At 33.4% G+C, this 276,210-nt stretch overlaps 43 protein-coding genes, 2 long non-coding RNA genes and 1 other non-coding gene across 97 annotated transcripts in view; 24 read left to right on the top strand and 22 right to left on the bottom strand.

Moving 5' to 3' along the window:
* LOC123217618 (phospholipase A(1) DAD1, chloroplastic-like) overlaps positions 1-256 on the bottom strand; it is a 1,353-nt gene extending 1,097 nt beyond the window's left edge. The window contains exon 1 of the mRNA XM_044638710.1: positions 1-256. This exon is cut by the window's left edge and continues 1,097 nt beyond it. Within this exon, the coding sequence (XP_044494645.1) occupies positions 1-241 (241 nt within the window). The 5' untranslated portion in view covers positions 242-256.
* A 10,855-nt stretch (positions 257-11,111) lies between these two features.
* LOC123216206 (phospholipase A(1) DAD1, chloroplastic-like) lies at positions 11,112-12,947 on the bottom strand. Its single transcript, XM_044636604.1, has one exon. The coding sequence runs from the start codon at positions 12,682-12,684 to the stop codon at positions 11,377-11,379; it is 1,308 nt and encodes a 435-aa protein (XP_044492539.1). The 5' UTR covers positions 12,685-12,947; the 3' UTR covers positions 11,112-11,376.
* Positions 12,948-16,389: 3,442 nt separating this feature from the next.
* LOC123216304 lies at positions 16,390-17,392 on the top strand. The gene is made up of 2 exons (XR_006502215.1): positions 16,390-16,996; positions 17,080-17,392. It is a non-coding gene; the product is annotated as an uncharacterized LOC123216304 (long non-coding RNA).
* Positions 17,393-18,432: 1,040 nt separating this feature from the next.
* Positions 18,433-22,617, bottom strand: LOC123217609. Of its 5 annotated transcripts, none has more exons than XM_044638702.1 (8): positions 22,401-22,616; positions 22,145-22,183; positions 21,484-21,621; positions 21,102-21,241; positions 20,920-21,023; positions 20,470-20,573; positions 19,213-19,578; positions 18,433-18,747 (listed from the first exon to the last, which is right to left on the bottom strand). In XM_044638702.1, the coding sequence occupies exons 1-8, from the start codon at positions 22,602-22,604 to the stop codon at positions 18,715-18,717; spliced, it is 1,128 nt and encodes a 375-aa protein (XP_044494637.1). In that variant the 5' UTR covers positions 22,605-22,616; the 3' UTR covers positions 18,433-18,714. The 5 variants fall into 5 exon arrangements, with proteins under 5 accessions (XP_044494637.1, XP_044494638.1, XP_044494634.1 ...); XM_044638703.1 differs by lacking the exon at positions 18,433-18,747 and adding an exon at positions 18,779-18,830; XM_044638699.1 differs by lacking the exon at positions 18,433-18,747 and adding an exon at positions 18,832-19,105.
* Positions 22,618-26,521: 3,904 nt separating this feature from the next.
* LOC123217793 (COP9 signalosome complex subunit 7-like) lies at positions 26,522-30,851 on the top strand. Of its 6 annotated transcripts, none has more exons than XM_044638926.1 (9): positions 26,522-26,941; positions 27,059-27,134; positions 28,150-28,238; positions 28,715-28,804; positions 29,052-29,096; positions 29,182-29,252; positions 29,619-29,757; positions 30,185-30,290; positions 30,507-30,851. In XM_044638926.1, the coding sequence occupies exons 1-8, from the start codon at positions 26,783-26,785 to the stop codon at positions 30,254-30,256; spliced, it is 741 nt and encodes a 246-aa protein (XP_044494861.1). In that variant the 5' UTR covers positions 26,522-26,782; the 3' UTR covers positions 30,257-30,290; positions 30,507-30,851. The 6 variants fall into 6 exon arrangements, with proteins under 6 accessions (XP_044494861.1, XP_044494857.1, XP_044494855.1 ...); XM_044638922.1 differs by having other exon boundaries at positions 26,523-26,941; positions 30,202-30,290; positions 30,513-30,851; XM_044638920.1 differs by having other exon boundaries at positions 26,523-26,941; positions 30,202-30,290.
* A 2,264-nt stretch (positions 30,852-33,115) lies between these two features.
* On the bottom strand, positions 33,116-34,314 carry LOC123216449 (ethylene-responsive transcription factor 13-like). Its single transcript, XM_044636852.1, has 2 exons — positions 34,032-34,314; positions 33,116-33,258 (listed from the first exon to the last, which is right to left on the bottom strand). The coding sequence occupies exons 1-2, from the start codon at positions 34,312-34,314 to the stop codon at positions 33,116-33,118; spliced, it is 426 nt and encodes a 141-aa protein (XP_044492787.1).
* Positions 34,315-36,492: 2,178 nt separating this feature from the next.
* On the top strand, positions 36,493-37,393 carry LOC123217626 (ethylene-responsive transcription factor 13-like). The gene has a single exon (XM_044638716.1). It carries the CDS (start codon positions 36,531-36,533, stop codon positions 37,155-37,157), a length of 627 nt encoding a protein of 208 aa, XP_044494651.1. The 5' UTR covers positions 36,493-36,530; the 3' UTR covers positions 37,158-37,393.
* A 6,057-nt stretch (positions 37,394-43,450) lies between these two features.
* Positions 43,451-47,520, top strand: LOC123216448 (plasma membrane ATPase 1-like). Its single transcript, XM_044636851.1, has 9 exons — positions 43,451-43,504; positions 43,581-43,700; positions 43,789-43,887; positions 43,983-44,120; positions 44,226-44,360; positions 44,549-44,728; positions 44,811-45,017; positions 45,100-45,145; positions 47,483-47,520. The coding sequence occupies exons 1-9, from the start codon at positions 43,451-43,453 to the stop codon at positions 47,518-47,520; spliced, it is 1,017 nt and encodes a 338-aa protein (XP_044492786.1).
* A 750-nt stretch (positions 47,521-48,270) lies between these two features.
* On the bottom strand, positions 48,271-49,469 carry LOC123216446 (ethylene-responsive transcription factor 13-like). The gene is made up of 2 exons (XM_044636850.1): positions 49,187-49,469; positions 48,271-48,413 (listed from the first exon to the last, which is right to left on the bottom strand). The coding sequence occupies exons 1-2, from the start codon at positions 49,467-49,469 to the stop codon at positions 48,271-48,273; spliced, it is 426 nt and encodes a 141-aa protein (XP_044492785.1).
* Positions 49,470-51,586: 2,117 nt separating this feature from the next.
* LOC123217644 (ethylene-responsive transcription factor 13-like) lies at positions 51,587-52,521 on the top strand. Its single transcript, XM_044638734.1, has one exon. The coding sequence runs from the start codon at positions 51,659-51,661 to the stop codon at positions 52,283-52,285; it is 627 nt and encodes a 208-aa protein (XP_044494669.1). The 5' UTR covers positions 51,587-51,658; the 3' UTR covers positions 52,286-52,521.
* Positions 52,522-58,536: 6,015 nt separating this feature from the next.
* LOC123217278 (plasma membrane ATPase 1-like) lies at positions 58,537-64,002 on the top strand. 4 transcript variants are annotated; one of them, XM_044638201.1, is made up of 21 exons: positions 58,537-58,590; positions 58,667-58,786; positions 58,875-58,973; positions 59,069-59,206; positions 59,312-59,446; positions 59,635-59,814; positions 59,897-60,103; positions 60,186-60,305; positions 60,402-60,521; positions 60,610-60,732; positions 60,821-60,925; positions 61,012-61,156; positions 61,253-61,417; positions 61,483-61,721; positions 61,813-61,845; positions 61,947-62,028; positions 62,114-62,274; positions 62,680-62,874; positions 62,980-63,162; positions 63,584-63,765; positions 63,906-64,002. In XM_044638201.1, exons 1-21 carry the CDS (start codon positions 58,537-58,539, stop codon positions 64,000-64,002), a joined length of 2,883 nt encoding a protein of 960 aa, XP_044494136.1. The 4 variants fall into 4 exon arrangements, with proteins under 4 accessions (XP_044494136.1, XP_044494135.1, XP_044494134.1 ...); XM_044638200.1 differs by having other exon boundaries at positions 62,662-62,874; XM_044638199.1 differs by having other exon boundaries at positions 59,036-59,206.
* A 451-nt stretch (positions 64,003-64,453) lies between these two features.
* On the top strand, positions 64,454-66,893 carry LOC123215237 (pentatricopeptide repeat-containing protein At2g44880-like). Its single transcript, XM_044635249.1, has one exon. The coding sequence runs from the start codon at positions 64,621-64,623 to the stop codon at positions 66,415-66,417; it is 1,797 nt and encodes a 598-aa protein (XP_044491184.1). The 5' UTR covers positions 64,454-64,620; the 3' UTR covers positions 66,418-66,893.
* Positions 66,436-72,301, top strand: LOC123215238 (palmitoyl-protein thioesterase 1-like). Of its 9 annotated transcripts, none has more exons than XM_044635250.1 (13): positions 66,953-67,110; positions 67,207-67,410; positions 68,408-68,492; positions 68,913-68,964; positions 69,063-69,083; positions 69,167-69,220; positions 69,730-69,780; positions 70,464-70,526; positions 70,605-70,670; positions 70,890-70,976; positions 71,486-71,608; positions 71,696-71,788; positions 71,887-72,301. In XM_044635250.1, exons 2-13 carry the CDS (start codon positions 67,320-67,322, stop codon positions 72,148-72,150), a joined length of 1,050 nt encoding a protein of 349 aa, XP_044491185.1. In that variant the 5' UTR covers positions 66,953-67,110; positions 67,207-67,319; the 3' UTR covers positions 72,151-72,301. The 9 variants fall into 9 exon arrangements, with proteins under 9 accessions (XP_044491187.1, XP_044491192.1, XP_044491185.1 ...); XM_044635253.1 differs by having other exon boundaries at positions 66,958-67,110; positions 70,938-70,976; XM_044635254.1 differs by lacking the exon at positions 66,953-67,110 and adding an exon at positions 67,596-67,688 and having other exon boundaries at positions 67,124-67,410.
* A 665-nt stretch (positions 72,302-72,966) lies between these two features.
* Positions 72,967-79,277, bottom strand: LOC123215236 (protein ARABIDILLO 1-like). The gene is made up of 12 exons (XM_044635248.1): positions 77,194-79,277; positions 76,754-76,912; positions 76,583-76,663; positions 76,325-76,456; positions 76,020-76,147; positions 75,574-75,661; positions 75,025-75,119; positions 74,781-74,844; positions 74,460-74,635; positions 74,114-74,335; positions 73,664-73,748; positions 72,967-73,528 (listed from the first exon to the last, which is right to left on the bottom strand). Exons 1-12 carry the CDS (start codon positions 78,541-78,543, stop codon positions 73,343-73,345), a joined length of 2,766 nt encoding a protein of 921 aa, XP_044491183.1. The 5' UTR covers positions 78,544-79,277; the 3' UTR covers positions 72,967-73,342.
* Positions 79,278-80,868: 1,591 nt separating this feature from the next.
* LOC123215704 (peptidyl-prolyl cis-trans isomerase FKBP20-2, chloroplastic-like) lies at positions 80,869-83,572 on the bottom strand. The gene is made up of 7 exons (XM_044635907.1): positions 83,425-83,572; positions 82,788-82,869; positions 82,489-82,703; positions 82,288-82,397; positions 81,606-81,714; positions 81,428-81,504; positions 80,869-81,341 (listed from the first exon to the last, which is right to left on the bottom strand). Exons 1-7 carry the CDS (start codon positions 83,474-83,476, stop codon positions 81,222-81,224), a joined length of 765 nt encoding a protein of 254 aa, XP_044491842.1. The 5' UTR covers positions 83,477-83,572; the 3' UTR covers positions 80,869-81,221.
* A 2,782-nt stretch (positions 83,573-86,354) lies between these two features.
* Positions 86,355-88,190, bottom strand: LOC123216445. The gene has a single exon (XM_044636849.1). It carries the CDS (start codon positions 88,188-88,190, stop codon positions 86,355-86,357), a length of 1,836 nt encoding a protein of 611 aa, XP_044492784.1.
* A 3,622-nt stretch (positions 88,191-91,812) lies between these two features.
* LOC123216194 (homeobox-leucine zipper protein HAT3-like) lies at positions 91,813-94,568 on the bottom strand. The gene is made up of 4 exons (XM_044636586.1): positions 94,106-94,568; positions 93,707-94,008; positions 93,438-93,517; positions 91,813-92,554 (listed from the first exon to the last, which is right to left on the bottom strand). The coding sequence occupies exons 1-4, from the start codon at positions 94,269-94,271 to the stop codon at positions 92,218-92,220; spliced, it is 885 nt and encodes a 294-aa protein (XP_044492521.1). The 5' UTR covers positions 94,272-94,568; the 3' UTR covers positions 91,813-92,217.
* Positions 94,569-103,413: 8,845 nt separating this feature from the next.
* LOC123217071 (putative uncharacterized protein DDB_G0270496) lies at positions 103,414-107,361 on the top strand. The gene is made up of 14 exons (XM_044637827.1): positions 103,414-103,570; positions 104,129-104,220; positions 104,319-104,497; positions 104,633-104,705; positions 104,838-104,912; positions 105,008-105,118; positions 105,278-105,320; positions 105,596-105,692; positions 106,184-106,286; positions 106,372-106,467; positions 106,581-106,610; positions 106,764-106,863; positions 106,974-107,058; positions 107,160-107,361. Exons 2-14 carry the CDS (start codon positions 104,137-104,139, stop codon positions 107,281-107,283), a joined length of 1,200 nt encoding a protein of 399 aa, XP_044493762.1. The 5' UTR covers positions 103,414-103,570; positions 104,129-104,136; the 3' UTR covers positions 107,284-107,361.
* Positions 107,362-107,862: 501 nt separating this feature from the next.
* On the bottom strand, positions 107,863-110,278 carry LOC123217072 (poly(rC)-binding protein 4-like). 2 transcript variants are annotated; one of them, XM_044637828.1, is made up of 8 exons: positions 109,949-110,278; positions 109,692-109,793; positions 109,268-109,489; positions 109,093-109,151; positions 108,873-108,994; positions 108,669-108,781; positions 108,488-108,550; positions 107,863-108,194 (listed from the first exon to the last, which is right to left on the bottom strand). In XM_044637828.1, exons 1-8 carry the CDS (start codon positions 110,234-110,236, stop codon positions 108,114-108,116), a joined length of 1,050 nt encoding a protein of 349 aa, XP_044493763.1. In that variant the 5' UTR covers positions 110,237-110,278; the 3' UTR covers positions 107,863-108,113. The 2 variants fall into 2 exon arrangements, with proteins under 2 accessions (XP_044493763.1, XP_044493764.1); XM_044637829.1 differs by having other exon boundaries at positions 108,903-108,994.
* Positions 110,279-111,900: 1,622 nt separating this feature from the next.
* Positions 111,901-113,991, top strand: LOC123217741 (transcription termination factor MTEF18, mitochondrial-like). Of its 2 annotated transcripts, XM_044638862.1 has the most exons (2): positions 111,901-113,361; positions 113,445-113,587. In XM_044638862.1, the coding sequence occupies exons 1-2, from the start codon at positions 111,970-111,972 to the stop codon at positions 113,448-113,450; spliced, it is 1,398 nt and encodes a 465-aa protein (XP_044494797.1). In that variant the 5' UTR covers positions 111,901-111,969; the 3' UTR covers positions 113,451-113,587. The 2 variants fall into 2 exon arrangements, with proteins under 2 accessions (XP_044494797.1, XP_044494796.1); XM_044638861.1 differs by having other exon boundaries at positions 111,901-113,991.
* Positions 113,992-114,657: 666 nt separating this feature from the next.
* Positions 114,658-115,332, bottom strand: LOC123217742. The gene has a single exon (XM_044638863.1). It carries the CDS (start codon positions 115,264-115,266, stop codon positions 114,958-114,960), a length of 309 nt encoding a protein of 102 aa, XP_044494798.1. The 5' UTR covers positions 115,267-115,332; the 3' UTR covers positions 114,658-114,957.
* Positions 115,333-118,567: 3,235 nt separating this feature from the next.
* LOC123215745 lies at positions 118,568-120,063 on the top strand. The gene is made up of 3 exons (XM_044635962.1): positions 118,568-119,546; positions 119,628-119,699; positions 119,786-120,063. The coding sequence occupies exons 1-3, from the start codon at positions 118,758-118,760 to the stop codon at positions 119,789-119,791; spliced, it is 867 nt and encodes a 288-aa protein (XP_044491897.1). The 5' UTR covers positions 118,568-118,757; the 3' UTR covers positions 119,792-120,063.
* A 2,302-nt stretch (positions 120,064-122,365) lies between these two features.
* On the bottom strand, positions 122,366-125,695 carry LOC123215580 (probable mitochondrial import inner membrane translocase subunit TIM21). Of its 3 annotated transcripts, none has more exons than XM_044635740.1 (8): positions 125,359-125,695; positions 125,153-125,171; positions 124,647-124,810; positions 124,117-124,295; positions 123,976-124,024; positions 123,594-123,713; positions 123,057-123,260; positions 122,366-122,622 (listed from the first exon to the last, which is right to left on the bottom strand). In XM_044635740.1, the coding sequence occupies exons 1-7, from the start codon at positions 125,467-125,469 to the stop codon at positions 123,084-123,086; spliced, it is 819 nt and encodes a 272-aa protein (XP_044491675.1). In that variant the 5' UTR covers positions 125,470-125,695; the 3' UTR covers positions 122,366-122,622; positions 123,057-123,083. The 3 variants fall into 3 exon arrangements, with proteins under 3 accessions (XP_044491675.1, XP_044491674.1, XP_044491673.1); XM_044635739.1 differs by having other exon boundaries at positions 122,366-122,594; XM_044635738.1 differs by lacking the exon at positions 122,366-122,622 and having other exon boundaries at positions 122,843-123,260.
* A 441-nt stretch (positions 125,696-126,136) lies between these two features.
* LOC123215525 (transcription factor DUO1-like) lies at positions 126,137-127,717 on the top strand. Its single transcript, XM_044635666.1, has 3 exons — positions 126,137-126,434; positions 126,514-126,766; positions 127,095-127,717. Exons 1-3 carry the CDS (start codon positions 126,247-126,249, stop codon positions 127,593-127,595), a joined length of 942 nt encoding a protein of 313 aa, XP_044491601.1. The 5' UTR covers positions 126,137-126,246; the 3' UTR covers positions 127,596-127,717.
* An 89-nt stretch (positions 127,718-127,806) lies between these two features.
* Positions 127,807-129,645, bottom strand: LOC123215523. Of its 3 annotated transcripts, none has more exons than XM_044635665.1 (5): positions 129,627-129,645; positions 128,993-129,366; positions 128,713-128,871; positions 128,477-128,585; positions 127,807-128,190 (listed from the first exon to the last, which is right to left on the bottom strand). In XM_044635665.1, the coding sequence occupies exons 2-5, from the start codon at positions 129,359-129,361 to the stop codon at positions 127,997-127,999; spliced, it is 831 nt and encodes a 276-aa protein (XP_044491600.1). In that variant the 5' UTR covers positions 129,362-129,366; positions 129,627-129,645; the 3' UTR covers positions 127,807-127,996. The 3 variants fall into 3 exon arrangements, with proteins under 3 accessions (XP_044491600.1, XP_044491598.1, XP_044491599.1); XM_044635663.1 differs by lacking the exon at positions 129,627-129,645 and adding an exon at positions 129,467-129,548; XM_044635664.1 differs by lacking the exon at positions 129,627-129,645 and having other exon boundaries at positions 128,993-129,446.
* A 3,767-nt stretch (positions 129,646-133,412) lies between these two features.
* LOC123217553 (chaperone protein dnaJ A6-like) lies at positions 133,413-137,876 on the top strand. 2 transcript variants are annotated; one of them, XM_044638634.1, is made up of 8 exons: positions 133,413-133,779; positions 134,646-134,816; positions 135,111-135,276; positions 135,362-135,503; positions 136,052-136,185; positions 136,279-136,421; positions 136,946-137,144; positions 137,239-137,876. In XM_044638634.1, the coding sequence occupies exons 2-8, from the start codon at positions 134,667-134,669 to the stop codon at positions 137,562-137,564; spliced, it is 1,260 nt and encodes a 419-aa protein (XP_044494569.1). In that variant the 5' UTR covers positions 133,413-133,779; positions 134,646-134,666; the 3' UTR covers positions 137,565-137,876. The 2 variants fall into 2 exon arrangements, with proteins under 2 accessions (XP_044494569.1, XP_044494570.1); XM_044638635.1 differs by having other exon boundaries at positions 133,603-133,743.
* A 5,096-nt stretch (positions 137,877-142,972) lies between these two features.
* Positions 142,973-144,034, top strand: LOC123216254 (ethylene-responsive transcription factor ERF039-like). Its single transcript, XM_044636657.1, has one exon. It carries the CDS (start codon positions 142,988-142,990, stop codon positions 143,810-143,812), a length of 825 nt encoding a protein of 274 aa, XP_044492592.1. The 5' UTR covers positions 142,973-142,987; the 3' UTR covers positions 143,813-144,034.
* A 4,079-nt stretch (positions 144,035-148,113) lies between these two features.
* On the bottom strand, positions 148,114-156,678 carry LOC123216995 (E3 ubiquitin-protein ligase BRE1-like 1). Of its 3 annotated transcripts, none has more exons than XM_044637719.1 (19): positions 156,095-156,678; positions 155,565-155,726; positions 155,275-155,359; positions 154,951-155,178; positions 154,697-154,858; positions 154,039-154,229; positions 153,882-153,965; positions 153,652-153,771; positions 153,354-153,552; positions 153,107-153,267; positions 152,952-153,023; positions 152,067-152,143; positions 151,033-151,227; positions 150,860-150,932; positions 150,687-150,773; positions 149,821-149,958; positions 149,540-149,742; positions 149,300-149,465; positions 148,114-148,740 (listed from the first exon to the last, which is right to left on the bottom strand). In XM_044637719.1, the coding sequence occupies exons 1-19, from the start codon at positions 156,203-156,205 to the stop codon at positions 148,609-148,611; spliced, it is 2,646 nt and encodes an 881-aa protein (XP_044493654.1). In that variant the 5' UTR covers positions 156,206-156,678; the 3' UTR covers positions 148,114-148,608. The 3 variants fall into 3 exon arrangements, with proteins under 3 accessions (XP_044493654.1, XP_044493656.1, XP_044493657.1); XM_044637721.1 differs by having other exon boundaries at positions 153,366-153,552; positions 156,095-156,676; XM_044637722.1 differs by lacking the exons at positions 155,275-155,359; positions 156,095-156,678 and having other exon boundaries at positions 155,565-155,701.
* A 586-nt stretch (positions 156,679-157,264) lies between these two features.
* On the bottom strand, positions 157,265-161,356 carry LOC123217679. 2 transcript variants are annotated; one of them, XM_044638778.1, is made up of 9 exons: positions 161,193-161,356; positions 160,847-160,918; positions 160,095-160,221; positions 159,593-159,830; positions 159,084-159,212; positions 158,943-158,992; positions 158,574-158,671; positions 158,206-158,493; positions 157,265-157,928 (listed from the first exon to the last, which is right to left on the bottom strand). In XM_044638778.1, exons 2-9 carry the CDS (start codon positions 160,901-160,903, stop codon positions 157,449-157,451), a joined length of 1,467 nt encoding a protein of 488 aa, XP_044494713.1. In that variant the 5' UTR covers positions 160,904-160,918; positions 161,193-161,356; the 3' UTR covers positions 157,265-157,448. The 2 variants fall into 2 exon arrangements, with proteins under 2 accessions (XP_044494713.1, XP_044494712.1); XM_044638777.1 differs by having other exon boundaries at positions 160,095-160,227; positions 161,193-161,355.
* Positions 161,357-162,409: 1,053 nt separating this feature from the next.
* Positions 162,410-164,781, bottom strand: LOC123217318 (type III polyketide synthase A-like). The gene is made up of 3 exons (XM_044638269.1): positions 164,511-164,781; positions 163,898-164,344; positions 162,410-163,503 (listed from the first exon to the last, which is right to left on the bottom strand). Exons 2-3 carry the CDS (start codon positions 164,097-164,099, stop codon positions 162,530-162,532), a joined length of 1,176 nt encoding a protein of 391 aa, XP_044494204.1. The 5' UTR covers positions 164,100-164,344; positions 164,511-164,781; the 3' UTR covers positions 162,410-162,529.
* Positions 164,782-164,879: 98 nt separating this feature from the next.
* LOC123217316 (probable helicase CHR10) lies at positions 164,880-171,728 on the bottom strand. 7 transcript variants are annotated; one of them, XM_044638261.1, is made up of 17 exons: positions 171,448-171,727; positions 171,345-171,352; positions 170,825-170,903; positions 170,570-170,730; positions 170,320-170,451; positions 169,769-169,949; positions 169,183-169,300; positions 168,946-169,066; positions 168,399-168,488; positions 168,179-168,286; positions 167,876-168,073; positions 167,660-167,785; positions 166,933-167,594; positions 166,535-166,680; positions 165,571-165,732; positions 165,322-165,436; positions 164,880-165,224 (listed from the first exon to the last, which is right to left on the bottom strand). In XM_044638261.1, exons 1-17 carry the CDS (start codon positions 171,626-171,628, stop codon positions 165,200-165,202), a joined length of 2,613 nt encoding a protein of 870 aa, XP_044494196.1. In that variant the 5' UTR covers positions 171,629-171,727; the 3' UTR covers positions 164,880-165,199. The 7 variants fall into 7 exon arrangements, with proteins under 7 accessions (XP_044494196.1, XP_044494199.1, XP_044494197.1 ...); XM_044638264.1 differs by having other exon boundaries at positions 170,825-170,922; positions 171,448-171,580; XM_044638262.1 differs by lacking the exon at positions 165,322-165,436 and having other exon boundaries at positions 171,448-171,728.
* Positions 171,729-176,178: 4,450 nt separating this feature from the next.
* LOC123216443 (carotenoid cleavage dioxygenase 7, chloroplastic-like) lies at positions 176,179-181,308 on the top strand. The gene is made up of 7 exons (XM_044636847.1): positions 176,179-176,914; positions 178,892-179,020; positions 179,121-179,252; positions 179,445-179,720; positions 179,823-179,908; positions 180,519-180,833; positions 181,162-181,308. The coding sequence occupies exons 1-7, from the start codon at positions 176,179-176,181 to the stop codon at positions 181,306-181,308; spliced, it is 1,821 nt and encodes a 606-aa protein (XP_044492782.1).
* A 448-nt stretch (positions 181,309-181,756) lies between these two features.
* LOC123217053 (nuclear pore complex protein NUP62-like) lies at positions 181,757-189,618 on the top strand. The gene is made up of 9 exons (XM_044637801.1): positions 181,757-183,497; positions 186,975-187,071; positions 187,175-187,253; positions 187,612-187,734; positions 187,945-188,022; positions 188,519-188,622; positions 188,795-188,882; positions 188,972-189,070; positions 189,313-189,618. Exons 1-9 carry the CDS (start codon positions 181,946-181,948, stop codon positions 189,403-189,405), a joined length of 2,313 nt encoding a protein of 770 aa, XP_044493736.1. The 5' UTR covers positions 181,757-181,945; the 3' UTR covers positions 189,406-189,618.
* Positions 189,619-190,171: 553 nt separating this feature from the next.
* Positions 190,172-192,147, bottom strand: LOC123215996. Its single transcript, XM_044636333.1, has 4 exons — positions 191,710-192,147; positions 191,468-191,612; positions 190,684-190,777; positions 190,172-190,597 (listed from the first exon to the last, which is right to left on the bottom strand). Exons 1-4 carry the CDS (start codon positions 192,009-192,011, stop codon positions 190,326-190,328), a joined length of 813 nt encoding a protein of 270 aa, XP_044492268.1. The 5' UTR covers positions 192,012-192,147; the 3' UTR covers positions 190,172-190,325.
* A 669-nt stretch (positions 192,148-192,816) lies between these two features.
* On the top strand, positions 192,817-195,555 carry LOC123216031 (cell number regulator 6-like). 4 transcript variants are annotated; one of them, XM_044636381.1, is made up of 5 exons: positions 192,817-192,967; positions 193,054-193,175; positions 193,427-193,541; positions 194,251-194,516; positions 195,032-195,555. In XM_044636381.1, exons 2-5 carry the CDS (start codon positions 193,068-193,070, stop codon positions 195,263-195,265), a joined length of 723 nt encoding a protein of 240 aa, XP_044492316.1. In that variant the 5' UTR covers positions 192,817-192,967; positions 193,054-193,067; the 3' UTR covers positions 195,266-195,555. The 4 variants fall into 4 exon arrangements, with proteins under 4 accessions (XP_044492316.1, XP_044492315.1, XP_044492318.1 ...); XM_044636380.1 differs by having other exon boundaries at positions 192,819-193,175; XM_044636383.1 differs by having other exon boundaries at positions 192,820-193,175; positions 193,408-193,541.
* A 553-nt stretch (positions 195,556-196,108) lies between these two features.
* LOC123217613 (elongation factor G-2, mitochondrial-like) lies at positions 196,109-202,193 on the top strand. The gene is made up of 20 exons (XM_044638707.1): positions 196,109-196,640; positions 196,867-197,088; positions 197,276-197,397; positions 197,509-197,659; positions 197,754-197,825; positions 197,963-198,058; positions 198,142-198,230; positions 198,378-198,444; positions 198,967-199,005; positions 199,182-199,242; positions 199,585-199,694; positions 199,773-199,847; positions 199,926-199,994; positions 200,101-200,222; positions 200,528-200,653; positions 200,835-200,955; positions 201,066-201,166; positions 201,265-201,325; positions 201,742-201,795; positions 201,881-202,193. The coding sequence occupies exons 1-20, from the start codon at positions 196,218-196,220 to the stop codon at positions 201,983-201,985; spliced, it is 2,286 nt and encodes a 761-aa protein (XP_044494642.1). The 5' UTR covers positions 196,109-196,217; the 3' UTR covers positions 201,986-202,193.
* Positions 202,194-202,946: 753 nt separating this feature from the next.
* LOC123215831 (3-hydroxyisobutyryl-CoA hydrolase-like protein 1, mitochondrial) lies at positions 202,947-207,864 on the bottom strand. 2 transcript variants are annotated; one of them, XM_044636086.1, is made up of 15 exons: positions 207,673-207,864; positions 207,505-207,585; positions 207,294-207,362; positions 207,127-207,190; positions 206,535-206,614; positions 205,770-205,853; positions 205,562-205,646; positions 204,720-204,805; positions 204,500-204,621; positions 204,292-204,352; positions 204,080-204,178; positions 203,862-203,963; positions 203,736-203,777; positions 203,361-203,482; positions 202,947-203,258 (listed from the first exon to the last, which is right to left on the bottom strand). In XM_044636086.1, the coding sequence occupies exons 1-14, from the start codon at positions 207,847-207,849 to the stop codon at positions 203,396-203,398; spliced, it is 1,239 nt and encodes a 412-aa protein (XP_044492021.1). In that variant the 5' UTR covers positions 207,850-207,864; the 3' UTR covers positions 202,947-203,258; positions 203,361-203,395. The 2 variants fall into 2 exon arrangements, with proteins under 2 accessions (XP_044492021.1, XP_044492020.1); XM_044636085.1 differs by lacking the exon at positions 203,361-203,482.
* Positions 207,865-210,157: 2,293 nt separating this feature from the next.
* Positions 210,158-213,157, top strand: LOC123216028 (malate dehydrogenase, cytoplasmic-like). Of its 2 annotated transcripts, none has more exons than XM_044636377.1 (7): positions 210,158-210,480; positions 211,026-211,184; positions 211,266-211,441; positions 211,523-211,800; positions 211,878-212,013; positions 212,097-212,208; positions 212,866-213,157. In XM_044636377.1, exons 1-7 carry the CDS (start codon positions 210,438-210,440, stop codon positions 212,958-212,960), a joined length of 999 nt encoding a protein of 332 aa, XP_044492312.1. In that variant the 5' UTR covers positions 210,158-210,437; the 3' UTR covers positions 212,961-213,157. The 2 variants fall into 2 exon arrangements, with proteins under 2 accessions (XP_044492312.1, XP_044492311.1); XM_044636376.1 differs by lacking the exon at positions 210,158-210,480 and adding an exon at positions 210,529-210,891.
* A 696-nt stretch (positions 213,158-213,853) lies between these two features.
* LOC123215355 lies at positions 213,854-220,187 on the top strand. 10 transcript variants are annotated; one of them, XR_006502019.1, is made up of 8 exons: positions 213,860-214,295; positions 214,715-214,824; positions 215,204-215,471; positions 216,670-216,814; positions 218,158-218,333; positions 218,625-218,763; positions 218,869-218,929; positions 219,591-220,187. XR_006502019.1 is itself a non-coding variant. In XM_044635405.1 (5 exons), exons 2-5 carry the CDS (start codon positions 214,741-214,743, stop codon positions 217,635-217,637), a joined length of 582 nt encoding a protein of 193 aa, XP_044491340.1. In that variant the 5' UTR covers positions 213,854-214,295; positions 214,715-214,740; the 3' UTR covers positions 217,638-218,172. The 10 variants fall into 10 exon arrangements, 3 of the variants coding, with proteins under 3 accessions (XP_044491340.1, XP_044491341.1, XP_044491342.1); XR_006502021.1 differs by having other exon boundaries at positions 219,578-220,187; XR_006502017.1 differs by having other exon boundaries at positions 218,625-218,929; positions 219,591-219,641; positions 219,802-220,187.
* A 5,202-nt stretch (positions 220,188-225,389) lies between these two features.
* On the top strand, positions 225,390-227,546 carry LOC123215894 (squamosa promoter-binding-like protein 8). The gene is made up of 4 exons (XM_044636175.1): positions 225,390-225,567; positions 225,821-226,520; positions 226,969-227,129; positions 227,213-227,546. Exons 2-4 carry the CDS (start codon positions 225,880-225,882, stop codon positions 227,374-227,376), a joined length of 966 nt encoding a protein of 321 aa, XP_044492110.1. The 5' UTR covers positions 225,390-225,567; positions 225,821-225,879; the 3' UTR covers positions 227,377-227,546.
* Positions 227,547-235,762: 8,216 nt separating this feature from the next.
* Positions 235,763-239,745, bottom strand: LOC123216175 (squamosa promoter-binding-like protein 7). Its single transcript, XM_044636556.1, has 3 exons — positions 238,748-239,745; positions 238,435-238,553; positions 235,763-236,356 (listed from the first exon to the last, which is right to left on the bottom strand). Exons 1-3 carry the CDS (start codon positions 239,383-239,385, stop codon positions 235,953-235,955), a joined length of 1,161 nt encoding a protein of 386 aa, XP_044492491.1. The 5' UTR covers positions 239,386-239,745; the 3' UTR covers positions 235,763-235,952.
* Positions 239,746-247,562: 7,817 nt separating this feature from the next.
* On the top strand, positions 247,563-249,022 carry LOC123217492 (metalloendoproteinase 4-MMP-like). The gene has a single exon (XM_044638552.1). It carries the CDS (start codon positions 247,752-247,754, stop codon positions 248,817-248,819), a length of 1,068 nt encoding a protein of 355 aa, XP_044494487.1. The 5' UTR covers positions 247,563-247,751; the 3' UTR covers positions 248,820-249,022.
* Positions 249,023-253,161: 4,139 nt separating this feature from the next.
* Positions 253,162-254,260, bottom strand: LOC123216087 (activating signal cointegrator 1 complex subunit 2 homolog). Of its 2 annotated transcripts, XM_044636447.1 has the most exons (3): positions 254,023-254,260; positions 253,730-253,813; positions 253,162-253,615 (listed from the first exon to the last, which is right to left on the bottom strand). In XM_044636447.1, exons 1-3 carry the CDS (start codon positions 254,118-254,120, stop codon positions 253,336-253,338), a joined length of 462 nt encoding a protein of 153 aa, XP_044492382.1. In that variant the 5' UTR covers positions 254,121-254,260; the 3' UTR covers positions 253,162-253,335. The 2 variants fall into 2 exon arrangements, with proteins under 2 accessions (XP_044492382.1, XP_044492383.1); XM_044636448.1 differs by lacking the exon at positions 253,730-253,813 and having other exon boundaries at positions 254,023-254,233.
* An 8,641-nt stretch (positions 254,261-262,901) lies between these two features.
* On the bottom strand, positions 262,902-264,007 carry LOC123217621. The gene is made up of 2 exons (XR_006502510.1): positions 263,904-264,007; positions 262,902-263,205 (listed from the first exon to the last, which is right to left on the bottom strand). It is a non-coding gene; the product is annotated as an uncharacterized LOC123217621 (long non-coding RNA).
* Positions 264,008-265,383: 1,376 nt separating this feature from the next.
* LOC123217396 (T-complex protein 1 subunit alpha) lies at positions 265,384-270,888 on the top strand. Its single transcript, XM_044638413.1, has 17 exons — positions 265,384-265,649; positions 265,774-265,838; positions 266,221-266,310; positions 266,424-266,510; positions 266,635-266,694; positions 266,781-266,831; positions 267,106-267,201; positions 267,472-267,537; positions 267,734-267,951; positions 268,102-268,198; positions 268,413-268,499; positions 268,730-268,864; positions 269,260-269,364; positions 269,725-269,853; positions 269,945-270,048; positions 270,281-270,371; positions 270,469-270,888. Exons 1-17 carry the CDS (start codon positions 265,577-265,579, stop codon positions 270,550-270,552), a joined length of 1,638 nt encoding a protein of 545 aa, XP_044494348.1. The 5' UTR covers positions 265,384-265,576; the 3' UTR covers positions 270,553-270,888.
* Positions 270,889-272,138: 1,250 nt separating this feature from the next.
* TRNAE-CUC lies at positions 272,139-272,211 on the top strand. The gene has a single exon. It is a non-coding gene; the product is annotated as a tRNA-Glu (tRNA).
* Positions 272,212-276,210: the final 3,999 nt, after the last annotated feature.

Below are 276,210 nucleotides of genomic sequence, written 5' to 3'. Positions count from 1 at the left end.
GATCAAGCAAACCTTCCCAATTGTTGCTTCCTTGATATTCCATCCATTTTTTTCCTAGTTTCACTGAGTGAGTGAGACAGTCAAATTCAACAGAATTCCATGATAATTTCGGGTTTTTAGCTGCTAACGACTTAGTCTTAACATTGTTGGTGGTGCTGCTGACAGCCGTGGCGCCACATGTAGGGATAGCCAAGCGTTTATAACTGCTGCATGGCTTAACAGCTCCAATAGAAAGTTTCATATTGTTACAGTTTGGCGTAGTCGCTGGCTGAGAATTGAGAGAAGAGGATGTCTGAGTATATATAGGAAGAAGGAGCCAGTGACAGAGAGGTAGTGTTTTGTCTGGTTCACCGCCTGGGAAGTTTCGCAGCCATGAACTGACGTGTTGACTGCCTTTACTCTTCAGGTCAAAGTAACTGTGGAAATTTCAGCTTTCATTCTCTTCTTGCATCCAACAATGAGACACCTCACGCACTTGTTTTATTTATTTTTCTCGTTTAAATGCGTAGGGTGGCTCTGTTGTACTTAACTAACTCCAGTTAGGGGCGCTGGGTTTTATCTTAATTGTCTGAGCTTGAATTTAACTTCAAATAAAAAAGAGTTAAGTTTCTCTTAACAATTGAACTTATTTTCATATAAAAATTTAATATTAAATTGGATAAGATTAAAATTAGAATTAAATTATTTTTTAATTAAGTTCAAATCTCGACTCATATATCTTAAACTGATTTTTTTAAATTTAAATAATTTTAAATTGAGTTTTATTTAAGCATAATTTAAATTGAATTTGATCTTTACCTTGAGTATATTTCATGTAGGCCAAGCCAATAGCGAAAGTATAGTTCACAAAAATCGTAGAAAAGGAGTAAGCAATATAGTCCCACCAAAATGGTTTGGGTGAATGAAATGAAATGATATACCGGAATAATTTCCATCAAGTATAATTATCAGATGAGGCATGCACGGGGCTTGTTAGATGGCACACTCAAGTAAGAATGTAGGAATTCAAAACTTGTTGATAAAAAGATATACATAAAATTTTTAATTTATTTTATATAATAATTACAAATTGATCAATAGAGTCAGGAGGGTTTGGATTTGCTTGTTTATCCTTAACTATATCAAAAATACTTAATTGTTTTCTCCTGTATGAATTGATTTGTTTATGCTTAAAACTATCTATATCGAAAATGTAGCTTTTGATTAAATATCAAAGAGGTGCTCAGCCTCAGGGTGAGGCAAAAATCTGAGGGAAGACTTTTGGAGATAACATGGTGTCGTGTGGGTCAGGTATTATGCACAGTGTGAGATCCATATAAAATATTGCCATTTCTCTCAAGTCAAAACATCGATCATGTTGATATCGCAAGTGAACAAGAGAGAGATCCAGTTAGGTCATGTCCATCAGTCAAGGTGGTCAGATTTCTTTTCTCTCTGTCTCTCTGTCTCTTTTTTTTTTTTTTTATATCTCTCAAATGATTTATTTCAAACCTTTACTTTTGATTTCCAATCATTAATACATACAGAATTTAACTCAAGAGATCACCATTGAAAGTTAATTGATCATTTAACTTGGAAAATATTTATCCCAATATAAATAAAATATCCATAAATATAAAAGCCGTAAAACTTTTATTAACTCTCTTATATTCGTTATTTCTTTCATTGAATCAAATATTTTATTATATTCAAACATTGATCTTCTAAATTTACTCTAGATTAAGATTCAAACTTAATTTAAAAATAATTTAATTTTAAATTTGATTTAAATCTACTCAATCTCAATTCATTTAGGAAATTAAATCCAATGTTTAAAATGACCTTGCATGGTATTCGCATGTACAATTCAATGATTATCAAAATGAAATTGGACCCAGGTTTTGGGATTTGGATGTATGATAAAGTTAAGGAGGAGACGCAAGAAGTGATGAATTTAATCATCACTGGCCCAAAATTTCAGGTTAAGCCTGCCTACCTGCCTAGCGAATACCCCGATCCTGAAGAGACGAGTTTGTTGAAATATTAATTTACTGAAAATTAGGTCATACGATTGAATACTGTTACTGAATTCAAACCCATTCTAATTAACAGAAAATGTGTGCATCAATAGGAATGAATGCCACGTTAAAAAAAAAATTTCTATTTAGTCACAATTACATTTACAAGTATATTATAATATAAATTTAGAATGAATTCAAATTGAATTAGCCAATATATATATATATATATATATATAATTTGAACTCTAACACAAACCTGGTTTAAGAGAATCGAACTGAGGCAGCTGAGCTCCATCTACCCCGGTTGTGATGTTATGAGTAAGAGAGGGCTGGAACGCATAGTAGAATATATGAGGTTTCCGTATTGGGAAAGTAATTGCTTTGCTTGCACGTAAGTATTGAAGCTGACACTTGCAGGTGGACCTCCCCCATACAATCCAAATGACGCTGCTGAGAACCAGATCGGAGATTGAAGAAGAAGTCTAGATTGTCCTATTTCCAGAACACTTCACTTCTCTTTATTTGAATCTGTTTGTTTGATTAGCTACAGAAATTGTGATTTGAAACAACTCAGATCCTACCCGTCAATCGTCCAGAGAAACACGTGATGAAAAAGGGTATGTAATTTCAACTATTCTTCGGTTCAATTTCATTCTTCCTATTCTTCAATTTGCTAATGACCGTGTGTGACATTACATTGATAAATTTAATTCTGAAAGTAAGGGTTACTATTACTTAGGTCAATTGCTGAATGGGTATAAATGATTTCACATGAATATCTATAGATTTATTGATATTGTTTTGGGAGTCTGATTTTAGTAATAAAAGTATCAGGGTGAATTCTATTAGATCCAAGTGCTCAAGGTGCATTTAAGCTCTACTAAAATCCAAAATATTTAGTTTGAGTTTGTTTGAGTTAGTATATTGCATATAAGAAGGTTATCAATTTAAAGAATAATATAGTCGGCAGGGTGAAAAAAATTATTAAAAAGATTAAGCTTTTAAACTAGAGCTTTGATATAAGTTTGACTCGAATCGAATTCACTTCTAATTTATGTATGTACACATGAATAAGACAGACACATGTAGCAAGCAAACACTCAAAAATTTTGTGAACAAATTGATGAGTGAAGGTTGTCTTGTGTATCGAGAAATCAAGATTGGTTCAATGGAGTGTTAATTATTTTAAATCTTTCAACTAGAACTTAAAATTTCGTTAACATAGATATTAGTAGAAGTTCCAAAGGAATATTATCCACATTTAACTCTAGATTTTCTATTGATTTGTATTTACGTTAGGATATAGAACTGATAAGTTTAGGATTGGATTCAATCTGAATAATTAAAGTTCGAATTTAAACTCAGATAGAACAACCCAAGTCAAATAATAGGCTCAATTTCATTGATAAACTACGTGACACTTTAGTTAAATTTCATATGAACATCACATATTGTTTAGAAATGATAAAATAAATTGGTTAAATAATAGAACAAATGACTATTTCCCACCCAAGCTTTGATGCAAACTCAACCTTTTATTCGCTAACTATCGAAAATCTAAATTTTTACCTATAGGTTATTAAAATTAACAACAATAGTTAATCTTAGAAATAAAAGCGTTATTTAAGTAGTAATATATTAAAAATAATAAAACATTACTCATTTTACTCTTAGATTTAAAAAGCTAACAATTTTTCTGCAAAGTTAAACTTTAAAATTTTACATTTTCTTCCTTAGGGTTTTTCTCTCATTTTTTCCATGCTAGAACTAGCCAACTTCGCTCTCTCCCCTTTTTCGACATCTTTTCCCACTGTGAATTGTAATAATCACTAGACAAAAATGATAAATTTAAAAAATAACTATCGCCAATAATACCAATCACTAGTGAAGTAAAAAATTATACCAATTGGTATAACTTCAATTTATAATCATATTGATTAGTATGATTTTTGATACTAATCACTAGTAAAGTAAAAAATTGCACCAATTGGTATAGTTTCACTTTATAATCGTATTGATTGACATGATTTTCATTCTTATAAGTAACAATTAAAATTAAAATTAATATAATTTACATGTACATAAATTATTTAATAAAATTTGAACGGTGAAGTGTTATACTTTTTTTTATTTTCAATAATTTTATGAAAAATGCTTAATGTATATTTTAAACATATTTAATATACAGAGGGAATATGCCATTTCATTTGTGGGAAATTGTGCATTTATTGTGTTTGTTCCTCTTAAGGAGAAACTCATGAGATGTTTCATGGATCACATCACAGTATAGATGATAATAATAATTGATGAAAATTGTCAACCTGTCGAGAATGGACGGTGTGGAAAATGATAAACACCTTTATCAGACAGACCCCATCAAAGCTCAAGAAGCTCTAATTTTTCAATATTTTGTTTTGTATATGGACATTATGCTTCTCTGCCTAAAATCTGTCCTTTTAAATTTATAGTGCTACAACAAATATGTGTAATGGGTATCTGCCAAAGATTATTACTATTAAATCTCTATCTTTTATTTATTTATTTATTTTTTGTAATGGGTCCCTTTGTTCTCCTTTGTCATCATTAACATTTGATTTCGACAATAAACCCGTTAAAAATCAAACTTAAAAGTCCAAGTTTGGTACTGATTGTGTAGCTTCAATTCAAGATTTACAACTGGTATCTTTGAAGCCGCAATTTGTTTGTCTTCCCCTGGGAGGCCATTTAGCGAACTGTATAGTTTAATTATAATCTAACGAAAGTTCATCAGTGGACTTGATATAATTTATAAGGATAATTCAATACATTTCATGAATTATAATCGGATAGACAATATTTTTGTGAGCTTTAGGGTTTGTTAAATATTTGATATGTCCAATAAAATACTAGATATTGGATAGGTCAATTTCCAAAACATAAGCTGTCATTCTTTAAGGTGAGAAAGAAAAACCTAAGCTATTATTGAATAAATTTTGAGTAATACTTTTATATATAAACAAATTTTATTAATTTATTTATGTAATAATATTTGATTGAAAAAAAGAAAATAATCATATTATGATATCGCGTTAATTAAAATATTTAAATTAGAAAAATTTGTTTCATATTAAACAAAATTGAAGAAACCCTATAGTTTAGTTATGACACTTGAAATTTATTTAAATTTCTATTACATCTTGAATATCTTTGTCACATAGTGGTTATAGATAAAAGTTAAACGAGGGGACCATGATGTAATAATGCATAAAATAATTGGGCACGTCTTGAGACAGAATCGTCACTCTCAGCGTCACAATCGAAGCTCACTTTTTTAAGAGCTTCCTTCCACCATTTCAGTGTTGTACGGACCGATGGCAACTAATGGTGCTCTGGTTTTACTCGGCCTCCAGACATTATTAATCATCAATCAGTTTTCCTCTAGGAATACAAACATTGAACCTGTTACAATTTCCTTTAAAAACATGACACAGTAGTTTAGTTTCTAGTTACTGTATAATTTCTTTCAGAGATTAAACAATATAATAATATAATTTACTCATTAGAATGAAGATTTGTCCCAAGAGTATTTTAAAACCTCGGACTGGCAGTGACCGGTTCAAATTTGAATCCATGATAAATTTGATTTTAAGTTAAATCTTTTAGCCACAGATTTAAATTTATATGAATTATATTAAGTCGTGATTAAATTATCAGATAAAATTGATTTTAAATCATTTTATTAAAGTTAATATGTTATAATATTAAAATTTTAATTATTTTATATTAGTGTTTTGGATCCATCCCTTGGGTGAGTCTTATCGATCCGCGGATGGATGAGTATGAAACCATGCATATTATAATATGCAGAACAGAATGGAAGTGACACGTGCAGGTTGACACATGTGAAGTGGGAAGCAATTGCGGTGAAGTTAAAATTACAAATGAAATGAAATGACGCTGTTAATTATAATCATTTATTTATTTTTATCCTTTCACTCATATCAAAGCAAGCTCTCGTATTCTCCAGGTTAACCCTAAAATTCAGGAGACGACGGCAGACAAGATGAAATTGAGACATGGTATGGCTTTCTCATTCTTAACCTGTTGGCCTTCTCATTCTTGCTCTTCAATTTTCTTGCATATATGCTTAGGTAATTCGCCCATATATATGAGTAGATCTGGCTGGAAGGATAGATCTTATGTTTTTTTTTTTTTTTTTTTTTTTTTAAATTTCGGCACATAAATTTATAGTAGTAAGAAGACTGAACATATATATATGACAGGTTTAGCATGCAATTAGATCTGTTGAGAATCCCTAAACAATTATTCGAAAGTTCTCTTTTTTTTTAAGCCTTTGTTTGTAGAAACGTTAGGTTCACCGTTGCTCGCCGTCGACAGATGTGTTTGAATTAGTTACACATAGCAGTGGCGTGCAAAAAATAGACCCTAGCCTTGGAATTTGACTGCCACAGCCATCTTCTTATATTACTAGATTATTAGTATAAACTGTCATTATACGATGGAATTAAGGATGAATATTATAAGTACACAAATTAATCATTATTATTATTTATTAAATTATTTTATCATTCAAACAATTGAAGATTTGTAATATAATATTTTAAATAATAAAATTATGTATATTTAATTTTATATATTTAATTAAATATTAAAAATATAGTCTCGTATAAATTAAAAATAATATAATATATAATTATATAACAACACATTATTTAGATATTTAAAAACAGATTATTAATAACATTGATCTATTTGAAATATATATTTAGGAAAAGTAACATCAGTCATTACCATATAAACATATATTGCCGATGCATTGCTTTTAATACTTAATATATAATTAGGATATGATATCGAAGAAGTAAATAATCACAATCAAATTTATATAAATATTAAACAAAAAATAAATGATTTATCTTGATTCAATAAAAAACTCCGTCAAATAGAGTAAATATTATTTTAATTTTTTATGCCTTTTTTATAATGAATATATCTTTTATATTACTTATACAAAAAAAAATAATGTGTTTATATATTACAATTATTATTTTTGAGAGAAAACTTAACTTTGCTGCTAATTCCACCATATATGACAAATTTGTTATAGAATTCAAATATAAGTACGGTAAAAGTAATACTACATATATAAATAAATTGTATAAATTTATTTATATAAATTGAGATGATTTCATCTAATTGAATATCTTTAAAATGAAAAAAGAGTCGAATAATTGTATCACTCAATTATAAGTTATTATTTTAATTTATATAATTTTATTCGTGGCTTAAATATTAGCAAATTGTGTCTTGCATGGCATCTTTATCTATATAGTAAAATTGTATAACATTATTTCCTTATTATCATAATATTTTATGCTCATTAATTGTTTTGTTTTCGTTTTCATTTGTTCTGGAATCTGAATGCAGCTATGACGGGGCCGCTGGCTACAACTATGGCAGCAGTTTCAACTTTCAAGTAAGACCAATACCAATACATACGGGTAGAGTAGACTTAAAATGAATTAAAAAGTTGCCTTGATGCCTGCCAGCCATTTGTGCGTGTGTGTTTTGTTTTTGCCCTTGTATTGTATATAATGTGCATTTACGAGTACTGTAAAATGCTGTGTGACTTTGTCTTCCCCATTTCTAGATCTCTAGCCTTATCTTAGTTGACTTCTGTCCTCCCAAAATTTCTTTCTTTTATCCACATACCTCTTTTATATTCTACCACACGTAGCTAAAATTTATATATAACCTAGTATTTTTACTTTGTAAGTTTTTTCACTTTTTGCTGTTTGTTACTTTAAGATTGAATCGATCTTTTATGACACTATAATAATTGATTTGAGAATTTTTATTCCCCCCGTAAGCATGTTTTAGAAACAATGTTTTTAGAATCTAATACTCGGTCAAAGGACTAGGATGTCAGTCAATTAATTTAATTGATTAGACAAACCAATGATACTAATATTATATTATTAAAATTTAAAAAAAATATTGTTAAATTTATATATTGAATAATGTTAAAAAATATATGTTTTTAAATAGTATTATGTGTTTTGTTTCATCTTAGTTTTCGATTCAAATCTCTTCGTATTTAATTTTAAATAAATAATGTTGGCATCAAATTAAGTTTAAACATTTGTTTCATATATTTTATTTAAATCAATCTAATTTGACACAAACACAAACCAAATCCATATTTAATTTTCAATCAAATCGATTTGACAATCCTGCCAGGTCTACCTTTTAAAACAGTGGTAATTAACACTTGGAATAATTTGGTGGGAATTGTAACCTTGCCTTTCTGGTAATGTCTACATCGTGGAAACAAACAAGAAGCTTGTGACAGCTACAGTACATATACCAATAATTAAATAGCCTACCTCTTTTAATAATTGTACCCCTCTTTGATTGAGTATTGCGGCTAGCCTATGGGGCCTTCTCTTTGAGTTGCAACCTCTATAAATCACCATATAATTGTGATTGCCGATTGATTCATCTTTTAGGATATTGAACACACACTTCCTCGCATATCAACCTTGTAAACTAACTGTTTGCTAGGTTACAGGTGCGCATGCACCACCTCGACAGGAACAGATTTTCAGTTCAACATTAATACATTGAAATATTTTCTTTGAACTTTTCTTTTAGATTTCCAGCTACGTTTCCTTGCAAGGGTACAGTATGCTGTGTTGCTTTTATCTCCAGCCAAAAGTAGAACAGCATATAGAGGCTTGATTATTAACTATAATTTTTAATGTCGTTTTCTTCTGAGCTGCTTATAATCATGTTCTGTTGTCAACTATAAGATTTTCTTGTTGACTTTAACCTCATAAAACTCCAACTTTCATTGTCCAAGTTTGGTAGTGATCGTGAAAATTCAGAGATTATTTAGTCGATATTTTTGAAGCCGCAAATTTTTGTTGCTTTCTTGTAGGAAGCAATTTGACTTGGAGTGGATGGAGATAGTATTGGCTATTCATTCGCCTGCTCTCTGGACCAGACAAGGTAAGGCTCCCATAACTCCTATTTATTCTATTCATCTTTAGAGCTTTGTATAGGTTGATGTCAAAATTTTTACAACCGTCAGGAGCACGGGATTTTAGGTCGATGTAAATTTATTCTCTCTTTCCCGTAACTAAAATAAAAAATATCTCTTGATTCGCGACTAAAAGTGAACTGTTGTATGGTTATCCCAACTAACATTCCTACATTTTCTTAAACGACGTCTAATAGAGATAAACTTTGATAGATGTGCTTTGTCTTACTGTCGTTGTCAGAAGCATGAGACATGCTGGGTCATAATACGTGGTGCAATTTGCTTACACAAATTAATAATAATAATAAGTTCACCCAATTTGTAATTAATGGCGAATTCAAGATTCGAATTTTGTGAATAAGCGTAATTTGTGTCCCGAATCTGTTGGATGCGTGGTTGGAAAGGCTTCTCATTTAATTTTCATCAACAATGAGGTTGAAATAGTGAAGTTTTTCTGTAACACCGTCTGTATATACATATTATAATATAACTTTCTCTTTGTAAACTTAGACTTTATCCCGTCTAAACCAAATTAAATTTAGGATCGGTTTGAATTCAGATCGAAGATATAATATTTTGTTTAAATTTAAAATCAAATTTGTTCAGTTGATATATAATATCATCATAAGGTTAATGATTAGAAATGACAATTTTTTAAGTATAATTCTTTTATGATTTATATCAAAGTGCCACTCCCATCGGTTCATCATGCCGATAGATGCTTTTGGTTACAGGGTTTTACTCATGGTCCAAAAATCCAGGTTTGTAGACTCTAAGTAATGTCCTTTCTCCAAAACTTGCACAAGTCAAAAATTAAGTTCACCTAATCTAGTCGATTTCTGCAAACCACCCCCAACACACCCCTACGACCGCCGCACCCCCCCTAAATATTATGATGTCCCAATCCCACAAAATTTGACTGCCGACGTATCAATGAATTATTAGATAATGTTAACAAAGTTTTCGCAAGAAATCTGATGATAATTTTGTTCTACTTATAATTTCAAAGGGCTTGACTTGCTGCACATTATATTTTGATTGTTGTGAAATTTGACTGAGATGCGTTTGTATTAGTCATTTATTGTACACCGAACTGCTTATATCATAAATGCCTTTCCGACCATTGCTGAGGATTTGAGCTTAGTCAAAGTCTAAATATAGATTGGTTCAAATTTGATTTAAATGTAATATATTAAATTTAAATTGAATTCAATTAAACAAGAGTTGATTACAGATATATTATCAGGAGAATATTCAAACAAAATTTGAATTGAATCAACAAACTAAAACTTTAATTATTTGAATTCGCCCTTTCGTGGGACTCGTGATTTATTTATAATACATTAAATAATTAGGGTCAGATATGTTACTACAAAATTGCCACGTATATGCTGGTGGGCGGACTGCCACTTGCACTGGGATTGTTTTCATGGGTGGGTGGGGTTGATTTTGTCAAAGAGTTATGGAATAAGGTTTTGTCGCATGCATTCACTTGTTGCCCACAAGTTTTTAGCTATCTAACTGCCACTGTTTGTCAACCAAGTACAATTATTCGCCAGAAAATATTCACACCACTATTTAATTTATACTCACGTCATCTTCTTTCTAGCTATCTTGAGGTAAAGGCTTGTATGCTGGAGATACACTACAGTTTCAGGACCTAATAACCGTAATTTCTTGAGGGTACATTGGACAATATCTATATATTATATAATTCATTCTTCTATTATAATTAAAAATTAAAAAAAAATCAGCCAAAATAAATGTATTGTTCGACCGTATTATAGGGGTGGGTTTGGGATACAAACCTAGCCCTGCTCTTGTGCGCTCCAGTCCACCCGGTACAAAAATATGTTTTAAATCACTTGTAGAAGATTCGAAATTCGCAACAAAAGTTATTAAGTGAAGGGCATTTTGGTATTTTCAGAATATTGGGTGTGAAGGGCGGTTGATTGGTTTGGCAATTAGGGCAGGCCGAAAATGGACACAGCCGCATCTATCAATAGACTAGGCCAGTTAAGTCCAATCCCAGAAGGTCGGTGCTACAAAATGGCAAAAAACCCGAAAAATAATACAGGTGTACAGGCCACTTTTATTATTGAGTTGAGTGAATAAAATAAAACGACGATCGCCTTTGTCATAGGGGCATTAGCTTCAGACCTTTTTACATTCAACAGCTATCACCAAAATAGTACAGGCAACAAGGTATCAAATTCTGACCCTCAGTTTGATTTCAGTTTCAGTTTCTTTCTAAGGAAAAACTAAATCACATCATTTACAGCCTGAAATCGCGTTTTCTTTTTAATTTTTTAGAATTTTTATTGGGTTAATACTCTAAATCTGAACTTTTTCTCTTGGTTGATTACTGAGGACCTTTCTAGCAGTAGCTCTGAATGGACAAGTGGAGCTCACAAATCCATTTACCAAGTGAAGGTATGTTTTCAGCTCGTGACATGTGGCGACATTTACATTGTTGAGGTAGGGGGAGTCCTTGGAACTCAGTCTCAGCTCTCTGCCAATCTCCGCATAAGCCCATTGTGTATCTTCAACCCGTTTTTGTATCCAGCTAGGTAAGCCAGCCATTTGGACATCTCCTTTCTTTGACATGTCATCATCTTCATCAATAACAAAACCAGGTACTTTGGTTATAAGATCATCTGAATTGACAATACGTAGCACTTTTGTTCCTTGTTTTTCCAGGTGTCGACGGAAGCTCCTGTTGCCTACTCTTGGACCCCCAAAGGAGATGACAGTCACCATTGGCACGCCTTTAAAGTTGGTTTTAATATCGTAAGCAGCGAGTGTAGCCAGAGCAGCGCCAAGGCTGTGGCCAGTCAGGGTTAAACTAATAGGCTCGTCGCGATAGATTTGGAGCAAACGATTAATCTCTTCACGAACCATTTCTTGTAAACTTGGTGCCATGGCAGTCCCAGAAGTGTACAAGCTGAGGAACCCTCTTTCTACCATGGCACCAGAACCATCTTCACCAGGGAGGCGAGTAAGTGTAGCACGTAGATTCTCTAGCCATTCGAGACACGTGGCAGTACCTCGAAAAGCAATCACAACGTCGCGCCTTCCTAGCCGTGAAATCTCTTCTTTGTCCTGGCAGACTGCCACATAACCAATCCAGCTGGACTGAATTGACATCCAAGTAGGCGCCATCTCCACCCAACGTGGCAGATTGACACCTGACGTTGCACGTAAATGTTTGGTTACGCGGTAACCAGTTTGGGGTAGACCTGAACGATCAAGTAAAGTGTTTTTTGGGAAGCGGCATTTTGCATATGTAGGCGATGAGGGCTCAAAATCGAATGACTTATAAGCAGCTTCGACGAACTCACCATATCGAAGAATTTCGCCACGCAAATTATCATCTAACGGATCAAGGAGACCGTCCCAGTTTTGGATGCCTTGATACTCCTGCCATCTCTTACCCAGTCTGACGGCTCTAGGCGTAAAACAGCAGGTATTTGACTTGTATTCAATTGGGTCAAGCAAGCGCTCCAAATTGTTCATGGATTGGTTCTCTATAGACTTTTTTACGGGTTGGGTGAGGGTGCAGCAGCGAAATGTTGTGTGTTTTGTTGGGGTTAGCGTTGAGGCAGTTACAGATGGCGGTGTGCATGGCCCTACGGCTTTCATGGCTCTAAAAGACTGCACAGTTAGAGGCCTTAAGGCTTTACGTGATATTTTTAAGGAGTGAAAAGGGAAAGAATGAGAGCTAGAGAATATTGAAGAAAGTAGAGAAGGCTGGTTATTGGTGAGGCAGATACAAGCTAGCTAGTGAAGTGCGTTTAGAGGGCTTTCGAGGAGCCTTTTTATAAGTGCAAAAAGCTGAGTGAGAATTTAATGAAGAGAAAAAATAAAGATACAATGAGAAGACAAAGAAAGCGTGGAATGATAAAAGGTAGTTGATGAAAAAAGCTAGCCAGCAAAAAAATAAGATATTATCATATTATGTTGAAAAAAGAAAAGGGTATACGGAGAAAGGTACTTTAGAATGTAAAGAAAGAACAAAATACTGTTGCTCTTGGGGAGAAGTGTTTATAACTGGAGAATCCAAATAATAGGGTCCCTTAAATTTCAGAAGATCATGAAATTGAAGAGAAGATATGGAATTGGTGACCTGTAGGGCCTGGTAAAAGTCACACCCAATCGTTATTTACTTTCAATCAAGCAGGATACCATCACTGACTCTGCCCAAGCCAAAAATTAATAGATCTCACTTTCAGATACTGTATTATTTTATCGAGGTCTCAGCTTGATAAACAAAGTCCAGTCATCTAGGTTCTCCTTTCCTGAAGTGGCATTAGAGATGTGATTTGATCTTAATTAATATAGTAATAATATTGTAAAGATAGAATGATTTTGGGTAGATTTGATATGACGAGCTAAGGGTAAGTTTGAGTTTAGATCAATTTCATAATAGCTAATGTAAGCTTACCTGAGTAAGTGTATAGTATTACTAAAAAGTTATCCATAGGAAAAAATAAAAAAGGTGAAAAAATGTTATCGAAGAGATGTGATTTGATTAAACTTAATATAGTAAGAATACTATAAAATCTTGATTAATTTAGGGTGAATTTGGTTTGAGTTGAATTTATAATGTCTAATTCTTGCTTGTTTAAGGAGGTGTAATGTGAACAATATTATTAAAATGATTATTAATATTGTTGATTAAATGTTTAATATCATTGAATAGATAAATAAACTAATTTAATGAGTTAAAACTCTAGTTTGAGATCGATTTATTTAAATTGCGCTATGAATTTTAATCAAACAAATTGGGATCGGATCCACCCTTGGATTGATTACTTAAAATTTGTACATGTATGTGGTAAGTTATGAGTTCAATCAATTTGTTGGTAACCATCAATCATGTTGGGACAAACAAGGTACCAATACAAATTCTCTTTATCATAATGTAATCCTGCTTGTGAGTTTACGTGAAGAAATGAAAAAAAAATATAGTACATATTGTAAATTGAAATACAGTTTTACATGTTAATCTCATGCTTCAAATATGCATGTGGTACCTCGTGCACATTCGAAAATCTTCCACCTATAAACCTTCCTGGTATATGTGTTTTCTTGCCTTTCTTTGAGTTTCCTTCCATGGCTGCCTTCATTTGGTAAATAAATATTCTACTTTTCATTTACTTGAGTAACGTGTTTTCATATTTCGTAACCAATTTGAAACCATCTGATGTTTAGTCAATTCAATCAACTACACTAATGCCCACTAATCGATTTGAAACCATTCCAAGTTGAAAATTTCAAATAGAAATTAATTTCCCTTTTTATGAAAAACTTCTCAATTGCTTGACAAAGAATTAACCTGGTTCAAAGTACTTTGTCAAATGGTTTCTTGTGTGTTTAGTTAGTTTTGATAAGATTAATTTATTTACATGAACCAAATAAATTCAAAAGGTCGCCGGAAGACCTTATGCTTTTGGAATACATTGACCTAAAAAAAAAATTTTAAGAATTTATTAAATAATATACTTAATTAATTAATGTTAATTCACATTTCACAATTTGCCAAAATAACCAACTATTTTGTCGAAAAAATTTACGATATCCTCCTCATTTAGCATAGCAAACTTGTCTCCTTTCAATAATTTAATTGCATATCTAGATACAGTGTTGGGGAGAATGACAATCGAAAAATAATGTTTTGACAGACACCTTACGTGATGCCTTCTCTTTCTCTCGTAATTAATTATGAGATTTATTTCCTAGGATAAAAATATTCCTTGTGTATTGTTGCAATGAAAGTACAAAACCTTTTTTGCTTTCAGCTGTAATGAGGAGGAGTGTAGGTCTATCACACTGCCTTTCCTGGTTTTGATGAAGATATTTGGTGCGTGTAATGTGTATTTGCCAATTATATTATACATGCAAATTGCACTTGTTTGTAGAGTGGAGGATTTCACACTAGAAAGTGACACTCTTCAGATATATATATATATATATAAGGAAAAGGGTAGAGGATGGGAAGCATCCAATTGCCAACATTGATAATAAGATACAAGAAAATTAATGAAAAATCGATATAAAAATTTAGAGGTTTTATTGATATATTATTATATATGTTACATTAAAAATTTTTCAAAGGGGTCCAGCTGATCCCCTCCCTCCGCCACTGCTCAAGGCTGTCTTTCTTCAGTATAATAAGTTTCAAATTAAGTCTAGATGAATCTTAGAAGAAGACCCACTTCTTTTATTGTTTATTTGTTTTTTTCTCAATGAAGAATCTTTTAAAGGGGTTGTAATTATTGGTGTTGATGTACATGTAGGTCATGTAAGAGCAATAATTTAATACTATATAGGCAAAAAATAATATAAATAATTGAAAAAAAATATACCTATAATTAAATAATTTAATTTTTAATTTAAAATTATTGGACCAGTCAATTTGTTTGTATTACTAATAAAGTATTACTTAATAAATAAAGAGAGTCAATTATTTGGCGAAGACCCTGATTGTCCACAGTACACAACGACAATCAGTCCATCGCTGGAGGGGTAGGCTCGGTTGAGTTCATTAAAACACAAAATGGGCAAGTGGACCAGCTTACGCTGTAAGAATTTGTTTAATTTTTTAAGCTATGTGTATGACCGTCATCCAAGCAAATTTTAGCATAGTTAATCTTGTAATGTGGTAATTATAACTGAAATTGCGGTTGGAATTGCACATGACATGACCTTTGCTATTTTCCACTGCCTTATGTGATTCTATTAGAATCCCATTGAAATTGGTATGATATCATGTTGTGATTCTATTGGAATAACACCATCTTGGTGATGGTGAGATTATTCCATTTTAGGTGTGATTTAACCAAAATCAAATCTAGTCAATTTATCAATAACTATTTTAAATTTTTAAATATATATCTTTTATAATTATTAATTAAAAAATTAATATAAACTATGTATAAAAATTATTTACTAAAATTTTGAGTGCAAAGTTTTATTTTTATTATGATTTAGTAAACACAGAAAATAATATATAGTATTTTTGTCTTTTCAATGTATCTACTTTAGAAATTAACTAACTTAGCTAATAGAAAAGAAAACATGTTTGTTTTCCAAGTTTGAAGATGAAAATGTGTCATCGAAATTAGAAAACATTCAAAAAATAATCAATCTACTTTTATAAGATATTAAGTTTTTTTCTCGTTAATATCTCATGTCAACAGAGACTCTCACCACTTAAGAATTTTAAACATAAATAAAAATTAAATATATTTGTTTTTGAAGTTTAAAGATAAAAATACGTCGATGAAGTAAAAAGATAGTTAGAAAAATAGTCTTTCTAACTTTACAAGATACGAAGTTTTCCTTTATTAATATCTTATGTTAACAAAAGCTCTTGTCATTTAAAATTTTGGAACATAAATGAATATGATTCAATCTCGATGCTTGAAATGGCTAAATGTTTTCATATTAGAAAATATAGAGGATATTTGTTCTCATGAGAAGACTTAAGAGGGCTGCCAAAGCCATACAAATATAAATACAAGATCGATGCTAGTAACAAAAGCATGAATCACATGCAAATTCCATTTGACACAACTTAATTGAAAAACAGGGCCTTCTGCTCTTCCTCTTTGTTGTGGCCTTCAAATGAGTCTTCTTCTCACGTTTATCATCAACAAATATCTCCAGCTTGAGCTTCAATGATGGCAAAATGGGAGCTCAAATCTTATTACAGGGACCCCATGAGTTACCATATTTATAAAACTTACAATCCCACCAAATGATCTTTCAAATGTTCAACTTTACAATCTTCGTCACAAATATTCCACTACAAATGGCGGAAGGCATCATGTGCGATCATCTTTGGCTCCAACAAAAACCCTACTTTCCGAAATCTCTTTTATCACCACCATTAACATATCATGTGAAGGTCAAAGCCAAGAGGCCTAATCGCCGCATACTTTATAATATAGTACAATATTCCTGGTACTTTGTTCTTGCTATATTTAGAAATCAACAACTTTGAGATTAATCAAGTTTTTCTTTGTGGTTCAGTGGAAAATGAGGGGGCACCCAAGCAAGAAGGCATTGGTTCGGAACTTGATCTTTGTAGATTAGGGTTAGATCCAAACAATGTTGGGTTGATTTTAACAGTTGGTTTGGTTCAATTCAAATTGGGTAAAATTTATTTGGGTCAAGCCTGAGTTGAGATAGTTGACTCATTTTTTAAATTGAACCGAACTTAAATTAAAGAGAGTTCGATTTGGTCTAGTTTACAAGCCAAGTAAATGTTTGATTCGATCGAGTTTGGCTCATAACTCAATTTATGTCATCTCAAACAATTATCAAAATTACATCATTTTACTCATTATTTGGTAAACACTATTGTTTTGTTAATAAGTAGCTAACTCAAATCACAAATTGGAATCATAAACTCAATTCAACTTTTGAACTTCAAACTTAAATATCAAGTCAAACTCAAGTTAAGAAGTATATAAGTTCAACTTAATTTGTATTCACTTCATTAAAGATATATCAAAATCAAACTTTTGATTGATAGATCATTAGACTCGAATTTTCTCCTACTTAATGTGGTCATTTCAAGTATGGTAAGGTCAAAAAAGTAATTTCTAACTAAACACAAAAATGATAATTAGACTCAAGTAAAGTTCCTCTTCAAAAAAAAAAAAGTTTTCCTTTGTGGGTTGTCTCCAACATTTGCCATACAAGGCTAAATTCTAAAAATATCACCGCTGCCACATGGTTTTTGCATTACTTTCATCCATAACATGTTTTGTCAATCAACTCACAAGTTGATCGGTTGGGTTGAAGCTTTATTACTTTCATTTATCAACATTTTTGGTTATAATTATAATTATTTTGTTCTCTAATTTCTGAAAATGGTAATATTTTAAAGAAATTGTGTTACTAGAAAACGATTACATATTCTAATTAATAAAGATAAAAAAGTCACTACATCATGAGACAATAGAGATGTTTGTATAATTCAAAATCTTAAACAATTAGGTTTGTTCACTTGAAATCTGTAAGATTTGATGGGAGCATTTCACATATGGTTCGATTTAATCTAGAATGAATATATATAAAACCAAAGAGTTAATTCCAAAATATTAAATTGAAGTTTAAACTCAACTAAAAATAATTTAATTTTGAATTTTATCTAAATTGACTTGAATTTAAATTCAAACTTGATTAATTTTATAAAAATGAGTTCAATTCTTAATTTAAACTCAATTTTTTCGATCTGAGCTCAAGCAATTTAAATTGAATCCAAACCTAATTCCACAAATGGCTTGAATATTAAAATAAATTTAAATTCAATTTGTTTTATAAAAACATTATAAATCTCAATCTTTGACTCAATTTATTTTATTCGAGCACAAATAATTCAAATAAAATTCAACCCTAATTTCACTTATGGGGTTATTTGAGTTGGAAGTATTTAATAATGTACGCGATGGTAGAGTACAAGAAGATTATGTTTGAACTTGTATTGATTTGGGCTGCTAGTTGTGTCGTAGTTTCTATTTTAGGCAAGTTAAAACTTATATGGATAAAACTCAAAAATTTGGTCTTGCGTATACGCATACGTCGACTACTAGGACTACTTGGGCAGGCTTCCAAGCCAACTGCCAAAAATGGCCTCATATATTACGTACAAAAATCAAATCACTTGCCGACTTCTACTTCAAATCCTCGATGCTGTATACAAATAATGTTAATGCGCTTTTAGTTTTCTAATAATTTTGTTAATGCCACCAAGTTTACGTATTTAAAGATTGGACCTGGAAACAAGGAAAAACAAAGTAAAACTCATAAATGATACTGTTACAACTCTACATTAAGCTTAAAGTTTAAAATAACGTACAAGTTCACATAAAGAATAGCCCCTTCCACCTAACATAGACAATTCATCCTAGTTCATCTCATTCTCCTCTTCAATCTTTTGTTTGCGTTTCAAACTTTGGTATTCATAACTTCAAGTTCAAGCTGAGAATACGCCATAAACATTTGCTTTCCTATTTTTTCTTTCTCTCTGGTTCTGTTTGAAATAATTTTTCTGTATTGTTTTTTTCATTTTTAATAATTTGATATCCAAAATACTAAAATCAAAATGTAAAATGATTAATCTGTAGTACTATTATCTTTTCTAACCCACTGTCTTACCTGCTTTCTAGGATTACTTGCTCTTGGTTTCCTCATGCCTGAATTCCATTGCCTACTAGTACCAGGCCTATTTGAGGCACCCGTACGGTTTCTTTCCAAAGGGGCAGGCAGTTCTGCTGGTTCTTGCAGTGGTGGCTCTCTTAGTTCTTGCTCAGTGGTTTCTTTGGTTGTTGTTGCAGTGTACGATGGGGCTGGTTGTGAAAGAAACATACCAGGCAAAACAACTAGTTCTTTTTTAGGTTCAATTAGACCATTTCTTTCTTGCTGCAATTTTTGTATGGCCTCGAATTTCTGTTTTCTCATGTTCTCAGAATCAGACTGAAGGAGCTTGTCATTGTCATCAACTTCAGAAACATCAGAAATTCTCTGAAATCCAACAGATATAGTAATCAACCAACTAGCTTCATACATAATAAAACCAACTTCAATGAAACACTGAACATGCTTACAAATTTGAAGTTAGAAATTCCTAGTCTAGAGAATCAAGAGCATAGAAGTGTAAAATTATACATTCACAAGGCCAACACAGATAGGGCCAAACCAATGCATACATACAAATATATCACTTGGCTCTGCCTACAGTCAATGCATCAAAATACTGATCCACCTATCCAGAAGGCAAAGCCTATTATATCATGTTCTGCCAACATTTTATTTAGCTGAACAAAGCATTCTCACAAAACCCATTCAAAGTCAGCTCTGAACACTCTATTTGGTTCTATGCTCATATGAATTATTAATTTTATTTTTTCCTGTCATGAAAAAATTCAGGCCATCAGAGGGACTGCAAAATCTTAAAAGCTGCACAAAAGCACTTCTTGCCATTCCACCATAACGAATTGTCCTGTAAACTACTACAATATTTCTAAGGGGGCTTCAGCCTCACGAAAATCTTACCCATCTTAGATTACAAAGACACAGATCACATTGCAAGTTTTGAAGCCCATTCTGTTTTTTGGTTTAACAAAATGGGAAAAGTTCTAGAGGTAACCTCACAAGCCAGAACATGTTACACCATTATCCTCCAAAGTCTGCCCATCATTTCCCATTGCAGGTGAAAAAGAAAAAGGTCTAATAGCTTGTCTTTATGACATCAGTAAATCATAATTTACCAGGCTGTTTTTTCTCCTATGTTAGTTAGACAGACTGTTACCACCTCGGTTTTATCATGAAGAACAGCATTGGTACTGCTCAGTGCACAGCATAAACTACTATGCGATAATAAAAATTATGATACTGATGAGTCAGAAGTCATACCAGTTGTGAGGATTGACTACCAACCAAATTAAGCACATGTTCAAGATCTTTGGCATGAAAAACTTTACGGCAAACTGGACAGTTTCCTATGTTTTCTTCCAATGCTGCAGAAATGTACAAAAATGCCACTAATGTACAAGATGTATTGCCATGACAGAAAATTGAGATAAACAAGGTCATCTACCCCTCAAGAAAAAAAGAATATTTTAATCAAGAAAATATAATGCAAGAAATTTATGTGCGTGTACACCCATGTCTAGTAGCATGGGAATGCAAAGACAAAATGCAAAAGCTAAAAACAAAGCCACCCTAATTTTTTAATGGAACAGAAGTTTTTATGAACAAGAAAAGCGAAGATGGAATTGGTAACCAATTACAAGCATTGCTGTACATTCTACTTAACATTAGATGGAAAGCTAACTCATGCAGTCAATTGTGCTCCAAAAATACCTCTTTCATTTCTCATGACTCTTATAGGGTGCAAGGTGTCTCCACATGATGCATTGTCTTCTTTCTCCTTTTGGAGCCAATTCCACCAGTGAACAATGCACTCACTGCAATAAAACATGAAATTTAGAAGCGAAAAATGTTGCTTGCTATCAAATAAACTAATTGAAAGATGGCAACTCTACCCATGAAAGCAATGGAAACAAGACATCAACTTCATAAATGGCAAGACTTCATCATTCTCATCTTTGGGGACCAAAGGATACAAACACAATGGACAGTTTCCATCAGGGTGATTCATTGATGAAAGCTTCTCCACCGATTCCTAGAGAAATATCACAATGAATGGTTATAAATATATAAAACTCCATGTACGATGTATCACCAAACCTTATAAATAGAAAAGCTGTTAGAATTGTAATCATCAACATAACAATCACTTAAAAAAACTACACAAAATATCCCATGTTGTGTCTATACTCTCTCTCTGCTTTCCAATTCAGTTTCCACATTCAAGGGTAAACAACATCAAACTACTCACCGCCCAATAAGTAGAGCAGCAATTACCTCACAGAGTGCAACAAGCATCAAATCGGAGGAGAGTTCACATCCTTTGTCTTGTATACTGCTTATCAAGTCTTTCTGCCTTTGTTGGTCAAGACCTTTGGATTCTATCAGATCAATAGAAGGTGCTTCGTCGGGATACTACCATGGAAAATATTAAAAAAATTAACATAAAACTGATAAAATTGTAACAGGAACCAGCTAATTTATAACAACTATAATTCAGAAATAAATATTTACAGTAAACAAGTGCTTGATAACTGATCCAGTCCCTTGGCAACAAAGTAAAACTCATCTTAACTGCATGAGTTCTACATGAAAATTTTATTTGACCACAATAACATCGGCTGAAACACCTATCAACTTATTTCATTCAAGTTGATTAAGTGTCCGTTTAGCACAGCTTATGATTATTTGATTAAGATTAATTGAATAATTGATTATGGGATAATAAATCTTGTATGTTTGGTAAAAATTATGATTATTGGATTGTGAATAATCATAAATCCAATTGTGATTGTTTGGCAAACAGTAAAAACTAATGGATAAATTATCTAAAAATATGATTATAATTGACCTAGGTTATCATACACATTTTATTATCTGATTCAATAATCCAATGATACACGGACACAAGTGTAACGACGTGAAGAAATATGAGTACCTTGGGGCCTGCTCGTATGCCGATAACTGCTTCCACAAACTAAAGGAAAAAACAGTAAAATATCATGCAAAAATAACATAACAACTTACATCTTGAAGCTCAATCGGTGATAAAATCTAAGGAAACTTAATTCGAAACGAAAGCAAAAAAAAAATAAATAAATAAAGCATAAAAAAAATATCTAGATTCCTCGTATTTTATTTATCGTCGACGATTTCAGCTACCAAATGCGAAACATAATATTAGAGAGACGAACCTGCTGAGAAGATACATTAGCTGTTCGAGGCTTGATATGAAGGTGAAGATGAGGCGGATATGAATTAAGAATCACGCAATCTTCTCCATATACAGCTTGTACGGCTGCCAATTCCATCATCGTCTCTTCTGCTTCTGCCATTTCTTTTGCGGCGGAGTGACAGAGAACAAAGCGGCTTCGCTCGTCGGTGATAGATTTGTACATCCATCGTTATAGCGTTTTTTTATATGTTTATTTTCATAAATAAATAAATTTTAACGATTTTCTATTGAATAATTACTATTTTAACCATTATAGGGTCTTTGAGATTTTAACCCACCCTCAATGGGTTATAACGTATAATCAAACATTTTAAGGGGAAAACGACTATTTCCCACCTTTTTTTACCCTATTCTCAAACCTATACCCATGATAAAATAAAAACCCTTTTTCCCACCTATTATCAAATTATCGTCCAAATTTTCAGATAGAGACAAGGGTAAAATCGTCATTTTAATTATAAACCTCAAAACTTTAAAATTTCACTTTTCCCCCTCCAGGTTTTAAAAACTAACACCTCAACCCATTCTCAAAGTTTAAAAAGTTTAGATTTCACCCCTAGGGTTTGCTTGCTTTTTCGGCCATTACTAACAGCCGACGCATTCCACCAATCTCTCATCTCCGACTATAAAAGACGATGAAGGATGACCCTTTGTCACCCAAATCTGGACGACAAAGCATCGTCCAGATCTGGAAGAATAGACGAAGGACGACTAGGCGTTGTCCTTCATTTGGGTGGAGCGACAAAGCGATATCTGTCTCTTTGTCTCATCATGCGACGAGGAGATAAAGATCTATTCATCGCACCATCGTCGTCACACCAGGAGAAGGAGGAGATCGATAATGACGTCGGAAGATGAAGTTGAAGAATAGGGATGAAACTGTTATTTTTGAAAGTTATGAGAGGTAGTTGTGTTTTGAAAAACATGGAAACCCTAGGTTTGGAGGTGAAATGTTACTTTTTAAAGTTTAAAAACTTTAAGTAAAAGTGAAATATTAGTTTTTAAAACCTAAGAAAAGTGAAAAGTAATAAACTTTATAACTTTTTAATTTAAATAGTAAAATAACTATTTTACCCCTCCCTTTAACAAAAAAAAATTAACAGAAGTTTACCTATGGATGAGAAAAAAAGTTTTTAATTTACCGTGAGTATAGATTTGATAATGGGATAAAAATTAGGTGAGAAATAGTCCTTATCCCAACATTTTAAATAGTGGTAAGGTTGTTTTTATTCCTAAATTTTGAACAGTTTGATTAATCATTTCAATTCTAGCTTTTCATCAATCACTTTCTAATTAAAAAAAAAAGAACCTACCTAATTAAGCGAAAATTTTTGAATACATCGAGAAATAAATGGCCGAAAGATTTATTCCACTGAAGGTTTATAAAAATTCTAAACTAATATTTATTAAATATTAAAAATTTAAATTTTTATTGATAAGTAATTTAGATTAATTAATTTTAAAAATAATATATCATTTAATCAGTAATAATAATAAAACTTTAACTATTTTTTTTTTTTTAAAAATTAATAATTTTTTTTAAGGTAAAATTTTGAAATCTTATATTTTCCTCCAGGATTCAATTTCTCTCTCTGGCAACCTCGTCAGTGGAGAATATCACTAGAAAGAGAAATGTAAGGCTAGAAAGAAAAAAATGTAAAATGTTATATTTAATTTAGAAAAGAATTGTTAATTTTATAAACTTAAAATAAATAAAAAAAGTTTTATTATTTTTAATATGTTATTAGTTAAATAATTATTTTATTTTTAAAACTAGCTGATTTTATTAATTTTAATTAATTTTTAATATTTAATAGATATTTATTTAAAATTTTAACAAACTTTGGGTGACGCTGAATAAAAATTGATGATTTAAAAGATTTCAATGGGGCTTGCTTAAAAAATCTTGGCCAGCGTTGGCGTGACTAGCTATCTCGCAAGATGTGATAGGACCCACAAGCTATAGAATAGTGTTAGGTAGGGATGGCAATGGGGTGGGGCGGGGAGGGGATATCAATCTCCGTCTCCGTCCCCGTCCCCGTTACGAGGATAAAAAATAATCTCTGTCCCCTCTCCATGAAGGAAAATCCTCTCCTCGTCCCTGCGGGGAAAAATCCCCTCCCCATCCCCGTCCCGTCCCTTTGGGGAAAAATCCCCTCCCCATCTCCGCTCCGTTTCCGTCAGGAAAAATCCTCTCCCCATACCCATAAATATAAATTTTAATTCTTTTATATATTTCAATAAATAAAATAAATCATATTTTCCCAAAATATCACTTGCTATAAGAGCTACAAAATATTCTTTGTTATTTTAGTTCAAATATAAAGTTTTCATAAAATCTAACAATATGCAATAATCAATCTCTTCATTAGTAGCTCTTCATGTATGTGATTTAGGGTAATTTTATAATAACATTAAATTTAACACTTTTCATTCATTTCAATTGATTTTATCAAGTTTATAATTTATTATTTTTTATGTGTAAAACCTGGTGGATTGACTAACTAAGTTTTGAAGTTGAAATAAAATTAATTTGGTGCATTTGCATTTTATGATAATGAGATTCTAGGGTTTTTTTTTTAATATATTAGATTAATAGTTTAGAAATTAGTAAAAGCTAATAATTGATAATTAAAAAATTAGTAAAATTAAAGTTTTAGTTTTAATAAATCATAATGTAAAAATTTTTAAAACTTAATAGTTTAGAAATTATTATATTAATATATTAGGTTTAGGGGATGGGGAGGGGAGGGGAGGGGAGGGGAGGGGAGGGGAGGGGCGGGGCGGGGACACATGTATCCCCTTCCCCGACCCGTCCCCAATTACGGAGATTTTTTTCGTCCCCATCCTTACCCTTTTTCCAGTTTTTATCGGGGAATCTCCTCTCTTTTAGGGTCGGGGAGGGTCGAAACCCCTAAAATCAGGTCCAAATTGTCATCCCTAGTGTTAGGAGCTTTCCAGTAAGCCCGTAGGATCGCCTAACATGGCTAGTGAAAAATATAAAATATTTAAAAAATTAACAATAATATATAATGTGTATTGTCGATCAATCTGCCAAAGACCCGACAGACAATTTAAGATGTCTTTAGAATTATTCATTAAAGTAAGTCGACATAATTTGTAACACTTGTCTTTTGATGGGTTTTAACATAACATAACTTATAAATATGATAAATTGTATCAAATTTGGTTTAATATAAGACACATATGTTTAGATTTAAAATTAGATTTCAATGAAAAACAACTTGATAAAACAAAATTTTGGAATAAATCAATATATGAAGACAATTTAATATTTTAAATACTTCAAGGGGACAAATCCCTCAAACGATAAAGTCTTTACAAAACTCTTATTGCATGTCAGTGAGTTGGAGTTAAGAAAGGGTGCTCATTGTGAGAGTTTGGGACAGAACCTCTAACCAGAAATTGAAGGAAAGATCTATAATAAAAACAAAAAAATTTAAACAACCTTAGAGCATAAATATCAACTTGCCTAATTCATGTTAAATATCAATTTACCCTTAATCATATAAAATTTCAACTTTACCCTCATCAAATATAACATCTACAATGACCCCCAAATACCTACTATTAAATATCAATTACTTCCATTAAGCATAATACCTTCCAATTATCTTGAAATATCAAATATCAGTTATTTTTTCCTTAATTTAATAGTATTGATAGATATGATTTTTCATATAGGCACGATTATATCTATCGTCGATGACTATTTTAAAATTGACTGAAATTAAATTAGTTGTCATAAATGAAGGAGTGTTTTAAATCTTTTTATAATCATTATCAACTCTTAAATTAATATAAATATATGATGAAAATGTACTTAGGGAAGTTTTGGAGGCATAGCATTAAACGATACAAGGACATTTTTGTCTGTTCGATGCTATTATGATAAATTTTAATAATAAAATCTCATGGAAGGAGAGAAAATATAATTTTTAAAGATTGAGAATAGAAAGTATTACAAGAAATAAACCATTGAGGCCTTTTTGACAATTTCTAAATATTAATTTTCAAAATATACAAAATTCTAATTATATATCGCAAAATTTAAAATATTTATGGCTAAAATACATAACGCTCATCGAATCGCCAAATCAGTCGATACGGAACTTCGGTTTCTGTGTAAATCTGTCTCACGGAAAAGCAAAAACTTACAATTCTTCTTCTGCTGCTCTATTTGAAGGGCCTTCATAAATTCTGGAAACCCTAAGAGCCATTTACTTCACTATCCAATCTCCAAACCCTAGCTTTCTTTTTATGAACTAAATTACTCCTTTTGATTTCTTTGAAGATTGCTTGTTTGTGTGGGTAAACAAGATGGACATCGAACAAAGACAAGCCGAGCTAATTTATCACTTCGTTAAACAAGCTTCGAATCAGAAGGGCTCGGCTCTCGGCCCCGTCATCATCGAAGCCACTTCGCAGCCTTGGCTCTTTGCCTTCTCCGAGATTCTGGCTGTTCCCAGTGTTGCCGAGGTCTGACCTAAGTCTTCTTTAATTCAATCAATCAGTTGTAATTTTTTTGGGTTTGACAATTGTAAATTTTATTTTGTTGTAGTGTGTTTTATGGTCTTGACTAAAGAATTTGTGCAGCTTGAAGGAACTGAAAACTCTGCATACCTGGATTTACTTCGCTTATTTGCGCATGGCACATGGACTGATTACAAGAGTAAGTGTACTGAGTTTTGTTTTTGGAATTCATTTTCCTCTTTATTTGCCGTTAATTTATTTTTTTTTTAATTTTTATATTTGATGCATTTGTGTTATGATATATTATTGTTGCAATTATGATCTGCTTGATTCTTACCGGAGGATTATTTGATTAGCACCCGATTTGAATCAGTTTATGGCTAATGGGATGTTAGTATAATTGATTTTTTGTTTTATGGGAGTAATTCTTGGAAACATCTAGGGTTGGATACATATTTTTGTGAAATTGTGTGAAGCCAAGGTGATGGGTCATCCTTGCAATTATAAGGGAATAAAATTAGTTTTATTATATCTAGGAATGGGTCTCATCTGTTTTGATTGATGAAAGCTAGACATGACTTATGAAGCAACCATTTTCTTGTCTCATTTATGTATCTTAATTCTGGCAAATTGGAATGTGTTCTAAAATTTCTATTGATAACTCTGAATTTTCAACTTTAATTAGTTGTTTTTTGTTGTATGTATTGGCAATTTTTTATTTGAGTTCTTGGCAGAGTGTTTAACTCTAGTTGAGGCGTGTCAACATTGTTTAAAAGTTTCCCATATGTGTGGTATCTATGTCTAAATAGACAGTGCGTATGAGTCTCAGGCTTTGATTGAAGTGCTTCAGGGACTTGGATGTGCTTATAACTCATTTTTGATTTAGATGAAAACAGTGTTTGGGGTTTGGTAAAGAATGACTTAATTGCTTGGTGGGTTGTTATTATTGCTTTTTGTTGCTCTTTTTTATATCTTAGAAAAGAAGATATGTGTGGGTAAATATTTCAAGGATACTATGATCAAGTAAGTGATATCAAACTTTGCTAATAGGAAGTTGCAAAAGAATGAATAATGTGCTTTCTGTAATGATTGTTGGCTTTCAAGGTGCTTCTTTGATCTGTACTGGAGTTTAAACAGGGCCAACTAGCTGCTATTATTGTTTTTCTGGTGAATTGGATTTGTAGTTTTGTTTATTGAATATACCCAATTTACAGGTAATGCTGGTCATCTTCCACAATTGCTTCCTGATCAAGTCCTCAAGTTGAAGCAGCTTACTGTGCTTACACTGGCTGAGACAAATAAGGTAACTGTTTATTGAAGTATCTTTATTAATGTGTTGAACTTGCTAATTTATCTGTTTAATTTGTATGTTCACCTGTTTCCTTCAACTTTCTGAAGGAAAACTTAAAATAAGTTCGAGACAGGTGGGTTATAATAAAGCATTTTTCTCTACAGTTGTCATCAAAATGGATATTTTATATAGTGACAATTGGCCACTGTTTGATTGCGGTCTACTGCTATTATTTTAATCTTTATGTGTATGCGTATGTTAATCAATATATTAGACTGATCAGACTTAACCTTAATGTACAAGTAGAATCACAATATTTCCAATAAGGTTCTATCAAAATAACAATAATTGAGCATTTTTATTTTTCAAATTTTTATGTTTTATTTGGGATCATCTGAGTGACCATTTATCCTGTGGGTTATATTCAGTGTCTCTTTCCCTGATATATGTTTGTTTTTCGTAGATTTTAATTACTAGGCCTTTTTCAGGTCCTACCCTATGATCAACTAATGCAGGAGCTAGATGTTTCAAATGTACGTGAACTTGAAGATTTTCTTATCAATGAGTGCATGTATGCTGTAAGTATCATGCTTGGTTCAGAGTTTCGCCCCATTTAGTGACCAATTTTTTTTATTATGGCTTAAAACACCCTTTTTAACTAGAAAATAGCAGGCAATGCTCTGTTCTTGAAGGATTTGATTTCAATATTTTACACATGGAAGAATAGTCATTTTATAGTTAAAAAATGTTCAAATGGTGTCTGAAATTTCAAATGCCACCTTTTGGTGGTCTTTGCTTTGACCTGTGTTTCTTTCCTAATATTAGGGCATAGTTAGAGGAAAGCTGGATCAGTTGCGAAGATGTTTTGAGGTATGAGGCTCCTTATAAATAGGCAGTAACTCCTTTATTATCTTGTGTAGAAGCCGACTGCTGTAATGCTGATTGTAAAATGCAGGTACAATTTGCTGCTGGGAGGGATCTGAGGCCTGGACAACTTGGGAGTATGATACAAACACTATCTAACTGGTATTGTTTCTAAGTCAACTACTAATCAAATTAGTTTATTTTTTGGTAGGACCACTGTGTGTTAAAGAAATACTATTAGTGGCACCTAAAAAACGTAATGCTGTGCACTAAATTACAAATCTTCCTGGTCCATGTATGAACTTGAGGCATAAGCTTTTCAGAAGATGCAATAATCTCATACTACATAGCTTTCGTCTTCTCCTTTCATGAATGATGTTTTTTTATTCTTTGGCAAAGGATAGGCAAGTGCGAATTTTTGTTTATTTAATATTGAAGATGTAAAATCGGCTGGTCAATTGCGTAAACATCTTTGTGAAAATCTGACAGGTTTTCATATCTAACTTATTTGTATAACTGAAAACCCAGGTTGACAACCTCGGATAATCTGCTTGTATCAATTCAAGAGAAGATAAAATGGGCAGATACTATGAATGAGTCAGACAAGAAGCACCAGAAGGATATTGAGGATAGGATGGAAGAAGTGAAGAAGTCGCTTTCGCACAAGGTCTGTCGAATCCAGTTTTAAATTAGAAAGATTGGACAAATGAAGCATATAAGTTGGCTAGGCATAGCTTAAAATGTCTAATTTATGAAGTTTTCTTTTAATTTTTTGATTTGACTAAGCACTCCGTCTCGGGCACCCAATTTCCTATAATTGTAGATTTTCTGACAAAATGGGGTCATTCTAAAACAAAAGGGTGAGAAAAACTCATTACAGAAATTGAGTGTTGGAGGGAGCAATTACAATTGTTTCAAATTTACCTGCTTTACTTTATTCTCTACTGGTGGATTTGGGCATGCATGTTTCTGGGAGGGGAGGTGGTAGGGAGTTATCTTAATTTTTTTACAAATTTATACATAAGTTTGGGCTTAGAACCATTCAAATACCAAGATATGTTGGTCGATGTGTCTTACTTACATTGTGGCAGAAGTTACACACTGTAAGCAGGCGGACGTTGACTTCCGAGGGCACGAGGAGATCTACTCTGAACCTGGTGGAGTGATGGATTATGAAGAAGACCGAAGCCGACCCAAGAGGTAATATGATATGCCTATTGAAAGTAACTCTCAGAATTATGTTTATTGCGTGACATCCAACTCAAATTCTATACATGTATTACACTACATATTAAGTAATGAAAAAAATGTGTAGGAAGCAAACTACATCATGTAGGGAGAATTCTAGCCTTTGATTTTGTATGTATAGTTAATCACTTTTGCCTTTGTTCCCTTGTTGACTGATGACCTTGAAAGATGCAGGAGGCGACATCCAATGTCTTGATGCAAAAGATAGAATGTGGACTCATTGGATGCAGTAGGTGAGTTGCCACATTTTTGCTCATGGCAACATTTCTGCTTTTGGGACGAATACTTCTTTTCTACTGTATTTGTCATTATTGCTTGAGGTTGATCTCTGAAAATGGATAGCTTGTCTTGAACCAAATTCTTATTTATATTGAATTAGCGAGAGCAAGACCAGATATGACAGTGCGGCGAAAAGTTAGATTTAGATACTCAACTTTGTAATTTATTTCATTCCGCCTTCTTGTTGCACTTCATTGCTACTTTTTTCTGATGAAAACGGCTGTGGTTATAATATATCATATGCTTCCTGCTTTTTATTGTTCCAATCTTGGAAGAATTAATAACGTTTTGCAAATGGGGAGGTTGCATGGTACATTTTGGTGGTAATACTGGGCACTTTTTTCTTTCCCCTTTAAGTCTAAACAGACTGCAAGAATTACTAAAATTTTAGGGATAGATCTGGTTTGGCTGGTTCGGTTTAAATCTATAACTTGGTTCAAACAAATTTATCTTGGTTTAGAACTTCAGTTTGATCTGTCCGTTTGTTTATTTAATGACATTGTTAATCTGTTACTATCATGGTTTATACCTCTAATGATATGGTTTATATTGTTAACAACATTTTGAAGATATTGTACATTAGTTTGAAAAAACTTGAACTCAAATTAAAATTGAGTATTTTAGATTCGATTTGAGCTTAATGTGATTTTAGATTCAGATTGATTTGGATCAAAATTTTTCTCTAATTAATTCCCCCTTGTAATGCTTATAAATTACAAATATTGTGTGCACAACATGTGTAGTTTTTCTGAGTGAGGATTTGACGGTATTTTATTCTAAATAAATCTAAATTACAGTTATTATTATTATAAAGTTAAAAATGATATATATCTTATAGTTCAGCTATAATTGGTATCATTTGTTATAAATTTTAATAATTAGCAAGAAAAAATAGGAAGAAAGATGATGCTCTTTTTAACAGAATACAAAACAAATGAAGTGATGTATATAAGTTTTTTGAAAGATAGAAAAAATATATCTCTTGTGGTAAAGGGGGAGAGCTTTCTTGTATAGACAAATTTTCTTACAAGACAATGAATGCGTCCTCCAAAGTTAATACTCTTAAGATTTTTAGCCTACCTTGTTTAAATGTGTTCATATTCAATTATCTATCATTATATTTATTATTTTCCCATTTAGTGGAAAACCACCTTATACGTAACATCATTCAATATATGAATTATACAATATAATAAATATAGGAGTCCTATATCCAAATTATTATTTTATTAAATTTCATATAACTTGAGTTTCTATTAAGCCCCAGCAAATACAGCAGGGGCTGGGCCGTTTTCTCCCACGTAAAAAATACATCACAAAACTATGCTCTAGATAAACCCTTTTTAATTTTAACGGTTTGGATTGATCCATCATCTTCTCTGCTCAAAGAGCTATCGTCCAATGAGGATAATGAAAAAGAAGGCTCTGGTGACCGGCGCTTATGGTTAACCCTAACCGGCTCGTATCGTACTCATCGACGCCAACGAGATGCGGAAAATTAAGCTTAGCTTTGGAGCCGCGCATTTTAACAGCAGCTCGGTCATAAGCCAGCGCTGCGTCCTCAGGATTTTCGTACTCCCCAAGCCAAAAGTGTAGCCCCATTCTTATCAGGATCCCTAATTTCTGCAGCAAACTTTCCCCACGGCCTTCTCCTCACTCGCCCGTCACTCCAGTACTTGTTTGCCGTTACACGCAGAAAACGTCATTGTAGATTCGAAATCATCAGAAAGAAGAAACTAGCGAATTGATTCCAGAACGGCCAAATCTGATCCTGAGATTCTTCCCAACTCGACTTATTTTCTTCCTTGATGAAAAAGTCACCGTAGGATGATTGTTTATATAGCTTTTAACTTTTAAATGAACTCGATGAAATTTCATTGTCTTATTCAAGTCAAAAGCATATTGTTCACATGCTCGTTTTCCATTATTCTTCTTCCAATTTTATATCTTTGAATGTAGTGGGAGTTGTTGCAGACATTAACACGTTCCAAGATTCCCAAAATAATAAATACATATTTTATCGGCTTTCGTATAAACAATTTTATGTCAAAATTGAGGCTTATATTATTATTATTATTATAATCTTATATGACGAGGAGACATTTTTCTTCAGTTTCCTCATTGCAATCACATGTGAAAGTGAAAGCTATGATGTTATCTTTCTCTTCGTCTCGTTTTTCTTTTCTTATAGTTACCAATTCTTCTGCAATGGTTTAGGTTCCTCATTGCAATCATGCATAGAAATATCTATCTTATTTAACAGTGGGCACATGACTGACTATAAATGTATAACTTGAGCATCTTATTGCTTGGATAAGATGAACCCACGTTATGCAAATATATTATTTATCTAGGTAATATCAGTTATTTACACACTCTTGACACAAGTTGTCTGTACGTTTGTAATAAAGCGCATCAAGGACCTATCACTCAACAACCGGTGCACAATTATAAAGGGATGAATTCTACCCCTTAGAGCCAGTAAATGACAATTTTCTTTATTTTGCTTTGTTGGCCTGAGTAGTCCTGACCTGGAATGAAACCGAGTTGACATCCTTGGACAAGTCCACATGAAGAAATGTGTTTCTTCGAGTGGGTGCTCGTGATTTTGACTGTTGAAAGAGAGAAAGCAAGTAACTACCTAAAAAGAGATTAAAATTCTAGCAAACATTTCTGACTGGCCTTAAACTTGGCTTTTTCTGTTGATGAAAAAAGGAAAGAGACCCCATCAAATATTATTTGGTAGATTTATGAGCAGTTGAGCATATGTGATTAATATCCACCCAATAATTGTAAGTGCAAAGCCTTACTGAGTAGAGTATACACGAATGAGTGAAATGCTTCTTCTAATTTTTCCCTCGCGATTTGATCAAAAGTCCTCAACCGTGAAGTAAATCATCATCGTATTAACGATTCAACTAACTAAGAGAGAATTAATAGATTTCTTTTCGGACATCACACTAAAATAATATAAATTTAATTATTATAAGGATTCAACTATTAATTAATATATACACACATACATACATATTAATTATGTGTGTCTTGTGATTTAATTGCTTAATTTATATTTAATTTAAAATTATCCATCAAGATAATGACATGTCAACCATAATTACGCATAAGAAACCCATCTTATGCACAATGCCAACAAAACTGAGAAACTATGACATCGACTAATGTTTACTTCGTTCTGACTTGTGCGACGGAGGCTCAGATGGGCGCTGGCGCTTGCGGTTGACTCTTACTGGCTCGAAATTGACAGAGCCGATCAAATGAGGAAAATTGAGCCTTGCTTTCGATCCCCACATCTTAAAAGCGGCTTTATCATAAGCAAGTGCAGCGTCTCCTAAGTCCCCAACCAAATTCTTCATCCATTCTTCTTTGGTTCTCTAATCTCCGCCGCGTACTTACCCCACGGCCTTCGTCTCACTCCTTTATATTGCACAACCTCCTTCCGTGGAACTTGCATATCACGCTTCACCACCCCCTCATATGGTCTCTCCGTTTTAACAACTTGATTATCACTTGACGGATTCCATCCATAAAAAATGGCGTCGCGTAGAGCATTGTACACTAACATATCCTCTGAATCATCCACTTTAAACGGTAAACTTCCCATATTCTCCGTCAAAAGAATGTTGCTAAAACTCGAATTCAAAGCTGCCCCAGTTGACTGTCTGTACATGTCATCCATTTAGGTATATAATGGAGTGTTTCAATAGACAGCTTTGTATAAGAATTTTGCTGGTTACTGTTTACACAGGCCCATGGCTTATATAATGAGCGATGAGTCAAAATGATGACTAGTTTCCCAAATTATTTAATGTATTTTCTGTGAAAGTTCATTTGGGTCGCATTCTTATACGTACTGATTATGACTTGGAAACTAGGAAGGGGAAGGGGACTGATATAGACAAAAACATAGTAGGTGGCTTGGATAGCTTACCCAACCCAAGAGGATATGTAGTCGAAATTATTGGATGCAACCATTTAAGTACTGGTTATATAGTTTATAATTAAATTCAAAATTTTATCGGTTTCGTATGATCGGTTTAAATTAAACTATATTGATCTAATTTAACTAATAATTCTCTTTAACAAAAATAAAAAAACCTAAAATAACTATAACTCATTTGCTAATCATAACAATCTATAGTTTTCACAATTTTTCCCGGATTTCACCTTAAATTTTTTGCTTTCCCACTTAACGAAAACCCACCTATTTCCAGTTAAGACTAGATTAAATTTGAGCATAATCAAAGACAGGTTTTAGATCAACTAGAATCTAGGTTAAGACTATATTTGATTTGAGAACAAAGTTTAATTCGAAATTAATTTGAATCTAAAAAATCAATTCCAAATTAGTTAGATACGGACAAGTTGAAATTTTTTTAGTCCAAGCTCAACTCGATATCTGTAAAATCAAGTTCAAAATCTACTCAAAAGTAACTTCATTTTGGACACAATCTTACTTGAATTTGGATATTCAAAATAATTCAAATTCAACTCATTTACTAAAACAAACCTAATTCTTGATTCAAACTTGAATCAAACTTGATATATTCAAGTTTGATCCAAACTCATTCAATTAGAGTTGTAAACTGAATTGGAGCTAGCCAACTCAGATCATATCTAAGTCTAATAAGGACTCTGGTTGAATAGTTTAGAAGGGCACAAAGACGTAGAAGATCGAAGAAAGAAATATAAAGATGATTCTGATTGCAATTTGCCAATATGAAAATATGTTTTATAAGTTTTGTCAACCATGCTTTAGAAAATTAATATTTGACCGTTGAAAAGTGTAAGCTGGAAAAATAAAAATAGATGTGGCTCATCTTAGTCGTTCTCCATGTTTCTCGGTACTTACATTGTTGCGATGGTCGTAAAAGCAAAAGCGAGAAATTTTTAGAATAATCAATGTGAAATTATGGTTAGATCTGAGATCTCACACAAGCACGGGCAAATCTCAAATGTGAATAGAAATAGGTGAATTTGAGTCGAGTTTGAGGAAAAGTTAGCTTGAGTTAGTTCAAATCTTAAGATAAAATTTGTTCAAATTGACAATGAGATCAGAAAACATCGAAAAAGAATGATTGCTTCATCAAAGAGAAAAAAAGGTTGTCGGGAAAGAAAAGTCATTGGAAAATGAGGAAAAATTGTTGAAGAAAATAAATTTGTCGATAACTTGCTAGATTCATCCTAATTTGACAAACATAAATCTTAAATGTAATTAGAGAGACCATGAGAAAAAGTGAATTTGAATGGAATTGAGTCAAACCTAAAAAAGAACCAACATGAATTTAATTTCATTCCAAAAAGTTTAGTTCAAACTCAAATTTATTAAAGTTGGGGATGAGATTTTTAAAGAAATTATCAAAAAAAAACTTTAAAATGAAAAAAAGATTGTCTTGACCAAAAAAAAAAAGTTGTTGGAGAATAAATATCACCAAAAAAAATAAAAAATTTATCAATAATTTGTTTAAGTTGAACTAATTATTTTCTAATATTAAACCCACCCCCTTAGACCAACCAAAGAATTTTTTGGCAAATAAAAGATTTGCAGCATGAGCAAAATTGTGGCCGTGTTTCACAAGCCTAAAACATTTTTTTTAAACCAAAGATTCCTTTCATTTGTTAGACATTTATATAATACTCAAACATTATTGTTTCACATAATCAATTATTATTTTATCCAAGCCATGTGGTTCTTGCTTTGGAATGGTAAGATAGCTCTAAGCCCTCGCAGAAATTAAACACGTGCATCCTTTTCAAGGCAACGAAGCTTCATGGAAATGAAGAAATTAGAAACAAGAAGAAGGCGTGTGTGTATATATATCTATATATGTGGTTGTGTATAATCTTCCTTCGACACAAATCCTAGCCAGCTATCTTTAGTCTTTACATCCAAAAATGTACGAAATCAATAATAGTTCAGCTTCTGAATTGGCTCTTTTAGATTCTGTTCGTAATTTTCTCCTCGCTGATGATTGTTACGAATTTCCTGCCAATGCTGGATCACTTTGTACCCCCAGTTCAAGCTTCAGTAGTGGTCTCTTTTCGACGGAGAATTGGAGCGATCTTTTGCAGGCTGCGAACTTTGGTTTGCCTTCAAACGTAATGACTGTGAAAAGATCAGAGCCAAAAGGCCCGGCTGTTGATGTTGCGGAAAAGCGTGTTTCACACGCTCCTTCTAGGGGAATGGGTTACAGGGGCGTAAGGAGAAGGCCGTGGGGGAAGTACGCGGCGGAGATGAGGGACCCAAAGAAAAATGGAGCTAGAATTTGGCTTGGAACATACGAGACAGCTGAAGATGCCGCGCTGGCTTATGATCAAGCTGCTTTCAGGATGCGTGGTGCCAAAGCCAAACTAAATTTTCCTCACTTGATCGGGTCGGCCAACGTTCAGCCAGTTAGAGTGAACCAGAGTCGACGGCGTTCCCCAGAGCCTTCGTGTTCGTCCTCCTCCATGTCAGATAGTGGGTCTCTTAACCCTAAGAGAAGAAGAAACAAGAGTAGCTTCGTTACCATTGATAATTAATTTCTGATTCACTGGGGAACAATGAGCAGACAGATCTTATTACCATGTAAACAGATTAATTTTATTTCTCGTCAAAAAGAAATTATGCAAATTCACGATAATGTCTAAAATATTATTTTCCACGTGTGTGGGGACTGGATACAGTAGAAATTTTACTTAGACTTATGTACGGATACTGTATCTGAGGATTGTTAAGTGGATTCTTTTCCCAAAAAAAAATATATATATTTAAAGTATTCTTTTTCTATGAATTATGAATATTACTTAAACGTGTAAAATTTCAATCTTTAGAATAATGAAAAAACAACACACACGAAGGAGCCAGGAAGTTGGGATTTTTTATATGAATTTTCAATCAGATGTTTAAATCCTTTTAGTTTAATTTATGATTATATATTTTTTATTATTTGGTAAGCTAATTTATGATTATATTTTACTTTTAATTTTTTATTTAATCTTAACTCACTTATTTTACGGTTGAATCTATTATTATTGATAGTAATAAAGTAAATAAAACAGATAATAAGACAAAGTAAAGTAAATATAACTTAGGGATAAAATAGGTGGGATCTATCATAATAGACATATCATTTTTGAGTAGAAATGTTAAATATCTATCAATTATTATTGTACTTGAAAAATGTATAAAATTTTATGTGAAAAAAGAGTAAGTGATAATATATCTATTATACATATTTATTTTTAAACATATAAATATATATAATTTATTATTATATAATTAATTATTATTTTATTTTTAATTTAAAATTGTTTAATAATATATATATCAAATATATATCTATTTATATATTTAAAATAAATATAAATAATTTCATTGAACTCATAATTAGAGACAACAAAAGCATCTCTTCATCTTTTAATCTTTTTAATCAATAATAAAATTTTCTCTATTTGTTGTCGTACATATTCCATATTAGATTTTTCACATAAATCCAGTGCTATTGCTTGGGGTATTTGTGTCACTTACTGTTTGTTTTCCTTTGAGTTTCATATTAAAAACCAACTGAAATGGTCAAACAAAGTGATAGAAAATATTTATCACGTTTGCTTTATAACCTAAACCAAGTTATATTTCCAACCAAAGATGCAGATAAATTGTGTAATTGGACCAATGATCGAGTCAAATTTCAATTTGAACTTAATTAGAAAACTCTTGTTTAATTGGAAAACTGACTTTTTGATTTTTTTTTTTTTCCTATTCTCTAACATAACAACTTTTAGTCCTTCTTCTTTAACAATTCAAACAAATTAAATTTAATTTTGAATTAACTTCTAAGTTTAAATTAAGTTGAACTAACCTTTGTTTAAATTTGGCTACGATGGAATCCGCCCCATAAAAGTATCATAGTCATGCCTTTTAGCTTATTATTTTTCAGGTTCATCTTTCTCTCATTCCTCTTCCTGTACCGTTAACATTTGAATGCAGGACATGCTCTAATTTTGTTTAATTGTTTTGTAATTAAGGATGTGTCATGCAAGGCTATATGGCCCACCATGAAGGTAACAGCAGGTTTAAGTTGAAGTGGGCTCTATTTATTTGGTCGGCCTTGATGCTGCAATCCCATCCCACGACGCCCAAAATATTTGTTCTTCCTCTGTTGAATTTATCCTTAAAACAACAATAATAATAATAATACAAGGGTTGAGAAAAAACCAGGGTTTTGTTTGAATCTCTAATGGAACGATGGGGTGCTATTTGAAGGCTCCAGTCTACTAAAGTATAGATCTAATTTGAATTAGCTCAAATCAAATTTGATTTAGGATTCTAGTTTAATAATTTGATTCAAAATTTATTTATTTATCTATTAGATATAATTGTATATTATGTCAACACCATTTTTTACGATTTTGAAGATACTATGCATCCCTCCAACGACACTCTGGTGATATTGTTTATTAAATCACACGAACTCAAACTCAAGTTAAATATAATAGTTTTGATCTAAATTTAAGTTAGTTTAACCTAGTTTGAATTGAATTTATTATTGAATAATAATAAGTTGACTGTAGAAATTCACTTATTTGGATAAGATTTAGGCTAGTTCTTGCGTGCAAGAGGTCAACCAATTGTCTCACCCTTTACAAGCCTAGAAAATAAAACCGTTTATAAAATTACTAAAAACCCGTGTATTTGAATAACTTGAGATTCAAGCCTTCCAAAAATAGAACTATGATCCTATTTTATTCATGTTCTATTTCACATAATTGGTCTGAATGGATGTTATTTAACCTTTAATACTCTATTATATATTGATTGTCATTTCTCCAAAACCTAACGTAGTGTTTTCGTTGTTAAGTAAAGTTTAAGAATTGTAAGCCGGTCATTGCAATCAATTGGATTTAAGTAACTTATATACTCTGTTTGACCTTAATAATGTTGTACACATGTGAATCGACGAAAGGGTTTTGGACAAATGAATGATGGGTTCATGTTTGCAAGTTTTTGATTTGGATTCAAGGCTGTTGGCATTCAGATAATGTTTCAGTCCCAATGAATGTGTTTTAGCACAAGACAAGTGAGTTTGTAAGATGTATAATCCTTAGGAGTGTATTTAGTTTGTGTAATTTTTTATTACTAAAAATAAAATATAACTAGATAGATTCATTACTTAAAAACATTAATTAAATATAAATATTTATTGTGTTTAGTTGAATATAATAAAATAATATTAAAATATTTTTTTACTTAACAAAGCTTTAATATAATTATTTTAAAATATTATTTATGTTATTTGTTATATTAATTAAAAACGAATATATTTTTGTCTTTAAAAATTAATAACAAATGATAAAATTTTAGTAAAATTAATATTATTTTGATAATATTTTAATACTTAAAATGAAGTTGATAATAAGATTATCTCTTATATTACTTATTACATCACTAAAAATATATTACTAAGATAATATATTGTTACCATCAATCAAACAAACACTAAAATTAAATTAAATCCCCACCCAAGGCTTTGGAGAATTACTAAATTGTCACTATTACCCCTATAATGGGTAATCAACTATTTGATTGGATTTATTAGTTGGAATCACATTAGAAAAGTATAATCTTGTTGGGTTCGATCATATAACATATTTTTTGTTTTGATTATAAGTGTTGTTTGGTGTAACTTGCAAGTGAAAATCTCAGTCCAAGTATAATTTTGATCCAATCATATCGTTCTTATGACGACTGAAGCTAAAAAGGTGTTATTTTGACCATACTACACATTTCCAAATTTGATTTTGCTTGCATTGCTCCTAAAATTGTAAAGTGAAAATTCGAAGATTGAAAACTTGTAGTTTTCCTAAACCTTGGGTTAAATTTACTCTTTCACAAACCGAGGAGTTAAACCAATGTTTTTTGTTGAATCATGTACTTGCAGCGGATTTTATTTTATTTTTGGGAATGTCTGTTTTTGGCCCAAAATTTAATATAAACTCAATTTTTATTTGTTAATTATCAAAAATTTAAATACCTACTTATTTGTTAAACTTTATTGTTATTGTCAAGATAAAATTGTTAATTATCAAAATGTTTAAAAAAATTAAAAATTTATTATATTTTCTTTTTAAATTTAAAAATCTAATAAATTTTTCTCTATCCAAAGTTTAAAAAATCAACATTTTCTCTTAAAGTTTTTTCGAACACCACTGCTGACGACCAGAAACAACAACAATGGCATTCTCCCTCTCTTCTGGTCTCCCTCTCAATTTTACTCTATTTTTGACCATCACCGACTAATAAAACCCGTCAACAAAAAGAATAATCATGTCAAAGATGAAGATACGATTCATCTTCATCAATGTTTTCATCTCAAACAAAGATGACATGTTGTTGTCATCTATTGATATGATTATTCTTTTTGTCGATTGGTTTTGTCACTCAGTGATGATCCAAAATAAAATAAAATTGAGAGGGAAGCCAGAAGGGAAAGAGAACACCATTGTCTTTAGTCGCCCGCAATGGTGATTGAAAAAACTCTAGAGAGAAATATTTATTTTTTAAATTTTAGATGAAAAAAATTTGAAAAATTTTTAAAGTTAAAAAAAAAAAGATAAATATTTTATTTTTTAAAATATTTTAATAAATAATAATTTTATCCTAATAATAATAAAATTTAATAAATAAGTTAATATTTAAATTTTTGACCGTTAAATAAGTGAAAAGTAGAGTTGGCATCAACCTTTGGGTGGAACACACTCATTTGGCCTTTATTTTATTTTTTTAACCCAAGAGGCATTGCCGTACTCAGCCGTCTGTCCCTTAAGGCATCGAAGTGTTCACAGTTATGACGTAAACAGTCCACAATAAGTGACAGAACATTTGACAATCCGTCGTTTACAAATGGAAGACTTGAACGGTTTATTTCGTATAAAAATCTTAATTGATTGGACAAATAAATTTTAAAACAGTATTTATTCAAATTAAATAATGCATATTATTTAATTAGATAGAATCCGTTTGAATTATGAAAATTTTCACTCTTCAACTTGATAAAAAAACTTAACCTAAAGCTTTTTTGCCCAGTTCAACACTACCTCGGCCAATCCGATCTAATAACTTAAATGCACTTAAACTTCAGCCCAAATGACATCTTGGACAAGCCAAGAGCCAGGGGACAATCTGTCACTTTACAACCCTGTACTTTTTTGTAATGTAATTTGTACGGTTATAAAAAGTCCCCTTCTGTTCTTGAAATATTTATTTATGTTTAAGAAAGATTTTAAAAAAAAAAAACTGAAGCTAAAGAATTTTGATGTATTTTCAAATTCATACCCATAAAATTTGAAAAACTTAAAATTTCATCTATAAGTCAATTAAAATTAAAATTTTTTATTAAATACAGAGATAAAATCGCTATCTTGTTAATAATATTAATAAAATATAAAATTCATTTTTTTTTTTCATAAGTTTTAAAAACTAACAATTTTATTTATATAAAAAGTTTTCTAACTTTAAAAAATCATATTTCCTACCCTAAACCTTATATTTTTTTTCTTCTCTCCTTTAGCCATCATCTTCTACACCGATGACCTCTCCTCTTTATCCTGAAACATTGATCGGCACCTCCCCTCTTTGAAGAAGAGATTGGTCTCTTCGTCTCAATGAAAAGACAAAGAGATCTGAAGAGGGGAGATTGTCGTGTCCCGTCATGCGTCAGTCAACATTTTAGAGTGGATAGAGGAGATCGTCGGCACCAGAGACTGTAGCCGAAGGGGTAAAGGAAAAAAACTTTAGGTTTGGGGGGGGAAGAATTATGACTTTTCAAAGTTAAAAAAACTTTAAGTAAAGATAAAGTTACTTTTTAAAGTTTAGGGGAAAAGTATAATAAATTTTATATTTTTTAAATATTATTAATAAAATAACGATTTTATTTTTATTTCTAATATAAAATTTTAAAACCAATTGGTTTATGGGTGAAACTTTGAGTTTTTTAAACTTTATGACTTTGAAAACATAACAAAATTTGTGTGGAAATAACTCCTTTGGCCAGAAAAAAAAAAATCAGAAGGTAACCTAAATCTGGGCTGGTGTCTACACTCACAATCTCAAGATTCAGTCATATCTGAGACTGATTCCATCATTGGTCAAGATGGGACGAGGGTTATGGACAACTATTTGACTCCCATTTTGAATCTTTGAATCCAACCGATGGAGAAGTTATGCATTTAAAATTTTACTTTGATGGGATTGGATTCAATCCGAATCAAGTTCAAACAAAATACAATTCGAAATTGGTTTGAATTTAAAAGTATTAGTTTAAAATTGGTTTGAGATCGACGAGTTTATGTTTGATTCAATTTGAAAATAATTTAATTTTAAATTCAATTTGAATTAATTCGAACTTGATTTATTAATGAAAATGAGTCCAACACTTTGATTCGAACTTGACTCATTCATTTTGAATTCAACTTCAAACTGATCAGATTCGATCCAATCCTAGGCACCTAGCAATTTGCCTTGGTAGCTTTTAACAGAAGCTATAGCGGACGCTGGCCGGCGGATGTCCTAATAACGTTACTGATTATGCCTGTCGTGTTTATAGTTGTCCCTTTCACATGCTCAACAATGCCACATGTCCAAATGTCTCTTCTCATTTCTTTGATTATTATGTGTGTCTTACTCAGTCCAATTCTTCCTACCTATTTACCTTCATATATCCTTTCTGCAATTCATGTTTCTGTGCACACTTGCTCTCTTGAACTGTTAACATTTTGGATTCAGAAATTGGATATTCAGGAGACAATAGTACTAATTAGTTTAAAAGAGATACAAAATGGTTGAAAAGTCTTTTGCCCTTGATGCTGTCATCAAGGAAGCTGTTGATCTGGTATCCATTATTTCATATACAGTATCTATGATTCAGTGGTCCATTTAATAAAAATAAATAAATTCGCTTCATGCAGGAAAATGTGCCCATTGAAGAAGTTTTTGAAAACCTGAAATGTACAAGGAATGGTTTGAGCTCAGATGAAGTTAAAGAGCGATTGGAATTATTTGGATACAATAAACTTGAAGAGAAAAAGGTTAGAAGTGCTTTTCAGCTTGCATTTGTTATGTTCTATTTATTGTTTCAGAGGTTTCCACTCATTGAATCTCTCATTTCTTCTACAGGAAAGTAAAATATTAAAGTTCTTGAGCTTTATGTGGAATCCTCTATCATGGGTAATGGAAGCTGCAGCCATCATGGCTATTGCTCTTGCACATGGAGGAGTAAGTCTATTTATTTATAATGTGCTATGACAATTTATCATGAGGTCCTTGATTTATTCTAGTTTAATCTTAGAGATAATTCCTTTATTTTGCAGGGAAAAGATCCGGATTATCATGATTTCGTTGGCATATTGGTCTTACTTTTGATAAATTCTACCATCAGTTTTATAGAGGAAAACAATGCAGGCAATGCAGCAGCTGCTCTAATGGCCAGATTGGCCCCAAAAGCCAAGGTCTCAATCATTTTAGATATGTTTTACCTCAGAGCTTCACCAGGCCTGTAGATGTTATTTTGATATATATTTTTAATTAGTGACATGACAAACTATTCTTACCAGGTCCTACGTGATGGAAGATGGAGTGAGGAAGATGCAGCAGAGTTGGTTCCAGGAGACATTGTCAGTATTAAACTTGGAGACATTGTTCCAGCTGATGCTCGTCTTCTTGAAGGAGATCCTTTGAAAATTGATCAGGTACTTATTCACTGAGAGTCTGAGACTGTATGCATTAAGTCAATCCATAATTTAAATTCTAATGGGACATTATAACACCCCTAGGTACGACTAGATGTATAGATTGGGAGTTCTTAAATTGTCAAGACACAATTATATGTCTAAAGTAGACAATATTTTAACTGAATTTGACAATTCCATTCTTGCAGTCAGCTCTTACGGGAGAGTCTCTTCCGGTAACCAAGAATCCTGGTGATGGGGTCTACTCAGGTTCAACCTGCAAACAAGGTGAAATAGAGGCTGTTATTATTGCAACCGGAGTTCACACTTTCTTCGGGAAGGCAGCTCATCTTGTTGAAAGCACTAATCATGTTGGGCATTTTCAGAAGGTTGACAGCTGACCTATTGATATAATTGCATTAAAATATATATGTAGAAGCACTACTTAATATTGTTATTTGATGGTTCCAGGTTCTAACAGCAATCGGAAACTTCTGTATCTGCTCAATTGCTATTGGAATGGTTATTGAAATAATTGTTATATATGGACTTCAAGAGAGGGGATATCGTGTTGGTATAGATAATCTACTTGTCTTGCTAATTGGTGGGATTCCCATAGCAATGCCAACTGTTCTTTCTGTTACCATGGCCATTGGTTCACATCGCTTGTCTCAGCAGGTCTTAAAAATGCGGCCAAATCTAATTTAGTTGTTATTTTCATTTCATGAGCTAAATCAGTATCGGTCTACATCTTGTGCAGGGTGCAATAACCAAAAGAATGACAGCCATTGAGGAAATTATGGCATGTTCTTGTCATTCAAGGATCAAACTCTTGCTCTGATACCATTTGAAGGATTTTGGCAAGAAAATTAAAATTTTTAATTTATGTTCACATCATATGTAGCAATGGTATTGAAAAGTTTACATGGTTTTTCAAGAAATAAAATGTATAAACATGTAAACTACTTTGTACCTTGTAATTTGATTTGAAGTTTGGAAGCTTGAATCACTAAAATAAGTGATCTCTTGACTTACACCATTCAAGGAAGAAAAATGGAGAAAGGAGAAGCTTTTCCCGGCAAAGAAGAAGAAGAAAAGAAAAATGTGCATTTTTATTTATTTTCTCTCACATTTATTGCATTAAAACTTGATAATTATCAAGTTAAAACACATGCTTAATTCTCATTGGTTGATAAATAAGAGAAATGAGAATTTGACACATGTTAAGTCATTTGTGCCCAAAATTAATCATTTTAACTTTCTAAACAATTTAAAAGGTGTAAAATGACAATTTTGCCCCTTTTCCGAATCTTATTCGAAAAGCATAATTTTTATCCTCGGAAAGTGCTAGCCAACCATGGATAAATATTTTCAGCTTCATAACACCATTTTCTTCCTTGAAATATAGGTGTGACCTTCAAGGTTCATAGTGACGTAGCCGTGGGCCCCATATCAGACGATACATTTCATTATATCATTATATAACCTAAAACTGTCATTAACCGATATACTTCATTTTCCGCTACAAAATGAAGCTCCCACTGATCATGTGGTATCATCTAGCAATGTCCCATGACCCCTACATCACAATGAAATACAAGCTTCACATAATATCAAATGAACCTTTCTTACTCACACTTACCATGTAGTCCAATCCTTCCGTCATTACATCCCGATTAAACTTGGATTCATGGAATGTCAAAATCCAATATTTAATCTTTTTGAATATCAAGTAATACATCATAACGTGTCACATCGAAACTCTTTTCTTGTGGTCTTTTATCTACACTGGCCAGTGTCTTAGATTTTCATGTTTCTCGATATTCGTATGGGAACTCGGGAGCAGTCGAGCTGACAGATCTTTGTATGATCATCACTTGTCCTCTCGCTCAAGCAACATATGATCAAAACGGCTTCTGAACGAGACATGATTAGCTTCGTGGTATACACCGTATGAACCATACGTTTCGGAACGAAGCACAACTGTGATATCTCAAGTCAAAGGATCTATACACTAGTATGATTCACGATGTATCATTGACTACATATTAATGTCCATGTGATCATCGTTCAGCGGTCACGTTCGATAAACAATATAATAAAATAACCTTTGATCAGTTCTCTACCATCAAATGGTTCCATTGTTTACTCATGTGTATATCCACCATATCTAATATCATCCATTGATATACTGTGGTGATATAGCACACACCCACAATGCAATATTATTGCCCAAACAGATTGCCTATGTAGGGAACGATTTGATAACGTTTATTAAAACTCATCGGGACCTTTCACATGTCGTATGCATGTAGTTAATATGGATGTAATATACAACTACAACATATATATATATAAAAGTGACGTTGAAAACATGTGAAGTATAACAGAACTTTTCTTTTATTAATAATGTATATGCAAGATATACAACCCTTAAAACCAATTAAAGCGATTGGTTTTTAGGGCATATTCTAACATTAACACGTTCCAAGATTCCCAAAATAGTACATATTTTATCGGGCTTTCGTATAAACAATTTTATGTCATAATTGAGGCTTATATTATTATTATTATTATTATTATTATTATTATTATAATCTTATATGACGAGGAGACATTTTTCTTCGGGTAATTAATTAAAATAAGTAAAATTTTAAGTGTTTATATGTTTTTAGGCCACCCTAGAAAAGTTTTACCAAAATAAGCAAACCGTATTTTTGTTACCCTTTTTACCCTTATGTTGAAAAACCAAGTAAAAATATTTTTTCTGAGAATATACGTCGGTTTATGGCAGTAACGATGGTAGCTAGGAATTTTACAGTGAAACTCTAAATATGTCGAATGTATATGAATGTTTTTGAATGTTTCGAACTCTTAAAATGATGTAGTTTCGATGTTAATAGATGCCTAGAAGTGTAGCCGTTGAGAGATAAAAGCGCAAAAAATGAACAGTGTCACGCAAAAAGTGAACAGTGTCGCGCAAACTGTGAACAGTGTCACGCAAACTGTGAACAGTGCTGCGCAAACCGCGCAAATACTATCACATCGCGCAAACTGCTTGCAAAATTGCGCAAAAAATACTGTTCACAAACTATGATATCTACTTTTGCGCGATGTAATCAGTGTTTACGCAATGTGAACAGGTTTGCGTGGTGTAAACAGTGTTTGCGCAGCACTGTAAATTTACGCAGTTTGCGTGACACTGTAAATTTGCGCGCTTTTGTCTCTCAACGGCTACACTTCCAAACATCCTTAACACTGAAACTACATCATTTTAAGCGTTCGAAACATTCAAAAACATCCATATACATAATTCGACATATTTAGGGTTTCAGTGTAAAATCTCTAGCCACCATCGTAACCACCATAAACCGACGCACATTCTCAGAAAAAATATTTTTACTTGGTTTTTCAACATAAGGGTAAAAAGGATAAAAAAAAATACAGTTTGCTTATTTTGGTAAAACTTTTCTAGGGTGACCTAAAAACGTATAAACGCTTAAAATTTTGCTTATTTTAATTAATTACCCTTTTTCTTCAGTTTCCTCATTGCAATCACATCACATGTGAAAGTGAAAGCTATGATGTTATCTTTCTCTTCGTCTCGTTTTTCTTTTCTTATAGTTACCAATTCTTCTGCAATGGTTTAGGTTCCTCATTGCAATCATGCATAGAAATATCTATCTTATTTAACAGTGGGCACATGACTGACTATAAATGTATAACTTGAGCATCTTATTGCTTGGAGAAGATGAACCCACGTTATGCAAATATATTATTTATCTAGATAATATCAGTTATTTACACACTCTTGACACAAGTTGTCTGTACGTTTGTAATAAAGCGCATCAAGGACCTATCACTCAACAACCGGTGCACAATTATAAAGGGATGAATTCTACCGCTTAGAGCCAGTAAATGACAATTTTCTTTATTTTGCTTTGTTGGCCTGAGTAGTCCTGACCTGGAATGAAACCGAGTTGACATCCTTGGACAAGTCCACATGAAGAAATGTGTTTCTTCGAGTGGGTGCTCGTGATTTTGACTGTTGAAAGAGAGAAAGCAAGTAACTACCTAAAAAGAGATTAAAATTCTAGCAAACATTTCTGACTGGCCTTAAACTTGGCTTTTTCTGTTGATGAAAAAAGGAAAGAGACCCCATCAAATATTATTTGGTAGATTTATGAGCAGTTGAGCATATGTGATTAATATCCACCCAATAATTGTAAGTGCAAAGCCTTACTGAGTAGAGTATACACGAATGAGTGAAATGCTTCTTCTAATTTTTCCCTCGCGATTTGATCAAAAGTCCTCAACCGTGAAGTAAATCATCATCGTATTAACGATTCAACTAACTAAGAGAGAATTAATAGATTTCTTTTCGGACATCACACTAAAATAATATAAATTTAATTATTATAAGGATTCAACTATTAATTAATATATACACACATACATACATATTAATTATGTGTGTCTTGTGATTTAATTGCTTAATTTATATTTAATTTAAAATTATCCATCAAGATAATGACATGTCAACCATAATTACGCATAAGAAACCCATCTTATGCACAATGCCAACAAAACTGAGAAACTATGACATCGACTAATGTTTACTTCGTTCTGACTTGTGCGACGGAGGCTCAGATGGGCGCTGGCGCTTGCGGTTGACTCTTACTGGCTCGAAATTGACAGAGCCGATCAAATGAGGAAAATTGAGCCTTGCTTTCGATCCCCACATCTTAAAAGCGGCTTTATCATAAGCAAGTGCAGCGTCTCCTAAGTCCCCAACCAAATTCTTCATCCATTCTTCTTTGGTTCTCTAATCTCCGCCGCGTACTTACCCCACGGCCTTCGTCTCACTCCTTTATATTGCACAACCTCCTTCCGTGGAACTTGCATATCACGCTTCACCACCCCCTCATATGGTCTCTCCGTTTTAACAACTTGATTATCACTTGACGGATTCCATCCATAAAAAATGGCGTCGCGTAGAGCATTGTACACTAACATATCCTCTGAATCATCCACTTTAAACGGTAAACTTCCCATATTCTCCGTCAAAAGAATGTTGCTAAAACTCGAATTCAAAGCTGCCCCAGTTGACTGTCTGTACATGTCATCCATTTAGGTATATAATGGAGTGTTTCAATAGACAGCTTTGTATAAGAATTTTGCTGGTTACTGTTTACACAGGCCTATGGCTTATATAATGAGCGATGAGTCAAAATGATGACTAGTTTCCCAAATTATTTAATGTATTTTCTGTGAAAGTTCATTTGGGTCGCATTCTTATACGTACTGATTATGACTTGGAAACTAGGAAGGGGAAGGGGACTGATATAGACAAAAACATAGTAGGTGGCTTGGATAGCTTACCCAACCCAAGAGGATATGTAGTCGAAATTATTGGATGCAACCATTTAAGTACTGGTTGTATAGTTTATAATTAAATTCAAAATTTTATCGGTTTCGTATGATCGGTTTAAATTAAACTATATTGATCTAACTTAACTAATAATTCTCTTTAAAAAAAATAAAAAAACCTAAAATAACTATAACTCATTTGCTAATCATAACATTCTTTAGTTTTCACAATTTTTCCCGGATTTCACCTTAAATTTTTTGCTTTCCCACTTAACGAAAACCCACCTATTTCCAGTTAAGACTAGATTAAATTTGAGCATAATCAAAGACCAGTTTTAGATCAACTAGAATCTAGGTTAAGACTATATTTGATTTGAGAACAAAGTTTAATTCGAGATTAATTTGAATTTAAAAAATCAATTCCAGATTAGTTAGATACAGACAAGTTGAAATTTTTTTAGTCCAAGCTCAACTCGATATCTGTAAAATCGAGTTCAAAATCTACTCAAAAGTAACTTTATTTTGGACACAATCTTACTTGAATTTGGATATTCAAAATAATTCAAATTCAACTCATTTACTAAAACAAACCTAATTCTTGATTCAAACTTGATATATTCAAGTTTGATCCAAACTCATTCAATTAGAGTTGTGAACTGAATTGGAGCTAGCCAACTTAGATCATATCTAAGTCTAATAAGGACTCTGGTTGAATAGTTTAGAAGGGCACAAAGACGTAGAAGATCGAAGAAAGAAATATAAAGATGATTCTGATTGCAATTTGCCAATATGAAAATATGTTTTATAAGTTTTGTCAACCATGCTTTAGAAAATTAATATTTGACCGTTGAAAAGTGTAAGCTGGAAAAATAAAAATAGATGTGGCTCATCTTAGTCGTTCTCCATGTTTCTGGGTACTTACATTGTTGCAATGGTCGTAAAAGCAAAAGCGAGAAATTTTTAGAATAATCAATGTGAAATTATGGTTAGATCTGAGATTTCACACAAGCACGGGCAAATCTCAAATGTGAATAGAAATAGGTGAATTTGAGTCGAGTTTGAGGAAAAGTTAGCTTGAGTTAGTTCAAATCTTAAGATAAAATTTGTTCAAATTGACAATGAGATCAGAAAACATCGAAAAAGAAGGATTGTTTCATCAAAGAGAAAAAAAAGTTGTCGGGGAAGAAAAGTCACTGGAAAATGAGGAAAAATTGTTGGAGAAAATAAATTTGTCGATAACTTGCTAGATTCATCCTAATTTGACACACATAAATCTTAAATGTAATTAGAGAGACCATGAGAAAAAGTGAATTTGACTGGAATTGAGTCAAACCTAAAAAAGAACCAACATGAATTTAATTTCATTCCAAAAAGTTTAGTTCAAACTCAAATTTATTTAAGTTGGGGATGAGATTTTTAAAGAAATTATCAAAAAAAAAGTTGTTGGAGAATAAATATCACCAAAAAAAATAAAAAATAAAAGATTATCTAAAAAAAATAAATTTAACAATAATTTGTTTAAGTTGAACTTATTATTTTCTAATATTAAACCCACCCCCTTAGACCAACCAAAGAATTTTTTGGCAAATAAAAGATTTGCAGCATGAGCAAAATTGTGGCCGTGTTTCACAAGCCTAAAACATTTTTTTTAAACCAAAGATTCCTTTCATTTGTTAGACATTTATATAATACTCAAACATTATTGTTTCACATAATCAATTATTATTTTATCCAAGCCATGTGGTTCTTGCTTTGGAATGCTAAGATAGCTCTAAGCCCTCGCAGAAATTAAACACGTGCATCCTTTTCAAGGCAACGAAGCTTCATGGAAATGAAGAAATTAGAAACAAGAAGAAGGCGTGTGTGTATATATATCTATATATGTGGTTGTGTATAATCTTCCATCGACACAAATCCTAGCCAGCTATCTTTAGTCTTTACATCCAAAAATGTACGAAATCAATAATAGTTCAGCTTCTGAATTGGCTCTTTTAGATTCTGTTCGTAATTTTCTCCTCGCTGATGATTGTTACGAATTTCCTGCCAATGCTGGATCACTTTATACCCCCAGTTCAAGCTTCAGTAGTGGTATCTTTTCGACGGAGAATTGGAGCGATCTTTTGCAGGCTGCGAACTTTGGTTTGCCTTCAAACGTAATGACTGTGAAAAGATCAGAGCCAAAAGGCCCGGCTGTTGATGTTGCGGAAAAGCGTGTTTCACACGCTCCTTCTAGGGGAATGGGTTACAGGGGCGTAAGGAGAAGGCCGTGGGGGAAGTACGCGGCGGAGATGAGGGACCCAAAGAAAAATGGAGCTAGAATTTGGCTTGGAACATACGAGACAGCTAAAGATGCCGCGCTGGCTTATGATCAAGCTGCTTTCAGGATGCGTGGTGCCAAAGCCAAACTAAATTTTCCTCACTTGATCGGGTCGGCCAACGTTCAGCCAGTTAGAGTGAACCAGAGTCGACGGCGTTCCCCAGAGCCTTCGTGTTCGTCCTCCTCCATGTCAGATAGTGGGTCTCTTAACCCTAAGAGAAGAAGAAACAAGAGTAGCTTCGTTACCATTGATAATTAATTTCTGATTCACTGGGGAACAATGAGCAGACAGATCTTATTACCATGTAAACAGATTAATTTTATTTCTCGTCAAAAAGAAATTATGCAAATTCACGATAATGTCTAAAATATTATTTTCCACGTGTGTGGGGACTGGATACAGTAGAAATTTTACTTAGACTTATGTACGGATACTGTATCTGAGGATTGTTAAGTGGATTCTTTTCCCAAAAAAAAATATATATATTTAAAGTATTCTTTTTCTATGAATTATGAATATTACTTAAACGTGTAAAATTTCAATCTTTAGAATAATGAAAAAACAACACACACGAAGGAGCCAGGAAGTTGGGATTTTTTATATGAATTTTCAATCAGATGTTTAAATCCTTTTAGTTTAATTTATGATTATATATTTTTTATTATTTGGTAAGCTAATTTATGATTATATTTTACTTTTAATTTTTTATTTAATCTTAACTCACTTATTTTACGGTTGAATCTATTATTATTGATAGTAATAAAGTAAATAAAACAGATAATAAGACAAAGTAAAGTAAATATAACTTAGGGATAAAATAGGTGGGATCTATCATAATAGACATATCATTTTTGAGTAGAAATGTTAAATATCTATCAATTATTATTGTACTTGAAAAATGTATAAAATTTTATGTGAAAAAAGAGTAAGTGATAATATATCTATTATACATATTTATTTTTAAACATATAAATATATATAATTTATTATTATATAATTAATTATTATTTTATTTTTAATTTAAAATTGTTTAATAATATATATATCAAATATATATCTATTTATATATTTAAAATAAATATAAATAATTTCATTGAACTCATAATTAGAGACAACAAAAGCATCTCTTCATCTTTTAATCTTTTTAATCAATAATAAAATTTTCTCTATTTGTTGTCGTACATATTCCATATTAGATTTTTCACATAAATCCAGTGCTATTGCTTGGGGTATTTGTGTCACTTACTGTTTGTTTTCCTTTGAGTTTCATATTAAAAACCAACTGAAATGGTCAAACAAAGTGATAGAAAATATTTATCACGTTTGCTTTATAACCTAAACCAAGTTATATTTCCAACCAAAGATGCAGATAAATTGTGTAATTGGACCAATGATCGAGTCAAATTTCAATTTGAACTTAATTAGAAAACTCTTGTTTAATTGGAAAACTGACTTTTTGATTTTTTTTTTTTTCCTATTCTCTAACATAACAACTTTTAGTCCTTCTTCTTTAACAATTCAAACAAATTAAATTTAATTTTGAATTAACTTCTAAGTTTAAATTAAGTTGAACTAACCTTTGTTTAAATTTGGCTACGATGGAATCCGCCCCATAAAAGTATCATAGTCATGCCTTTTAGCTTATTATTTTTCAGGTTCATCTTTCTCTCATTCCTCTTCCTGTACCGTTAACATTTGAATGCAGGACATGCTCTAATTTTGTTTAATTGTTTTGTAATTAAGGATGTGTCATGCAAGGCTATATGGCCCACCATGAAGGTAACAGCAGGTTTAAGTTGAAGTGGGCTCTATTTATTTGGTCGGCCTTGATGCTGCAATCCCATCCCACGACGCCCAAAATATTTGTTCTTCCTCTGTTGAATTTATCCTTAAAACAACAATAATAATAATAATACAAGGGTTGAGAAAAAACCAGGGTTTTGTTTGAATCTCTAATGGAACGATGGGGTGCTATTTGAAGGCTCCAGTCTACTAAAGTATAGATCTAATTTGAATTAGCTCAAATCAAATTTGATTTAGGATTCTAGTTTAATAATTTGATTCAAAATTTATTTATTTATCTATTAGATATAATTGTATATTATGTCAACACCATTTTTTACGATTTTGAAGATACTATGCATCCCTCCAACGACACTCTGGTGATATTGTTTATTAAATCACACGAACTCAAACTCAAGTTAAATATAATAGTTTTGATCTAAATTTAAGTTAGTTTAACCTAGTTTGAATTGAATTTATTATTGAATAATAATAAGTTGACTGTAGAAATTCACTTATTTGGATAAGATTTAGGCTAGTTCTTGCGTGCAAGAGGTCAACCAATTGTCTCACCCTTTACAAGCCTAGAAAATAAAACCGTTTATAAAATTACTAAAAACCCGTGTATTTGAATAACTTGAGATTCAAGCCTTCCAAAAATAGAACTATGATCCTATTTTATTCATGTTCTATTTCACATAATTGGTCTGAATGGATGTTATTTAACCTTTAATACTCTATTATATATTGATTGTCATTTCTCCAAAACCTAACGTAGTGTTTTCGTTGTTAAGTAAAGTTTAAGAATTGTAAGCCGGTCATTGCAATCAATTGGATTTAAGTAACTTATATACTCTGTTTGACCTTAATAATGTTGTACACATGTGAATCGACGAAAGGGTTTTGGACAAATGAATGATGGGTTCATGTTTGCAAGTTTTTGATTTGGATTCAAGGCTGTTGGCATTCAGATAATGTTTCAGTCCCAATGAATGTGTTTTAGCACAAGACAAGTGAGTTTGTAAGATGTATAATCCTTAGGAGTGTATTTAGTTTGTGTAATTTTTTATTACTAAAAATAAAATATAACTAGATAGATTCATTACTTAAAAACATTAATTAAATATAAATATTTATTGTGTTTAGTTGGATGTAATAAAATAATATTAAAATATTTTTTTACTTAACAAACATTTAATATAATTATTTAAAAATATTATTTATATTATTTGTTATATTAATTAAAAAAAAAGGATATTTTTGTTTTTAAAAATTATAAGAAATGATCAAATTTTAGTAAAATTAAAATTATTTTGATAATATTTTAATACTTAAAGTGGAGTTGATATATCTTTTATATTACTTATTATATCACTAAAAATATATTATTAAGGTAATCTATCATTACCATAAATCAAACAAACACTAAAAGTAAATTAATTCCCCACCCAAGGCTTTGGAGAATTACTAAATTGTCACTATTACCCCTATAATAGGTAATCAACTATTTGATTGGATTTATTAGTTGGAATCACATTAGAAAAGTATAATCTTATTGGGTTCGATCATATAACATATTTTTTCTTCTGATTATAAGTGTTGTTTGATGTAACTGACAGGTTAAAATCTCAATCCAAATACAATTTTGACCAAATTATATCTCTCTTATTATGACTGAGGCTAAAAAGGTGTTATTTTGACCATACCACACATTTCCAAATTTGATTTTGCTTGCATTGCTCCTAAAATTGTAAAGTGAAAATTCAAAGATTGAAAACTTGTAGATTTCCTAAACCTTGGGTTAAATTTATTCTTTCACAAACCAAGGAGTTAAACCACTGTTATTTGTTGATTCATGTACTTGTAGACGGATTTTATTTTATTTTTGGCCGACTGTCTGTTTTTTGCCCAAGATTTAATATAAACTCAATTTTGTATCAGTTAACTATAAAAAATTTAAATATTTATTTATCTGTTAAACTTTATTATTATTATCAGGATAAAATTGTTATTTATCAAAATATTTAAAAAAATTAAAAATTTATTATATTTTCTCTCTAAATTTAAAAATCTAATAATTTTTTCTTCTATCCAAAGTTTAAAAAATCAGTATTTTCTCTTAGGGTTTTTTCAGTCACCACTACTAACGACCAGAAACAACGACAATGGCATTCTCCCTCTCTTTTGGTTCCCCTCTCAATTCTACTCTATTTTATGACCATTACCGACTAATGAAACCGGCCAATGAAAAGAATAACCATGTCAAAGATGAAGTCATGATTCATCTTCATCAACGTCTTCATCCCAAACAAAGATGATGCGTTGTCGTCATCTATTGATATAATTATTTTTTTTGTCAATTGATTTTGTCGGTCAATGATGGTTGAAAATGAAGTAAAATTGAGAGAGAAGCTAGAAAGAAAGGAGAACACCATGGTCTCTAGTTGCCCGCAATGATGATTGAAAAAAACTCTAAAGAGAAACACTTATTTTTTAAAATTTAGATGAAAAAAATTTGTAAAATTTTTAAACTTAAGAAAAAATATGATAAAATTTTAATTTTTTAAAATATTTTGATAAATTTTTAATTTTTTAAAATATTTTAATAAATAATAATTTTATTCTAATAATAATAAAATTTAATAAATTAATTAATAGTTAAATTTTTGACCGTTAAATAAGGGAAAAGTAGAGTTGGCATCAACCTTTGGGTGGAACACACTCATTTGGCCTTTATTTTATTTTTTTAACCCAAGAGGCATTGCCGTACTCAGCCGTCTGTCCCTCAAGGCATCGAATGTTCACAGTTATGACGTAAACAGTCCACAATAAGTGACAGAACATTTGACAATCGGTCGTTTACAAATGGAAGAGTTGTACGGTTTATTTCGTATAAAAATCTTAATTGATTGGACAAATAAATTTTAAAACAGTATTTATTCAAATTAAATAATGCATATTATTTAATTAGATAGACTCCGTTTGAATTATGAAAATTTTCACTCTTCAACACCTTGATAAAAAACTTAACCTAAAGCTTTTTGGCCCAGTTCAACACTACCTCGGCCAATCCGATCTAATACCTTAAATGCACTTAAACATCAGCCCAAATGACATCTTTGGACAAGCCAAGCGCCAGGGGACAATCTGTCACTTTAGAACCCTGTACTTTTTTGTAATGTATATTTGTACGGTTATGAAAAGTCCCCTTCTGTTCTTGAAATATTTATTTATGTTTAAGAAAGATTTGAAAAAAAAAAAAAAAAGCCAAAGAATTTTGATGTATTTTCAAAATTTATACCCATAAAGTTTAAAAAACTTAAAATTTTATCTATAACTCAATTGAAATTAAAATTTTTTATTAAAAACAGAAATAAAATCACTATTTTGTTAATAATATTAATAAAATATAAAATTTATTATTTTTTTCTCATAAGCTTTAAAAAATAATAATTTTACTCATATATAAAGTTTTCTAACTTTAAAAATTCATATTTCCCACCCTAAACCTTAAACCTTTTTTTTTCCCCTCTGGAACTTCATCTCAATGAAGAGACAAAAAGATCTGAAGAGGGGAGATTGTCGTGTCTCATCATGCGCCAATCAACATTTTAGAGTGGAGAGGGAGATCGTCAGCACTAGAGACGGTGGCCGAAGGGGTAAAGGAAAAAAACCTTAGGTTTAGAGAGGTTTGGAAGGGGGAGAATTGTGACTTTTCAAAGTTACAAAAACTTTAAATAAAGATGATGTTAGTTTTTAAAACTTAAGAGAAAAATATAATAAATTTTATATTTTTTAAATATTATTAATAAAATAACGACTTTATTCTTATTTTTAATATAAAATTTTAACGCCAATTGACTTATGGGTGAAACTTTGAGTTTTTTAAACTCTGTGACTTTGAAAACATATCAAAATTTGTGTGGAAATAACTCCTTTGGCCAGAAAAAAAAAAAATCATAAGGTAACCGAAATTTGGGTAAGTGTCTGCTCTCAGAGTCTCAAGATTCACTCATATCTGAGACTAATTCCATTATTGGTTAAGACGGGACGAGGGTTATGGACAACTATTTGACTCCCATTTTGAATCTTTGAATCCAATCGATGGAGAAGTTATGCATTTAAAATTTTACTTTGATGGGATTGGATTCAATCCAAATTAAGTTCAAACAAGATTTAATTCGAAATGGGTTTGAATTTAAAAATGTTAGTTTAAAATCGGTTTAAGAACATCGAGTTTATGTTTGATTCAGTTTAAAAATAATTTAACTTTAAATTCGATTTGAATTAATTCGAACTTGATTTATTAATGAAAATGAGTCCAACACTTTGATTCGAACTTGACTCGTTCATTTTGAATTCAACTTCAAACTGATCAGATTCGATCCAATCCTAGGCACCTAGCAATTTGCCTTGGTAGCTTTTAACAGAAGCTATAGCGGACGCTGGCCGGCGGATGTCCTAATAACGTTACTGATTATGCCTGTCGTGTTTATAGTTGTCCCTTTCACATGCTCAACAATGCCACATGTCCAAATGTCTCTTCTCATTTCTTTGATTATTATGTGTCTTACTCAGTCCAATTCTTCCTACCTACTTACCTTCATATATCCTTTCTTCAATTCATGTTTCTGTGCACACTTGCTCTCTTGAACTGTTAACATTTTGGATTCAGAAATTGGATATTCAGGAGACAATAGTACTAATCAGTTTAAAAGAGATACAAAATGGTTGAAAAGTCTTTTGCCCTTGATGCTGTCATCAAGGAAGCTGTTGATCTGGTATCCATTATTTCATATACAGTATCTATGATTCAGTGGTCCATTTGATTAAAAAAAATAAATTCGGTTCCTGCAGGAAAATGTGCCCATTGAAGAAGTTTTTGAAAACCTGAAATGTACAAGGAATGGTTTGAGCTCAGATGAAGTTAAAGAGCGATTGGAATTATTTGGATACAATAAACTTGAAGAGAAAAAGGTTAGAAGTGCTTTTCTGCTTGCATTTGTTATGTTCTATTTATTGTTTCAGAGGTTTCCACTCATTGAATCTTTCATTTCTTCTACAGGAAAGTAAAATATTAAAGTTCTTGAGCTTTATGTGGAATCCTCTATCATGGGTAATGGAAGCTGCAGCTATCATGGCTATTGCTCTTGCACATGGAGGAGTAAGTCTATTTATTTATAATGTGCTATGACAATTTATCATGAGGTCCTTGATTTATTCTAGTTTAATCTTAGAGATGAATCCTTTATTTTGCAGGGAAAAGATCCGGATTATCATGATTTCGTTGGCATATTGGTCTTACTTTTGATAAATTCTACCATCAGTTTTATAGAGGAAAACAATGCAGGCAATGCAGCAGCTGCTCTTATGGCCAGATTGGCCCCAAAAGCCAAGGTCTCAATCATTTTAGATATGTTTTACCTCAGAGCTTCACCAGGCCTGTAGATGTTATTTTGATATATATTTTTAATTAGTGACATGACAAACTATTCTTACCAGGTCCTACGTGATGGAAGATGGAGTGAGGAAGATGCAGCAGAGTTGGTTCCAGGAGACATTGTCAGTATTAAACTTGGAGACATTGTTCCAGCTGATGCTCGTCTTCTTGAAGGAGATCCTTTGAAAATTGATCAGGTACTTATTCACTGAGAGTCTGAGACTGTATGCATCAAGTCAATCCATAATTTAAATTCTAATAGGACATTATGACACCCCTAGGTACGACTAGATATATAGATTGAGAGTTCTTAAATTGTCAAGACACGTTTATATGTCTAAAGTAGACAATATTTTAACTGAATTTGACAATTCCATTCCTGCAGTCAGCTCTTACGGGAGAGTCCCTTCCGGTAACCAAGAATCCTGGTGATGGGGTCTACTCAGGTTCAACCTGCAAACAAGGTGAAATAGAGGCTGTTATTATTGCAACCGGAGTTCACACTTTCTTCGGGAAGGCAGCTCATCTTGTTGAAAGCACTAATCATGTTGGGCATTTTCAGAAGGTTGACAGCAGACCTATTGATATAATTGCATTAAAATATATATGTAGAAGCACTACTTAATATTGTTATTTGATGGTTCCAGGTTCTAACAGCAATCGGAAACTTCTGTATCTGCTCAATTGCTATTGGAATAGTTATTGAAATAATTGTTATATATGGACTTCAAGAGAGGGGATATCGTGTTGGTATAGATAATCTACTTGTCTTGCTAATTGGTGGGATTCCCATAGCAATGCCAACTGTTCTTTCTGTTACCATGGCCATTGGTTCACATCGCTTGTCTCAGCAGGTCTTAAAAATGCAGCCAAATCTAATTTAGTTGTTATTTTCATTTCATGAGCTAAATCAGTATCGGTCTACATCTTGTGCAGGGTGCAATAACCAAAAGAATGACAGCCATTGAGGAAATGGCTGGAATGGATGTTCTGTGCAGTGATAAAACAGGCACATTGACATTAAACAAGCTTACAGTGGACAAAAATTTGATTGAGGTTATACTCGAGTTGTTTGTAATTTGTCCTGTCCCCAACCCCCTTATTTAGAAGCTCCATCTGATCAGTACTCTGATGTGTTATTTACGATTGCAGGTTTTTGCCAAAGGTGTTGACAAGGACATGGTAGTACTTATGGCTGCAAGAGCGTCGAGGTTAGAGAACCAAGATGCTATTGACGCTGCAATTGTTTCAATGTTGCCAGACCCTAAGGAGGTACAACTGAAGTGCTTATGCATTCAGTCTTATAAACTACTGCCATTGGAATGAGACAATAATTATGTATTTGATGGTCATTTTTAAGGCAAGAACTGGAATTAAAGAAGTTCACTTCCTCCCATTCAATCCAACTGATAAAAGGACTGCACTTACATATATAGATGGTGTTGGCAAAATGCGCAGAGTTAGCAAAGGTGCACCAGAGCAGGTAAAACTCATAGTTTTTATTGTCCTTAAAGTAACTCATGAAAAGTGATCCGCAATTTCTGAGCCTTTTTTTATAAATACTTGCTTAGATTCTCCATCTGGCCCATAACAAATCAGAAATTGAAAGGAAGGTACATGGAATGATTGACAAGTTTGCTGAACGTGGACTTAGATCCCTTGCAGTTGCTCGCCAGGTGATTAACTTTTTTCTAACTACATGGCCTCATGAACAACTTTCTCTTATTTCTTTCTGAACATTGGCTTTTCTTAAAATCTCCAGGAAGTGCCTGCTGGAACCAAAGACAGTCCCGGTGGCCCCTGGGAATTTGTCGGCCTTCTCCCTCTTTTTGACCCTCCACGCCACGACAGCGCTGAAACGATTAGAAGGGCTCTAGATCTTGGTGTCAGTGTTAAAATGATCACAGGTTTGTATCACTACTAAATATGAAATTTCCGAGAGGCATCAGGTGGTCTATGATTAGGAAGAGCACATAGAGATGTCCTCATTCATTAAATTGCAGGCGATCAACTTGCAATTGCTAAGGAAACAGGAAGAAGGCTTGGAATGGGCACAAACATGTACCCCTCATCATCTCTGCTTGGTGAGAGCAAGGAAGAGGGACATCCAGGGCTTCCCATTGATGAACTCATTGAAAAAGCTGATGGTTTTGCTGGTGTCTTTCCTGGTGAGTTTACTGGTTAAAATATGTACTACATTTCTTATCTCTGATTCCACCTTTTTCACTTGCAGAACACAAGTACGAGATTGTAAATAGATTACAAGCCAGAAAGCACATCTGTGGAATGACCGGTGATGGAGTAAACGATGCTCCAGCTTTAAAGAAAGCTGACATAGGAATCGCTGTGGCAGATTCCACAGATGCCGCCCGTAGTGCTTCTGATATAGTTCTAACAGAACCCGGGTTGAGTGTAATCGTAAGTGCTGTCTTAACAAGTCGTGCCATCTTCCAAAGAATGAAAAACTACACGGTAACCTTGCCATAATTACTATTATATTCAAACTCCTGAATCATGTTATGTATTCAAGACTTAAAATCTAAACTTCATTTTCTTCCTTCAGATCTATGCTGTGTCTATCACCATACGTATTGTGGTAAGCTTCTACTTAAAACTCAATTTCTACGTGGAATAGAATTTTAAAGTGCATCCTGCAACATTAGTCACTGCTCATTTTCAATGGTTTTTTCATGACAGCTAGGATTTTTGTTGCTGACTGTCTTCTGGAAGTTCGATTTTCCACCTTTCATGGTTCTTGTCATCGCCATTCTTAATGATGGTTAGCCTTCTCTGGTTCCTATATTCTTCAGGTCAATAGATTTCATAAGACTGACATCGATATGGTCTGCTTGGCTTATTTATAGGTACTATCATGACCATATCCAAAGACAGGGTAAAGCCTTCTCCCCTCCCTGATTGTTGGAAGCTCAGTGAAATTTTTGCAACAGGAATTGTGCTTGGCGGTTACCTAGCTCTTATGACAGTCGTTTTCTTTTGGGCGGCTTATGAAACTAACTTCTTTCCGGTAAATTCCTATCCTTTTCAGTAAATTCATCTCCTTTCTTGTTATCATTCATGTAATGTCATTGTCCAATATCCCAACCCACTATATGTATATTATCCATTTTAATAATATAATCCATCCTGGTTTTATATATTGTCCATTCTAAATACACAATTCATTACAGTTTTATTTTCGGGTATTACAAACCAAAATACATCTATAAGAGCTCATAAAATGTTTAACCAATCTTCTCTTTTATTCCCAAGTGACATGAGATGTTATACATACCTGCCATATTTCCCAAACTTTATTTGTCTAGGGTGTTACAACACATCATTGGCCCATAGTATATTTCCCTTTTAGCATCTCCAACTTAATTATATATCCATCCTTATTTCGGCTTGGCAGAAACATTTCCACGTGAAGAGCTTCAACCGGCACCATTTCAACATGTCTGACGACAAAATTTCGACTGAACTGAAAGAAAGAATGGCATCAGCAGTGTATCTTCAAGTCAGCACCATTAGCCAGGCCTTAATTTTTGTGACACGCTCCAGGGGCTGGTCGTGTACTGAGAGACCTGGCTTTCTGCTTGTTATTGCCTTCGTTATTGCTCAATTGGTATAATATTTTCCCTACCCATATCAATACTTGGAACGTAAAAGTAACTCTTGCATGAATGAAGAAGTAATCAAGATTTGAATTCTGGATTCTTATTCTTTGCAGATTGCAAGTTTGATATCTGCCACTGCAACCTCCGAGTTTGCAGGGATCAGAAAAATTGGCTGGGGCTGGACAGGGGTCATTTGGTTGTTCAATATCGCAACTTACTTGCTGCTTGACCCTATCAAATTTGCTGTTCGATATGCGCTCAGTGGAAGAGCCTGGGGTCTCATTGTAGACAAAAGGGTATGAATTATACTTACTGCTCAAATCTTACCAGCCTTACTTGTCCTGAAACGGCTTTTCATGATATAAACTCAAACCGCGGGCAGTGTTTAACAGCGGGTAACACCTTACCAGTTACATGACAAAAGAAGGGTAGCCGGTAATTAAACACCACCTAGGGGCTTGGGGATGCTGCTCCCTGCACCCCTATCTGCTCACTAAGCAGCAGAGCCCCCTGCCCTCTAACTGGACAGTGAGATATTGTACGCATGAGTGTAGCATCTTCTAACAGCTCTTGTAGTCATGAGTTTTGGTATTTTGAATATAAATTTACAATTTTTATTTGAGTTTTGGTATTTTGAATATACATTTGCAATTTTGACTAGTATTTCAATAATTATATATCCTCTAACGCAAAGTACTTGCCTGTGGTTTCTAACAGACTGCATTCACGAACAAAAAGGACTTTGGTATGGAAGCTCGTGCGGCTGCATGGGCAACTGAGCAGAGAACACTACATGGCCTCCAGTCCTCCGATACAAGAAAGTTTACTGATAAAATAAGCACTTTTGGGGAGCTCAATCTCATGGCAGAAGAAACTAAAAGGCGTGCAGAGATTGCAAGGTTAGTTTTCATGCTGGAAAACAATTTAAATTGCAGATATATACTTGTCATTTGAATCATTGCATGAAATATATTGGCGAATACACAAGTTTTATAATAGGCATCTGGTTTTTCATAATTTAATGTGAATGTGTTTGCAGGATGAGGGAGCTTCACACTCTGAAAGGGAAGGTTGAATCATTTGCCAAGTTGAGGGGTCTGGACATTGATGCCATGAACCAACACTACACTGTCTAACTGATTGATCTCATCACTTGTAATTTTACTTTTCTTTTTATGTTTGTTTGGTGGATTTTGTACAAGAATCCTTTATTCTCTGCATAATATCCTTTTACTTTTGGTAAAATATTTTTTTATATTTATTTAAGGGATTACAAACGCTCAAATGTATTAAATTATTATTATTATTATTATTTTAATAAAAATATTGTCTAACTTCAAACAAAGTTAAATAGAAATGATGTGATAATTTTTTCTGATAACTTTTAAATAAAAAAACTATAACATCATTTCTATTTAACATGATTTAATGGAAAAAAATAATGAAAGTTTGATGGATTAAATAAAAATTAAAAAAAATTGTTAATTTCAATATAATAATCAAATAGTTCAATTGTTTCATTAAAAAAAATTGTTATCACGCTTATTTAAAAATTCATCGGTCCAACTAATAATCGAATCAGTCAAAGCAATCCAGACCCGGTTTAACCCCCTGACCAGGTTCAGTATCCAGCCTGGATTCCAAAATATTGCATATGTATCAATCAGGATTTACTGATTCAGGCAACATAATTATTCAGCTGATGAAGTGAAAATACTTATGGGTGGACTAAGAGAAGATCTTTCTACTTATCGATGAGGGAACAACAACAGCTTCTCTGGCGTTCAATAGACAGAAAAATCCTTTCTCTGCTTGAGGGTACCTGCACGAGAAAGTATCTCTTCCAAATCCACGCTTTTGTGCTCCGTAACGCCATCGAAACAAATGTTAACCTTTTCACTAAATTCGTCGCAACCTGCGTTCAACTCGCTGGTATCCTTTACGCACGGCGCGTGTTCGATCAGAGGCTTCGTAGAGACGACACTTTCCTTTGCAATTCTATGATCAAAGCACATGTGCGTATGCGCCAATTCGCTGAATCTTTCACTCTTTATGAACATCTTAGAAGGTACACGGGTTTTGTTCCCGATAATTTTACGTTTACAACATTGGCCAAGTCTTGTTGTTTGAGAATGGCGATTTCGGAGGGTTTGCAATTGCACAGTCATGTTTTGAAAATTGGATATTGCTTAGATTTGTATGTGTCCACTGCATTGGTTGATATGTACTCGAAATTTGGGAAAATGGGTTGGGCCAATAAAGTGTTTGATGAAATGACTGACAGAAGTTTAGTGTCATGGACAACTCTCATTTCTGGGTATGCGAGGTCTGGCGAAATGGTTCATGCTAAGAAACTTTTTGATGAGATGTCTGCGACTGAGAGAGGAGACTCTGCTGTATATAATGCAATGATTGATGGTTATGTAAAATTAGGAGATATGGTTTCGGCTCGAAGTTTGTTTGAAGAGATGCCAGATAGGAATGTGATTTCTTGGACTAGTATGATTTATGGGTTTTGCGCAAATGGTGATGTTTTAGCTGGTAGGTCATTGTTTGATTCCATGCCAGAGAAGAACCTATTTTCTTGGAATGTAATGATTGGAGGGTATTACCAAAATAAACAACCCCGTGAAGCGTTGAAGTTGTTCCATGAACTGCAAGCAAGCAGATTATTTGAACCTGACGAGGTAACCATTGTAAGCATTCTTCCAGCTATTGCTGATTTGGGTGCTTTGGATTTGGGCAGCTGGGTTCACCAGTTTGTTCAGAGGAGGAAACTTGACAGAAAAACCAATGTGTGTACTGCACTTGTTGATATGTATGCAAAGTGTGGTGAAATTGCCAAAGCAAGAAGAGTCTTTGGTGAAATGCCCGAAAAGGAAATAGCTTCTTGGAATGCTCTCGTAAATGGATTTGCTGTCAATGGATGTGCCAAGGAAGCATTGGAGGCTTTCTTGGAGATGATGCGGGAAGAAGTCAAGCCAAATGATATTACCATGATTGGTGTTTTGTCTGCGTGTAACCATGGTGGTTTGGTGGAGGAAGGGAAGCGATGGTTTGAAGCAATGGAGGAGTTTGGACTTACCCCGAAAATTGAGCATTATGGTTGTATGGTAGATCTATTAGGGAGGGCAGGACGCTTGGAGGAAGCTGAAAAGTTGATCCATAGTATGCCTTACGAGGCTAATGGAATAATTCTTAGTTCATTTTTATGTGCATGTGGGAACTCAAAGGATGTTACAAGGGCTGAGAGAGTGTTGAACAAAGTTGTTGCTTTGGATCCAAGGAATGATGGGAACTATGTCATGCTGAGAAATTTGTATGCAACAGAGGAAAGATGGAGAGATGCAGATGAAATTAAGGGTCTGATGAGGAGCAATGGGATTAAAAAAGAAGTAGGCTGTAGTGTTATTGAGGTTGATTGTAGGGTTTCCGAGTTTCAATGTGGAGATAGAATGAATCCACAATGGGAAATGATAGAGCCGATCTTGAGGCTGATGTGGACGCACATGAAGGGACAAGACAACTATCGATGTTTGCAAAGATCATGAACTTGTCGATGACAAGATCGGGCAAGGTACATTGAAGAGATGCATTGTGGTATGGTAGCCCATCAAACTGAAGGCTGCAGATATTAGGTAAGAATGCTTTATAAAAAGGGAAGGGGGAACTGTAGAAGGCTCGTGAATCTACGCTTACCTTGAGAATAGGAGTGTATTCTTAAGCTCGGGAACAGTAACATCGGTAAAGGAAAAGAAGCATCATCGGTGAAACAAGCTCCAATGCAACAAAATCGGCAAGGTTTTGATCTCTACGCAAACTCCGGTACAGTGGAAGGCTCTGATCTCTAACTGAGCTTGTCGAGCTGAACAGGCTCAGAAGGAGATTATATCTAGCTGTGACATTCGTGGTCTGCACAAATTTTGCAATCATATCTCCGGCAAATCCTTGGTGATGTGCAGAGATATGGTACCTTGGCCTTGTTAACAGTATATATTATAATATTCAGCCGATATCTTAATTTTAATTTCTCTTAAAAAATAATAATAATAAACGAAGTTGCCATCTATTACGACGACCCTTTCATCGTAAGCATATTAAAAAATAAATAAAAAATGATGCGGCGCGTGGCTGCACAGCTTTACAGTAGCGTGAAGGTACTGCGGCATGGTCTACATTTTACTACGGCGGACTTGTTTTGAACGTGGATTATCTTGGAATACCCACCAGATATTAATAGAACGGTAGGTTTTTAGTCTTTGGGTATTTATAGAACGGTAGTTGGCCCGTTTGTTCTTTCGTTTCTTCCAATTCTGACTCAGAATTTGTGTTTCTCCCAGAATCCCAAGACCACTGTAACAAGTCCTTCACATTAAGTTCTTTCTGCAAATTACTAATGTTATTGGTCACCTAGGAATCTTAAACCATTTTTTTAACCTTCGTTAAAACGGCAATGGCTCATGTAGCACTATTGGCCACATTCACTCTCCTCATCACCTGTCTTGTTCCAATCACGTACTCTGTTCCTTTCATAGTTTTGCATGGTAATTCTCTCGTTCTTTTCTGCAATTTATTCGGTTACTGTGCTTTGTTATTATTGAACTTTAAATAAATTACTGTGTTCTATCTAATTCTTCTTCGACTCTCTGTTTTGTTTGTTACCATATGGAGTTCTTCATTTGGATTGTTATTAGTTTAAAGACATTTCATAATTTCTTTTTGCAAATAGGTAGTTTCTATGTGGGTTTGCTTGGAATTGGTGAAAGGGAAGAAGGAAATTTGATGGGTTTGATTTTGTTTTCCACTCGATTGACTTGGTGATGTGGGTGATTATTTTTCAAGACTTGACTTCTGTGTTCTAATACAAATCCCAGCAATTGATAATTGTTCTGTTGGTTTCCTTTGACATTTGTGACTGGATGTTTCTGGTTTTATTTTTTCTTGTTGTGGAAGAATTTTGCTTTTAGTGGACTTGTTTCGGACTGCAGTTGTTTCATTAATGTGCAATGAAAAAATTTATCTGAAATGTACTATTAGGTTCATGAAAAATGATTACATGCTTAATTATACCCATTTTACATTTCTGGGGAAAAAGTTTCTTATTTCCCTTAAAGAGGGATCTGATATAAAATTTCATCTACCATATTAATAACTCTGTTCTGTTATGTTTTTTGCTGTATATGCCTTGGATATTATTTTCAAAATCTTTAAAGGCATGTGAAATGATATTATGCTATTGCAAATGGAAATTTACTGCCCCTGCATTTGGTTAAGTGCTTGTCACTTCCTCTTTAAACCAAACATCCTTTATATATATATATAGTTAACACAAGTATTGGCTTATCAAAGAAGTTTATATGAGAGTAAATAATAGAGTTTTGCTCTTCCTATATACGTACATGCATCATTGTAATCAAAATTTTGGCTTCTACTTGATCATCGGCATGTTTTTCACCATTCTGATAAGGAATTTTAGGGAGGTAATCAGATGCACAAATCTTTGTTGTACTATATTGATCTTTTATATGTGCTTTGTGGCAGGTATTAGTGATAAATGCAGTAACCGAGGAATCATGCAGTTTACTCAGCTCTTAAGCAACTGGTCTGGCTCTCAAGGATACTGCATGTATGCTTTTATTTTCTCAGTTTACTTCTGCTATTTGATAGTCTGTTCCAACTGAAGGCTAACTGATAGAGGTTAGATTTCAACTGTGAAGTTATTATTTGGACATAAGACTTGCTAGGATGGAATCATTTGCATGCCTGGGTGCCATAAGATATATATAGTAGCTAATTATTTATATAAATATTTTTAAAATGATTGCTAACTTGTCCTATAACATATACTTTTGACTGGGAAATCATAAAGAGAGGGAAATTTAGCATTTTATGTTATCAAATCAAGCTCATCATACCATATAAATAGTAAATTTGTCCATATGCCTTAATTTGGTATGATATTTTCCTGTTTGTGTATGTGGAACTTTGATACCTGACTAGGTGCAAAACTGAGTGAGTTTCCCTTAATGTTTGTGCTTCTCTATAGAGAAATTGGAGATGGAGCGTGGGACTCCTGGACTATGCCCCTTATGGAACAGGTGACATCTGTATAGATAATATGAATGTTTCTTTTATTGATAATATTTTATGTTTTAATAAATTAAATTCTAATGTATCAACCTTATTGTTCTTGCAGACAGCAATTGCTTGTGATAAGGTTATAGCTATTTGGTAATATGTTTTCACATCATTGTTTTCTGCACTTGAAGTTAACTTTCTTGTCAAATTTCCATATTACAGGTGAAGGGTATGAGAGAACTTAGTGAGGGTTACAACATGGTGGGACTTTCTCAGGTAATTAACTTAGTGAGGGTTGCTAACTTTTTGGATGTTCGGAATTTTCAGCGGCAAATTTAATTTAATTGGTATCTCCTGTCCATAAGAGGATACTCTAAGGATCCCAAATCCTCCTGGATTTCTGTAATTGATACCAGTTTAGTAGGACAGTTGTATGACAGATTATATGTCAACAAACACAATTGTGTCAAGTGCCTTCTAAACTTAGATTAGCTTACATATTTCAATTCCTTCTTTCTCATTGGGGTTTAGAAGTCTTTTTTTGAGTGATTAAATATAGTAGTTATTTACCCCATAAGCTGTTATATGTCATTGGATTGGTAAAGAGTGGAGTATCCTGTGTCTGAAATCTGGAGGATTCTATTTGGCTTGTATTGAAAGTTGCATTGGGTTGCTATTTTATATACCTTAAGTTCCATGTGCTTGTTATTTTTAGTTGCTATTATTAAAACTGAGGTTTAATTAGACTGTTCTGTTAACATTTTACATGACCTTTTTTTTCATAGGGTACTATGATTGGTCGAGGGATTATTGAATTTTGTGAAGGAGGACCTTCTGTAAGAACTAATTTCATGTTCCCTCTCATTTTGCGCCTAATTTTCTTTGTATTTACACAGACATTGTCGTGATTAATTTGATTATGACACCATCATTTTATAATTTAGGATCCACACAATCTATGGGTACCCAAATATTGGTTTTCATATTAAGTATTATATGATATTTTGTACGCAATGTGTCTTCAAGGAGTCAAGAACGTTCATCTTGGCAAATCAATGTAGTATTGTGGGAACCGCATGAAGGACCTTGTTTCCTGCATATATCTCTACCCAGTTTTACACTCATTTCTGCTTCTCGCTATATAGCCTTATGGTAGTTGTGGGATCAGCTATAAATGTGGAACTGATGTGCTTTCTATTCAAAGTGGCTTCACATCTATCCATAAGAAGAAAAAAGTCTGTTCTTGTTTTTCAACTAATCTATTTGTTGAGTAAATACTTGACCCAAAAACTTAAATTAATAAGTAAAGAATCAGAATTAGTATTTAAACTCTTAAAACTATTGATTTACCACATCTATAGTTTTAGCTCATACCTTCTTTTCCTTATAATTTTATCATTGTATCTTCTTTTTTTCTTGAATTCCTTCAATCATGCTTTTTTTTTTACATTGCACTGAGTTACTAGTTTTCTGAATTTAAATTTTGATATCACAAGCCATTTTATCTATATTGGAACAGGTAAAGAATTTCATTTCTGTGGCAGGCATCCATGCTGCTACTGCTTCAATTCCATTTTGTGGAGTAAGTGGTTGCCTCAGATTGACTTAGTCTGTTTTCAGCCTATTAGTGCAGTGTGATTTGATATTCTCAGTTTTGCAGTCTGGCTTGCTATGCATTCTCCTAGATAGTTTAATTAAGTTAGAGATCTACAGCAACTGTGTACAGGTATGAAATTTTACTTAGCTTTAAAGTTCTCACCTCATCATTTCTATTACATATGTTGAGTTGAAAGTGAAAGACTGTTGGATTACATACAAACAATTAATCCCATTCTTGTAACAGCCTGTGTAATTTTTATGCTTCTGTGACATTTGAATTCATTTTTACTGATAGATTCTACTTTCACAACTTCAGTTTCAGTTTTTTTCGTGCTTTATGTCTCAGTTGGTAGCTGATAGCATTTTGACATATGTATCTTCGGTGAGATTGCAGGAACATCTGGCTCCCAGTGGTTATCTTAAAATTCCAACTGTAAGTATTATGCTTTGGCTTAGCTTAAAAGATACTATGCTGCCTTTTCTTTTGCAAGTTCACTGTTAACAAGTTTGTGGATAGTCATCATTGTCCTAACCCAAGAGAGAGGAAATTTGAAAACAGGGGAAGGGATAGATATTTTTGCTAATCAGAATATGAATTAGCTTTTCCTATTTTGTAAAACTGAAAAAGAAGGGTTAGCCTGCTGGAGAAACCATAGATGTTCTATATTCACCAAGATATATCCCAAGGTTTGAATATCAACTAATATGATGGCCAATTTGGTACTTTAATGTCATCAGCATATTATAAGTCATTTGCCCTGTCAGTTTTCTGAAATATGAAGTAGCTTCGTCGTATTATAATTGTTCCATGTTTCTTTTTCTGGATCAAAAGTGTAAATGTACGAGGAAAATCCTTTTGCCTGTTTTAATGGCAAGTGTGCTTAATTTGTACAACTTATCTAAGTTCACATTAACTGTGTTTCTGACTGTTATCAAATCCAGGACATTTCTGAGTATCTAAAGGGATGTGGGTTTCTCCCAAAACTTAACAATGAACTTGCTGACGAAAGAAATTCTACTTATAAGGAACGTTTTTCCAGCTTGGAGAATTTGGTGCTTATCATGGTGAGTTCAAGAGTTAATGTTGTTCCTGTAACATTGGCGTGGATATGATTGGTGATTCTCTTCTCTTTCTTTACATGCATGACTCAGTTTGAGCAAGACAAAGTTTTGATACCCAAGGAAACTTCCTGGTTTGGATATTATCCTGATGGTTCCTTTGATACTATTTTATCTGCACAAGAGGTAAAAGTATTTTATCGGTGATCAGCTGCTGAACATGATAAATTCTGCATAGTTCCTGGTTTCAAAATACAATAATACATACCGTGTGATATGTGCAGACCCCGTTATATATAGAGGACTGGATTGGCTTGAAAACTTTGGATGAGGCCGGGAAAGTTAAATTCATAAATGTTTCTGGGAATCATCTCCAGATCTCTCAAAGTGATATGAAAACGTATATAGTTCCTTACTTGAAAGACACATCGACAATGGTAACAGAATCATCTTCATCTCATAGATGGCTTTCATCAATGTGGAACATGTTTGTGAATCTTGGTGGGTTCAGTGAGGATCCACATTTGCTATCAGTTGTACCTAACTGAAACCGCTGATGGGCAGTGTCTCACACTCACTATTTTTTTCAGTCTTTGACCCATTATTGACTCAAGTCACATTTTTGTGTCTGGTCACATTTTGCCTTGGAATTACTATATAATCTATTATTACCGATATTTAAAATTCAGATTATAAATATATCTACAAGCAGAATAAAATAGATAATCTGGGATTCATTTCTTCCAACTATCATTTCGCATCAGGATTCAATTTTCAGATAATGTTCTTTACTGGAGATCTATTTGAGTCGGTTTGATTCATGTTAGAGTTTAAATAAGTTAAACTCGAGATAAAAGTCCACTTTGACAATTTAACTTGATTTGAAGGACTTACTAATGTTATTGTATTAAAACTATTCTTTTTAAAATTTCTTTTAGTATGATTTTTCTTTTTCATCTTCAATTCAAATCAATCACAAACTCAAGTTAAAATTGAGTTGGATTTTGTTTAGACACAGATATGCACAAATCCACTTATGGTCTCTCACTCTCAGTTCATCTTCGTTTTAGCACAATATCATCTTTACCCAAGTTGTCTTCACATAATATTATATTGACCCTAATCGTTTTGGTTTTACTTAAACCCCTACATTCTGGGGAAATAACTTGACCCCTATGTATCGGTTATAAAATTAGTAATCCTACTTCTTCGCAAGTCTGAATCATTTCCCCCAAGTCAAGGTCAAGTAGTCAGCCCATGTATTCGTGCTGCCACCCGAACAACACACATCCAAATATCAAAGAGAACAAAATAAAAACATATGTTTAAATTTTCCAAAATACAACCCAACCAGAGATAGTGTCTAGAACAACTTCAGCATTTATGCTTTTGTAGAAGAAATTGTCAAAAAAAATACAAAGAAAAAAAATGAGGCACTCATTCTTAAACAGTCCCCCACTCAAAGTACCTTTAACATAAAAAAAAAAAAAGTCACAAAAAGGGGAGATAAGATCACTTTCACACCTAACTGAACAACTTCTAAATACCTAACAAATGGAGAGACAAAGGAAAAGATTAAGTTGTATCGCCCTGGCGCATGATTTTAGTTCACATTTATATAGTTACACGACAAAGCAAAAAAATATTCTTACAGTTTCTGACACTGCTGGTATGGGAGGCTCCATAGCTACACATAATTTGTTGACATCGCTGGATATACATGCTTCTCTAAGAGATGATCTAAAATATTGACATTTCTACATGCTCGTGGTGGTGCTCAAGGTTCCGAAGTACAATTCTAGCAAATATTTTAGCTTCAAGTGGGGCTGTTGCAGCTGCAGCTGCAGCACGAAGAACCCGTGCTGCCCCAACGCCCTGCATAAGACTTGCATGATGCATTGCGTGCCGACCACCAGGAATGGTAAACTGCAATAGAGAACTAGGATACATGAGCACCCAGTCAAGTAGCAACGTACCTATCAAACTGTTGAAATAGGAAGGATAATGAACCAAAAGGGCATAGAAGGGAAATTTTTGTGGAACCTCAAAGAGTGCTACTACCTGGAGAAGCGCAAATGCTGCACAGGACTTCAGTATAGAAGAAGAGTTGCGTAGCATTGTGATAAATCTTCCTATTTCAGCTCCACTGAGACACATAATACAACAGCCCACAACATTAAACAAAGAGAACAGTGTATTTTCACTACCTTTTGCTTTTGCACAATAAATAGAGGCATCCCTAGTCTATCCCCCTTTTTCTCTCACATGAGTATTTAGAGTATCAAAGTAAAATTGCTGAGAACAAGAATTTTCCCCCATTTCCTTTAGTTAAGACACAGATATAACATTGAAAGTTGAAGTTTCGGAAAATCAGCTTCACATATAAAGACATTCTAGGAAAGATATTCAACTCTAATAATTCCATTAATTATGAAGCAGCTAAAAAAATCTTCCACTTTAAGTCCCTCATGTTGACTAGAAAATTTGAGAGAGAGAGAGAGAGAGGGAAACCTGCATCTTAAATGCCCTGCTTCATGAATACGAGCTCTTTCTGTCACTTGTGACAATGCTGCCGGAGCAGACGATGCAGCAGCAGCAGCAAATGCTTGTGGATCAGAAAATGTAAGAACAAAAGCTTCAATATGCTTCAAAGCCATCCTTCTAGCCCCATCTAAGTTCACACTCTTTGAGGTGCCTTCTAATGAAGTTCCTATTAGGGCAGATTCATCCATTCTGTACAGTTCATAAAATTAAAAATGTATGAATCTTGAAAGGATCAGCAAACTAGATGACAGACAAAACTGGAAAATAGTAACAGAAATTGAAATTGAAATAAGTTAAAGTTACTTGGTAGTACCTGCCGTCAAACATGTATGCCAATGCCAATGCAGCCATGAAGCGTGCCATCTTTGATACTGAAGAACTACACAAGTGAACAAGTGCAGGAACTCCCCCTTCCTCCACGATACGTAAAGCATTACCAGGGTTAAAGGCAAGATTCCAAAGAGCTCCTGCAGCTGTTTCATGGACATCCTGGAAGTGAAATACAATGTCAAATCAGGTATCATAACTTGAGTTGCACCAACTAAGCCATGAAGTATAAGATACTTCATAAAGGAACACAAAATGTTTAATCCTAAAATAATAATAAATAAACAAATAAATAAAAATTACTTACTTCAGCCTCAGAGCGTGCAAGTGCTATCAGGGGTGCAACACCTCCTTCTCGTCCAATAGCAATGCTGATTAAGAAGAAAACAAATAATTAATAACTAAGTTAAGAGTCATTGCTGTAGCATACAAGCATGGAATGTCTCAATTTGAAGAACTGGATGCCAGAGTTTTCAGTGAAATTTGGATATTATAAACACATAATTTCAAACATTAGCATATTTGTGAGAGCATGTCACTCATAGATATACCAATTAGCTTCAGACACCGACAATCCCCAAAGAGCACCAGCTGCCCTCTCTTGCAGACCTGGAGATGCATTTGAACAGGATTGTGCAAGGGCAACCTACAGAAACAAAAAAGTTTCAACATGTAGCAAAAACAAAAAAAAAAGTATATTATAATAAGTCCTAACATTGCTGCTCTTAACATTGCATAGGAGAAACAACAAATTTAGTTGCTGAAAGTGAAAAAAATATATCATAATAAATCTAGAATGAAAAACTTCAAGTCTTCAGCCAACAGATCCAGAAGAGTTTCAACAAAATGAAAGCCATAAGATATGCTCTTTCAGTATATAGGTATTCCCATAGCAGTGGCGGTTGCTTTTATGTGTCATTGATTTACATATAGTATCCAGAAAAATCCTAAATTGTCACTGAAGTGCTTTACAAGCTTCTGCACAAAGCAGTCTCTTTACTGCCAAGAGTAATATTTCATTAGGAGCCACCCATTCAAGTGCCTCAACATAATTTACAGAAGATTAAATCATTTACATCTTGACAAACTAAACTACATACCAGTGCCTCAACACCACCAGCTGCTGCTATTGCTTCTCGATTCCTGTCATCGAATGACAAATTCCATAAAGCACCAGCAGCTTCTTGCCTGTTGATGAATACATGTAATGATGCTTAACAGATGAAATCCATAAAAAACAATAAAACTTTATTTGCAGAGACAAAAAAGTTGATTCCTGTGATTAATAATTTAGTTTACTGCACTAAGGTGAGGAAAGGTTGCATTGGAGATGGGCAATGCAGATCCTACAGAAGTGTCATGACCCAATCTATATTAATATGTTTACTCAGTTTACCTTTTATAGCGTAATCTAAAATAAATTAGTAATGTGCAATAATTGAACAAAGAGGCAAAGCATAATAAGAAAATGAAGTCAATAAAAAAAATGCTTCAGATAAATTCAAGAACAGCTTAAAAGATAGCTTCTGGATTAGTAATGAAGTACCTAACACCTTCATGGGGAGAGCGTGTAAGTTGAACAAGGGCTTCAAGAGCACCTGCCTCTTGTCCAACAGCAGAATTGTTAGTATTGCTGTCTCCATGAGCAGCCAAATTAGCCAATGCACGAGCAGCCTGGCATATAGTGGATGAGACAATAAAGAACATCAAAATCACACACTTAAAGACAGACTACAAAAAGGCCAATTTTTCAATGCAACCATGCAAATACAAAAGCAACTGCACTGCCCTTAGATACAAGCAATGAATAGAAAATTATTCAGATGACTAAGAACACTAAACTAGTATTACCTGTTCTTGCACTCCCTCAAACTTGCAATTACGAGCAAGCATCACCAAAGCACGTACACCACCTGCCAAAGCAACTTCCATACTACACTTGTCATCGGCAGCTAAATTAGCTAAAGCACCAGCTGCACGCTCCTATAAACACGAAAATGCAGAAACCAACCCACAACACAAGTTCATACAAATTGATTCATATGCAAGTATATTTAACACATTACAAATAAAGCATTTAATGGGAGCAAATAGTAGTTAGGAATATACCAGAACACCATCACCACCAGAGAACCATTTAGATATAAGATCAACTAGAGCTTTTACTCCGCCAGCCTCAGCAATAGCACCCTAATAAAGAATCTCAAATTGTCACAAAATAGATTTTAAGCATATACCATAAGATGATGAAATCAATGAAAGTTTTAAAATACAATTAACCTTATGCTCTTCTCCGACAGACAAATTCCATAGCCCTCCAGCTGCCTCTTCGGCTACCAGCCTATTCATGGACCTTGCCAAATATGCAAGGATATTGATTCCTCCTTCTTCTGCAACAGCTTTTGCAACATTGGAATTCACGGACAAGTTTGCTATAGCCTATAGAGTTTACGAAAATGAAAAAAAAAATTAACCTATTACCATATATTTAGGTAAAATCATGCTCAAAGGTTGTCTATTACACTGATAAACTTACTAATAAATTAAATACATGGAGTAAAGCAAACTGCTCAAGAAAGTCACTGTAGTATATATTTGTCATCAATATTTAATCAGACCAATTTATTTAAGTCCAAAACAAAAGTACTGAATGAAAATTAGTTAACACAAACAACACAGGTGGGCTAAGATCATCACTAATGTTCCATTAAAGAACTTACCTTTGCAGCCTCAGATTGAAGGCCTTCCCGCCAGGATTTTGCAAGGTCCAACAGAAGACATATGCCACCATCTTTCATAACTGCTTCAGCCCTTCCACAATCTATGCTAGCATTTTCATCATTAATGACAACAAAGGTTGCTAGTCCAGTGGCTGCTCTTTCTTGAACATCCTCTTGTGAGCTTTGCATTAAACTGAGCAATAGGGCTGCACCTTGCTTCAGCCAGAAGTCATCCAAACCCTGTGGGTTGCTCTCAGCAGCACGCAGAAGTGTATGGGAAAGAATCCATTCAAGCCAAGTCATAATCTCATCCAATTTTTTATCTTTACTTTTTGAATTCCTCCAATTGAGAAACACATTCTTCTCTTTCTGTGTAGTATCGTCAAATAAAGAAGCTATAGTTTTAAAAACATCGGTAAAGACGGAAACTAAGAATTTGCCTTTATTCTGAACTGTGCTAAAACTGGTATCCTCTTCAAGAATTGGACAGTTCAAGGCACACAAAACCTTCAAGCTCTTGGATGAAGATAGCAATCGGGCAATAGTAATTGGACCAACATCAGTTCTTGAAACATCCAACCCAACTAATTTAGGGAGCTTATGCCAAATCTGTGCAACCACCCCCCATTTCATATTTGAAGTCCCTGCAACTGAGAGAAAACAAATAGATGATACATTTCCCAATGCTGCCTCATCAATATTCAGGCAGTCCAAAAACCCAATGTCAGCCAAATTCAGACAGTGTTTAGCCAAAGCATTGATAGCATCACCACAAATATCCCTAATTCCAGACAGTCGAAGTTTCTTCAATTTGGGACAGCAAAGAGCTGTTGCTTTGATGGCATCACTAGTGATCCTCTCACAGAAGTCAGGCCCAAGTTGAAGGCTTTCCAGTGCTTCATGACGAGCCACAATCACAGACAATGTTGCATCAGTTATTTTCCGACAGTAATCACCACTTATTTCCTGCAAATTCCTAGCCTGAAGGAATATTATTGCATCTGCAGACTCTGCACCACGAAATCTAAGCTTCCGAAGATTCACACATCTGGAAGCAAGCGAAGCTGCCATAGTAGCATCACATTTATGTGCACGAAGATCCAATGAACTCCACAAACATGGAGAACCACCCAAAGCCCTCCATGTCCTACATGTTGATGACAGCATTGCCCGGTCTCTATAATTCAGATTTGAAAACAACTGAATCACTGTGTCATCAGGCAAACTAGTCCAATCAACATTCCCACTTCGCTCAGATTCTAAAACCTTGTCCTCAACTTCAGGGAAACTAGGCAAAACAACCTTCTCCTTCCCCTTATTTGCCACTTTACGTCTCAATCTTCGACTCATATCTCAATCAATTCACAGATGTCAGCTACCAATACCTTTAACCTCAATTACCTAAAGTCTTTAGTAAATTAAGGAAACAAAATAACCCACTAATCAATCAACCCTCAGCCTCCAATCAAGTTCACAACCCACTAAATAACCAAGATAACAATAGACTTTGACCCCAAAAACCCTAATCCTTAAACAAGTAACAGAATTGAATATAGAAGATTGATAATTCCATAAAAATCCAAACAACTGATAATAAAATTTATAATGGTAAACGCATTGCAGATACAGAAGTCAATGGTTTCAACTTTCATCAAAACTCAGAGCTCAGGCTTTGTGGGTTTGCAGGTAAACCCTTAAATCTTGAATCTTGTGAAATAAATCACTTGCCTTTAATGAGATTGCCTACAAGAACTTCAATGTAGAAAACTATGAAAAAAAATAAAATTAGGAATACAGATAGATTGATAGACAGAGAGAAGAGACAAAGTTGAAGAAGGGTCAGAGAGAATTCAGGTTTAAATGATAAGAAAAGCCAAACCCTCAAAAGACATATTGGCTCACTTTTTTCTCCTGACTTTCTTCGTTATTCGGCAAAAAAACTGCGAGCCAGAAAGAGAGGTGATTGTGATGAGTTTATGGGGATAGGGAAAAATATTGGAACAAATTTACAGCAAAAAAAAATTTATCAAAGATGATAGAAATGGCTAAATTGATGGTATGGTATGAATACTACTGCCCATAATGTTGTCTTAATTAAATTTTAACGTAACAACAAAACATGGACTCCCGGATTTTCGAATAAAAATTTTATTCATAGAATGGATTAGACTTTTAATATTTAAAATAAAATATATCAAACTAATTTTTTACTTATATTTATTATGTAATTTTAATAAAATATTAAAAAAATTTAGTTTATTTTTATAATAAAATCAGAATGTTAGGTTTTTTCTTAGAGTTAGATCTCATTAATAAAAATAATAATAATAATTTTGATATATTTAAATATTGTTATTCCTATAAATAATACTTTTTGTATTAATAATAGATGCAAAAATAAGTATAAATATTATCATATTAGTACGAGGATAAAACAACATATAAATATATTGAATTATTATATTTTTTATTAAAATAATTAAATTTTTAAATCTTTTTACAAAAAATATAAAACTTTTATTATTTATTATGATGCAATATCTTAAACAAAAATAATTATAATTATTTATTTTGTTTTTTTAGAAGCAATATGGTTGTTTGAAACAAATATTAAAAGCTTAGTCACTTCAATTAATTAAATCTAAAAGTTGAGTGTATTCAACAAAATAAATAAATAAATAAATAAAAATTTTGACTATTTAATAAAAAAGTTAACCATTTTTCCTTCAATTGAAAAATATGAAATTTAATATTTTTATATAATTAAGTAGTTTTAAATTATAAATAAATAAATATTTAATTATTTAATATCATTTTAATATTTATATTATATTTAAATATAGTATTAATATATATAATATCACTCATATTTATAGAAACAATATTATATATACAACTTTATTTATATAAAATGATATGTAATTATGTAATTTAATAATTAAAAATAAAATAATATTTAATTCTATGATAATATATTATTATTTATTTACAAAAATTATACGATTAATTTTATTGAATTTATAATTTACTTGTGCTGTTGGTGTGTACTCATTTTGGAAATGATAAAAAAATAATAAAGTTACTATAAGATAGAAACAACATTTAATAGACCATGTGAAGTAATATCTATTAGATTTCTTGCCTTCCTGAGACCCATGATTTTTTGTTGTTGATGTTGTATTTTTTTTTTTTTTATTTAAGGCAATTTTATTCTCTCATATTTCAATATTGAAAAAAAACAATTGAATACACAATTTTTTAATGGAATTTTTCCACATAAAAGTAAGAGAATAGCAACACTAAAAGTATCAAATTATCATTTTTTTTTATTAAAGTAATTAAAAAAAAAATTTTTTCTATTGAAGTGTTCAAACTTTCATATTTTCTAAAAAAATCAAACTTTCAGTATTTTTTGTTAAAAGTATTGAAAAAACACAAATATAATTTTTGTTTTATTTTCTTTTGTTTTGAAAGTAAAGTAATTAATTTCATAACTTCAATAAAAGATAAGTTGTTTTATTTAATTTGAGGCAATTCAATTTTCTTTTGTTTTGAAAATAAAATAATTAATTTAGTAAATTCTCTTTTTAAAAGATAATGAAATATAATTTCCTTTGTTTTATTTTCTTTGTTGTAATATGGCACTGTATTGGTTGAAATACCAAATAGTGTGACTGTCAGCCAACAATTTAGAGCAACACTACATACACTAATAAAATGCATACAAACTGGTACTAACAAAATGTCAAGATTTTGATATTCTTCTAAGATCTTGGAACTCCTTATAATTTCATACATTGAACTTGCATAGAATGTTTTAACTGCTTTGCGGTAGAACCAGATAATGGTTTTAGGCAAATTTCTCAGACGACCTATAAAACTGCGAGAAGAAGATCATAATAATACTAACAAAAGAGAATGAGAAGAAGATTCCAGGACATAATTTGTTTACTGATTTCCAAATATGATTTTCATCGAAACTCTGATTCATATCCAGAGATGAGAAAGGCAACAGAAACAGTAGCCTGTCAGCTGCACACAACATCAGAGTAAAAGCCAATGGTCCTCCTTTGACAATCCTGAACGCTGAGCAATTCCACATCAAACACTTCAAACTGTTTTGAGCTGAAAAATGTTGAGGGTCCCACCTGCTCAACTCAAGATGATATTTTACTAATCAAGTTCATATAAAAGAGGAAGGAGATAATCAGATTAATAAGAATTTGTTGCAGACCGGTGGTCCAAGTTCTGGAGGTATGATGATCCTCCTTTTTCCCCCAGGTCTCATGTCTTGAATTCCTTCCTCAAATCCTGCACAGATTTTTTCTATTTCAGCAAAGTTCCCTATCTATAACAATTGATGTTTATTGTTTGCAGAGAATAATATAATTCTATAAGCATTCTCTTTGGACCTGGAACCAATGCATTAGTTCCCATGCGGATTTTTGCAGGAGAACCCTGTAAGTAGGTACTATCAATCCGTCGACCTGATTCATTATAGCCCACATAGTGGAAGGTCACCTACAAAGAATCACAAGTAAATGGTGTAGCTCCTGATGGGGATGAGAAAATCTTTCAAGTAGTTAAGACTAATAGCGCAATGCATATGTCTAACAAGTCTTCAACTTTTTTAGTCACTCAATTCATCCGTATCGCTCTGCCTTATTTTTCAACTAGTTAGTCCATAGTTTATGTCCCTTATTGAATAACTTAATGTCTGCATTAACATCTAAGTCCAATAAACGTTCTACACTTAATTCCTGGGTTGAAAACAAACAGCTACAAAGACAATCTAAAAGTAAAAGCAATATATATTTTTAACGGGTACAAATAAACTAACATCTGATTGAGTGATCTAATTGTTTATTTTATTTCTAGTTTAAAATCATTCAATTATATAATGACATATCAATTTGCTTGTACCCGTATAAAGTATTATTGTATTGTTTATAACCATAACAATAAAAACCTCAAATATATCTAGCAGATTGTGCTCATCTAAAGATAATAGAAAGATTTTGTGTGAAATCTCATAATTTGAAGCAAAATTAAAGAAAAGGAACCTGTAGCTTCCAAAGACAATGAAAGAAAAACCTGCTGACCAGCCTTTGGGCAATCACCTTTACCAACTTCAAAATCCTTATAAATGAGTCCTGAGTCACGCTTTATGTAATTCTCTGATGCTACTACCTTAACTTCGAAACCTGACACAGATTCACAAGGATTGATGCAAATGAATTGGTGTTCTTCCACATTTTCAGAAGAAAGAAATTGTTAATTTATCAAAACACCAACCTTCTCTAACAAAGTTTGGGAAGTCTTCTGGTGCATTATTTTCTCTCTGTCTACGTTTATTTTGTTCAAGCAAGCGTCTTTCATCATATGGGTTCTTACTCTTTGTCTTCCCAAAAGAAGATAAAGTTGGGAACAAGCCTGATGAAAGCCCAAAAAGAAAGAGAAACCTTCGCTTTGATCCCTCCTCGCTACAAATCCTGTATTCATTTTGTACTCTGGCGAAAAATAAAATGAAACCGGTTAGAAACTAACAAATCTTAATAAAAACACAACTAAGGAACTAGTATTAAAAGTCTCACCCATCATCTTTATTGTTGTAACTAAACCGGCAAAGTCCTACATGCTTCTTCTGAGGCAAGAAAGTTGCTAAACTGGGAAATGCTGAAGAGGTTTTATCAGCCACAAAGTGTGAATAGAAGCACGTAGTTAACGCAGGATTCAGTCAGAACTACTTGAACTCATCTTTGGGTTGAAGAGTCAACCAAGAATTGGGCTCGTTTTCATAAATAAAAATCAGAGTTCGAAAATACAAAATTGAATTGTTTTAGAGTTTGTTATCTCGAATTGACTCTTTTGGATTCAAACTAATCTCAAGTTGAATCTTATTCTTGTTCGGGCTGAATTCATCCCTAAGAACATGGTAACTTACTCCAATTCATTAGAACAAATATTTTCTTCATTACCAGCAAATATTTGGGATTTGCAGACACGGTGATTGAACACACAGTACGATGATATCCAATTAATTGCATATGTAATCTACAACTAAAATTCATATTTATCGAATAATAGAATCAAATCACTTAAAAAAATAAAATAGAGAGAGAGAAAAAAAAAATGTAATGGGAGTGTTAAACATGAATGTTCAAGCCAAGGAAACGAGTTCCAAAATCCCCAAAATAAGAAACGATTACGGTGAGCAGATAGAGAACTTACAGGGTGAGAAAGCATTAGGCGGGAGAGTGGAAGTTGAGAAAATCATCCGCATAGCTCTTCTATGAAGCACAATTACCCTCTTCCGCAGCTCCTCTTATCTCTACTTAGCAATGTTATAATCTGGACCGGGTCCTGACCCAGTCAAGATCCGCTTACTTAAGATTATATTCAAAATAATTTGCTTAATTAAACATTAAAAATAAAATTCGAATTTGAACCTGATTGACCACAAAGTTGAATTGCAGCCTAACAAGAATCGGTCAGTTTGATTGCAATTCATCCCCACGCAAATATGAAACCAAATTTGCAAAGACTCAGTAGACTAACTTTCAAGTCTAGATCAAACTATTTAATTTTATTTAGGAGTGAATACAAAATCGAATTTAAATATTTATTGACCTAAATTTGGTTTAAATAAAAAATATTTAGTTTGTTAAGTCAAAGTTAAAATGGTTTTAATTAATGAAAAATAAGACTTAATTCATTCTTAAAAGAGATGGAAAGAATGACACGAATTTTTGGTCTTATTGTCCTGTAAATGAGTGATAGTTTATTCCATGACGAGTGGATGAGAGTTTAGGTGCCCAAATCTGTACCATAAATGGTATTGGTTTATCCAGTCGAGAATTATTCTATAATTTCTCTAAATAGACTTTTTCCTAAAATTCCTAACAGTGGTATGGTAATTAAGGAAGATTAATTAAAATAGGTATTCGAATTTATCACTTAAATCTCTTTTGATGAAATTTCTCAATTTTTATCTTTTTAAGTAAATGATATTTTTTATTTTAAAAGTATTTTTTATCATATTTCTTTTTATTTACAGTAGTTTTCACAGATTAAACTTTTATATTTCAGAATATACAGATTAAACTTAATTTTTTTATGATGAATAAGATTTACAGATGAAAAATAGATTAATTTATTATGTAATAATTGATATTTATATATTTTTATACTTTTACAAAATGATGAACATAAAACAGTACATTTTTTTGAACGGATGCAAAATGTGCAAAAGTGTAAAGGGGTGCATGAAAATGCGAAGGTGTGCGTGAAAGTCTTAAGGAGTGCGCGAAAATATGAAGGAAGTGCATCAACTCTGAAGGGGTGCGTGAAACGGTAAAGGGATGCGTGAAATCGTAAAATAGTGCATCAACTCTGAAGGGGTGCGTGCATTACAAACGGGTGCGTGAAAATACAAATAGGTGTGTAAAAATATAAATGGGTGCATGAAAATATAAACGAGTGCGTAAAAATATAAACGAATATGTACAAATATAAATGGATGCGTAAAAATACAAAAGGATGCGTGAAAATAGAAAAATGTGTATAAAAATACAAACGGATGCGTAAAAATATAAACGGGTGCATAAAAATACAAACAGATGCGTAAAAATATAAATAGATGCGTAAAATATAAAAGGGGTGCATGAGAACATAAAAATATATATTATATATATTATATTAATAATATAATATATTTTTTATATAATAATATAATATAAAATATATTATATATATATATATAAGGGTGCGGAGTATATAATATATTATTATTATTATTACGTACATGTTTATATTTTTACGCACTCATTTATATTTTCATACACCCCTTTATAATTTCAGACACCCCTTTACACTTTCACGCATCTCTTCACATTTTCACGCACCCCTTCATAATTTTACACACCCCTTTATACTTTAACGTACCCTTTTAGGTTATGATGCACCCTTTCACCCACCCCTTTGGCGTTGCCCAAGCCTTTCACGCACCTGCACCCCTTCAACGTTGCGACACCCTTTCACACCCACCCGTACCTCTTCAGCGTTGTCGCACCCTTTTCATACACCCTTTCAACATTGTCGTACTCTTTCGTGCACTCTTTTATATTTTCGCACTTGTTTAGAAAAATGCACCGTTTTGAAAAAATGCCCAACCTTTCACTCTTTTTTGCACCGTTTTGAAGAGACGCACACCATTTCTCACCTGGCACAACCCACACATCTTGTGTTAGTTATATCTATCATTTTGTAAATATATAAAAGTATATATCAATTATTATATTGAAAATTAATTTATTTTTCATCTTTAAATCTTATTCATTACAAAAAAATTAAGCGTAATCCGTATACTTTGAAATATATGAGAAGATTAATCTGTAAAAACTGTTATAAATGAAAAGAAATAGGATGATGGGTATTTTTGGAATGAAAAATATCATTTACTTAAAAAAATAAAAATTGAAAAATCTTATCAAAAAAGATTTAGGTGACAAATTCGGGTCTATTTTAATTAATTTCCCGGTAATTAATTAGCAAATAAAATAAATGTATGCCATTGAGCATAAGCTTGTTTCGTTCAATTTAAGCCCGGTCGGAAGCATTAATTCTTCGAACCTGCGCCTGCCTAGAAAGAATAGAGATGCTTCTCAGCAAAGTTAACATATGATACAATTGAACAATATTATATCTATTTATTTTTTATTATATAATTAAATATAAAAATAAAATATTATCATATAATTAAATATTATATTATCTGTAATTATACCCAATTATATGTACACATAATTCTATGAAGCACCATATGTCAATACACACATAACAGAATCCTTGTACTCAGTTTCTAGAATAAACCATGCCTTGAGCTGATCAACGATGAAAAATATTTGAAAAAGAAGTAGAACAAAGCATCATCATCATCTGATTTATAGGAGAATTGAGAAAAGTATTTTCAGTTCTCCTATGGCCATGGTGGATGCAGAGAATACAAACTTCCACCAGATAGTACAGATGTGTACAAAACTAATCACATAAGGAAATAAAAATAAATAAATAAATGGAATCCTGGAGGATCAAATTCCATAGACATGATAATAAAAATCTATCCACTTTGTTAGAAATTTATGCAGAAGCATAAGCTATAGTCACGTAAAATAGTTAAGCCCTTTGGATCTGTCCATTGATGCCATTTTCTGAAGCCTAATCTGCTCTCTAAATCTAGCTATAAACTCACCAGCCTTCTTATCAACCTCATTGGAGTCAGAGTCAGCAGCATCATTTACACACTTGGTCACAGCCTCTTGATTTGAGTTCAATTGAGAATTTTCAACCTCACTCGCTGATTCTTCTTTAGACTCCACTGCAAACTCTGAGAATGTTGGTTTTTGCATGGGATAGTGATTATCAAGATCCTGCTTTCTAGCACTGGTGGATTGATTATCAAAACCTTCACTTTTCATCTCATTTTTTCCCTTAAGAACTCCCTTCTTTTCGACATTTCCTGCAACACTTGTCGCCTTTTCTGTAAATCGATGAGTCCTGATAGTCCTAACAGATTTTCCTCTTGATGAAGCTTTAACAGGGTTTCGAGGATTTTCGTCCAATTTCAAACTTGATCTCCACTCATTACGACCTAATGGATACTCTCTTTTGCTTCCATTCTTATCTTTAAAATCATCTTTAAGGAGGCCTAATGGATCCTCTCTTTTGCTTCCACTCCTATCCTTGAGATCATCTTTAAGGCCTAATGAATCATTTATTTTGCTTCCACTCATGTCCTTCAAATCATCTTTAAGGCCTAATGGATACTCTCTTTCGCCTCCATTTCTATCCTTCAAATTATCTTCGAAGCTTTTTCCTGCATTCTTCTCAAACAAAGAACCGTCAGTATATCTCCGAATACGTAATGCATTCAATGAAGTCTTACCATTCGCAGGGATAGAAGTTGGAGGATAAGAGTTTCGGAAACTCTTCTCTTTCAATGTCTCATCCATTTTCAACTTTTCCAACTCTGAAGAAAGAGTGCCTGAGGAAGAGAGCCTGCTAGGCGAATTGGACATTGAACAGGGTTGGGAAGAGTAAGAATCACTGTACCAAAAGGACTGTGATTTCAGGGATTCGAACTGAGCTTCATCAACAGAGAGAGGCCTAAAGTGTGAAGCATGAGTAGCAATATCTGCATCTTTTCTGGTTTCCATTCTCCCAGATCTGGAACGCCATGGAATTGATGAAGATAAACCAACAGCTTCATTGAACTTATTCTCCAAGTTCAAAGGACCCAAGTGACCAAAGTTTTCATTCCTAACCACGTGACTAGAAGAAAGATTATGTGATGAATCCGTCGAGGCTGGACTAGATTCACTTCTATTGCAAATCTCAGGACTACCTTGGTTACTTAATCTTGATCTGAGACTCCTAACTGGTAAACCCAACGGTTTATAAGCATGTTCATTAAAAGCCTGACTCGGTTGATCTATTACAACCATGGATTCACCCCTAAAGTATTGAGAACTCCATGCTTGAGTAACATTATTCGCAGTATTTAAAGATCCGGTATTGGTTTGTTCACTCTTCACAGAAAAATTCCCTTTGTAGTTCTCAGAATACCCAAATGAATTATCAGAGTCATCTCCAAAAATAGATGAAACTTGAAGAACATTAGACACAAATGACTGTGGATCATCATAGCTAGAATGAGTTTCAGTGTCCATAGCAACATTCCGGCGACAAAACAAGCCATAGGACACAGCAAGGCCAATAAAGAGAAGGTGAAAAAGGTCCCAAAACTTGGTGAGTACAGTTTGGTTGATAAAGTCAGGAGCTTGGGAAGGGAATAATGGAATAGCAACAAGAAAGAGAGCAAAGAAAAGAAACTTACTGAATAAGTGAGTAAAGGACTTGACTTGGCCAACACCAACGGGCTGTCTAGTAAGGTTCTGTGAAAAGCAGGTCTTGCCGTACAAGTGCTGCGAATCAGCCATTGATGAAGAAGTGAGAAGGGTAAGTTTTGAATGTGAAACTGATGAGATGATTGATCAAGAAAGGAAGACTTTGAAGCCAAGGAACAGAAGAAAGAGAGGAAAAAAGTGGGAGGAGGGAGAGGCTATTCAAAGGTGACATAATAATGAGCATGACCGTTTAAATTATTGACGAAAATTGCCCTCGTCTCTTTGTCTTCTCTGAGGCAATAAGTAATCAAAAAGTCCTTGATATATTCAATTTTTTATTTTTTAATCAAGACAACTTTTTCTTTTCCTCTAATGTTTTCAAAGACTTCTTTAATAATTTTATTCTCAATTAGAATAAATCTGAGTTTAAGTTTGAATAAAATTTTCAGATTTAAATTAAATTTAAGTTAATTATTTAAATTCATTTTTAGTATTCTCTTACCTATTTTTGTCATAACTAGTCTTAACTTGAATTTAAAATGAGTCAATTCTAATTTAATGAATTGTTAGAAACTTACCAATAAATTTAATTTCTCACATGATTTTTTTTTTTAACTTTTATTTTTTTAACCTTTAACAAATTTTTTGATATTTTCTCTAAAAATTCCATCGTTAATTGAAGTTTAAACTCAAATTAAATATTTCATATTCAAGCAAGCTGGAACCAACCTATTTAGGTTTGTTGGAGGGTGATATTTAAGGCAACGGGAAATAAGTGAATTAACAGACAGGACAAGTTAGCCTGCCCCGTCCCTGAGGGCCCTGCCTGCACTCATGGCTCTGCCATGAATGAACGACTTGTTTGGTGATTTAAAATGGCCGGAGGATTATGTCCCACCCAACCTATGTGGTGCTCCTATTAATTTTGAAAATCTAATTTATTCACTTATAATAGTTTAAATCTATTAATTTTAAAGATAAAATTATTATTTTATAGTTAATATTAAAAATAAATTTAAATATGATTTTATTTCTCCCCCAAATTTAAAAAAAACTAATTTTTCTCCCCTAAACCAAATTTAAAAAAATCACATTGCCCCTAGGGTTTAGTTTCAAAAAATCATTTTCCTAGATGAAGACAAGAAAACTCATCTCTCCTTGGGAAGACTAGTCGTCTTCATCTAGGAAGACGATTTTTTTCCCAGACGATGTCTCTGGACGTCGGATGGGTTGGGATGGAGTTAAGACAAGTTGTCGAAGGAAGGAAAACCATCAGGAAAGAGAGACGACTAACGATGGCATCGGAGAAAGTGAACTGGTTTTGAAATTAAACCCTAGAGGAGAAATGTGATCTTTTCAAACTTCGCTTAGGGGATAAAATGTTAGGTTTTAAACTTTTAGGGGGGAAATGAAAATAAATTTTTAGGGATTAGGGTTTCGTTAAATTTAACTAAACATGAGTAAGTAAATGGTATTTTCAAAGTTAAAGGAGGGAACTTTGAGAATTCATCATAGTTTGGATGGGAAATAGTCCTTTGGCCATTTAAAATTACCCCCTGAAAATCTCAGCTTAAAATTATGTTATTTTGAACCTTTCATCATAAATCATATATTTTCCAGCCAAATTGAATGTGATTATCATCATGTGCTTTTGGTGGAATTCCAGGTTAAGTATCCTTACATGTTCACCCACTTGGTATTAGGCTTTCCACTTGTTTCTTGCAAAGCAAATACATAAACAAAGACTACTTTAAAGGCAGAAAGCACTAACTGACTCATCTAGATATAAAAGCTGAAATTTGGGATGGATTTGACCCCTAACTTCTCAAAGTGATGTTGGCTCAAACAACTTGAGTTTGAGTAATTTTAATTCAAGTTTAATTCGGTTCGAATTTTTTTATTAGATTGACAACAATATGCTTGAATATCAGCTCATCAATGATTTTTTTTTTATGATAATAACTTTTTTAGTAATTTGAATAAGTTAAAGTTTGATCTAGAAATATTTATTATAAATCAACTCAATTTGTATTCACCTTATTCTGAGAATATTAAAAGGAAATCATTGTTCTTTAAGATTTTTTTTAATATTTTGAATAGCCCCCTTTACAACAAATCTTATTCTATAAAAATTTTAACTTACGAATCCCTACTCTATATCAATCAATGAGACAAAATTTTGTGGTTGTGCTTGTGGATGCTGGAGACTTCGGCCCGGCATGAGACAAAATCCAATGCAAACTTTCGATGATGATGATATGGATATTGATGAGAGGGGCAGTTAGCAGTGGATCCCATTTAGATTTGATCTAAATGAATTGGGCTTAAATATATAACTTAACTGGAATGTGACAATCTTAAGTTGAAATTTCATTTTAATAATTCAATTTGAGAATGACTTATTTGTTTATATAGTAAAATTATTCATCACATTAGTAATACTGTTTATTTCTCTAAGGCCAAAAGACTTATGCCCGCCCAAGGTTTGGAGAAAACCCAAACTCATACTCGTCAAATTTCAAAAACTTAAATATTCACTATTCTGTTAAAATTTATTATTAGGGTTAAGAGTAAAAGTATCATTTAACTAAAAATATTTAAAAAACTAAAAATTTTCTTATATCCAATATCTAAAAAATGATTTTTTTCTTAGGGTGTTTTTTTGTCATTACTTTTAGTAATTGTTGACGTCTATGGCCATTAGAAGTGGTGACAGAAAAAAAATTTAAGAAAAATTGATCACTTTTTAAACTTTAAGCAGAAAAAAAATTATTAGAGTTTTAAAGTAAATTTTTTTTTTAAATATTTAAACTAAATAATAATTTTATTTTTAACCCTAATAACAAATTTATCAGAAAAATAAATATTTAGATTTTTAAAATGTGAGTTTAGAATTTCATTGAACCATGTTTGGGAGTAAGTTTTTTGGTCTTCTTCTAATTATACTATTCGTTTCATTTACAGCACTACAGTGAGACTGTATATTAATTTGAACAAATTCAAGTTCAAACCAACACCAGACTCCGCTTGGTTAAGATTGACGACCCCACGTCGTAACTTTTCCTCAGCATCCATCTCTGATCCTGCGGAGAAATATTTTTGGTTTTGGGCCCAATTTTTATTTTGGTTCTTTCTCCGTCTGCTACTGCTGCTTGCGGCCTATGGTTTTTCGAGAAACCTTAGAGTAGAAAATCAAGAATTCACTCTAATAAACAAATAATACAACGGCTGTGTGACTATTTCCCACCCACCAAAGTTTTGATGAAGCAATTTGAAAAAGTCAATTTTTTATAAAGTTATTGAAACAAAAAATAATATTTTAACTAAATAATTTTACTTTTTAAATGACAAATATTTTTTTACCATTGATTTTAATAATTACATAAAAAAATAATTCTTTCAAACTTAAAGACCGTAAATGGGAGATAGTCATTTGCCCAATACAAATTAGTGACGGATTATAGAATAGTGACAATTTTGTTGAATACTTATAATCAGTATTTTGAAACTTATTCGAAGATGAGTTCAAAACAAAGTGTAAAGGGACATCAACCTTATTAGATTGAAAATATTTATTATTTAATATTATCCTAATAAATTTCATTACTAATTTGTCTTGTTTGATTGGAGAGTAGAAGGAAAAACCGATCCAAATTAGTAATTGTTGAGTCAAATGGACTAAAGATTCTCGTAAATAGGTAGAATCTTATCTACATGAATAGAATAGACAACCTTTTTAGATACGAAAAGCCACCAGTAAGGTAAAGTTCAACAAGATGATACTATTTATCCTTCCAATTCCAAATTCATTCTTCTTCCCTGTTCCCACTATGAACACAGCCTTCCATCGCCTTTTCCTCCACCATTTACATAAATGAAATATGGACAAGGCTTCACTTCAACAAAATCCTATCCTAACCCACCATCACTCATTCATTATTTATCTTTCTAATCTTTATATCTCCTTCACCAAAATCTTATATGCACCATCTTTTAGTATTTCATTAAGTATTTGGTTGATGTGTTATAATATGATTATATATTATTTAATTCTTAAACTAAAATAACACATCATCTGAATACTTAATTAAATACTTAAAATTGGTTGTTGGTTTTACAGTTATGATCGAGAAGCAGGTTCATGAATTGGCAAAGCAGCCCAAGGGCTTATGGGCACGGGCTTTTGATGGTTAAGACCCAGTTGGAGGCAAGTGGATGGTACATCAGGGGCAGGAATGGCAGAGGAAGATGGCGAGGACGAGGACACGGCTACTCGCTCACATGAAGGGCACATAGTGAGAGTAGTTGGAGGATTCATATGCATGTATAGTTGTGGGGAGAGTTTCAGTGCCCTAAGCTCTTGCACCTCCTTCTGCAGCCGCCTGTTCTCCTCCGTTAAAGTCTCGCAACACCTCTTCAAGTACTCACAATCCACTTCTGTCTGCTTCAACTTTGTCCTGCAACACCCATTTCATTTTTATTTTTATTTTTTATACAAAAAGGCAACTACATTTATTGCATTGAAATTGAAAGCTCATGAAACTGGGAAAATAAGACAGAACCACATTTCGCGCCCATTTTTGACCTCAAGGACACCTAACCACCCTCCAACTTTGAAAAGATACTTCCCACCCTTTAAACGTTGCGGCAAAGTTTAGATTTGAAAGTCCAAGATAGGAAATTGTCATTGAGGCAAAAATGACTAGTGTTTGATTTGATGAATTAAAGGCAAAGCTTAAGTTTATCAAGTTATTGAGTGATTAGATTAAGATCTAACTCGAGACAAGATTTATTAACTCAAATTCAACCCAAAAAATTATATTAAAATCTCCTTAAATTTAAATAATTATATATTAACTCTATAACTTATATATATTAATTATTCCTCATTTTAAACCTAAGAACAAGATTATAAGGGTGCAAATGAAAAAATCAATTAATTCTTAAGATATTTTGTTTAAATTAAAATTTATTAATATTTTACTAGATTATTTTTTAAAGTGCTTTTAAGCTCAACTCACTCTAATGTTAGATTTGAGTGAAACAAATTGAATCAAACTCGATATCAGTAGGCTCCAATTACAACCTATGCCATAAAATAACTACAAATTTCGTAGAGGATCATTAAACACTCCCTATAATAAAAACGTTCAATAATAAAGTGCAAACCGTTGAACCGTGAAAGTACAAACAAAATCCCTTAAAATCCTCTTTGTTGAAAATTGATATGGACAAGTCATTCCTAGTCTACGCAAAAATAAGTTAGAGCGGCAAAAACGAGTAAATTGGCAGTTTATTAAATTACAATAATACCCATAAGGAAGTACTATAATAACTAACCTTGCCCTTCTGTTCTGGAACCACACTTCAACTTGCCTAGGACTCAGATTCAACTGCTTTGCCAGAGCCAACTTTTGCTTCTGTAAGACAAAAAAATCAACCAAAACTTAATAGAAAATTCAAACTTTTAACTTTTCTACTGTAGTGATTAAGAGACCGGGATCATTGTATCTGAGATTTCACGTTATCCAAAGATTCACATGTTTGGTGTGATAGGATGATCCGACTAATTAAAAGTTTTTCATCAAACAGAATTATTTGCCACTCACCGGATTAAGAGTGCTGTGCTCCTTGAAGGTCTCTTCAAGCAATGAGGATTGTTCTTTTGACAATCTTAGTTTCTTCCTTGAAGCGTCACCAGCACCACCGTCTTCATCGTCACTGCCACGAGAGGAAGAACCCCTCTCAGCCTCAGTCTCATCTCCAATGGGCTCTCTCTCGCTTCGCTTTCCGCTAATGCTAGATACCGTGCTGTTTGGAGATGAAACCCAGTTTTCTTCATGGCAATCCTCCGTTGGTGGTGCTATATTCACATCTATTCCTCGGAACGATCTGGTGTCACTATTTCTATCTGCAACGAGTTCGTTTAGGATTAAATGGTTAGGATCACGGATCTGAGCTCAATGTATTTACAAATAAAATTAAAAAGAAGACGTTGAAGAACGTACTAGATGGATGAAACAGCTCTTTCCAGGAAGTTTTGCGCTGATGCATCTGCATGTTATGGTGATGAGATGGCATAGACATAAGATTCGACTTAAAAGAAGGTCGAGTTGTTGCAGCAAATCCCAAGCTAAGACTCAAACGCAAACCATCATCTTTCTCACTACCCATCTTCTTCACTTTCTCTCTGAAAACACCAAACAGCCTTGCTTTGTCACTCTTTCTAAAGAAACTATACCCAGAAAGTACTCTCTTTCCCCTTTATCTGGGTTTTTGCTCTAAATGCCCTAGTGTTTGGATTCTGAGAAAGTAAAATAGCAGAGATGGAAAAGGAAAAAGTATGCTAGAACATAGCTGGGTTTGGCAGCCAGATACGTCACTGCCTTTTGCTTTAGGCAGTACAGTGAAAGGATGGGACTGTATATATAAAGATATAGAGAGAGAAATTTCATTATACATTGGTGCCAGGGCCAGCCTGCCTCTGTGGCCCTATTGGCTCAATCATGACATGCGCGTTGTAATAGGTTCATGACTTAACCTTGGTCAAAAAACATAATAACCATGGTTACTTTATTAGTATGCAAGGTTAAGTAATAAAAGCCCTTCCAAATAATGACCGATTTGAGCAATGTCCAAATCAGATATTGATTTAAACTTAGCTCAAGCCTAAAAGGTAAACTTAGATTTAAATTCAAACTCACGTGAGTTAGCAACAAGTTGCTAAAAAATTTATTTGACCATTTCAAAGAAGAAAAGAATGATTGTAAAATATAAAAAAAGAAGAAAAATACCCATTCTATCAAATTTGTCACAAAAGTTATGAAGTCATTAGATAAAACTCATTTGGACTCAAATAAAAAATATTTTAATACAAATTTAACTCATTTGAATGAAACAATGCCCAAATTAGTGTTGTCTAAGGTTTTTTTATAATCAAAAATTTTATTTGATTTAAATGGTAATCAAATAAAATTTTAAATCTAATCACTAATGTTATAGTAACATTACCAAATAAATCTAAATTTACTTTTAAAATGAGATGGGAAGATATTTGAAATCATATAATAGGTATTATTACCTTCCCTTGGAAAAGTGGCCTTTTTGCTCGTTGACTCTTGACCAAGTATATAAAGGCTACTACTGTGACCAATGCGCACGAGAAATCATCAGACCATGATGGTAAATCATGTGGCACGAATTTTGTGTGGGACCCAATTAAATTATGGAGTCTTACTACTTCCACTGGGGGACCCATGACATGCCTTTTTTACCGGCAACCCAACATCAAATCACGAGTGTAAATAATTGAATCCATAAGTTGTCTGTAGAGCGTGGTAGCGCGTGGATTTTGGCTCTGGGCTCAATGGAGATGTTGATGATTTACGTTGAAGAAATAGCGAGTAACCCAGTTAAAAAGAGCATTTAGATTTCCTTGGGAAACTCCGTAAATAAAACAATTCAAGATAATTAATTTGATACGAAGTTCAATTTATTCGAGTTGGTCATTGAGTGACACCATAAACAATAGTTGTCCAAAATTATTCGTCCAAGAAAAACTAAGAATAGTTGATAAAGTGAAGTAAGAGTGAATATAAATGCAGTCTAAGTTTAATATCGGTTTGTTTGAATTTAATTTAAATAAAAAATTATGATAATTTAAAGTTGATTTAATTTTATGAAATCAAAATTAAAAATTATTCAAAATCTATTTAATTTTTAAGTTCAAATGTTGAGTTTAATTTAAATTTATAACTCTGATTTTAAAATTTATTGATAAAATAATATTATATTAGTAAATGATGTTATTTTAATAATTATTTAATATAACTAAAATCAAATCACAATTAAATTTTAATTAAATTAAGCCATGGCTAATTCAAAAGTTAAATTAAGTCAAATTTTCTCTAAATTGAATTTAGTTCAATTTAAAAAATGAAATGATATTTTTAACTTACACTAGGTCCAATTCGAACTTATAAATTCAAGTAAAACTGCATCAAATCAATTTGATTTTCAAAACAGAACCAACTCAATTTAATTTTAGGGCCAAAGGACTTATTCTCCTAAAAAGTATGTTGATTTCTCAAGTTTCTCTCTGTTAATTTTGAAAATTTTATTTACCCACCCGTAGACTGTTAAAATTAACTGAGTTTGTTAGTCCCCCTTAAACTCTAAAAATTAACAATTTTTCTCAAACTCAAGTTTTCAAAAACTGTATTTTTTCCCTAGGGTTTTCAAACTTTCAAATCTAATTTTTCTAACAATGACTGATGATTTTCAAGCACTATCTCTTCCTCTCTGGCGTGTCTTCATTTCGGTCATGCTCCTTCTGACTTCGTGAGGCATCAAAAAGAGTGCGATCAAAAGGAGGACGCATCGAAGAGAAAGAGACGGTGCTTGAAGATTGTTGATCTTCATCGAAAAAATTAGATCTGAAAGTTTAGAAACCCTAGAAGAAAAAAACAGTTTTTGAAAACTTAGGTTTGAAGAAAATTATTAATTTTTAGGGTTTAGAAGGAAAAAGTTAAAATTAAATTTATGTTTATTTTTAATATAAAATATAAAATAACGATTTTTCTCTTAAAACTAACCGATTTAAATGACTATAAATGGGTAAATAAGTTTTTTTAATTAATAAAAAAATTTAAAGAACAGCATACTTTATGTGGGAATAAGTCTTTTGGCCTAGTTTTAGCATTAACTCCAAAGAAGTTGAGCGGTTGTGCCTAAACTTTAAATAGTAATTATACTTTATTTATATTATTAATTATGTACATTACATGCGTTTCCCTGTGTACCTATTGAGAAGGGGAATTGATGTTGACCAAATAAAATCAAATGTTATAGTCAATTACAATTATTCTTAATCCAGGAAATTAGAATTGTGCAGGGTCCGAATGGCTAGAGCACAAATTCAAGTCAAAATTAAACAACTTTAAAAAAATAGGTTTGCTTTTATAAATAAATTAAATTTGAATCAAATATTAAATATAAAATTAAATTATGAGCAATGCTATGTGTACCAATTTTTGGTACATAATTTATGTATACAGTGATATGTCATCATGTAATTAGATGATTTTAAAACATGTGTCATCATATGATAAAAAAATATTTAATCGTATGATAACACCTCATCTATGTACATAAATTATATATAAAAAATGAGTATATATAGTTTTATTGTTAAATTATATTCAAACAAAATTTAAATTTTAACTCATTGATTTCAAATTAATTTATTTAAATTTAAATTAATCTTCAATTGAGTTTTGTTTGAGATTAATTTAGATCAAATCGATCTTTATAAACTAGCAAAATAGGTTAAAACTAAATTTTATTTGTTTAGATTATTTGATACCCACTGCCTTTTTTTTAATTTTTTATAATTATCGTAGAAGTATTCTATGATTTATAGGTAGATCAATCTATAAATTTAAGAATCATATTTACATTTTACATATTTTAAAAAAAAAAATTGAATCCAAAATCAATTAACTTAAGTTTAGTTTGCTTGAAAAATTCTTTAATTTGAATTCTTTGAGTGCAAACAAAGAGTAGCTTGAGTCTAATTTGATTTTTTAAGTTTGAAATTTTAAGTTTAAAACTCAATTCAAATTTATAGTTTAAATTTATAATTAATTGATAAAAAAATATTATTTTGATAATTATTTGATATAACTTGAAAAGAATTATAGGCTAAACTCAAAACAAAATTGAATTATTTACCCAATTAATAAGTCGTAGCATATTAAATTATCTCAAACTTAAATTCAATTCATTTTAAAAAATGAATTAACCTTTTAATTCGGACTTACCGTAACTAAACTAGGGTGAAACGTACCCAAATCAAGCCGGTTTTCCAGACCTCACCGCCTTGGCCTCTGCCACAGTCCACCCTATCAGTGGGGCCCCTCGTCTTTGAATGCAACTTGACCCATAATCCCATATCATTGAAAATGTCTCATCCACCAATCGTATAAATCTATGAATGTGACTGTCACATGATTTTCTTTCAAATTTCAGCGACAACACAGTCCTACTACCAATTATTCAATCATTTCTTTTTACTAGTTTCACAATATTCTACGGTAATCATTCACACCCATATAAAGTTTCGGTTCAAGTATTTTTTTTTTTATAAAAATTTAATCTAAAATAAATCTAAGATGGAATCATTGATTATCTCAAATAAATTACGTTTAAATTGAAAAAAAAAAATTAAGATTGACGTTTTATTGTTATTGTGATATCAAAGTTTATTTTATTAATAATTATTGTTTATAATAATAAAAAAATTTTATTTAAGTCATATTAGTTTTTTATGTTTAGCTTGTTGTTATTTTTTTAATCTCAACAGGAGAAAAAGTTATTATCTTTTTTATCTATTTAGATATGAATTAATTAAATCAAATAAAAAAAGGAATTTTGATATATGTTTAATGAATTTTGAATCCATCTTTTATATCTTTTTTATTATTTTTAAAATTTAATCTATTTTTTAAAATAATAATTTATTTTTTTATTAAATCAAATTCTAATGGGTAGGGAGATAGAAGGGACAAAGAAGAGCGGAGGTCACGTGAAGAGGAGGGGTGAATCTCACGTGCACCAGCACCTGGTGCATGGCCAACTTGTAACACGTGGTCCTAGATTACACTCGTGCGTGTCACATTGTCTCTTCACAACCAGACAACAACTTTTCTACAATCATTGGATCCTCTCCCCCACGATTTCATTTCATGCTTCCTCCCACTTTTCAATCCCCACGCGCTTGTTTTACTATTACAATTTTTAAAAATCAATGATATTGTATAACTATAACAATAACTCTAATCATGGCATAAGAGAGGCCAATGCAACTTTGCAGAATGATTAGACAAAAACGGCAGTTGTCAGTTTCATACAAGCCTGCAATATTGCAAAATCAAGCATTAGTTACTTGATTGGACCACGTTTAGTTATAATTCAAAATTTTTTTTAATACACTCTATTATATAACACTTTTTTTTTTTTGGAGATAACATTGATTAGTTTTACTAATGCATTATAACGTGTAATAAAATGTCTTATATTGCATTAATTTTGTATGCACATTGAGATACAATCATTTTTCACCTATACAAACTTGTGTATATAATAGGTCAACAGACTAATTCTTTCACTTTTAAATACAAGCTTATAATATTTAAAAAATTCGAATACTCATTTATGAGTTAATTTTTATTATAATTTTTAGTTATAATTAAGAACAAAACCGTTATTTTACTAGTATTCTTAATAAATATATACTTTTATCTTATTTTTTCTGTTAAGTTTTAAAAATTGATATTTCATCTAAAACTTCAATTTTAAAAGTGATTTTTTCTCTCCTTACATCCTTAAAGTTTTCTTCTTTCTAGCAACGACCACCATGTCCTTTCTCCATTCACTCTTTGCCACCACTAACGACTCTAATGACAAGTAAAGAAGCTATGACCAATGAAGAATTGGCTTCGATAACAAATTTGCAACATTTTCGTCGAATCAGCTCCAAATCTATCAAGTTTTCATTGCCTTTTGTCGTTGGCTTTTTGTTGATTCTAGACGTGGCAGTCAATTGCAACCAACAAGTCGAATCGATGACCTTGTTAAACAAATATGAGCTTGGAAGAAGGGAGAGAGATTGTTCAACAATGTCAGTTTTTAAAGAGGGAGAAGTTTTGTTAAAAAATTGAAACCTTTGGGGGGGGGGGGGAATGAATTTTTTAAAACCTAATTCTAGGAAAATTGTTAGTTTTTCAAATAAATGGAGAAATGATATAAACTTATAGGGTTTAGTAGTAAAATGACGATTTCATCCCTTATAACGAATAATTTTGGTTAAGTCTAATAGCTCATAAATGGATATTCAAGCTTTAGAAACTCTGCAGGTGTATTTGGGAATACATTAAACCTTGGGTGGGAACAAGTTTTTTGGCCTATACAATACTAATAACAATGGTCCTAACTAAAAAGTTTTTGTTTAAGCTTGACTCAAATTTGATTCAATAAATTATAAATAAATTTTTTAATTTATATATTTATCAATTATTTTGATAGTTAACATTAAGGAGTGTTATTTTAATAACATAAGAACAAAAATTTATAATTTTAAATGTTATTAATATTATATTAGAATTAAACTAAAAGTTTAATAGCTCACTAAATTGAACAACAATAAACTTAAACACAATTTTAGAGTTGAACTCAAGTTGCAAGCAACACTTGTGAACAACTTGACTAGTGTATGACAAAATTAAATTTTAAAGCAATGTTATACGCACATATTTTTTACTATAATTAAATATACAAATAATATGTTATAATATAATTAAATGTTACTTTATCATTGATTTATAATTACTTAATCATACGATAAACATAATATATATGCTCCAAAATGGGGGATTGAGTCAAATCTTAACACTTTTTGACTTAAGTTTGACTAGAATAAAAATTATTTTGCTTGAGTTCATCAAACCAAATTATGGGTGGTTTAAGTTCTGCTCAAGTAAAAATGGTTCAATTTGTTTGGTTTAAGTTCGACTTAATTTTATGATTCTAATTCGTGATTCAAATTTATTGTTCAAATTATGATTCACCAACAAAACAACGTCGTTTTATTTTATTATAAACAAACAATATTATTTTAATAATTATTTAATATAATTTGAATCAAATTATAAATTAAATTCAAACTAAATTAAATTATTTATTCTATTTACGAATTGAATTAAATTAATTTTTTTAATTTAAATTTAACTCAATTTAAAAAATAAATCAAATATTTTAATTTAAATTTAAATAAGATATATTTAAATCAAATTGAGTGAGTTTGTAAACCTATATTAGTTCGGACAGAGTCTAATCAAATTGATTGATACTGCTAACTATCAGGATTGTCATTGGAGACGCGTAATCATCGTCACAGAGAAAAACTGGCCAAAAAAACAACGCAGAAAAAAAAATAAAAATCAAAGGGAGTGTGTATCACGTGAGGAGATGGGTGTAAAACAAGGAAAGCCCATAAAAATTGGTCAGAGTTCACGTGTACAAGCATGTGATTGCTCTACGTGAAATGCCTGCCATTCAGTGGTTTGACACGTTATCCATCTTTACGAAGCCGCGAGTGTCATGTTGCCCTTGCCCCTCGCTTGCTGGACACTATTCTTTACCAATCATTGAGTCTTTTGATCAACCTTCACCACCACCTCAAAATTGCCAAAAATATGGTTTTAATATTAGATTTTTATTATAAAATAATCAATTTAAATAGCTTTCAAATTGTTAACAATGATTTAATCATTTAGGTGGGTGATCGGTAGGTCGAAAGTAATATAATATTAATGATTTCTTATTTCTCAGTACCTGTAAACATGTGAGAACGTGATTACTTGGTCTTATACAGGATGAATCAAGTTGAAATCACTTTTTATGGTTATTTTTATAAACAAATTAAATTCGAATAGGTTAACAATAATTTAATTATTTAGTTGGGTAATCAATAGATCTTCAGTGACAGAATATCAATGATTTCTTATTTTTAATTGCCTGCAAACATGTGGGGGTGCGATTGCTTGGTTTCATGTCGAATGAGTTAAATTAAAAATGAGATTTATTTTTTATAAATAAATTAAAAATCAAAACCTATTTTACTCACTTTTATTTCATTTCTAGCTCTTCCTAATGCTGCAGTGATTGTGAATTGAATAGCTTTACCTAATTGTGTGCCATATGATAAATTAAAGGGTACTCAGCATGTCCTTGTGTCTTCACACGTGCATACTAGATGCAGAGTTAGTATTTTTTTTTTTCAAAAAAATTATTATCCTCCAACAATTCTATCTATCAATGTATCATTATTATAATAATAAATATTAATTTATATGTTAATAATAATATATCATAATTGAAAGATTTTAAATTAAAAAATAATATATCATTATATAACTACACGTTAATATTCGATTAAGTGCACATACTCTTACCCATGTATTGTTATATCACAATTCCAGACTCAAGAGATTGTTGGTATTGACATAATATGTTATGAATGTCTATCATATCATGGATGCCTAAAAAATAAAAAATTATATACACTTAGTTTTGGGTTGATTGAATATTTATTATATAATTAGATAATTATAAATTAACACTCAATAATAGAATAAAATATTATCTAAATTACTCAACATTGCTCTATGGAGATTATGTGTGCAGATATCATGGACAAAGTATGGCAGATGGGCGACTGATCTTTGTGTTTTCTTTCAGTTGTGGCTTTCTTTGGGTTATTGAGTTTTTGAGTTGTTCATTTTCTTGTTACCTTCCGTACAACAACGCTTTACTTTATCTCTAATATTTACTTGTAAAAAAAAAGACAAAGTATATCAAGCCATGCTGTGCTCAAACACAGCTCACCATAGTAGGATGCATTTAACACCGTTTGATAAACTGGATAACCATTCCATCAGCCGTTGATTTTTGGGAATTTAACCAACGTTCACCTAGGCGGGTGACTGCACATGCGAGGTACTAACACGAAAATCCAGTAAGCCTTGCAAAGTGTGGATGTGTGAACCACAGGTACAAGATTTTGTGCATGATTGCACGCACATGGGTTGTGATTGGTATTTAGCATATGTCGATCAAAGCATCGTGTGCATTGCCTGTAATGTATGTTTCGCATGGTTTGACCGTGTAGTTGAATTAATGTCTTACAAGATAGCTTTCGATACAAAGGTGAAGCACACAAACAAATCAGCTACCGGTTTGAAAACTCACTAACTATGTATTAGGATGAAACCCTTAATTTATTTGATTTTAGGATATAATTTTGTTTATATAAAAATATATTTAATTATTTTATTTAATGGTAAAATTTCATTTAACATATTTTAAATTTTTAATTGAGTAATACTATATATATTTATTTTGAATATACAAATAGATATATACTTATATATTATCACACGTAATTAAATATTATTTTATTATTAATTTAAAATTAAATAATAATATATATTAAATATATGCATATTTATATGCTTAAAATAAATACATATAATTTTATTATATCTAGAAAGGAACTAAATTTTTAAGTCTTTAAGTCTTTTAACACATTTTACCCCATATCAAATTGGAGCTCAAGTAGCTCATTGCTAATCCAACTCCAACAATCTCATCTAGATTGGAAGTTTTAAAATAAGTCTACAAGTTAAGGACACTACCACCAGCTCAGAGGCGGCTAGATTATAGGGCCGAAACTATAAATGAAAAAAAGCCCAAATTGTGTCAGTTTAGCCCACTCGATTTCTAGGGTTTATGGTAAGGCCAATTCGAAAGGTTGTGCTGTAAAACCCTAACTGAGAAGAAGAAGAAGCAAACTCTTGAGCAAGTGAATCGAAGCTCTTTGAAGTTTCCATTACTTCGCGAACGATTCTGTTTCTGTAAGCTCTCTAGTTTTTTTTTTTCTTTCTCATTGACGAGAATTTGAAGCCATTTTTTTAGTGACAACGATTTATGCAATTCAAATGCTTTTTTTTTTTTTTTGTTACTATCGTCCTTTCTGAATCAAAAGGTTTAAATGAAAAACAAGTATTGAATATTTGAATTTATGTTGAAACTCCTTTTGGCCTTTTTTTTTGGTTGATCGAATTGAATTTACTTTGCTACGAGGTTAGACCTAGCGAATTTATTAAAGTTCTAAGACGTGAAGGTAATTTATTAAATTTTGGTATATTAATGAAGATGAGGATGACCGTGGAATTGATATTGATGAATTTGATCGAAATTATTGCTCTGTTTGGTTGCTGAGTAAAATTTCGGCAAATTAAGAGCTATTGAAATAAACTTGGGTTAGTGGACTTCCTCTGGTATTTAAATGTCCGAAGATTTTGAATCTTAATGATATCCTAAATTCTTAATATCTTATTACCTGTCTATAATAAAAAACACAGAACAGAGGCCAAGGGTTTTGATTAATTTTTTGTTTCTTTGAATTTTAGAGTTCAATATGGGTTTGTCTTCAAAGCGAGCAAGGAAAGCAATGGAGAGTGACAGTGATTTGGAAGACCCTCTTGAAAATGAGAAGATGCCAGTTAAGCATACAGTTCTGAGTGCTTTTTCCTTTTTTTAATGTTATTGATGTTAACTATATTATCTCCTTTTTCAATTGATTGGAAATTTCTGATTTAGATGGACAAGGAGGGACAATACAATTATGATGTTGAGGACGATGAGGAAGGAGGAGATGAAGAAGAGGAGTGGTCATTTGAGGAAGAAGAAGATGGCAGTGATGAGCAAAATGATAGCCATAAGGATGATGAAATGGAACAGCTTGAGAAAGAATACATGGAACTTCGACAACAGGAATTGTAAGATTGATGTTGAGGCATCTTATATAGTTTTACTTATGGATTATGTGAATGAATTGCTAATTTTTTCACTGGATGATTTTATTTACATTGTACATAGGATAACAAAATTTCCATAATATTTTTTCCATTTAGGAATGTATTGAAGAATCTCAAGAGCCACAAGGATGAAGATATTCGTAAAGGTCAGGCAGCAAAGAATCAGAAGGTATGATGTTTAATGTGATTTTATGAAGGTCATAGTACTTATTTTAAAGCTGTTTTCTTGTTTAATAAATATTTTATTGTGATTTGTAGTTAGTAAACAATTGTCTAACTTGTATCCTTTTTTTGGGTGTAGGCTCTCTGGGACAAAACCTTGGAATTCCGATTTTTACTTCAGAAAGCCTTCTCAAGTTCGAATAGACTACCACAGGTTTACTTTGGTGCCAATCCTATTTGATTCCACTGCAATTTGTGGCTTTACATTGTGTATGGAAAGTTGTTCTTTATGAGAGAGATTTAATGCAGGAGCCAGTTAGGTCATCATTTTGTGATTCAGATGAAGCTGTCAGTGTGGCATATTCAGACCTAATTGCATCATCCAAAAAAACTTTAGATGCTCTATTGGAACTTCAAGAGGTTTGACTATTGTGAAGAGACCATATGCTTGCCTCTTTAAATTTTATATGTGTTTAGTTTGTTGTGTTTTGAGAGACTGTTTGGTGCATTTCCTGGTTAAATTAATATAATGCTGTTGCATTGTAGCTATGTTTACTTTGTTTTGTTATTTTTTCATAGGCTTTGATCGAGAAGAATCCATCCATTGCTCAATCGTTAGATGGTATGGCTCAGATTTTTCTACATGTCATCTGCTTTTTGTGTGCCTGGTAGCGTTCAAATTAAATAGTAATCCTGGAAACTTAATGAACCTGGCTGTGAATTATTTTCTTCAGATATGCAACTTTTAGTAGTTCTATTATATGCTGATTTTTTTTTCACATTGTTCTTGTTTGGTTATTATTCCTATCATGCAAATAAGTAATTGTTTTCCAAATTAAATTACATAGTAATGGATCTTCATGGCTACTTTGTTCTAACGTGTGTTCTATTTTAAAGGTAATTCTGGACAATCAACTAAAAAGCGTTCGGAAGATTCTAAGAACTTTAATGCTGAGGACAAAGAATGGTTTCAAGTTTCTCAAATGCATGGGAGGTATTTCTATGATCTTTCGGATGTTCTTGTGTCTTAGGGACATCAAAGTAATATTTGATGCACAAGGGTAGCAAAATCAAGGTTTTAGTTTTTATTTTGTTGAAAAGAATGTTAAGGGGAGAAATGGTCTTCCTTCTAGTCCTATTATTCTCATGAGTCTTTACCTTTTGTTGTTCTTCCATTTCTTTGTTCACTTCTTTGGTTTTCACCCACTTTTTGGCTACACTGTATGTTTTCTTCTGTTGTTGTTCTAGCGTTGTTTTCTTAAAGAAAAAAAAGAATAAAATTACTGCCTTAATGCTCATGTATGTTTGAAAGATGGGAACTCTATTACTGCTCAAATCCCTTAAGTGTTCTAATTGCTTTTGTGGCTTTTTAAGTTTGCCATTTAGTTGTGTACACTTTTATCCCTTCTTACATAATTTCTGAGAAAGCAATATGATTTTGAGATGAGGAATTTTAACTGATTGAAACCTTTAATGCTCTTGTAGAATAGCTTCTTTCAGAGACAAATCAATTGACAAATGGCAGAGAAAGACACAGGTGACAACTGGTGCTGCTGCTATTAAAGGGAAGTTGCACGCTTTTAACCAGGTTTGCTCATTGACTTAACTGACACCCATCCCATGTAAGAGTCTAAGGACGATAAGGTTCATTTGTTTCTCCTTTTTAATGACAGAATATTAGTGAACAAGTTGCCGCTTATATGAGGGATCCAGGTAGAATGATTAAGCAGATGCAACAGAGAAGGTCAACTGTTGGCGTTTTTGGGGCTGTAAGTTGATAGACCCCCTGCCTAGATTCTCACACATGCATTCTTAAATGAGATATGTTTGATAAGGGAGTTTTTAATCCCATTTGGCTGATAGACTGCTTATCAATAAACAGGTTCCTGAAGGAATGAGCGATAAAGGAGAGGTAACTGTGTCTGTACTTGGGTTGATCAAATTGAGTTTATTTCAACTTCAAACCCAACCTCACTTAGCAGAGAGAGAGATTGTTCTGTGAAACTTCCTACAGAGTGTTAGGGATAATGGAACTCATGTAGGTGTGTTTTTTTTTTCTTATTAGGAGGCAAATGCTGATGGTGACCCTGAAATTTTGGATGACTCTGAATTCTATCAACAATTATTGAAAGAATTTTTTGAGACAATTGACCCATCATCCTCAGGTAAACAATCTTGCATATTTAGTTATGCTTGATCATTCCCTGATGATATCTTAATATTTTTTCTTGATGAATCGAATTATTTTAAACTTTACACTTTTGGTTGTCTTCAGAGACAGCGTTCTATGCTATGAAAAAACTGCAAACAAAAAAGAGAAAAATTGTTGATAGGCGGGCCTCAAAGAGTCGTAAGATTAGGTAATTTTCCTCCCTAACTAGATTTTGGAGGAATTCTTCAAGTTAATGCTTTTGAACGCATTTATTCATTTACCTATTGCCAACTGGTTGTGGTTTTGTAGATATAACGTCCACGAAAAGATCGTCAATTTTATGGCGCCTCAGCCCATGAGCCTTCCCGCTATGGCTTCTAAATTATTTGAAAATTTGTTTGGGTTGAAAACCCAGAAACCTGCTGGTGCATGAAAATTCTCGTGCTCAAGTAATATGCCTCAAATTTTGTACTTTTAGTTGCGTTGTAATTCAAAATTTCTTTTTATCTTCTGTTATTTTGAGAAAAAAAAAAAATCCAGATAGAGCATGGCATATTACCAATTTTTTATATTTGTTAGTTAAAATTTAGTAATTGTCTTATGGCAAACGAAACAAACATCATAACCTATCATTTAACACAAATTGGTTTACCAGAAACAATTCTACAGTTATAGAAAACAAGTTGTGTCAGTGTCAGAAATTTTAGTAGTGAAATCCCTAATACAGATATTAATATTGATAAGTTACAGATAAAAAAAAAAAATGCTAAGTATTTAAAAGTATTAAAATTGGTATAATACAATAGATATATTGTATGATACAACATATATTGGACTGTATTGATAATTTTATTGATGCACCTAATTGGAGAAATAATACCCTAGCAAATGTATAGCTAAGAAATTTCAATGTATATTGTAATATTTTTCAAGATAACGTGACAAAAAATATTTATTATTTAGTATCTTCTTTGTGAAAAGCATATTCTACGATATGATGTACAAAGCACAATGCATAAAACCAAGTTTTTGATACAAAATATCATACACAATTCAATTCGAGTACCATACATGGGGCGTAAAGCCATAAACCATTCCTAGGGCTTATTTTCGTGGTACTACAAATCCTTGAAAATACAGGGTCAATAGGAACGGTGAAGAGTAAAATGTCTCTGACTTCAGCTACATCATTCCTGCCTTCAGCTACATACCTTGCTTAAGAAAATTCACAAGACTTCTAGTTTAAAGGCAGAGCATGCAAATTTACAGAGACTGTTGAGCAGCAGCTTGTTGTATCAACTGGGAATATATGTATTCATCAACTCTCTGTTTTGCCAATGCTACCTATTAGCACGGTTAACATTAAACCCAGAAAAGAAAAAAAAAATGAGCACCAACATTAAAGTTAGGCAAACTTAAACCAAACCTAAGTTTTTGATCTCATAAATCTTATCACTCATCCTTTTTTGTCACTAATTAGAAATTTGTTCTAAAAAGCAGCAACCCCAAACTGTTAAGTGAAGGCATTGATATATTTGACATGCAGATATTTGGCAGAAGACATGACTCAAATAAACAAAAATGTCTCCCATCAATCAACCAAGTTCGTCAGCTGTAGAAACAAAGAATGGATTTACCTGTTGAGCACTACCGCCAAACTGAATATGCCTATGTTTCTGTTCACCTTTTCCACCATATACCTGAAGAGAAGACAGATTGAAAAAGCACATAAAAAAAAGCAAGGAAAACAAATGAATTAAGAGTAGTATTAACCAAAAGTCAAATTTAACATAACTTAAGAAATAAAGATCTGCCTACTTTAATCATTGCTCCAGATTCATTTCTGATCCTCGAAATGTTGGAGCCACACCTTCCAATCAGCCCACCAACCAATGTTTCCGAAATCATCATCTCAAATGTTACATATTCAGCTGCAAGATTGGTTGTCCTAAAGATGATGTGGTTATAAGAAAAAAATATTAAAACTTGATGAAGCTGTAAAATGTAGCAGTTGAAGATTACAAGTATTTGATTTGAGAAGCATGGAATAACCTGAAGTAGGATCCACAACCGGTTGTGCTGGCCTTACTGCACTATAATTGTATGTTGGGTTAATGGATATCACTTGTCGGGGTGGGTTTTCCCTAAACAAAATGAAATTGCAGTTACACATTTAGCCCTCACCTAAACCATAAAAAGTACCAGGGGATAAACCAAGTAATGCCAAAGTTTAATGGAAAACCTGAGCTGATAACCAATCTCTACCAATGCCTTTAACACTGCAGGAACATCACCGGATATCTGAGTTTAACAAAAATGTTATCATTATTCAGCAACACAACCACCAAAAAAAAAAAAAAAGTGATACAGAAGGGCTAAAGTGACAGCAAGTGATAAAAACTGAACCAAAAAGTCACCAGTACAACTCGATCAGATTCATGAGCAGATGCACATAAAGGTAACTGATTTGGAGCAAGAATCACAATTGTGGCACCAGAAGAATTCCTCAATTTTTCAATGTTTTGACCAGACATCCCAATTAGACAACCTGCTTGAGACCCAGCAATCAAAAGTCTTATTGTGTTAGCAGCCACATGCCCTGCAGTTACTTTTGAAGCCTCTACATTGCTATCATCTTCCTGTTATTTACAACATGAAACAAAAAAACATCACATTAATCTGCTCACAATCTTTTCAGGCCAATAGTAGACAACATGCACCAATAAATAGACATCCCAGCAGCAGTTTCTTCAGCCTATTGCAACTTATAAATCACATTTCAAATTTAAGTAAATACAGATTTCTAAAACAGAACTCTTGAAAAGTACAGAATAAAATCACCTTTAGAATCAAAGTAGCTATTTGTTGGAGCGCATTTTCAGCATCAGAAACCACGTTTTCACTATCTTGGGAACTTATAATGATCACTCGCTCTTCATGTCGCTGTTCAATAAATTATTTTCAAACACATTATTCACTTTAGAACTCTACACGTAGTTGGAGATTAGGTTCAGGATTTTTAGAAAAAGCTGTGAATTTTTGCAGATAAGCAAAACCCTAATTTCAACACAATCAAACAAATATAGAAAAAAAATTACGGCAATAGCATCGGCTATTTTAATAGTGGCCTTGGTTTCTTCTCGAATCTTCTGGATTCTATGTCCTTCTTTTCCGATGACCTTTCCGATCTGCCTCGAAGGCACCAATATTCGAAATAACACATCTTGTGCTTTAGCTCTTCGTTTCGAACCTGACTCTTCACACTCTCCGTCTTCGCGGTGGCGCTTTCCGGTGACTTCAGGCTGTGCTTTTGATTCGGTGCTGGCGACGGCGGCGGTTGCGTTGGGTTCTGTGGCGTTCACTGAAATTTCTCCTTGATCGGCCATAGCTTGAGAGACTAAAGAGTAAAAAGACCTTGGCAATGACAAACAACTAATCAATTTATTAGCTATTTCAAAATATAGAGGGTATTAAAACGATTGAAATTACTTAATTGACCTTTCAAGTTTCAATACTGTAAATGGCAACCTGATAAAGATAATACAAGGAAGGTGAAAAGTATAAATTAAATTAAATTAAATTAGACAAAAATGCCTCACTAAGTATAAGCGGTTATAAATTATGATAGGCCAAATGACTATTCCCACCCAAGGTTTGATGTTTTCTCAAGTTTCCATCTTTTAACTATGAAAATATCAAATACCCACCCATGACCGGTTAGATTTAACAAAACTCTAACCTCTGAAAATTTAATCTCATTTTCCCCCCTAAAAGTTTAAAAACTAACATTTTTTTCTTAAGCTAAATTTGAAAAGATCTCATTTCCCCCCCCTAGGGTTTATTTCCAAACCTTTTCACTTTCTTCGCCGCCATCGCCGGTCGTCTTCCCCTCCCGATGGTTTCTCTTCCACCGACGGCCCCTCTCAACTCTACCCCAACGCATCCGACGTAAAAATAAGTCGTCTAGGAAGAGAAATCGTCTTCCCAGACGAGATCGATCGATCTCGTCTTCATCATCTGGAAAGACGATCGTCTTCCCAGAGAACGATGAGTCGTCTCATCTTCCTAGACGACGATGACTGGGGATGAAGTTCTTCATCTTCCATAGCTTCTTCGACTCCGATCGGGCATACAAATGGGAGGAAATAGATCGCCGGAAGGAGAGGATGCTTCGGGAGGGAGAGGTCGTCGGCAATGGAGCTGGAGATGTCACCGGAGATTTCAAAACGAAACCCTAGGGTGAAACTGTGATTTTTTAAAACTTAGGTTGGGGAAAAATTTTAATTTTTAAAATTTGGGAGGGCAAAATTAGATTCTATTTTAGTTTATTTTTAATATTATAGAGAAAATGACGATTTTACCTTTATCACCGTTAGAGTTTTGTTAAATCTAACCAGCCATGGATGGGTGTTTGGTGTTTCCATAGTTAAAGGGTAAAAACTTGAGAAAACATCAAACCTTGGGTGGGAAATAGTCGTTTGGCCATTATAATACCAGTTCGACCGGAGTTGATTGTCTACCCTCATATCACATGCTTCAATCATCAAGTCTATTAGATTATATTGACTTTTTAAATTTCTCACAAATTATTTATAATTTAGTTTGTATCAAGTTAGGACTTAATTATTATCATATAATTGAGTGGTTTAAGTATTTATAATTCAAATTCATTACTTTGATCTTAAATTTGAATTTAAGCCAATAATTTTTTTAATTAATTTAACTTAAAGTTTGTATAAACTCAATTAAATTGAACTCATATCCAATAAATTTAATTATAGTTTTAATCTAAACATTGTTTGACACAAATGCTAGTGAATTGGAAATATTTAAGGTTGGATATTTCTTAATAAATATATTTAATAAATTCATTTTATAATTTTAATTATGGTATCATGGTCAGAGCAGTCAATTTCTTTGACCAGATTATGGTCGGATTCGAGTCTCAAAACGTAAAAACAAGAGTAATTATCTATGGTTAATTTTACCTATATGCCCTTATTATAGCTTTATTGCTAAAATGAAAACAAACAGTTTGTGGACACCCTCCGTGTAAAGCTAAAACCTTAAAGCCCCCAAAATCTAATGAAATCCAAAAACCCTAAATCTCGTTACAACAATGCCCATTCATGAATCTGTATCCACAATCTTTTCCCGCCATTTGAGTTCACTACCAAAATTCCCAAGAATCTCATCCAAGTACAAGCAACAAGCCATCAAACAAGCGCAGCAAGCAGTTACTGACTATCTTCACCAGACAAAGTCCATCCCATTCACGTATGCAGATTACATCAGTCGATATTCTTTATACAATCTCTTCAATCTGATTTCAAGTGCTGACGTTCCTTATAAAACCTCTGAATCTAATTTCTCTAGTTCCATCATTAGATTCCTCAGGTACCACCCCATTAACGAATTTGAGTTTTTCTTCGAAAGTATTGGAATACATTACAGTGAAGTAAGTAAATTTTTGCCTGCTAATAAGTTTTTCTTTTCGGATGATCGAAATGTGTTGAATGCTGCTCAGGCGCTTTCGGATTTTGGCTTTCCTTGGAATATGTTGGGGAGGTTGTATAAAGAAGAAGTTTCGATTTTTAGTAAGAGTTATGAAGATATAACGTCTAGGCTCTTTGGGTTTAGAAATGATTATGGGTTCGGTACTTTTACCGTGATTGGTGTATGTTTATCCTTTCCTCATGTGTTGTTGGTTGAGGATGATGAACTGCTTGATGATCTGAAAAGGGTTTTTTTGGATTTTGATTTAGTGTGTTATGCAGACGAAAATGTGGATTCTTGGTATGAAATTTGCAAGAAGATTCGGTTGTTTTATGATTGGGGTTGTGAGAAGGGGAAGTTAGGCGACTTGGTGGGTGAGAATAAAAGAATATTTGTTGACCATTCAGAAGGGGTTTTGGCTCAAAAGGTGGATTACTTGTGTAGATTTGGCGTTAGGAAGGTGGATGTAGCTTTGTTGCTTCTTAAATGCCCAGAGATCCTGAGTTTTGATTTGGAGACACAAGTAATTTCTGTGGAGGGATTTTTGAGACATTTTGGATTGAGTGCAAAGGAAATGAAATTAATATCTGAAAAGTACCCGTATATACTGGGAAGAAATAAAATGGCAAATTTGCCTCATGTGATGAGGGCGGCAAATCTGCAAGATTGGTTCTTTGACAAGATCAAGAATGGAAATCATCAACTGTTAGGGAATTATGCCTTAAGCAATCCTGCTGAAGATTTCAATCAAGAATTTGGGGATGGCTTGGAGAAGATCAAATCTTCAAGACGTTGTCTTCATACAATGAACAAGTTGGCATTCTTGCATGGAATTGGTTATGGTGAAAATGCTTTGACTATGAAGGTATTATCTCGCTTGCATGGCAGTAGTAGTAAGTTGCAAGGTCGATTTGATTGCCTTCTCTATTGTGGGATTGAATTCTGGAAGCTCTGTAGGATGATAAGATTGAATCCAAAGTTCATGAGTCAGGACCCAGAAATTATAGAACAGAAGGTGTACTTCCTCTGCCATAACTTGGCTTCTTTGGATGTCCTTGATATGTTTCCGTCATTTTTGTGTTATGACTTGGAGTACAGGATTAAGCCCAGGTGCAGATTCCACATGTGGCTTACAGAGAAAGGTGTGTCTACCAAAAATTACTCCATTGTGAGCATGGTTGCTCTTGGCGAAAAGACTTTCATAACTCGCATCTATGGAATTCACCCTGCTGCTCCAAAACAGTGGTTGGAGTGTTTCTTGTGCAAAAGACCTAGTAATAATTGCTAGAAGTAGAAGGCATTCATGTCATTGATGAAGTTCGGTAAATATGACAGAGCTACTCTACGGTTTCCTGGAGGATTTTACTCTCTTCTGCAGGGTTTCATCTAGAAATTATTATGTCAACTTTCTTGGAAAGTTCCGTAAATGGGTATCTGACATGTGACAATAGCATTACCCATATTTCACTGATCCCTGTTTTAAACCAGAAAGTTGATGTTGAAGGATGAGACTATGCCGATCGCTCCGCCTTAATATAGGCTCCATTCTAATGCAGGCTTTCAAAGTTACAGTGCAATTTGATGGGCGTCCATTGTGTGTAATGTACAACTGTTAATTACGGTATTTTATACTTATTGATTTTGATTCTATTTGTTTATGACAAATTTTTTTATGGGAGAAAAAGAATAAGAGAAAGCGAAATAGATTCTCAACCTGATGAAGAAATGCAAATCTTAATTTTCTCTGTATTTTGGGGTGTTCCTGTTTCAGTTAGGTGAATGTATATAGGCTACTCCTCTAAAGAGACTATCAATAATCAAATAATTTCTTCCAAAACCAAGCTGAGTGAGAAGTAATATGCAAGTTGTAATGGCTCATTTTCAGGTGAGAACCCTTATGAAACAGGTTTTTGCTACTGCTAGTGCACCTCCTGATATCCCATTTTTGACATATCTTCTTGAGTAGTTCAAAGGACTTGGCAACTTCTTGTGTCGTTTGCTGGACATGATTGTTCTGGAAGCTTATAAAATGGCTGTTTCGTCAAAGTGATACGGTCACTTCAAATTAAAATAAGCAAATCTCATATACGAATCCAGACGCAGACCCGGACACAGAAACAACGACAAATGGAGAATTACATAACTTTAAAATCCTAACATCTATCTGATAGAACCCTTCAATCTTATGTTGTTTCCTGGACATAGATTTCAGAGTGGAAGGTTATGAAAATGTCTGCCTTTGTAAATTATTATTTTTGCCCTCGCTTAAAATGAAGGTCAGTTATAAACTCAGAATAGTATAGTATCCAGATGCAAAACGGGAGGCAAAAACATGGAATAGATGGAGCACTACATAAGTTTAAAATCCTTCCACCTATCTAATAGAACCCTACACGGAAATAAAAGCTAAGAAAAAGAAGCATCATAATCAACAAACAGCCTTCCACAAGAGCATAGGATGCTCACAGAGAACTACTGCTTTCCCCAAGTTCTACAAGTCGATTAAAATTTGCAGCTTCTACAAATTTTTTTAGCAACAATGTATCACCAAACAAGATCTCCTAAAAATATCAACTACAACCAAATTCAAATGGCATGGATGGGACTATATCTACTTGTTACGTTTGGCAGCACGCTTTCCTTGTCCCTTCTTGGGAGGTCCCTTGCCACGCCGCTTCAACATTTCAAGCTTGGATAAGCGCTCTTGTTCTTGTCGGGCCATGACAAGGGGGTCGTCCTTTTTTATGTCATATGGGTACCATTGTGAAACTTTCTCACCAATGAGCTTCTTGCGTAAAAGCTTGTGGGGAGATCTCTGTCCTGTTGAGTTCAACACATGTCCAAAGATCTTTGCCCTGGCTTCGGTGACCCCTGTTATGACAGCAGCAGCCAACACATTCTTAAGACTATTGCCGCTCATCCTCTCCACTATTTATTTAAAGTTCCTTCTCAGCGAATTTTGCCTTTAACACCTCTGCCACTGCCACTACAAGATCAATGATGGAAATATTTGGAGAAGTTAGAGGCTACTTTAGGGAAAATTTTATTTGCAACAATGTAGTATATCGAATGAAGACCCTTGCTAATTTCCAAACACAGATTAGAAATCAACTCAGTTATCTAAACGGCTTTGTATTCATTTAGTACAATTTTAAATGACAAGCAGAATGCTTGTTGATATAGTCCTAAAAAGCCGATACATCAGCAGATTTATTTTCCAAGATATGTTTCAAAGCTGGCATATATGTTGACAAGATATCTCAAATAAAGTACAAAAAAAAAAAATCTAAATATAAAACAACTGATCGCTTTTTTTGATTTTTAATTTGAATGGAATGAATCAGGTAACCTTAAGTCATAACATTGATAGAATAACCTCTTGGTGAACATCTTATACCGGACACATCCTTTCAAATGATGCAACTCATTCACAGCATAAATTCTCTCCAATGGAACACATCCAATAAGCAAGCAGGTACTTGACAGAAAATGAAAGATCACAAGAAATTTGATAAATGTACGTATCTCTTTATTTGAGATCATGGAAATCAAACTATAACCCAGCACAGACAAATAAAAAAGTAATATGCCCATAAATCTAATCAATCATATTCATAAACTTGATCCAAAAAAATCACTGTGTTGTTTGTAATCAAAAGATTTAACCTTCCTATCGACAACTTAAAGTTCCAGTTCAAAGAACGTTAACCATGTCCATAACCAAATCTAGACACCGCAACTACAATTCTGAAAATATTCAAGCAAACCCACTAGATTCTTGACAACAGCAAATCAATCAACCAACTCAAAATCAAAATGAGTATTTTCTGTTCATATATTTTTGAGAATTACAAAATAATAATAATACTAGCAAGATGGAGAGATGGAGAATGAGAAAAAGGAAATAATTCTTACATATTGCTGATAAAAGTGATGACGTAAAACGGCGTTGCTAGAAACCGAGAGGAAGATTTTTTTTTTAAAAAAAAAAAGTGCCGGTGATGAAGAGGAGCTTCAGATTTCAAGCGATAAGCTCAGGTTAGGGTTAGGGTTAGGGTTTAGAAAAAGGTGACTTATAGACTGACCCTAAAAGATTCGTTATTTCTCTTGTTTCCCATATTTCGCTATAAAATTATTAGAAACTCCAATAAAATTACAACCTGTTAGACCTTACATGGGAACAGTAATATTTTGTCAGCTCATGTGAAATATACAATTATATGCGTATTTATATATATTATTATATAATTAATTATTATTTTATTATTAATTTAAAATAAATAAATTATATAATATTATATATAAATATACACACGATTATATATTCAAAATAAGTATACATTCTCAATGAATCTTAACATATTCATTAAACTTTAATAACATGCTACTAATAAAATATAAAACATTTCAAACTAAATTATTTATTCAATTAGATATTGTCATATCACTTTACACACACATATATATATTATTAGTCAAAATTTTATATTCTAACCTTATATCATTTGGATAAGTTAATATTATTGAAATTTATACGGACAAAAAGTTACATAAAAAACTATAGTAAATCTTAATTAATTGAATTTAATAAATATTTAAAGATATTTATGATGAGCATATCTGATAAAGATAAAAGATAATTTTAGTGCTTGAGTTAGTTATGGGTTTTGTGTTGGGTTGGGTGTTAAGCTTGCTTCTATTGGATTTGGAGTTGGTGTAATTAGTGTAATAAAAATAAACCAAGGTGACATCTCAAAAAAGAAAGGGATAAGAATAAGAAGTTATTCTAAAGGGAAATGTATATATATCAAGAAGATAAACTGTCTATCATTAATATTACTCAGACTCTAAATATCATAATATATAGTCATATTATGACTTGTTGCTCTATCACACGCTTCTCTTATACAATTTTTCTAAACAGAAGTGGACTGCACTCGGTCTCATATTACCAATGCCACCCCTCCCCCCAAAAAGACTCCCTTTAATTTTTAATAATCTAATTATATAATAATAATATTTTATTATTATTATTTTTATATAAAAAATATATACCTACATAATACTATTATTTGAAAAATGGTAAGGGAGTCCATTGAATTGATGAAACAAGACAGGATTTGAATTTACCGGGGCAGTGCTTTTAAAAATTACAGACAGAAGTGTCAGCGTCATCTTGACCAGGCGATGGAAATAATAAGCTCGGCTCGAGCAACATCTGGACCACGCGTCATTCACGGAAAAATGGCTCAGCCACAGCCACAGCCACTGAATATGAACCACGTAATTCTCCTCAGTTGGGTTACATTGGTACAATGCATGATGGACACATGTCAAACTCTCAAATAAGCATCATTCATCCCTACCCAACCCTAGACATTAAAATTACAATATTTGCATCATCAGCTTAACTCATAATCAAATTTATTATAGATAAAATTTCAAATTTTAATAGTAGTAGTAAAGTAATAAACAAATTTATTATCATTATCAGTTTATATAATAAGCCCTTATCCTCATCCTTGAAGATTTTGTCACCCACTATACCCATTAATAACATTAGTATAATATAATTAAATTTATATAAATTAAATAAATATATTTATTGTTTACAATCAATATTTCTACACCCAATCATAATTCCGAAACTTAGATTTTCAATTATAAACTTTTCAAATTATTAATTAAATTTAAAGTGAATACAATAATCAAACAATACAATACTTTATTTCTTGATTCAAGTTACTTCATCTTCAATAATAAGTTTTAATTTTGGTGACATCTGGTTTCATATTGATCTAATTTAAATATGAATTAGTTAATTTGATTCTAAAATCAATGCTCACAATCAAACTTTTTTATTTTTTTTTAAATAGAGTTTAAATTTAAGATATTACTATTAGGATGGAGTGTAATTTGTCAATTAGATCACAATAATTACTTCAAAATTGTTTTAATTGTCAAAGAATGAATGGCTAACAAATTGATTTTTTAGTGCAGCAGCCCCAACATGATAAGAAGGTTTCAGTCTCACACTTGAGTAATTTGAGTTGAACAACAGAAATCCGAACTTCGGTAAGTTCCGATTGGATCCAACCCAACTCTAATAGGCAATTCAAACAGTAAAGGAAATAATTTAAAATCCAAGGGTAATATCGGAAAAAAAATAATTGAACCCACTGTTTGCATTCCACCAGTTTTAGAGAATCATAACTGCTTCTTCTCATATCATATGCATACAAACACAATTACAGAAGCCTCTCTCTCCAGTCTCTCCTCTCTTGAATTCTCCTTGTCTCTTTTCTTATTTGGGTTTCGCTCATTGAAGGCTTTAACACAGACAAGCAGTCAAAGAAGGAAGATTTTAATGAAAGTTTATTAATACTTGTTACCTTCTCTTTTCAATCTTCAATGGTGTTTCATTCTCTTATTAAAAAGAAGGAAACGCCACCCGAATCATCACTTGACCCATCTATGGCTTCTTCAACAACAGTGAAATCTCAGCCTCTTCACAACTTTTCTTTACCCGACTTAAAATGGGCCATGAACCATGCAAACACTCATCGTTTTCGCAAACTCTCTGATTGCTCTTCTCATAAATCGCCCCGAAACGACGCCGATTGTGAGTCCGAGTATCCCAAGCAGAACCCGATTCTTGAAAGTGGGAGAATCGGTGACGGGATTGACAAGTCCGACAAAAAGAAACCAGCGGCGGCTGTTTTATCGGATGATTTGGTTGAGAATTCAGAGAAGAAACTGACCGGTTCATCTGATGGCAGTAGATCGAAGATTTTCATAAAAATTCGTACCAAGAACTGTAAAACTTCTGATGAGGTTGCGGATACAGGGGATCACGCCTCTGTTGCTGCCGAAGACGCCGAAGAATCAGTGCCGAAGACGTGGAACTTAAGACCGAGAAGAGTGATCACTAAGGTTAATAATAATGCGACTGGTGGTGCATCAAAGATCGGAGGAGCTGCGGTGCAGGATCACAAAGCCCAGCCTCCGACTCGCAACCGAAATATTGTAACAACAGAAGCGAAAGTTCCAGAGAAGAAAGAGAGAGAGAAAGAAAAGAAGCAAAAGTTCTCGATCTCGCTTACAAAGGAAGAGATTGAAAATGACATTCTCATTCTGACTGGGTCGAAGCCCGCCAGAAGACCTAAGAAGCGAGCGAAGAATGTGCAGAAACAGCTCGATGTATGCCAAGACACTGTTCTATTTATTCAGATATATAAAAGTATTTGCTGATTCTGTATATTTTGTTGTTTTTCTTTCCAGTTTGTTTTTCCGGGTTTGTGGTTGGCTTCCATAACGCCTGATTCCTACCGGGTTAATGATGGTCCGGCCAAGGTATTATATTCTGAGTGTCTGATTTGTTGACTTATATTATGATTTTGCAGAGGTAAAGATTTGATTATATCATATGTTGTTTGCAGGTTTAGATGGGACTTTGATGTTTTATAGTTTTGGTGGAAATTGAAGGTGAATGACTGCAGTTACAAAGTTTTTGATCTCTGCTGAAGGTATAGCGAATTTTGAGCTTGTAAATGTAAAGATGGAAGGTTGACAAATGCATGTTATTGTTGTGCGTTTTGTCTGGTAAATGTGAGAGGAGCTCAGAGTTCGCAGAGGGGTTTTATCATAAACTGGGTCATCAGTAGTTGCAGTTGTACATATGAATCATCAGTTGAATGAAAGCTTCTTCGTTTTCTAATTCTATGAGATTGAAATTGAAGTTTCTCACATGGCAGTTCATGAGGTTGTTTAACTTTTAATTGAACCGGTTAAAATATTAAAGCAAATTAATGTCACTTATCTCAAATGCTTGGATGCATTCTTGTTGTTTACTGATGTGCCACAAAATGAATTTGGAGTAAAAAATTATAGTATACTGATTTCTGACTAATGTAAGTAAAAGTTTTATTCTTCATGTAGTCGAAAAATTGTAAGAGTAATTGTCAGTTAATCAAGATGTGTTTGATTGAATAGGCATGGATTCACCCATGATTACTCTCTGTTTTCTCTCTTTCAAGGATGGAACTTTTAGGAGCAAAAATGGTTTATTTATCAACTTCTAGTGGAGCAATGAACATGCCAATCTTTTGTGAATGGTCAAGTAATTTTGCTTAGATTTATACTTTGACGAGTGTGAGCTAGACATGAGTTGCCTTGTGTTAAGAGCAAGATCTGACTGAATGAACTTAGGTTAATGAATGATGTAACTTAAGTACTTGGGTGATTGATATAGTGTGTTTTAGCATTGCATTGTTATGCTCTTTCTAAATTTTTTTAGAGTGGCCAGTAAGGTAAGTGTCATTGTTCAATGATTAAGTGTTTTGTGGTGCTTATCTTCCTTGTACGAGGAGCCTGGGATGTAGATGTGAGGTTCCATCTGTCTCTATTAAGATGTGAGCCTTCTGTTAATTATGGTGAACACATATCTTCGAACTTCTTTAGTTGGGTATAGACACACATACTTTGGATCTTTAGAACAAGAATGCTTAGTTCCAGATCTTGATTAAATAAAGGAATCTGTCATTGAGTCCACAATCTTGTTTGTTTTTGTCTTGCTCATCATCTTTCCTATTTTGAGACCATGTGAGATGCATGTAGTGCCACTGTTCATTAATAGCAATTAGTCTCTCTCCTGTCATGGTTCCACACTGACATAGTATGCATTGTTAGTGCCACAGTTGTGAGACAAATAATCTGTTGTCTTCAAATGGATTAGCAATTGGAGCATAGGAAATTGGATAACTGCTTAAGTTTATTTAAAGTAGATATCAATTTTTTAAGTTTCATTCTCAAGGGCAGCAAAAAAGTAACAGAATTTATTTTCAGCATCATGTTTCTAATAGATTTTTAATGTGTTCTTTCTGGGCATATGTCTTGCAGACATTCTGTAATGACGTAAAGAAGCATTTGATAGATAACGCATGTACAAGCACAAGTTATTGGCTGCCGATTTCGAGAATACTGTAGGTCTAGAATAAATGGCTTTTCAAACGTCAAAGTTTTTAAATGTTCACCTGGGTTGAGATTTAGCTGTTCAGATGTAGGCATTGTGAAGCCTCTAAGCTAATGTCATATTGTCATAATCAACCGTGTCTGTAACTGGTTGTTGTTCATAATAGTTGTATCAACAAGAAGCATCATTTATCCAATAGTTAAGTTTACCGCTGACAAATATGATCAAGCATTTTATCATTACCTTGATTAAGTGTTATATGTTATTTCATATCCCCATAGCTTTTATCCATTTAACACCCTCATTTACAGCTTGATGTATGTCTTGCTTGCTTTGATGAACTGATACTGAAGTATTTCTTAGCATGATGGGCCTATGTTGTGATGATTCCCATGTTATATGGATTTTTGTGGCTGAAACTTCTTTGCCATGCTGTAAACAACTTTATAACGATACTGTTTATTATGTTGATAGCTTTTTATGATATTATATACTAATTTGAATAAATTTAAATTTAAACTAGATATTATAAATTCAATCACAACGTAGGCAAGCTTCAAATTCAACTTACAGTTCGGATACCTAGTTGCATTGGCAAAGCTGCAAAGGTTCCAAAGGATCTGTACACGGAAATTTTGATCTGGTATAAAAAGCATGGATGCTATACAAGGGTGGGTAGGGCTCAATACTCAGCCTAAAGCTAAAGAGTGTTACATGAAGTGAACGTCTAGTTTACTTGGAACTTCAAGATGCACCCAATGTTTTTCGGCGCATCGTGTTACTATATTGTCTTGTCTTGTGCCAACCACCTTGAATTTGAAATGACCAAAAGGCCCTACGGTGCAAGTTGGAACATGCAAACCGCCCAGGCCTTACAATTTGCACATTGTTACTTGTTCAGTCCAAGGATAGACCTAAAAATACTTTCTACCTAAAATTAAATTTGGTTAATGGATAACTATAGTACAATACAGAATAGCCTGTCAACCACACAAATAAAGCTGAAGAATATCAGGTCAAATTTAAAATGAAATACGTTTGAGTCCAATTTGAATTTGAATTTATCGATTTTAAATTAATTTCAAATTTATTCTTTTATATTCAACTCAATTATACATTAAATTTTGTTCAAACTTTATCTGAACCAAATTGAAACCTAGATGAAAGGAATGAAGTTAATGGGCTCCGTACTGACTGTGTTACATCCTCTCTCAAGAGGCCACGCCAGCAATTGGCTTCTCATGCCCCGCCACCATCTTTGTCACCTTTCTTCGAGCCTGTGGCATCCACAATGTCTCAAATTCTCTGTATACGATTTTGTTGGCGTTACAAATTACTGACTATTAAATAATTGTTTATTTTGGAGCAAAAAATTTGTAGGTCGAAGACCTAATGGAAATGGGTGCAAACATAAGAACAAACCACGCAAGCATTAGAAAGAGCAAAAGCAACTTGTTTCTGTTTTCATTTCCATAAAGTACTTTTGTTGAAAATTTTTGCATTAGGAAATAGTCAAGAACTAAGATGTAAAACCAGATGCTTGTTTTATAAACGATATGCTTAATCAAAACTGAAAATTACAAACATTTCCCAGTAAATCATATGGAAAATAAAAAGAAAAAAGGGACTTTTCCAGCATCCCTAGATAACTCTCACACAACAGTTAAAAATGACCATTCTGGGCTGCACTCCACAACCATGTTAATATCATGTTATGTTGGTACGTAAAAAAGACTTACGCTGATTAAGCCCCTCGTTTACTTCTTTTAGGCAGGCCCTGATGCTGGTGCTGGCATGTAAGACTCTAGCATCAATTGTGCTTTGTAAGGTGAATTGATCTCAACAATCAAGTACGTGAATTTCCACTGCTTGTCCTCTTGATCTTTGAACATCTCAGTAAAAACCTTGCCAGCTCCATGAGGTCCACGGATGTAGAAATTAACCTACACCCAGTCAATCCATACATAAAACAGCAGTAAGCATCTTTAGATTGAAGTCTGGAATATTTCCCCATTTCAACCTCATTAAAGGATAGGGGAAAAGATTAAGCTAAAAAAAATTCATGTATGTATTTTATGAGGAATCCAGAGGCTGTATGACAAGACTGTCAATAAATTTTATGTAATAATACATTAGTCCATGAATGTCCAGCATTATTCGCATTTGAATTTGGACTTCATCGGAGTTGCACACAATAACATGGTAATCACATCCAACAAAAAAAAGGAAAGAAGGAAGAAGGGGGGGGGGGGGGGGGTTGGTGTTGAGCAATTTACCTCAACATGCTCTATGCCAAATTCGTCAGTATATATCCTATTGGGTATACGTTGTCGGGCAGCACGATTTCTACTTTCCTGACCATAGCCAGTAATAGGGGATCCAATCCTCACTCTGACCTGATAAAAAAAGCAATTTCAATCCAAGTGAATCCAAAGCAAAATCAAAAGAGTTAAATTTATTGCTTGAAACTTGTGTTAGAATGCAATAATAGTTTGTAAATGAACATATAAGTGTATTCATCATCAACTATATATATCTATCCAAAATTTATAATAAATTAGAGGTTTTGGTCTTGGTCTAGTATCGTACTTTGTACCGAGTATTACAATTTCTAAAAATCAAGGTAAAAAAGATAAAATTATGATGAATTTGGCATACCTGACCATCGTCTTGAATTCTTTTCAGAGCCTTGTTAAAAATTTTATACCTAAAACAGACAATGGTGCCAAATCAGCATGCAGATGACAAAGGATACAAAATTATTTACCCAAAAACACAATTCAACAAGAGATTTCTTACTCTTTTGGTTCAAATATGAGTTCCTTGAACACAGCATATGCGGCAGCAGCAGCAATCCCAAGCCCAGCAAGAATTATAACACTGTAGGAGGCTCCCTCAGTAAATGTTACAGGCTTCTCTGGGATATTGTATGTAGGAGCATCAAAAGGATCCTCAATGGTGGAGATGTCTTTTTTGGGCTGTAAGCGCATTAGAGATTAAGTCAAGAGAATTAGAGAAACCTGACATCAAAAAATAATTACGAAGAAAAAAATAAATGGAACACTTTCTCTCCAAGTTTCATAAATTCATTTTTCACACAAAAGAGAAATTCATAACTCCTTTCAACAAAAGATTTGTTCGTTAACAGATAAAAACTTCAGTGTTTCTCGTATTTCATTAACGGATAAAGTTCTGGACCAAGAACAATTATCAACCCCTGACAGTACTTTGGGAAAAAAGCTATGTAAATTTGCTTAACAAATCAAAGATGAAAATAAATAGATTCAACACAAACAAATAAGTGGAACAACTTCAATTCAAAACCACACCTCAGACGATGTTTCCGATGTTTGCTTTGAGGGTTTTGATGCAAAGGACCTAGCTGAAAAACGAGCTCCTGTATTTGCTACATGGTTATCCATTAGTTTGTATGGAGAATGAAGATCAACCATATACCCTCCAGTACATAGCCCTCTAACCAGAAGAGAGATTCCTGCCAAGCAAGTCATCAATTATAGCCCACAAAAGGAAATCTAAACCATACACCCATTACAATGAAGACCAGAATGCAGTCCAAATATTTTAGAACAAACATACACAAAGGAAACCCAATTCACAATGAAGACCTGAATTAAGTATAAATTAACAATCAATCACATGGTGACACATATCACTGGTACCCAAATTAGTACTCAACAAAAGTTCACATGGGTGGTGCTATGAATCTAAGCAAACCCAAAACTCCATGGCAACATTTTCTTGCAAAAAACCTACATAATCTTCACAATAATCAAAACCAACATAAAAGAAAGATATCAGGGCAATCATCACTAACCATTTGCTCCAAATGCATCCTGCAGAATGAAACAGATGAATCATTCAGCAGCTATATAATAAAGAAAAATAAAAGCAATTTAAAAAAAAAACACTGATGAAGATAATCCAAATAGGCCAACATGAACAAACTGCACGTTCATCAAGAAAGTAACTTAAAACTGATACACTAAAAAACCAGAAGTCTATAAGAAACATCAATCTTACCCTATTTTCCAGATATTCCGCTGCGGATTTCGTGTTAGATGGTGATGAAAAACGAGCCAAAAAGCATGTTCTCCGAAGCGATGATATTGCTGATCTTCTAAAATTGTACATTTTCACTAAACTCAAATTGCTTCTTATAATGAAAATTTTCCTCAGGTGTCACGGAAAATTCAAAATATACAATAAGCCCTTCTGATAAATATGACGAACTTCGAAACCCACGAATAAGATGAGGAGTTATGGGACAGAAAGAAAGGACTGCGCCGTTCGGTACTGAGAGAAAACTCGAAGCAGTCCAGGCTTGGGGTTTATGCAGACACCTGCCATCAGAAACACACGTGCGGAAAATTTATCAAAATAGGCTCACTCAATAAACCCAATCTCATTGGGCCGTATGGATTGGGTTTTGATGATCTCCCACCACAGTAGCCCAAAAACACAAGGGAATTGTTTGTAATTTTCCTGTGTAATTCTTTTCATCTTTGTTTTGGGTCTGTTGACCCCGTTTCTGTTGCACTTCGGGGAACTGGTTCGAGATTGATTCAATGTTCAATTTGAACAAGTCTATTATATTTAGGATTTGAACCAAACTTGAACCCATCCTTATTTAGACTAGAATTGATTCAGTTCAAATGCACTAATAATATTATCTAATCATCACCGAGGAATTAGAGTAGAGTTGATTTAACAGTGAAGCGAATCAGGGGCATATATGTAACTTGAGTAGCTAAATTGAACGTGAGAAAATTTAGGGAATGTGGGGGATGTAGGAGGGTTGTGGCCAGTAACCGCCTTAACCGTCACTTCAAAAACAATGAAAAAGAAAATGTTGAACACAAAGTACACAATAAAATGTACTGACTGAATATGTTGGATTTTTAATCAACAATGGAAGGAAGAAGAGAAGAAATAAGAAAGGGGCCATGGAAAGCAGAGGAAGATGAAGTTTTGATAAACCATGTGAAAAAGTATGGACCAAGAGACTGGAGTTCCATTCGATCCAAAGGACTTTTACAGAGAACTGGCAAGTCTTGTCGACTTCGTTGGGTAAACAAACTTAGACCCAATTTAAAGAAGTAAGTTTTCTTTCCATGCATTATGAGAAAATGATCAGAATTACATGTTTATTGATGATGATGGTCTTTTTTTTTTTAGTGGGTGTAAATTTTCACTAGAGGAAGAGAGAGTGGTGATAGAGTTGCAGGCACAGTTTGGGAACAAATGGGCAAGAATAGCCACGTACTTGCCTGGGAGAACTGACAATGATGTTAAGAATTTTTGGAGTAGTAGGCAAAAGAGGCTGGCTAGAATTTTGCAGAATTCAGCGACACCCTCTTCCTCTTCCAACTCCAAATCCCACAGGGCTACTTGGGAAGTTTCTACTTTCAATGATGTTCCCACTTTACTGGTAAGTTATTTGCATCTGGCTCTTTTCTTGTAAGCAATTTCATCAGTTTATTTTTATTGAAATATTGGTATCCAGTACATGCCGTTGTTCTTATGTGAGAGTGAGGTTCAGAATCTGAAAAAAAAAAAAAAAAAAAAAGGCCGGGGGAAAGGAGGGAGCGGGGTGGGGTTTGTGTGATGTGGGTGTGTCGGGGGCTTTATGGTTCTTGGGCAACATCTTAGTCCTGTCATTAGTTACAGAACTTCGGTGATGAAGCACAAATTGAAAATATGGATCATGCTGGCTGTTTTTATCTGCAGTCTGTAATGTGTTTCTTTTTCGCTCTTAGGCTCCAAAATTGAGTTCTTCAATGGATGAAGAGTCATCCTCAAAGGATCATTCTTGCTCGTCATCCAACAGAGAGAAAGCTGGGACAATTAAGATGGTTCCAGTGCCGGCTCTAGTTAATCCTAAGTTGCTTCATTTCGATGCCCATTCTGTGCTTACTCCATTTGAGAATAATCCTTGCACTGATTCTCAATTACAAATTCCTTTTCCTGACATTACACAAACTCAGCATGATCTTACATTTTCACCAGAAAGCCAAGAGCTATTGGCCGGGCTTGAGGACCCTCACTTTTTTGATGTGTTTGGACCGGTGGATGCTTCTCAACTTAGTAATGAAGTGCCGCTTCCTGTTGAAGAACCATTTTTAAAGCCAATGAGAAGTTTTAGGAACGCTGTCAAGGACGAAAACGATAACCTGGTGAACCCAGATGCCTTCTTTGAGGACTTCCCAACCGATATGTTTGATCATATCGAGCCACTTCCCAGCCCATCAGACTGGTGATTTATTGACTATAAGGCTGGTGTCATGTCAGGGTAGACGATAAACATTTGATTAATTTCATGAGCTGCAAAATTTCATTGCAATCGTTGTTAACATAGTCTTGTAACTTTTATTCTTTGTGTTAAGACTCTGTGATCTACATTAAATGAAAGTTTGCAACTGGGTATATGATCTTCAATATTCATTCAAGTTAAACTTCCAGGCTTGACAGTAAACCAAATGCTAAGACATGTTCCCCTCCTTGATAAATAGCAATGATATGTCCATCAACAATATAACATCAAAGAAATAAGATTTTTCTCCGTCAATATTACTCCTTTTCCACAGTAGCTATCAAAGCGAAAATGGATTTTTCAATCAAGTAAAACCAGAAGTCCACTCAACTTGTAATGACAATAAAGCTAACAGAAGAGATTCTCCACAGCATAACTTACTCCGGTTTTACCGTGATCTGTATGAACCTCGAAATCTCCAGTAGTAAATGAATCATTTTTGCTCTCAACTGGTCTTTTTAGTTCCACATATGCACAGTAGTCAACTTCATAGACAGTTTTGTCCTTTGCGAAGGCCGAGACTGCAATCCCAACTGCCTCCCCTGCATTTGCAAGAATTCAGCTCACACCTTAAAAGAATGTTTGATGATCATAAGGACAAAACTACCATATCCTGACAAACTGAGTAGTTTTTCCAGGAGTATATGAACGCAACAACACAGATTGAGGGCCTCTTGCTTTCTGTTCAAATTGGTCATTTCAAGTGCTAGAGAGACTAACCCTTGTTACTTGTATCAATAGTACAAAAATCATATGGAAAGTAACTTTTAACTCTTAAAAATGAATGCAAGTAGACTCAAGAATAGAGTAAATAGAAATAAAACTTACCATGTGTGACTAGCAGCAAGTTTTCACAAGGATATTTATCTGCCAGCGCCTTGATAATTTGAGCATACCTATCCCTTGCACCATCCACCGTCTCTTCCCATTTTGGCAACTAGAATTTTCTCAAGCAAAGAACAAACGTAAGGTGAAATGATAGCTGTGTGCTTGCATACACCCACAAACAAAATGCTAAGAAATTCCTAATTTTGAAATAAACTGAATGACAGTAATATGTTTACCTCTTCATACACTCTTGTCACAGAAGTATCAACCGTTCCATCTGGGAACAAAGCTTGAAGCTCAGAGATACTGAAAGCAAAGTTCCCATCTTTAGGAGCTGAATCAGCTCTGATGGCTTCCCTGTTCAACATCTCGCACAGTCCATACTCAATAGAAACCTGCAAATACAAAATAAAAGAACTTATAGAGTGCCCACCAGATGAGAACAGCCATTTTACCACAAGAAAGCTATCAAAATACACATATCAGTCGATCTCTATAATCAATGTAATCTGTGACCTTTAGCTTGGAGGGATCGATGGAAGCCACATCTTTGGAGCACAAGCTATAGGGATCATCATCAACGGCGCATAGAGCATACACAACCTCGCGCGCCGTCTGGATGCAACGGAGAAAAGGTGAGACGAAGACACGGTGAATCGGGAACCCTAGGCCGATTCGGATCCTCCGACCCGTACAGAATGCCCTAACCCGACCTTCCTCTACTAGGTGCGGGTCCCAAGGTCTAGCTGCTGTCGTCGTCCACAACGGCTCGAAGTTGTCCACACGGTCTCCGTGACGCATTACGACGACGTTTTGGTGAAATTGATGGGAGTCTCTTTCCTGCTGATCGTTCTGCGATTCCTTGTTGTATTGCGGTGAAGCCATTTGTTCTTCAGAAAAAAAATTTGGGTTTCAGATTCCGATTAAACGTTAAGTATGTAGTCAGATTCAATAAAAAATATAACCATGAAGTGTGTGATTAATTAATACCGTCAGATTCTGGAAATCTCATATTATCAAGTAACGTAATAAATGTAGCATTAATTTTATTATATCTTTGTTTCATAAAAATTTAGAAAAAAAAAAAAAAACTCAGAATTCAATTAAAATAATAATTAATGCGATAACAATTTAGAAAATAGTAAATTACTTCTTTTCGCCCAAAGTTTGGTTTGTAACGCTTAAAAGTTTAAAACACGACAATTTGAATATTATTAGAATTTGAAATCTTACGTCTTGATCTTTATAGGCCAAAAGACTTCATTTTATCCCCTTAATTTAAAATATTAATAATTATTCAAAAATTAAATTTTAAAAAGTAATTTTTTCCCTACCTAGAGTCTAATTTCGTTGGTAAATTCCCAGTCAATGATGGTCTATCTCTCTCCTTCTGGTACTCAATATTAGACTGACGATATATGAATTCAACAAAATTCAGATAAAATCCAAACAAAGAGTAGAAACTCTTCATCTAGATCTTTGTTGTCCAAACAAAGTTAGCTTCGTCTAGATAGTCATTATCATTATCCAAATGAAACCGATTTGGTATGGACAACAAGGATCTAAACGAAGAGTTTTGACTTTTCATCTGAATTTTATTTAGATTTCATTGAATCCAGACATCTTCAGTCTAATATTAAACATCGGAGGGAAAGACGATATCAGGAAGGAGAGAGATCAACTATCATCGATCACAAATTCATCAGCGAAATTGAAAACCTTAGATAAATTAAATTTTAAATTTTTAAACAAATTTAAATAAAATTGAAATTAAAATTGATAAATTTTTATTAATATAATAAATGTTTAAGTTTTTACAAATTAAAGGATGAAACTTATGACAAAACAAAGGTCAAAATTATTAAAATTATATTTAATAATTTTTATTATATCTTTATCTATTTCTTTTTTTTTTAGTATTTTAGTACAAAATTCCCTAATAATCTCGGTTCGAGAATCGAGTCTTACTAATTATTAACTTTCCAAAACAATTTCATCAATTTGACGATTAATTATGAAATTCATTTTTTTTTTTTTTTGGGTAATAGTCTGTATTGGTTTGATCGCCCTGTTATTAAAAAAATAAATAGAGTTCATAATTATTCGTTAAATTGTCTAACTAAAAGTTGACTATGAAATCCATATTTCATTTAATCAAAATCATTTGGCGTAGTGGCATGCATGAAAAATATGGCATACCTCATCCATGCAAGAATGCGAAAAAACTAGAATAATATAGAAAACAACGAAACCAAACTTTATTTATTCTTATAATTGGAACAACTTCGAAGGAAAATAAAAATAAAAATAAAACAGGTAAAGTTAATTGTCAGAGCCATGCTGATTCTCTTGCTTCTTCTCGGCCTCAAATTTCTTGCACCAAAGAGGCTTGCCGTCGACCATGAACTTTGTCTGCTTATGTCCATTCAAAATGCCAATGGGTATATAAGACATTTTGAATACCACCTTCCCAAACAACGGCGGCGAGTTCGTATATCTCGGAACCGGCCAGTGCACGTACACCCTTTCCACGCACGGCCCAAATTTGCTGATCATCACAAACACACACAATATAATATTACTAGAATACACATGCATGCAAATGCAGAATTGCAAATCAACTGAACATGATAACAAGTTATACTTGTTGAAAAATCTGATGATCTGGTTCTCAGTGAGGGGATATCCATTGGAAAACGTAAGGAACAGACATCTATCTTCCTCGGGAGCCCTTTCAATGGAAAAATTCCACTCTTTAGCAGAAGGGTTTAACTTGGTCGATGGAGCCTTACTGACTTCAGCAGTTTGGCTTGTTCCCTCTGCAACGGGCGATGTGGGAGTAGGAAGACTAGCTCTTTCAATGGAAGGATTCCACTCTTTAGCATAAGGGTTTAGTTTGGGCGATGGAGCCTTACTGAGTTCAGGAGTTTCGTTGGTTCCCTCTGCAACGGGCGACGTCGGAGTGGAAAAGCTAGTTTTGCTAGATGCAGCGTCCATGATGCTGAGAGAAAAACGAGCCAATTGAGGTCTGTGGATTTTGTACTGTGTACGATGAAGTTAACTTCTGTGTCAACTGTGTATTTCATGAAGTTGAGGCGTATATATACTAAGGAGATTTCAATCATTATGTCGTTTCAGAAATGGCTTAACCAAAAACTTAACCATTACAATGTTTTGCGTCGGTGCAAAGTGTTTTTCTGAAAATTATATGGTGTTCTTGTGTAACTGGATGTTGCATGTAACAGCTTATATTGTCCAATCATATCCTGCCATTTGTCATTACAAAAATCTTACGCTTGTCATTGGACTATTATCAGTTGAAGCGGGTGAATTGTGTTTATGACTTTATGTCCTATCAGAAATGACATAACCAGAAATTTAAAGATTACAATGTTTTGCGCGGGTGCAACGGTTTCGAAGTGTTTTTTCTGAAAATCATGCGTTCTTGTGTGACTGAATCTTACATGTAACTCCTTATATTTCCAATCAGATCCTGCCATTTGTCATAACAAGAATTTGCGTGAATTGTGTCTGGTCAACTCGTTTAAACCGTATGATGTTTTAAACGAGTTGAACCAAACGGTGAATGGATTTCATCTTGTCCACCATAATGACACTGTAAAATCTGTAAGGAAACCGTGTCTCGTGCTCAACTTAATGAACCGGCTTATGGTTTGGAGATGAGAAAGCAGAAATTTTTATGGGTTGTAAAAAGCTCAAATGATGAATCTGCCTATGCTTTGATCTCTTGCCAAACGAATTTTTGAAAAAGCAGATGAAGAGGTCTAGACGTTATATCCTCTTGAGCATCACAGGCTCAAGTTCTTAGCCATGGGTCAGCTGGCGGATTCCTATCGCATTTCGGTTGAAAATTTAGAAGAGCTAAAGCCTCAAGATTTCATTTCAATTTGAGTCTGGAATCATCTTTCTGTGTATAAATGCCCATGTACTCGAGCTTTGAATAATAACCCACTTGAGCTGTGAATTCCTCTTCCAGTCTCACTTCTTCCTCTGAGAGTTATTTGTGTTCTTGTGCCCATTTTCTGCTAAGCCTCATAGCACTGGCAATGATTCGCTTTCTGCCTTCTTCACGAGATGAGTTGAAGTCATTAATCTTAACCACTCGTTTAGTTGCTCTTGTTTTTGACCATCACTGATGTAGATGATGTTGCAAAGGAATTCAATCTTTGACGCTACCTTTTCTTTCCAAGGAGTGCAATGCCTCTTTCACTTGGGTTTAGTGCACCAAGGCTGGATAAGATTGTTTCACGCGAGTAAAGTGACCTCCGTGAACCCATTAAAATTCCAGGGTGCATGCATGCCAGTTCATGGAAAAGATCTTGTGGACTCAGTGAAAGACCTTACGAGTGAAATATACAGATGGTTTCTTGACATCATAAAACGATATGGTTCGGCTGCAGGTTTATATTTTGGTTTATACTTTCACGGATATGAACGAAGAAGCTTTAAAAGCTTGGATGGAGAAAGATGATGAAGAAGAACTCAGTAAGCCACATACCCAATTGGGCCACTCACACTAAGGGCTGCTTCCATCGATCCCGACGATGGGTCTAGGTACAAACACAGAGCAAAAATCGAGTCTTTTTCAGGAAATAATTTGTTGTATCGACTTGATTAATATCAATACTATAGACATATTTTTATCATAAAGTTGAATCAGGTTGAAAATTCGTTATTAATTTTTTGAACAATGTTAAATATACTTATAATATATATTAAATTAGATATAAAAATAAAATTATTATATAATTAAATATTATTTAATTTTTAATTAAAAATCATTCATGTCGTGGATGATAAGCAGATTAGTTTTATTTAATTTTTCTTTTAGCCATACCGATTAGATCCTGTCCCAAAATTCAAGGATATGTTATCTTACAAAATTGATATAAAGAAATGGTATTATCCACCGTTAGTATTTACATCGGACGGACACAATATCTGCTTATGACCTCAGCCCTGATCTTTCTAAGATGAAGTCCCGTCACTTTAATCTCTTCCTTTCTGACGAAGGAATTACTAATTCCAAACCACAAACAATGTACTTTTGCCTATTTTAACTCCACGTGGCAATTGAGTTGTAGTGGAAGTAGGAAACATTTCTCTGGCAAATGTAATACTTTTGATATACGTCGAAGGGGAAGTAAAATTTGTCTGCGTTTTCTGAAGAGGATCGAGAGAAGAGGGTTGAGAGACGATCTCATTCATACTTTCTCTCTTAAGCTTTTTTACTTGGAGCCCTCCAAGTACTTCCTCTTCTCTCTCTCGAACCTTGTTTAGTCGTGAGTATTATCTCTGTGTTTCAAGAATCTCTGCTGTGTCAACTCAGTGTTTTACATTTTCTATCTACATTTTTTGATCTGTTATGTATGGATCTTTCCTTTTGCTTTCTTTCTTTGTTTCTTACCGCTGAGAATGATTGGGATTTTATGCGTTAAATGTATGCGAAGTGTTAATATTTCTTTATGTATATTTTATCTTGTTAGATATTGAAATTAGGGTTTTGTTTGGTCTTTTTAAGTAAGGAATGATTACGATAATTGTGTCACTTTGCTTGTATTTAGTGAATTTGTTTGATATTGTGGATAAAAATTGTGATTTTAGGTTAGGGTTTGGTAGACTCGGGGATTTAGGAGTTCTAATTTAAATTTTTGCAGATTCATGAAAGAAAGAGAATATTTAGGAAATAGCTTAGTCTGCAAACGAGCTGAGCTGAGCTTGCTGTTACTTGGCTTACTGTTCTACGTACAATATCAATAAACCCCTAAAAGTTTAAATCTTGCACATACCCCACTATAATATTACTCCTACAATTTGAATATGGAGGATAGACGATGAATATATATAAGTTACTGGGTTTAATTGTAATTCTTCAAGCCAAGCTTAATTCTCCAAGTCCCAAGCTTGAGCTAGACATATACCCAATCAAGTTGAGCTTGACCCAACACTATTTGGCTTGGCTCTATTGTAGCCCTAAAATAGCTAGTTTGTTGTTTCGCCAACTCCTTATATGCAGAAAGTTAATAAGATGTATACTTGTGGATCAATTTTCTTTTTTAACTTATTGAAGCAAGGAGCACACAATTATATCAGCCTCTGTGGATTATTTTGTTCAGTTTGCTAACTTTTGCTTTTATTTAATATGCAGTATTACTGAGGTGATTCAATCATGTTTGGCCGTGTTCCAAGGAAAAGTGATAACACTAAATATTATGAGGTTCTTGGTGTCTCAAAAAGTGCAAGTCAAGATGAGTTGAAGAAGGCGTATAGAAAAGCTGCTATAAAGAACCATCCTGACAAGGGTGGAGATCCTGAGAAGGTGAGACAGTGCAATCCCTATGTTGTTCCTTGCATGTTATTCTATGGGTTATCATCTTTTGTGATGCCGTATTGCTGTGTGGTTCGGTATGAGTATTCTTTCTTCTACTTAAAGTGTATAGCCGGCAGATATAGATAAGAATGTTTGCTATAATTTGTTTGGTAATAAAATGTTATCCTCGATATCTTTAATGAGTAGAAGTTCTTATGCGAATAAAATTAAAATACTTAAGTGGGTAGGCAAGGACTTGTACCAGTGTTTTTAATTATTATTATCTGCTGTATTCTGGTACAGTTCAAGGAGCTGGCTCAAGCATATGAGGTTCTTAGCGACCCTGAGAAAAGAGAGATTTATGATCAATATGGTGAAGATGCTCTTAAAGAAGGAATGGGAGGAGCTGGGCCTTCGCATAATCCATTTGATATATTTGAATCATTTTTTGGTGGAGGAGCCTTTGGTGGTGAGCAAGCTTGCTGAATATTTTTGTTCCATATCATTCATATTTTCTCTTGGAAAAAATTCTTAAGGGTATTCTGATATTATAGGTGGTGGTAGCTCAAGAGTAAGAAGGCAAAAGCGTGGTGAAGATGTTGTGCATACCCTGAAATGTTCTCTGGAGGAATTGTATAATGGAGCAACAAAGAAACTTTCTCTATCAAGGAATATTCTGTGCCCTAGATGTAAAGGGTAAGTACCTTTTTTGCTGTTCACCTGAACTAGAAAAGGAGAGTTTTGTTTATTGTTGTTTGATATTTAGCTTTTTTCAAAATATCTAGCAATAACTTTACACAACTTTAGTTCTTTCTTGAGCTTTCCTCTTGACATGAGGTAGATATGTGTATTACACATTCATTGCTTTGTTCTTTATAGCCATTTAATTTCCAGTAGTTTCCTTTTCAAGTTCCATGTTAAGTGGTGTTTACCATATGGACTTTCCATTTCATGGTAGTAGTTGGATGTGCAACACTGGTATATTTTTTCATAATGCATGCTTCTCCTGTTTTTGTGTTTCATGATTGTTTATTCATATTAAATCCTTGAAGTAATTTTTTAGGATTAGAGTTATGGGGCTGTTGGCAATGTATTGGGAATTATGATTTTTGAATATTTATATTATGGGCCATGTAGACTTTTTAACTCCCTTGAATGACTTAAACGGCCTTCATACTGCACAACAAACCTGCATACTGCTTCAACGGGACTGATTGTTTTCTCATATACAATGTATATATCAGGAAAGGTTCAAAAAGTGGGACCTCTGGGAAATGTTATGGATGCCAAGGTACCGGAATGAAAATAACAACACGACAGATTGGACTGGGCATGATTCAACAGATGCAACATGTCTGTCCAGAATGCAGAGGCTCAGGTGCTTGACTGTAACATGTTTGTTGCAGTTATTTTTCATAATTTTTGGCACTTGATAATGTCTGTTACTCTAAACTTTTGCTCTTTGGTGCAGGTGAGGTCATCAGTGAAAGAGATAAATGCCAGCACTGTAAAGGAAACAAGATTTCTCAGGAAAAGAAGGTGCTGGAAGTGCATGTGGAGAAGGGAATGCAACATGGCCAAAAAGTTGTGTTTGAGGGGCAAGCTGATGAAGCTGTAAGTAAGATTTTAAATTAAATTTTGATGACCTATGATTAAAATGTTAAATTGTATACTCTTGTTGGAGAAGTGAATTCGCACATTTAGAATTAGGCATAGCATGCTCATCAAACCCTCCAAGATCGATTCTGGATTGCTTTTCTGTTCAGCTGGTGGGTGAGGGTGATCTCATTCCTTGTTGGCCATGGGGAAGTTAGTTCCCTATTGAGTTAAAAACTAGATATGTTAGAAGAAATGAAACACTATACTGATTTTGAGAGTATAGTTAACTGCAATATTAGATTAAGCCTTTTGTTAAATCTTGCTTTCTGATGCACAATGTTGATAAATAGTCTTGCGTATCTCTTGTCTATTTACTTCTCTCATAATTCTTCTTAAGATTTTCCAGGCAGTGTTCTTTTCTTGACTCAGTGGTCGATGACATTTCAAGATGTTGATTTTATTCATTAAATTCCAAATTGCTTTTGAGCATAGAGTTGTACTGAATTGCTTTCTAATATTTTTCATTCCACTCCTTGCAGCCTGATACAATTACAGGTGATATAGTGCTTGTACTGCAACAGAAGGAGCATCCCAGGTTCAATCGTAAGTTTGATGATCTTTATGTAGAACACACCCTCAGTCTCACTGAGGCTCTCTGTGGGTTTCAGTTTGCTTTGATCCATCTTGATGGCAGGCAGCTACTTATCAAATCAAATCCTGGCGAGATCATTAAGCCTGGTATTATTCGGAAACCATTTTGATCGTTATAGTACTATTTGTTCCTTTCTTAATTTCTACTTTTCTCTTTGCTAATTATTTATTTTTATTCCAGGTCAATACAAAGCAATTAACGACGAGGGAATGCCACACCACCAAAGGCCATTCATTAAAGGCAGACTTTACATTCATTTCAATGTGGAGTTTCCAGAGTCAGGGTTTCTTTCTCCAGATCAGTGCCGGACTGTGGAGACTATACTACCCCCAAGAGCAGGCAAGCAATTGTCAGATATGGAGGTGGATGATTGTGAAGAGACCACCTTGCATGATGTCAACATTGAAGATGAGATGAAACGGAAACAGCACCAGCATCATCAGGAGGCATATGATGAAGATGCTGATGAGCCATCAATGCCACGAGTTCAGTGTGCCCAGCAGTAAGGCAAGATATATCGTCTTTTGTGATCACTGACGTGGCAGAGGTTGTCATGTTGGCTTCGCTTTAAAAATCTGCCTTAGTGATGTTGGTTTTTCATATTTTATCATTTGTGTCTGCCCTGCATTTTTGTGTTTTGATTCTTAAAACAGGTTATTTACATTGCGCATTCTACAGTAGTAGGTGATATAGGTGCTATTTCTGATAAATACATAAGTTCAGTTGTTATGTTGTCTCTTATGTTAGGTTGGTGTACTTGGACCAAAGGTTTGAAAAATAGCTATATTTTGAATTATAAAGCTTTGTTGCTTACGAAATTACTTTGCTGTGGCCCTCTGTTTCAAATTTTTGGACCTGACTGAAATATGTCCAATTTTCCTTCATGCTACATACAAGTGTGTCGCCATATTGGAGCTTGCTTTTCGAAGCCTTCTCCAGCAACTTTTTTGGTAATCTCATTGCTAACTCGAGTTTGAGTTGGCTCTTATTTGTTTGAGTTAGACTTAGCTCCGAATCTTCCTCGGACTTAATCAATCTCCTCCTATTCTAATTGAGATCAATTGTCTGGCCTACTAATTCTTGTCATTGTGAAATTTGAAATAACATGATTTCATGCACAAAACGGTTTATTATCATATGATATTATTGAAAAGTTGATTAAGACTCTCTATACCTATAATTTGTGTAAACCTGAAACTTTTAAAATATTCTGTGGTGGGTGCTGTGTTTTAATAAGAAATGGATGGTAAGTTACATCATAAATTATTCGCATCACTCATAATATAGAAGATCATACGGAATAAGACAACTGAAAAGCACATGAAAATAAGTTATCAGGTCATAATCACCTTCATTATTATTTATTGTCTTTATGATGAAAATTCCAAGCTTAATTTCAAAACCAGAGATGTGCAGATTACTAAAGATTAGTGATAGGATTAAGCTGGGCCAAATTTATAAGAACCAATTTGAGATTAATGAATTGAGGTTAAAAAATAATTTAATGTTAGATTTAATCTGATTCGAATTGACTTGTTTCCTGAACTCAAACTTAGCTGATTCAATCCTCAAGTCCAACCCTAGTGTAGATCATTCAGCTTCCAAAATCTTGCCATGCTTTACTTGCTTGTATGAAGGGCAAATAAGTCGTGTTGACAAGGCTATTCAACTAGAATTTCTTCAGGATTAATTATCATGTTGTCAAAATCCTGAAACAAACTACAGAGTTAAAGATCCTGAAATCGCAAAGATTTATAATATTTTCAACGCATTAGTGAGGACAAGCAAAATTTTCTGTTCCGGGAAGCCAAAGGAAGGTTCATTTAGGGTTGGAATTTGAACTAATCATATTCAAATTCAAGTTTGAATTGAATAAATTAAATTCAAATTAAAAATAGGGTTTGTTTTCATAAAATAAGTAGAGTTCGAATCAATTTAAATATTTCAGTTTGAATTAATTTGGATATAATTTAAAATAAAATTATTTTCAAATTGAATTTTAACACCAATTTTTTTGATATCAAATTGACCTTGAATTGATTTTTTTAAATTTAAATTATCTTGAATTCGACCTTTTCAGATTTGTCCTAAATCTAATCTAGCCCTAAGTCCATTGTCTTGGCCATTAGTTGACAATAGAAAGAGAATCTTTGATTAGTTTCCAGATTAGGATAGTTCAGCCCGCTCTTGTGCAAGAAAATGTAGGGTCGACACTAATTATTCTGATTAGAAATTGGCTTTTATATAATTCCAGGAAGAATTATTTAGAAAATTGTCTCATAATCACTGGAGTTGCTCTCAAATCAAGTTTTAACTCGTTGCTGGGTTATGGTTCGTGAAAATAGCATAAAATTAGTTTTTAAAATTTAAAATTTTACACTTATACTTTATTAATATTATTTTATAATTTTAAATATAAAATATAGTTAATAAATATATAAATTATAAGATTTAACTGTAATTTCTTAAATCAAATTACAGTCCATCACTCACTCTAATCTCGAACCGGAATATACAATTGTCAAATTCTAAGCTCTACGGAAGCACAATTCAACTGAGTTGGAGCCAAAAAAATACGTTGAAATGTCTAGTCTGATGAAAATAAATTAAAGTCAGGACTCATCATAATCACATCATTTAGTCATTTTCAGTGTAATTTTCAAGAGGGATCTCGAGGTATGAAAGTTCTCGTTATTATTCGCACTAAATGAGACAAAACACTCCATAGATATGGAAAGTTGAGATCTAGGACCACGTCCGCAGATCGCTTGCCAGCCACTCACAGTTGCAATAAGACAGATAAGTAATTAAGATAACCCTCTACCTTTGTAGCCTTTAACTAGGTGAGGCTGAGGAGCCCAAGAAAACGTGAGAAGAAACAAGAAAAATTGAAGAAGAATCTCTAATGACCTGTTTGATTCTAAGTTCTAACTAACTTGATTTGAACTAGAGTTTGGCTTGTTACATTAATGGTTTGCCATTTATACGGGCGATCACAACTGATGTTATGCTGGTTCAAGTCGGCAATCTTGTGTTTATTTATACACTAAGACACCACGAGTAAGTGACATAAAAACAACTCGTAAACCTGCATAGCCATATCACTCTTTATAATTGCAGGACTTCTACTGTAACTGAAATATATCATGACAATGAAACGGCTTCTCATTCTCTTTTAGTTTCCATTATTGGGATGAAATGAGACAAACTCAAATTAGAAATCTAAGTTATCAACTCCTCAACAAGAGAGAATGGAAATTAGAACAAGTTGCGAAGCATTTAGAGCCCAACGACAGAGATCCATAATGTCCAGTGGCAGTTTAAACTCAAACTCGATCGGGCTGGTGCAGTATAATCCAAGTATTGTCGATGATAATATTGATATAAACAATCAAATCAACCTCAAACTAATTAATAAATTTGAGTCCAACTTATTTGGATGGGATCCACCCTTTCCAGTTACACCCAGTGCGACGGCATATAAAACAAAATTGCAGTGCAAAGACAAACAGTTGGCAGATGATCAATTTCTGAAAATTGCTGGTTTGGAATTGTTTAAATGGTTGGAGAGAAAAATATAAAGGAAAATAAATTGCTGCGTAGTTGACCCATTTTGGCGGAAACCGTGGCGTATAATGGACCTACTACCATGTGCTCCATGTGTATGTCCAATTGTGATATATATTATTGAATAAAATTGTGTGTGCCCTAATTCCCCAATCAGTCTTTTATTTGTTAAACTTTCAACTAATGATGATTAGGAGACTTTCTTTATTCAAAAAACGAATAATGACATATAAGGTTGGGTCTGATTTAAATTAAATTTGAATTTGAATTTTATTTTTTAATAATATTATTTGTTTTATTCAATACCTAATATTTTTGATTAATTTAAAAAAATTTAAGATCAAATCAATTAATATTTAAATTTGATTTAATTCAAATCTAATATGATTTAGATTTATGCATTTGTTTGTACGTTACATCAGTTGTAGTCTTCTCTAATAACAGAACCCACATGCTTCACATTCTAATGGCTGCTTCATAGAAATTGTTGTTTAATTGGTCCCCGTAAGAGTATTAGTAGGACTTGAATTGGTCATTTTGCCTTGTATTATTGAGCCTGACAATATGTGTACTATATGTGTAACGTGTGTGCGTTTGGTGGCATAAGAAATTCATAAATTTAATTACACAAGTAAAGACAAGTGAAGCAGAAGCTAAGGCCAGCCAGGTTAGTTTGACCCATCATTTTTTTTCAACTTGAAGATGACACATCAACCAGCCCAATCTCTATCAAATTTTGTGTTGTGGGTATCCATTTTTTTGGTGTTATATGGAAAACATAATAAGGGAAAAACAATATGTTGATGATGGATTTAAAAAAAAAAAAATCATCTTGGGTGAAAAAGAGATTATTTTGTAATTTGCATTTAATTTGGGACACACACCCTTTATATCTTTTGTATATTTTGACAAATAAACTATGGGAAGGCCCTCCATCCCATTTCCGTGTGAAATTGGTGGTTTATAGAGTGAGCTTACATTATGGCCTACCATTTCTTCAAAACAGTGAAAAAAATATAAGAAAGGCCAAAAGACGTTTCCACCCAAGGCATATTGAAATTTCGAAATATTATTTTTTAATTTTTAAAAATCCAAATAAATACTTATGATTCAAATTCTGTTAAAAATTTCAGTTATGATTAAGAGTAAAATTGTCATTTTAATAATATTATTAAAATATATATAATTTATTAATTTTCTTTCCAAGTTTTAAAAACTCTCAAATTCACCCCTTCCAACAACTTTTACAAGTTTAAAAAATCACCTCTTTTTTTTTTACCTCTAGTAACCATCTTCGACATCAACAACATCCACTTTCCATCTTAAATCATTGTCAATGCCAGTTGTCACATTCCAACCCTTAATTGTTGTCCAAACAATTGTCTGAATGTATCGTCATCCAAACAAATAGTTTGGACGATGAGTCTCCAACTATGAGACGATTCTTCTGATATCAGATGAAGACGAATCATCTTTGTCCAGTCAAAGAGACAAATATTAACTCTTTGTCCAATGGAAACGGCTATCGATGAGAGAAGATTGATCAATCTAAAGGATGGTGGAAAGCCAACTGATGGTTGGAGCTAAGATGTCGTTGGAGGAGAAGAAAAATAAACCTAGGGTGAAAAAGTTAGTTTTTAATATCTATAAGAGAAAATGAGATAAATTTTTAGTTTTTTAAATATTTTTATTAAATAACAATTTCATCCATAATTCTAACTAAGATTTTTAATAGAAATTGACTCATGAATAAGTATTTAAAATTTTAAAAGTTAGAAGATAACATTTTGAGATTTTATTATACTTTGGATGGGATATAGTGTTTTGGCCTATGAGAAATGATGCAGATTTACTGTACAAAATACACTGAAAACAGAAACATTATTCATCATCAATACATGGCTACAGTTTAAATTAACATACACAGGTGCATCTACATTGGAATCTCCAAACCAAAGTAAGGAAGAAATGAATGTAAGGACATGGCTGTAAAAGCATCAATTATTTAATTTTTTCCACGTGGGTAACAATTTAGCTTAACGTAGTCCTCTCCTTTGTGTCATGGACCCCCAACAAGTTTCTTTACGTTCTTTTTCTATTTTTCAAAAAGCAATCTGAGTCGCAGAGTTCTTTTCGCGTCTAATCAAAATTACTTTTTCAATTTAAGTAGGTTTAAATCGATGATACTAAATAAAATAAAACCCCCTAATTCAAGTGTTGACTTCAAAACTATTACAAGCAGTAAATTAAGCCTTTAATTTTACTAGAGACCTTACGTTTGGCACCGCAGTTACACCTGAAGAGCCATCCTTTTTTTTTTTTTTTTTTTTTAAATCCAAATTTCTAGAATCATAAAAGCGCAATGACTTGTAATTTTTTGTGCCAATACACCTATGTGCTTCTTTGGCTTGAAACTGGCTCAGCCTCTATGATGGGAAAACATAACAACATAAACAATATTGGTGCTCATAACCATCAGCACTCATCTTCTTCCACCACAACTTCTTCCTCCACTTCAAGCTCTTCCACCATTACTTCTTCAGTCTCGGATCACAATTCAAAATCTGCTGCTTCTTCAACTTATGTAGCTAAAAAGGCTTCAAGAAAAGCAGAAGATGATGAAACCAGCTATGAAGCTAACAAGAAACTCAAGAGTGACGACAATGGGAGATGTCCCAGTTACAGAGGCGTACGTATGCGTAGTTGGGGCAAATGGGTTTCTGAAATTCGGGAACCAAGAAAGAAATCGAGAATCTGGCTTGGAACTTACCCTACTGCAGAAATGGCAGCTCGAGCCCATGATGTTGCAGCTCTAGCCATCAAAGGCCGTTCAGCTTTCCTCAATTTTCCTGATTTCGTCCATCAACTTCCTCGCCCACTCACGACTTGCCCAAAAGACATCCAAGCTGCCGCAGCCAAAGCCGCCGCCCTCACAGTTCAAGACACAACCCCTTCATATACTCAAACTGAAGTTCAAGGTGACGCCGAACACAGCCAACCTAAGCTTCCTCATGTTTCTCCTTCCACTGATATTGATGACGACACCTTGTTTGACCTGCCTGATCTCTTCATCAATGGCTCTGATCGAAGTGGCGGATTTTGCAATGACTTATCATCAACCTGGCAACTTTGTGCAGCCGATACTGGGTTCCAAGTTGAGGAGCTATTCTTGTGGGAATATCAGTAGAGAATGAGAGCAAATCTCATTCTGACTTCTCACATTTGGTCACTAAAACTGTCTTGCAATCTGTAGCTAACACTATAACAAGATTAAACCCAGTTGGAATCATGTTTGGTTTGTTAATTTTTACCTTTGCTTTATTGATTTGCACTCCTATTTACAATTATTAGATATGAACAATCATCAGGCCGTATATGCACATAATAAATCATGATCTTGTTCCAATTATATGCATTTTTCTTTGAATTTATTTACAAGGTTTTGATGGAGTTTTGAGTGAAAGGTAGTTTCAAACTGAACTCTAATTTGAATTGAGTTCGGTTTGTTTGTCTATCTAATAATAATGTTTATCTTTGTTGACAGTATTATATTTTATTGACAACTTTTTAATAATATTATGTACTAATTTAAATAAATTGGGATTGAATTAGACTTGAATTTAATCCAATTTTTTTTCTTTAAAAGTTTTTTACTTAAAAGTTAACCAGCTTGATGTATATTACTAAAAATCCAGCTTAGATGCTGCAGTTTGATGAAACAAGCTTTATTATGATTTGATTGGCTTTCCAGTATAAAGCTACCTCTCATTGGCCCTTTGGGTTATAATGGTTTTACAAGCTCTTTCACTTTATTGTCTGTCTACCACAAATATAAAAAAGAATAGTACTGCTACTACTTCTTCCAGAGTATTGCAAGAACAAACAAAGGAAGATAATGGTTGACTATTTCAGGCAATATCATCGCTGTGTTCTAGTGACTGCCATATGATTGATCAAGAGAAATTTAAATTGGATTCCCAACTTTGTCTTTCTGGATACACATTTAAATATTTTTTAAAAAATGTATGTTGTCACATAGTAAACCTTGGACACATGATAAAGAAAATTAATTTCTCGATATACAGTAAATACAGATTGTACTTCGATGAAATGCATTTTAACAAAGCAAAGGGTCCTCCCCTCTTCTTGCATTAATTACACTTGGCTGAAGCCACTGTGTATTAGTGATAAGTGACCTCACCATCATTATCTATCTTCTAAAATCTTCTTTTCCTCATCATTTTGGCCACTCATCAATTACTGATTGGCTGCACATTTTAAAATGGACAAATTTTTTAATAATCTCTTTGTCCGCATACATTTCCTCCATCCCTATATACCTAAACATCCCGGCTAATGCTTTGATTATTGTATCTGCCTCTAATAATGCAACTTGTAAAAGTTGTGACAAAACTAGAGACAAATCATGAGTAGTTGATTTTGGAATCTTGTAAAAATTATTACCAACAATTCAAAATATCTCCTTCAAGTGACAGAGTATTAATAGCATTAGAGTATTCTCTTATACCACGATATATCAGTAGTTAGTATTCAATAATACTTATTTATTAATACATGTAATGTTATGTGATTTAAATTTCTCTTTGGCCAAACGTAATTACAACATTGGTGAAGACAATTAATGATTTGAGAACATACATTACACCAACCTTTAAGATAAGAATAGACACAGATAAAATACAGTCTCATCTATTAATTATAAATAAGAAACAAGATTGATTATTTAATACAACTTTCATAATTTTTTCAATATTAAATAACACTTTTATATTATTTTGGAATCATTTTCCGTAATTTCAATAATTACAAGTACTCTCTTACTATGTTAAGGTTATAAAGATATTGATTAAGTCATGTAATTTTGTATTTTATCAAAGGCCAAAAGACTTATTCCAACCCAAGATATAGTAAAATCACAAACTTATATTCGTTAACTTTTAAAAATCTAAATATTCACACATCACTCAACTTCTGTTAGAGTTAATGACAAAATTGTCATTAGACTAGAAATATTTTTAAAAAATATAATTTTATCTTTTTTTTTCTAGGTTAAAAATGAACAATTTTACTCTATCCTCAATTTTTCCAATTTTAAAAAGTGACTTTTTTCTCTCAAATCCTAAGTTTCATTCTTCCCCTCCGACGATAATTCGACTACGACGACTCATCTCCAGAGACCTTTTAACTATGGTGACTTATCTTTGACAATAGTTTCTTTGTCTCCATTGATAAAGAGACAAAGACAACTCTTTGTCTTTGTCAACAAAGATGAAGACATGATTACAAGAGATAAGTAGTCATAGCTGGATGGTCACCAAAGATAAATTATCATAGTTGGATTTGTCACTGGAGAAGGAAGAACGAAGTTAGGGATTTAGGGAGGGGGGGGGGGGGGGGGGGGTGAAGTCACTTTTTAAAAATGAAAAAAATGAAGCTGTGGTGAAATTGTTAGTTTTTAAAACTTAAGAGGAAATATGATAAAATTATCATTTTTTAAATAATGGTTTTGTTTTTGGCCTTAATAAAAAATTCTAATATTAGTTAAACGATAAATAGATATTTGAATTTTTAAAAATTGATGAGTATGAATTTAAGATTTTACTATATCTTGAGTGAGAATAAGTCTTTTGGCCTTTATCAAAATGGTTGCAAATAAAATTTTAGCCTTCACTAATATAAACTTAAGACAATGGTTAGAATAAGGGGGAAGACATGCTCCTCTAGCATTCAATTAGTAGTTTAATAGCATTGTAAATCAGTTTTCTTTACTGTTAACTGTAACTTTTTGATATTTCCAACCGAATTACGTCAAAAATTGACTGTTTATTTATCTTTTATGTCTCTTTTGAATGTCACTTCATGAAAAATTACTCTTCTTTTATCTTACTATTAATCTTTTTTTTAAACGACCCAAAAAGGAGAGTTACAGTTACACCTCTTGAAAACGACACTTAAATTTATTAATATCAGAGTTAATTATTGAAAACGACACTTAAATTTATTAATATCAGAGTTAATTGTTTGGTCATAGGGGAGACATCTAGACCATAGCTCTAGGACTATTTGGAACTTCTTTCTTTTTATCACATGTGGCTCACATGATATCAGGTTTTGTAAGCCAATATCCAGACAGAGACAACTGTAAATTTTTTATTATTCTTTTGTAATAAAAAAAAAAAAAAAAACATTGCAAAATTCACCTTTACGTTACAGATGTAGTAAAGATATATAGCATCCTCCTGTCTTCTTTAAACTTTTATCATTATTTCTCTTGTAGGTAGTTTTGGTAGGTTTAAGTTTGAATGTATAGTGGCTTTTATGGGATATATATATATATATATATATATATATATTTTACTCTTAAAATTAAAACTTGAGTGGGAAAATGTAAATCAGTCTTGTTATAGATATAAAATTTTGGTCCAAAACGGAGGAGGCTTAAAGTGAAAAAAGAGAAAAAGAATCAAACATTTATTTATTTATTTTTTTCTTTTTTAAGTTGGAAAGCTCGAGAAATGCTTCAATTGCTTTTTCCTCAAATCATAAGATAGTTGTATGCTTTTCATGCTGTTATTCCATTTTTCCTTTACTGCAAGGCAAGGAGACCCTTCTATTATAACCTATATTATATAATTTATTAAAATTAATCCACCTAGATAATTTAATAATAATTTTAAATTAAAATTAGCATTATTTAAAATATATATATATATACTTGACTAGCCCCCCTTCCTGAATGGACCTATCCATCCGAGTGTGCTTTTTTGTTGGATTCAAATATGACAATAAATAACAACCCTACTTCTTTTACAACCCATAAAATCTTAGAATCCTATGTATCAATTGAGCACGTGTTTATTTATTCACACTTCATCTGACTTATGAAAAATTAATTACTATTTTTTCCATCAAAACCCTCTCAAGTCAACACATTGCATAGCCAAACTCTATCGTAATTGGTTCGATAAATTTGTTAACGCATATATGGTTTTGTGTAAAATAACAATATATCTCTAATAATCTAAAGTAAGTTTTGTACAATAAAATAAAATAAAATGGAGATCGATGAGATGAGACTCATAATATATCACATTTTATGACAAGGTGCTCTGATAAATGAAGACTTAAGACAAAGGATTGATTGAATTTGACTTCAGATCATGTAAATCAAGTAAATTAGAATCTACTTACAACTCAAACTGAAACTCCAACTCCACAGCTCAATTTGTGTTTGCTCTTCTAATGATATGATAGTATTCACCCCCATCAATAACCCACTAACAATATTGTGCGCCAACTTAAAATTGAGCTGAGTATTAAAGATTCAAATCAAATTGAAACCAATCTTTGTTCAAACTTTTTTGACTCAAATCCACCCTAGTTGAGATGAGCTGTTACATTACATGTTCTGACCAACAAATCATCATCAAATAAATATTAATTAAAGAGACAGAAGAATCAAAGGACTAGTTTCCAACCTCAAATTATCATTATTCACTTCCAAAAACTCATAAATCTTCCAACCAATTCGAATTACATCTGGGAACAAACAATTGCTATATACACCACTAACCTTACCAAACAAAATGAACAGAAAATGACTGAAACATCTAACCATTCCAAAAATTCCACTAATGCTCCAGATAATCTCATTCAAAAAAGAACCCATCAATTCCATGTATCAGAGATTATGCCTCCATGGCCTTAAATCAAAAAACAGTATAACTCAAATGATCAACATTAATAACCCAGAACCAACTGGCAGATCCTCAGTGATTTTACCACCTAGTAAGTGGACAGCAGGAGCCACTCTGGATACCGTTTAATATCTGTTTTACCTCCACAATTCTCAAAACAGCAATACACATGATTGTCTGGGCATCCTTGTGTCAAATCTCGAGTTAAAGGAACCAGGTCACAATTGCCTCGAGATTGGATGGTTTGTTATTGAGCAGCAGCAGATCAGATGTAAACAGGTTTGACATCATTAGGACCGAAACTTGCAGCACACACTGGACACTTGCGGTGACGACTGTCAGTAACTCTCTGTACACAGGGGTTGCAGAACAAGTGGTAGCACTTTGTAATGACAACCTGAAGGTAAAAAAAAGTATCCTTAGTACTGTGACAAGGATTATGGAAAAAAACTGCTCCAAAGAAAAGAGAATTAAAATAACAATATCCACTGGAAGTGCAACCTGGAGCATTTATTCAATCTTTTGAGACATAGCCATAACCCCAACCCTAGGCCCTATATCTTGTCACAAACACCACTATAAGCTATTATGTGATAGTCATATTCATTATCTAATCAACACGACCTCCTACTCCACACATCATCTCATTTGACAATATGAGAGTCAATCATGGGAGCACTAGATGCCTCAAGGCATACATGTGGCACAACTAACATGACGTCACTACATTGGTACAGCATTGCTCAACTATAGTTCAGTTATTGCAAAGATAATTGGTACATTCAACAAACCTAACAAACTTTTGTTAACAAACAAAACTTCATATAGTCCATCTCATATTTCATGTATAACTATTTTATAAATTTCACATATTCGCTCACTGAACTAACTCCATTTCAATCAATCATCGTTTCTTACACTAAACAATGTAGAGATAGATAGAGCAGCATACATACCTCTTTAGGCCTTTCAAGACAGATACTGCACTTGAGTATTTCTCTGTATTCTCTAAGTTCCTGTCGCAGCTCTTCTACAATAGAGGACCCCTCTGTCTGAGCTCGAAGACGTGAAACCATTCTCCTGGAAACTTCCAATTCCTCCTCTATTCTTTTCTTGGAAAATCTGATACACAAGAATCATTAACCCATTTCATCCACCTCCATTTAATTGAGGGGGAGTAAGACTAAATACATTACCTTTCTCTTTCTAACTCTATCTGCTGCTTCATAAGAGCCATACGACAATCATCAACCTTCGATTGAGATTCTTCCAATGACTCCCTCAGTTGTACAGATGATTTTCTCACACCAAGCAATTTCTTTTGGGTATTTTCCAAAGTAACTGAATTTTGAAATCTGTCTTCCGTAAATCTCTGAACCTGATCTACACAAAATTTTAACTGCAAGGGACCCCACAACATTAAGTTTAATATTCACCAACAGTCCAGGTACTATTTCTAAAAGAAATAAGGGCACACCTGGTCTTCAATTCTTGTGGCTTTTATTTCATAAAATTTCATAGATGCATTTGCTTGATGAATCTCCCTTTCCATGGTACGCTTTTCCATAAGTAGAGCATCCTGCATTTGTCTTGCCCTCACACTCTCTAAAACAAGCTGAAAAGGAATGGCAAAAGCCACAATCAATTCTAAGAAGAAATTATATAACTGCCTAGAAGCTTTGACTGTTTAATCAATGTAAACATAATACACACACTGCACTCAGAGGATACATATTATTGCTCAGTTGAGGACAGAAAACCTTTTTGTTTTATTTGTAAAAAAAAAAAATGACAAATCATGAAAAGTAGGTAGATATCTTCTAAAACCTTAATGTTATAGCACAAAATGCATACATGCATACATCCTTTGGTAGATAATACTCTTATCTGTTAGTATAAATCATCCAAAATGGAGGGGAAGCAACAATAAAAGAACATTAAAGCCACAACAGCATTTATTATTATCATACAAACTAATAAGCATTTTTAGGTAATTAGTAAGTATAACCATACAAAAGAAGACAGCATAAGAAAATAATAATTAATGTCCACAATCTGATACATCAGTAAAGATATCCCAATACAATAATAGTGTTCTACCACTTCCATGTCATACATTTTCCTAGCCCACATCCTCTGGAGGGAGAGAATTGGGATATCTCCAAAAAAGTTATGCATTGTTACCAGTGAAACAGCTCAATTTTGCCAATAAAATCCCTCCATCTTAATGTATAATATACCTCCACAGGTACAGCATTAACTTAATCAGGTACAAAATATTGTTGTTACAGTTTAGAGCCAAACTTAAGAGAAAAATAAAAAAGGTTGAGCCAAATTAATTACCTTAATGTTATAGTCATCTAATTCTGTAATCTGCTGCAACAGTTGTTGGTTTTGTGTTTGCATGTCATCATATACCTGTCCAATTGTCTGAGGAAAAACCAAACTAAGACTGTTAAAACAAACTCTTTAGTAGAACTAAAGAATGAAGCTACAAGAGAAAACGGGAAGGCAACCTCTATTTCCAACATGTAGGCCTCAATCTCTTCATTTTTGGATTTCAATGCATCAGAAAGCCTCACCATTTCCCTGAAACATTAAAAGCAAAGTATCAATATCTAAAATATAATCATATAATTCAAAAAAAAAAAAAAGAGTACACTTCCCCTGAACTAAATCCACGGTTAACCTTTTAAAAGCCTCCAACTTCTGTCTCATGTCAGCAATATCAGCTTCTGCAGCAGCTAGCCTTTGCTGGGACATGGCCTCAGCTTCATTGGCCATCTTCACTCGTAATTCCAAGTTTTGCTCATCAAGAGAAGATTTCAAACTTTGAACATGAGACCATGCTTTGTATTCCAAATCCCTAGCTTCCATGACATCCCTGCAGTTATAAATTAAATTCATCAGAGCAACAAAATTATTTTTAGCTGCATATCAACAATCTGCATAAATCATAGTGTCAACCACAAGACAAGATAATTGACTAAATTGACAAAAAAAAAAAAACCATAGTAACAAATACACAATTCACTCCTATAACTCAATTGAAGCGAGGAATAGAAGCACAAGCAAGAAATACATAGCAAAAGCAACAAAAGAAAAAGGAAAACTCTCGCAATAATTAACTTAGTGAACTGTCAGAAAGCAACTGAATTTGACTTAAGTTCTTGCACGTGAAATAAACACAAGCAAGATGTTAAAATCATAAGTGCAAGACATGGGACTTAGATCCCATATTGGAAAGTATGAGCTTTTATTGTAGGGTTTATATAACCTTGAGTTCTCGAATCTCAATAGCCAGTTTTTTAGGTGTGGTTCTATCAAAGTTCATATTATTTGGTATCAGAGCCACATCACGTCTTTCAACTGTAATCGTGTTGTGCAGATAGTGACACTGACATTGTAGTGTTCACTAAAGGCTAGCAGGGAGCTAGCACACAGCTAGCCTACATGGGTGTTAGGGCCACGGAGCGTGGTGGTATATTAGGATCTTAAGTGCAAAGTATAAGACTTGAATCTCACATTGGAAAATATGAACTTCTAATGTAGGGTTTATATGACCTTAAACTCTTCAATTTCAATAGCGAACTTTTAAGGTATGATTATCTTAAAATTCATATCACACGACCACTGAACATTTCAATATCAAATACAAGAATATAAAATTGACGTGCATTTTGTTTTCGAATGAAAAGGATGATTCTTTTAAGGTTCTCCAACCTTGAATCTGTGGATTCACGTCTATACATATCTAAAACCAATTTCAACTCCAGATTGCTATCAGTCAAATCTTGAACCTGTACCAAAAATAAAATATAGTAAATAAGTGAATGACAGAGACCAAAGAAAAATAACTTACAAGCTTAGATATTTCAGCTATTCTCTTCTTTTAAAAATAAAAATTAAAAAAAGCTAAACTAAGGCAGGAATATTTTGTCAGGTGATTCAATCTGTGTGAGAATTTATATAATAAATCTAGACTGCCTGCATGACTGGCCAAGAAAAAAATGGAATGAGTATTTTAAATCAAGATTAGTTTGGGAGAATAAATAAGTTTTAATTAGGTAATCCTACATCAAATTGAAGGCTAAGGGGAGGTAAAACTCCTAAAATGTGTTGTGCAAAGACATCAATGGCTGAAGAGACACTTATAATTACAGAGAGAAAAAAAGGGAAAAAAGACCTCCACAAATTACTTCAGAGAAAAATCAACACTTATAATATTCTTACTTGGCTTAAGTAGCAATAGATATCCAACCAACACTTATGTTACTGAACATAAAATAAAAAATATTATATGCATCCATCTCTGTCAAGACACTGCCTAAACCTTCTCTAGCTATCCATTAGACAAACATACCACAACCTTCTAAATTTTGGTTACAGTTGCTAACCACTGATCTTCCTCATTTTACAACACTCCATATGAATAATACCTTCAATGTCAAAGAATGGGCAGAGAAAATAATTTTACTTCAGAAGAACCATAACTAGTTAGACTTAAAAGCTTTATTACAATATTTTTTTTGTGTCAACAACTGTATTTCAGATATTTATGTCCTGAATATAACCAGAAGTTAAAAAAAAGAATAGAAACATGTATACCATAGCTTGCAACTTATGTAGTTCAGCAACTTGGTCGGCTGATCTCACATATAAAGTTTCACACTCTTTCACCTGTTCCAAAAAAACATATTATAACAGAGCTTTTAACTCTATCAATTGAATCTTAGAATATGAGCACATACAGATTCACCAACCTTCCGATTAAGCACATTAGAAAGGGACTGTACACCAGCACGTAGTGTGTGTATATCCACAGCAGTCTCTTTGCATTTACTTAAATGACTTTGCATAGAGCTCATTTCATCAGGAAATGAAGAAACCAGGACCTTAAATTCTGCAATAATTTCTTTCCTTCCTAAAAGGCAGAGTATTTCCATTAGATATTAAACATAAAAGTAAATATAAGAAAGCACAGATTACATGATCTAAGGAAAGCATCACCTGTTCTCTTACCAGGCTCTCTTGATGCTTCTTCCAGTTTTGTCTCGATCCCGAGTTTTCCCTCAATTTGTTTTTGTATCTCCATCCTAAGATCAGCAATTCTTGAATCTGAAACAGCCGAAGATCTTCGAAGAACATCAACCAAATCATTTTTTATATTTGATTCCATCTCCCTCCACACAAGATTATCCGTCTCAACCTACAATATCCATTGAAAAAGGTATGGTCAGCATCAGAACAAAGTCCTATGAGAAAAGGATAGACAAAGGCATAAATGAAAGTACCGACCAGTTACAACCTGTAGTTTCTCAAATAATGCCTGGTACTTTAAAACTTCAGATTTTGACTTCTCTAGTTGATCTCTAACCAGTAGGAAGGCTTGGGAAGAAGAAAGACATTTCACACTCTTCAATTTGTTCTGTCAATAAAATATTCTCGTTCAATGCATGTTACCAAAAAAGTAGACCTGCATCTCAAAATTTCTTCAGATTAAAACAATTAAATTATATTCAGAGCTAAAAAGCAAACCTGCAACTTAAATAACTGCTCAAGAATTTTTATTCTCTCATCATGAAGACCCTTTAGTTCTATCAGTCGATTTGAAGCTTGGTCCTGCAGTGGCCAAGTTAATCACTTTGATAGGTTTCCTCAGGCATAAGCAAAGAGAAATGTACTCATAAATTACCTTTAGCTCTTTCAGAGCAGATTCCATATCTTGCACATCTCTTTCTTCATCTCTGACCTTATCACCAGGAAGCTTATTACCTAGGTTTAAAACAGGGAAAAATGCCCCTTTGGTTGCATCTCTTTCGGCTTTAAGAGTTGCCAATTTACAATTACTTTTCTCTAATTCTGTAACCACACTCTCCAATTCGCCTTTAGAAGAAAACAATCATATCATTCACAAACCTTTCATATCATGAAAATAAATGGACATTCAAAACATAGTAAAATAAGGCTCAGTGGAAATGAAGACAGAGACAGAAATAAATACATAAAATGGCTTGAATTTGATCAGTTCAACATCTATTTCCCGAACTTAAGTCAAAATTGAAAATCATTAATAAATAAACATATGGAAAACAAAGTTCTTAGAACCATCAAAGAAAGAAATATAGTTAAACACAGGCATTAAATATTCAGGAAACATGTAATCTATACATTAAAACATTATAATCCAAGCATAAAAAATAATTAATATCAGCAACAAAAGATGGCTATTCATGTATATTTAATATGCAATAACATGCATAAACAGGAATGTTCAGTTTCCATAAGTGTTCTGTCTAGGTTCACATGTTAGAGATCAACTAGATGAAACACAAAAAAAAAAAAAAAATTACCTCTTAAACGTTTAAGCTCAGCTTTATTTTTTGCATCTGTGTCTTGACGGCTCTGCAGTTCCCTTGCCAATGATTTGTGCTTCAAGTGAAGATCACTTAATTCTAATCTCAGATTTTTAACTTCAGACGGTAACTCAATCAATGATTTCTGCCTGCATGAACCTAAGAAAAAGGAAAAATGTACATGGGAAGTGAGGGATAAATCTTGCAAGAAAAGCGTACAATGATACTACACAGTATAAATTTATACATACCATCCCCTGGAGTCTCTTTCAAAACAGCAGTATATAGTCCATCCTTCAGATGATAAAGACTGTTAACTGCAACAAACATATTACATAAGATGTTCCTAGTCTTATCAGAGGCAGTTTCTCTATTTTCTTCCATCTGATTAGGGCAGTTATCAGAAGAGGAGCTTTCAGTTGCACCAGTTTCCATAAGTCGACTAAGAAAAGCATCCTCAGCAGGATAACATGTCTCATCTGACAATAGAAAATAAGCAGTTCATCAGCAAATGAAATGGAAAGAGATAATATAATAAAACTAATAAAATGACATCTTTGGTTTATGATAATCACCGTCTGTAACTGATAAATATCTAAAATCTTGTCCACTTCTTGACTCTTTTGCTCGGATGGAACATGATCCCAGATCAGTAATCAGCTAATATAAAAGAAAATTTTCAATTTTCCATCAAGCAAAACACAATACTGTGAGAATAAAGGTAAAAAATACTGCATAGAATTGTCATGTTTTTCACTTGTTTTCCTCCTTTTCCACTTATAAACTTAATATAATTTTTAGACAAATATAAATGACATATACTATTGACAATAGAAAAAAGGAAATGACAAACAAAAGGCATTACCTCTTCCCAAGACCTATTCACCACCTCTAATGTGGAATCATACGGCTGTTGTCTCTCCTTCAGTTGAGTGAACTTATTATCAAGAGCAGAATACTCAACCTTCTGCTCCTCTAACTTCTGTACAAGCTTTTGGTTTTGGAATTGAAGCACTGCAGTATCAATCTGCATTATGTAAAGGAAAATAAGTTCAAACGAGAATGTTAACGTAGCAAAATGCTACTCTTACGTTGATCGAGAGAAAAGAACAGTAAATGGATTCTACCAACAAGCGGCAAGTGCAGTAGGAATTTGAGAATCAAACAGTGAGAAGATTCAACCAATTATACTACACAATAAAAGGCTTTCAAGAAAGCAAACAACCATTCAAGAAAAGGCTTTCAAATGTTCTGATAGCCCCGATCCGCAAACTAATAAATCCTTTCAAGAAAGGCTTAAAAACCAAAATTTAAAAACAAAAGAACACAAATTACACCGACTACAAAGCAAACCACACAAAATTAAAGGTTTAAAAAATGTAAAAAAAATCATACCTTTCTGTCCTCAGAAGAGGAAAAGAATGGATACTTCTTAGTGGCAGCGGCCGTTGGTGATATGGAGGTAAAGTGACGCCGTTTTCGATCTGGCTCACCCGTACTCCCCATAGAAAGTTAGAAACCGCACACACGCACACCAGACCCTAGAACAACCCTTACAATAGCCTCAGTTTCATTAGAACCCACTAAGAGTCCGTACAAAAAATGAAAAATAAATCAAAAGCACTACTAAAATAAAAACCCTAAGTATTATACACCAAAACCTGAAACAATTAATTAATCAAAACCCTAGTTCAAAAGTGGAACAAAGAAGTTTACTGTGGACTCAGAAACCCTAATTCAACAGGTTTTTAGGCACAATCTCTCTAAATTATCAATCTTTAAGCATGGCAAGCAGTAATCTGATCTTTCTCCCTCTCTCTCTTTCTGAGTCTCTGTAACACTCGTAGAAATAAAAAAACAGGGACTTCGTAAATGTATAGAAAATGTGATTAGGAAGACTTTGGAATTTTGTAAATGTTTGTAGGGTAGATTGGGTAATAAAATGTTACACTTCTTGGAAGAATCTAGGGTAAGGATCCTGTCAGATTTGAGAGGATGAAATTGAGTGACGGGTGAAAGTTCATTGGGGGGAGAAAATGAAAGGACTATAGAGTCCTATGTTTGACTTTTCTTTTCTTCCAAGACTTGGTATATCATTGGCTCTTCTTTTGTCATTTCAATTTTTGACCCACATGGAAGGTTAAATTGTAACGGAGGAGGTCTAACTCAATATCTATCAATGCAAATTTAAAAGATTCAAAATCGATGAATTAGTTATAGTTAATATTTGATTTCAACCAAAGAAATTAATTAGTAGAATCTAAAACTCAAATTCAACCTTAAATCGAGTAAATTTCTCATTTAGTGTCTTTCAAAACTTAACAAAATTCCCAATTTAAGCGTCTTTAAATTGAACTAAATAAAAACTTATCCATTTTTCGTGTTTAAAATTAATATGATAATTAATTAAAATAGTTTGAACTTAAATTTTCTGAACAATTCAAACTTGAATCTCCCAAAACAAAACACAAATGTTAAATGAAAATAAAAATATTCAGTCCTCTTTTCTTATTGCCGGTCTCACTGTGAATTTCTTTTTATGTTCACATTCTAACCCCCGGCATCTGCAATTCCAAAATAATACTAATAATAATAATAATTTTATTTATTTACACAAAGAAAGTGCCTAATTGAATCAAAATGAGGCCACGTTGATAAGGAAAGAAAATATGGAATAATAAAATAGAAAAAGACATAACGGTTCACCACAGCATGGTAACATGAGAAGTGAAATCGAATGTATTTTTGTTCATTCATCTTTCATGGCAAGTTCATGCCTCTTTTTCTGCCCAACTTCCACAAGTAAAGTCAAAAGTGCCTCACAAACTTGGGAAGCATCTGCCTCACACGGATCATCATTCAATGAAGAATAAACCATCCAAGCATGGTCTAGTTTACGTTTCGGCCGCACTACAATAGATCCAGGTACTTCCGCATCACGACAGGTGACAAGTCCGTCACTCTTCTCACCATATCTCACATGTAAAAGCTGGGCACATGCTGCCATTGCTGCACCGAGAGGCATCACCACTGGGACTTTTGCAGGTTCGCCTGTTGATAGGGAGGGAAGCTCTGCATGTGCAACATGAGATAATGTCGCAAGGACTGCAGGAGTAATGCCAGCTTCAGTATGGAATGAGACAACAGGAAGTTCTCTTGGCAGTCGGTGTTTCTTCAAAAATTCCTTCCTCCTCTCATAAGTCAAGTCTTCTAAAGATTGCAAGTCACCCTTCAAAATCATAGATAATGTGTAAAATACTAGAGAAACAACTGAAATAATAAATTACCTGAGGTCCATTAACATCACATTCCAAAGTATCAAATAAATTCATTCTGCTGTAGTAGATGATTCATTTCTAAAATGCACCACCAAACAGAAAGAAAAAAATCATTGTAACACTAAAAAGATAATAACATGCGATACTCGTTTTCAAGCAAAATATAAAAAAAGAAAGAAAAGTGTTCACAAAAAATCAAACACTAAAATGAACAGACACCTCAAATACCTTGATCACTTTACAGATCAGAATCTCCATGAGCTTCCGTAAATAAACATAATCACCAAGTTGTCCTTCTCGTAAAATATCTGAAGCTATAGGGCTCCCACCATATGGGCTCTGAGCTAATGCCAGCCCAGCAACCTTGTCTTTCAAGTCAGGCCAATACAATGACAATGCAGCTGCTGCATCTACACCGCCTTTGCTATGTCCAAGAAGCAAAACACGTTTCTTTGAACCCCAATAGATTTCCTCAATGTATTCTTTTATTTCTTTAGCATTTTTCTCAACTGATGCCTGATTACAGATAATTTTATTTTCAGTATAAAATATTAACATATGGCTATAAAATTCAATACCAAATTAACCAAAAGTACCTCGCTGTGAATCTTAGCAATGTGACAGGCCAGACCCAACTTTGACAAACTCATTTTTGTATTAACAAAATAAAGTGGACCATGATTGCTAAAAAGACCTGTAAAACATAAAAAAGAATCCCCAAAGAGAACATAGGTGAACAAAATTGTGTGCAATTCTATGCTTAAAAAATATGAAAATAAAATCAGGTACATGATCACCAAGGTCTCTCTTTAATCATGCAAACCCAACGAAGTCAGAATTCGCAGCAACAAAAGATCAACTTGTGCAGATCATGAATTTGGCTATTGCTACTTTCTTTAAAAGATATTTTTGCAACTTCTATTTTAGGAATATACTAATTCAAGAAGGTAAATTGCAATGGCTACCTGGAACTAACAAGCAGACCATTGAGCTTGGCAGTTTGTGCAGACCATGCCTGACATAAAGGAAACCCATTAAATCAACAATTTGCACATCCATGTCAAGAACAGAGAGGCATATGAAAGATGCAAAGAAGCCACCAGTACCTGATATTGTCAAGAATTTCCAAAAACTTTTCTGTTCCATCTTCAACTGGAGGCATCTCTGGATCACGCTGTAGCCATCCTATGTCATCTGCAGAACCACGAACAGTTCTCCGTGCCCGTTCAATAAGCCTGAAAGTAACCATCACATGACTCCCACTCCAGGAAAACAAAAAAAGGATGATTTTACTAATCTATGTCAAGGGGCCCTTACTGAGAGAGGTCATGCATTATGACTTTGCGGGTATGGACCAAAAAAAAAAAAATGATTTCACTCTTCTTTTAGATAGAGGTTTATTAGTAAGTAAAAAGAAATGTTGTTTATTCTAAATCAAATTATTATCAATTAAGAAATAGTGACAAAAGGAAAGGATAATTGGAACAGAAATAATGATAGGAGCTAGAATGGAAAGCAAAGAACTAAATCTTTAAATCATGCGACATGGTATCTCATACATTTTTTGCAACTTAACATGAAAGACATTCATTAATACCACAGAATCAATGCATACCCTTTAAAAAGGGAAATCCCATTCGGACCAGTATCATTTGATTGCACAATCGAATGAGTAGAATCTGTTACACCTTCAGGATTAGGCAGAGGGGAAGCTGCAGAAGTAGATGGCTCAGATGGTGATGAATGAATATTACTCAGATACTCCTGAGATTGCCCAGTTTGTCCAGAGGATAAAGTAACCAGTTCCTGGGCATGTGTAATTGAATCCTCAGGATCTCCTGAAGAACGCTCCACTGCAAAGACATTCAAAAAAATAGTCTTCATTGGAGAACATATACAACAGTATTAATTTTTCTGTAGGTATTGTAATCATGAATGAGGAAAAACAAATTTAAGTTCAGGAGAAATTTTCAAACTAAAATCTTTTTGAGGGGAAAGGCAAGATCTTCCTTATTAGAAGAGTATAAGGAAAAGTCCTACAGCTGCTTATACACAAGCATCAAATACATGGTTCAGTCATTACACAAACTATGAAATTATAATATTCTCTATGTTACCAGAATAATCAGAGAAACAGCCAGTTATCAATGATGTCGTTTGAGCAAGATAAGAAGCAGCTTCATTAAGAGCTGGTACAGAAGTGAGAAGTTGAGGAAGGAGTCCATCATTTCTAATACTATCTGTCTGTCCCTGACAAAAAGGAAGCACTTTCAAAAATTTTAAAATAATCATTTCAATGAAAAAAGAATCGTCACAACAACAAAGAGGTTGATTAAAGAGCAAAATGCCAGGGACAGGTTTGTAAGTGCATAAACAATATTCTTGTGCCATACATATAGAATAGACAAACCTAGTGAACATATCAATCATGGGTACTCAAAGTGATCCCTTAGGTTCCACTTAAACATATATTTCTCTAACATATGAAATTCACTTTTTCCTTTTCCTAATATGTGACTAGAAGCTGTCCATTAACAGATAAAATATTTTCAACACTCATACATCGTGTTCAAACCAGAGCTAGGAAATCCACGCTCCTCCCATAACCTTCAGTGTCCACCATTTCCCTTTCACATCTTTGCCTTCAATTTTCCCGAAATTTTACTTGCCAACTTCCTCTTCTCCCCAGAAACAGCTTCAGTCAGTCAGTAAGCCACACCAGTAATACAATCGATATGACAAGGTAAATGAGAAATGCAACATTCAAAGGACCAGCTTATTCCAAAATTAGCACCACACGTTCAACCAAAGTCTCATTCTCATAGAACGTATTAAAGAAACCCTAACCAGTCTACCAGTTAACACATACCACCAATTGCCTGCTGGATTCTCTACTCATAGGACTTCCAGCTTCAGGTTCCCTCATTGAAAATCAGTTTTTCTGACAAACAAAAGTAACAGTAAGCAAGTAAATTCGTAAAAAACGTCATGAGTCAAACGCAAATTTGGATACGCCAATATTTTATCGACCAAAATAATTTTTCTTTCCTTTCATATTTTCATTTGATAAGAAATGCGTATTTAACATTTTTCAGTTAATAATCATAATATTCACAATTCAATGGATGCAGTAGTGGATTCGATAAAATTCGCAAGAAGAATAACTGAAGATACAATAAAAACCCTAAATTAGAAGCTTTCCGTGGAATTCTTACCTCAAATGCTTGATGAAAATAAAAAGTATCGACAATTAAACGTAAGCTGATCACGGAATTCCTTTCCCCAGAGAGACACGAGCAGATTCCAACAATAAATCAATAATTATTCTTTACTTTCAATCAGAAGGAAAAACGGACAGAGAATCGAACCTACGTCGTTTTTGTCTGACATGTGTCACTTATTTTGGGTTATTTAAAATTAAATAGTGGGAGTATTTTTTTTTTTTCCCCTTTTCTTTTCGGAGCAATATTATGTGTATCCATTTTTAATATACAAATATATACATATTCATATGTATCATCATATGATTAGTTATTGTTTTATTTTTAATTCAAAATCATCTAATCATATAATGATACATATAAATGTGTATACATTTGTATACCCAAAATAGATACACATAATTTTATGGTTCTTTTTCGCTTGTAAGTTACAGTAAGAATGAGTATATTTTTTAACTGTGATAAATTAAATTAAAAATTAATTAACTTAATTAATTACCCTCCAAGGTTCAGTTAAATCGGTTTCATTGAAAACTGGCAATCAGTCCGATTTAGATCAATTTTTATGTTTATATTAGTTATTAGATTATATTGATTAATTAATTACTGTTTAAATTAGGTTAATTTATTAAATCAAATTAGTCCAATTTTAGTTATTGGATTAAGTCGATCTAATTTAAGAAGGTTCAAATTAAGTTAATCCCCTGATTAAGCTGACGTCTACGTGATTTTTGTAAAATTTTTATAATTGTTAGGATTCAAAATCCCTCAAACCATAATACTGTTTAGTTTTATATTATTTCAATCTTTATTCAATAAAATTATGTATATTTATTTTTTGTACATAATTTATGTACACAAATGAGATGTTATTATGTGATTAGATGTTTTTTAATCATATAATGACACATATTTTAAAATTACATAATTATATGATAACACATCATTAGGTACATAAATTATGTACCAAAAATAAGTACACATAGCATTACTCATCTTTATTTAATAAAACATAACTGTTTCCATGTTGGCTTATATCAACAGTATTAATATCTTAATTTAACTGTTTATTAAATCGATTGGATCGGGAGAGACCCAAACCAGCCGCTTGACTGGGTCAAGACCCGACCAAGTCTGGAAATATTGCCTACACCTGATCAGTGCAGGGAGGCTTTAGCCTTTATAGAATGCAGAAAAGTTGGAACAACTACTTAAATAGATATTGTTGAATATCATATCTTCAGAATTACTGATATTAAACACATGCAGAAGCAGTAGTTGAAGGGTTGATACTTGAAAATGTTAAACTATTGACTGCATCATGAGACTGATTACAGGCTACGAAGAAGAATGCCTTCGAATGTAATGCCAGGCCCGAATGCTAAGCCAAGTCCCCATTCTTCCACTTGTTTATGCTTCAACTTCAACTCCTCCCTCATATAATCCATCACATAAAAGATGGTGTTGCTACTCACATTTCCATAATCCATTAAAGCCTTCCTGCTACACTCCAACTTTTCAGTGTTTAATTTCAATGTACTTTCCAGGCGGTTCAGAATTGCTGGTCCACCAGGATGGACTGCCCAAAACAGATCATTGAAATCCTTTAAACCAGCTTTTCCCATCAGCTTCTTGCAGAACTCTTCTATATTATCTTCAATCTTCTGGGGTAGGTCCCTGCCGAGCTTAAAGTTTATCCCCTCTTCAGAAAGACGCCCATTGATAACATTTTGTGTTCCAGGCAAGAATTGTTGAACTGCGTGGTTTAACTCCATGAAAGGAGACTCTATATCCATTATCGGGTTGGCTCCGATGATGACAGCTGCAGCTCCATCACCAAAGAGAGCAGCCCCAACAAGATCATAAGGGCGAGCCTTGTTTGGTGGACGAAAACCAAGTATGGTAGTTTCAGAAGTAGTTAACAAAACACGGCTTCCCGGATTGTTTTCTACTATATCTTTGGCAACACGGAGGCCAGTGACACCACCATAACAGCCAAGAAAATACAGCATTACGCGGCCAACATCACTTCTAAGGCCAAGCTTGCTAGCAAGATAAAGATCACCGCCAGGAAGGCGAATTTCACTTGATGAAACGTAGACGATATGCGTGATGTCTTCTACGGGCCTTCCCCATTCCTTTATGCAAGCAAGGCTTGCTTCCAAGGCCATCTCTACAACCGCTGGGTTCGCTATATCAAGTCTTTGGCTGATGGTAGGTGAGCCTTCAGTCACAAGTTCAGGATATTTGTCTAGGATCTCCTTAGACATGACAGTGTATCTTGTCTTCACGGTTGTGGTTTTACCTAGCAAAAGAGAGAAAAAAATACACACACAAAGTCAAATTTCAATTAAGGTTCGATTTACTCCAAACCAAACCAAACCAAATCTCAGTTTGACTTGAGCTCAAATTGAAGCTATAACATCTACATCAAGCAAAAGCTCAAATTTGTTTAAGCTAATATAAAATATTATTAGCGGATTAATGTGTGACAAATAACGTTATTAGAAGAGTGAACAATCTCACCAAATAAATAAACGAATCAATTTTAATTGAATTATCAAACTAGACCTCTAACTCAAAATCAACTCATTTGAATCAATTATAGATTCGATATAAACTAGATCGGATCCATCCATAGTTTCAATATGAGTAGAAGTAATAAAATCAGTTGAGTTATTGAGTAGAAGTTTACTTACACAAGCGTTCTAGTTTCTCCTTGATGGAGACATCATCACATCTAGTGTCCCGGATGTAACCCTCAACCAAGCATTCCTGAGGAACAAGCTGACTAGGGAAGGCCTTTCCTATTGCAAGAACAGTAGCTTTCCCAGGTGTAGGAATCCGCCTGCCTGGCGCAGAGCAGTGCCTAGTAGTGCCCTGATTGTGATTTTTTGACATCTTAAACAGTAACACGAGAAATTGGATAATGATGAGAAGTTAGTGGAGGAGAAGTTCAACAGGACAGGGGAATATAAATGGGAGCTTATTTGTGTTCAGGAGAGAGGTTGGTGTTAAGGAAGAGTAGCATGAAAAGGGAAAAATGATAGTTTATCAAGGTTGGTAATATTTGGGTTCTTGGGTTTAAAGTGTGAAGGCTTTTCGGAGAGTAACAATCTTTTCGTTTCTCCACTCAGGAAAGCTCCCTTCAAAGATTATGAACAAGCATAAAAAATTCAGGAAAACCAACGGCTCTAAGTGCATGCCTTCTCACATTTTTATTTACCAATATGAAGGAAAAATTATTTTTCAAAAAATTAGCCTCTTAAAGTTAAAAACAAATATGTGCAGGTATCATATAGAAGCACTAACCAGTAAGACTCTTCCCATTTCCCGTACAAATATTCAAGAAATTGGGGCAGCAGCTCTTCAAATAACTGGCAAAGACTTCCCATTTTACAGAATCCTCCGTCAATACAAAATCTAAATTTACAGAATACACTGGTGCTAGAGAAATGCCATAAGATAAATGCAGATCACGTCTTTACTTCAGTTTAATATAGACATATGCCTTAATAGTTTAGTGCAAACAAGTCATATAAATATCTATTCAAATTGTCGTTGCACAAATGCATATAAACTGAAATTAAATTTTATAATACAATCGAGAAATGCAAATCAGGCATAAGCAACTTTGTTCCCATACACAAAATTAGAAAAAAAGAAAAGACAAGTTTTAGATTGAAAAAATTAAGAAACATATTTTCATAGAAGGCAATCCAAATACTCGGAATCGGATCTCGAGTAACACCATTACCAGAAAGAACTGGCCAAAAACATTTGGACAGTACACAGCAGAAGAAGAGAGTCGTTCCTTCCGTAGTAAGGAATTAATACAAATAAAAAACATAAAATAACTGACTGAAGTATATATAAGAAAAGTTAGCAGACACTTGGGTCATAGCTCCTAAACGCTAAGAAAAGAGGAATCAGTACAACTACAACATGTTGTCCTTTCTAGACCACCACTAGACAATGTAAACAATGTTCCACCCCAAACTTCAAGATGACCGTCGGTAATAGTATCTGAGAAGAGTAAAAACAAAAGGAAATCAATGTGCGTTTATATATGTAACCACAAACATATAAATGTATATATATAGAGGGTGGGGGAGAGACATACACAAAAATCTTTATGGCATAAATAGAAGCATATTTTCGTAGAAGCCGCTCCACACTGTACCACATTGACCGATCAAATCCACCTTGATAACCGATTCGTGGCATGTGTATTGAAGCTTTTGGAAATTGAAAAAATATCATATAGTTACATAAGACAATATAAAAAGGCAATGGTTGATCATTAAAACATGGAGAAACTAGACCTTCTAACATATTCAAGTCAGACTAAAACTGCTGCATGATGACTAACCAGAATTTTGAGCTGCTGAGAATGCCGCCTTTGATAAACAACATTCGAGGTCAGGAATAGATATATCACTCCGAGGGACTTTACGTCTTGGATTATATGTTTGTACAACAGCCAAAGCCACCCACTGAGGAGCATTGTTTATACTCCCTTCATCACAATCCTCTAGGCATAGCAACAAAATGGTTGATATTTAGTGATAACATGTTTAGGAGAGCAAGACACATACTATTTCCAAATACAAGGAATAAAAAAGTGGCACATAAAGTGCATCATGTTAGAATACAAATTTTCAATTTCAGCTCATCAAAAATGATTAGAGCAAATGTCTCTATATATGAGTTGTATTCAAGAAAACAGCAGGAAGTCGACTTTTAAGGATTTCTCCAACAAAATCCCAAGAATTAACAGACCAACAAAAATATCTTCATCCAATCAAGTTGCATTACTCTAATTTTTCCTACATCAAATACAAGCTTTTGTACACAACATTTTCAGGTCCAAATCTGATATTAGGAATTTAACTTTTTAGTAGCCAGAGTATGCCGAAGGGATAAAAACAAGAGATATCCCAAAAGAAACTCATAAATTTGTGTCATTTGACTTTAGATTTTTTTAGATGAAATTTACTAGCCAGGATAATTAATTTCAGCAAGAGTTCCAAACTGAATACACTCTTGTTACAGGACCCAACAAAAATGATCTATGAGAATTTCTAGATGCAAACAAAATATAGCAGATAAATTTATATGTAAACCAAACCAAACCAATTAGGAAAACCATCCTCAAAACAAACTTAAGCAGTCATGGCACTGGTGATAGTAATGAGTGATAAAGATAAGATAATGAACTGAGAAGATAAAAGAGATAGAACAAATCACAAGTCTGTCTTTGTGTGCACTAGAAAGGAATTTATCTGCATACAATATATGACAAATGGTAAGGAAGAATGTAACAAATAGCAGACCATTGATTCTTATAAGATGGAGATCACCAAGATGAAGGTCCCCAAATTCAGAAGCCCTCTGATATGCATCAGCAATGTTTGTAGAAAGTTTTACTAATGCATCAAACATCCCTCCATTCCCCCAGTTTCCAGAGTTATCAACACAACTGTAAAATCAATGCACAAAGAATTCATGACATTAAGCTTAATGACACCAAATTTTACTTGGAATTTCCAACAGAAAAATAACTCTATTCATGCAGTTGTGCCTACTGATAAAATTTCAATTTCAAATCAGTTTTGCAGCTTACCTGAGAGGATTTTCCTCCTACAGTTTCTGATATACAAATTAAACATGATATTTAAAATTACAATTAGACCATTCAAGCTGGAGAAAGAGCACTAAGAACAAGAATAACCTGAATATAACAGCAGGCTCAGATGGACAAATTTTTGAAGGATCCGTACAATCTCCGTAAACAAATTGAACAGAGCCTGATTGTGACATTGTATCACCATCTGCTGGGCATATAGGATCTTCAACAGACAATGAATGGTATCCATAGGCCTCCCATTTAGCCAACTTCTTTTCTTCAACCTTCTTTCTAGCGGCCTCAAATTTCAAATTCTTATCCTCAGGTATTTTCCTTCTACCTCCCAACTCCAGAACAGAATTAATGCTTATTTGTGATGCCTGTTTGAACTGTTCAACCCATGAGAGATATGAAGCCTCATCAAGACCAGGATCAAAAAGCACAGAAGCAGAAGTTCCCTGCCCAAGATCACTTCCATCCAAAAGATCCACTGGACTGACTTCGAGCTTCTGGCCAGCCTCAACTGGTATTTTTTCATGGCGCATTGCAATTACCATCTCTGCCATGGTATTTAATTCAGACAACTTCAAGCCATCTGATTCTTCATTGTTGATTTCTTTAGGATCAAACATATGTAACCCAAATATAACAGATTTCAAATCACCCATTTCAACTCTGGTTTTTCCTTTCTCTTCCTCGTGCATAACATCTTCTCCTACAACATTATGGCTAAGTTGCAACTTCCTCTCAGCTCTTCGCATGATAACCTAAACAACATGTTTCTACTCAGTATCAACAATAATAAATTATAGAAATGAGATAAGAACATCACCTCCTCCACACTGTGTCTAGTTACAAGGTTAATAGACAACACATGATTCATTTGACCAATCCGATGTGCCCGCTGCAGAGCTTGTTTGTCCACCTGAGGATTCCAATCTTGCTCATAGAAGATAACCTGCACAAAATTTGAAATTATGAAAATGTCCACGGTAAAACTTCTACTGGTCAGAAGAGAATTTGATTCATAGAATTTGATAAAGCTCACAGTATCAGCAGCTACGAGGTTCAAACCAACTCCACCAGCTCTTGTGGAGATCATAAAAACAAAAGCATCATTACCATTAGCTTCAGAACTCCTCATAGATGATGAAGCACTGAAATTTCTTATCGCAGCAAAACGCTCCTCAGCCCGAACCGATCCATCAAGACGCTCATAGGAATATTTTCGTAACTCCAAAAAATCCTACATTTCAAGTGAATAGCAGTGTATAGTTTTCAATATCAATCAGCTTCAGCACTCAAGCTGAAGACATAAATTTTAAACATAATTAAGATTCAGAAAGCAAGCCTGTAAAATGTCAAGCGTATGGGTCATCTGAGCAAAGAGAAGAACACGATGCTTAGAAGCATACAACTTTTGAAGTAGTTGGTCCAAAATTACAAGTTTACCGCTAGCCTGATCAAGAAGTCATAAAAACAGCATGTTGGTTGGAAGGAAATGGCTCAGAGATGCAGCAGATACCCCAGATTAATTACATTTGTCAACAAAACCTAGATGAAAAGGCTACCTGAACCAGGTGTTCTCCTTCTTCAAAAGGTTCGGGCTCAATACCAGGAAAGAGATAAGGATGACTACATGCCTTTCGCAGTTGTATTACCTGAATAGGTAAGCAGATTTAATCATTCAAACATCATTTATACCCAATAAGTAGAGAAACAAGGTGATGAGTAATGACAGTGAAAAGAGACACGCAAATTCAGTCAGCTATTCAAACTTAAGATACATAAATGAATATGCTTGATTTCCTTATTAAATGGAATATCTTTACGTTGTGCAATCAATTGCCTACATAAATCTCCAAAGTCCATATGGAACTAAATATTTTAGACGAAGAATCTAGGTTGAAAGTCATCAAGCACATAAATCTCCACGTAAACCTATTTCAGATAGAAAAAAATAAAATAAAATCATCATGAATCAAACTAACTTCTCGTTAGAAACATAACAGTGTGCTCTTTAGGTCTTCCAAGAGAAGAAAGCATTTACTCTGCAATATATGTGGGTAAATGAAGAAAAAGTCTTCAAGGGGAAAATTTTGAGAAGCAGAGACATACTATATTCTGCAAAGACTGATGGTTAGAAACACCACCAGAAGACAGTGCTAGAAGTTTTGGTAGCTCCTTCCTCAATATTGAAGTATACACTTTCTTTTGCAACGAGACCATAGGAGCCATCCTGTCATGACCAAGTCCAGATTTCTTTTATGACTTGATTTGGCTGTATAGAAGTAGTTACAACAGGAACTAAGAGCAACCACTGAAGTACACATTTAAAAAAAAGAGTAAGCCTACGTTGTTATCTCAGTAAGAGGCGGCAGCCTTAAACTTCCAGACTTGATCAGTTCAGATTTTGTCCGCCGGAGCATGAAGGCATGCAATATACATTTCAAACTCCTAAACCCTCCCTTGGCTGATTTAAAAATTATTCAATTATATAATAAGTACATGAAAATGGAGAATTAGTAATTATACAAATAAATACACAGTAAAGAAAAAAAATTGCACAAGCACCAATCTTGTCCTTACATAAATAAGGTGACAATCACATATCAGGTGGCCAAGTTTTATGTGAATATTAATATGCTACATAACTCTTCCCAAGAAGAAACAGAATAAAAAGGAAAAAGTACATGGTAAGTACAGTGAAAAATTGCAGAAAGAAGAGTAATTAAAAAGCAGATGCATCAATCTACCAATTTGAGCTTCGAGATGAAGGTGCAGAAAACATAATGAACAATGTAATAGAACCCTGACTTCAATAACCAAAACCTAAAACTATTTTAATGTCAATAAGTTCATTTTTGAGATGCCTTGTTTCCAACTGTAATTCTGTTTTTCAGCAATGTTGTACAGATTATTCATGAAATAAGAAAATAACCTGATAAGCAATGTCCTGCTTCATTAAAAGTAGAAAGGAACTCTTCCAGTGTCCCAAATACTGAAGGCATACAAAAATGCATCAAGGCCCAAAGCTCGGAAAGATTATTTTGTATAGGTGTGCCAGTCATCAACAATCTTCTCGGTATGACAAAACGCTCTCTGAGGACTTTGTATAGAATCTGTCATGGTTAAATCATTTAAGTCTTACAATGAGAAAATCATAGGAAAATAGAGAAAATCTTTGCATTAAAATATTACATTTCACCCACTCATGTCTAATCTTAGTTTAGAAACTAGCATAATTTAGTCGGAATTCACGGTAGTAATCACCCTGTAAGGTTGAGAAAAGAGAAGAGAAGAATAGAGACAACAGATCAAGAATTTATGAATATGTGACTGTTCAACCACCATTACAATCATTTTATAACTTTAATATTTGATGATTGACTGTAGCATCTCTTATAGTTTTTAAAAGTAAAATTAATTTTATCATCATACAATCACCACTGTGGAAGTATATTTTACTAAATGTATAGATCTCAAACTTACACTGGAAGGGTTTTTTAGTCTCTGGGCTTCATCAATTATGGCATAGTGCCAAGGTATTTGACATAGAAAATCCTGATCCACCAAGGCTATGTCATATGTTGTCAACAGTATATCACAAGGCAATGATGATACCTGCAAAATAACACAACTTATAATAAGCTATTAAAACAGATCTGTTATTCACTTAAGATATAATTCCATCCATAAGAGGTTTTATCTGTAAGACCGCATATTAAGAACAAATACTCACATCAGACAATGAGGACTTCTCTATAACTTGCTCATACATTGTTTTGCGTAAACTGCGCCGGTGTTCTTTCTCACCCACATATTTAAGAACTTTAAGTTTTGGAGCGAATTTGGCCATCTCAGACACCCAACCATCTGTCACACTTAGTGGACACAAAACCACTGCAGAAAAAAAAGGGGAAATCACTAACTCAAACCATTTCCATAGATGAAAAGTATCATGACTCATAATTGAATAAAAGGCTTTTTGACGCACAGAATGGCCCAGGTGACATCTGATTCATCTTCAAATAGCTCAATAAAGCTATGGCTTGTAGAGTTTTTCCAAGTCCCATCTACCAAGGATGCAAAAAACTGTCAGCAATTAGAAAAGCCTCGGTTATTCCCAACGGTTATAAAAAAAGACAGAGGCTGAAAGAACCAAATAAGAATATAAGACAGTCCTGGTTCCAGACAACAATAAGAATGTGCATAGATTTCAAGTGTCATATTGAAGGTAGAATTTCTACCATATTATCTTCGAGAATCTTCCATAATAGACAATTCAAATTTTATCAAGAATTCAAGACAGCAAAAAACAATTTCACTCTTAAATTTTCCATAGATGCCGGCGTGCCGCTGCTTCAAATACTAATAAAGATATCAACAAAAAGAAACTAGCGTGTAAATAATTACCTCAGACGGTTTCAAGAATTTTGAAATAGTAGAATTTAAAAACTGGGTGTTATGTTACTTATGAAGAGACTCCGATCAATAAACAAAATAGAAATTCATACCTCATCTCCTGCAAATACAGTAAAAAGAATTGAGTAATACTCAGATTTTAACATCATTTAATAATCATTTCTCCTTAAAACATAGTTAAAAGGAAACCCTAACCAAGAATAACATTGACGCCCAGAAGATATCTCCGTATGAGCCAGCGAATTCCCTCCGTTTGGTGAAGTTTCAACGTGGCGGTGACACCAAAGTCGGTAGAATTCCCACACAAGAGTCCTCCACGTGCATCGTCTTCAAGTATAATTTTTGCTGCTGTTATAAGCCTCTGCTTGTATTTCATCTCTTTTATTATCTTGTCACCTTATTGAACTTCTAGAGTTCCTTTGACTGTTAAAGAGAATATAACCAGAAATATGAAACTCAAAATTAAATCTTGTTTGTGTCTCGGAAATTTAGTTCCAGCAAATTATAGCAGTTGAGTCAGACGCTATGTGATGTTGCCACGTATACAAACTACTAAGTCGGTGCCTCGGTGGTAAGTTTAAAATCCATTATAACTAAATAAAAACTTAACGGAAATCTGATTTCCAGATTAAAAGTTTTCCATATATGAGAGTAAACTATTATTATCACCAAGGATGCAAAAAATCAAGAGTTTTCAACAATGTTTTTAGATTGAGATAAAGCATTCAACAAAGGTCTAATCTACAAATAGACCAGTGCAGCCGATTGGTCAGACCAGTGAAGGCATAACAACGTAATTAGAATTTTTAAAAGAGTGTTTAAAAAAAAAAAAAAAAAAAACAGAGTTTCTACCATAGGACATGAGCACAATAACAGAACAAGTCTGACATAAACATTGAACTGCGGTTTAATACTATTTATCTTATTCAACATATGTCAATCCACTTATCAAAAAAACGTGATAATCCAGTTTAATGGTTAAATAATTTTATTCATAATTTAGAAATTCTCGATTAGACCTACTGATTTGGTTTAGGTTTTAATATAAGGATTTTTCCTCTTAAAATCTCTAAACTGCAGATTACCACTCATCAACTAAACACCATTTGAGATCCTATAAAATAATCCAGTAAAGCCTTTCCAACGAAAAATCTTCTAGTACTATTTTAGACAAGTAGCAGGAATTTACTCAGAAATCCACAGTACCAGACAACCATTCAATTTGAGAAAATAACAAAGGCAGAGTGAAAAGAGATCGAAATTAATGCCAACAGTCGTCTGTCTATCCAGGGTGCACAATGCGATTAAACCAATTGGTGTTTTTTTTTTTTGGTAACCGAGGTGTCCGGGCCAGCTTACGCGCACCTCGACTAATCCTCGGGGCTCATTGAATACCCGACTAACCCAATGAACCGGGTAAATTTCACCACTTTCGTGAGATCGGTGGCCCCAAGGCTCGAACTCAGGAAGTCAGTGAAGGGAGCACACATTCCTGACCACCCTGCCAACCCTCGGGGTTACCAATTGGTGTTCGAATAGGAAACACTGCCACATAATTAAGGGTATATTCTAATCGGAATTTTACAAACCCTAATTTGATTTTGGAAAGAAAAAGAGTTTAGATTAAATCGTGGTTTTTGTTTTGTTTTCAAGATACAGAAGTAAAACCTTCGATAATTGAAAAAGAAAATTACCGGTGCATCAACCTGATTGACACACCAAACTATACGAAGACTTCCACACTTCTTCGAGATTGTTTTGAGCAGGGGAAGGGAGAAGGATGGAGGGAAATTGGCCTGTAAGTGTTTTAAAAGGGACGAGGTGGAGGGAAAATAGCCCCAACATCTAGATTTGAAAAAGTGTACCGCTAGGACTCTGTTTTGGGTAATTGATGACTGCCGTGAGTAGAGGTGTCAGTGGGTTGGATAGATCCATCGGGCTTATATGTTGCACTGGGCCTAAGGTCTGTATACTCACAGATTTTGTGGTCAAAGTTTAGATTTTTTTTTAATTGAAAATTAGATAAAATAATACTTCATCAAATAGTGATATATTATTATTTTTATATAAAATTATATATATTATTTATACATAATTTTATTGTTTGTATTTAGATGTGTAAATGATATTAATCTTCATAAAATATGTTTTATAAACTAAAGAAAATACATTTTCACTGTTAAAACTAAAGTAACACTCCGGTCAAGTATTATTTAATTCAAATTTCAATTAATTGCATTTATGTAAAGTTTGATCTCAATGAGCTAAAAAGTTATATGTGCAAGTTTGAACTCAAAATAGAAACAATTAATTCAAATTTAACTGAACTTAATAAATTATACTTAAACCCTATAACTTATATATTTATCATCTTTATGGGTTGAATAGTTGGATTGAGTTAATGTTTGGAGTATGCATCAATTTAGTTGGTTGGGCCTACCTATTAAGAAGAAAAAAAATTTCATATTAAGTATATTAGTGCTAAATTTGGGTTTTAAACTAATATCATGTTTTAAAAATATAATTTTTTGTATAATATATTATGTATTATATAATATTGCATGATAAATTTTTTATATGAATAATAATAAAATAATTTATTTAAATTCAAAAGTTTTCTAATACATTTTTATAATGTCATTATTTCTCCCCATAAACTTATATCAATGCAAATGAATATATCATTACATTAATTTTTGATATATCTTATAATATATATTTTTTATATTTTCTCATATCATATAATATAATATGGTATGTAACCGAGTACACCAGATTTTAATTACCATGAATTAAAGAAGATGGTGGGTTGGTATTATATAAGTAGCGTCCGTCCAAAAGGAGAATGAGTTGATGGTGATGAGATCAGCAGATTCCTCAATAGACGGCCAGATTGAGAAATGCGTACACGTGGCAACCTTTTTTGTCAGTATTCCGGCAGTATCACAACAACTCAACACTTGGTATCAAAATCCTAATCATTGTACTTCTTTAGTGCTTTCATTTTAATATGTATTATTATTACTAGTGCACAATCACACCGTTCCTTTCGGTTATTCTTAAACCACTAAAGTGCCCTTTTAATCATGATTCCTCACCAAGTCACTACAAAATTCTCATTCAAACGCACTCTAATTACTTTAATTGTATGCTGATTCTCCATTTGTCTGTCTTGTGAACAAATTTTGGCCGGATTTTTATTAATAATGGAGCAATTTGTTTAGCAAGTTGCCGGATTCCTATACCCTCCACTATAAGCCATTCGGAGCCCATTATAGATAAATTAGTTGAAACTAAGAGATTTTAAACTACTCAAATTCAATTTCAAAACAAAATCAAGAAGTTAAGTTGAGTCCAATATTATTTGCCTCATTTTCATAAAACTTATCAAGTTGAAATTCATATAGATATCAACTTGTTAGTTTTAAATTGTTTTTCAGATTCGATTTAATCTCAAATTATGTTTTATTTAAATTTAATCCAAATCAAATCCAATCAAAATTGAAGTTATAATCATCAATGGAGTCAAGTTGACAAATTACTTATATATAATTGTGTGGTCAAATTTTTCTATAGTAAAATGTATTAGAATCGTATAAAAAAAACAACTAAGTATAAGAGAGCAATGAATAAACATATCGTTAAAATATAAATCGACCCATATATATGGTTGAAAGTCAATTTATAAAAAAACTATGTGTAAAAAGTAACTTTTAATATATAAAAGAACATAAATTTAAATTTTTGTTAATAAAGTTTCATTTGATGACTTTTATCTCGAAGAGAAGATTTAGTTAGGGTAAAAAAAATTTTTATTACTTAAAAAAATATAACAATAAATATAAACGTTTAAATAACAAACCGAATCATTTGATTAAATTTCACTGTTTCTTGTTATTTATTGCATAAAATTACAACCCTGGTTAATTTAACCTTTAATCCCTTATATTTCACTGCAACAAATTTGACCTCTTAAATTTAATGTTTGAGTGCATCCCTCCACAACACATGAAAAGAAACTAAATAAATGCTAAAAACCTATTGCCATTTGAGGTTTTTTTTTTTTTTTCAGATGTAAGGTAATAAACTTTTCCACAAGGTTAATATTAGAAGAATTTAAAAATAAAAATTTGTCTGCCATTTCATGAGCAATTGAATTCATGTCCTCCACGTTACATCCAACCTATGTCCCACCGTGTATATTCAAATTAAGGGCTACTGAAGAAGATTTCCTGCCTTTAAAATAAATTAAAAAAACATTTCTCCTGCGAATATTAATTTAAAATTTATTAATTATAAAACGGATGAAAAAAAAACTGGATATTTTTAATTGAAATTAAATAATTTGTTTTCAATTTTTAAAAAAAATTATATCCTATTTAATTAATAATTATAAAAACTAAAAAAATATAAAAGATTTTTGACAAAATTGTTCATCATTCATCGTTACCGTCTTAACATACTGCTAACAAACTATCTTTATTTTAGTGGATCTGATCATTTTCATCAACTCTAAATACATATGGATTGTTAACTATTTTTGAATGATTTTCAGAAACAAAGAAATTCAAAAAAATGAAACAAAGTAAGTTAGAGAATAAAAATTTTAAAATAATTAAGATAAAAGTATAATTTATTTATATTATTAAAAATGTAAGTGATATAATATAAAGTTACGAAAATATTATTTAACTATTAAAAACAAAAAAATTAAATGCAAAAAATCATCAGTTTCATCAAAATTCAATCGGCCTTCAAATGAATTAATTAAGGCCTCAATTTCTTAAACTTGGAAACCGTGTGGCAAATCCGTAGTTAAGGCAAATATCACAGGTGATTACATTTCTTGTATTATATATTAATCCGTCCCCTGACTTCTTCACTAACACATATAATATTTATTCTATCCAGAAAATGCAGGCCATAATGCCCTGTCGTTTCACTCCTACAAAATTCTTTTCTCCGGAAACACTCTCTCCGGTGCATAACGCTTCATATTCAGTCAAAATTCCACAAGCTATATCAATTTCCTCTCCAGATAGCCAATTTTCCACCAGCTTAACAACTGAAGTTGACGACTCCATCGCTGCCTTTTGGGACTACCAGTTTCTGTTCGTGTCACAGCGCTCAGAAACAAGCCAGCCCATCACTCTTCGCGTCGTTGAAGGTTCAGTTCCCACCGACTTTCCTTCCGGCACGTACTATCTTGCCGGTCCGGGTTTATTCACCGACGATCACGGTTCCACTGTGCACCCTCTTGACGGCCATGGTTACCTGCGAGCGTTTGATATCAACGGCGTCACTGGTGAGGTCAAGTTCACGGCGAAGTACGTTAAAACGGAGGCACAAGAAGAGGAGCATGATCCCCACACTCGTTCGTGGAGGTTTACTCATCGGGGTCCGTTTTCAGTGCTGAAAGGAGGAAAGAAAATTGGTAATACAAAGGTGATGAAAAATGTGGCTAACACGAGTGTTTTGAAGTGGGGGAGAAAGTTGCTGTGCTTTTGGGAAGGTGGGGACCCGTATGAGATTGAATCTGGGACGCTGGATACTGTGGGGATGTTTGATATGATCAACGGTTGTGATTCTTTGCCGGACGGTGGTGAGAGAAGTGCTGATGTATGGGACGTAGCTGCGATGATGTTGAGGCCGATTTTATATGGTAAGACTATTTTGCGTTTCGAATTATTATATAACATGATTTTAAAACTATAGGTTAAAATTCATAGTACACGGCGACTACAACAACAACAACAACAACAACAACAATTGTTTATTAATTCCAGACATCGCAGTTTACACATTAAATGTGAGAATAATGATACTACTCGTCTTGTTATGAAACCATTCAGCAGACAATAATAAATAAATAAAAAAAAACCAAAACAGCGACACAATAACATTAATATTTTATGTGAGAACCCTAAAACTAGAGGCAGTAGATATATCCATAAATTTCACCTAAACTGAGAGAAGATTGCAAGATGAACAAGAGAGATTGAACATTTTAAGTGAACAAAACATTACAGAAACCCTAGATCTCCACAAAATTTGATGATTTACCATGTAAATCACTAAGTGCAATTACAAACAATAATTAAGTTACATAAACAGTGATTTACAGTAATAAAGCGAATAAAAATAATAAATAGATATATTTAGAAATGTCTTGTTTTAGGCTTTTGCCCCCACATCCAAAAATTCATATTTTTGGACCACCACTTCATTAATTTGAATAACTCATTATAAAATTTTGATCATTATTATGCAACAATATTAATGACTACAAATAAACTTATATGTCATCATATAATTAAACAATGTAATTATTATTTTATTTCTATTTGAACTAAACAATTTTAGCTTATCAAGTTTGAACTCTACTTGTGATTAGTGTTGGTGCCAAAGTTTGTCTTATCAATGATTCATTTTTTTATTCTCTATTTGTGCTTCTTTTTTGATGATTATTATTCTTCTTTCTTTATTAAATATTTTTCTTCTCAAACAATTCTTTTCTCTCTTTACAGTTATTGTTCAAAAATTTAAACTAGTCATGCTTGATTTGTGTATGTTAGAATATATTATAGTTTCTTATATTAGAATATATTCTGAATATTTAGTTTCCCATTTTTTAAGCATCACAATATAAGTAAATGAATCCATGTCTTTTCTTTTGATGGGTTGAGATATATCACTAGCAACATTATGTCATAGTTTTCAACATTTAAAAAGTCAGACATTTCTTAGACCCAAATAATATGGTTAGTACCATTAAAAATTGTACCAATAAGGTGGGAAATGTCTAAGTTTTCTACGAAAATAATCCTCCAATAATGATCACAATTAAGGAATGAGACTAGCTCATAACCCAAAAACTTTAATGCAACCAAATAAACAGGCCCAAAGCCAACTCAAATCACCAATTCAAGAAGGCTTAAGGACTATTTCCCACCCAATTTTTAATGCAAAGACAAGTATATACTTATATGGTTTCAAAAACTTAAATACTTATTTATGAGCTAATTTTTGTTACAATTGTCTATTAGAGACAAAGGTAAAATCATTATTTTACCATTAAATCCTAAAAATTTATATCATTTTCCTCTTTTAGTTTAAAAAACTAATAATTTTCTTTCAAGATTAAATTAAAAAAAAAATCACTTTTTTCCTTTAAACCCTAAACCTAGGGTTTCAAAATCTGGAATCTACAATGGTGACAGACGCAGATTTGGATGGTGACGAAAACACCCATTATGGCGACGAAAGCAATCGAGAAGACCAAGACGATAAAAGCACCCACTGTCTGAAATCTAGTAGAAGAATTGTTCGTCAAGATGAATCATTTTGTCTTGAGTTGTCAAGATATTGCCTTGAATCGTCATTTGTTGATGAAGAGAGACAAGGACGATTCTCTCTCTGTCAACAAACAAAGACTTCATCTTCGTCCATTTATTGACCTTGTCAAAGTCTCTTTGTTTGGGTGGGAAGATGGGGTTGTTAGAGATAGAGTGGCGATTAGAGAGGGGAGAAAAAACCTTGTTGTTTATTTTTCAAGTTTGGTTTGATTCCAATCAATGCATAATCAAATGATATAACTCTAATAGATGTTTCTATTTTTGTTTATTTTTAACGTTTGCAGGAGTGTTTAAAATGCCACCTAAGCGGTTGTTGTCCCACTATAAACTAGACGCTCAAAGGAATAGACTTCTTACGGTGTCATGCAACGCAGAAGATATGTTACTACCGCGTAGCAATTTTACATTTTATGGTAAAGCTTATACGATTTATCCAATTTTGGGTCTGTGCTGCACTGTACTGTACCATATATTTCTTCTTATACTCCGTAATTTATTTACTCATGTTTGCAGAATTTGACCCAAATTTCAAGTTATTGAACAAGCAAGAATTCAATATCCCCGATCATTTGTTGATCCATGACTGGGCATTTACAGATACTCATTATATACTATTCGCCAACAGAATTAAGCTTGATGTGGCAGGTAATTATACGAGCTTATGGATTATCACATTTTTTTAAAAAATTAAATTCAAACTTTGTTTTATTGAGTAGATTAAACAATAGATTTTTTTTTATAAGTTTTTATATTTTTTTAATTGAATAAATTAAACTTTCAAAATTTTCCATAAGTTCAAGTGAGATTGTTTCATACATACTGTTAAACATTGTGCAGGATCAATGACAGCAGTTTGTGGATTATCTCCAATGATATCAGCTTTATCAGTGAACCCCAGCAAGTGCACGAGTCCCATTTACTTACTTCCTCGGTTTCCTGATCATGAATCTGCCGGAGTTCGAGATTGGAGAGTGCCTGTTGAAGCTCCTTCGCAGATGTGGCTGTTGCATATCGGCAATGCTTTTGAGAGAAAGGATGCCGATGGGAACTCAGAGATTCAGATACACGCTTGCTCTTGTTCCTATCAATGGTTTAATTTCCAAAAGCTTTTCGGTAAGGCCTTCTTCAAGTCCTAGTAACATTAAACTTTGAATCCATCCGCCGTATTATCTTGCTGCTTTAACACAAAGTTAGGAAATCTTTGTTGTTTGACAGGATATAACTGGAAAAATGGTAAACTAGACCCTTCGATTATGAATGTAAAACAAAGGGATAATGAATTGTTGCCTCATCTTGTTCAGGTACTCTCACCTTAATAATATTTTTATATTTGAATCAGACATTAACTTGTTTAGGGTTATATTTGAATCAGACATTAACTTGTTTAGGGGTATAAGCAAACCAAACTGTTTAAATTTCCCTCAAATAAAATATTAGCAATAAACTTTTAAAATTTTGAATATTGCATTTATATTCTTTAAAATTTATTTTAGATTTAATTAAAGGATTATTTATATAACTTATTAGATTTAATAGTTTTATAAAATTATAGGGTATAAATATTTTTTTTCTTATACTATTTAGTTCAACTAAATTAGATTACACCTCTCCTCCGATCATAGAGTGTTGACCAGTGAACTAATTTAATAAAAAAAAAAAATTTAATTAGACAAATTTGTGACTTAATACTATATGATGAATATTCCTTATTAGACCATTAATTGCAAAATTTTATCTACTTTATCGACATTTAATTAGAATTAAATTTTATAGAAGGACACAGACAATCATATATCATTACTAGGGTTTTAAAACACTATCTCTCAATGGGAAATGTAGACATTGGCATTGAATATTATCAATTTTTAAAAAATTAATTTGGTAAATACGATATTTTTGTTTGCTTCACAGGTTTCTATCAACTTAGATGCTAATGGGAACAGCCAAAAATGTAGAGTGGAGCCTTTGAATAACTGGAGCAAGCCATCAGATTTCCCTGTTATAAATCCAGCATTTTCTGGCAAAAAAAATACGTTAATTTATGCGGCAACATCTTCTGGCTCTCGCCAGGCGTTGCCACATTTCCCATTTGATACGGTGGTGAAGCTGAATGTTTCAACCAATACTAACCGTACATGGTCCACTGGTGCTCGAAGGTTTATTGGGGAGCCTATTTTTGTCCCCAGAGGTGTCGAAGAAGACGACGGTTATATTCTTGTGGTTGAGGTGAAACAAAATCCAGAAAAAAAGTTTGGTATTTTTTATAAAAAATAATTGTGATAGATCAATGTCTCTGAGTGTTAAAATTGATGCTTCTATAATAGGATAACAACAATTTGAGGTATCAAAGAAAAATTTGGTTTCTTCCATAAAAAAAAAAATCTATAATTTGATTTTTTTTAATAAGAAAATTTTAAAATTCAACAATTTCAATAAGAAACAGAATTTAGTCTTTTTAATTAAAAAATACAGTAATTTTATCGCTTTCGATATTGTTATCTCTTTTTCTAAGTATAGGATTTCAATGTAATAACATTAACTCACTATTTTGCAGTATGCTGTGTCAATACAAAGATGTTTTTTAGTTATTCTGAACCCTATGAAGATTGGAGAAGTTGATGGTGCGTTGATAGCTAAACTCGAAGTCCCTAAGAATTTCAATTTTCCACTTGGATTCCATGGTTTTTGGGCCAACGTCTAGTGATTAATTTATGAGTGTGCTTGCCAGCTTCGCAAATCTCATAAACAGGCGTTGCAGTCATACAAATTCTAACTTTTCACAACATTTTACTTATATAGTTTTAAGTTTATCACACAAATGCTAAATAATGTCTATATTGGCTTTACACCGATATTTGGAAATTTGTATTATGAAAGTAGGGATGCAGTTTGATTGAACTGATAATTCAGCTGGAGAGTGGAAATGACGATTTGAGCCCAATTTGAGATATTATAATTAAATTTTATAGCTTATTTATTTATTAATTTCTTTCATATTAGAAAATATGACTCGTCATTAATTATACTTTTAAATTTATACATGATATTAGTTAGCCAGTCAGTCAGTGATTAACTCTTAGCAAAGGCTAATTAGGATGATCATGAGCAATTTGTTTTTTTTTTTTTCAAAAGAAGGCTGGAGAATTGGGCATAATAATTCATCAATTGGGCCCAAAAATTTATAACAAGCCCAGCTAAAGATGCTTTGATATCGTCGGCCGGTTTGTAATTGCGAAAACCCCAATCCCGAAACCTTCTTCCTCCGATTCAAAATCCTACGCAGAAGGCAGATACAAAGGATAGAGGGAAAGTGAAGGGTGTCACTACCGGCGATCGCAATGTCGGGTTTTTCATTTTCTCAATCTGGCCAATCGTCAACCTCCTCCCCGTTCTCGTTCGGATCTTCCTCTTCATTGGGATCCACCGCTTTCTCTTCTTCAAACCCTAGTACTTCTTCCCCTTTCTCACTCTCTTTCAACGCCGCTTCTTCAAACCCTAGCTCTACTGCCTCCTCAACCACTACATCTCCTTTCTCTTTCTCGCTAAACACCTCCTCTTCCATCACCACCACTTCCACAAATCCTAGCTCCGCTTCTTTTGGCTTCGGTTCAGGTTTATCTAATACCGGTTCAACTACTACTCCATCCCTGTTTGGGGCAACTTCATCCTCCGCTACATCCGCTTCCTCGCTGTTCGGAACGCCTTCAACTTTTGGGACTGCGTCATCCGGCGGTGCATCTGCACCCTCACTGTTTGGAGCATTTACATCCAGTACTACTACGACGCCGTTTGGAACATCGTTTTCTGCCACCAGTACCTCTTCACCGTTTGGAACAGGTTTATCCGCAGCAGGAAACTCTGCCTTTCCCTCATTTGGATCGTCTACTTCAGTGGCGGCAACTTCTAGTTCTCCCTTGTTTGGAGCATCTTCTTCCGCGGCTGCGACTACAGCTTCTCTCTTGTTTGGAACATCTTCATCCACGGCTGGGACTACAGCTTCGCCTCTGTTTGGAACATCTTCGTCCACGGCTGGGACGACAGCTTCGCCCCTGTTTGGAACATCTTCGTCCACGGCTGGGACTATGGCTTCGCCCCTGTTTGGAACAGCTTCATCGACGGCGGGAGCTACAACTTCTCCCCCATTAGGAGCATCTTCAACCACCACAGGTTCTGCGACATCCTTATTTGGAGGTATTGGTGCTTCCGCTGCGTTTTCTACTACAAAATCAACTACTCCTGCATTTTCCAGCGCGTTCCCTCTGGGTTCATCTTCAAATTCGACTTCAACTTCAACCACTGGTTCATCTCCATCTTTCTCGGCGTCTACTGGGTTTTCCATCCCTTCTAGTTTCTCATTTTCACAAAATACTCAAAGTTCAACATCTACAGCTTCACAACCTTCGCTAACATCTTCTTCATCATCCGCAAGCTCTTCTAGCTTTTCATTTGGAACACCGGCTTCTCAGCCTTCATTCAGCTTCAACAATGCTACTGCAGCTTCTTCCACCGCCGGAATCTCTAGCACACCTTCCGCAAAGGCCACTTCACTGTCTTTTGGCGCAACACCTTCAGCGCCATTGTTCTCTACCGTCACTACCACAACTGCTTCCACCTCTTCCGCCGCTAGTACGGCCACACCTGCTACAACTACAACTGCTACATTGCCTGCTATTGGTGTGAGTTTTTCCTCTGCTGCAGTTACATCTTCAGCATCGGCACCTGCCAGCTCTGGTTCCAGTTCTAGTTCTTTTACTGGTTTTGGCATGATCAGTAGTACATCTACTTCTTCTGGGACTACTAGCTCTTTTACAGGTTTTTCACTGTCCACAAAAACAGCTACGCCTGCTTCTTCATCACAATCACAATCTTCAGTTGGGGCACCTGTTTTCAGTGAGTTGGCTAATTCTTTTACTTGAGAGTAGTTCACTGTTTCTATCAACATGATTTTTGTTAGTTGTGTTAGATTACACATGAAGTAAATTATGTTGTTAAATATCTACTTTTTAGTTAAATTCGCCCGATAAAGTAATAAGAGATACATTTGAGGATGATGTTGATAATAATTTGATATTTAAGAAGTAATTAGTTGTTAATTATTTGTTGGGTTAGAGTGTTTTTAGCGCCTTCATAGATCATTCATTCAGAGAGTGAACTGCCAGAATTCCTCCATAAAAAAGGGTTCATGTGACAGTATTACCTTTTGAACACTGGATAAGTAAGCGAATGAGTCAACAAATGTTTGCTTCGGCCCATGAGCATATAAGTGACCGTAGGAAGAAAACTCCTGGTCCTTCACAGCAACAAGGCCTCGAGCAGGTAGAATTAGCAACTATAAGAAAAATGGAAAGTCTTAGTGTCAGGTGCATCTTTAGGGTTCTTTTTCCAAGGCAAAGTAAGAGATGGAACTTATGGAATTTTTGGATATATTACGGCATGGGAATGGAATTCAATTAATATAAAAATGAATTCTTTTATTTTGAAAATTACCTTCCAAGGGGTTTAAGTCGCTATTCAAAGATGGATAAAAGTAAAGGCTTTGGTAGTTTTTCTTTTCAGGTCATGGAAAAGAGAGTGCCTTTCTCACCCAAAACCAAAAAGAAAAGCAGTCCGATTGATACGTCGATTTTGATTCGCTTGCCTCAAAGACGGGCATTAGGCCACTACTGATGTTGATTCGAAGGAAGAAGGATCAGATCGGTGAGTAACATCTTCTTGTTTCATCTGGCACCACATTGCTTTATAGTCAAATAGGAGCCTTCCTAACTAACCATAGGAAGGTTAAAATCCTGATCTCTCAATAGGTGGGAGTATGTCACGCACAAATTCATGTTCCCAATCCCAGCTGTAGTCTTATCTACTGTGAATACGTAGTCGAACCGTACTATGTATCGAAACGATAAGAATGCATTGGATTTTTTCTCGCTCAGAGTAAGGACAAAGCAGGAGATCAGAAAGAAGATAGAAAGTCAAATAGCTGATAGGGCTGCAGCTAAGAGCAAAAGTAATAGGGATAGCGTGGGTATGACTATCATCAAAGTACATATGAAGATGCGTAGGCAAGAGATCCCTAGTCTTAGAGCTAGGAGTTGACTTTCACAGTGAGATAGACGTGTAACATAAATAATAAAAGAAAGCGATAGCGCTAGAAGTAGAAGGAAGACTACTAGATTTAGGAGTTGGGGAAACATACTCTTTTCTTATGTTACTAGAGGTTACGCTTGAACGTCATAGTCTTTTTGCGAGTCACCGACATCAACACTAACTTCAGCTTAGAAGGTTGACTTTCTAAACATATTTTGGGTAGTTTCAAAGGTAGTTTACTTGCTTACTTGTTAAGGAAAGGAGAACTGCTATTGAATCAGCTGCGGTAGTACTTCATTTCCTTTATCTACAGATTGCTAGTAGTGAGGATAGTCTTTTAGATAGTGTTATATACATTACTCTAAATCCACCCCCCCCCCCCCCTTCCTGCATAGGAATCTAGGGCTGCCGTGTTACGAGGGCCGTCTCCAGCTCTAGTTCACCTACGGGATAGTATGTATGGAGCTTTTAATGGAAAGTAGGGGAAAACAGCTGATAAGCGACATGTTGAAGAGAGAGCATTGCCTGGCCCAGACTCTTTAAGTCAGTAAAGCCCTATCGACTCAAGCCTTAACGCTTTCCCATATCCGCTGTTAGGAAGAATCCGTTTTAATCGCATATCTGCGCAGATGCGCTGTCAATAGAGACTATTCAGCTTTCTGCCACATATTGGCTGTGCTTGGCGCTTATCCGCTTCAAGAATAGGTTGCATATATAAGAAGAAAATCCACAGCTATTGATATTGAATCCGCAGTTTTGCTTGCGAATTCGAAAAGGCTTAGGGCTAGCTCCCTCAAATTCAGTCAGTAGGGTTTGGCATTGAATAAGCTGTCTGCGGGCTAGCGCTATCTTATCTGCTTTGTCTATCGAGCGGTCACGGTGAAGGGAAAGGAAGCTAAACCGAAGATATAGAGAACAAGCACTGATTCTATTAGAAAGAGACGTTTTACCAACCCTTTCTCTCTTTCATAGTCCAATTGAATTGTCTTTTAGACTAGTGCTACTTTAGTTGAAAAAACGGGTATGAAGTCTGTCAAGTGAAGTCAAGGGTTATGAAGGATGCCGAGAATAAGCTCATGTCTCTTGTTAGTTAACCCGTAAGATGGCTAGGTGGCCGAGTCCATAGACGTAATATTATTAAAAGGATAAAGGTTCTCACTCCATAATGGGAGAAGGTTTCATTCAACTAGTCCAATGCCTGGCCTTGGCTGCTTTCCATTCTTTCGATTCCTTCTCTCCCTGCTCTCAGTCAGTCCAAGCCAAGGGGAAAAGGCTTGCAAATAGGGTACCAAGCAATCTTGCGAGCTTCCGTTTTCAAGTTCAGAATCCGATGTGAGGAAAAGAATCCTAGATCAAGGTAGTAGCACGGTACGGGATCAGTCCCTTGTTCTCAGTGCTTAGTGTGAAATGACTTAGTCAAGAGATCGATCTTAGGATACCGGCAAAGGAAGAAGGTGGATACTACTTTGATTCCGATTCGGAAAAGAAGATGGATAATCTCAATAGTCAAGGTTGGTTTGAAAGAAAGAAAGTAAGCGCTTGCTAGCATGGTTGTTAGAACCTCTCTCTGCCTTAGTAGCCTGTCTGTGGTACTAATTCCTCTCTCTGTCTCTGCTTTATGGTTGTTAGTTCAAGTAGGCCAAGCTGAAGTCAGTCCGGTCAATCAATCAAGCATTCCATCGAAGCAGTAGGACGTACCTCTTATATCTTCTTTCCTGCCAATCCGCTTTCAAGCTTCAGTCTTCAAGTCAAGATTCAGTAGTCCGTCCAGTCTGAATCAATGCTCTAGTCAAGTCAAGATTCAGTAGTCTGTCCAGTCCGCTTTCAAGCATTCCATATTATGAATTACTATGAATTGAGATAGAAAATTTTCAACTGAATTTGTCTGTCCAGTTGGAATAATTATTCTTTTTGATGCCTTTCCAGTTACTCACAAAATAAGTATTCTGAGTGTTCTGTATGCTATTAAGGGTTTATATAGGCTATAAAGACAAAGGGGATGGTGGTGGATAGGTTAGAAATTAATGAAGTAGCCAAGGAAACCCATTGAAGTGCAAGGGAAACTTCAGCAGGTTTTTTCTAGGGCTGATAAGAGGGATTTAATGAAGATGAAAATGGCAGGTGTGCAGAAGTAGCATCTGCTGCTATGTTTGATGTAGGTTCCATTCTTAGGTGGTCGAATGCTTTTAGTAATGATAGTCCTTGTGCTGTTATTTCGACTGTCACAAACTATGGAGGTTTATCTTCTTCAACTTCTGAAGTTTTCATACAAGTTCATATATACAGGTATCCCTACCTCAACTTCTGCTGCAGCAACAACTTCAAGTACCAGTGCTCCCGCTGCTCAAACGTCTTCCTCTCTTGTTGTGGCTTCCAGTAGTGGGTATGTGTATAATTCTTAAAATCTAATGTTATGTTTCAACTTTTTTGTGCTATTTAAGCTATCTTGACCTTCTTCAGCTACATTATGGTTTTCTCTCTTATAGGACAACTACAACAGTCAGTACGACAGTGTCTGCTACACCAAAATTACCGTCTGAGATCACAGGGCGAACTGTTGAGGAGGTTTTTATATTCTTTCCTTTTCGTGGCATTGTGGTGTAGCCTTCTACTTTGTACCCTCAACTTTGGTTTGAAAGATTATATGTGTTGCAATTTTTATGGTTAAAAAATTGCTTGTCATATCTTTTGTTTTGTTACAATGAAATACAAGTTATTCCGTCATGAAAGGCAGATATGCCCACCAGAACAAATTGTATTAAATACCCTAGACCAAAATTCTTCCTCATTTTTTATTCTTGGAGTACATGTATATTTCCTTTATGTAGAGGAATAATGGCAACACATTTTTTGTATCTTTTTAGTCGGCTTATTTCTATTTCATATATTTTTAATATTATTATTTTTTTATGTTCGTTTGAAGATCATCAAGGAGTGGAATGCGGAGTTACAAGAGCGCACTGGGAAGTTTCGGAAGCAAGCTAGTGCCATAGCTGAGTGGGACAAGAGGATCTTGCAAAACCGTGATGTCCTTCTCAGGCTTGAGGTGACATATGGTTTATACATTATATTGGTGTAATATTAACGCATGATTTCTCAATACTCTCTTATTTGTGTTGATGACAAAGTCTAGTCCTGCTAAAAAAGGTTTTGGCTGTCTAAATTCACTTTTATCTTGAGGGACTGATTAGCTTTGTGCATATAATTTAAAAAACTATGATTGTTTGTCTTGCTAATATATGAATTTTGTAAGCAGATTGAAGTTGCAAAAGTGGTTGAGACCCAGGCTAACCTGGAGCGACAGCTTGAGTTAATTGAAACTCATCAGCAAGAGGTAATTCTGACGAGTTCTTTTGTTTGGATATTTAGTTGTGTTTGTTGAAGGTATATGCTTTTGCAAAGTTGTAGAAACATTTTCTTTTGTTTCTTTTATTTTTAATTTGTTCTACAGTCTCCCATTTGCTTTTCATGACATTATTGATGATTGAATTATCGTGACCATTACTTTTGTTATCATATGGAGATGTTTTCTTCTATGCTCACTTTTTACTTCTGATTTTGTTACTATTAAGTAACATGTATCTATGCATCTGAGTATTGTGTCCTGCATTTTTAGACCTTCCAAAATGTGTTTTTGTTCTGTATCAAAATCAAATATTGGTGGCATATTTTTTATATGCATCTGAGTAACATGTGTCTATGCTCAGATTGTGACCCCATCTCTCAGTTAACCACAAACACTTAATATATATGAGTAAGAAGTGTTAAATATTGGTGGCATATTTTATTACTAATTGTGGTTCTCTCTTCTTCTTCGGAAATATTATTAGGTTGATAAGGCTCTACAAAGTATGGAAGAAGAAGCTGAGTGCATTTACAAGGATGAGCGTGGATTACTTCTTGATGATGAAGCCGCCTCAACTCGAGATGCGATGTGAGAATTCTGTTCTGATGTTTTAGCTTAACCTAGTTTTTGATTGAATGGAAGTTGAAACTCTAGTCTTTTATACACACTAGTAATTAGTTTAAAATAGCCTGCCTGGTTTGGGTCAAAATTCACCCCTCAACAATCATTTTTGAGAACTTTTTTGCGGTTCTCATTTCAGGTATGAGCAGGCTGAATTTATCGAGAGAGAAATGGAGCAGATGACTGAGCAGATAAAATCAATCATTCAGACTTTAAATGCTAACCAGGCAAGGACGTAAATTCAATTATTTTAGCCTTTTTAATAATCTTTTTTCAAGAATTGTTAGCGATATGAGACAATTTTGGTTTGTTTTAGGGGGGAGGACTTGATGGAATTGACGGGATGGCTCCACTGGATGTGGTTGTCCGAATTTTAAACAATCAACTAAGTTCTTTAATGTGGGTTGATGAGAAGGTTTGTAGTGATTATTCTTGTTCATCTATTATTGAAATATTATCATGTGAAAGACATGTTAGATGAGATTTTCATGCCAAGGATCTCAAAACCTACTCCTCTCGCACCTCCTTTTAGCATGTGGAAAAATGAGAATGAATTGTACATATGTTCTTAGTTTTAAAGTATATATAGTTTCTCTGGTTTTTGTGTAATTGTCCTTATTGCAAGAGCACTTATATCTTACCCTGATATCTCACCAGGCTGAGGAGTTCTCTCTGCGCATCCAAAAGCTTGCTAACCAAGGTTCTGCTGCAGATCGTGAATTGATGGGTCCAAAATTTTGGATGTCTTGATCCATTTTTTTTCATTGGATATGATTGATTATGAATATTTGGAGCCATCTGTAGGCTTTTTGCATTGTATGAATTCCAAAAACCTTAGGAAGTAGATATTTGAACTCTGTTTTTGGCCTAGCGAGATGCCTGTCAAACAATTCACATTGGTTTTCCCTTCCTTAATTTCTTTACAATGCAACCTAAAGGAGTAAACATGAGATTTTGCGTTAAGATAGATTTGATTTTTGTTTTTGTTAGCATCTATTGGGGCAATGTCAGTCCAATTTGTCTTGGTAAATCATTTGATCTGGAATTCGGGGTCAGATATTTAAATGGATCCCATAGATTGAAAATACTTTGTATCTGGAGAAATGTATGATGGTTTTCGATAGATACAACCAAGTTGTCATATTTAATGGTAACGCATTTCTCTGCCAGGACACCATAAAAAGTCATGTGGAGTCTGACAGGACAATCTTTTCTGATTTCTTAGTAGGGCTTGCTTGGGTTTGAATTTGTCTGGTTTAAATAAATTAAAATTGTGTCAAAGTTTTAATTCAAGGATTCCGTTGGAGTTCAAGGGTTTGCTAGTAATTCTTTATTATAGTGATTTTTGTCTAATGATTTTCTTTTGGTAATTTTTTTTTTACAACGGTTTTATTCTCCTTTATTGGCTCGTTTTCTCTATTATTATTATTTATCATTTGAATCAGTTTGAACTCGCCTTTATGGATTCAAAGGGAGTTCAAGTATGTCTTTATTCGGGATTCAACTCATTTCGAAATCACTGCTAAACTTGAGAGTAGATTTCACTTTGAAATACAAACAATAAACCAATGGGTTTGAAATACAAACAATAAATTCATAAGGAGTGAATTACATCGTGTTTTCCCTGGGAATCTTTACGTCTATAAATAAATGATGACTTTGTATTAAAATCAAGCCCCGTGAAGGCGACCCAGAATCACAATCAAGAGGATCACAAGGGAAAGAAGCAAGGATGACCTCAATTTGTCCTCCAAATTGCCTGGCCCTAGAGTTTCTTCACTGGCCTTTCCCTTATCATCAAGAGAAAATACTTCATTCATCAGCAACTGGAATTTGTCGATGAGTTCCATAACTTTTGCTTTTGTAATCTCTAAAATCCACCTCAAGATATCACTGCCTAAATTTGGCTCTTTATCTGACAACACGAGCCTTGGAGTTCCAGCTGCACAGATCAATTGAAATCACCTAACAAAATCTGCTTCAGCATTACATATTTATGCAAATGTATGAGCAATATGTAGAACAGACCTAGAAAGGGTGAGTGACGGAGCTTCCTGACCAATTCATTGTTCATTACAGCGTCCCAAACTGCTTCATCAGATGATAGGGAAACCGCCAATCTCTGCATGCAATGCAAATCCAGTCACAGAGACATAAAGTCTAAATAGTGTATTTGAATCTTACCATGTTTTCAAAGTTGAACGGGGCATTGACTCAATAAAGAAAATAGTTTGATTTAACTAATGAACCATTTTTAAATAAATATTAGAAATATTATTTTAAACAGTTACGTTTATAGTTTTATCAAATATTACATTTAAATTACATTTAATCAAAACTGGATTTAGTACGGTGGTCAAACGTGTTCTTAATGACGTCAGTCCTCAGTCCCTACAACCATGAGACATACAATCTATTATACGTGATTCCTAGAAAGCAATATTTTCAAACCTACTGTATACAGCAACTTGATAAAGGGATCAGACCTACTGTATACATTAACTTGGTTTGGATACGGTAACCCAACAGTCAGAACCGTGAAGAAGGATGATTCTGATGGTTCAATCACGGTCCACCCCCGATCAAAACACCTAAGTGCCCGCCCCAGTTTCCTGAACAATCCAATCGGTCGGTTCGATAGGGTTTTCAAATCCATGCTTGAAAGTGAAAAAATGAGAATTCCTCAATGGAACTGCTATCTTAATGTTAAATTAATATATTTAGGAGGAATCAAAATCATCCTCATTCGGATTAATCACAGAACTATACCAAAAATTGTAAATGATAAAGGGTAAGAATGAAAGGAACGCACTTTGACTGATGGGTCAGTCAGCAGCAGACGAAAAGTATCGACAGCCATCCCATAGACTTGAGTTAGCAGATCACAGCTCCCCAGCAGTGGTTGGAGCCACTTCAACTCTGGTCCAGAAGACGCAGAAGAAATCCCAAGAAGAAAACTGATTCAAGTGCCAAATTTTATAATACTTATTCTAATACCTTTTTAATTGAATCAAATTAAAATAGCAGAAAAAAAAAAAGCCTGAAACAACTTACTTCTGAAGAGCGGCAACTGAATTTTGGACTTCGATTTTTGATGGAACTGAATAGAAAACCGTATTATATGAGGACCCACTTGCTCTTTTATCTCCTGTTCCTTCTACAGACTCTAGTTTTCTACAAGTGTTAGCGTGGGAGGAGCAGGAAGCAGCACAGGATTGTTTGAGAGGAGCAGTAATTTCATTGGCTGAATTTAGAAAGTTCAGATTGGAAGAAGCCAGAGAAGAGAGGTGGGGAGGGTTTGATGCAGAAGAGAACTGAATCATAGGAAGGTCTATGCTCATCGCTCCTCCTCCCATGTTCAGGATTTTTCACACTGAGTCAAGCTTCTAGGGATAAGAAAAGGAGATAATTTTTCTTGAATTTATGAACTCTATGCTCTTGACTGACTCGAATCTTCCCTATTAAGTTACCACAAATCAACAGTGTGTTGAGATAATTATGTGTACCGTGTAGCGTCATTTAGCCAACCAGCCAGTTCCCATAAAATTTCTGTTTGGCTTTATTATAACCAAATTTAAGTTAAAGTTTTAATTTTATTGTTTAATTTAAATTTTCATTTAACAATATTATTTATTACATTAATAATATTATTTATTTTATTAATAATAATGTTTTTTCTGACGGTGATATTATTTTACCTTAGGTGACATTTTAAATAAATTTAAATGAATTTAAACTAATTTAAATTTAAAACTAACTATTTAGAATTCAGATCAAATTTAAACTAATTCATAAAGAATCAAGTATGGTATTCCAACTAGCAAAAGAACAAAGGGTTAACGAACTTTTCTTGAAAGAGGGCTCAGGAGTGGTATTATAAGAGCAACCAATTGAATTGATACAATAAAAATATAATAATCTGCTCGGTTTAAATTGATGTTTAAAGTTTAATTAATTATTAAATTAAATTGATCTGTGATTGAATAGATGAATCACACTAAATCACAGTTTAATCGTTCAATCAATACGAAAAAACCATCTTACTCAGATTCGGGTCTCAGCAATTATAAAAAAATTGTTATACGCCCTTACCATAATTCTGCATAACATATCTCATTTTCGAATCTATATTTTATACAAATTGTAAAACGACGACGTAATTGGTGAAGCTCAAATTGGTTATGTTGTATACAGAAAACGGGGGTGCAAAAGCAAAAGCGCCGTTAAAGAAATCGAGAAACAGTTGGTCGAAATTCAGAGAGTGATCAGTGATCTTCTCGCAACGTTTTCTCATCTTTCCATAGACATACATGTGGTTCACATTTTTCTTATTTCAAAATGAATGTATACATTCTTTTCTTTTCTCTAAATTATTTTTTTCAAATTTCAAACTGAAAGTCTTGTTAGATCATATGGCGGACGGATGCGCGCAGTCCCATTACGTTCAGTTGACGCGAGATCAAGCACCGTCTGAAGATATCACCCCTGGAGAACTCAATCAACCCGTTCAAGTTCCTCAGGTTTTGCTGTGCTGTGTTGTGTTGTTCTTCTTGTTGAATGTAATCGATTTTGATGCGGTTATGAAACGAGTTCTTCTTTCTGTTTGATCTGGTAGGATTTATAAATGAATATGACTAGTATGAGAAAAGGGACAAAAAGAGGGAGATTTTCTTTTTCTATTTTTGAAGAATTTTTTGATCTATTTTCAAATTATTGGAGAGATTTTAACAAATTTTTATACTGTAATGCAAGATCATCTACTATTATGCAGTTGAATGTTCAAAGATGCTGTCAATGTGGACAAGTCCTACCTGAAAGCTACGAGCCTCCTGCTGATGAAGACTGGACAACTGGAATTTTTGGATGCGCTGAAGATGCTGAAAGTTGTAAGGGTCTTATTAGCCGAGCTAGAATAATATTATATGCACTACACCAAGACTTTTTATGATTGCTTATTACTTAACAATTATATGATAAGACCTTAACAAGTTTATGTAACTGTTTATGAATATTAGTTTCTGGCTTCAGTTGAAATACATAATCCATGCTTCCTCAATTGGTTTCAGATAGATAAAGGAGTGTGAAAGGGTAACATTGATGAATAGTTGAAATCACAGAAAGGTGACTCTAGGTGTGTTGAAGTGACAAAATGAAGTGTTTATGGGAATTAGGGCTGGATGTGATCCAGACCAAGTCCAGATAAGGCCAAGTTCGAGATCGTTTGGAATTCAAAAAAGTCAGTTTAAGAATGGCGAGTTGAGGTTCAAATTTAGTTTGAAAATAATTTTACTTTAGATTTGATCCAAACTAACTTAAACCCGAATCTTTGGATCGGCCGAACTTGACCTTAGCTCAAAGAGCTTGGATTGAATCCAAACCTAATGAGAAAATATAAGGAATAGGAAGTAATCACAAATTGGGATGAAAGTTACTGATTAAATTCACTTTTCAAATGATGATATTATAATGTTTAATTGTGGGATAATGTTTATTGGCAAATAATGACTATTCCAAATTTTAATTCCTTGCTAAAGCACGTTTGATCTTTTATCATGATTGTTGATCACAATAAATTTTTTTTACATTGTTTGACAGGCTGCACTGGACTCATTTGCCCATGCATGTTGTTCGGTCATAATGTTGAAACATTGAGAGAAGAAATTCCTTGGACCAATGCATGTGTCTGTCATGGTATGTGCATTGAAGGTGGATTGACACTGACAGCAGCAACTGTACTCTTCCATGGAGTCGACCCCAAGACTTCATTCCTCATACTTGAGGGCCTGCTTTTTGCTTGGTGGATGTGTGGCATCTATACTGGCATGTTTCGACAAGCATTACAGAAGAAATATCATCTCAAGGTTATTTTTCTTAGTTGCTAGTCGAGTTTTTAATAATTTAAACAAGAGTAGTTTTGTACAAGATCAGGGGTAAGTGCATGAACATGTGTTATCTGGAAGTAGCATTTAGGCCATGGATGTGCTGCAAATCTTAGTTTGTCTTTGCTCTGTGTAATTTAATGTTTTCAGGTAGAGTGAACTAGCTGGTTTATTGGTGTAGAGTTTAGATATATCATCTTTAGTCTATCCTCTCCCAATAATTTGATTTTTTTCAGATTGTCCTTCTTCATCTTTCTTAGCTTAATCCTTTTAAAGTTGAGTAGCATAAAGTATAATCCTTTAAATTGAACTTAGAGATAAACTTCATTTATCTGAGTCTTTGTAGTTTCAGTTCCTAAGTTTTTGCTTGCCTGGATTGGATACTCCAGAAATTAGATAGTTCATAATAGCTGCCATTCCTTTCCTAATTTATAGATAGCTACAAAATTCAAGGCTTAAATGCATTTTGCTTACTCATTCTGCCGCTGCTTTTGCAGAACTCACCATGTGATCCGTGCATGGTTCATTGCTGCTTGCATTGGTGTGCTTTGTGTCAAGAGCACAGGGAGATGAAAAACCATCTGGCTGAGAATGCAGTTAGTCAAGAGGCTGTTGTTAACCCTCCACCGGTTCAAGAGATGAACTCTGGTGAGAACAATCAGTCTGCCAAATCTGCACCATCTACAAACGATGAACACCACAATTTGGAGTTGCAGTTGCAGCCAGTGTAGGACTTTATAGTCCATATATATAGAAGTCACATGGACTGGCTGCCAGAAAAATGATACATGAAAAGATTTAACTTGTGCAGGAACTCTGGATAGCATAGTACCAATCTGTTGCCATTTTTAGTTATCTATTTTGATTGCATTCTCTGCAGGGAAAAAAGTGAAATTACAAAATAGTTTGTTTTCAGCACATTGACCGAAAGGAGTCGTATGTGACTGGCTCTGGTATATCTAACAACTGTTCTGACTTTTTCAGTAAAGCATTCTTCAGTAACACTTGTATATTTAGGACCTGTACTAGAATGTGTGAAGATTTCGTGTGGATACATAAGCAAACCTCTAAGGTGATGCAAAATCTATCATTTGGAGGCGGTTAGAATTCTATTCGATCCGGGTCGAGTCCAGATAAGGACTTATTTGAAATCAATTCAAATTTTAAAAAAATTAGTTCAAAATTAATTTAAGATTGACAAGGTAAAATTTGAAAACAAATTAATTTTATATTTAATTTGAATTTAAATATTTAAATCAGTTTAAATTGGATTCGTTTGTAAAAATAAGTCTAATATTTGATTCAAAGTTAATTCATTCAATCTAAATTTAAATTCAAACTATAATTTGAAAAATATATATATATAGAGGTGTCACTAGGATTATTTAAGCTCGAATCCTCCTCTGAATATCTCTAAATAGTTTGAACTGAGTTTAATCTCAAATTCAAAGTTACCATTTACGATTTTAATTGAAATCGAGTAATTCGATGTTCAGCTCCTATTTAAAGCTAATAATTTATTATTTAATTAAAAAACTACCCGAGACCCGGATGTTTTAAGGTCTTAACAAACCCGCCCAAAATAACAGTTCAGTACTAGTTGTCGTCTCCAAAATCTAAAACCCCCGAAACCCTGAGAACAGATTAGGGTTCAGGGTTTTACACATTCAAACACTCTTCAACATGGCTCGATTCCCTAGACCCACTACACCACGCCTTCTCTACAACGTCTTTTCCCCCTCGAAAACGACTCCGTCTCATTCCTCGTCACCTTCACCTACCACCGCCCTCCTCCTTGGAAACTTCCACCTCCAGTTGCGACAATTCTCGACGGGAGGGAACCTCGCACGTGCCAAGGAGGGCAAGGAGCCATGGTGGAAGGACTCGATGGAGCGCCTACGAAATATCGGGATCTCTGCGCACATCGATTCCGGAAAGACCACGTTGACGGAGAGAATTTTGTATTATACCGGAAGAATTCATGAGATTCATGAGGTTCGTGGCCGAGATGGTGTTGGGGCTAAGATGGATTCCATGGATTTGGAACGAGAGAAGGGTATTACAATTCAGTCTGCCGCCACATACTGTACTTGGAACGGTTACCAGGTAAACGGAACAACAAATATTTTTATTGAAATTTTAAAAATTAATTTTTTTACTAAATATAGTTTCTCTATTTCAACAAAATGAATGGATTAGATGTTTAATTGAGCTCGAAGATAATAAAAAGAAAATTAGTTGAATTTTGAGGAAGAAACTCAAAATAAAAAATTGTCTGTTTAGCGATATAGCGCCGTCCTTGGGATTTTGACAAATCTGTTTGTGGTTGCAGATTAATATTATTGACACACCTGGACACGTTGATTTTACCATTGAAGTTGAAAGGGCTTTACGTGTTCTTGATGGTGCCATTCTTGTCCTTTGTAGTGTTGGCGGTGTGCAAAGTCAGTCAATTACAGTTGATCGCCAAATGAGGAGATACGAGGTTCCAAGACTTGCCTTTATTAACAAACTTGATCGAATGGGAGCTGACCCGTGGAAAGTTCTCAGCCAGGTGAATTTAAATGCTGTGATTGACCTTTGAAACAACTTAATTTCAATGAAATCTTTAAGTCAACTATTTGTATAAGCTTTTGATGGGTTTTTAACTGTCTTAGCCTCAATCTGTACTTAGTACTTACAGTTGAAAGCACAATGCATATCATGCGTTGACTCGCTGATTAGATTGGTATCTTTTATAGGCAAGATCTAAGCTACGGCACCACTGTGCAGCTGTGCAAGTCCCTATTGGATTGGAAGATGATTTTCATGGTCTTGTTGATCTTGTGCAGATGAAAGCCTATTATTTTCATGGCTCTAGTGGGTCTGTTTCTTAAGCTGTACAGTTTGAGTATATATGTTGTCTTGTGTGTGTGTGTATATATATATATATATATATATATCCTGTTATGCTTATTATTGTTGCTGATTACAGGGAAAAAGTTGTGACTGCTGAAATGCCAGCTGATATGGAGGCATTTGTTGCAGAAAAGAGGCGTGAACTAATTGAAACAGTGTCAGATGTTGACGATGAACTTGCTGATGCGTTTCTCAATGATGAGCCTATATTGTCAAATGATCTTGAGGTGTGTTGAAATATGCAAATTATAATCTATCTGAAAAAGAATGAGATGGTTTGTATTTGTGCCACTGAAATCTAATTTCCTTTTCCTCAAGTAGGAAGCGATTCGCAGGGCCACCATAGCACGGAAATTTATACCTGTATTTATGGGTAGTGCATTTAAGAACAAGGTATATTGATTTTGTTTCTCTTTTTATTGCCTTTGGATGGTATCTGAGTTGTTATAAGTTATAATAATTGAGATTACACACTTTTTTTTTTGGTAAATCCACTTTGCTTTTTATTTACTGCCTTTCTTGGATGACAGGGAGTGCAACCACTTCTGAACGGTGTACTTAGTTATTTACCTTGTCCAACTGAAGTAAGTAATTATGCTCTTGACCAGATGAAGGATGAAGAGAAGGTATTGTATTTGACTGACAATATGTCCCAATATTTATTTAAAATAATTGGTTGGGGAATTCAGTTTGCTTGTTCTCTTTGTAGGTTATGTTAGCTGGAAATCCAGATGGACCCCTTGTGGCATTGGCTTTTAAGTTGGAGGAAGGACGCTTTGGTCAATTGACTTATTTAAGGTATGCCTAAGAAGTTGTACTGAGTATTTTAATACCTTTGTGAGTTGAGTTCAGTTAACTTCTATCAATTTTTTGTCAGTATTAATCCATTTGTAGATGAAATTTTATGCTAAGTTGCTAACAGTAATGACTTTCTGACGGATGCAGAATTTATGAGGGTGTGATTCGGAAAGGTGATTTCATTATAAATGTAAATACTGGCAAGAAGATTAAGGTGAGATCAAGGCATATTGTTTCAAATTAAGATAGTAGTTTGCATTTTTATATGTTGTGGGCCACTTATTTGGGAATTTGATCCTAGGAAAGTAGATTAATAACCAAAATTCTGCCACCTCACAATCATTATAAACTATTGCTAAAAACAAAAGTTTTATATCATTGTTTGTGATCCGTCTTGGGAAATAGGCTCTGACAATATTTAATCGTCCTTATATTATGATGGTTTCATTGTGCCATTCAAGGTGATTCATTTCTATGAAATCTAAATAGCATGAGAAACCTTGTTGATGTAATTTTGCATGGTGCAGAAAAATATTTTGTCCACTTTTGTCTGAACGAGACAACGAGTGCATTCGGATAACAAGTTCAGTGTCTTAAAGATTTTTATTTGAGCATAGCTATTACAGTGTTTGATGGCTAATCTATATCACAAAATTTAAAGTGCCAAGATTGTCTGATACTTTTAATTATTGGTTCTTAAATCTAATCTCTAAAGCTGTAACATTGTTGTGGACAGGTTCCTCGTTTGGTGCGGATGCATTCCGATGAGATGGAGGTTTTTTCTTTTCCTTTTCCTTTTTTAACTTGACTTAATTAATATTAGTTATATAATGGAGCACCTTTCATTTTCTTTATAATTTGTGGAAACCAATCATACTTGTTCTTTTTAAACTTGATATATTGTGATTTAATGTTGCTTTTGCTTTGCTTATGCATTTATTTTATCTACAGGACATTCAAGAGGGACATGCTGGGCAAATAGTTGCTGTCTTTGGTGTGGATTGTGCATCAGGTTCCAATCTCTCTTTTGCATAAACTAGCTCATGCATATGATTTTCCTTTTCCTTTATGGATTACTTTTACCACATGAGAGGTATGAGAAGAACAAGTTTATAAAAATTTAAATGGGCTTTGATAAGTTTTTTAGTGAGGACGAGGTGTTTGATTTTCTGTATTTCAGCATAGATTCAGTGTTTGAAAAGCATGCCTTCGATAATGTCTTATGCACTATAGTTAGTTGGTATGGGTTTCATAAGAGCTTCTTCTGATTGATTTTGGACATCTTATGCACTTGAATAATCTGTGTTTTATTTCTCTCTCCAAATTATTTTAATATGTGCTTTTTGGTAATCAGGGGACACATTTACTGATGGGTCTGTTAAATACACCATGACTTCTATGAATGTTCCTGAGCCAGTGATGTCACTTGCTGTTCAACCTGTTTCGAAAGATTCTGGAGGACAAGTAACTTACATTTGGAGTTATTGCTTTATATTCAATATCAAATGAATTATAGTCATTAAATTTTTTTCCTTGTGTCAGTTTTCAAAAGCATTGAATCGTTTTCAAAAAGAGGATCCCACTTTCCGTGTTGGTTTGGATGCTGAGAGCGGGCAGGTATGGTTTGCAAATTTTATTTTATGTAATATATATTATATAATTTATTAACATCACGGTTTATGCTTTTGTGAGCAGACAATTATTTCTGGAATGGGAGAGCTGCACCTGGACATTTATGTTGAACGCATCCGTAGAGAGTATAAGGTGCCACACCCTTTGTCATTGCTCAATAATTATATGAGAGGTTTGGATGCTATGGCTACTTGAACATTTTCACCTTGTTGAAGTTTTATTTGATTTCTTTGAATAGGTTGATGCAACTGTTGGAAAACCTCGTGTTAATTTCAGAGAGACTGTCACAAATCGTGCTGAATTTGATTATTTACATAAGAAACAGTCTGGAGGGCAAGGTCAATATGGACGAGTTTGTGGGTAAGTACGCATATTTATGGCTGATCACTTAATGAGTTAATATTATCATGACACAAAATCATGAAGAAATCAGTCTTATAGATGCACCTTTTATCCATATCATGTTGGAGCTGCATTTATTGATAAGCAAATTCGCTGTCCTGAGCACCTGACATATATGATCTGTATATATATTACCTGCACGTGGATTTACATCTCTTTCTGCACAACCAAGTTTGGTCTCAAGGTGGCATGGGTCTGCTAATTATGGTGTGAAGCAGAATTATACACTTGCTGATTAATTTTTGCTTTTCTTTATTTGTTAGTTATATCGAACCACTTCCTCCAGGCTCACCAACCAAGTTTGAATTTGAAAACTTGCTTGTGGGACAAGCTATTCCATCAAATTTTATACCTGCAATTGAGAAGGGTTTTAAAGAAGCTGCCAATTCGTGAGTTTTCCCTTTACCTTTTCAGTACATTGATTAAAGTTAGTGTCTGAATATAACATTGATTTTACTTCTGGTTTTGTCATGGTGGCTTATATTAGGATTAGGTTATAATGATGATGTTTGGTTCTCGTTTTAATTATATGTTATGTTCTATTGATCTATTTCTGCTTACAATTTACAGGGGTTCATTAATTGGACATCCAGTTGAAAATTTACGTGTTGTTTTAACTGATGGTGCTTCCCATGCTGTTGATTCCAGTGAACTTGCATTTAAGTTAGCTGCAATATATGCATTTAGACAGGTCCTTCTCATCACCCCCTCTTCTGCCATTGGGCCTTATTTTTTCCTCCTGTGACGCTATTTACCTCTGACATGCCCACTAAGATTTTTGCTTTTTGATTTATGAAACAGTGCTATGCAGCTGCAAGACCTGTGATATTGGAACCTGTTATGTTGGTAGAGTTGAAAGTGCCCACGGAATTTCAGGGAAGCGTCGCAGGTGATATCAACAAGTGAGTTTTCATCTACCTCTTTTGTATTAGAATATCAATGGGAGCATTCTTTTGGAATTATGTTTCTAAAAATATCTGCACTTTTGGGCATGTTTTAGGAGGAAAGGCGTGATTGTTGGAAATGACCAAGAGGGTGATGACTCTGTAATTACTGCTCATGTAAGCATTTTCTTTGTTTCTCTTATGTGATAGTGATTTATACAAACTTAAACTCAGGGAAGGAGCCACTAGGGTGGATTCAAATTCATAATATCCATTTTCAAGTTCGGTTCAATTCTATAATGCTCATCTTGATCTTAAACTAGTGTACAATATTGTCGGAGGGCAGCAGTTGAAATGAACAGTGTTGCCAGCAGGGTAAACACTGTTGTTGAAAGGACAAACAAGCTGAACTGTTGAATTGGAGTTTCTATTTGTTTTATGGATTCCAATCTGAACTGATTTGGCTTGCATCCACCCTAGGAGCCACATTAGGGCCAAGTGTTTAATTGTTTACAGGGCCCCTGACAATAATTTCTACCTGTCACTGCTCATAGTCTCCTGTTGAGAACGTCTTTTTTGGTCTTTGCTCGCAGGTTCCTCTGAACAATATGTTTGGATATTCAACATCGCTTCGTTCAATGACACAAGTAATTTTGAAATCATTTTAACTTGTTGCTTAATCATCTCCTAATAGTTTGTAGTCTAATTTGTTGATTCATTTTTGGTGTGCAGGGCAAAGGTGAATTCACAATGGAATACAAGGAACACTTGCCGGTTTCTCAGGATGTGCAGATGCAATTAGTGAACACTTATAAAGCCAGCAAGGGAGCTGAGTAATTAGTGCTTGCTACTGGACATGCCCAAATCACAAATATTGTAGTTTTAATTAATTTATTGAGTGTATTTTGACATTTATTTAGGCGATATAGGTTGATCCTTATAGTGGTCAACAAAATTTTGAAAAACACAATAAAATCTGCCCGATTAGGTGATTGAATTTAAACTTCTGCAGGCAACCGTAATCGAAAGTTTACGCTCTCTTCAAGTCTTGTCCATGTCAACTCAATAGAAACAAATGATATTTTGTAGTATAAGCTTTTCTTAAGGGAAAAAAAAACTTCTCTCCAATATGAATTCTTAAAGGACTACACTTTAGTATGTCCATCATTGCAGTTAATCTATTCATGCAATGTCTGGATTATTGTAGGAGCTGACTTTGAGCTAAACTTAAAAAAAGAGCTAACTCAGTTAGAGATTAATAAATTGAATTTCTTTAGCTTAACTTAATTTGCAACATTGGGATTTAAACTTGATGTAAATGCGTTTGAACTTGAATCTTCAAACCGGTTCAGACTCTGTTTTCAATCTTTGGCTTTGAGTTAAACCTATTCAAATTTGTTTCTCCCTGGCTTGAGATCAATCCTTACAAATTTATTTTCAATCTTTGACCTGACCTAAGCTCATTTAAGTTTAAACTTGACTAATTTAATCTGAGTTGCGAATTAAGCTTCTTCAAATTCAACTCAAACAAAATTTAACTTTAGAGTTGTCATAAATCTAATTTCAACTCAAATGTTCAAATTAATTTGAATTTGACTTATTTTCAATTCTTTGTTTAAACTCATGGCCAGTTGACATGTCTAATATTGTCCATACAAACAGATATAAGCGAGCATCATGTGTCAGATTCTAATAAATAGCATTGCATAATCTATTACCTGTGTGTCCTTATAACACGCCGCTGCTTGCAAGAGAGCAGAAACAATTCTTAATAAAATGGGCTGTGATAATCCGAAGATTAATAAATTATCGTGCTGGGTTTTTATATTAACTATAAATAAATAAATTGTCTAAGGAACATTTGGCTACTAGAAAATAATTGATTTTAGAAATTATTCTGCTGTTCTGATCTGAAAGACAATACCTGTATGTACTTTAAGAGAGTGAGGCTTCCAAATCATTCTAAAGATCCAGCACTAAGCTTTTGAAACTAATTAAAAGCTTCACGCAGTTTCGTGGGCAGCTCTAGATCAGGCTCAGATTCACTAAGTGAGGAAAAATACCAATCAACCATATCTTCCGACACCTGTTCTAAACTTGGGGGACTCCACTGCACATTTTGAAAACCATGAGAATCTAACACTGCCTATATTATACAGCGTTACAATTAGGGGTGAATTCAAATCAACCTAGCTCGAACTTGATTGCTTACTCAGTTTGTTTGAGTTCAAAATGAGTGACCATAGGTCAAGCTTGAGTTCGAGCCATGAGGGTGTTCGATTTGATAGACTTGCAAGCAAATTGTGTGTAAATAAAACAACGTTGTTTTGGCTCCTTCAAAACAACATCATTTGCGCTAGTATTACATTATGTAAATAATGCAAAACGACAACGTTTTATTATATAACTTAAAGTCAAAACGACATTATTTTACTCTAAGTTTATTGAACTCGAGCTCATGTCCTTCATAAGTCATCAAGCTCATGGTTGATTTGATTAGAATCCACCACTAATTGCGATCATTATTTAATTTCATGTTCATTTTGAAAATCCGTCTTTATGATTTTGTCCACTACACAATACCTACCTTTGGGGCAAGGTCCTTATCCACCATTCGTGCACGAACTCCCTGGCAAGGAATTACAGAAACAATATAGTGAAAAAATTCATAAACATTTTCATTTATTAGGTGAAGAATCAAACTATTGTATACCTCACAAAAGTCACCAGAAATTTGCTTAGATATTCCTTGTAAAGACATTCGGTATTCACGGACCAAACTTTGATCAAAGGTCTCATATCTACCTTGTCTTATCTGACCAGACAATAACATTTATCAGATCACAACACAAAGACTTTATGAACACAACCTAAGATAATTTACGAACTCTCAATGCAAAATAATAAAGTGAAAAGAGAAGAGTGACTCACAGATCTCAAGGAAACCTTCAAGCTCAATGGTGAGGCTTCTTTAAGTCTTCTTAAAGTGGAGCTGCACCAAGCAGCATTTGTTGCAGCTGCCTCGCGTTCCTGAGAAAAGTTATTATTGTCATCATTTGTTTCAACTTAATGAAGGTTTCCTTTCACCTTTTTCCCTATGTGCGGATAATCGAGTCATTATGTCCTATTGTATGTGTGCTTACCAAAGAATCAATAATTTCTTCTACTGTGTCAAGGCTGAAACATTTGTCAAGTATTTCAATCCTGACAAAAAGAGATAACCGCTTATTAGACCCTGATGATAGATATTTGACATTCCACTGTGTTCGTGGTGAAAAGAAAGACATGTTGGTTCCGACATTGTTAAATCAAAATTAACTTCCACAATCCAGGTTCCATGTAAATTTAAACCTGTGAAATACACTCATCTGGTCTGGGTAGACAATGTCACAGTACTTTTCCAAGCATGCTTCAATGACAGAAGGGTCATCAGTAATCAATTTCCCAAGTGCTTCTTCAATTAATGGTAGTCTCTGTTGGTAAAGGCAGAAAAAAAAACGAAATTAAAAGTGCTACTACTGCCAGGAAGGGTAAGTAAATTAGAAGAAAGATAAGGGACCAGTAAACTAACTTCGCTAAGCGAATAGTGTGTAGCTAGTCCACAAGCCATCATTTCTGCTGCATTGAGTTTTTCACCTGTCAGACCTAAATACTCCCCTGCAAAAATCAAACTTCAAAATTATTGGGATATCGTTCTGAGCCAGATCCCTGAGGACAGTTAGCCTACCTAATCCAATTCAAAGAAGTAATATCAAGGTCAAAACAGGAAGGAGGTGGAGGGAGTAAACAGTTTCTAACTTGACAGCTTAGACTTCGAAACATATTTTAGGCTCAGAAAGCAAGACTTTCAGACACTAATTCAGAAATCAAGTTAGCAAACAATCATTACCCATATAGCATGAATGTGACTTATACTATGTCCAAAAGTTTCTACAGATCCCACATAGCCAGCCAAGCAACCTTAAACCATCATAGCATCCAATACCAATTTACTTGGACAGTATTATAAAAGTGAAACAAGTAAATTAATGGAAGAAGCACTGTACTGAAAATTATCATAACTACATCAAACCATGGTTTTTCAAGTGGGACAATACATGCTCCTAGAGATAATAAATATCACTGTACTGGAAAATTATCAGAAAAATATCTAACAGAAGCACACATTGAAACCAAAATTCAATAATTTAATGTTCACGAGGCTTTTGCTTGTTGATGATAACTCCATTGAAATTGCATTAAGTAATCTCCTGATACTTGTAAAATTACCAGGATCAGAATGGCAAAATAACATAACTGCAAATATTACTCTTCATATCAAACAAATCATGACCAACTTATTTAGATGCAATAATTTGCAGCAACAATGGACAAGTTAAATATGCATAAATGGGCAATTGGCACCAAAAATACCTAAGCGGCCAGGTAGATGTGAGAGGTAGAAGGATGCACCAGCATCAGGGTGAAAACCAATTAGAGTTTCTGGGGTAGCAAAAACCTGCAAATTATATAAGATAAACTGTCAGTTGAGTTCAACAGCCTTGTAATTAAAATTCAGGTAGTGGATCACCAAAACTAAATAAAAAGATTAAAAAAATAGACATGTATCCAAATAACATACAGTTCTACTAGAGGCAATCCGTAATGTCCCAGGTATGGAAACTCCAGCCCCACCGCCCATAGTAATGCCATTCAAAATAGCCACCTAGATGAAGATAAATTAAAAGCTAACTTCACTATACTGGTTAAAAGTCATACACTTAAATCAGAAAGATAACGCGGCTTAGCTGATTATAAATTCAACCACAAAATAAATGGATCACAGGAAATTAATCTCCCTCTAGAAAGATATATAAGTAACTAAACATGACAGTTTACCCAACCATGATAATCTGTGCATTAAACTTAGAATATTCTTATAAATGGATTTAAATGGAGACCATAATGACTAGGATAGAAAATTCACATCCAGTGATTCCTATATGATTAGTTCTGTACCAAAAGCAAAATACATGAAGGGGCTAAAGAGTATTACGTGAAAATCTCAGTCATAGGAAGAGATAAATGGAAATTATAAACTACATTAGAAGTCATACGGTAATCAAAATATCTTTGTAATTTCTATTGTCTTCTTATATAAAACATGCTCTTCAGATATTATTATGTCAATTTAGATTGCACATATGATAACAAACCACAAAAACCACACTACCAGGTTGTATTACAATTAGACTGTTAGTGATATTATAACAAAACATCCACTACCAAGGACCTCAAGGTAAAAGTTGAATGATCATCACGTCAAAGCTATTTTATAAACCACAGGTGATTGAAATAAAGCAAAAAACTGAAAAAATGTTCTAATTATTAAAGTGTAAATACTCACATGTGGCTTCAAATAGGTGCCTAGTAGGTATATGAAACTATATAGTGTCCTAAAGAAGTTCTTACTCTCTTCAAGCTTCCCTGCACAGAGAACAAAATGTTGAATGATGGTATAATATTATGAATCAACTCATGTGAAAAAACAAAGATTTACCAATATATATATATTGTGTGTGTGTGTGTGTGTGTGTGTGTGTGTGTGTGTGTGTTTCATGCTTTGATTTTCTACCAATGTTGCCATGTCTTCATATTTATGTCCTTTACAAAACCAGGGATTCAGGAAAAGGTGACCAATAGAACAAACATCAAATATAAAAAACTTGAGGCAAGAAACCACATAGCACAGGTTTCTTCTCTATAACAATATATAACAACCCTGATTCTACCTCAAACTTTCTAACCCTAAAAACTTTCTACCACCTTCTGTTACCTGACTATGTGATGCCAACTTTCTGCAAATAATCATTCAAAAAGAATAAAAACATTATTCAAACTAGACCATTTATCTGTAACATAAGGGAACCCAATAAATTCCTTTTAACTACACATAAGTGAAAATAGAGTGAATTGTACTAACAAAAACTAGGCCTCACCTTGGTTAATCAAATGATAGAGTGCAACTATATCTCCACCAGCACAAAACGCCCGACCACTGCCCTTCAAAATTCCAAAATTAAATCAAAATCATTCATTAACATGGAAAAATAACAAGTAAAAACTCGAATTTGAAAATTGAAAAAAAAAATCAAAGAAGAATTACCTTCATCATCACAAAGCCAATATCTGGATCATTTTCCCAAAATGTATATAGATTATTCAACCTATCCCCCTAGATACACAGAAAAAAATAGATAAATAAATAAATAAACAAGGCGAAAAATTATCAGATAATAAAATTTTTAATAAAAAAGTATTTAAATCGAAGTGAAAAATAATTAAAAAAACGAATAGAATTGAAACAAAGAACACACCATATTTGTGTTGAGAGCATTGAGAACCGAGGGTCTGTTAAGAATCGCCATTCGAGAACTAGCTCTACCTTCCGCTAAAACCTGTAAGGTATAAAGAGAAAATGAAATCAATTGAATTTTACACGTAATAAGAAGAAGAAATTATGCAGTGAAATGAGGTTAACTTACCTGATTGTCAAGATCATCATTAAGAACGTTTTCAGGAAGAGAAGAAAGAGTCCGGTACTGAGTCAGAGCTCGTAAAGTGTAGCCACAACGCCTAACAATTGATGCCTTGAAGCTTTGCATCCTCTTCTTCCGTCTCTCCTCAGTAGCTCTTATCAGAACTAGTTTGCCAAGTAGCATTACACAAATTAATACGAATATCAACAATTAAGTAAAGTCTCCATGCCCACCCAAACTTTGATAAATTAAATTGTAGCCCTTTAAGTTTGAAAAGTTAATGTTCTCATCTGCCTATTAAGTTTGGTAATAAAATCTTAATAAAATATATCCCCAAAAAATTTATAAATATTTTATCAACCCCCTAAACATTTATTTTTCACTCAACTGAGGATTATCTTAAGGGAGCGTTTGGTTTGGGTAATATTTGATTACTAAAATAAAAAGATTACCTTGAAAATAGATTACTTAGAAGATTACTGAGTATAAATGATTACTATATTTGATAAAATTTAATAGGTATAAATAATTATTGTGTTTGGTTAAAGGTAATAAAAGATTACTAGTAAATTATTTTACTTAAATGTCCTTGAATATAATTATTTTTAAGTATTTTTTATATTATTTATCATATTAATTAAAAATAAATTTATTTTTATCTCAGAAAACTAATAAATAATAATATAATTATAATAAACTCAAGATTACCTCAGTAATCTTTAAATATCTAAGGTGAATGTGGTAATCAGATTATCACCTATATTACATGTCACGTCAGCATTGGTAATAGAAGATTATTATAATCTTTTATTACTGACAAACCAAACAAAGGAATAAAAGATAGATTATCAAGGTAATCATAAAATCCCCTAACCAAACTCACCCTAAGTGTTACCATCAGTCATTTTTGTTGACGTATTAGACCATTCACTATTTATAATTGATTCTTCTCATTAGACTGTCTTTTTGTTTTTCTCATATTTTCAGATGCCATCTTGTGTTGCACACCTTTGGGGTTGCTCATCTCACCTCCATCTCTTGCACCATCATCGCCCCCAACCTGCATTGCCCCACTCCGGTTACATTACATCGCATCACCTGAACACAACCTTCTGCAAAACTACACCTTACACCACTTGACACATGCCTTCTACTCTACGCACACCACCATGGTGTGCCTCTTGGTTCGCACCTTTATTGCTATTGTCATTGCCCTATCTACGTGTCACTAGGCATTTGATTGACTACACAACCAACAACTAACAATTTCATGCCCTCAGTTGCATTTCCTAAGAAAGATTAAGTGGAGGAAGGCAGGTTCAATTTAGGAGTAGATTTGATCCTAGATGAGTTCAAATAAGGTTATTGCTCAAGCTCAATTCGGATCAAGTATGGAGAAGCTTGAATGCAACTTGAATTAAGTTTGATCTATTTCAATTCAATTTGAGCATTTTTATTTGAAGTAAGAGTTAAGTTCAAACCAATTCCGATACAATGACACCATTTTTATCGAACTAATTTTAAATTTTATTGCTAAAATGAAAATCCTTTTTTACTAAAACTCAGTTGAAGATTCAAATTGAGTAAGATTCAATTCAAATTTGATTTATATATAAAAACAAACTTATAACATAAATCATGCTCTGATCAAGCTCAATATATTCAAGTTTTATCCAAAATGTAAATTAAGCTTGATCAAATTAACCGGTAATCTTGATCCATGAATTATATATTCAAATATTGCCAATACATTTAAAATGTAAAATGTAAAATAATATAATATTATGCTAACTTATATTGTTAGACTATCAGACTAGTTTTATTTTTTTGTTAAAATTAATATTATGTGTATAAATAATAAAAATTAATAAGTACAAATAAATTGATACGTTCATATGATTAAGTTAACTAATTATTTATTTTATCTTTTAAGTTAAAATAATCTTGTAAATATATCAATTTGTTTGTTTTAAAATACAGTATTATTATATTATCAATAGGGTTTATGTGGCATGGGCTTTGACCAATGTATTGGGAATTAACTTGGTGATGGAGCCGATTCAAATCAATCGGTGCTTGGATTGATGTATTATTTAAATAAAAATAAAAATAAAAATGAATTTAACCTGATAACACACATATATTATGTAAGGTGTTTAGTTTAAATTTCAATTAGAATTGAATTTAAATAAAATTAAATTTAAACTTAAATTAATTTAAATTTAGCTTGGTTTAAAAAAACTAAACTCTTCACAAACTAGATTTGATCAGATTTAGACCAATTAAAGAATAATTTATTTAAACAAATTTACAAATTAAGTGTAAACAAATATAAAATAATTAAAAAATGTATAACTAATTTTGTATATTTAAGCAGGACTTAAATGATGTGTGGATCATAAAATTAAACTATCTTAAATTAATGATAAATAACCCTTTGTTTATTCAACAGAGGGTTCACATACTATTGCTCAATATAAAGGGATGAAATAGGCAGGTGCAGAGATGGTGTGGAGGGTGCACAGCGATGATATGGAAACAAACTTTCCTTCCATTTCGCAGCTGACACTCTCTTATCATCAACCGTAAAAGGTAGCAGATTCGCCATCCTTGTCACACCTCACAACTCTATCTTTATCTTTGATCCCATTTCCTTATCTGTCAATCTCTTATTCTTTTTCTCCATTTATTCAACCTCTCCTCTTCATCATAATTGTTCCTCTCCATTTCACTTCATTCCCACCCTCCAAAACATCTATCTTTGCACAAAAATGGCCAAGAACCCCATGAGAGTTCTAGTCACTGGCGCTGCTGGTACTTTTTTTTTTTTTACTACTATTTCTTCCCTTTCTTATATTATTTTAGTATTCGTCATTAAGTCTTCTTGGCAAAGGTTAGGTGGGTTCTTTTCTTTGGAGTGAGAAGATGTTTGTGTACATTTTCATGGCTTGTAGACTTCATTTTGGTATCTTATTGCCGTATTGTTGAGGTGTGTGTATTGATTCGTAGATTTAAATGATGTTATATTGTTTGTTTCCTGATTCTAACAGGAAAATTTGTGGTTCTTTTTGTTTTGAGAAATGGATTACTTTTATATTGTACTCCTTCAGAAGATTCTGGTTGTTTTGTTCTGTATTACATTGTTTTGGAAAATCATTAAGCACATGGCAAGTTTCCTGAATATACCAAAGGAGCCCATTAGAGTATTGGTCACTGGGGCTGCAGGCAAGTTATTTGAAATCTGTTTTTCTTGAAAACAAAAGCAGAGATCAACATCTTTTTCCCAAGATTCAAACCTCATATCTCCTAACCCTGTTGTTTATGATTTACCAACATTTGATTTGAATAACTTTGAACAGGGCAAATAGGATATGCTCTTGTTCCCATGATCGCCAGGGGGGTCATGCTTGGCCCTGATCAACCTGTAATCCTGCACATGCTTGATATTGAGCCTGCAGCTGAGGCCTTGAATGGGGTGAGAATGGAATTGATAGACGCTGCCTTTCCTCTTCTAAAAGGTTTGTCTCTCAAGCTAACATTCCTGTTAACATGGTTGAACCAAAATTGTCTCCTCAGGTTTCTTTAATCTGTTTCAATAGGTGTCATTGCTACTTCGGACATTGTTGAAGCCTGTAAAGATGTCGACATTGCCGTCATGGTTGGCGGATTCCCACGAAAGGAAGGTATGGAAAGAAAGGATGTGATGTCTAAAAATGTATCAATTTACAAGGCTCAAGCTTCAGCTCTGGAGAAGCATGCTGCTCCAAATTGCAAGGTGACATAAAATCCTTCCATGATTGATTCTTATGTTTCTTCCTATTAAGTTAACTTGTTTTTCTCATCATTTTATAAACAGGTGTTAGTTGTAGCCAACCCTGCAAACACCAATGCACTGATTTTGAAAGAATTCGCTCCTTCTATTCCAGAGAAAAACATCACATGTCTCACACGTCTTGATCATAATAGAGCACTGGGCCAAATCTCTGAAAGGCTAAAGGTTCATGTTAGCGATGTGAAGAATGTGATCATTTGGGGCAATCATTCTTCGACTCAGTATCCCGATGTCAATCATGCAACTGTGGCCTCTGGCAATGGGGAGAAGCCTGTTAGAGAACTTGTTGCTGATGATAATTGGTACCTAAAATGTTACTTAATTTCTACCCTTTTTATAGCCTCGTTAATTTTTGAATCTTTTATTATTATTATTACAGGTTGAATTCAGAATTCATCACCACTGTGCAGCAACGTGGGGCTGCCATTATCAAAGCTAGGAATCTTTCGAGTGCTCTCTCTGCTGCAAGCTCTGCCTGTGATCATATTCGTGATTGGGTTCTAGGCACCTCAAAGGTTGGATATGCTGATCCGAAATTGTATGCAGAATCCATTTCTTCCACAAGAATAATTTTTTTTTCTTTGCATGTTTGATGCAGGGGACTTGGGTTTCAATGGGAGTGTATTCTGATGGATCTTATGGCATCCAAAAAGGCCTTATCTACTCGTTTCCTGTTACATGTGCGAATGGAGAATGGTCAATTGTGCAGGGTAAGTGAATTAATTTAAGCTAAAATCTACAAAATAGGGCTATAATTGAACTGAATATAATCAAGTAGTGTTTGGCTTGAGTTGACTGAAGGGTATTAACGCAAAGCTTGAGCTCGTTGACTTAGAGAATTGTTAGTTCAAGCTTGAATTCAAGATATGAATGCTTGACTTTGAGTTTGGTTCAAAAAATATATTTAAACATTATAATTTATATATTTATTAATTGACTGATATTTAAAGTCATAGAAGAAGTTTTGGGAGTATAAATGTAAAATTTGAAAGTTTTAAGAGTATAAGTTCACTAACTCATCCAACAGTTAGCTCGAGGTTGGCTTGAGAGCCTAACTTGAGCTGATCAAGTTTGAGTTCGTCTCAACAATAATCAAGTTGTACTTATGTTAACATAAACTGAGTTGTGAGTAATTCGATTCAATTATATTATCATGTAAAAATAGTTATATGAACAGTTAGACACTAATGGATACAAATAAACAAATGCATAATCACGTGATTGAATTATTTTAATTTAAAAATAAAATATATAATTAGATCATTCAATAATATAATACTATTGCAGTTTCTTTATATTGGGTAGTACCCTTCATCTGAACATTTAGTATTACTCTGGGCTAAAATATATGTTCATTGAAATTGCAGGTCTCAAAATAGAGGAACTTTCGAGGGCAAAGATGGATGCAACAGCCAAAGAATTGGTGGAGGAGAAATCATTGGCCTATTCATGCCTCAATTGAAACTCAACTTGAATTGACGCTGAGTTCTCCTATTGAAAATAAAAACAAAGACCTCTGTTATGGCTTCAGTTGATGAGATAATAAGCATCCCTTCTCTTTCTTCCAGTCGTTATTTGTGCTATTGGGTGGGGATGGTCTATCATTTACATATTGAATTTCTGCTTTTAATGAAAAACACACAGTGCATTACGTAGCTAGCATAATTTCAATTTCTAATTTTGTGGGTGTGAAAATGTTAAAATTGTTATTCTCCCATAATTAATTTGTCATTTAATGTATTAAATTATGGTTCTAAATTGATATCGGATCTTAAATGTTAAAAAGTAATATTATGTGTACCTATTTTAGATATATAAATGTATATATATTCATATGTGTCATCATATGGTTGGTTATTGTTTTATTTTTAATTCAAAATCATCTAGTCACATGATGACACATATAAATATGTATACATTTGTGTATCCAAAATGGATACACATAGTTTTATTAATGTTAAAATATCTCATCATGGTTAGCCAGACCACGATTTGATTTAGGATAGATTTTATTCGAATTAATTCAATTTAAATCAATAATTTGAATGAATCAATTTTGGATTAAAATTTTGATTTGGTTATTTGATATGAAATTGGCTTGTAGGTCTGTCTCTTATAATGATATTATTATTAACTTTTCTAATAATATTATTATTTGGCTGATAATATTATAGTAATATTGTATATTAATTCAAACAAACTTTAACTTAAATTTGATGTGGTAAATTTAATTTAAACCAGATCAAGGGTTAACTAGAATCCAATTTGAAACGACAACAGCTAAGTTTAAGCTTCATTTTAATTGATTAGGGATGAATAAAACAAGAAAAAAGATGCCAAGTTGTTGAAAAAGAAGAATATGCGAAGGAGGAGAGTTTTGTTACGGCAACTCGCGGAACGTTGAACTCTAAGGCTAACTGCGAAACTAAATCTTCAAATCCAATTCATGGATCCAAAGATAGGCTCTTCTCGAATGCAGCCTAACCTGACCACGTTTTGAACGGCTTGAAATGGGTCAGGAAAAAAAAAGCCCCACGGCTGTACGCTGTACTAAATCCTAATCTAAGCCCAAAGCCATGAGCGTGCACGTTTCCAAATAGCACACCGCACTGTAGAATAGAGTAAAGAGATTGCATTTAGCGCCCAAGTTTCGAAGATACCGTTTCATTTGATGTTCTTTTTCTTGCTTTCCAAGTCACGAACGCCTACGCTCCTTAATTTGAACGCTCTTCCTCACTATTACGACGGGCGGCGAAGAGTGAGTCCAACATAAGTTGCTCCACTCCAACGCCCACCTGTATGGTTTTTCTTTTGGTTGTGAATTTAATTTTTACTGGCTTTTTTATTAAATCTATTGTGCATTTGAAGACGCGGGCGTTGTGATTTTGCGTCTAGGGTTTATGTTTATGTAATGCTTATTTAGGGGTTTTGTAATTCTCTTTATGTCTTTAAATTTCAATCTCAGCATTTATGCTCCCTTTCAAAGTGCAGGAATATTTTCGGATTATATCCTAATTAGGGTTTTGTGTTTGACTTTTATATATTCTTTTCGCTTGAACTTATAGTCGACATACATAGCTCTTTCTGCTGTCCATGTGAATAAAATTTTGAAAGCAAACATATTTCTTTTTATGTTCTAAAAAACGAGTAATTTCTGAAGTTACTTAGTCTTGGTTGAGTGTTTGTTTCAACTTATTAATTTGGAAGAACAACCAGGTGATAGATGTACTGAGGATTGAAAAATGGACCAGACTATGGGGCAATTCCAGCAAAGTTTGATTGAGCTTGAAACTGAGGCTGAGCATCTTCTTTTAGCCAGACATCAGGTAATTACGACCCAGCTTTCTGTTTTCAACATGTTTATTTGAACTCCCATACTCTGTTTGGTTGCTGAAGAATGTGTGGAAGTAAAATGATTTTTTGATACCAGCTATTGAGTTAAACAATTGGTCTCATTTGAAAAAAAGTTGAAGAAATTTTTGAGTTAGGATACTGGAATCCTTTTTTTTTTTTTTCACGGGGGTAAGGATCAAGAACTATGATGTATTGTAAAAGTAGCCTGATACAAACACTTTCTAATTTGAACGGTTTTTGACTTGTTGGAAATTATTGGAGTACTATCATGAATATAATACGTGTTTTTTTTATTTTGATTTTCCTGGGCCGCAAATGGGATTTCACTGATTCCTGCTCATGGAAATTCAGTTAGTTGAAAATGATAAAGTGAGGAATGGGAATAGGGAAGCACTAACAGCTCTGAGGAAGAGGGCTAGGACAACAAGAACTAGTATTCCATCTCCTTTTGAGTCAATAATGAAAGATATGGGGCATCCTGGACCGAGGCCTTTGGTGAAGGAGGTATGCACAACCTGCGGTGACCATGACACAAATGAGCACACATGGATGATGTTCCCTGGAACTGATGTCTTTGCTAGAATTCCATTTCATGCTGCTCATACTATTTTGGAGACAGGTGTCTTCTTGAGCCTTCTCAGTGTAAATGATTTATGAGTTTAAATCAGTTTTGGAAATTGTGATTAGTTTTTAAAAATTACTTGAGTATTCATATATCAGAAGGTGGTATTTTCTTTTTCCTGGTATGACTGGTGATTTGTTGAGCAAAAAGTTTTTAAATGGTAGGAAATATATGTGATCTACCTTGATTCATGGATAGATTTGACTGGTGATATAGTAAGCATCTTGTTTTTGCATGTTGATATGCATGATTTTACTGGAAAGAATTTGTTTGAAACTTTGAATATCAATCAAAGTTGATGATATGTTTGATAATTGCATAAATAATGACTAAAGAATTATTGACAATAAAACTGTTAATGAGAAGATTATCTAACATTCTAATGGTCCCTAACCAGCTTGAAGATAGCCACCCTGAAGATTTTTAGGGAACAGTGTGGGATTTAGTTCACCAGCCACTCTGAAGATTATTAGGGGATTATGGAATCTGAGTTTATTTTTGTAATTATAGTTTATGTATTTGAATCACAGTTACTTGTCAAGGCTATCAATTGTTGGTCCTTTCTTAGTAGGCAAATATCTCAAAAATTATTTTAGAGTTACTAGCTTGTCACTTCAATATTAAAATCTGTATGGATGTGAAAAAAATGAAAACTGTTTTCAGTGATGAGCTTTTTTTCAGTGTCCTCTGCAAGTATAAGTTATGCGTAATGGTGAAGCTTCTTAGATGAAACTACACAAAAATATCTGCCTTTTATAAACTGAATTAAATTCCATGCTGTGCAGTTTGGTGGTCATCCTGGATTTAGTTTTAGGAAAAAGAGAGCATTTTGGAAAACCATTTCTTTTCAGACGTAAAGTTGATGAATTAATTAATTAATTTGTCTACCTTGTGCCCTTCTATATTTGGTCAGGGAATTAATTCCATCCTTTCTTCTTTTCATTTTTTTGCTGAAAAGGTAACAAATACCTTTAATAATAAAAATAAATGTGCAAGGTATATGCTTTGATGCATTGAATTGCTGGCAAAATGCCAGCATATTTAGGCTTAGTTTGATGTATTCTTATGTCTAATATGTTAAGCTAAACATTCTTTCATCTTGCTATTGTGTTTTTCTTCTACTGTTGTTTTGATTCCTTTTATATTATTCTTCTGCATTTATTTCTACTTTTATAATATCTTTGTTTTCAATCAGATCAAACACAACTTGATTATGATGCAAAAAAGTTGCAAAGCTATGTGAAGGAGAAATCTTTTCATATCTCAGAAAAGGGTGCCCTAGCTGACAAGATCAGTCCTGGTGTGCTCAGATCGCTAGTAACCTTGTCAGACAAACCAAAGTAAGTCTTGTCTGTGCAACTCATAGTCTACCTGTTCATAAATTGATCTATTTTTTCAACCAACTGTATCTTTTGACTCGCTTCCCATGACCAACAAACTGAGGCGAAAGGATTGAACTTAGTCCTTTCTGTTTAGGTGACAGTTACAACATCATGGTCACCAATTAGGTATTGAATGTTTTCTGGAATTATTCCCACAATATATTCAGGCTGTAGAGCTAGAAATTCCTGATGTCTTTTTCAATAACCATTGGTTATGATGGAAGATCTAGAACTTATTGTGTGTATATTCTATTTTCAAATATTTAGTGTGTTTCATGCTTCGATTTTATCTACTCGTGGTTAATTATTATTGACAGCTGTCAAAATGCTTTAAATGTCATCTTTGCTTTTGAATGTGTTGGTTGGGTTGAAAAATGAGTTTGCAGTTTTTCTTCTGACTGCAAGATGCATTGATAGTTGTTAATTTTTTGTTTTCAGTTACTATGCAGAGAATACCTGCTACATGTAATATTTATCATGGCTCTAGTTCTAAACTTGGACACCGAAATCTTTGTTGTTCCTCTATGCTTGCACGGAGGATTATGAGCAAATTTGACTTGATAAACTATTTAGCTCAGGCTGCGTTTCTGTATTAAGTTTTTTCTTTAATTTTTAAGGTTTTTCCTAGGCCCTGAATATATGCATAGTTGAGTTTGTGGTAAAAATGTTTTTTGGTTCTGTTTTTTCCACACCTAGACAGCAGTTTATTCCTCACTACTTCAATGAAGTGTCAGAAAAGCTTGGTCAGCGCAGGGACGATTTTGTTTTATGCTCCAACTAAAAATATGGAAGTTTCGTGGGAAGTGATCAAACAGTTGAAGATACCGTGTAACATCATTTTCTACTTGTTATGTGGTCCTGTTTACTGACTCTGCACATGATCTAGATGGCCTTATGAAAATTGTTCTCCATAGTTGTTTCACATGGCTTATCCTCACATCCCATCGCTTAGTTTTTACTCTTTTCTTTTCTCCAAAATATAACAATATTGATAAAGCTTTCAGTGACTCTATATTTAAATTAAAAGAATATGTCATTTTTTTATGAAAAAAAGTGTCATGACTTTAGATGTAAATGAATGTTGTCGTTTTGGGCTAAATTTGTTTCGACATAGGATGATTATTGAATTTCCTTGAAATCATGTGATTATCTCTTTCCCATTCCAAATATCTTATACCGAATGCATGAAGGCTACATTTAGAAGATTTATTTTTCTGCCTTTACAAGACTTAGGTTATGATCTATGCATTGTTGATAATTTATTTCTCCAATTTGCCCTTTTTCCCCGTTTTACTTCACAGAGCACAGCAATAGCTTAAAAAACTCTGGCTGAAGATGCACAGATTTTGACTTAAGAATCTCAGGATGCAAGTTCCATTTCTTTGTTAAGACGATTGTGCTTTCATGGTGAAGGCTTCAAATAATGGTGAACTAGTATGCATGGACAAACCGAAATGCCCAGAATTGCTAGCGACTTGTAAGTTTATAAATCTGGGGGTGATTCATTTCAGAATGAGACAATGTCATGCCAGCCTTTGGCTTTGCTCTAGTTTTAATTGTGACCAAAAAACATTAGCCTTAAATTTCCCATTGAACTTTATTTTCAACAGCACACTGAGATGTTATTAAATAATTGAGTGGTTTTGAATTAAAAATAAAATAACATTTGATTGTATGATGACCAATTAGCATTTGTATATGAGTTAATGCATGATGTATTATTGATTTTCTATTGTTTAGTGTAAAAATTTTAATTTTTAATATATAGAGGGAAATAGATTGCATGATGAATGGACAGGGGATGAGAAGCTGGGTGGAGTGCTGTATGCTTTTGAGATAACATAGTTTTACATCTTACCCGTCTGGGTGATGCGATGTTGACAAGGCAGAAAGAAGACGTTAAAACGGTCTGTCTGGCCCAATTTCCCCCTTGTATTTATTTCACCTTGCTGAACAATAATTTCTTCCCACTAATTATTACTCTTTCTTTCGTACTCTAAATAAAAATGTAGCGGCTTCCTCTCAACTCAACCGAAACTGGGCAGGCATTTCACGGGTACCACCTCAAATTCGGTAAGCATTTTATCAATGAATTTTTATGTATAAAAGACAAGAAAAAAATGGTAATTTATGGATAGAGCAAAACATTTATCTGTTTGCGTCTTTATCATGTGCCATATAATTGTACAGAACAAATTTCCCAGTCGTGACTCTAATTTTTATTATTTTAGGCCCTGAAAAGAAAAAAGATTAATCAGCTTAAAACTCTAATTTTCTTCTAGGAATCATGTACAATCCTAGTGGTTTCCTTTATAGTTAGAATTAAGGATGAATTTAAGTTGAGTCAAATTGAACAAAAGTTAATTTAAGTTTAGTTTGAATTTTGAAATATGAGTTTAACTTTGAGTTTGAGCTAGATTGAAAGGTGAAGGAGACAATGATTAAAAGAGTGGAAGAAAAATAGTTAGAAAAGAACTGTAATTGTCAAGGAAAAAGCTACAAAAAAGAAGAATTTAATAATGAATTATCCGTCAGCCTTTGAACTTGAGTTAAACTATTTAATTAGAGTCTAAGTTGAGTTTAGGATGAACTAAACGTGGATATGAGCATGAAACGAATCCACTGCTACGTAAAGCTGAAAATTAAATTTCTTCTCTGCGGAAAGATATTATAAATTCAACAGTGCGTGTAATATTTAATAAAATTCTGACTAAGTAGTAGACATTCCGTACAGGAGAGTCAACGTCCATGGCAGCCTTTCACCAAATGCCACCAGACTTGCGCTGTACTCATCTCCTCTCTGTTTTATTTTGTATTTATTGACTCAGTCTCTCCTCTGCTTTATTTGTTCACACAGCAATTTACACGCTTCGCTGTATACAATTTCTCATATTCGCTGTACTTGTCTTCCACCTGTTACCATCGATCGGGATTTTTGTAAACAGGGCTGTTCAATTCAACTGGCCATGGATTGGAAATTAAGTGTTGAGAGTACATAAATTGGAGGCCTCATCTCAGCAACAAGAAGCCAGCCACTTGCAATAATTTTTCAGCATAATACATCGTACGCTAAAGATTTGATCGTCTTACCCCCTGTCTTCTTTTTAATTTTTTGCCCCTTGCTTTCTACTATAATTACACTAATTGCCCCTCTCATCATTCATTTGCTGCCCAATTCTGAACCCATTGGCCATTGTGTATTGTTTTTCACTATACGGAGGGGTGGATCCTCCTTCAGTGACATGGGTGTCCTTGGATATTATTGATTATCCTTGAAGAGGACTGAACTTATAGATTTGAATTTGAGTTCAAATTTAAATTAATTTTTATTTGGGATTGACTTGATTTTAATTTATCTCTAACCTCATGAAAAAAGGGTTATACATTAACAAATATAAGTATTTTAATATATTTTAATTATTTTAAATTAAAAATAAAATAATTAATTATATCATTTAATCATTTAATAACATGTTAATTTATTTTTTTAATTTTTTTCATATAATATTATTCTTTCCCAGTTATGCATTCCTATGTACTAGGATGTTTGAGCGTACCACACATGTTTCATGGCCGAGTAGACTACCGAAGCCCTTGCAAAATTTCCAAATTTAACTAGTGTCTAAAGTTAGTTTTCCAACATTTCTCTATAACAATCAAGTGTTATTTCAGCTTTTGAATGAATGGGTGAATTGTGTGTCAGTTGTACACATATCGAAAGCTGGACTGGTTGGGTTCAAAAGAGAGAACTTTCTTTCATCGAATTTCAGATAAGGCCATTAAAATGTATGAGTTCTTCCACAATTTTTGAAGATGAATACTGTCAGTAAAAAAGCAAACCAGATCCTACCCCTAAATGGCAGATATGCAGTAAGTATTTTCCCTGTAATTCCAGTACAATTTGCAGAAAAGCATTTTAAGATATATAACAGTACAATTTTCAACTCTTTTTCTCTTGTTTAGGTTAAATATAAAATAAATGATATTGTTAGGTTTATATATATATATATATATATATATGTTTCAAGTTCAATTATTTTGTTTCTATGTTACATAACCTACACTGAAATTATATAAATACATCTCTACGTACTTCATTCAAGGACATTTTCGCCATTTTAATGATATCATCCGTCGGTGCACCAGTTTCTTCTTCTGATGGCTCAAACATGAACCCTGTTCACACAGGACAGGAGCATTTATTCTTTGCAGTCTGAGAGCAATAAGAAGAAGAGAAAGCACGCATGCACGTGACTACAAATTTAGAGGGAAAAAAAACATCTTTCCTGTGTTCCCATTGGCAAGAATGGATCTTAACTAAACTCAATTCGAATTTGGGTTATTTCAAGTTTAATTTAGTTTGAAAGAATTTAGTTTGAGTTAGGTGAATTCTCCTTAAATTAAATTTGAGTTTAATTTAATTTGAGATAAATTAAATTTAAACTCAACTCAAATTTAATCATAATATAAAAATAATATTATTTTAAAGTTTATATTATCATTTATTATTAATTAAAATAACATCGTATTACCTTGTTTTGTCTATTTTAAATTAAAATCTCTTAAATTATTTAGTGAAATGTTCTCAAAATTAAATTCAAACTTAATAGTATTAAACCCACCAAACTTAAGTTTGAACTTGACTTTACTTAAGAATAATTCGATTGAATTCTCGTCCTACTCATGAGTCATACTTTGAATAAGAAGATTATGATGTAAATGATGTCGTTTTTGACTTGGAGTATATAGTAACTTCACCTTATATCAAATTAAAATGTGTAAACATGGAAAACAATTTTTCCATGATCAAATTGGAACATTTGTGAAGATTTCAAAATATTCCAAGCAATATTGTCATGTTCATCATCGATCGCATAACCCATTTCTTCCTTTTTTAACAAACCTTTAAAAGTCAATCGCACTATTTATAAACATATAAGGAAGGAATATGCCCATTTCTATTATTGCGGTAATTTAGACTCAAGTCGGGTCACTTTCGGTGCATGGACAGGTTTGAAATTTTTTATTCTTATTTGTGATAAAATTAAAAAAAAATTAAAAATAATGAAGAAGCAAAGAAAATCATGTACCCATGCATGATGAGTGTTCTGCAAATTAAATGACTAATTCCCACCTGAACTTTGATGAAATAATTTTACACCCTTTAAGTTTAAAAATTTTGTTTTTTTACTAATCAAGGATTGTTAAAAAATTATAATTTTTTATAGGAAAAACTAAAGATATTTAAAATAATCTAGAAACCAAACCAAACTGATATTTAGTTTGATAATCAAACCAAAAAACAAGATAATCGAAAATTTAATGTGATTCCTAGTGAGGATTTTGATCAAACTGGTTTTTTTTTCGATTATTGGTTTGACAATATTTGTAAACCAAATAACCGAACCAAACTAGTATGAAGAGAAACAAAGTTAGAAGTTTGGAATGCTCATTCAAGTTATGGAATATCCATTTTCATGTTCTAGATTATTATTTCAACAAGGAAGGACCTCGTTCTATTGATTGTTCATTATACTAGACAAATTGAAGAAATATAAAGTCATAAGCTAGAATATTATTCCAAGTTTGCAATGATTGTTCAATTAGAAATTCAATTAAAAGACAGTTATACATTCGATTATCCAATATTTTTTATTCAATTCAAAATGGTTCATCTTTCAATCGGTTTGGCTTTGATTTAAGGTTTTTTTCAAACCAAAAAATGGATTTGATTCAAAAAGTGGTCAAACCAATTTAATTAATTGATTTTAAACATCTTTAATACATATTTTTATGGCCAAATAACTATTCTCCACCCAAATTTTAATACAAATACAAATACACACCCGTAAAGTTTCAAAAACCCAAACGCCCACACATAAGTAAATTACTTAAAATTTTTTTGTTATAATTAAGGGTAAAATCATTATTTTAATTATAATATTAAAAAATATATAATTTTATTTCATTTTCCCCTAAGATTTTAGAAACTAACCACTTTATCCATATCTAAACATTTCCAATTTTAAAAAATGTCTATTTCTCCCCACCCTTGGTTTTTTTTCTCCCCTCTCCGACCACCATCCATCTTTAGCGACTCCTCCATTTCCTCTGTTCAGTCGATCATCTCTCACCATCGAAATGGTTGACTGACACATAAAGTGCGACGAAGACATGCCCTGGAGATCTCTCCGTCAAGATCTCCAAGACATCACATAACATCCTTGTTGGAAGGTAGCTCGAGTGTCCAAGAGAAGCAAAGTTCAACATCAACTCAGTCAACAAAGGGAGAGGTCACCGGAGTAACATGAAGTTGAAGAGGGGGATTAAACTGAAGTTTTTAAAGTTTGGAGGGGCGGTTGAAATAGAAAAAAGATGGAAACCCTAGGTTTGGGGGGAGAGAGAATGTGACCTTTCAAAATTATAAAACTTTAGACATGGTTAAGTTGTTAGTTTTTAAAACTTAGAATAAAAAATATAATGAATTATGTATTTTTTTAATATTATTGTTAAAATAACAAACCTTAACTAAAAATTTTAACAAAAATTAACTCATGAATAAGTGTTTAGGTTTTTAAAACTCTACAAATATATATTTGTCTTTATATTAGAATTTGGGTGAAAAATAGTCCTTTGGCCTATTATTATGTAACTTTAATAAAGATAAATGAAATTAATAAATAAACATTTAATCAAAAAGTTCCAGTGGAATATAGTTATTGGACCACCAAAAATAAAAAATGGGTATGGGACCCATATTTTATTTATTTATATATTAAAAAATAGGCTAAAATAGTTAATTTTACCCGAGGTTTAATATATTCTCAAACTCACATCTGCAGGTTTTACAAATTTAAATATCTACTAATCATTAAATATCTGTTAAATTTCTTATTATATATAGAGGTAAAACTGTTATTTTAATATTAATAATAAAAAATATATAATTTATTCACATTCCTCCCCCTTTTTCATATTTTAAAAATTAACAACTTCATCTTTACTTAAACTTTTCTAATTTTAAAAAATAATTATTCCTCTTTATATTTTTTTTCTCCTCTAACTAGCCACCACTCTATCTCTGATAACCTCTTTTTTCCTTTTTGACTGTTAACTAACTCTTGCTCGCCATCAATAGACAAAGAAACATTGAAGATTTATCTCTTCATTTGCCTTCATCTTTGTTTGCTAACTTCATCTGTATGTGTGACTTTGATAAAGCCAAAAGACATTAATAAATAAATGAATCGTTTCAACAAAATTCGAATAAAAAATAATTATTCGATCTCAAAAAGGGAAAATGACTATTTCCCACCCAGGTTTCAGCCTTATCTCAAAAGATACTCACATCTGATGAAAAACCCAAACACCTACTCATTTCTAAACCGCCGTTAAGTTTTTTGTTAAATAGAGGGGTAAAACCGTTATTTCACTGTTTACTTTTCAGTTATATAATTTTATCGTATTTTCTCTCTCTGATTTTAAAAATTAACTTTTACCCCCATCCTTGAACTTTGAAGAGTGACTTTCACCCCCCCCCCCCCCAAATCCCTAATTTTTTTTCACTTTCCCTCCGGCCATCGACGACAACATGGCCAGAGGGAAAGTGACGAGCGTCGTCCAGATTTGGATGACGCTCGTTGACCTTCACTGGACGATGGAGCATCATCCATTCTAGACGACCCTTGTCATCCATTCTCTGGACGACCCTCGTCGTCCATTCTCTGGACGATGCTTGTCGTCCAGAATGGACAATGAAACATCGTCCAGACTGGACGATGCTTTGTCGTTCAGAATGGATGATGCTTCATCGTCCAAAGATCTGGACGACGATCATCCTTCTTGGACGACGATCGTTATCCAAAGGTGGTCGACCTCTAGACAAAAACTTATCTGTCGTCATTGAAGAAAGTGGTTGCATTTCAAGAGAAAAAAGTGAATTTTTTAAAACTTAATTCAAGGGACAAATGTTAATTTTTCAAATTAAAGGGAGAAATATGAGATAAAATTTTAATTATTTAATATTATTGATAAAATGATAAATTTACCCTTAACCCTAAAGGAAAATATGTGAGTAAATCCAAACAGATTAAATTTTGAATGGATATTTGAGTTTTTCATCAGGAGTACGTAGACTTTTGAGATAAGGCTAAAACTTGGGTGGAAAATAGCCATTTTCCCTCCCAAAAATAGCAAATGGGTGTGGAACCATATTTTATTTACTTATATATTAAAAAATAAGAAGAACGCGTGGCGTTAAACTGTAGAGAAATGAAAACCACACGCTTATAGTAATAGCAGTAGGAATACCATTTCTATTGCCATTCCATTCCTAACTAGTTGGACTAGGAATGAATAATGAATAAGACCTTATACGCTGTATTTACTCTTTACACATAATTTCATTCCGGTGTCATAACCGTAAATACGTAAACATCACATGGGTAAAACAGTAAAATCACTTGGCGACTTAGCCAATCACCTCTGTTCAAGCCGCCTCATAACTATAAGCCTTTATTGGGGATTTTAAAGTGAGAAGAAGTGGACTAAAGAGGCAGACACACAGACAGTGGAGAAGCTTATTATTAGTACAAGGCGGGCAAAACAGTGGAGGAAAAAAAAAACAACAGTAAAAAATTCTGCAAATGGCAAGTTAGGGTTTCGAAATTCGCATCAACTCGAATCCTTCACTGAGTTTCATACTGCCGTAGGTGAGTAAGTTTAATTAACTGCTTACCCTAAAACTCCCGAACAACCAACATGTCTCCGAAAGCCATTCATGCCCTCTCAAAAAGCTCAACACAAAACCAAACCTATCCATAAAACAACTACATAAATAAAGCATAAAAGAGTAAAAAAGCTCTTCCTTTTCTTTCTTCAATAACATATCTTCGTGAAAGCTGACACATTCCCCCCACCCCACCCACAATTTTCTTGCTCTCACTTTTTTTTTTACTGTTACAGATCAAGAGGACCCATCTTTATACGACGTAGTTTTTCTCGCCGGACTTTCCACTGCAAATATGTTGGACTATCAATGGGGAAACCAGACCTCAATTATGTTAATTGGTGATGAACCCACTCAGGAATCGAACCAAAGCCGTCAGATTTTCGAACATTTTACCTCTCAGCAAGCCTTCACTGACAACACTCACCACCATCAACACCACAACAACAGTTTTTTCCCTCAACCCAGTAATAATAACGCGTTCTTCCAACATCAACACCCTCATAATGTTCATTCACTCTTTGATCCACGCGTATACGGTGGCGCGTCTTCCTACGCTCCCTCGCACCACCCGTCTATGCTTTCCATGGACCATGTGTCTGCTGGCCATGGAGGTGAAGGGGGGTACTTTGTTATTCCCAAAAGTGAAGAAATTTCTCGTCCAATTGATTTCGCTTCCAGGATTGGGTTGAATTTGGGTGGAAGAACTTACTTCTCTTCAGCTGATGATGATTTCGTGAACCGGCTTTACCGTAGGTCCAGGCCAGGCGAACCCGGTTCCTCTAACTCACCTAGGTGCCAAGCTGAGGGCTGTAATGCCGATCTGACTCACGCTAAGCATTACCACCGTCGTCACAAGGTCTGCGAGTTCCACTCCAAGGCCTCCACCGTGATTGCTGCTGGGCTGACTCAGCGTTTCTGCCAGCAGTGCAGCAGGTTTTTTTATTTTGACAAATTTACCCTCCCCATGCATTTACAATTTCCATATTTCTTCTGTTAATACTCATGATGAAGATTATTTTGAAGTGACGGAACTGCCCGTCCTTAAAACGGCTTACGGAAAGAGCTCATGATTGATTTCTTTCTCGTACGTGTGGTGATCCCTAGGGCATTAAAGTCCGTAAAAAAATTATAAGATTTCCGTTCTACGTACCGTTTTTCTTTTCCTTGTCCGGTGAAGATGGGTGAAGAAACATCTAAATTTGACGGAAACACCCTTGGAATAATGTTGAGGAGGATAATTATTACTTTGCAGTACACGTGGAAATCCCGAGGGTATTATCGTCTGTGAATAAAATGATCCAGTCGCCGCACTTTCCATTTATGTACTGTATATTTTAGTATGTTTATAATTATTATAACAGCATTTGGGAAATTGAAACAGATTCCATGTTCTCTCGGAGTTCGATAACGGAAAACGCAGCTGTCGAAAGAGATTGGCGGATCACAACCGTAGGCGGCGGAAGTCTCAGCAACCACCAAACCCAGAAGGTCAAAAGCCACAGCCACTTGAAACTGCCAGTAACTTGTCTGAGAATCTTGCAAGTAAGCCCTAATCATAATTTAAACGATAAAATTTCATGTTAAATTTAAACTTAATATTTGCAAGAATTGATTTTTATGTACAGGGTCACCTCCAGATTCGGGAATTCATTCGTCGTCATCGGTGACAGTTGCTGTATCGCCGCCACGAATGTCATTGGATTGTTTCAGGCGAAGACCTTACCACCACCAAGCAAGTGCAGCTTCATCTTCAGCTTCACAGAGCTCACTTTTTTTCTCTAGTGGGTAATTACAGTCACTGATAAAAGGTCCAAGGAAATAGCTACCTAGCTTATCAATCAATAACATAATTATGAACTGTCCGCTTTCTTTTTCTTTTTTGGTTCCTGAAGTTTGAATGTTTACTCTTAATTTCTTACTAGTAATATTAAAAAAAAAAGGAAAAAAATTATTGATTGATCTCATGGATCGATGGAGTGTCCTTTATTTATTTATTTATTTTTCCTGAAAAAAAATATAAATTGCAATAGGGTATCTCTTTATGTTTTACCGTTTGGAAATTCACTGAGAGTAAACTTAGAGTTAAATTGGAATTTTCCAATACAAGCAACTGTCGGACTACCAGGATCATTTGTACAGGCATGGCGGTTTCTATTCATTTCGGGAGTTGAATTATCTGTGTTTCATATTGGACTTAAATCAGATTAAATCTAACCCTAATATGCATCCAAGTTTTCGCCAGGAAATAGAGTGAAAATAGATGAACATGCAACAGTAGATTCAATCCAAATCGGTTTGGTTTAGATTTACTGCTCAACTTGAATGAAATGAACTCCAATTAAAGTAACAACATGGCAACTCTACTCGATTTAGACTCTTATATCTTTTCAACGGTATTATTTATTTTTCTGATAATATTATAATGATATTATATATTAACTCAGACAAATTCAAGGTTTAGGTTCTGCTGGATTTAGAAGTGATGGATGGCGTTTGCCTCCCATGTGGGAGCTGTACTAAGCGGAGTGATTATTGATAGAATCAATCTGATGGCCCAAATAATCTTTCTGTATATCATTATCGTATCCGCGTGGGTCAGCGTTATTGTTTCGTCGGAGACCCAGCCAGTCGTGTTAATTTCTAATTGTGAAACCAAACTGTGTTGGCTTTGAATTTGATTATGCATGTAAATAAGTAAGCATAATTTGAAATACTCTAAATTGTTATTGACGCCACAATTGAATTTTATATACGTACATCTGATTTGACAAAAACGAAAGAAACAGTACACTGGTTTCAATCAAATTTTGTATTTGAATGATACACAGTATAACTAGGGTACGAATGTATATTCAATACCAATCGAACTTGAGTTAAAAACCTAACTGTTATTCTTGTTTTGTCTTTTTTGTTAATTGCAAAATCATATCTATAAAATTGATCTGAACTGGAAACCCCCTTGCACCTTCCAGGAAATTGAGTTTGTGGGTCCGTGCTTTTTATCTCTCCTGTCCAGTTTTCTCTTTGTTTACTTAATTCTAGTTGTTGCTACACCATCAAATTCCCCAAATTTTCAACGGCTTCGGGATTATTTTCAGCCGCTCCCCGGTGACTCCTTTTTAAACCCAAAGTCATTACTTTCCTTTTCAAAAGCAAACCTTTGTTTAGAATCGTTTAGATTAGATAAATCTAGACGAAGTATTGTCTGGACAATGTCTTCGTCACATCGTCAAAACAAAGCGTTTTGAACCAATGTTTCATCTAGATGATATAACGAATACATTATTTAAACGAATCATCTAGATTTATCTGATCTGGATGATTTCAAATGAAGGTTGTTCTTAGGAGAAACAACGACTTTGAATTTAAAAGAGAATCGCTAGTGGCCGAATATGGTCATCAAAGAGCAGTTAAAAATAAATCATAGGTTTTGAGAGAAAAAAATATTATTTTTTTAAGTTAAAAAACTTAGAGAGAAAAATATAGTGAATTTTATATTTTTTTAATATTAACAGTAAAATAATGATTTTTTTTTTGTTTTTAATAGAAAATTTTAATAATCCTTGAGTCATAAGTGAATATTTAGATTTTTAAATTGTTATAAATATATTTTTAAAATTGAGCTAAAACTTTGGTGAAAAATAGTTTTTTGGGCTTATTTTCTACTTTAGCAAACAAGTGCTACTTAGCGAGAAATAATGGTTCTTATCCATTATGATTATCCTAATTAGTCAAACATTAAATGATTTTATTTTTAAGGAATCTTTTTTCTCAAGTTTTATAATCATAATAAAAATGCAATTATTACTATTTTTTCATCCAATTAAACTATTAACTTCTACACTTCATAAGATAAATCAGTGCATGTAAGTGTAATACCTATGAGAATGATCATAATTTCCACAAGTATAAAATTCTTAATAATAAAAATGTCAAAGGAGACACACTTGAAAGCTTTTGGTTATTGTTTTAGTCAGGGTTGGACCCGAACTGAGTTAACTCTAACTTAACTCAATTTGATTCGGTTTGAATTTATTTATTTCGAATATAAATAAAGTTCGAGTTAAGAGGTTCAGATTATTTTAAAACTAAGACAAACTCGAGTTATAGAGAATTCGGTTTAGTTTGGCTTATGAACTAAATAAATGGCTCGATTAAGTTCGAACTTAGCTCGTGACTTGATTTAAATTATGTCAAACAATTGTTAAACGACATTGTTTTGTCATTGAACCATAAATTCAAATCGCAAATTTGAGCCACGTATTCGAGCTATAAATTCGAATTGAACCATTTTCAGTTAAAGTTAAGGGCAAAATGATCATTTAACAAAAAAAAAAAATTAAAACTAAAGCTTTATCCCATTTTCTCAATCTCAGTTTGAAAATTTAACAATTTTTTTCTCACTCAAGGTTTGAAAAGTGACAATTTCACTAATAAAATTTTGAAATCATCGCCAAAGATGGCAAAGTTTATTGTCTCCAACTCCATTCATCCTTTCACCTAGGTTATCTCTTCCTGCCAATCAAACTCATGCCTTTGATTAAAACGATTACTTTTGACGAAAACGAAATCGTCTTTATCAGAATGTCTTTATCAACAAAAACGATTTTGTCTTCTTTGAAGAAAATCACTATCGTCAGTGGGTGAGAATAAGTTGACAGGGGAAGATAAACTGAGAGGGAGAGCCAACATGACCAGAGACAGTGAACTTCCTTAAAGAAAAAAATATTACTTTTCAAACTTTAAATAGAGAAAAATTGTTAGATTGTCAAATTGAGGAGGAAAATATAATAAAATTTTAGTTTTTTAAATTTATTTGTTAAATAATAATTTTATCTTTATCATTAACTAAGTTTTTTAAATTTTTTTTTTACCTATATATGAATGTTTAAAGTCCACATCCCTTGATTTCTCCCAAAAAAATAATAAAATATATTTAAAAATTAAAATTGTACACGTGCCGCATTGCCCACATTCAAAAATTATTCCCCAGATTAAAAAAATTAAAACATTTTTATTTAAAATTAATTATTGTATAATAATAATTTCAAAGCCTAGCTTTGTGAAAGAAAATTCATATAAATGAATGGGTCTACTGATTTTTATTGCAATTAACTACTAACTCTATGGGTGAATCCAATTCAAACTAATAGAATTTTAGAGCCAATTTGAGTTTTGATCAAATTCATACTATTCAAATGAATAATATTACATAATAAATATAAAAAAATCAATCTTGAGCCAAATTATGGAAATAAAATTTCCATTAAAGATAGGTTCATTCAAGTTAAAACGTAAATTCAAATTAAATTAATTGGGTTTGGATTCATCCTAATTAGTTGGATGATGTGGGGTCTAATTGATCTGCGTTTAATTTTAATTTGCAGGCTCACGGGGTAATGAACGTGATCTTACCATCTCACTCATTGTCCTTTTGTGCTTGTGCGGGCCCTGGGGACTTGACCTTGTAATACATTTCTCTTTTGGCCAAAACACTTATTCCCACCCAAGGTTAGATGTATTGTAAAAATTTCATTGGTAAAGTTTTTAAAATTTAAATATCTATCAATATAAGTCAAATATGTGAGTAACAGGGTATAATTATAATTTTATCCTGTAATATTAAAAAAAAATCTATCCTCTTTTCCAGCTTGATTTTGAAAATACAGTCAGATTTTACAAAATTTGTAATAAGATTAGCACGAATGGCAGGAAAGTGGACAGTGTTTGGAGTTTGAAGGTGCCAGAGATTGAAATTTGCAGGAGATACATTTCAGATGGAAGGCAAGTGGTTTAGCTCCTGGACGTTCAGTTAGATAAAATATCATACCCCAACCGTGCGCCACGCTCCAATTTTTTAAATTATAAATATCTATCTATAAATCAATTTTTATTAAAAATAAAATTATTATTTACTAAAAAATTTTAAAAGTAAAAATTTTATCATATTTTCCTTTTCAAATTTAAAAATCTAACAATTTTCTTCTACTCGAAGTTTAAAAATCGACCATTTCCCCCTAAATCCCTATATATTTTTTCTTCTCTCTCCAATACTAACGACAAGTTGAAGTAGAGAAGAAGAGATGATGATATCTCTGACATTATCGTCATATCTTCCTAGATAGAGATCTATCGACGAAGAAACGTCGTCTTCTTTTCTTTTCTATCTAGAAAGAGACGATCATCGCTTCAGAACCGAGTTGCATAGTCATCGCGCCAAAACTGCATCTCCGTCAGATGTTTCATTGTCGTCTAACATCCAGAGAGAGAGGAGGAAGAGAGGCCATAGAACCGTGTCACCATCACGCCAAAAGAGAGCGAAATCGCCAATGACGAATGCTAGATTGACCGTTTACTCGGTTTCTAACAGAGGGACGACTAGAGATGGAGAGAGGAGGTCATCGAAATAAGAGTAGCAGATGAAAATAAGTTAAGGGGTGAAATGAATGTTCTAAAAGTTTGAAGGATAAGTGTAAAAGAAAAATTTGAAAAGTATGAAACCCTAGGATTGGGTAGGAAAAATAATTATTTTTTAAACTTTGAATGGGTAGGAAAAATAATTATTTTTTAAACTTTGAATAAAAAAGAAGATAATTGTTAATTTTTTAAATTTATAAAAAATAATAAATTGTAGTTTTTCAAATGATATTTTTTATTTTATCAATTTTTTTTAAAATAAATTTTTTAATTTTTTAAAAATTAAAAAATATAAATTTGGGTTTTCACCCAACGTTGGGTTGGAATTAGTGTTTTGGCCCTTTGCTTTCAATTAGATTCTCCGATTTCTACTGCACAATCGCGTACTTGAATATTAATTCTTTGGATTATTTCTTGCATTACATGAAAAGCTAATTCAGTTTGCAAAGGACAGGAAACTTTATTCAGGAACTATTACGATTAATTCAATGCCCGACCTAACCCATATAGAATGTACGTAACAGTCAATTCCATGAGAAATGAAGTGATTACAATAGAGACGGACAGGACAGGACAAGACAGGATAGGATAGGACAGCCCTAAGGTGGTAGCTTGCCTTGCCTTCAAAAGGATTCTCCGAATTCAACTGTACAATTCTGTACTTGAACAGTTGAACATTAATTAACTCTTTGTGAAAAGTTAATACTGTTTGCAAAGGACAGGAAACTTTACTCAGGAATTATTACGATTAATTCAAATGCCCAACCCAACCAATATAAAATATACGTGACAGTCAGTTAATTTGAACTTCAACCCTATGTTATGCGTTTAGTCGAGCACGTATTATACTGTATATTAAAAGTTTAACTTTTTATATTATATATTTAATATTATATTATATTATATAATATAGTTTTTAAAAAATAAAATAATAATAATAATAATTTAATTAATATATTATTATTTTAAAAAATATTATAAATATTTTTAAAATTTTAAAATTTTTTATATACATTTTTATTATATCATTATTTTAAAAAAAATATATCGATTTGTATCAGTAATATATATCGTATTATACGATATATCTACTGTATCATATTAATTTAATATATTTTATCATACATATTATTTTTCACTTGTATCGTATTATATTATAAGATACTGATAACTATGGTTATGTATCACTTATGAGAGAGCAAATACTTTCTACTAATGCTAATTAATGTCAAATTTGATTTGAATTAAATTTAAGTTGGAGTTTCAGTTTGGCAATTCAATTCAAATCGCCCTCCAGTGATATTATTTATTTTATCAATAATATTATTTATTCCATTAGTAATACTATTTATCTCATTGATGATCACATATGATATATTTACTCAATTAGAACGAGCTTGAGATCAAACTCAAATTGGAAATTTAAGATTTGAGTAAAATTTAAGTCAACTCATATTCAGATTCTATTCAGATCGAATCCAATCCTAAGAAAGGGTACCCTAGCATGACTCAATCAAATCACTGAAAAGTCATTAACAAATCCATTTTTCTTTAACTATTCTTTTTCTTTTTCGATGACTTCTCTACCAAACTCATTGGCAATCAAATGAGTAGAGTTTAATCTTAAGTTAATTATTTTATAATAAAACCAAACTCAAACTAACCATTATTTAGGTTTGACTCACTTTTTTTTTTATAATGAGAAACTTTATTTGAGTTAGATTATTTCTTTAAGATTAAACAAACTATATTAAATAAGTAAAATCTTGAGTATATAATATTTGATCTCATGATCATTATAACAATTAAGTCAAAAATTTAATTAAAAATACTATAAAAAAATTTAAACTCATACACTTTTATGTGTGGAGTCATTTCCATCACCACTTAAACGACCCCTCAGAAAGACCCGGCTCACTATAATCACCTCTGCTTTCCCTGCTGCCTACAGCCACAAGCCCTTACGTCTGCAATATGATTACACCCGTAAAAGCTGCAAAATTTACGCTCGAAGAAGTACACTGGCTGCAATTACGTCTGCAAAAATTGATGATAGCCTTTCCTAAGACGTGTGTGTCCGTAACTTGGATTTATGTTTGTTTTAGTGAAACTTTTACACAATGAAAGAGTTACGGAGGCAGAAAAATCAGCTGAAAATCTTATACAAATTCACCTTCTCCAGATACACCTTCTGGTCACTTTATTATTACTGGCACTTAAATGGTCAAACAATAACAATTACTGGTTCTTAAAATTATTCTCAAGACAGCCAAACATTTATGCATCTCTAAGCTTAGCGTGGCGATAACTGTGAGCTCCTTGAAAGTTGATAATGGTCTTGTGTTGTAACATCAAAGAATTTGTCTGCAATTTTAATGAAGTTGGGACTGAAACTTGGCATTTTTCTTCATGTGGGTCAAGCCAAAATTCCCTTCAAGGGAAATATTTTCATCGTGTAACAGTTAAAACTCATCTAACCATTGAAAATTTTTCTGTAATTACTTTATTAACTCACAATTACTTGCCTTTGAAAGTGACAATACGGAGATTTATTGCTAAGCGAATGCTATATTATAGCTATGGCATGTTCTGAATATTGTGGCGGGACCAGAAAAAATTGGCATGGAGGGATCTAAAACATAGAATAGTTTATTTTTATTAATGTATTATCTTTCAATAATCCCATAATTTATTTATGTGTAACAATGAATGTAGGGTTGAATTTGAATCAAATTTGAATAAAGATTAATTTGAATTTGAATCAAATCTAGAACATTAACTTAATTAAGATCAAACTCAGTTTACTTAATTGATTATAAGTTTATTATAGAAATTGTCATAAAGCCATTAAAAAAGAAAAGAATGATAAAGATGGTGTGGAATATGAAAAAAAGAAAATTATTTATCAGAAAAGATGAATCCATTAACTAATCAAGCCTAACTCTAAATGTACATGAAATCATAATTATAATGATTTATTGTAATGGAGCAGAGCAGCAGCAACAGAAAAACATGGAGGACGGCCTTCAAGGGAAAATTAGGTCAAAACCCATAATAAATTACATAATGAAGAGCGGCGTTTATGGGTGAGGGACCCAAAGTTGTTCGGGGCGGCCCCGGCCCAATAGTTATTTCTTAATTTCAATGTTGGCAAGGCGGGCTGCATTATTTGCTTAGCCTTGCCGTTTTGAGCTTTCCAACGTGAAATCTGAAGCCTCCCACATGGTTGATACGGAATTGTATTATTAATAATGTTTAACATTACAGATAAAAGCGACCGTGTCCATGTTATTTCCCATCCAATAATTTCTTTTGTACATTATCTAATGAATTTAGCTGCTCTAATTTCTCAACTTTAACTTGGAAGCCAACCTGATTTACAGCAAGGAGTGGATTTGATTTGGCTTGAGCTCACATCAAAATTATAATATTTAGTTTAAATTTGAGTTTGTATTCTTTTGAACTAGTACACAAAACTGTTAGAGGGTTATTAGATAGATAAACAGTGTAATTAAAGAGAAAAACAATTTTATTGAGTTCCTTCAAACTGGTTCAAAACTGATCTCAAACCCTACAGTTGAACTAAAACTTAAATTCTAATTTTATTCATTCAGTTCAAGCGATATGAAATCAATCCAAACCCTATGTATTGTTACACTTCAACAACAGTGACTTCATAATCAGATTATCCTTTAAAGAAAAACATAAATTACTTGGACGATTGTATAAAAAAATTATTAGCTGTTCACATCAGTAATATGATCAGTTTATTCTTTCTGGACAAACTTGAATTACTTGAATGACTGTAAGAAAAAAAGAATTGTCCTCATCAGTTACATGAAATTTTACAGCATAATAATGCATGACCTGAATGAAAGGATGAGACCCATGCTACATGGAATACATAAATTTATTACTAGGTACACAACGATGGAAGCTTTCATTAATTTAAACTACATGAGCTCGCTCCAACGAGTTCCATAACTCAGAAGACTCTTCTTCATCTTCCTTCTCTTTGTCTGTATCAGACAAGAATCCGAATTGGCCGGTTGGCGCTTGCATGAGATCCAATGTTACGTGTGTATCAGCTTCTTGGTAGTGAGGCGGGCCTAACATGTGGTTGTGCTGAGACATGAAAGAATTGGAGCAATGTTGCTGTTGAGCGTCTCCAAGTTCTTCAATGGCGTGGTGCAAGTGCCAGTGATCACGGTCAAGTATAAGATGCCTAGCCAGGATGGTGGCACGGTTCTCTGCAATTAGCTCACTCAGTGCAGCACTACATCTTGAAGAGAGGTCGGATGAATATGAAACCCAAGAGTTCCCCCTGGCTGACAGAAGAGAGAGAGCACGTCCTGTCGGTGCTCAAACGTATGCAAATATACATATTTCAGCCTTCACACTTTGCAGATTATTGCTAATGTATCTGGATTTATGCTCTTAACTACTCAAATTAACGTTCAAAGTCATACATATGTTGATCAAGATAGGCATCAACGATCAGGATCACCAGGCTTGTAATATTTTCATATGAGAACAGAAGGAAAGTAACTCTTTTCAACATTGACAATGTCGGCTCCATGAATACAGAATCAATTGCAAAAAATAAAATAAAATAACGCACATAAAACAAGACAAATTTATATGGTTTGAAATATCATACTTACTTACATGCCCGCATTAGGTTTTTTTATTAACTTTATAGTTACACAACACAAGATAAAACCATGTGAAGACCTTATTTAGACCTGAGTAGACTCCACATTGTGGTATATAGAACATAACAGTCTACTGCAAACCCATAATATTTACAAGGATGTATGATTAATTACATACCTCATATAGGAGTGTCTATAACACATTAAAAAAATTGGGATATAAAATTTGAAATACTAAACTAGTTTATATCACATTACTTATAAAAACAGTAATACAAACGAACACCATTTGATGAGCTCAACAGTTTCCTAATAAAGTGGATGAGATGTTCTAATCAATGACCGGGATTGAACCACAGTCACAAATTGATGTGGTTCACTCGGTTCTACCTAAGTTCAAAATGGTTCAACGGATTATACACTTCTAAGCTTCACTCAGACAGAACCATGATCATCATAACAGTTGTATGTGCATGGAAGTTTTATAAGCTTATCAAGAGAACATCCCAGACCATAGAATGGAACTTTTTCCACCAAACTGAATTCTTCTAAATCTTTAATGTAGCTACATATTTTCCATATTAACTTTTGGGCCATCGGAAGCAGTATTTTTTTAATTCATAGTCTTTGTCTGATGGTATTTTAGAACAAAGAACTAAAAAATATATCAAATAATTTGAATGAAATACTTTGTATAGTACGGAGATGCAATCAGTCTCAAAGTGATTGATATGAATTCTCAAACGGTAAGAAATTCTCTCGAGCCATGGAAGGGCGTTGAGATTGAGTTATGAGTGTTCAACTTGACCCAGACTTGTAAGCGACTCGAATTTGCTAACAAAACTACATTTTTTAACAAAAAGACATCATTTTGTTGTATCGCGACCAATTGATTTGACCTCGAGCTACAACTGCAATGTCAAGCTTGAGCTCGAGCTCTTTTCCTTCAAAGCTCAACTGTATTAAAGTCGAGTCTAGCTCAAACAGGCCAAAGCTCAAGTTTTGCTCTACTCAAATCTACTCTTAATCCAAAGCATGAGCTTTACAATAATACAACATATACAATAAATATTAACATATCAATACAAATTATATGCATTTAGTTTTGAATATCTAATTAATTATCAAGATAATATATCATCATATGATTAAGTATTTTTAAATTAAGAACAAAAAAAATATTCAATCACATGATAATATATTATCTAAATACATAATTGAAACTCAAAACTAAAAGCAGAAAACATTGTTCTTAACAAATACAAATAAACTTACAACTAATCATATAATAAAATGATCCTAAACATATGATAAACCATAAATTTATTTATTTCATATAATTCATGACCATTTAACATTTAATATTATCCAAATCTTGATTTATTTAGTTCAGATACAGATTTGTGTTTCCAGATTTACATTTTTTTTTTAAACAATTTAAAATCATAAGAGTATTATTATGTGCAAAAGCAACATCCCATAACTTAAATATAAAAGATGACATGTTATTATATAATTAATAATATTTCATCTCTAATTCGCAATTACCCGCAGAGTTTTTCGCTGTAAAAAAAAGTCTGACAACCAAGACAGAAAGCAATGCACATCAATAAAAAGCACAGATGTAAACCGTAATGGCTTGTACCAGTTTCCTTGTAATATAATAATATCACATGCAACATATGCCGAAAAAAGAAAAAACAGAGGTAAAAACTCAACACAAACACAATAAAAATAAAATAATATAAAAAAGGAATAATAATAATAATAATTACCTTGAGAAGGGTTCCGGGAAACAGAATCCTGAGAGCTCTTTCTTCTACGTTCATTGTGACCTGCCAGTCTCCTTCTGCAACTCCTCTTCGAGTTGTCAAACTCTGACACTACATGAAACCTATACACAACAAGCTCATTTATAACGTCAAAACAATCGCCATTCTTATTGTTTATTAATATTCATTCATTCTGAAACAAGGTAGAAAGAGAGATAGAATTGAAAATTCGAATCTTCAAATTTACTTATTTTAGTAAGCAAAACCACATATTCTAAATTCTAATACTGAAATAATAACCGGATAACAGTTTTACCTGCTACACTGTTGACAGAAACGCTGCTCTAACCCTAAAACCACCACCTTGGGAGCCTTTGAGTGCATCTCACAAACTTTATGTCTTCTGTGATAGTCCTTGGCGTCGGCAAGCGTGACGTGGCATCCCTCAACTTGACACCTAGGTATCGTCGCCGTTGACCCGATCACGGCGGTAGAAGACGACGGACCCACACCACCGAGGTTGTAGTAGGGTTTTCCTCTCTTGACCACAGAGAATCCTTCCACGTGTCGCTCGTTCATTGAGGTAGCATCCTCGAAATAGTGCCTCTTTCCCAACTTCAAGCACATGAGGTGTGGATCAGGGTGCACGTGAGATCCGTCCCCGCCGTATAGAGACTGGTGGTGTGGATGGTGGTGGTGGTTTTGTACACAGTGAGGAAATATGAGCGCGTGGGTTGTACTCTCTTCTAGTTGAGTGACAGGAACAGTCTCTGCGGCGGTTGTAGTGGCAGCGGTGGTGTATAAACTACTGCTATTAACCCAATCGAATCCAGAAACCGAATGATTAAGCGCCCACCCGTTATCCCAACAAAGATTGTTGTTGCTATTATTACTAAACTGCCCTCTGCTACCATTGCTATGAATACTAACGAACATGTTCCCGCCATTTTCCATCTCTCTAGTTCGTACTCGCTAGTGCTTTTCTTTTTCCCTAAATCCACAGAAGCAGAACTGATAATGTGAATAGGTAATTATCTAGCTTTGGCCCTGCAAGTAAGCAAAAATATAGAGACTTGGCAATAATAAAAGTGAAAAAAAACAGTGAGGAATCGGGCTGTTGTTAGTGTTACAGGGATAATAGGGATAAGAAGGAAGAGGGAAAAAGCTGCAATTTTACAGCGAGAAAGAAAGAGAGTGGGAGGTTGACACGTGAAGCAAGGAGGGTACGTGCGAATGTGAATTGAAATGAATTGAAGCTGTGAAGTGCATTAAGTAAGAGTGAGATGATATGACCCAAGAAGCTCAGGGAGAGAGTCTGCATGGCCTATTATATAAGAGACAAGAGTACACGCAGTAAGTGTTCGTGTACTACACTGTCCCACCAGTGTTAATTTGCATGCATTTTCCACGTAAATTTACAGTTGAAACACTTTGCTTTCACCAGTAACGTCATAGTTATGTTGCAGGAATCGAGCGTGTGAGCCACTCACTTGACTGGCCTGTGAGAGAAATATTCCTATTTACATACCCAAATCTATATGGAATCGATTGCCAGACAATGAGTTTCTTCCTATTATTCCAGGTTTATTTATCTAGATTTAGATCGATTGATCTCCATTGCAAAAGCTCTTCTTCTCTCTAATTGAAATCTTTCAGGGCCCCAGTTGATGCATCATGTCATGATAAAAGGAAAGCCACCCGACTCTGCAAGCTCTGACATTGCATTTTCGTCTAAAAAAAAAATAAACTTTCATTTTTATGATGCGAATTGATCACTGTCCACCTTAAAAACTCCAAGCATGAATCTTTCAAAATGGTTAATTGATAATAGCAGCGAATTCAAGATAAGCGGAGCCCAAATAGAGGCAAATGTAAATTTAAAAAAAGTCAATTCAAATAGTCATTCAATGATGCTATATTTTATCATTAAAATAATAAATAAAACAGATATTAATAAAATATTAATTTTAAGATTGATATGTTAAAATTAATATTTTAATTATTAAAATAGTTCTTTTTTATTTATGGTATCAAAGACGTAATCTAAATTTTTCTTGGTTTGCCCAAAGGAACAACGCTATTTTTTTTAAGGCCAAACGATTATTTCTCACCCAAGATTTGATATTTTTTCAAGTTTTTATTTTTTAACTATGGAAACATCAAACATTCATTTATGATCAGTTATATTTAATAAAACCCTAATAGTAATAAGGGTAAAATTGTCATTTTCTCTATAATATTAAAAATAAACTAAAATATAATCTAATTTTATCCCGCTAAACTTTAAAAACTAAAATTTTTCCCCAGCCTAAGTTTTAAAAAATCGTAGTTTCACCATAGGGTTTCGTTTTGAAATCTCCGACTCCATTGCCGAGGACCTCTCCTTCCGGCGATCTCTTTCCTCCCATTTGGACGCCCGATCGGAGTCAGAGAAGCCATGAAAGACGAAGTTCTTCGTCTTTTCAGTCGTCGTCGTCCACTGGGAAGACGAGTCGTCTTCATCTGGGAAGATGATTTCTCTTCTCAGACGACTTCTCTTTGTGTCGGATGCGTTGGGGTGGAGTTGAGGGGGGTCATCGGTGGAAGAGAAACTGTCGGGAGGGGAAGATGGTCGGCGATGGCGCCGGAGAAAGTGAAAGGGTTTGGAAATAAACCCTAGGGGGGGAAATGCGATTTTTTCAAACTTAGCTTAGCTAAAAAATGTTAGTTTTTAAATTTTTAGGGGGAAAAATGAGATTAAATTTTCAAGGGTTAGGGTTTTGTTAAATCTAACCGGTCATGAGTGAGTGTTTGGTGTTTCCATAGTTAAAGGGTGTAAACTTGAGAAAACATCAAACCTTGGGTGGGAAATAGTCATTTGGCCTTTTTTAAATGATCAAAATATTTGTAGTGTTTCACAATTGGTTTTGTGGCTCAATGGTGCTATTTATCCCTTTGCAATTATTAGGACTTAAGTTTGTAGTTCAACATTTCTAGATGCATGTTGATACGAATATGCTATTATGTTAGTATTACCTCAAACAACAGTAAAATGCTGGTTTAACGATGAATAAGGGTATTTAACCTTAGTCAAATTAATTTAATAACTCAAATCATTACACCGTTCAATAGAATTAAACTGGTGAATGACTTCCAATCGGATTGGTCCGATCAGCCACTTCGTTCGAAAATCCATAGCTAATACTTCAGCCCAAATTGGGTTGAAATGAAACACCAATGTGAACTAAAACGGGGTCGGATCATGCCCAGCTCTGTTGGACAGTCGTTTAATGAACAAAAATAGAAAAATAATTTTTTTTAAATTTGGACAATAAGTCCAATTTCATTTAATGCAACACAGACTGTAAAGTGTTGATGCAGTCTTCAATTAGGGAAAGCCACACACGTGTCTCGAAATGGGCACCACCAAAAAGATGTCTATCGAACTACAGCAAATATTGACCATATTAGCTTGATTGTGACTAGTCCTTTAGAAAACCAGCAAATGCTATTGCACCTATTCATCAAAATGACTGCTTAGCCCCCAATGGTAGCTCCGGTGGAAATAGTGGAGGCATTCCACCGTTAAACTGGGTGTGGGTTCGAAATATATTGTGATGTGATAAGATTAAGTTCCACCTCTTCAGTATACAGATCCCCAGCTTATCAGATCTATAACAATTATAAAATTCATCATTAAATTTAAAATTTTATTTATTAAATATTATTGGATAATCAACTCAAATATAAAATTTTCGTTAAAAAAATGGCAGGTAATCAGTAACCAATAATACAAAAATCACACCACAGCAGAAACCACTTCACCAATTTGCCAAAAAGTTTCTGCCTTCCTCAATTACTCGCCTTATTGCTTTGTAGTTAAAAAGTAAAAATTATAAAGTTAAAGCTGCATTGGGACGATCGAGGTAACTCACTTCCACAAATAAAAATCTATGCCAGTGGCATATTACACACGTAACCCACGCGCTCAGAGCCAACTTTACTTTGGCTTTCATCCATGTTCTATAATATTGAACTCCTTTTGATTAAAGGTTATTTATGGAATAAGCAATCATAATTACGATATGAACGAGAATCTGTTAATTTGAACGAGAAACTGTTATAGCAGTATTTCTCCGCCGTGGAAAAAGTTTCAAATATGGTATCGATGGAATGGAATTGTAAAATTAGAGAATCTTAAAAAGTTTTAAAAATAAAAGAAAAGACAATTAAGTTTAAACCAATTTTAGACTTCCAAAATTAGATAAAGCCTGCATTCTTGACTTGTTTGTGCTGCCTGAACAATATCTGGTTTGTCATGTAGAACAAATCTGAATCATTCAAAGACAGAAATCAGGTGGATGTTATTTTGCGCTTTGGTATCCAATGTTTGAGGGACCCGTTTAATAAATTAGGAATGCCACGTGTACGGCTATTATAATCAAACTTAGAAGTAGAGAAATAATCCATTTCCTGAAGAGCGGGGAGAAAGAAAGATCATAATGAAAGCGAGAAAAGATAAAAGATAAAAACAATCACTCTGTACCATTTTAAGTGGGTGTTTGACACGTGTACGTCAGAAAACTTGGTTTAAAAAATTCCCTTCCTTCCCCGTACTCTCAACTCAACTCAACACAGCACAACATAAACATAACACAACAGACTTGTTGAGCAACTGGATGAGAGACATGAGAAGTCTGAGACTAAACCTGTTTCTTTTAATGAAACACAATATAAGACGATAAGAAAAGAGATGGGAAAAGGATATCAAAGAGGACGGGACCAGTTTTCTTTTGTAATTTTCATTTTTATAAGAGTTGATGGAGTGGGGGACCATTCACATAATATTCTGTTTATGGAAAAAAAAATCTCGAAAACTGCATCCAAAAAAGTGGGTGCAAATCCGGCATTTTTCTGTGATATACGAAGATTATGGCAGATAATAGTTATTGGGATAGTCATTAAACCTAAATTTTATCTTATTTATTATGATTAGTTTAACTCTAGTTAAATAAAAAAGTTAACCTCAACAAGATCTCACAATTGATTATATCAATTTGTGCATTAACACTACTTAAGACTAAACAGACGTAGTCAAAGCAAGCATAACTAATAAATTTGTAAATTATGTTAAGATCTGCTTTTAATTCCTATGGAAAAGACCTATAGGCTACCCAAGACGTGGATAAAAAAAAATTTAAAAAATTTATAAAACAGGTTAAAATAAACAATTATTTTTTGATAAGTTTACCTACAAACCACGTGGATCACTTCACCAAAGAGTTTAAATAGAGACGACTTTGAAGACTATGGATTGTGCCTCACGTTTAGTGCGAGGTAAAAAGATATAAACTATTAGGGTATGTTTGGTCGAGAGTTTTTAAGATTATCTCTATCTTTTATTTCTTTATTTGGTTTGTCAGTAATAAAATATTACAATAATCTTCTATTATCAATACTGACGTGACAGGTAATATATGTGGTAATCTGATTATCACCTTCACCTTAAGTATTTAAAGATTATTAAAGTAATCTTGAGTTTATTATAGAAAAATTATTATTTATTAATTTTTTGAGATAAAAATAAATTTATTTTTAATTAATATGACAAATAATATAAAAAATATTTAAAAAATTTATATTCAAAGGTATTTAAGTAAAATAATTTATTAGTAATCTTTTATTACCTTTAACCAAACATAATAATTATTTATACTTATCAAATTTTATCAAACATAGTAATCATTTATATCCAATAATCTTCTAAATAATCTATCTTCAAGGTAATCTTTCTATTTTAATAATCAAACATTATCTAAATCAAACGTCCCGTAAAATGTCTTTTAATGACCTTTAATATGACATTCCATAGTAATGATATGTCACTCTAATATTATTATATGTTTTTTCACTTTGATATGAAACAAATTATCTGAATCAAATTAGAGGTAACAGTAAACTGTACCACATCTAGGTTAGCACGACTTACAAAATCTGAGCCCAACCTCACAATTTGCCACCGTGTCAAGGCATCGTGGTTTGGGTGGTTTGACCCCTAAACATTTGAAAGAGAAATATATTTTTTACATACGAGCACGCAAACAGACCACAAAGGCTGGCCCGGTTGTGCCAAAAACTGTGTTGAGGGTCTTGGGGTTTGGTGAGCCAACACAGCTCGTACCACCTCGAGCCCTACAATTTCCAATCCAGCAATGCACAGCCCAAAACCTGGGAAAAGAGATATTCTCATGTGCGTATTATTACAGCTTTAGATCCCAAGAAATATAAATCAATTAGCAATTTATTAGCTACTGCCAAAAAACTCAGCACTCTACTGCTATATTCTTTTCCATTAATCGAAGCAATGGCTTTAACAAAAAGACTCAGCACTCTGTACTGCTACTGCTATAAATCACAGCGACTGGATAATGCTTAATGATCATGTGGATTCAGTGCAGTCTTCATCTTCTTCAAACAATCTGATAAAAAGAAAAAAAGAGAATCGATGGTTGGTCGGATCCTGGAGGATATTTTGTGAAGTAAAAGGAGGTGTCCACTCAATACGTTCCATCAAGCACGTCTCTCTGTTGGTGTGAACTCATAAACTTAAAGAAAGCTGTGAGACTGTGTCTGTCAAAATTTAGCTAGCTGAAATTTTTTACTATTCATGGGCCCTTTCCCTTCAATTCTGATGCTGGTTGAATTATATACCAATGCCTTTCACCATCTTTAGACGGGTTAATGGTGATTGTTACAGGTAGATTACAAATTTTGAATCAAAACTGGGTCGATTCAGAACTCAACTGCTGTGCTTCTGTAATGATTACTCTATAAAAACGACAGTGTCAGTGAGTCAGTGTGTCACCTTTTTCTGCATTCGGCTTCTGAAAGCTGTTCTGGCATGGCATCTGGGCTTCTGAGATGGGTTTGAATAATAAAAAGCAGGATGAGAATGGACTTGAACCGGACATGTTGTAGCAAATGAACTCAAGTTCAATTTAAAAAAAAAAAGGATTGGGCCGAGAAGAGAAATACGAGTGCCTACACCAGTCTGTCCACGAGGCATGCAATAAAATTGATATATAAGAGCATTTTTTTTTTTTTAAGGAAAGATCACTCCTGGTAAACCCAATTACAATTTCGTTAATGAGCAAATGGCAAGGCCGACCATATCCCACGTTCCCACTTATGTACAGGGATAGATTTGAGTCAAGCAGAAGTGAAATATGGGCCACTTTGATTCAAGTTTAGAGTAATCAATTTGAGGTGAGTGATGAGTTTCTTGGAAAAACTATCGGAAAGCCACCAGATAAGAAAAAGAAGAAAGCTCACTATAAGTAAAAAATAAATCATAAAAAAAATAGCCTGAGAAAATAAACATAATAAAGACTTGATCAAATTGAGCCAGTTTGAATCTAGCTAAACTCTTTCGATCCAAACATCCAGCTTGAACCGTAGCCTGGCTCATTTGAACCTAATACCAAATTTGTTGAGCTTAGATCTACGCCTACTTGGATCTTCCCCTCTTTCTTTAGCATTAATGTACTTCACCTACAATTACAATTTCTATTTCTGAAGTTAATCATTATGCAAGTACTATTTATTTGTCTTTTACAATACAAAGGAGAAAACAGAAAACCGAAAATTCACACTGACTTGCCTTGGTTTTCAAAAATATTTTGTAATAAACACTGAAAAAAAAAGGGACAATAATTAGAGCAAAATAAAATATTTTATCCTTTTAAGTATTATTTTATCAATCAATTATTTTTCATTATTAATACTTATAACCGAAAAAAGTATAACAAAAACAAACTTTTTAATGTAGAGAAATTGATTCTTAATAAATATTTTTTCTTAATTAAAGTTATAAACTATAGTTTTAATGATAAAATAAATAATTGATCATTAAAATTATAAAAATAATATTTATAACAACCAAATATTTACTGGCTCATTATATTTCTTTCTTGATTGTTAGTTTTTTCTATAATGAGAATTTAAATCAGTCTAGACAAGAGCCCCTTCAATTATTTGAAAAATTGAAAACCTCAATCTATTTTCCCATCAATTTTTTGGCTTTGTTTGTTCTATAATTTTTATCAACGAATTCACTTATAGTTGATTCAATTTCACTCAATTTTTCTTTTAATGAAATTATTTATCTTATTTGTACTACTACTCAATACTCATCTTATTAGCAAATCTCTTATGACATTTTTAGTTAACTCAAACGAATTTGAATTAATTTTTATAAATTCAAGAGTTTAGTTTAACTCAACTTAAATCTAAAGCTAAATTCACACCCACCTCAAGAAGAAAATCATTTTACCTTGCGTACACCAACCGGCCTTATTTTGATAGCTTGTAGCTATCATGGATTCAGAAAAATTGGGTCCGGAAATCTTCTGTTTGGATTATAGGAAATGGATATTGTGAAATAGTTGCTGTCAGTTTCCAACCAACTATGGTGTGTTGTGGCAAGTGTATTCTCAAGAATTGAAAGATTGAGTCTTTCACACTCTACCGCAAAAGCAGCAGAGCTTCATTCATGGCTTCGCAGTGTCAACACGTTGAGTCACTCACACGTCTAAAATTTGAGAAAGCGACTGCCAACAACAGCAACAATCATAAATTCTAACTGCCTATTTCCTTTCATTCTGTTACCCTTTCCTCATCTTCAAGCCTTCGAGAGGAAAAAAAGAAAACTAGCGGGTGGCCCAGGTAACTTGAATGATAACGGAAGGTTTTCATACATAAGTAGGTATAAGTTTAAATCTTCTCTTATAACATTTTAACATTTGATACTTAATTTTTCTGATATAATGATCATCGGACTTGTCACTGACAACTCAGGTGGGGTTTAGAAACAAATGAATTGATTTCAAATAAAAATGTTGAATTAGAATTTTATATCGAAATTGATTTGTTTGTGTCATGCCATGCATACCATCCGCACCAAACCCTTTTAATTAAGAGTGAAACCTCACAACTATCGATTCAAAGCTTATATGGAAATTGAACTGTGAATAAAAAGGACTTGCTAGCTATCAATCTGCGAATCTTCCCTTTATTTTCGTTTTTGGAACTTAAATACGCCATAATTTTCTGATATAAACAACAACAACTAAAAAAGTTTTCGCTCACCATGAAGCCTTTTAAAAGTTAAAGAAAAAGTATCCCCACATCCTATCACTTCAGATTATCTCAAATCTGATATTATTCGAAATTTTAACTATCTATAAGCGTACTATTCCTTTAACGAATTGTTGAACCTACCATTTATAATCATAAAGCTTCTCTCCATAACCACAACACAAGGTTATCTAGCCATAGCTATCATGTTTCTGTCTTTTACTAATCATTTCTCTCTAGTCGCCAACATTTTCCTTCTTGGATCGTCACTATGCTTTGCAGCCCGATCAACACCAACGTTTACACATGCAGCCATTGTGAACCAGAACAACAAAAGGGTCGATATCAACGGCTTCCTCAATTCCGGAAAGGGAAGCCACGTCTTGGGTATATCCAAGTTGAAAAAATATTTCCATCAATTCGGCTATCTCCCATCTCAATATGATGATTTTTCAGATAATAAATTTGATGCAACGTTCGAATCAGCTGTCATTCATTATCAATCACAACTTGGTCTTCCTGTTACTGGTAAGCTCGATTTTGAAACTGTGTCAAAGATAATGACGCCAAGATGCGGTGTACCTGATTTTCATACTGCGGCTGATACATTGCATGCAACAAAGAGTTACGTGTTTTTTCCAGGCAAACCACGATGGGCTCGTCACGTGCCTATGAAACTCACCTACGCATTCTCAAAGGATTATTTAATAAAAAACTTGACGATATCAGATATTAAGGTGGTGTTTAAAGGCGCTTTTGGTAAATGGGCATCTGTTATTCCAGTGAGTTTCATTGAAACTGATGATTATGGTTTTGCTGATATCAGAATAGGGTTTTACAGCGGTGATCACGGCGATGGAGAGCCGTTCGATGGGGTTTTGGGAGTGCTCGCTCACTCGTTTTCACCTGAGAGTGGAAAGTTTCATTTAGATGCTGCAGAGACGTGGGCTATAGATTTTGAAATGGAGAAATCACCAGTCGCCATTGATTTAGAATCAGTAGCTATACATGAGATTGGACATTTGTTGGGGTTGGCTCACAGTCCTAACAAGGAAGCCGTCATGTATCCAACATTGAAACCTAGAGATAAAAAACTAGACTTGACTCTTGATGATATACAAGGAGTTCAAGCTCTGTATGGATCAAACCCTAATTTCACATTTAGCTCATTGTTAGAGTCTGATATTTCAACGAATCAGACGGTTAAGTTAAAAATCAGATGGTTTTTGTCGGCCACTCTCATTCTATACCATGTTCTTTTGATGATCATATGAGAAGCGTCGACATGATTCAATAGAAATGTATATTAGAAGAATATACATTACACACGCAGCCCAAAATCAAACGGAGCTGTTTGATTTTTCTTGTTAATTTCCATTTTCTATCTGAAGATTTGTTCAGGACTTGCTGTTATGGGTCCTCTTCACCATCACATTCGGTATTACTTATTGTTCATTTGTTATTATTTACCATTTGAACGGATTCAAATTCAATCTAAATTTTGTTATTCTAGATTTGAATTAAACTCAAATTAGCCCTTATTACCACCTTAAATCCACCCTTATTAATCAAATATTTTGCAAATACAACTGTCATAAATATAAAGCTAACCACGTGATAAATATGGATCACAAAATTAAATAAATATATAATAATCTAAAGAAAAATAATTCAACAACTACCATAACCCATAAGACAGGAGGCTGCAAGGAAGTCCCCATCAAGAAGTAGTTGAGATTGTGATTTGTAATTAGGAACTGTACAAGTCCTTTCCCCTTGTGTAACTAATTCTATGTATTGTATGAAAATCCATTGAACATAGGCAGTAATTAAGTAAATGTCAACCTCTCAAAATCATAAGTTTTCTCGCCCAGATAATCATCTTGATTCTTCTTATACGGTCAAAATTTCTCTAGGAACAAATTCATGGATGCAATTTCTTGAAGCGGTCAGTGGCGAGCGGATATATAATGCTTTTGCTTGCAGCCCGTTGAAGACGTATTGACCGGGATACATTTCATCGTAAAAGCCACAAACAGGAAAAATAACAAATCCGTCGTCTACCATCATCTTTAAATGAGGGAATTAAGATGGTATCGCATTACCTAACCCTAACACAGTAATCAACTAAATGTCAAGCTCTCAAAATCAGTCGTTTTCTAGAGCTGAGATATTGGATACAACCAGCATCACTTGGCCGTAATCGTGATTCTGATAGGCTCACTTCAACGGCAGTGATTATATTTTATATTAGTGAAAAAGTGACCAAAGATACCAAATTCTATGCTGGAATAGAAGCCAGGCCATCCAACCCAAAGCCTTAGTGAGTAGCCAGACGGCGCCAGTCTTATTTAAAAAAAAAAAAACGTTTTACTTCATTGGAATAAACTCCTCTAGATCCCTGAGAAAACGCCATGAATGCAGACAAAAACTTTCCCTGTAACTCAATTATTGCGGAGCCCGTGAGAGAGACCACTCTCTGTTTGCTCTCTCTGTGTATAAAACTACAAATACATTTTACAATCATACATACATACATACAATATATACAAAATTTATATTTTATTGTGTTTCGCAATCAAAGTAAAAATTGACCTACAAAATTTTTGATCTAATTATAGTGGGCTGTGTGTACAAGGTCTTCTTCAATAAATTATTAATAAATTATAATATATTAAATGATAAGGTTGTGTTGATCTTTATCATCATTGAGCAGACACTAACGAGATTACGCTGGGTGAGAGTTGACATTTTTCAAGTTAATGGCATCCACGTATTGAAGAAAGACTAGGCCCACGTGTAATTGAAGACCGTAAGCTCAATTAATTGTGAATGAGACAACTCCCCACATCGTCCTATGGTATGTCTACTTGGAACCACTTAAGACTTAACGAACGGGTTCCTCTTCCGTGTAAAAATTAATGAATCGGTGATAAACTTCAATCGGTTGCTAGGTTATCGGTTTGCAGAGGGAAGATTTCTTTTAAGGAGTAATTTAACCTAGAAGATATAAACTTCGTGAAAGAGTAATGGTGGATTCAAACCAAGCATAAACAATTATCAAATTAAGTTCAAATTTGGAGTAATAAATTCGAATTCAAATTCAAAACAGCTTAAAGGTGAATATATATAAAACATTGAATAAAACGATGAATTGTTAAAAAAAAAAGAATCTTCAAAGAGAAATTGTCAACGAGACTTCAAATTTAAGTCAACTATAGATTTAAATTCAAATTGATTTGACTTCAATCACTCTTATAAAAGAGTATCGTTGAATACTTCTGTCACGTCAATATAAAATGTCTTTTAAAAAAATTTTTCATTGATATTCCTTTCACTAATAATTATTAAAAGATTTATGAATGGATACTATCATATTAACATTTTATTATATGATTAAGTAATTTGTAATTATAAAAAGTATAACAACACTAGAAAGTATCAGATTATCATCTTTTTCTTTACTGAATAGACTAAATTTTGTTTTTTTTCTTTTAAAGGTGCCAAACTCAAATTTACTTATTGAATGAATCAAATTTTTAATATTTTTTATTAAAATTACCATACAAATACAATTATAATTATTTGCTTTGTTTTATTTTGAAATCAGGAAGATTAGATTGATACCTTATAAGGAAAATCTAAAAATTTGAAATTTCAGCTCTTTCATTATAGAAAAACAAAGACCAGCCTCTCCAATAGGAAAATTGTGATAATTCTATACTTTCAAGTATTAGTACCCTTTAGAAATAAAATAAACAAGTATTTAATAAGATAACCACATGTAGAAAATATTCTAAATTAAGCAACGCTCCCGCAATTGAAAATTCATAAAGATCTTATTAGTGATCCACTACAATACATTAATTACACTCCCAGAAATTTGTATCATGTGGAAGTCTCGCGAAGCATATATTATTAGTTTCATGATTTCTCAATGCATAAGTAACAATTTGTTCATTTTTTAATATATGTTCAATACAGTCCACGAGCAAAAAATTATTCCACAAAATCACTTCATATAATATATCGGCACTTATCCATTTGTCTTAAGATTCAAAATGAGGTGGAGTATTATTTATTTCCTATAAGATATGTATTTGAAAATAATATAATCAATATGTGGGCATGCCATGCTTCAACCACATATATTTCTAGATCAAAGCTTTTAATATTTACTACACTTAGTTAAATCTACCTGTAGATGCATAATACAATTACGTTGCAGACAGATAATTAGGTTTACACGTTGGTTTTATAACGCTTTAGTAGAAAATTAAATGACCAGCTGCAGAAATTAAAAGCCACCAACCATTATTTCTCAGTATAACATTTAATTTACTGGATAAATAAAATAAGACCATTCAATTACATTTATATTCATTAGAGTTGGATTTGAGTTCAGACTCGAATCCATGTTAGATTAGTTTATTTCTACAGAGACATTGTTCACAGTATGACACTATTATTTACTCTATCGAAAGTCTTCATATGATATTGTGTGGTTGCATGTTTGATGAGTGAAAATAAATATAGATAAAAAATAGAATCATTGCATGATAATCAGTGTCAGATGCTACAATATTAACAAGAGTTGCTTGTGGAACGGAGAAGGAAAGATGAAGAGAAGTAGTGAGAGGAGCATGTGACTCTTGATATGTTTTGAAAGAAAGGAAAGTATGGGCAGCAGACGAAGATGGGAATTGGGTCAGTGTGCGTTTATTTATAGCGAGTTTCCTTGGTCTTCAAATTAGGTTCACATGGAGATCAAACAAAAAGGCTAGATTATAGAGTGGGAGAAAACGAAAGCATATGAAGTATTTATGGAGAATTAATAAGAAGAGAGAGAGGGATCGAGAAAAAACAAAAGGAACGAAAAGAAAGATCTGGGCATAGATAGAGGTGATGGCTTCATTGTTAATTCAAAAGTTGCAGTAAGAAGGGTTTTTGTTGGTTTCCCAAAAATGGCCAAAACAGATACAGTGGATGGGAGCTTATCAGATTGTGTACTTTGAAGATATTTCACAACACTACGCCAGTCAGTAAAGTACAAGCATGTGAGAAATATATATCGATGTTAAAGATCAATTGCCCTTAGCTTGGCCTAGAAAGAAACTATAATTTGGTCATCATGATCAACCATCTCTAATTTTTTAAGATAGAAAAACTCTTGCTTTTTAGTTCTTTCTTCGTCAAAAAAATAATGGAAGGCCTAGCTATTTAAGGCCTTCAATGAATCTGCAAAAGTTATCAGCTTTAGATAGTATAAATTCTTCGGCCAAAAGTCATCCAATTAAGTGCATTCAATTCTCGGCCTTTAAGATCAGACTCAACAACAGACCAAATAGGTGCAACTCCTTCCAAGAACCCTCCTGTAACTAAGACAAAAAAAAAAAAAAAAAAACCCTACAACTCATTTGCTTATTGACGGCCATTATCGAATTCTTCAAATCAGTCTCATGCACGAAACCTAGCTACATCATGTGTCATGCGTCAAACTTTTTTCTCCCTTTGACTGTATAGTCAAATAAAATATAAAAACTTGTACGCAGTAGACTGCAACAGGATCAACGAGCAAGGATTCAAAACGTTCTGCTAGATTGGGGTAGATGGATATTGATATATAAAAGTTACATTATTTTATTAACAAGTTTCTGAAAACCACAACACAAAAAGAACAAAAACGCTTAACATCAAAGCAACTTATATTAGACACTTACTAGTTAATTAAGACTGAACTATGAACACAAAAAGTTTTCGAATTTCGAATCCAACTGTTGTTATTTATTTTCAACACATGACATCCTTGAGAAGCTTGTACCTGCGAGTAGTAGGGCGAGGAGAAGGCGTGCCACTCGGATTCTTCCCCTTGTCGGCGCTCTCTTCACGATCTTGTTGCTTGAGTTTCTCACCCGAATACTCGGATCGGTTTGAGATACCCGTTTCATATACGGTAGTGGAAGATTTCTTGGAGGAGCTGCCATGTCTTGAACTACTTCTTTGTTCACTTTGACACCAGTCACACACCTCAATTGGCTCAGCGTATTCGCTGTAGTAGTTACTGCAATACCTGAAATCATCAAAGTAATACTTTTTAATTTCCATATTAAATCGTGATATAGTTTCAAATTTTCCGTGAAATAATACAAGTGGGCAGAAATAAGATGATGAAAACTTTGTTCACTTTGGTTTTATTACGGTTGTGGTGGTGGTGGTGGTGGTGGTGGTTGGCGAGGGGCATGGCGGAGATGGATGGGCAGATGGGAATCTACCTATAAGAAAAAGTTCAGTTATGTGTAGCTATCAGAGAGATGGTGATCACTGATCATATTCATGATGACACAAATAAGAACAAGATCAGTACAGTATGTATATACATATATGTATGTCGATGAAGTTTTATAAAATTTTATATGAATAAACGATGACAAGATGATGAAGAAGAAGATGATGATGATGGTAAGATAAAATCCATACGAATGTTGAATGCGGTTGCGGCATTTGTTACAACGAAAGAGCTTATCAGGGAAGCCAACGTCGCCGCACATGCAACAAACAGTTTGAAGATCCACCATTGTCGACGAGCTTGAAATTGCTAAAACAGGAAGTCAAAAAAAATAAACAAGAAGAGAAACCCAAGAAGAGAGATAACTACGAGAGAGACTCAGACTCAGACTCAGAACTGAGACTGAGACATTATATATATCTTATAAAGTTTATTGAGTCGGTGTACAAATCCCATACATAGAAATATTTTTTAATGTATAAAGCAAAAAATGTATACACAGGTAGACCACAGGTTGCTTGCAGTCGCTCTCAGTTAGGGGAGAGAGATGTGAACCTTAAAATTTTTATGGGAAAATGACAGTTATGTCCTCCTGTCCTCAACTAGCTTGATTTTTATTTCTTACCTATTCTTCTTTCTTTTTATTTTTTTGTTAGTAAAGTTATCCCCACTGTCTACAATTATGCGTGATGTTCACTTCCTTGTTTGTTTTTTTTGGAATTTTGCTACAAGACAAAAGTGCAGAATGTCATATCATTTTTGTATAATTAATAATAATTCAGAGTTATAAAAAGCGTAGAAAAATTATGGGTTAACTTTTCTTAGGAGTGAGAAAATGTTTCTAGCTTTGTTGCTTCAAGCAAATAAAAAAAAAATTAAATCCATTTAATTTAAACTCAAATTAAAATTATGTTAATTTTAAATTTAAATTATTTAAACTAAATATTATATCTAAATCGATTTGATTTAGTTCAAATTTATCTCTATCAATAAATTCAAGTTTAAACTTAATTTTAATAAAAATCAATTCAAACTTAATTATTTAAGTATGCTCAATTTAGTTGTTTTATAAAATAAACTCCATTATTAACTTGATTTAAAACGCAAACTAAAACCTGCCTAATTTAGACTGAATCCAATCCGACAAAGAGGGAAAAAGGAAATTGCCTGGGCTTGGAATGGATATTTGTTTTCACGCGCATATTCAGAGAGTGGGTTAGCTGTCTTATTTGAAAACAAAAGGTGTTTTTTTTTTTTAAAGAAACAAAATAGTGATAAATTATCACATATACGCGCACTCGCAGAGAGTGGATGGGCATTTTCTTGGGAATGGTAAAACAGAAACTGTAAATTGGACGGCATTACAAAAGGTCATTGTGGGTGCACTTGGTTGGATATAATTGTCATTAAACCAAATCTTTTGGAGATTTAAGGAATGTCAGCATTTCTCAGTACAGTACTGCTTACTTACCTTTAAACAAAGTCCACAGCACTATAATTAAACGCAGAAAGCAGTTCTAGAAAGATCGGAGGGTGATCCATAGCTACAATAAATATCATCAGATAAAAAAATTGTATTCCCATCAAGCGGTTGAGATTAGAGTGGATGTTCGCCTTTGGTGTTAATAAAAATACTATAGGCAATGAAGCTGATAAGCATCACGTGGGCCACAGCTCTTTTCATCTACTTTTGGTTTAAGAATTGAGATAGGAAAAAGCACGAGGATCTGTTGGTTTGGCTGGGCCTCCCTCCATTTCTTCCTCGTTATAGCGTCTTCCCAAATATTATAATTAGTTGGAGTGGAACCATAATTAATTTATAATTATAATTAAGTGGTGGGGGTAAAAAATAATATTCAATAATACTTTGTGTATATAAATGATCGAGCATTAACAAGTATAGATTATCTCATCCAATCATATAATTCAAGTTGGATTCAGATTTAATTTGTTCAAGCATGACTCAAAAGCTTCTAAACTCAAATGGGGATAGTCTAATCTCAAAATTGAGTTGAGTCATTTTGATTGTATCGAGTTACTAAAAAATTATTAACAAATTCATCTTTTCTATTGACTTTTCATCTTTTTTAACTATTTTTTTATTGACAATAACAATAAATTCATTTTCTATGATAATTTTTTCTCTCCTTTATTTTTAATAAACTTTATAATTCCATTATGACAACTTTTGGATAACACATCTAACAATTCATCACCAAATCGATTTAGATTTTTTGGATTCAGTTCGGGAGTAAATCAACCATTATTCTACTGGAACAAACCCAAACTTAATCTAAAATAGCCCACCTCAAGTTCTAATCGAAGTCAACTCGATTATCGTTAAATCATCAATAGATCTATCTTCTTTATTGATTTTTAATCTTTTTAAACAGTTTTTTATTAACACTGAGAGCAAATCAATATTCTCTAAGAATATTTATTTTTTTGTCTTTTTAAAGGTTTTTTTATGATTTGTTTAACAATTTATCATTAATTTAAATTGAATTTTTTAGATTTAACCTGAGTTTAAATCGACTTTTATTAAAACTCTAACCCATAATCGTTACAAATGACCATACATTTACTAACCTTTGGTACATTTAATATTCCTCCATGACATAATATTTGTTTTGTAAAATATGATAGTCAACTCCATTATAGTAAAAGCCAGCACCAAATTGGTCTTCCTAGGTCATGTCCATTTAAAGATTTGAATCATTATTTCAACGTGCTCTACAATATTATAATAGAATATGCCGCCTTCTTTGTCTTTGCTCTTTTCTTTTTGCCTCCCCCATTCATGCTCTGTGCATTTGATTATGGATTTCAGATGTATCTTTTTATGTCTCAAAATTAATATTAATTTAAAGGTACTTCTCCAGAAAAAACAATAATAATAAAGTGTTTCTAAGAGGGACCTTGCGGAATTCATAATATTATTGATAAAAAACACTCAATGCATATTGAATGATTACAACTTTAATGTCAGTAAAACGAAAGGAGGGAGAAGAACTCAAAGTCGATTCACGTTCAGAGACCCCAGCTCAGAGTCACTGGGAGAATTTTCGAGGCAATTAGTTAGAGAAGTTGCTTCTGTTTACGCATGTGCTAGTGTCTGTCTGTCATGTGGATTACTTAATATCAAATGTTTTTACCACATCTAATGCTCAAATTCAAGTGGAGTTACATTTAAATTAAATCAAATTTAAATATCAATTTATTTGAATTTGTCTCAAATTTTAAATGATTAATTTGAGTTCAAATTTTTTCGAATTAGTTAAAATATTTTCTTAAGACATTGATAAATGAATAATATTTTTAGTGTGAAGAAGAATGTTGTCAAAGAGAAATTCAAGATAAATTATCAAACTAAAATTTTAATTTGATTTAAATCTAAACCTAAACTTAATAAAAATTTGTGATAAATTTAAATTAAATTAAATTTAAATAAAGATGAAATTAAACTCTTTTAAATTGTCAAAAAAATGGAAGAAGAACCGTTGGATGAACCGCATTTCTTGTGCAATGACTTTAACAAAGTGGAAAGGTCTCTAAGTCAAACCAAACATTAATCTACGTGGGTGTGGGGCCCTCCTAGGTTTGATGGCAAAGCTAACATTTTCTTTTTTGGAAATTAGGCGTCAATATAATTGATCAGTAAATAATTTAGAGAGATATTAATTAAAATAGGTAAAATATTTTTCGCTTATATTTTTTTAGGTAAACGTACAGTAATTTTATTTTTATAAGTAAATTTTTTTGTAATTTCAAAAATACTCTTCCAACCTTGTATACGTAGGCACTAAAAAAAAGATTTGAGTACGTGGGTGCGTACGGAGTGCGTGAGTGCGTGCGAAGTGCGTGGTGCGCGCGGTGTTTGCAGTGTGAGTGCAGTGTGCGACTGTACATAGTGCACAGTAAGTGTGCAGTGTGCGTACTGTGCATATATTATATATATTATTATATATATTTATTATATTATAATATTATATATATAATATATAATAATATAATATATATTTAAAAATTATTATTATTTTTATATATTATATTAAATATTATAATATTTAATATATATTTATTTATTATATTTTTTTATATTATTTAATATATATAAGAAAGGGTGTGCGCACCCTCACACTTTGTTTATATATATTAATCAGGGTGCGCGTACTGCTCATGCACCGCATGCACCACGCACGCACCGCGCGCACTCTGCACGCACTCACGCACTTAAGTTTTTCTTCCAAACGCCTACGTATACAGGGCTAGAAAGGTATTTTTGGAGTTATAAAAAAATTTGCTTATAAAAATAAAACTACTATGCGTTTGCCTAAAAAGGTATAAACGAAAATTTTTTTACCTATTTTAATTATTATCCCTAATTTAAATTTGAATATTAAACATATGAAATATAATTATTGTTTTGATTACTCAAACAAACACGATATGCTGACTTCATGATTATTCAAACTCAATATAACGTATATGATTAAGCAGCTCAAACAAAGTTCAAATCAAATAAATTATATTTGAATAGATTAAAATATTTAAATTAAATTTAAAATAAAATTAGTTTTAAACTGATTCATACCCTGATTTGTTAATATAAAATTCTTTTTTTTTTTTTTGGTTTGGATTTACTAAATAAGCTACAATAAAATATAATTTGGATGCAAATCAATTACGCTATTAATGGTGGTCACTTCAGAGAAAAGGCCCTTGGGCATCTTCTCAGATGAACAGAAATTTAAAACTACGTGCCTGAGTTCTGATCCACACATTTAAATACACTCCATTTCATCGATTTTAAAAAGAGAGCAGCAAATTTAGGGACCCATTTTAGTGTCGTCCGCACAATTGTTTCTTTTTTTTCAGTCTTCCTAAGGAATGCTTCAATCATTTTCATCATCGCGTCGACTAGATTCGAATTTCTTCGAAAATAAATAAATATATATATATTAAAAATCAAAGGCAGTACGAATACAATGTATGACAATTTGATGTGTCTTGACAATAGAACTTCAGCTCATATTCAACCGACATAATCTTAATATATTTAAATCATATGGGAGGTATATAATTATATTAAAATTATATATATTTATTTTAAATATATAATTATATATAATTATATATTTAAAATATATACATATAATATTACTTATATACATATACATATTTTTTATATTTTATTAATATGAGGTTTACCTAAGATATTACAATTAGGTTTAGAATCCTAATGTTAATGAAAAGTAGTAGATTATATGCCCCTCAGTTTAGAGTGGAAAGTTTTTGAATTGGTGATATTATAAAGAATGATACCATGATAATAGTAAATTGTCATTGCATGTTAAAGATATAACAGACGGTCTTTATTTGCATTGTGTCATATATTAATATATAGATGGTATGACTAATCTCTACATGCCAACTAATTGCCTGTTCATCTTACTATTTTAAAGGCAAGAAAAGGAAAGTGAAGAAAACAATTGGCATGGACAAGTCTCCCACCCTACAAATCACATGCGTATCTCCAACCTCAAGTGAACCATTTGTAAAACATTCATTTTATAAGAAAATTATTTATACCTAATTTTGAGTATTTGAATATTTAGATTTGAATAAAACAAACCCAAATTAAATATTTATTTCGACAATTCAATTTGAGTTTAATATATTTATTCTTTTTATAATATTATTTTTTTTATGTTTATTAAAATACAAACTCAAACAAATTTAAATTTAAATTTAATTCGGATCTTATAAATTTGAATTGAGTTTATTCTGTCTTTTCGGGATAAGCTTGAAACCTAATGGCTGCATGCAAGCATGCATGTGTCATGTTGTGCGCAGTGAGAAACTGAGAAGAAGACGAAGCAATTTTTTGTCTACGTTAATCACACGCAAATGTTTCTCACAGCAATTCGCACTTTTTTTCATAACATTTTTTACAATTAAAAATTTTTATGCTGACTCCCAGTCCCTCGACAATGGACATTGGGGCCACCAAAGATTTGCAACAGAATTTCATAAATGGGATTTGCCTTTCGGTTGCAGGCTTCTCCACCGTCCACGTTTCTCCCATTCACGTCACTGCTCATAAGATTGGACTTGATTTGAAATACCCAAAGTTGAATCAGTCAGAGTAAAAGGAATGAAACTCGAACTGATGATCCAATTTATTTTTATAAAACAAATCAAAGTTTAAGTTTCATATAATGGTGAAGATAAACCTAATTAAGCTTAAACACCATTTGAATTAAATTTAGTTTAAATAAAAAATAATCCAATTTAAATTTAACACAAATTTATTGAATTAAAATTAAGGATGATATGTGTTTGATTTAATTTTAAAATTCAAAATTTGAAATTCGATTCAAGTTTATAACTCAAATTTATGTTTTTAGTTCATGATTCATTAATATAATAATATTATTTTGATAATTGTTTGATATAACCGGAATCGAGTCACAATTCAAGCTAAAATTGAATCAAGTCATTTGTTCAACTCAAAAGATGATCAAGTTAAACTCCTTATAACATAAGTTTGATTTGATCTAAAAAATAAACTAATTCTCTAAATTTGAATTTAATTTGAGTTTGATCAAATGAATTGAGTTAAATTGAATCAAACTGAGTTGGCTAACTCAGTTTGAGTATAACTTTAAATTAAATTTGTGTTTTAACTCATCCATTTTAAATTAATTTTAAACTATATTTTGTTGAAACCCACACCAATTCAAATCTAACCCTAGTGTCCAGGTACTATCCATTAGAATCTTAATTATAACATGAGAGAATAGTAGTTTTCATTTACCAATAATAGAGGAGAGGCTTCAATTATAGCTCAAGATTTGCACCGGGACGATGCTCATGCCTGTCATCATATTTTCAACTTCGAAAATAGACCAAATAAAAATGTTCATCCAATTTAAAAGTACACATAATTTACAGAGTACATGCAGCTGCTGCTAACCATGATCCATTCATTTTAATATAATTTTTTTACTTGATTGTGTTTATGTGGGTATAAACATATTTAAATTTAATTCCTTCGATTCACATATCTATTACAAAATATTGAATTAAATTAGTTTGATATTACATATATGTTATGTTTTATGAATCCATAAGTTTCTTGAAATTTAACTCCATTACAGTAAATGGTCTCTCACTCATAAAACCTACCAATAGGTAACTTTTAAATAAATAAAAATATTATATTAGGGTTTTGAAAACTTGATTTATTCATAATAATTAATTTATTAAATTATAATTAATATAAAACTATCAAATTATCAATTTTTAGATTAGAAAGATTAAATTTTATTATTTATATTAGAAAGATTTAATTTATTACTTTCAATTGATGGAAGCAAACTAATTACTATACTTTCAAAATAAACTCGTATTTGTTAAATGTTTTTTTATATTAAAAATATAATTTAAATATGTAAAAAAAATATAATTTAAATAAAATACATATATATATATATATATATAGATAAAATTCTGATACGTTCACATGAAAAAATAAATGGTGCATCTTGCTTGTGGTGTATCTTTTGGCCAACGAAAGATTATTATATAATCGAAATAATAAATAAAAACTTGTTGTTGGTGATGGCGATGGTGATGGTGAAGTGTGTTTGGATCAGAATCTTGATTCTTACGAAGCAATTAAAATGATTGTGAAAAGAAGAGATAATAATGTAAAGAGCACATGGTTGCAGTGTTGAGATAAAACGAAGCAGAATTATGAATATATGAATCTGAATTTGTCAGTCCACATTACGTAATAGAAAAACATCAAGCACTCACTGTGTCGAAGTTGGAACTTGTCCACATTACATTACGTAACTTGTCAGCAATTTCCAAAACGAAAAACATTTTCAGTGATAATGGTGGACTTCCTTCATTCTGCATATGTCATCCATTAACTCATTCGGGGTCCTTCTATTCGTAAGGTTGAGGTGAATTCTAACCCCACACAAAATCCATAAGAAGACACTTAAAAATGGATCCACAATTTTTTTTCTTTTTAAGCTCGTATCTTCTTGCTTAGATGTCCCAGCTTCTCAGTGGAGGAGAACCCCTCTTAGTTTTCTTCCTTCTTCAAACCACCATGAATATGAATATCAATATGGCATGGCCAGCAGACAAGCTTGCTTTTTGCTTTTGCAAAATTTAAGGGATTTTACACCGTACAACAACCCTTTGGTACATCCAACACCATTATATCATATAGAAACCGGAAGATTGTCCAATTTGTAATAATATTTTGATTGTCGACGTGGCCTATCATTCACACACACCCAACATCTAAATTGACCCGAGCAAACGTTTTTTGTACATTTGGGCCCATGACCCGCATTACACGTGAATCAGTCACACTGGTGGGTCTCAGTAGATTCGGCTTACTCAAAGCTGGGGTCCGGCCTAGATTCTACGTACGATCCACCAGCAATCCCTCCAGAGCTACGCATTCAACCCTTTGATATCGAAAATTTGTGTGGAAGTTTGCACTTAGAAGAAATATATCCATTCCAAGAGTATTCCGGTAAAAAAATATTCAAGAACACAATAAAGAAAGTAGACACTCGATTTTTAATGTTATTAATATTATTATTATCAAAATAATGAGCGATTAGTAACTGTAATATTGTGAAATTATCACTGTATATGTGTCCAGGTTAAATTTTCTATATCTACCAAAAAGTGTATCTGTCTCTCTTTTGTGTTAATGATTTATAGTGGTAGAAGTTAGATTTATATGTATAATTGTATTAAATAGCATGACAATAAATAATTTGATTAAAAGAGTAATTGTATTTTAATTATAATTATTAAAACTATTTATGACTTTTGGAAATAACCTTGTCCTGGTTTAAGCTTCTTTAACCAGTTACGAGTTAGAACAATACTTATCAACATGTCTTTGGTCACTCTTAAAAGTCACATCCGAGAGTTTATTCAAGAATGAATTTTGATGGCATATAACATTTATATATAATTAGATGTTGACAGAAGGGGAAAGTCGGTGAGGCCAGTTAGGCAGAAGAGTGCATTTTTGGTTTTAATTTAGTATTGGATTTTATATCAGTTTGAGAAATATGGTTTTAGCTTTACCAATACACTACACACCAGAACCACAAGCTGCATGTGCTTGGAAAAGCAGACAATGCCAATCACAAAGCACCTACAAAAAAGGCTGACAACTTGTGTGGAAAACAACCCTCCAACAAGTACTCATGTTTGCTCATTTACACTGAACCAATAGTTTTCCTGAAGGCAGATGCCCACCTGCTGTTTCAACCCTCCAACACGCCGTGATTTAAGTCAAAGGTTACAATAAGTAACAAAGGGAGTCCCTAACCAGTCAACCATACCAAAGTCTCAAAGATAAACATTAGTACCATATACCGCAACACATGAAGGTGCGAAGCTATTGGAACCATTCAAAGCAAAGAGACCTATTTCTAGCTAAAGCTCCAATTGTATAACTTAGATCAAGACTGACTCATATGTTTTATCTGATAATACTGTTTATTTCATTAACAATATTATTTATGTAATTAATAACTCTCAACTGATGTTATAAATTGGTTCAAAAAAAATTTGAGTTTAAATTAAATATTCTAAATTTGATCTAAGTTTAAACTAATCATAAATTCAGTTTGTATCAAATATATCCCTAATTGAAAAACCAGTGTGAAGTCTCATTATAGCAAGCCACCCACATTGATATTTCATTAGTTATCTTAATCTAAATTCAAATATTTGATCCCAATTGTTTAAATGGAAATACAAATTACAGAACCTCTTGCCCTTGAGTATACTAGATTCGATTTTAACTACTCAAACTTGGAACAAATAAGTGAAGTTTGAGTCAAAAAATTAGATTTATTTTCATCAAACAAATCCAGTTCAACCAAATGAAAACTTAAGGAGATGGAAAGCAGAGCACTATCATTTGCCAGCACTTAAAGGTCGAAGTCTCAGAAATTATGGATTATGGGCCTTTCTATAAACAATTATGCATATGAAAACAGAAAAGCGGAACAATTACCTTAAATTGATGATCATTTGGTCGAGAAAATGAACTTCATTGTTATCTGATTGAAGGACCCTTCAATGAAAAGTAAGAAAATTGTGTGGATAAAATGAGAGCGAGAGGCAGATCAACAGTGTAATTAGATAATAAATACTTTGATGAAGAAATATAAAAGAAATTGACTTCTTGTTGGACCTCTAGTCTCTCGTTTCGGGCCTAGCAGTTCTAAACATAATATTGGTATTGACAATTTTGACTGGTCCAAACTTTCCAGGGCCACTATGAAGAAGCAGCCTTTTGTTCTAGTAGCAAGACTCAAATACTAAATAATTCGTTAGAGCTCCAACTTTTTTGACTTGGTTAGAAATATTATCAAAAGTCAATCAATAGAATGCATAATATTATCGAAAAGATAATTAGTATTACTGTAGAGAAATTCAAATCAAACTATCAATTGAAACTTCAATTTAAAGCAAACTGAATGCCAACGCTCTCCACCTAGCGACTATATCCCCGGTTCAAAGAATAAAACCAACCACACAAATCTGAATTCAAACTATACTGGCCAGAATACAAGAATGAAGTTACCATATAATGAAATAAGCAATTGTGCGTGCCCATGAACTGACAAGTTACAAATTTTCACACCGGACTAAATAGTCTCCTCGAAATCAAATATCCTTTGCAATTGGAATTTCATCATCTAGGTAAATCGATTTGAACCTGCAAATATTTAGCATTTTGGAAAATAAAACAATTTCGTTGAGTAAAAAATATTTAGCCAATGCTGTTGATGACTTTGTGTAGAAAAATTAGGTTCTTAAATGAGCCTGCCTTTGCATCTCATGTGAATTCAGAGAGTATCAAGGAAGAGTTTCCAATATGTTATGTTATTGGCTAACTAAAAGGATAAAGTTTTTTATAAAATAAATGATAAAATGGAGTGGAGAATTATTAATGTGATGAAATCATGAAACCAAGATCAACGTCGAACATAATCCAGAGAATGATAAAGTTAAGAATCAGGGCATAGCAAAATGTTGTGCTTCATGAGGAAAAGGATAAAACCTAAATGTGCGGGATGAAAAAGAGCCAGGCAGAATTGTTGTTGCCATCAGAAATAGGGTCAAATTTTCCGATCAGATTATGAATATCGAGATTGAGGCCTGTTTGGAACAATAAAATTGGTTGACCAGAGCCAAAAATTAGCGCTGCAGACATATTTAATGAAACGCACAAGGACCTCATAAGGAATATAAATCAAACGTAGTTTATTTAAGCAATTAAAAATGGACTCACACTCAACATTGGTGGGCAGCAATGAAGTCGAGGTGAAATCATCTCCGAAAATCTATTATGTCCAAGCATAAGGATATCATCACTTAATTGGTTTTTAATAGAATTTAAAAAATATATATATATAGTTTGGCTGCGCTTTAAAAAAATATATGTAGTTCATCTCTTATTTAAAATTTAATAAATATGCTTTAATACGCTGTCGTATTAATGAAACCCTCATGCTCGCATTGAGCTCTCAAAGCCCAGTAGTAGCCGCTTAAGAAGGGCAAGCATCTCTATGAACGTTCCAGATACGTTTCGTAATTTCTAGTTCCACCGTACCCAAGCTACTCCAGTCTCCAGTTACAGATCTGATCTAGGGTTTGCTTTTGCTCTCTCTTAAACTAGAAATGGCAATTTCTTCACAGACGATTGATATTTTAGGCGAACGCCAAACCGGCCAAGACGTTCGTACACAGAACGGTAATTTCTTTCCCTCCTTGCGTTCGTCTTTCGTCTTTTTGTAAAAGCTGTGAGCTTGCTTGATCATTTCGTTTGACATTTTGTACTGAAGTTTTGATTGTTAATTTTGTTGGTGTGAGTGCAGTGATGGCGTGTCAAGCCGTTGCCAACATTGTTAAATCCTCGCTTGGTCCTGTTGGGCTTGACAAGGTATTAAATTCGTTATCTCTTTCTTATGCTCCTGTCTGTTACTTGTGTTGAAGACGATGCATTTTGCTTTTTCTTTTCTCTTTACTGTTTGTTGGCAATACTAATTTTTTTTTTAACAAGTTTGATGATTATTTTACATGAGATTTTTCCGGGTATTTGGCTCTCCTAATTTGCATAATAAAATATTGAATCTGGCACTAATTGCAATCCTAACAGTTTTGAATTCCAGACCTATTTTATATGGGTATATGCATTTTAAATTGTTTTTTGGTTGAAAAAATTTCTCTTCAATAATTGTAATATAGGTTTGTATTGAACTCGCTCTTTGCTTGTGTGATAAGATTGTATCTTGGGCATCATTTTTTATGTTGATTTATTGCAGATGCTTGTTGATGATATTGGTGATGTAACCATAACAAATGATGGTGCTACAATTCTGAAGATGTTAGAAGTTGAGCACCCGGCTGCCAAGGTAGATAGTCACATTTTGGTCATGTTACGTCTTTATTGAAAAGTGTGCATGTCTCTATGGATTAGCTCTTTTGGAATTCCCACGTGTTTTAAGTTTCTCTTCCATGGTGATAGGTACTTGTGGAGTTGGCTGAGCTTCAGGACCGAGAAGTGGGAGATGGGACAACATCAGTGGTTATTGTGGCTGCAGAGTTATTGAAGGTAACTTGTTTTCTTTCTTCTATACATGTTTAAGATTCTCCACTTCATATGGAATAGTAGCAATTTTGCTCATATGGGAGGTACTAAGACTTGGCTATCTATAATCTGATCATAATTTCTACAGAGAGCAAATGATCTAGTGAGGAATAAGATTCACCCCACATCTATTATCAGTGGATACAGAGTGAGTAACTCTTTTCTTTCAAAATTTTTTGCTCTTTCTTCTTCATAGATTGTTGCATTTGTGCTTATTATTTTCATTGTCAACAGCTTGCAATGAGAGAAGCCTGCAAATATGTTGAAGAAAAATTAGCAGTGAAGGTAAGGCTCCACTAGTGGTCTCTTTTTTTGAATAAAAAGGGTATGACCCAAGGATTACTCTATTACCAGTTGCTCATGTTATATTGTGTAACATTGCTGTGGTGTAATGCTTGTTTAAGACCTAATTCTTAGGTTAATAGTTTCTAAGTTACACTCCACAAATACCATGAAAGGTTCATCATTTCCTAGTCTTTCTGATGTGTGGCAATGCTATGATTAGGTTGCCATTTAATGGTGTTCTTAACATAGTGTTTTTCTTTATCTATTTTCTTAGGTGGAGAAGCTGGGAAAAGATTCTTTAGTGAATTGTGCTAAGACAAGTATGTCCTCTAAATTGATTGGCAGTGAGAGTGACTTCTTTGCCAATTTGGTATGTGTTCGCCCCGAGAGTTCTGTTCATTGAAATCCTTCTTTTCCATATATAGCTACTCGATTAAAGTTTTCTCAGTCATTAAATTCTCAATCTTGACACTGACTTCTATTTCTAGCAATATTGATCTGTATTTTTTATTATGTTTTGTAACAGCAAATATTGTTCCATATTTCTCAGTTAAGGAGACCTTTTTGTCTTAAATAGTGTCTTGGGTGAGAAATCAGTCCTCACTAGTGAACTTGATTGATGTATACCTTATCTGTTTAGGTTGTCGATGCAGTACAAGCAGTGAAGATGACTAATGCACGAGGGGAAGTTAGATACCCAATCAAGGTTGGTATTTGCACATTTTTTATTGGTCATGGAAATTCTTGTATGTGGTCCTATAATGGGATGAAAACATTTCATATTTTCTCTCCGTGTCTGGAGTTTCCTTTTCCCCATATTGAAGTAACAATTTAATAAAATATACTCTGTTATCTTCTAATGGTAAAGTTATAATGCCATAGCTGAACTTCTCATTTTGCAGGGAATCAATATTTTGAAAGCTCATGGCCAAAGTGCAAGAGATAGCTACTTGTTAAATGGGTATGCATTGAATACTGGCCGTGCAGCCCAAGGAATGCCACTCAGAGTTGCCCCTGCAAGGATTGCTTGTCTTGACTTTAACCTTCAGAAGACAAAAATGCAATTGGGTGTGCAAGTCTTAGTCACTGATCCCAGGGAGCTTGAGAAAATCCGTCAAAGGTGATCAAATGAACCTTCATTTAATGTATGGTCTTAATTTTTTCGCACATCACTAGAAGTAGAACCTATTAGTATTATCTATTGGTATTGTTCATATTAATACCTATATTTTTGCAAACTTAGTTACTGATTATACTAATTTATTTGCAGAGAAGCTGATATGACAAAGGAACGGATCGAGAAACTTCTGAAAGCTGGTGCCAATGTTGTTTTGACAACAAAAGGAATTGATGACATGGCACTGAAGGCAAGTTTTTTTCTTTTTTCAAAGAACTTTTTAGTTATGCCAATTTAATGTCTATGCTAATTTGTGTATAGCACTTTTAGTATGCGTAGGATAATCTGTGTAGATTGTTATACTAATGTGGTTTACTTCACTTTTTAGTGTACCCTGTTAGACATTTATAATGCCAGTGTGGTTCTGGTATCTGACTAATTCTGGATTTATGTCGTTGATTCAGTACTTTGTGGAAGCTGGTGCTATTGCTGTTAGACGTGTTCGAAAGGAGGATATGCGCCACGTTGCCAAGGCTACTGGTGCTACCATGGTATTCCTTCTTTTGCCATTTTGTATATGAATCAAGGATTATAATTTAAGCCATATATGTTGTGATTTTGTTATTACTTCTCTTGAACCCATAGATTTTAATAAATTTTTGGTGGAAAAGGGGCAAAAACTGCAGTTCTATCTGAAAAAGTAAATAACATAACATTTACTGCAAGGGTCTTTGGTTGTCAGATTATGTTGTTGATTTTTATCTTCTCATTTTGTATTCAGGTTTCAACATTTGCTGATATGGAAGGTGAAGAAACATTTGATTCCGCACTTCTTGGATCTGCTGATGAAGTGGTAGAGGAGCGTGTTGCTGATGATGATGTGATTATGATTAAAGGGACTAAAACTACAAGTGCTGTGAGTGATTTTCTTCCAATTGAAAGTTAATTTAGAACATAATTTTATACACTGCTTTACTTAATGTTTTTGAACATGACCTTGCTAGTTGTTGATTTTGATACTTCTATTGGGGTGAGAGTTGAGCTAGCTTCCTTCAATTTCACCCCACCATTTTTATCAACAGAATTAAAGCCATGACTAGCATATATCCTGTGTACTTTAATCTATGCAAAACTGCCCTTTTTTATCAGCAGAATTAAAGTTGTGACAGGCAAATTTCTTGTGTTCTTTAATCTATGCAAAACTGGAAGCAAAATTTATTAAATTTGAAGTTTATTTAAATAACAAAACATAACTTTTTGTCATTGGTTATATACATGTTCTCTGATTCTGCTAGTATTATTCTTGTCAAGGTCTCATTGATACTTAGAGGAGCAAATGACTATATGCTTGATGAGATGGATAGAGCTCTACATGATGCTTTAAGTATAGTCAAGAGAACCCTTGAGTCAAATACGGTAAACTTCTACCTGATGGATTAGCTTCTTACTCTATTGTATGAATTTTCCATTGGTACATTCATGTAAAATTTGGATTGTTAGTATTTACTGACCATCAAAATGTCAGATTATAGTTAAGAGAATATCTTCTGGTGTATGATCTTTAATATCTGGTCCTATGGAATTGTACATTCACTCATTTTATAGTGTGAACATCATAAGTTTATATCAACAAATCACCTCAAATTCGTTTATTTTTGTGTGGCTCCAATATGGGCTTTGAATGCTGTATGCATGGTGCTGTTTCAAAATTTCATATAAAATGACATGAGGAATTGGGAGTTGTCATTCTAATTTTGTGCATGTTGTTTAATACAGGTGGTAGCAGGTGGAGGTGCAGTTGAAGCAGCCTTGTCTGTGTATTTGGAGTATCTTGCTACAACCCTTGGATCCCGAGAGCAGTTGGCAATTGCTGAGTTTGCTGAATCTTTATTAATTATACCAAAGGTCTGGTTTTTATTTAGATGCTTGCTTCATTAACATTTAATCCCACTGGTGCGATTATATTGTAGACACTAGTTGACTTCTATCCAAATAGGTGCTTGCTGTGAATGCTGCCAAGGATGCAACTGAATTAGTTGCAAAACTGCGGGCATACCACCACACTGCACAAACCAAGGCTGATAAGAAACATTTTTCAAGGTATTCTTATTTTCTGAAATATGGTTTGTTCTAGTTTCATGGATGCATAATCTTTCTTGATAAAGAAAGCTGTACAATTTAACTGGACTTCCATGTCTCACTTTTTGCACTAATTCAATTCTTTTCAGTTACCTATCTGAATTAACCACTATCAAAAGAAAGCCTTAGTAGAATGTTTTAGGAATTTCGTGAATGACCATTTAAGAATTGGCTTTCCCAAACTGTGTTGTAGCATGGGACTAGACCTTTCAAAGGGCACCATCCGAAACAACTTGGAAGCAGGTGTTATTGAACCTGCAATGAGCAAAGTGAAGATTATTCAGGTAAAAGTCATGGCACATAAAAATGCATATCAATATAGGTTTTAGTTAGGCTTTATATAGCTCACAAATTTTTGTTCCTAATTCATTTGGTTGACAGTTTGCAACTGAAGCAGCCATAACCATTCTTCGAATCGATGATATGATCAAGCTTGTCAAAGATGAAAGTCAAAACGAGGAGTGAATTGGTTTGCTTTAATTTCGACAGCAGTCATGCATCATATTTAGTACAAGAAGGGGTGTTGGGATGTCATTGATTAGAATTGAAGAGGTCTCTCTGGTTTCATGTTGGTGCCTCAATTGAATTAAAACTGGTGACAGGATTTTGTTCTGTTTTGTAATGTTTGTTTGTTTGTTCACTTGCCGAAAACTGGAGACAGGTTGGTACTTTGTGGTAGATCTCACTGACTGGCAAATTTTTATTAAACTCGTAGAAGATGGTTTTGATATTGACAGGAAACAGCTGGAGCTAGAAATCTTTCATTAAAATCTAGATTTTTATAAAGAATCTCCTTGCTTAGAGTGGTGCAGCTCCCAAAATCGTATTATTCATGTGTAAAAATTATCTGGATGCTTTTCGGACAAATGAACAGATTTCTTTTATGCTTTTGTAGTTTAGAAAACGTACATGAATTCAGGGGTAGAAATTCCATAGTGGGGGTGGATCTAGCTGAGCTGTTTGTAAGTTTGAGTTTACGAATAATTATTGAAGAAGAAAAAAAGTCACTATCGCAGTGTTAAAGTTGAACTTAAGTCAAGTTTAAGTTTGACAAATTGAGTTAAGACGAACATTGGGTCGGCTACCAACCAAAAATGAGCATTTTAACTTCTATTGAAAAGACAAAGGGAAACTGCAGTTCCTTTTTATGGTTTGGTGTCAAGAAATTTGATGGTAAAACTTTTTGCATTGAATTTTTGCTGTAATCGTGACACGTCAATTACAGTTTACTACGGTATATTGGGGCTCTTGTAGTCGTTGCCTTCTTGCATGTGTAGATCAACAAATGAAACGACAACGAGTCGCATGTCACCCCTAAAGATGGCCTCTAGGGTTCCCACTTAACACTGATTACATAATCGTCACACGATAAATACGGTAAGTACTTACATTTCTTAAGTTACATACAAAGTGAATTATCCTATCACATTAAAAAGTATTTATAGTAATTAAAAAGTTAAATCGGTTACATAAATATTCTCATTAATTTTACAAATATAATTATGCATATTTATTTATAATACACAAATAAATATATATTTAATAGGTCATCATATAATTAGATAATTTTAAATTAAAAATAAAAATATATAATCACATGATGATACATATAAATATGTATTTATTTATATACTCAAAATTAATATATATAATATTGGTCTTAATTTTACCCTGGCTCAAGAGGATTAGCTTGGCTTTATAATGCAATCACCCATTGCAATTTTTATAGTTTTATTTCTTATTGTGGTTGATTTAGCAATTTTTCGTATTCTTTTAATTACCTTTCCTCGTTCTTTTATATTGAAGGAAAAAAATATTATATATAAAAATAATAATATATTATTATATGATTAGGGTATCTCAAATAAAAAATCTCTCATGCTTTCTTTTTCTCGCTTTTCCTAACCAATCCGTGTGTTTATTTTCCTGTGAAATTTACAAATTTTATATTTTTTTCCTTTATGGATTAATTATAGAATATGGACCTAGTAGTTGTTCATAAAAAACAATTTATAGTCCTTCATCTAAGTATAAACACACTATGCCAACAATCCGTTGTAGTCTAGTCGGTCAGGATATTCGGCTCTCACCCGAAAGACCCGGGTTCGATTCCCGGCAACGGAAAGCTTGGTTATTTTTGTTAAAAATTCCGTGAAATGTTGTTACTTTAGTATATTTTTGCCTTCGCCCAAGCAAAATAATGAAACGATTCCGTTTAGCCCATGTTTTTTTTTTTTCATCAGTTTTAAATATATTTTTTCTTGTATTATTCCAATTCATTATTGTTTGTACTTACTGGTGATATGATTCAGAGTTTTAAACTAAATTCCAACAAAACTTAATTTATGATAGGTTTGAATACAAAAGAGTTAATTCAAAATTAATAAATTGATATTCGAATTAATTTAATTTTGAATTCAATTTAAATCAACTTCTACTTAACTTTTTTATTTCAAATTCTAATTTAAACTCAAATAGTTCAAATTAAACCCAATCGTGCTCAATTTAAATTTAAAAATTGTTATGAGGTTAAATTTCTTCATAATTTAATTCACAAATGTGACTCCTAATAGCACTAGTAACTAACAAATAAGCAGTATTTACTCTGCAACTAAAACTATCATGACTATTATTCCGACTCAAACATTAAATAATTGTTTTTTATTATCAAATAGTTGTCATTCTAAATTAGGGTTAGATTCGAACTGAACGTGTTCGAATTTGAGTTTGAGTTCAGTTCAAACGACTTTGAAACGAGTCAATCCTATAAAAACTAGATTGAGCTTGAGCTATTCGCTAAATTTTTTAATTAAAAATTTTAATACTCGTTTTGATCAACATGTCTTAAAATGACGTCGTTTTAATAATGAAATAGTTAAAAACTTGAGCTTAAAATGAGCTGAACCGAGTTCGAGCTTGGCTTCACGAGCTTAAACTCGAACTCGAGCTTTGCTATATATAAACCGAGTCAAACGCGACTCAGTTCGAATCTAACCCTAATCACAACTAACATACTCTTTTATTGTATCAAAACCATGATAATACTCATTAAGTTATCAACCATTGCACTACCTTAATCACTTGCTTACATAATCCTAACTTCTATTGCCATAAATTTTGAACAATGGTAAAATGAATGACAAACTTAATAGTTTCCAACAAGCTCAATTATACCGTTAATCTAAACACACACAAACTGTAACCTTTGCATCGTTTACACTGTAATCCAATGGGTTGCCTGTTTATTGTCCTTAATATGTTTGTTCAAATTTGTACACCCCTGTATATTCAGATTCAAGGTACTTTCCGCTTGTGCAAACTTCTTGGCCAGGAGAACCTATATTCCAACTAAATTACATGTACGGGCATTGAAAAATAATTTTGTTTGTTAAGCAAATCAGAACCCATAAAACTATGATCATGTAGTTGACTGGGATGATGATTGACCAATAATAAGGTGACACGTAGGGAGGCCGGATTTAGAAATATGTTTGTTTGTTAGTTAAGAAGAGAGCAGAGCTGAGCTGACGCTATCCATGTGCTAAAAGGTGAACACTTGTTATTATATTCCCATGCAAATTGGGCCCCACGACCCATGTCCACCGACAAAGGCCCATTTTATTATTTATTACTGCACATTTCGTTGACTTCGAACCCGTACCTTACCTTACCTTACCTTGCCTTATCTGTCGTTCTTTCCTTATTTCAACCCTAACCCAAGTCACATTTCATTTCTGCTTAACCTACAATAACCTTCCAACTCATCATTATAATATTTAACAAAGCTCTTACTTTAATATTTATTACTTGGATTAGGGTTGAATTGAGTCCGATTTATTCAAATATAAATTTGAATAAAATTTTAAAAAAATATGAATTATAATCAATCCAAATTATTATTATTGACTTGAGTTGATTCAATTAATTATTTTTAAATCAGTGTTAAATTAACCATTGTTTAAACCAGAAAAAAATATAGAATTCAATCCTTAAACTTAGATATCATATATGTGAAGGCATCACAATTTATAAGCACATGACTAACCACATGCCATGTACTGCTTCGGGATCTACATATCCTGCATGTCACGTGATAAAAGGTCATTCCCACCAATGCAAAGACCCTCTGGAATTTTCTTTTATTATTATTATTATTTATTAACTATTTAATCTTACTTACAGAATACTAGGTTAAACCATTCTTGAATTGGCCATATTTAAATCAATATATATGAAATCCAATCTTATACAAATTCATTGTAAGTTATTTTAAATTAAAGTTTTAATTCAATAAATTAACTTATTTATACTTCAATAATACAATCTACCTTGTCAATGTCATCAATTTAAATAAATTCTATCTCAGACTAAATATTACATACAAATGTGATGAATGACTGTATAAACTTTGGACGGAGTACAGAATTCAGTGCTTTGCAATTGAAGACATTTAGTGAAATTCCAGGTTGGCAGTAGTTAAAACCTTTTTTTGGACGTCAAATCAAACTCTTTAAAATAGAAATCAATCAATCAATGAAGTTGAGTACCGTACCTCTAAAGGAAAGTAGCAGTGTACCGTACAACTAGTACTTTTTTCACAAAATTTTATCTTTCCTTCCTTTCACCGTCAACTCTACAACTACAACTCACCGACTTACACGTGCCCCCTCTCTTCTCTCGCCTTCTCATTAACACAATGCCAGCTATATCCAGTTGTCGCTCAGATGAAACTTTATTTACGTCGTGGTCAGGTGGGACCCACGTTGCCGTCAGCCGTCAGGGTTAATTATAAAGTACAGCCCTTCAGTTTTATACACGAATTAGTCGTGATCTGGTTAAGCGGCCGCTCAACTCTAACTCAATGGGATATTTTTATGCTGTTAAAATTCCTCTTTTGCTCAACTCAGACATGCAACATTCACAAAGGATGTAAGATAAAAGCACTACTTCAGCTTACAACTCAAGAAGAAACCTTGAATATGAAAACTGATTCAATCACGTTGTAAATTGATTATCCATTTGATCTCATGTGTCTTTTCACATTCATGTATTGAATTTTACAAAGATTTAACATTTTTTTCAATATTAAATTAAAATAAAAATAATACCTAACTAAACAAGTCTATAATACGAGATATATCCTCGCGGCAGCTGTTTTTGTGTTGGATTAGTGAAGGAGTGTAACTGGCCATTCCCATCGGATTTGCTTTTGGCAGTGATCAACAAAAACAGAAAATAACGTTTCATTGATCTTTGTTTTCTTGTGAAGATGATACAATAATAAGTTATGGCAGGACAGATTTGTAATTTCACAAACATAGAATAAGCATGAGTTTGAGTGGATAAAGAGAGTATTTCTTGTGAACTGATAAAAGCCTTTTCTTTCTTTTGTTACTCGGATTTTTATGCATTCATCTTCAATCTATACAGGCTGAGCCGAGTTTGAGTTTTATGTTCAGCTTAATTTATGTTCACATCTATCATTGTCTATGATTTGATGGAAAGTACAATTACTTCCATTATTACTTAAATAATTTCTTCAGTTTTGCAATAATGAGCCGGATTCGCAGTTTCCATCCATTAGGTTTGATTCAATTACATTAATAGTTTCGATTTTTTAAAATATACAGAGTCCTAAATATAACATTAAAAATGTATTTCATTAATAAATAACAACAACAGTAATATTATACAAATTAAATTGGCACATAAGCTAACCGATGCAGTAAATGGGCGAGAACTAATTGAACCAAGCTTTAACCTAACCACAAGTGTGGTTCTAGTCTTTTACCTATTTGATCGACGGGATCATCAATTGAGTTGTACCACAATAGTATATAAATAATGTTTAATGGTGTTGCACCATACTTTGTAAATGTTGAGATTTAGGTTTCCAATCTCAAGGAGTTACCAAAAAAAAATATAATCAATATCAACATGACATTAAATTGTGTTAATATAACAATTAAATTGTCATTGACAGTTGTCAAAATGGTTAAAGTTTATAGACTGTTCACTCAAACCAGATTGGACAATGATTGAATTGGTCCAATTGGTTAGTGCAATTTTTAAAACTATTAGAAGAAGCACTTATAATAATTAGGATTAGATTCAATAAAAGTC

This window comes from Mangifera indica, chromosome 5 (genome assembly GCF_011075055.1).
Source record: "Mangifera indica cultivar Alphonso chromosome 5, CATAS_Mindica_2.1, whole genome shotgun sequence".
In the NCBI taxonomy this organism is placed as follows: domain Eukaryota; kingdom Viridiplantae; phylum Streptophyta; class Magnoliopsida; order Sapindales; family Anacardiaceae; genus Mangifera; species Mangifera indica.
This window is presented reverse-complemented; position numbering and strand designations above follow the sequence as displayed.

Coding starts and splice junctions, on each gene's coding strand:
- LOC123216206 (XM_044636604.1), bottom strand. CDS start 12,684: ATGAAAGCCGTAGGGCCATGCACACCGCCATCTGTAACTGCCTCAACG.
- LOC123217609 (XM_044638699.1), bottom strand. CDS start 22,604: ATGTACAAATCTATCACCGACGAGCGAAGCCGCTTTGTTCTCTGTCAC. Junction 22,184..22,400: donor CTAATGTATCTTCTCAGCAG/GTTCGTCTCTCT, acceptor TTTTTCCTTTAG/TTTGTGGAAGCAGTTATCGG. Junction 21,242..21,483: donor TGCTTGTTGCACTCTGTGAG/GTAATTGCTGCT, acceptor ATATTTCTCTAG/GAATCGGTGGAGAAGCTTTC.
- LOC123217793 (XM_044638920.1), top strand. CDS start 26,783: ATGGACATCGAACAAAGACAAGCCGAGCTAATTTATCACTTCGTTAAA. Junction 27,135..28,149: donor CACATGGACTGATTACAAGA/GTAAGTGTACTG, acceptor CCCAATTTACAG/GTAATGCTGGTCATCTTCCA. Junction 29,253..29,618: donor ATACAAACACTATCTAACTG/GTATTGTTTCTA, acceptor CTGAAAACCCAG/GTTGACAACCTCGGATAATC.
- LOC123216449 (XM_044636852.1), bottom strand. CDS start 34,314: ATGGATGACATGTACAGACAGTCAACTGGGGCAGCTTTGAATTCGAGT. Junction 33,259..34,031: donor AGTGAGACGAAGGCCGTGGG/GTAAGTACGCGG, acceptor ATCTCTTTTTAG/GTAGTTACTTGCTTTCTCTC.
- LOC123217626 (XM_044638716.1), top strand. CDS start 36,531: ATGTACGAAATCAATAATAGTTCAGCTTCTGAATTGGCTCTTTTAGAT.
- LOC123216448 (XM_044636851.1), top strand. CDS start 43,451: ATGGTTGAAAAGTCTTTTGCCCTTGATGCTGTCATCAAGGAAGCTGTT. Junction 44,361..44,548: donor ATCCTTTGAAAATTGATCAG/GTACTTATTCAC, acceptor CCATTCTTGCAG/TCAGCTCTTACGGGAGAGTC. Junction 44,729..44,810: donor ATGTTGGGCATTTTCAGAAG/GTTGACAGCTGA, acceptor TGATGGTTCCAG/GTTCTAACAGCAATCGGAAA.
- LOC123216446 (XM_044636850.1), bottom strand. CDS start 49,469: ATGGATGACATGTACAGACAGTCAACTGGGGCAGCTTTGAATTCGAGT. Junction 48,414..49,186: donor AGTGAGACGAAGGCCGTGGG/GTAAGTACGCGG, acceptor ATCTCTTTTTAG/GTAGTTACTTGCTTTCTCTC.
- LOC123217644 (XM_044638734.1), top strand. CDS start 51,659: ATGTACGAAATCAATAATAGTTCAGCTTCTGAATTGGCTCTTTTAGAT.
- LOC123217278 (XM_044638198.1), top strand. CDS start 58,537: ATGGTTGAAAAGTCTTTTGCCCTTGATGCTGTCATCAAGGAAGCTGTT. Junction 60,306..60,401: donor TGGACAAAAATTTGATTGAG/GTTATACTCGAG, acceptor TTACGATTGCAG/GTTTTTGCCAAAGGTGTTGA. Junction 60,733..60,820: donor GCAAAGGTGCACCAGAGCAG/GTAAAACTCATA, acceptor ATACTTGCTTAG/ATTCTCCATCTGGCCCATAA.
- LOC123215237 (XM_044635249.1), top strand. CDS start 64,621: ATGAGGGAACAACAACAGCTTCTCTGGCGTTCAATAGACAGAAAAATC.
- LOC123215238 (XM_044635250.1), top strand. CDS start 67,320: ATGGCTCATGTAGCACTATTGGCCACATTCACTCTCCTCATCACCTGT. Junction 69,221..69,729: donor ACATGGTGGGACTTTCTCAG/GTAATTAACTTA, acceptor TTTTTTTCATAG/GGTACTATGATTGGTCGAGG. Junction 71,789..71,886: donor CTATTTTATCTGCACAAGAG/GTAAAAGTATTT, acceptor TGATATGTGCAG/ACCCCGTTATATATAGAGGA.
- LOC123215236 (XM_044635248.1), bottom strand. CDS start 78,543: ATGAGTCGAAGATTGAGACGTAAAGTGGCAAATAAGGGGAAGGAGAAG. Junction 76,457..76,582: donor CTGGTGGTGATGGTGTTCTG/GTATATTCCTAA, acceptor TCGTGTTTATAG/GAGCGTGCAGCTGGTGCTTT. Junction 73,529..73,663: donor CAGCATTTGCGCTTCTCCAG/GTAGTAGCACTC, acceptor TCTCTATTGCAG/TTTACCATTCCTGGTGGTCG.
- LOC123215704 (XM_044635907.1), bottom strand. CDS start 83,476: ATGCGGATGATTTTCTCAACTTCCACTCTCCCGCCTAATGCTTTCTCA. Junction 82,704..82,787: donor TACAACAATAAAGATGATGG/GTGAGACTTTTA, acceptor ATTTTTCGCCAG/AGTACAAAATGAATACAGGA. Junction 81,715..82,287: donor GCCCAAAGGCTGGTCAGCAG/GTTTTTCTTTCA, acceptor GATTCTTTGTAG/GTGACCTTCCACTATGTGGG.
- LOC123216445 (XM_044636849.1), bottom strand. CDS start 88,190: ATGGCTGATTCGCAGCACTTGTACGGCAAGACCTGCTTTTCACAGAAC.
- LOC123216194 (XM_044636586.1), bottom strand. CDS start 94,271: ATGGGTAGTGAGAAAGATGATGGTTTGCGTTTGAGTCTTAGCTTGGGA. Junction 94,009..94,105: donor AGAGCTGTTTCATCCATCTA/GTACGTTCTTCA, acceptor AACTCGTTGCAG/ATAGAAATAGTGACACCAGA. Junction 93,518..93,706: donor AGCACAGCACTCTTAATCCG/GTGAGTGGCAAA, acceptor TTTGTCTTACAG/AAGCAAAAGTTGGCTCTGGC.
- LOC123217071 (XM_044637827.1), top strand. CDS start 104,137: ATGGGTTTGTCTTCAAAGCGAGCAAGGAAAGCAATGGAGAGTGACAGT. Junction 105,119..105,277: donor CTCTATTGGAACTTCAAGAG/GTTTGACTATTG, acceptor ATTTTTTCATAG/GCTTTGATCGAGAAGAATCC. Junction 107,059..107,159: donor TCAAAGAGTCGTAAGATTAG/GTAATTTTCCTC, acceptor GTGGTTTTGTAG/ATATAACGTCCACGAAAAGA.
- LOC123217072 (XM_044637828.1), bottom strand. CDS start 110,236: ATGGCCGATCAAGGAGAAATTTCAGTGAACGCCACAGAACCCAACGCA. Junction 109,152..109,267: donor AATCTGATCGAGTTGTACTG/GTGACTTTTTGG, acceptor TGTTAAACTCAG/ATATCCGGTGATGTTCCTGC. Junction 108,782..108,872: donor GCTTCTCAAATCAAATACTT/GTAATCTTCAAC, acceptor CCAATCTTGCAG/CTGAATATGTAACATTTGAG.
- LOC123217741 (XM_044638861.1), top strand. CDS start 111,970: ATGCCCATTCATGAATCTGTATCCACAATCTTTTCCCGCCATTTGAGT.
- LOC123217742 (XM_044638863.1), bottom strand. CDS start 115,266: ATGAGCGGCAATAGTCTTAAGAATGTGTTGGCTGCTGCTGTCATAACA.
- LOC123215745 (XM_044635962.1), top strand. CDS start 118,758: ATGGTGTTTCATTCTCTTATTAAAAAGAAGGAAACGCCACCCGAATCA. Junction 119,547..119,627: donor ATGTGCAGAAACAGCTCGAT/GTATGCCAAGAC, acceptor TTTTCTTTCCAG/TTTGTTTTTCCGGGTTTGTG.
- LOC123215580 (XM_044635740.1), bottom strand. CDS start 125,469: ATGTACAATTTTAGAAGATCAGCAATATCATCGCTTCGGAGAACATGC. Junction 124,296..124,646: donor CATCGGAAACATCGTCTGAG/GTGTGGTTTTGA, acceptor ATGCGCTTACAG/CCCAAAAAAGACATCTCCAC. Junction 123,261..123,593: donor TTGGCATAGAGCATGTTGAG/GTAAATTGCTCA, acceptor GACTGGGTGTAG/GTTAATTTCTACATCCGTGG.
- LOC123215525 (XM_044635666.1), top strand. CDS start 126,247: ATGGAAGGAAGAAGAGAAGAAATAAGAAAGGGGCCATGGAAAGCAGAG. Junction 126,435..126,513: donor CTTAGACCCAATTTAAAGAA/GTAAGTTTTCTT, acceptor TTTTTTTTTTAG/TGGGTGTAAATTTTCACTAG. Junction 126,767..127,094: donor ATGATGTTCCCACTTTACTG/GTAAGTTATTTG, acceptor TTTCGCTCTTAG/GCTCCAAAATTGAGTTCTTC.
- LOC123215523 (XM_044635663.1), bottom strand. CDS start 129,542: ATGAAACAAAGATATAATAAAATTAATGCTACATTTATTACGTTACTT. Junction 128,872..128,992: donor TCGATCCCTCCAAGCTAAAG/GTCACAGATTAC, acceptor TTGTATTTGCAG/GTTTCTATTGAGTATGGACT. Junction 128,586..128,712: donor TGACAAGAGTGTATGAAGAG/GTAAACATATTA, acceptor AGAAAATTCTAG/TTGCCAAAATGGGAAGAGAC.
- LOC123217553 (XM_044638634.1), top strand. CDS start 134,667: ATGTTTGGCCGTGTTCCAAGGAAAAGTGATAACACTAAATATTATGAG. Junction 134,817..135,110: donor AGGGTGGAGATCCTGAGAAG/GTGAGACAGTGC, acceptor ATTCTGGTACAG/TTCAAGGAGCTGGCTCAAGC. Junction 136,186..136,278: donor TCCAGAATGCAGAGGCTCAG/GTGCTTGACTGT, acceptor TCTTTGGTGCAG/GTGAGGTCATCAGTGAAAGA.
- LOC123216254 (XM_044636657.1), top strand. CDS start 142,988: ATGACTTGTAATTTTTTGTGCCAATACACCTATGTGCTTCTTTGGCTT.
- LOC123216995 (XM_044637719.1), bottom strand. CDS start 156,205: ATGGGGAGTACGGGTGAGCCAGATCGAAAACGGCGTCACTTTACCTCC. Junction 151,228..152,066: donor CGTGAATCCACAGATTCAAG/GTTGGAGAACCT, acceptor TTATAACTGCAG/GGATGTCATGGAAGCTAGGG. Junction 148,741..149,299: donor GTCTTGAAAGGCCTAAAGAG/GTATGTATGCTG, acceptor TTTTACCTTCAG/GTTGTCATTACAAAGTGCTA.
- LOC123217679 (XM_044638777.1), bottom strand. CDS start 160,903: ATGAGGGAACCTGAAGCTGGAAGTCCTATGAGTAGAGAATCCAGCAGG. Junction 160,228..160,846: donor AATCCAGCAGGCAATTGGTG/GTATGTGTTAAC, acceptor CCTTTTTGTCAG/GGACAGACAGATAGTATTAG. Junction 158,494..158,573: donor TTGCTAAGATTCACAGCGAG/GTACTTTTGGTT, acceptor ATCTGTAATCAG/GCATCAGTTGAGAAAAATGC.
- LOC123217318 (XM_044638269.1), bottom strand. CDS start 164,099: ATGTCAAAAAATCACAATCAGGGCACTACTAGGCACTGCTCTGCGCCA. Junction 163,504..163,897: donor GGAGAAACTAGAACGCTTGT/GTAAGTAAACTT, acceptor CTCTTTTGCTAG/GTAAAACCACAACCGTGAAG.
- LOC123217316 (XM_044638261.1), bottom strand. CDS start 171,628: ATGAAATACAAGCAGAGGCTTATAACAGCAGCAAAAATTATACTTGAA. Junction 167,595..167,659: donor CTAGACACAGTGTGGAGGAG/GTGATGTTCTTA, acceptor CATGTTGTTTAG/GTTATCATGCGAAGAGCTGA. Junction 165,225..165,321: donor TATGCCATAAAGATTTTTGT/GTATGTCTCTCC, acceptor TACTCTTCTCAG/ATACTATTACCGACGGTCAT.
- LOC123216443 (XM_044636847.1), top strand. CDS start 176,179: ATGCCCTGTCGTTTCACTCCTACAAAATTCTTTTCTCCGGAAACACTC. Junction 179,021..179,120: donor TAGCAATTTTACATTTTATG/GTAAAGCTTATA, acceptor TCATGTTTGCAG/AATTTGACCCAAATTTCAAG. Junction 179,253..179,444: donor AATTAAGCTTGATGTGGCAG/GTAATTATACGA, acceptor AACATTGTGCAG/GATCAATGACAGCAGTTTGT.
- LOC123217053 (XM_044637801.1), top strand. CDS start 181,946: ATGTCGGGTTTTTCATTTTCTCAATCTGGCCAATCGTCAACCTCCTCC. Junction 188,023..188,518: donor TTGAAACTCATCAGCAAGAG/GTAATTCTGACG, acceptor AAATATTATTAG/GTTGATAAGGCTCTACAAAG. Junction 188,883..188,971: donor AGACTTTAAATGCTAACCAG/GCAAGGACGTAA, acceptor GGTTTGTTTTAG/GGGGGAGGACTTGATGGAAT.
- LOC123215996 (XM_044636333.1), bottom strand. CDS start 192,011: ATGGGAGGAGGAGCGATGAGCATAGACCTTCCTATGATTCAGTTCTCT. Junction 190,778..191,467: donor TGACTGACCCATCAGTCAAA/GTGCGTTCCTTT, acceptor CATTGCATGCAG/AGATTGGCGGTTTCCCTATC. Junction 190,598..190,683: donor CCGTCACTCACCCTTTCTAG/GTCTGTTCTACA, acceptor TGATCTGTGCAG/CTGGAACTCCAAGGCTCGTG.
- LOC123216031 (XM_044636380.1), top strand. CDS start 192,966: ATGTGGTTCACATTTTTCTTATTTCAAAATGAATGTATACATTCTTTT. Junction 193,542..194,250: donor CGCTGAAGATGCTGAAAGTT/GTAAGGGTCTTA, acceptor ATTGTTTGACAG/GCTGCACTGGACTCATTTGC. Junction 194,517..195,031: donor AGAAGAAATATCATCTCAAG/GTTATTTTTCTT, acceptor CTGCTTTTGCAG/AACTCACCATGTGATCCGTG.
- LOC123217613 (XM_044638707.1), top strand. CDS start 196,218: ATGGCTCGATTCCCTAGACCCACTACACCACGCCTTCTCTACAACGTC. Junction 198,445..198,966: donor ATACTGGCAAGAAGATTAAG/GTGAGATCAAGG, acceptor TGTTGTGGACAG/GTTCCTCGTTTGGTGCGGAT. Junction 201,796..201,880: donor CGCTTCGTTCAATGACACAA/GTAATTTTGAAA, acceptor TTTGGTGTGCAG/GGCAAAGGTGAATTCACAAT.
- LOC123215831 (XM_044636085.1), bottom strand. CDS start 207,849: ATGCTACTTGGCAAACTAGTTCTGATAAGAGCTACTGAGGAGAGACGG. Junction 204,806..205,561: donor ACATCTACCTGGCCGCTTAG/GTATTTTTGGTG, acceptor TGATTTTTGCAG/GGGAGTATTTAGGTCTGACA. Junction 204,622..204,719: donor CACACTATTCGCTTAGCGAA/GTTAGTTTACTG, acceptor CTTTACCAACAG/AGACTACCATTAATTGAAGA.
- LOC123216028 (XM_044636376.1), top strand. CDS start 210,747: ATGGATTACTTTTATATTGTACTCCTTCAGAAGATTCTGGTTGTTTTG. Junction 210,892..211,025: donor ATTGGTCACTGGGGCTGCAG/GCAAGTTATTTG, acceptor AACTTTGAACAG/GGCAAATAGGATATGCTCTT. Junction 212,209..212,865: donor AGAATGGTCAATTGTGCAGG/GTAAGTGAATTA, acceptor TTGAAATTGCAG/GTCTCAAAATAGAGGAACTT.
- LOC123215355 (XM_044635405.1), top strand. CDS start 214,741: ATGGACCAGACTATGGGGCAATTCCAGCAAAGTTTGATTGAGCTTGAA. Junction 214,825..215,203: donor TTCTTTTAGCCAGACATCAG/GTAATTACGACC, acceptor ATGGAAATTCAG/TTAGTTGAAAATGATAAAGT. Junction 215,472..216,669: donor TCATACTATTTTGGAGACAG/GTGTCTTCTTGA, acceptor GTTTTCAATCAG/ATCAAACACAACTTGATTAT.
- LOC123215894 (XM_044636175.1), top strand. CDS start 225,880: ATGTTGGACTATCAATGGGGAAACCAGACCTCAATTATGTTAATTGGT. Junction 226,521..226,968: donor TTCTGCCAGCAGTGCAGCAG/GTTTTTTTATTT, acceptor AAATTGAAACAG/ATTCCATGTTCTCTCGGAGT. Junction 227,130..227,212: donor CTTGTCTGAGAATCTTGCAA/GTAAGCCCTAAT, acceptor TTTTATGTACAG/GGTCACCTCCAGATTCGGGA.
- LOC123216175 (XM_044636556.1), bottom strand. CDS start 239,385: ATGGAAAATGGCGGGAACATGTTCGTTAGTATTCATAGCAATGGTAGC. Junction 238,554..238,747: donor TTCTGTCAACAGTGTAGCAG/GTAAAACTGTTA, acceptor TGTTGTGTATAG/GTTTCATGTAGTGTCAGAGT. Junction 236,357..238,434: donor TTCCCGGAACCCTTCTCAAG/GTAATTATTATT, acceptor GAGCACCGACAG/GACGTGCTCTCTCTCTTCTG.
- LOC123217492 (XM_044638552.1), top strand. CDS start 247,752: ATGTTTCTGTCTTTTACTAATCATTTCTCTCTAGTCGCCAACATTTTC.
- LOC123216087 (XM_044636447.1), bottom strand. CDS start 254,120: ATGGTGGATCTTCAAACTGTTTGTTGCATGTGCGGCGACGTTGGCTTC. Junction 253,814..254,022: donor CGCAACCGCATTCAACATTC/GTATGGATTTTA, acceptor TCTTATAGGTAG/ATTCCCATCTGCCCATCCAT. Junction 253,616..253,729: donor ACAACCGTAATAAAACCAAA/GTGAACAAAGTT, acceptor TGATGATTTCAG/GTATTGCAGTAACTACTACA.
- LOC123217396 (XM_044638413.1), top strand. CDS start 265,577: ATGGCAATTTCTTCACAGACGATTGATATTTTAGGCGAACGCCAAACC. Junction 267,952..268,101: donor CTTGAGAAAATCCGTCAAAG/GTGATCAAATGA, acceptor ATTTATTTGCAG/AGAAGCTGATATGACAAAGG. Junction 269,365..269,724: donor GAACCCTTGAGTCAAATACG/GTAAACTTCTAC, acceptor TGTTTAATACAG/GTGGTAGCAGGTGGAGGTGC.